The sequence below is a fragment of the Polypterus senegalus genome, chromosome 18, assembly GCF_016835505.1.
Source record: "Polypterus senegalus isolate Bchr_013 chromosome 18, ASM1683550v1, whole genome shotgun sequence".
Taxonomy (NCBI): domain Eukaryota; kingdom Metazoa; phylum Chordata; class Cladistia; order Polypteriformes; family Polypteridae; genus Polypterus; species Polypterus senegalus.
The window spans coordinates 59,898,936-60,176,002 of record NC_053171.1 but is presented as its reverse complement, the minus strand read 5'-3'; the positions used below and the strand labels follow the sequence as shown (position 1 = coordinate 60,176,002).

The 277,067-nt window shown below is 39.0% G+C and overlaps 2 protein-coding genes and 1 long non-coding RNA gene across 3 annotated transcripts; 2 read left to right on the top strand and 1 right to left on the bottom strand.

Moving 5' to 3' along the window:
• Nucleotides 1-40,749: 40,749 nt before the first annotated feature.
• Nucleotides 40,750-49,392, bottom strand: LOC120518771. Its single transcript, XR_005631294.1, has 3 exons — nucleotides 49,249-49,392; nucleotides 41,752-41,810; nucleotides 40,750-41,035 (listed from the first exon to the last, which is right to left on the bottom strand). It is a non-coding gene; the product is annotated as an uncharacterized LOC120518771 (long non-coding RNA).
• Nucleotides 49,393-49,532: 140 nt separating this feature from the next.
• LOC120518770 (nectin-4-like) lies at nucleotides 49,533-116,713 on the top strand. Its single transcript, XM_039741724.1, has 13 exons — nucleotides 49,533-50,070; nucleotides 73,206-73,415; nucleotides 73,962-74,132; nucleotides 74,228-74,512; nucleotides 74,689-74,806; nucleotides 91,522-91,673; nucleotides 96,727-96,886; nucleotides 97,160-97,235; nucleotides 97,321-97,383; nucleotides 97,715-97,906; nucleotides 112,472-112,657; nucleotides 114,432-114,608; nucleotides 114,796-116,713. Exons 1-13 carry the CDS (start codon nucleotides 49,989-49,991, stop codon nucleotides 115,087-115,089), a joined length of 2,166 nt encoding a protein of 721 aa, XP_039597658.1. The 5' UTR covers nucleotides 49,533-49,988; the 3' UTR covers nucleotides 115,090-116,713.
• Nucleotides 116,714-148,200: 31,487 nt separating this feature from the next.
• Nucleotides 148,201-270,378, top strand: LOC120518769. Its single transcript, XM_039741723.1, has 15 exons — nucleotides 148,201-148,261; nucleotides 183,406-183,628; nucleotides 183,708-183,810; nucleotides 187,066-187,210; nucleotides 226,037-226,119; nucleotides 226,233-226,340; nucleotides 233,093-233,220; nucleotides 236,238-236,394; nucleotides 237,045-237,142; nucleotides 245,062-245,127; nucleotides 251,595-252,152; nucleotides 255,205-255,402; nucleotides 259,324-259,445; nucleotides 267,186-267,676; nucleotides 268,289-270,378. Exons 2-15 carry the CDS (start codon nucleotides 183,532-183,534, stop codon nucleotides 269,823-269,825), a joined length of 3,891 nt encoding a protein of 1,296 aa, XP_039597657.1. The 5' UTR covers nucleotides 148,201-148,261; nucleotides 183,406-183,531; the 3' UTR covers nucleotides 269,826-270,378.
• The last annotated feature ends 6,689 nt before the right edge of the window (nucleotides 270,379-277,067 follow it).

Below are 277,067 nucleotides of genomic sequence, written 5' to 3'. Positions count from 1 at the left end.
TTGGTTATGTGGAGAAAGAAAAGGAAGGTAATTAGGTGTTGGTACGTTTGGAAGAGACAGTACTGCAACAAAGAATTATTTCATAGAAGGTTACGCACATCAAAGCAGCCATCTTGTGGGAGGGAGGTACAATCTCTGGACAGGGTTTCAGCTCATTGCTACCACTGCGCCACCGTGCCCCCATGTTTAATACATGCTTTAACTCATTTCATCATGTAAATGATATCAAGTATACATCTTGGTAATTAAATTGTTCACAGAGCTGTAATATCATTAATTTAATGTATTCTGTTTCCTTTCGGCATAAAAGAAAGCCCGTTAAGGAAGCACATAGTGATTCACACACATACAGCACATAGAAGAACACATACAATATGAAGCATTTAACACGCTACTTTAGTTACAATGGGATCTAAGAAACTCTATTAAATTTAACATTGATTTGAAGATTAAGTTTACAATGTTCTACTTTAATGACAAAATAAACTACAACATTAAAGGGAACATTTTGACCCTTTTTTCCCCACCATTTTTTTCTTTTCTCCGTACCCTAATACACTTCCGTAAGGCACTCAGACGGTGGGCTATGACTCGCCTTTTCACGCTGACTTTGATATCTGACTACTTCTTTTTTATTTCGGGCACTGTGCGACTTTCTGAACTTGAACTTTTGAGTGTCTCAACCACTCTGTATCTCTCAATCAATTTCCTTTTGTAGTTTATACTACTGCTTAAGCCAACAAATAATATGTTTTTTTGCCTCTGCTTTCGCATTTGCTGAAATTCTATTTTTCACATGCTTTTGCCATTGTCTTTTAACCAAACACTGAATGGGGAAGGTGATATTTATATTGATTTGCCAATTAAAATATTCTGGGAGGTGTTGGGGTGGGGCAACAGGAGGATGTACATGCACTACTTTTCACACTGAGTGGGATTTATGGAGCTGAAGTGTGTGGAAGTTGGCTTAAGCATGGTTTTGTGCATCTGAATTTTTTTGTGAGTACACACATTTCCATTTTTGTCTGTACGTCATGTTTTAGTGCGAGCTGTACACATAGTGTTATGCATGAGGCCCCTGGTCCCACAGCAGTTTGCCTATTGGACAAAGATTGGAGTGGAGGATGCGGTTACCTATCTACTCCACAAGGCTTACTCTCACATGGATAAAACTCTAAGCATTTTGATGATTATATTTTTTGATTTCTCCAGTGCCTTCTAATACTATCAAGCCATCCTTGCTACAGGATAACCTCAGACCTATGCAGGTGGATGAGCATATGGTTTCTTGGATAATGGACTATCTATCTGACAGACCACAGTTTATGAGGCTCAAGGACTTTTGTCTCTGATATGGATGTGGCCAACACAGAAACACCACAAGGAACAGTCCTGTCTCTTTTCTTCTTTAATCTGTACACCTTTGTATACCACTGATAGATAGATAGATAGATAGATAGATAGATAGATAGATAGATAGATAGATAGATAGATAGATAGATAGATAGATAGATAGATAGATAGATAGATATTTACCTCCAGTCTTTTCATCCACTTTCTGAAACATTTCTTTTGTTAAAAGTTTGTTGGGAGCTGGAGTCCATCCGAGCAGCATGGGTATGAAGAGGAAAGCAGACTTAAATCCTAAACAGTGACACTGATATACGCACGCTTATATTTGCCCAATTTAAAGCTCATGGGAGCATAATCTCAGGGATACTGGAAGAAACTTGTGGGCAAGGAGCAAGAAACTAACATCAAATAAAATAATAAGATATTTTATCATTATTTTTGTATTTATTAGCATTAAGTTACAACTCTGGTCCACCCATTTTCTTAATTTACAGTATATACACATTTATTTGGCTGACGCCTTTATCCAAGGTGATTTAATTAGGCTTGGTGCAAGGCAGGGACCAACTGATTGCAGGGCACAGTGAAACTGGACGTATTTAGAATCACCAGCTAAGTTAGAAGCTGGTTATTGGAGTGCAGGAGGAAAACCCTTAAGTAGAAATTTTAAACTGGCACTGTGTGAATAAGTGTGGCCAGGATGGGAGTTACTCTTAAATTAGACAAAGCTGTTAAAACGGATGAATTGTTGATCAATTATTCTTCATTTTATAGAGCACATTCAGCAGTATGCATATTTCAATTACATGTTAAATGAGGAACTGCTCATAGAGATCTTCCAAGCAGCCATCACTGAAGCAGTTTAATAGAGGCCAGCAGCCCCTCACGTCCCAAATCTGCACAGGCGTGAAAGTGCCAGAAGAGAATGAATGGGAACAAAATGGAAGTTCATCACTGGGCAACCTGCTGAAGCTTGACTTGCAAATGCTTTCTAGAATGACTAAGAAATCAAACTTTTCATACAACTGATGGTTTTACTGAAGCGGCCCTTTTCTGTGCAGAGTTTCTGAAGAGCACCTCTTCATGCACAAGATTAGCTCTATCTCTTGACTTAGTGTCTCTTTTATCCTGGGGATCATTAATCAACCCCTTTGCTGATTGCTGGTAAAACTTAAACCACAAACCAAGAAACTGACTTGCATGTGTCAGAAAGAAGGAAACGACACAGTGGCATCAAACAGAGAGATCTAAATAATGCAAGTCCCTGCCAGTATTTCATTTGGTGATGCATACAATAAAGTTCAGAATGGTATTGTGGAAATATATATAGTGGGCGCAGTTTTTGCTAGACATATTTAAACACTGAGAAGACAGGAATACACAAATCATCTTCATTCATGATAAAAAGAATATCATAAACAAAAACATTTGTTCTCCTTCGTCGCATCCTTGTTTCCTTATACAGTTCCAGTCTACACACAAGGTGACTTTTATTCCACTACATTTTACAGCAAATATCTCAACTTTCTACTCAAATACATTTCTACATGATGAGGTATTACAATTTATGGTTACATAAATGGTTCATTCTTTAAAATTGACTCTTTTCAGTAAATCAGTAGAGTACCACAGGGTGGTGAAAAGCATATGTGATGCCACCAGCCTCTTTCATTTAGAGAAGTGTTTCTTACAACTATGGATTGCCCAGTGTCAGAGGTAAGTTATTTTGTGCCCCAGGCCAAGCTTACTAGTGTACTATAATAACATAATATTAAACAAATACATTTCTAAACATAATCTGCATCGTTCTTAATTAAAGTGGCACAACCTGTACTGTTTTTGTATTTAACACAATAATACATTCAGTAGGCACACCTAATGCTATACTGTGGAATCATGGAATATATTTGATAAGTACTTTTACTTTAATACTTTAAGCATATTTTCAAGCAAGTTTTTGTATTACTTCTACTTAAGTAGAAAGGTCAACAGAGTACTTCATATTTTACTAGACTACATTTTTGCTTATTTATTTGTAGTTTTACTTAAGTAAAACCTCCTCCACTGCATTGACAGTTTTAAAGCTGATACTTTCACAAAACAGAATGGACTTTACAAAACAAATAGTTCTCCGTCAATGTTTTAATCTTCTAATTGACTTATCAATGATTAAATGATCAACTTACTAATATAATTGTCCTCTTCTCAAGACTTAGGGCATGCTGTGCCTATCCCCAAAGCACTACAGATTCAAGGACTGACAACCAGTCCATCATAAGGCAATTCACAGTGGTTCAGGTTAGAATCGCTCATTATACATCGTAAGTAAAGGCATCGACTGTAATGGGCTGTGCCCATTAAAAACTATAATTCACCTAGGGATGAGATAATGTCCATGAGTGTGCCAGCTTTTCATGTGAATTTGACCTTGTGGGGTAGACACAATTGGAAAGCAATCAAAACATGGAGTGCTTCTTTATCGAAGTATTGATGAGGTTAATACTGTAATACCTTGGTATCCGAGTTGTGCCAGCTAACGTACACTTCGTTGTCTCCCAGCGTCTGGATGAAAAGCCCCGTCCGCTACTTTCACCATAGTTACCAAGACCTGCCTGGCTGTGGCAGCTGCAGATTGATTCACATCCTGTTAAGTAAAGTTCCGTCACATGTGTTCAGGGCTCTTCCAGTCACGCATCGCGCACCCCCTCTACCACAGCGTCAATTTGTGCGGCTCTGGTCGTGTGCCGCATAGACATAGAATTACTAGACACCACATGACCAGCAGCATCATATGTTAACGTCGCCGCCATATTGCAAGTGGCACTGCTGTGGAGTGAAGTAATGGATAACGATGCCTCATGCATGTGCTGCTTAGGATTGTGCAAACCACTGTATTCTCCAAATCAGATCCCGGGGGATTACATTTCATAGGTAAGGCTGAACAATTGTTTTAGTTATATTTGGCCATTAGAAAATCCCGTTTTAAAATCTTAACTTTAGCTACGCCAGGCTAAGCTAGCAAAGCTATGCATTTATGTGGTCAAGTGAGCCTCCAAACAACATTTTGGCTAAACGTATTTAGTCACTAATTATGTAGATTGTTGTTAGCTGTTAACATTTCTCAAACTCTGAAGGTTTCCCAAAGAAATTTACCTCAGGAAGCAGTGGGAGGTAGCCCTTAGATGGGATTTTGAGAAAGCTGTCCTGTGATGTGTGCCATGCTAGTTTGGTAACAGATGCTCTACCGGCATCATATGATCAAAGCTACCACTTGCTCACATTAAAAAACAAAAGAGGTTTAATGATTCTTTCTGAGGGTAAAGTCAAGGTGGTCAAAGTAGCTGAGCGTGTTATCCGACAGTCGACATTAGGGCAAGCTGTCAGTGTATCTTTGATCATCAGTTTGTTTCAGCTGAGATTGGTTCAGATAATGTGTTTTTTTCTCAAGGAGCACATTGAGGAAACACAGTTTGAAGTCGACAACCATCATTTTATGCTCATGTCTTTAGTTCTGTCTGTCTTCCACAAACTAATGCTGCACCATATTGCCAGACTGAATACTCTCAAATTACAGGATCTGAGTGAGTGAGAGGGAGTGTAAGTCTGGAGGAGATCAGTGAGGTAGGGGGGGAGGAAGAGTGTGGAGAGCTTTAAATGTTAAGAGTGGTATTTTGTATCATATTCAGTTGTGAACAAGGAGCCAGTGCAGCTGAGAGAGAATAGGTGTAATATGTTCAGTGGATTTAGAACAGGTTATTATCCTGGCAGCAGAATTTTGAAGAAGTTGTAAGCGATGGATACATTTTTATGGGATGCCAGATAGAATAGCATTACAATAATCTATACGTGACTAGGGCATTAACCAATACTTCAGTACTGTGTTGCGTAAGAACAGGATGAAGTTTAGAAATGTTTTGGAGATTGAAGAAGGCAGTCCGAGAAATGTTACTTATATGGGAGGAATTATTTAATAATAATAATAATTATTATTATTATTATTTAATAATTGTCATTATTAGTGTGTAAATTTATATAAATAATTGCATTTAAACGATTCGCCAAAATCTGTTGTATGTAAACGATACTGTTTTAAGCGTTATTGTTTTTTCATCAGAAAACCCGGTTTACACGTCTACCTGCATTAATTTAAATGGCACTTTTGCCATCCACAATGTGGCGGATGCGCTGACGTAACGTGTCGACTGGGCAACACAGTGAATGTGGCGTCTATCTATATACAGTATGTCTATGGTGTGCCGTGTCAGTATACTGTAAATATGTCTGGTCTTATCTTCATGCAGTTTAACTGTCGTTTGTTAACCAAACTTTAACCATACCGTTCCAATTGTCACTGCTTATTTCATGTGGTACAAATACAATACCTGCATCCGAAACTACGCAGACACATATGTGACTTCAGCACCCTATAAAAGCATTGTTTTTTTCCAAATAACACAAAATGCATTCCTGCTTGATTTATTTCCATTTATCCACACTGCAGACTACTTTGTCACTAGCTGAGTTACCTCATTGAAATATCGTAAGACAACAGGACTTTGTATCAGAAATACTATAGAACTGAGTACTTTCTGTATCCAATTCTTGTATTTTTGTTTTTTTAACCAAGGTTTTTCAACCATTTTTTGCACATAGGATGGTGTAGAAATTATGACTTTAGACTTTAAACCCTGGGGTTATGGATTCAAATCCTACTACTAACAGTTTTACAAGTATGTTCTTATGAACTAAAAGGATTAGTTCAGAATAAATCATGTGAAATTTGAGTATGTATTATTATCATTATTAGATATTTATGATTTTCATCGGTTGTTCACTGAAGTATTTCATTTTGTGTAAGTAGATGCACATGTAAATGTCAGCAGTGGGGTTCTCTTTCAAAATCCATAGATCTGATGCAAATGTACATCAAACCATGGAGCAGCTTATAGGAGAACTGTTAGTTTTAAAATGATGCCTTTGTTCAGGCTTGTCTTTTTATTTTGTTATACTTTGTTAATCCCAAAGGAGATATTCTTTTTTCCCATTACCTTTTTTTTTTAAGAGGTCAGAGCACAGGATTAGCCATTGTACAGCACTCAGCCAAACATGATTTGAAATGGCTACCTTCAAGACATCAGACAGCAAAGCAACCAGAGACCCAAGATCACCCCTTCCACTTCTACATCTCCCTCCCTCCCTCCTTTTGTGCTTCTAGCAAAACAACACTTGCTGGCTAACTGCTTTGAAGCTTTGTATTCTCCTTAAGCTTCACTGAAATTTCTCCTCCAATTCCACACCTGACTGTGCATGCCTAACTTGATCTTGGGTCTTTTTTTTCCTTTCCAGGACATCACCTCTTCTTTAGACGACCCTATTGGGTACTGTGGCTTTTTCACTTGGCCTCTCAGTTGCTTCTGCTTCATCCTTCATTTGAATAAAGCTCCTTCCCAGGGCAGTGCAGAGCATGCATGTCACCATAATATTAATAAACCAGTAACAGAGCACTGCACCATAACGTGCAGTGAATACACTTGACCTGAGTATTCCTAGTTTTCATTTTCTTTCTCTGTACGTTTTGCATTCGTTTGCTCAGAGGTTGATGCACTTGCTGCTTCCTGAGCATCCCTTCTTTTCTCCATATAAGTGGCCCGCTTCTTCTCTTCTTTCGCCGGCATCTTTTGACATTAAAACTGATTATGTCAGTGTTTGCGTTGCAATTAGTTAGTATGTTTTCTTTAATTTTTCGCTTAAGCTGGCATTTAAGTCTTCAGTCTGCCTCAAGAATGATTTAAGATATGAAGAGGTAGGTGAAGTGACGGAGAAGGTGGATAGGGATGAGAATGGCGCCCGTACAAATGCGCCTGCTGGCCGCTGCCAAGAGTTGATTCTACAATAAAATACAATAAAAATAAAAAGAGGCACATTTGAGCTATCTGAACTGAAAGTGTTGCTCGCTGACCTCAGGCAAGATATAAAGAAAAGCGAGAAGGCTAATGAGAAAGCAACGGCAAAGGCACATGAGAGACTGAAACAGGAGATGAAACAGGCCAATGAATGTCTGCGACAGGAAATCCAACAGGCAAATGAAAGGCTTCGTCAAGAGGTACAGCTTGAACTTCGACAGGTGCTGGGTAAAATTGAAGAGCGCATTGAGAAAAACTCGGCTAAACTGAGCACGCTTGCTGATCGATTGGAGCATCTTAGTGAGACATTCACGAATCGGATCGAAATAGCCGAACATCTAGCTGCCAGTGCCGAGGAAAGAGCAGTAAATGTCAGTTCGGAATGTAAAAAACTCGGAGAAAAACTTGGAGACAGACTGGCTGCTTTAGAAGATGGGAATAGAAGGTATAATGTCAGAATTGAAGGCTTGCCGGAGAATCGAGAAAGTTTAAACCCGGTGAAATTCGCAACTGAACTTTTTTCTAAAATAATCGGGGGCGACTTTAAAGCAGAATCTGAGATAGCAGCGGCTTACAGCGCTGATCAAACACCGTCAGACCCGACCAAGATCTTTTATAGTCCGTTTTGAACGATTATCATTTAAGTTAGAGGTGATGGAACTCCTCAGGAAAAAAAAGGAAGATATTATATATGAAGATTGCCAAATTCGCGTCTTCCCTGACTTCTCTCCAGCAACAGCTATCAAACGCCGCCTTCTATAATATTAAACAGCGCTACGGCAAGCCAATGTCAAATACGGCCTCCTGTATCCGCAAAACTGAAAGTGGAATGGCAGGGCATTTCTATGTTTTCGCTAGCAAGGAGGAGGCAGAAAATGAGTTAAGAAAGCTGATCCCGGACTATTCTGATACATAATTGTGAGTCATGGCGGTAAATGATAAAGCTAGGATTAATAATCTACTGTCTGATCTATTTGTTTTAAAATACGGGTTTTTATCAGCATATATTCTCATATTCTTATATTATTATTACTTACTTATTACTTATCATTACTTAGTATTACTAGGGCTAAATGTTTGTGTTTTATTGTGCTTAATTACGTTTTCCTCCTCTTTTTTTTTTCTTTTCTAATTATTTCATGTGTACCCTAAATGAGACTGTTCAATATCATACCCTTGGTTTGCTGTTATTGCTATTACTGCATTAAGACTTGTTATGCTTGTTTTGGACACATCTTTAACACCATCACCTGGGTTTATTATCTGGGGATATCATCTTAATGCACTAAAATTGATGAAGATTATATGTATGTATGTATATATATATATATATATGTATATATGTATATGTATATATATATATATATATATATAAGTGCAAAATTCTTTTCTTTCTTTTTCCTCTTTTAAAGACTATATTGGTAACAGATATCTCTATCTTTTAACCTTAAAGCGCCACTGCATGGGGGCTTGATGTGCTTTGGACGTGCTCTGTCTCTGGGTATGTCAGAGGACTGGGACTGCATGAAGTGGGTTTTAGCCTCACCTGGGGAGGCAAAAAGGGAGGGTGGGGGTTAAGGGGAAGAGAAAGAGAGCAGGCTTGATCTATATCTAATCTATCATCTCAATCTTTATAATTATAACTATCAACGTAATAATAAGCTGCATGGCAACAACTCTTGGGGAATAGGAAATTAAGACCTAAACTATTTCACTTCCAGTTAAGACTATAATATGACACCAAAACTCAGAATCAGTGTCTCCATGATGGGACAGTTAACTTCGTAAGCTGGAATGTTAAAGGCCTGAATCACGAATTAAAGAGAAAGAAAGTACTTTCTCACCTAACAGGTCTAAATGCTAAAATAGTATTTTTACAGGAAACCCACTTACTAAGTAAGGATCAGTTCCGGCTGCAAAAGACTGGACTGGCCAAATGTTCCATTCTAGTTTTACAAAGAAAACTAGAGGGGTGGGAATTCTCATACATAGAACAGTACCATTTGTAGCATCAGATGTAGTATTGGATCCTGAAGGGAGATATGTGATGGTCATGGGAGACTTATCTAACTGTAAAATGATTTTGATAAATGTTTATGCACCTAATGTTGATGATAAGGAATTTATACAAAATTTATTTGCATCCATTCCCAATCTGAACACTCATAAACTTATAATGGCTGGGGACTTTAATTGTGTTCTAAATCCACTTTTAGATAAGACTTCCTCCACAGGGGGAACGGCAACTAACACCGCAAAGATAATTACAAAGTTTATAACTGATCACAACTTATCAGATCCCTGGAGGTTTTTAAACCCAAATTCAAGAACATATTCTTTCTACTCACCAGTACATCATTGCTACTCAAGGATTGATTACTTCTTTATAGATAATAACTTCTTGCCTAAGATTAAATCTTGTAAATACGATGCTATTGTTATTTCAGACCATGCTCCGATGATCTTGGAGCTGAAATTACTAAGCCCCATACACTCACCCGCAGATGGCGTCTCAATCCGCTTCTATTAGCTGACGAGAATTGTACTGAATTTATATCCAAACAAATTGAATTCTTTCTAGAGACAAATACATCCCCTGAGATCTCTGCAGGAACACTCTGGGAAACTCTTAAGGCCTTCTTAAGAGGACAGATTATCTCATATCTTTCCCACAGAAATAAATCCGAAGCGAAGAAAGTAGCAGAGATAAAAAGCGAAATTACTAAAATAGATGAAGAACATGCCAGACTACCAAGCGAGACTCTACATAAGAGGAGGCAGGCTCTACATTCAGAATTAAACCTCTTGACAACTAAAGAAACCGAACAACTAATTTACAAATCCAGACATCATTATTATGAACATGGAGAGAAAGCTAATAAGCTTTTAGCAACAAATTCACAAGCAAGAAGTGCAACGCAATCTCGGTAATTACTAACACGAATGGAGATAAAATCATCGAACACAAAAATATAATGTGCACTTTTAGAGACTACTATAAATCCCTATATACTACTGAGTTTAAAGAAGACAATATACAATCTAATGCATTTCTGGATAAATTACAGATACCACAAATTGACGCTATTAGTGTGGAGGAGCTCGATAAACCTCTGTCATTATCAGAATTACTGGATGCTATAAAGTCACTCCAAGGTGGAAAAGCAGCAGGCCCTGATGGCTACCCTGCAGAGTTTTACAAGAAATTCTCCGCTCAGCTAGCTCCCCTCCTATTAGCAACATTTACAGAAGCCAGAGATAACCAATCTCTTCCACAAACCTTTCGCCAAGCACTAATCACTGTCTTTCCAAAACAAATAGAAGAACATACACAGGCATGGACCGCAATAGAAGTAAAATCCTGCAGTACTTCTTTGTATTCCTTGCTTTGTGCTCCAATAAACACACGTTATCGGCATTACACTAATAACCCAATTGTGCTCCACTCACTTAGAATCTGGAACCAATGTAGAAAGCATTTTAAGACGGAGAAGCTTCTTTCTGTGGCACCCCTGCAAAAGAACCACCTCTTTCAACCCTCACAAACATATGCAGTTTTTAATATCTGGAAAAAATTTGGAATTAACTTGCTTAGAGACCTTTATATAGACAACGCCTTTGCATCCTATGAACAATTACGTTCCAAATTTAACATTCCAGCTACAAATTTCTTTCACTATCTTCAAATCAGGAACTTTGTTAAACAGAACCTTCCAGATTTTCCTCATCTTGCACCCTCATCCACGCTGGAAAAATTATTGCTCAATTTCAAGGAGTTAGACTCCATCTCTACAATATATAAAATCCTTTTACAATCCCTTCCTTTCAAAGATCCAAGAGGACACTGGGAAAATGACCTCTCAATTAATATATCAGAAAAGGAGTGGAAAGTAGCAATGCAGAGAATTCACTCAAGCTCCATATGCGCAAAGCATACAATTATACAACTCAAAATTATATATCGAGCACATCTGTCTCGACTAAAACTCTCAAAATGTTTCCAGGGCATGATCCAACCTGCTTAACGTTGCAACCAAGCCCCAGCCTCACTAGGTCACATGTTCTGGGCCTGCTCCAAATTAACATTATTCTGGACAAAAATTTTTAATTACCTCTCAGACAGTCTTGGACTCACAATCCCTCCTAACCCATTAACAGCTGTGTTTGGGGTTCTTCCAGAGGGTCTTAAAGTGGAGAAAGACAAACAAACTGTGATTGCATTCACTACACTGTTGGCACGCAGACTTATTCTGATAAACTGGAAGAACCCAAACTCTCCTCTTTTAAGTCAGTGGGAAACTGATGTGTTATATTATTTAAAATTGGAAAAAATCAAATACTCAGTTAGAGGATCTGTGCAGACTTTTTCAAAACATGGCAGGATCTAATCAGTAATATTTTGAAATGATTTTATAAAGCACAGAGAATTTGTTGATTTAGGTATTTTTAAAAGCCTTAAATTTTACACCGTTTGGCTTGCTCTCTCTCTCAAGGGTGGGGATCGATCTGTTCTTAGCATAATTCTTTTTTTTGTAAAAACTTGATTGCTATGTATTGATTGTAATAAAATTAATAAATAAATAAATAAATAAAAAAAAAAAAAAAAAAAAAAAAATAAAAAGAGAAATAACCTTGGATGTCACTCATTACCCATAAATTGGATAGTAGACGATAGTATATGTATACCAAATTTCTGGTAAATAGGTCAAACAGTTTGTGAGCTACAGGTGATTTAAAATCCTGGACAGACAAATGAACAGCCATGGTAGCATATTAAATATAAATATTGACAAATAAAAAATAAAAAAATTAATATCACCAAATTTTAGTTAAGATAGATTCAGCATTTTTTGAAATTTTGGAGCATTTACTTTTTCTACTGCATTTTACCCCCGTAGCTGCGTTTGTTCCAAATTACCAAAGTTCTACAGCTTTTATTTATCTTCATACGACAGTTCTGGTACCAGTGTGACGTGTTTTCAAGTAATTTCACAGACCAAATATCTTTGTTTTACAAGATTTATTAAAATTTCAAAGCAAAACAATTCACACAAAAACAGAGAAGAATTGATATTAAAGAAAAGTTATTATTTAAAGAAAGTTCTGTTTAAGGTTTACTTATATTGTTTCACGTTTCTCTAAGTTTGGTAATACAGTCATACTTTCAAATGTTCATATCAAAACAGTTAGAAAACTGTATGCCAATATGCTATTTGCAAACGTATCCAATAGTTCATGCTAGCAATAAGGCTATTTCCTAACTGGCTTAATTAACACTTTGTGTACAGATATACTGTAGCTATGAAAGTTCTATTTTACATTAACTTATATGAGGTAAAAGACTATACCATATTCTAAGTAACTATAAGAAACTAATATTTTATCATTGAAATTAAGTGATTGTAAAATTAACATTAAACATTCTAAGATTGGCTCTTACAACCTGTAAATATTGATATATTGAAAAGTCTTTTCTTAGCGGATGCATTCTGGCCTAGATGTAAAATTCATCTAAATTTCAGCTTATTAGCTAAATGGGAAATGAGTGACTGAGTGAGTTGAGTGAATCATTCTGTCAACTTTGCATTTTATATGTATGTATAAGAAATGCAATAGCTATATAATATAATATATAACATAACATAACATAACATAACATAACATAATATAATATATATGTTAATGCAGAATTTAAATTTTCGATATAAACCTGGGAAATATTCACCTTGCAATATGACTTTTTCTAAGAGATCTTGCAAAATGTTAAATGAAGGCCACCAATGGTCAGTTCTCACAACAAAAACTTGACCAGTTCATAATCTAAAAAAATCTCACAATTGACCAGAGCAGAACATGTTAACAACTCAATGGGGCTGCCAACACTCAGGATGAGGAGACACAGACATGGTGTTGAAGTACAATCAAGTGGCAGAGTTGACATGCTGTCTGACATGCTGTTTCAAGCCCAGTTCCAGGGGTTCATTTAGCCAGGATAAGTCCCCTCTCCTCCCCACTTTATATTATGTTGAGCCGCCCCCCCTCCCCCTTCCACCAATACTGTCAGTTTTACTAGTTGGATTTATGGGATTTTATCGAACTATGCCCCCTTTAGTACTTGCCATTTTGGTCTGGAGCTGAAAGTGAGGTGCACCATTCTAGCCTTATGGAGGAACATGACCCAGTGTGCATGTTAGATACTGGTTAGCTTCACCTTCCATAATTATGTACACTCATAACTCTGATTTATCTCTTTTCTCTGAAGACCCAGTTGTCATGCTGCTAAATGTTTGTATAGTTCACAACTGTTTTTTGTATCTTTTTTTTAGCATTTAAGGTTTATCCCCTCCTTAGAAGGAGGCCCTTTGCAAACATGCAGGACTTGAGTGAGCAACAGTAATGGGCAACAAACTGTAGATAAAAATGATGAGTCACTGGATCACATAAAATTGATCAGATAAGTATGGTAATCAAAACCAGAGGTAACAGGGATACAGAGAAATAGGAGAAAGGTTAAAATGCAGCTAATAATAGACTTCATTCTAATACAGGGATGCGAACCCCAGCCACATTTGAAAGACACACATGCTCAGGAGACAGACATCTGAAGATGTGGGTGTGTTTTTTTTTTGGCCAGGCTGGAGTCGCATCGAGAGCTGCAGAAGATGGATGGACGATTGGACTGGTAGATAGATGGGTGTAATGGCCTGCGGTGGGTTGGCGCCCTGCCCGGGGTTTGTTTTCTGCCTTGTGCTCGGTGTTGGCTGGGATTGGCTCCAGCAGACCCCCGTGACCCTGCAGTTAGGATATAGCGGGTTGGATAATGGATGGATGGTTGGATGGGTGTAGTGGGTAACTATTAAAAACAAGGCCTGTGAATTCAAAAGAAAAAGACAAATTCAATGCAAAAGCGTAGCAGGCTTTGAAAATTGATCGATTAATGTTATATAAATCATTTTTAAAAATGATCTGAATGTTTAAGGATCATGGGAACATCATGGAATAGTGAACTTTGTTTGTGGATGCCAATGCTGTAAATGTGAGTCAAGATACCAGCAGCACTAAAAAATCATCATCCTATATTTTCTGTCCAACCCAATAAAATTAATTCACTGAGACAAAATAATTAGAAAGGCTAATTGCCAAGCCCCATCATCCACCCAAAGAGTGTGTGACCATAGCTTTCAGAGTGTCTATGGTAAAGCCAAACTGACATATAGTTTGATCACCACGGACACCTATCTTTTCACTTTTATACCCCAAACACTCAATGCACTTATATATATATATCTCTTACATATCTGAACATTATTCACTTTATTCAAAGCCCTAAATCACAGCAAGAATGAGGAGTACTTCATATTATAAATATCACTTTGTGAATCCTAAATGTAAAACACGAATATTCATTAATTTATTTACTAATATAACATCATGGGTGGGCATGTTGTTATCTATACAGCATCAGAAAGGCATCTCTGGATGAGATGCCAGTCCATCACGAGACACATTCAGTCATACTGGGCAAATTTAGAGTCACCAATTAACCTAATGTTAACATTTTTAGGATGTGCAAGTCAGTGCTGGTCAAAACCCCTATAGAGTTCAAGGTTGGGTGGAAAGCGTGCGCACCTTAAGTTACCAGAATGGTGGTTCTTGATGTGCATGGTGTGGTAAAAGGCAGAAAGGTCCAGAGCATATACCATTAACTTCCATAAACAGCGCCCTAGGTGGCAGCATATATCGCCTAATGGATTGAACAGCTCTGATGAAAGTAAGCAGAGACAATCCACATGGATACAGGGAGCAAATGCAGACTCCTCCCCTACATTGAAATGCTTAAAATTATGTAGGAAATTGTTACTTTAAAATACATTCTGCATGAAGAATTCGGGAGCATGGTTGTAAACTTATTATTAAGGACAGATTTCAAACAAATATTATAAAGGTTTTCTTCATGCAAAAAACAATACACACATGGAATAAATTAACAAGTAGTGTTGTGAAGCGTAGGGACCTTTAAATTGCAAGCTGATGTTAATTTGGACAATCTAGGTGAATCAGATGAACATACTTGTTTTGCTGAATGGCCCATTCTCCTCATAATGTTTCTGATTTTCTAACACAGGGATCGGGCATATATGAACCCAGGTCACTAAAGCCGCTAATGTCAGCACTAAACACAGTGCCTCCTAATACATTAACAACTACTTACAGATGAGTATGCATTTGTATTGTCAGGTACTCTGGACTTTTTTTTAGCTTACATATCTTTTCATTGTCTTACTTGAGCATCCACATCATTCAAAAGTTGTGAAAACTACAAGTATAGCAGTTTACCTGGTATAGCCAATTGTTCATCTTCCATATCCACTTCCTGGGGTCAGAGTCAGGGATGAGAAAACCTCTTCTAGGGCAAACATGCATCTGATACACATCTCTGCGGAGTCAAACCCCTTTATTCAAAAACTCTCTTAAGAGTCTGCAACCAAGCTAGCCACCTGCCTGAACAATTGGAAGAAGCCAATGAGAGAATGAAGAGTCCTTGCAAAATCAGAGAATGTAATGATACTCACCACTTCACTGTGCCACAGGGTGTGCACTTTATTTGTTTCATTTTACCGGTAAACTGGTTGTGTTCATATAATCTGTGGAGTGCCAGGGACAACAGGTGAAGTTGCCATGTTACCTTCTTCTTCCTGCAGTTTGTAATACCCTGCCAACCTTCTCTGAGACGGCCAGCTTCTAATTTGTTAGTAAGGCAAATCCACCAACAAAAAATGTCACATGAAAAAATAAGGCCATATATTACAAATCAAGTAAAAAAGAAGATACAATATATATGTGCAATGCAAGGCAGCATAGTATCTGTGGGGCTTAATTTAAGGGCTCAAAACACCAGTGAAACAATTCTTCGGAAATTGCTACATACATTTCTATCCTAACGAAGCTGCCATTTGCCTTTGTAAATGTTCAAATCTAAGATCCCCATTTTCACATGGTTACAAAAACAATGTACATGCTATCTACTGTTAACAAAATTCTGCTCCACCTGATCCCAGAGCAGCAAACTATTCCTCAGTCCACACCAAAAGCCACTGAAGTCCAGCAGCATAACAAGAAGCTGCATGAAATGGGAAAAGTTTTAACTCAGAGGTCAATATCTATTAATGAACATGCACCTCCTCAACAAAGGTCTGTGCACCCCAACATTCATTCACAATGTTCATTTGTGTAGCAATTTAGTCACAAGTGTCATCAGAGGATATGTCATAATAATGAAGAGTAAACTTCTAAACAAAAAAGTTACAAAATATTTGTCACGTGTCCAGACGGAAACTGGCACAATGTTTAAAGCAGCTCAACAAGTGTCATGTAAACATGAGCCTCTGCTCACAGGCATAGAAGGAGCTGAACACAAAGCAGCCCAACTTGTTTGGCTGGCCAGGCAGTGTGTGACTTCGCCCTTTCTGCGATCAGCTTTCTTTCTTTCTTTCTTTCTTTCTTTCTCTTTCTTTCTTTCTTTCTTTCTTTCGTGAATGTCTTTGCAATCTATGATGTACTCTATACAGTACTACATTTATAGAATATAAAAATAAGAGGTGGTGTGAAACAGCTTGTAAAATTGAAAAAAAATCATAAACAATTTATTAAGTAAAAACTAATTGAAATTAAATATCTTTTTTCTAATTGGCATCTTTTTTCTAATTGACACAGTGGTGAATCCCACCTCCCAAGAGTGGGTCCAAATCTGCCCGGCTCCAAGTTGTCTAAGGTCGGTTATTCTTCTACATCCCTAAACGTGCGATTGGAAACTCTAAACTGCCTGTATATGAGCAAGCTTGGCCGAGACTTGTGTATTGTTGGTTCCTGCCTTTTACCTGATGCTCCCTGGCTAGGCTGCAGCGTCTGACAGTCCTTAAGTAGGATGAAGTTAGTTAAGGAAACAGAGGGATGGGTGGATGGATGGATTTCTTTTTTTTTCTTTCTTTAATGCTTTCATAATTCACAACATCAAATGGTTTACTACCTTTCTAGCCTAAAAAGAGTATATCAAATTTTATTTGTCAGAAATAGACACTTTCCTTATTCAAGATGCATATGGACTATGGATAAAAGTCCTCCTTTGTCTTCCTAAACTAGAGTTTAGACAGTAGTATCATTTATCTGACCACAGTACAGTAAAGAGGCTATTGTTGAGATGGCTGGTGTTGCTAATAATTCGCTTGGTACAGATATCCTTGAAGTGAGTTAGTACACACCCAGTAATCCGTTCAATATACTGCACCACTAGCTGCAGAACCTTATTGTCCTGTTGTGTGCTGTCCCCAAACCAGGCAGTAATACTTCATTGTCAGGATACTATTGATGGTGCATGTTTACACATTCTTTAGGTGTCTGAGGTGGTAAAGATGTTGTTGTGCCTTCTTTACCAAGGTGTTGGTATGTGTGAAAAGGTTAGGTCTTCTGTGATGTGGATACCACAGTATCTAAAACTGTCCACCCTCTCCACATCAGTGTTGTTAACATTGAAGGGGTGTGAGTGCCTCTGCTGTTTTTTCCCAAAGTCCGGAATAATCTTTTTTGCCTTCCTGACATTCAGGTGTAGACTGTTGTCATAACACTAGTGGACACACTCTGCACTTCATCCAGGTAAGCCTGCTCATTGTTGTTAGATATAAAGCTTAACACAGTTGTGTCATCAGGAAACTTGGCTATGGCGTTAGTGTCATGTAAAGCTGTGCGGTCATATGTAAAGAGGAAATACAAAAGTCAGCTCAGATCACAGCCCTGGGGAGCGCCAGTATTGAGAGTGAGGGATGATGAAGTGTGGTCTCCCACTTGAACCAGCTGGGGTGTGCCTGTCATGAAGTTAAAAGTCCAACTGCACAGTGAAGTGCTCTGACACAGGTTCCTGAGCTTGGTGAGGATCTTAGATGGGATTATTATGTCAAAAGCAAATCTACAATCTATAAATAATATTTGTACATAATTCCCTCTCTTGCTGTCAAGGTGGGCTAGTACTGTTTGAAGAATCACAGTGATGGCATCCATGCAGCAATTTTCAAATTGTAATGATTCAAGTTCATTTAGCAGAGAATTGTATACCGTTATGTGATTTTTGACTAGCCTCCTGAAACACATCATCATGTTAGGGTGGCAGGACAATGGTCATTCTGACAGGTTGGACTTGCTTTCTCAGGTACAATGACAATAGTGGGTCTTTTAAAGCATGTTGGTGGGGTTAAGAGGAGAAAAAATATTATCATGAACACTGGTGCAGGTTGAGTGGCACAGATCTTATTAACACATCCTGAAATGCTGTTCGGGCCTACTGCCTTCCAGTTTTCATTTTCCTGAAAGCTCTCCTTAACCTCTGTTTCCTTATTGAGTTCTTCACCCGACGCAGATGTTTTAGAGTGTGGGATGAAATTACTGGCATTCAAATCCTTGCGCATGCAATGAATAAGCTCATCTGCCAGGGAGGTGTTGGCATTCGCCATGGTAGGAGTAGTTACTTTATACTCCATTGTTGTCAGCACACCTTGCTACATGCGCCTATGATCAGACTATTCAAATTGGCCTTTCACTTTCTCCACATATAGTCACTTACTGACTTTTACGTCTCTCCTTAGATTGCATGAGGCAGCTTCATAATCATCTATACACAGACAAAAGCCCTGAGTTGTATGCTGCTGTGTGTACGTTTAATGTACTGTATCACGAATGGTTTTATCCAAATGGGCTGAAGTGAGTGCAGGAAAAGCTGGAAAGGCTATTGGGATTTCTTTCTTTCTTACAAAGTCTTTAAAGGCAGCAGTAACAGCACAAGCACCCTGAACTTGCTTAACACCTTTAATGGGAATAGAACGGTCTGCTGATTCATGTCCGCGTTATGCCCTACAGGCTTGCCCACTTGCCTTCTGAAATGTTATTATAACAAAACAATCTAAACTGATACGGTCATTTTGTGTAGACCGGGGATGACCCCAAAGGCTCGCCGCAGCAGGTGACACAGAACACTAAAATGACTCCAAAAGTGACTAAACTGGGGCAAGCTGCAGAAGGGGTATTTTTGGGGAAACGCGTGTGTCGGTTACACAGGGTTATGGAAACAACGTGAACAAACTTGAAAGAGTTTTTATTTTTCTGTTTCGTACTCTGAAGGTTCCACATTTTTTGCAGACACTGGTTCGACGTATGGTGGCATGAACGAAAAATGCGAGTTTTTTTTTTTCTAGCGTGATCGTCCATGCTTCCCCACAGTCACAATAACTTTTGAAAAGCGACCACGTGAGGACCTCCCTTCTCTGCTACTATCCTCAAGTTAATTTTAACCCGTTTATTCAGTTCATAGTCGATGTTAACTGGCGCGTATCAAGGAAACTTTGGGGGTAAGGCAAGAACCCCCACTGGATGAGGCTCCACTAAAGAACACACACCCAATAACATCCATACTGGGCCAGTTTACAGTTTCCAATCACCTTAAGGCGCACGCCGTACACGGGGAGGCGCAAGCTTCACTGTCCTGGGGTTCAAAGCCCGTGGTGCAGTAACCATTGTGCTACCGTACTGCCCAACTCGGTTAACTTTTAACGTAATTCTACGAGTTCAGTTTACATTTTGCGAAATTCGGGATCAGTAATAAAAAAATAAGGTTGGCAATGTCGTGTGTACATCTGTGGAGCGCCGCCTCTAAACGTCAATGGAGGGCTTTCCAGGAGGGCGCAGACACGCATGCGACACGCTCAGTCCAATTACTCTCAGAGAGGCAAGTTTCAGTTTCTTCGTTGTAAAGCCGTTTTGCAACTTCTCACATTTACGCAGGCTTGGCTTTCCTTTCGCCTGATCCTCTGTTGTGGGCTGCATTCTGTTAGGCTTAACAATAATTTGCATTAAAACTCGCCCAGCTGGATTGCTACACCGCGCTGGTTGACACAACAGTTAACTCTTTCAAGGGTACATGACCTTTACCTGCGAGACACGTTTCTGTTAAAAAAGGACAAAATAATGTAAATATATTAAAGCACTACTGATTCATGGCTGTAATTGTACTTGAAATGTTAGGGTCATACAAAATACACCGTTGTACCAATGGCCATATAAAATATAACATAAAAGAAACTTGATTACTGAATGATGAAGAAAAAGGGTGTCAGGGAATCAGAGCTGTCTGGCTGGGTGCAAGCCTGGATGAATACTAGACAACAAGGCAGTCTCTCTCACTCTGCACTAAAGGACTCACCAGTTAATCTGTCACGGCAACTCTTACTCGGCTGGTAGGGGGGTCCTCTGGCTTTGAAAATAAAAGCAGTCTGGTGATTTTATTTATCTGAGTTCAAGGGGGCTAGTAACTTTCTTACAACAAAATATATTATATTTAATCACTGTGCAGGAAACTTTGTCTGCACTTTGTATGTCTACAATCTGTAGAAAGATCTCATCAAACTCACCATGGCACAAAATCAGACAGGAGCCCATACTTTCCATAACTCTGTATACTTGTTTCCTTCAAACAATTACTATTACTGTACATACTTTGGTTCACTCATTTTAATTAATATGGATGTCAGGACATTTAGGGTCTCCACAGGTTCTCAATATTCATGTCATTTATTTTGTATTCCCAGAATTGTGTATTAGAAAAAAGCTGGATTATATTCAATGCAACTTCACATATTGACCTGTTGTTGTTTGTAAAGCCTCTTATGTTGATGCTATAAAAGATTAAAGTGTACTCACTAATTATAGCTCCATTATCCTGGGTTGAAATCCTAGCCCAGGAACCATCTCTGTGGATCTTGCACATTCTTCCTATATCTGTGTGGGCTTTCCTCTAGGTTCTCCAGTTTTATTCCTGCATTTCATGTATCAGCCTTCCAATAATGTTGATTATTTTTACCTAGCAGCACTAAACTGACTGTGCCCTGTGACTGACTGGAGCCCCCTCCATGTTTTTCTTCCCTCTTTGCACCCAGTGATGCTAAGACTGGTATCAGCACCCACACCCTTGTACTAAATAAGCGAGTTAGTTGGTTGGAGTGATTATTTTTTTTAGCTACAGAGCTGTTTTGGGGAATGAGCATCTATGTTGGCAAGGTGTCTAATGAAAAACAGAGAATTCCAAAATAGGAGTATTTATCAACTTGGTAACAAGCCCAGCAACTCACTACAACTATTCTGCAACCTTCTATGATAAAATCAAACAAGTTTAACTTTATCTATAGTCGAAGAGGCGGGTTGTGTGTACAGGAGAGCAGCCAAACAATGAATGGTCATCCGGAAACACAATGCATAAAAGCCAGCGATGAAGAATAAGGAAAATGTATGTTTTGAGCTTTGCAAACAGAAGAAAAGCTTGTCTGTCTGATGTCTCGTGTTTTATGCAATAAAGCAGAATGGAAAAAAGGGCAGAGACTGCAAATGAACTTGCTATACCCATTAACACTTTGTACAGCGCCAGCTCTGTCAGGTAGCATGGGGGCTTTGGGCATCACTAACTAGAGAGGCTTGTTTATGTGATATTTCATGTTTTACATATAAAAACAAAGGAAAAATGAAATTAAGAGACAAGAATGATGCTGAAATATCTCCAGCTATTAACTCTTAATACAGTACTGGTTCTGTTAGGCAGTATGCTGTCAGAAAAGGAGGTGAGCAGAACTGTGCTGGGCCATCAGCACGCGACTGCTAAATGTGACATAGGCAGTGACTTTCAGTCATTTACTATGAAATAGTCCAGCAATGAGATCAGCACTTGTAGTCAGCAAATCTGACATGCCCCACAGCTAGAAGTCATTTAATTTGACATTAGTCTTAGTTTGACATCTAAGAACAAGTGTGATGCCTTAGACCTGAGGTGCCTGACTTGTTGTCATTGTGTGGTAAAACTTTCCTTACATCAAGAAATGGCAGATATTACCCTATCACATTATTTTATACCGAACAGAAAAATACCAGAAAATAACTGGCTTCATGATCTAGGTATAGTTTTCTGGGTGACCTTAGCATGCCTTGCTTGTTTCTGTCCTTGTTGGCTGTTGTGTTGGCACAAACCATCTAAAACAGTGAGCTGTAACTTTAGATTGTTTTCAATGCAAAAAATAAGAGTAATTATTTTAATTCTGCTTCATATTCTTCCACCACCCATTCCCACACACAGCACTAAAATTACATCTCACATAGCAGGAATTACTACATTACTACAGTCTACATTCGAGTATGAAATCCAAAGATGACAATATTCAATAGTGAATCTGAATGTGTGGTATACATGGCTAGAACAGTGTGAGTGGCTAGGTATGTGAATGCAAACTAAAATGGATATTGTTGTTATTTAGGCCTCAAAACACAAGAAAGGCCTGAATGCCAAAAACAAAACCAGTTAAAAGTAAAGGGGAGCCTTCAAAACCCCTGGCTTAAATAAACAAAACCTAAACTGTTTACTTTACTGTATTAATTAACTAGCTTTCCCCTGCGGCTCCTCCCGCATAGTAGTGAAACAGGACGAATTTTAAAAATCAATTAAAAACATGTAATTTGTATTGAGAAGAATTTATATTGATAGCTTTCTTATCTGAGGGCCTCTTCATTACAATATTTTTGGTTTTGCTATTGGGGTGAGAATGTAGCTGTGATCTCTTTGCCAAACATGTAAAAAGTTGGGAAGGTATGTCTGGCCAAGTGGGAGGTACATACGGACAAATGTCAAATGTTTTGAGCTCTGACGGGAGAGTGTACCCCACGTAGGGAGAAGAACACCTGGCTGTGATATCTCTGGCAATCAGCAATTCCCCTGTAAAACACACATAGCTGTGACCTCTCTTTCAAAAACTTGAAATGTTACTCCTTAACAATCTCTAGATTATAATGTCTGCTGAACAAACAGGTGTCGCTAGCTAAGCAGAGGCAGGGTATGCTCGAACACGTGGCAAGACATACACCAACTGAAATGAAGGCATTTCCTCCTTCCCTCGGCCCGCTGCCTGTCTCTTGGATTTGCGCTAATAAATCCCTGCCAGAACAGAACTATGATACTTAGTGCGATGACAGAAGTCACAAAATCAACCAGAATGTTCAAGCAAATTATAGAAAAAAACTTGATCTAAATCCATTAAGTTGTTCTCTCATGAAAAGCAGACAGACAGACAGACAGACAGACAGACATTGGATTTTATATATATAGAGAGATGAAAAGCATCCAATAAGGCAAAAATATCATAAAACTCAAATTAGATACAACGGTACAAAATACAAAAGTACTTACAAATTCCAAAGGAAAATGATTAAATAATCTAAAAATGAAAATATCAAACTTAAATATCCAAAACAGCAGAAACAAAATGAAAGGTGGCCCAATAATTACCAAAACAAGCCTGCAAGGCTTGAAAACCAAGAACCAAAGCAAAATGTCAGGAGCCAAAACAGCAAAGCGAAAATAGTCAAAAGACCAGAAAAACTCACAGTATTTGGAAAACACAAAAGGAGAGCCAAACAACATTAGCAAGGTAAAACCAGCTAGTCCCTCAGCAGAGAGCTGAGACAATCAGATGACATGTATTGAATTCTTTAATTCACAAACGAAAGGCCAAATTGTCAATTATTGAAGAAAAAGACAGTGGCAAAATTACCAACAATGTAGACAAAGATCAAAGAAGGCAGCAGCGGAAAAAATATAAAATTCACTAAAATGAAAATAAACTAAAAAACAAGGACACATTCAGATACAACCAAATGTCAGGCAAAAACCAGCTGATGTAAAAAAAAAAAAAACAGCAAAAAAAAAAAAGAAATATAAATTAAAGACTATCCAGAATATGAGAAAAACAACAAAGAAGAAGGCTGATTTGCACATAAGAAAACAACGCTGTTGTGCAAATAGCTTGTATAAATTCAGATGTGGTCAAGACTCAAAAAGCCTTGGGTTATGTCCACTTAATTACAATTACCTTGCAAGAGCAAGTGAAAGACATAACAATGGAAAAAAGGCAAGAGTAGGTGTGACCAAGGATGGGTTTGGACTGTAGGAGTGACAGAAGTAAAAAAAGTAAAAGTAAAAACTGGCATCACACAGACATGTTTTCACAGATGAACAGCATTATCTTCAAAGATGAGAAACAGCTTATAATATTATGACTTGGCCCAGGATATACAAACAAATTAAGGAGATGGTGGAAAGTGTTGTACTTGTGTGCAGTACCACTCCTCAAACAGTAAAGAGCCCATGATTTCCCATAAAGCTCCAGTCAGGTATTGGAACAACACAAACCAGAACATGCCTTACAGACTCCTACAGCAGATGTTTAGATGAACAAATTTACAGCAAATCATTCGTAGGTGAGATGTCCAGTTGAAAATAAATAAGGGCTGCTCTCAGTGATGTACATTAACAGGCATCTTCTGACAATGAATGAGAATATACTGATACATTATAAGAATAGCCTGAATGTGAAACATAAAGTATTGCAACTCAAATGAAAACCTACAACAACCTGATTGATAATTTCTAGTCTCTAGAAAAACGTATGATGAACCGCCACATGCACTCCATCTTTACAAAAAAACTCCACCTGTAGTTGATTAGATCTGAAACAGTTAACAAAAAACAGAAACAAAAGCACAAAATGAGATTGTACAATAAGAATCAGCCAAAACCATTATCTAGGCGCATGAGCACTGGAGCAGTGTTTTCAAGAAAGCTAAAGTTACAAAATGGGATTTATTAGAAAATGGAATGAACCTTAACAAAACTGATGTCATTTCTTAATGACAAGTCACAGTAACTTGATTGTAGTACCCCTCAGCATTTAGTGTTTGACAATAACTTGGATGCACAAGTGGTTGCGAGGACAAGACATAACCTTATATTCTGCCAGAATCCAGGCAATTCCAGGCAGGTGGCGCAAGTGCATTGACAAGGGTGAAGACTACATTGAAAATGACATTATCAGGTTTGCTAAGGTTCATTCCATTTTCTGATAAATCCCATTTTCTAACTTTAGCTTGACTCCCCCTCGTACTTACATATAAACATACAGCAAAGCTCAGAACTACTAAGGCAGTAAGTATAAAAATGTTCTGCATTTAACTGAAGTCTGAACTTGGCTTCTGAATCTTAGCAGTCACACACATATTCTTGTTTTTGTTATTTTGTTAAAGTGGGATGTAAAATTCAAACATAATTATCAAATTACTATACAGTAATTGGGTGCTAGGGTGCTTTTTTATAAACCGTGGCATTTGAATTTTCAGACAGAACAAAGCAGCAGTAGGAGCACCTTTTATCCACACAGAGTATGTTTAATTAATAGTTCTATTGGCATCAGATCACGTAGTTAGGTGTTATGGCATGCTGGTTGGGACACTAGGCACTTCATTTGTCACCTCTAAGTTACTGTGAGACAATGAGCATGTCATTTAACCTGCCTGTTCTGCAGCTGTTTGAGACCTCTATAAGCAGTTGTATGGGATTCTGGTCTTGTATTAATACCTTTTGTAAAAGTACTGGCCAAATATATAATAATAATAAAAGCATTCATATCCTTAAAACCATTATTTCCTCAGGTTATGCAGAACAAAATAATAGCCGTACACATTCTCACACACCAGTGCAATTGGGACAGCAGGGAACCTAACAGCATGCAGGGTTAAACTGGACCCCACCTTACTTTAATTCTATGTTAACTTGTGTTAATTTTAATTTTTTTTGTCTTTTTTCATCATGTAAAGCACTTTGAGCTGCATTGTTTATATGAAAATGTGCTACATAAATAAATATTGTTGTTGAACACAGGGATGACATGCAGAACCCACACAGCCAGGAATCATAACCTAAGGAGGCATATCCAGGTATGATGCAACATTCTGAAAATCTTGTCTGAAGAAGTGTGGAACACATCAACAGGACACCTATTTTGACTTTAAGTTTTTTTAGTTCCATGCAAGCTAGTTGTAATTGAATTTTAAATTCAATGTAGAAGTAGTTCTTTAGAAGCATTTTAATTTCTGCTGTTCGAAGACTCCATGTTTTTATTTCTGTTGCCCAACTCCACTACAAAATAATAAAAAAAAATGTTTGACACACAGTGTAATTCAGGGATGAGGGGGTGATGGAGACAATCTCAGCAAAATTGTGCATAAATCAGAAAAACTGCCCCAGGTAAGGCACCGGTTCACTGCAGGACTGCATTAGGCACAACACTACAGGGTCTATTTAGAGTTTCCAATGTACAAAAACTGCAAATTTTTGAGAGATGGAAGGAAAGCAGGAGTTGACAGAGAAAATGCAGAGAATTCACAAAATACACACAGACAATGAGCGGGCAAGGGATTTATATCCAGGATGCTAGTTTTACGAAGCCCAGCAAGCCCTTGTCACCCATAATGAAAATATGTGCATAATTAATTTCCAAAAGTATAATAATTATAGAGTTGTTTACTAAGTTAGAGACTTGTTTTCAGAATTTTCTCTCAGAGTGTCTTATTTTTTATTGAGTGTCAAAAAAATGAGGTAAGTATAATACAGAAAACAGAACATAAGTAGTCCGCTTCACAGAACTAAATAGCCAATCTATCATTGCCACCTCAGGAATACAATACAATATCTGAAACTGCTTTGTTCTTGTACAGCTCTCATCACCAAGTACAGGGGCAGAACACCGCCACAACTCTTAAGGCAAAATGCAAGAACAGATTATACCACTCATTAAATACAGAACTATCACATATAAGGACACATATCTGTTCAAATACATCAAAATCAAAGTAGTGATTAATTAACAAAACTAATAAACAACAAAATCTGTCAATTGGCTAATTGTAGAATTACTTTTAGATTCTAGAAAAGGAGTCTGAAAAGCCAGACACATTCACAGTCCTGGAGACCTCGGCCAACAAACCGCCTGCCCACTGCTGGCCATTCTACAGTGGAGTCAGTGCTGGGCCAGTCGATCTGATGAAAGGACCCTTCTACTTGATGATTCCAGTGCTCCTTTATCTAAGATGACTTTTCCATGGAAAGCAAACAACTTTGCTGTAGAGCAGTGGCACCAAGTGCAACATAAAGATACTTAGGAGAGAAACGGAACAAGGGAGCATTAGTAAGTTTATAACTATTGTATTACTTATATGTTAGTACTAATTACTAACAATATACTGTAGATGCAGTATGCATAGCTAATCAGCAGCTCTATTCAGGGTATGCTATACACTGACATAGTGAGTTTTCAGCCTGGATTTTAAATCTGAGACTGAAGGGGCATCTCTTATAGTAGCAGGATGAACATGCCACAACGTCAGGGCCCTGTAAGTAAAAGTTCAGCCTCCTACTGTTATTTTAGTAATCCTTGGAATCATAAGCATCTTGAAATCTTAATGTACACTCTGGTTTGTAAGTCATGATAAGCTCAAATATGTAAACAGGGCCTTAAGAATTTATGTGTTAAAAGAAGGATTTTGAAATCTGCACGAAACTTAACTGGGAGCAAGTGTAAGGATTTGAGGAATGGAGTTATGTGGTTGTAGTTTCTTGTTCTTCTAATAATTCTTGTGGAAGCATTTTGAACTAACTGAAAGCTGTATAAAAAAGATTTGAGCAGTCAGTGAACACTGCATTGCAGTAGTCAAGCCTGCTAGAAATAAATGCATGAATTAATTTATCAGCAACAGGAAAAGATGCTCACACACAAACCTCTAGGACATTTCATCTGCACCAGCAACAAGACTTTATTCTTTAAAGAGAATCTCAGCCATACTATTTATATAACACCTAAGCCTGCTAAAGACTGTCTGCCTTTCAATTTGCAGAGTGAAGTGTGGGCAACACAATAGTGTTGCAGGTACCTTTCTACATTTCAACTCTTGAGCCCGGCTAATATTACCAGTTGAGTTGCCCTCTCTGTGGGCCTTAACATGTTTTCTCTGTGTTATTGTGGGTTGCAGTGTGCTCCCGGTTCCTCTCCAAGTTTAAAGATATGCTGATAGCTAGAATAAATATCTAACGTGACCCTTGGTTGGTGAGTGTGGGAGTTTGCATTAGTAACCCACACCATGGAATGAAATTTGCTCTTGGAGATTGGCTGCTAATAATCAGAACCAGTCATGTATGGACTGAAATCAAAAATGGCTTTGCAATTTTGTCAAAACTGGCCCACCACAATACCCGCCATCCTCGCAGACCCCATCAGTGCAGGTACACCTAGCATTGCCTTCTGATTTGTAAAGTTATTATAGAATTGCAGTACTATTCCAGTGATATTTTTGTCACAAACTCCATTTATCTAATTATAGAGAGTCAGTGGCAGTCATGTTGTGAGCTCGTAGAGTGCAGTCGTGTAGCTTGACATTCCTAGTGATTCAGTTTGATCAATCTGTGACTCGCCCAATCAATCATTTGGTCGAAAGTTGCAGTGGTAGTCTAATGTTATTTTCTGTGAGAATATCAAAACATCTCCTCCTTGAACCGTCACCTTATCATGGTGGAGGGGTTTGCGTGTCCCAATGATCCTAGGAGCTATGTTGTCCGGGGCTTTATGCCTGGTAGAACCACCCAAGGCAAACTGGTCCTAGGTGAGGGATGAGACAAAGAGCGGTTCAATAAACCTCCAATGAAAATAAAACTTGGACGACGTTTTCCCTTGCCCGACGCTGGTCACCGGGCCCCCTGGAGCCAGGCCTGGAGGTGGGGCTCGATGGCGGCGCCTGGTGGCGGGCCTGCACCCATGGGGCTCGGCGGGCACAGCCCGAAGAGGTAACGTGGGTCCTCCTCCCCATGGGCTCACCACCTATGGGAGGGGTCAAGGAGGTTGGGTGCAGTGTGAGTTGGGTGGTGGCGAAGGCGGGGACATTGGCGGTCTGATCCTCGGCTACAGAAACTGGCTCTTGGGACGTGGAATGTCACCTCTCTGAAGGGGAAGGAGCCTGAGCTAGTGCGAGGTCGAGAGGTTCCGCTAGATATAGTCGGACTCACCTCGACGCACAGCTTGGACTCTGGAACCAATCTCCTTGAGAGGGGCTGGACTCTCTACCACTCTGGAGTTGCCCCGTGAGGCGCCAGCAGGTGTGGGCATACTTATTGCCCCCACTGGAGCCTGTGCATTGGGGTTTACCCGGTGGGCGAGAGGGTGGCCTCCCTCCGCCGGGTGGGGAAGGGTCCTGACTGTTGTTTGTGCGTATCGCGAACAGCAGTTTGGAGTATCCACCCTTTTGGAGTCTCTGGAGGGTTGCTAGAGGGCATACCTTCTGGGGATTCCCTCGTTTTGCTGGGAGACTTCAATGCTCACGTGGGCAATGACAGTGAGACCTGGAAGGGCGTGATTGGGAGGAATGGCCCCGATCTGAACCCGGCGGTGTTTTGTTATTGGACTTCTGTGCTCGTCACGGATTGTCCATAACGAACACCATGTTCAAGCATAAGGGTGTTCATATGTGCACTTGGCACCAGGACACCCTAGGCCTCAGGTCGATGATCGACTTTGTGGTCGTGTCGTGGACTTGCGCCATATGTCTTGGACACTCGGGTGAAGAGAGGGGCGGAGCTGTCAACTGATCACCACCTGGTGGTGAGTTGGCTTCATGGTGGGGAAGATGCGGTCAGACCTGGTAGGCCCAAGCGTGTTGTGAGGGTCTGCTGGGAACGGCTGGCAGAGTCCCCTGTCAGAAGTAGCTTCAACTCCCACCTCCGCAGAACTTCAACCACGTCCGAGGGAGGTGGGGACATTGAGTCGAATGGGCCATGTTCCGTGCCTCTATTGTTGAGGCGGCTGACCGGAGCTGTGGCCGCAAGGTGGTGGTGCCTGTCGTGGCGGCAATCCCGAACCCGTTGGTGGACACCGGCGTGAGGATGCCGTCAAGCTGAAGAAGGAGTCCTATAGGACTTTTTGTCCTGTGGGTCTCTGGAGGCAGCTGATAGGTACCGGCAGGCCAAGCGGACGCTGCTTCGTTGTTGCTGAGGCAAAACTCGGGCATGGGAGGAGTTTGGAGAGGCCATGGAGAACACTTTGGACGGCTTCGAGGAGATTCTGGTCCACCGTCCGGCGTCTCAGGAGGGGAAGCAGTGCAGTGTCAACACCGTATATGGTGGGGATGGTGCGCTGCTGACCTCACTTCGGGCGTTAGGGTCGGTGGGAGGAGTACTTCAAGACCTCCTCAATCCCACTAACATGCCTTCCAATGAGGAAGCAGAGCCTGGGGACTCTGAGGTGGGCTCTCCCATCTCTGGGACTGAAGTCACCGAGGTGGTCAAAAACTCCTTGGTGGCAGGGCCCGGGGTGGATGAGATACCGGAGTTCCTTAAGGCTCTGGATGTTGTAGGACTGTCTTGGTTGACACGCCTCTGCAACATCGCATGGACATCGGGACAGTGCCTCTGGATTGGCAGACCGGGGTGGTGGTCCCCTCTTTAAAAGGGGACCGGAGGGTGTGTTCCAACTATAGAGGGATCACACTCCTCAGCCTCCCTGGAAAAGTCTATTCGGGGTTCTGGAGAGGAGGGTCCGTGGATAGTCAACCTCGGATTCAGGAGGAACAGTGTGGTTTTAGTCCCTGGTCGCGAACAGTGGACCAGCTCTTCACCCTTAGCAGAGTCCTGGAGGGTGCATGGGAGTTTGCCCGACCGGTCTACATGTGTTTTGTGGACTTGGAAAAGGCATTCGACCGTGTCCCTCGGGAATCCTGTGGGGGTGCTCGGGAGTATGGGGTACGGACCCCTGATAAGAGCTGTTCGGTCTCTGTACAACCGTGTCAGAGCTTGGTCCGCATTGCCGCAGTAAGTCGAGCCCGCTTCCAGTGAGAGTTGGACTCCGCCAGGGCTGCCCTTTGTCACCATTCTGTTCATAACTTTTATGGACAGAATTTCTAGGCGCAGCCAGGGTGTTGAAGGGGTCGGTTTGGTGGACTCAGGATTGGGTCACTGCTTTTGCAGATGATGTTGTCCTGTTTGCTTCATCAGGCCGTGATCTTCAGCTCTCTGGATCGGTTCGCAGCTGAGTGTGAAGCGGCTGGGATGAGAATCAGCACCTCCAAATCCGAGCATGGTCCTCAGCCGAAAAGGGTGGAGTGCCCTCTCAGGGTTGGGGCAGAGATCCTGCCCCAAGTGGAGGAGTTCAAGTATCTCGGGGTCTTGTTCACGAGTGAGGGAAGAATGGAGCGTGAGATCGACAGGCGGATCGGTGAGGCATCCGCAGTGATGCGGGCTCTGCATCGGTCTGTCGTGGTGAAAAGGAGCTGAGCCGTAAGGCAAAGCTCTCAATTTACCAGTCGATCTACGCTCCTACCCTCACCTATGGTCATGAGCTATGGGTAGTGACCGAAAGAACGAGATCGCGAATACAAGCGGCTGAAATGAGTTTCCTCCACAGGGTGTCTGGGCTTTCCCTTAAAGATAGGGTGAGAAGCTCAGTCATCCGGGAGGGGCTCAGAGTAGAGCCGCTGCTCCTCCGCATCGAGAGGAGTCAGATGAGGTGGCTCGGGCATCTGATCAGGATGCCTCCTGGACGCCTCCCTGGTGAGGTGTTCCGGGCACGTCCAACCGGGAGGAGGCCCCGGGGAAGACCCAGGACACGCTGGAGGGACTATGTCTCCGGCTGGCCTGGGAACGCCTTTGGGATTCTCCCGGAAGAGCTGGAAGAAGTGGCCGGGGAGAGGGAAGTCTGGGCCTCTCTGCTTAAGCTGCTGCCCCCGCGACCCGACCTCGGATAAGCGGAAGAGGATGGATGGATGGATGGATATCAAAACATTGAGCATTTAGCTGGCAGTGCAATACGTAAAATTTAGCTATAAGGAATAAGAAATGCATATGTTTTGGACCTCACAAACAGAAGAGAAACTTGTCGGTCTGATGTCTAATGTTTTAGGTATCATGACTCAATGAAGGAAAGCAAAGGCAGAGTTTGCATCTGAACTTGCTGTACCTGTAAAGCTTTCAAACAGAACAGGTTCTGTTAATGCAGTGATTAGCACTGCTGCTTCATGGATCGAACGTTCTGGGCTTGAATGCATAGCCTGCTTTTCTAAACTTGCCAATATCCATTTCTGTGGAATGTAACTCTGTGAGGAAAACACCAGACTGTTCAGGGATATGTCTCGTTCCCAGAAAATGATGTACAGGAGCACGCAATGGTAATTGGTGCTCATCTGAATGTATGCAGCACACACGCAGTATTGGCCGGTGCAACCTTAAAGTATCTGAGGCCTTATGTATAAACAGTGCGTACACACAGAAATGTTGCGTAAGAACTTCTCCATGTTCAAATCGTGATGTATAAAACCTACACTTGGCGTAAAGCCACGCACTTTTCCACGGTACCTCATACCTTGTCGTACACATGTTCTCCGTTTAGTTTTGCAGACTGGCGGCACCCAGCGTCAAAGCAATGCTACTGTTCCTGTGTGATTACTCCTTATTTTCCTGACGCGGCTTTATAAATACACTGAAACTAACCACATATTGTTTATTAGTGTAATGCATCTTGTAACAATATAATGGTCCAGGGAATAGCCATAGTATTCCAAATACCATAATTGCTTTAGCATTGTTACTTTAACTGCACCTTCTTCTTCTTTCAGCTGCTCCTGTTAGGAGTTGCCACAGCCGATCATCTTTTTCCATATTACTCTCACTGCACCACTCGGAGTATTTATATCACTGTATCTGAGTGTGAATCACAGCAGCAGCTGATCGGAAAGAGAATTATTGGTATACAGCTTCAAGAACACTCTGTCTCAGCCACGGCAAAACGTTCCAAATCCTTTCCTGTACGGACCTTGCTGTTCAGAAACAGTTTCATCCCAAGAACTTTAAACGCACTCAATCAAGTGCTCCTTGTAGAACTGTTTGTACTTATAAGTACAATTGCCTCACTGTAAACTTGCACTACAGTTATAATATTACACAACCTGCGCCACTTTATAAAGCGCGTATTTACATTTGATGGCGATATCATTTTTAAGATGAAATGCTGCAAAATATGTTTATTATATTATACAGATAAAACTTTAACTTCATTTAAATAATCTATATTCTTCACTGGGACTGGCGTGAAGGATAGAATAATTAAACATGTACTACGAAGATATTTCAATGTTCCTTAAACGTTTTGAAGAATCTGCTCTCTGAGCTTACAGATGGCTTAACGTCTATTACAGAGACGATTGTGTGGCGATCTGTTACTTGGAGAAAGAAAAGCAAGGACTGCAGGGGCGGCCACGCCAATATACAGTATATTGAATATAAAACAGAAAGAGAAAATAACGACACAGATAAAAACGCAGCGGCAAATTTCGACAAAAGTTAAACGCTTGAGTCTTGAGCATCCACCGTGCATAAGATAACATATTGACATTGGACTTTCTCTATTGGACATAGAGCCGCCCATGAGTACTGCTGCAATAAATAATTTCATCGAAGGTCGCACACAATCACTGCGCCGTGAAACCCATGTTTAATAACGTGCTTTAACTATCATCATAAAAATAATATCACGTATACATCTCAGTATTTTAGTTATTCAGAGAGCTGTAATATCATGAATGTAATGGATTCTGTGTCCTGTCGGAGGAAGAGAGCCGGTTTAAGAAGCACATAGTGATTCACACACATAGAGCACATAGAAGATCACATACAAAACAAAGCATTTAACGTGCTATACTTTAATTACGATGTGATTTGAGAAACTGGTTAATTAAACGATTTTAAGATGAAGTTTATGATGTTATATTTTAATGACAAAATAAACTACATGATTAAAGTGGAAATTTCGAGATTGAAGTTGACATTTCGTGCTTTTTCCCCACTGTGTGCCTTTTTTTTCTCTGTATCCTAATAAGCTTTCATATGACACTCAGACAGTGGGCTACAACTCGCCTTTTCACGGCGACTTTGATATGTGACTTCTTTTTTATTTCCGGCACTGTGAGATTTTGTGAATGTGAGCTTTCAAGTTTCTCCAACACGCTATGTCACTCGATCAACTTCCTTTTGTTGATTATACGACTGTTTAATTAAACAAATAGTATGTTTTTTCTTTGCCTCCACTTGGTATTCGCTGAAATTCTTATGTTTTCCCCCATGCTTTTCCCATTGTCTTTTCACAGAAGACTGAGCTTAAGGGCGATTTATATTGATTTGCATATTCAAAGAGGCGTAATTCTGGGAGGAGTTGGGGCGTTACATAAAGCGCGTGCACGAGCGTTACTTTTAACGCTGACTGGGATTTATGTAGCGGAAGAACGTGGAAGTTGGAGTAAGCACAGATTCCTGCATCTGGATTTTTCTCTGCGTAAGCACATTTCAGCTTTTGTGCTTACGCCATGTTATAGTGCGAATTCTACGCACAGCGTTATACATGAGGCCCCTGGTATGCAGGCTATGGTAAGTGGTGGGCACGAGATATATACATGGTGGGCATGGGATATTAAGTTGTACACAATAAATTGTTTGCCAGGATGGAAAAAATACACCATATCTCCTCAGGGGTTCTGTACTAGAGTGCAGACGACTATCTGTAAACATAAAGCACTACCTAAATCCTTACCTTCCCACAAGCCTAATCTTAACCAGAGTGTAATGTGGTATGCAATGGGCATTTTGTGAATGATGTTGTGGGCATTACCTGATGTATGTCATAGGTATTGCAGGCTGTAGTTAAACCCATCTCCAACCATCCCACACTCCTTTAATAAATAAAAGCATACCCATCTGCTTTTTTTTATACCACAGTTCTACAAGAGCTGGAAGTGACATCAAACTGAAGCGCCATAGCCTTGGTAAAGGTGTAATTAGGCAGCTCATGTTCGTAATTTTTTAATCTAACTTTATTTCGTACGTACGTGAAACTATCTAGTACAAACGTGAAAACATCTCGTATGCAGGTGAAAACATACTTTCATGTACGTGCGAGATATTTTTGCTTATGTACAAGATATTTTCATGTATTAGTGAGATAAAAGGTTTTCCCATAATTGTTTTCACTGTGTGGTTCAAAGCTTCTGTACCTATCATCAAGATATCGATGTTTTTGGTATCAGGGGACCCTAAAATGTCGAGATCTGTCAAAAACTGGAGATTAAAATTTTTGACTAATCTAAAGCTCCCCCAAAGATTTAGGTTATTGGTGGGAGGGGGTGCAAAGCAAAAAATAACCAGATCTAACACATGGAAAGTAAAGTTCTAGACCTAATGAAACTTCACTGTTCATTGTTTGCCAACTAATATTAATTGCACTCCACAAGTGCCACATGAAGAGAGCTTGAAAGAGTTTAGATGATTGACAGAAGAAATGAAATCAGAAAAACCCTTTTCATATTATGTTGCCTTGTTTTAACACCAAATGTTAACACCATGTTCCTAAACATTTAACCCTTCATCACTGCAGTCACTGCTTAATAACACTTTTATTCTTAAGCATTCTGATCAACTGTCTTGCCTTTTAAGGCATTATAACCAATCCCAGTAAACAGACTGTTCTTTATACTCTGACACCACTTCAGAACCTCACTCATAAATTGCTGGTTTTCTTTTGCATTGCTACCCCTTGCTAAAATGGTTTAAAACTAATTCCCTGCTTTTTCAGCCCTCATTTCTGCTTTATTGAAATGATTTTTTCCATCTATCTTGTCATTTGTGTATTTGGTAAAGCAAGTAGGTGGTCTGTGGTGGTGCAGAGTCTTTAAAATAATAATAGTGCAGATCAGGTTAGTGGGTACAAGTGTGTGCTGCTGTGAAGCCCTGCAGCCATTGGGCGTTCAATAGGTATGCAAGCTGATTGCTTATTAACACACAGTTCAGCTCAGCTGCCATGCTGTAAGTCATTAAGCAAAGCACCTGCAACCACAGTGTATAAAGGAGCATGAGTAAGTCAGGTGGGAAGAAGAACTGAAAAGGAGAAACTATATGAAAAAAAAAAAATAAATAAATAATAGTATCAATTATGTTTGTGAGCAATAAGGAGATCAGGGAATATCAGCCAGTGCGGTGGACGGAAGGCAAAGCGGTCAGGAGGTGGTACCACATGGAGAGAAGGGAATAGCACTCCAGGGGCAAGTTAATCCTATACAGAGAGCAGGAGTAGCCAATTGGCTTCGGAGATCATCCTACAGACACTTAGGAATGGTGGTGGGATGATAGTGCTAGGATATGGGTATTTCAGCGTGTTACCAAATGAAGTGGCTGGGACGAAAGACATTTTAAAGCATGATCATGCTTGCTGGTGTCATTGCTGGCTGAGGAGACCTAGTTGGGTTAGCGATGGAGGCAAGAGAAAAATACACTGAGGTTCACAGGAGAAAAGAGCAGTATACCAATTTTAACACAAAGGTCTTATTCTGGATTTTAATATTCTTTAGGATTATTTATTTATGGATATTTTAACTCCCACATAAAAGCACTTGTCTTTATCAAGGATTGTTTGTTTTTATATTGTGAAGACTTTGCATGACACTGTTCGTATTTTGTTTGATTTGGACTAAAAACACAAAGCACCAACACTAATCTTCTTGTTGTGTGTCCTCATTACCCTGCCACCATGACTATTGATGTCCAGGTTCAAGGAGGTTGTGTCAGGTATGGGTAACCCAGACATAACAACATCTCACAAGTCAGACCTGTAGGGGGTTCAGCAGTGGTTAGTAAAGTCATATCATAGCAGAGGTGCACTGAGGATGAAGTGGACCACTTATATCACATCTCTATCTGGATATCCCCTTCTTTTTTGTTTGCTTGCTCACTTTGTTTTAATGAGTGTGGCCTAAAAGCATATCCCACTGGGATTCACCATGATGGACAGTCTATCTCTGGGATCATTTAAAGGTGGTTACAGTGAAAATTAAATGTCAATGTATAAATTTATTATAGTAAGGTTAGCTGGCAAATAGAGAAGACAAAAGCAAAAAATAAAATCTATAGTGCTAAAAGATTACCTGACTTAAGCCCCTAATTGTTCTGAGTCTCTCCCTGGGCGTTCTACTGTGAAATGTAGAGTAGGTAACTGACCTCAGTTTTTTTTTAACTTTGTAAATTTGAGTCTTTCCTGCAGGAATGGTATAAAGAACACTTGTTTTTCTGGGCATACATGATGTTCACACTAATTTACTGTGAGATGTTCAATTTTACATACTGTGACTCCTAACTTCTCTTTACTTTTTTTCCTCCAGACCAATGCATCTGACACCGAACTCTGTGCCATGCTAAGTCAGATCATTAAAAGAGCTGAGCATCTCATCATGTATGTTGGCCAGAAACTGTTGGAGTAGGAGCTCGCCATTAAATGTCCATTACCCAACTTTGATATCACCTCCTGGAGCAGGAGATTACCCTAGTGACAGACCATGCTCCCCTGTAATGGCTGGCACTTCATAAGGAGTGAAACCCATGAGGTACCTATTGGTTCCTGGAGCTGCAGCCCTACATGTTCATGATTCATCATCATCATGTGTTCTCCGCTCCAACGCAGATGTTCTCTCCCATGTCAGAAACCTCTTGGCAAGTTCTGCTCAGTCCACATACCATGTCATACATGCATGCTTACAGACCTTCTAGAGGGCTCAAGTAAGATGACCTATTGTACCACCAAACAGGAGGGGGCACTGCTTCTAAATGTATCTCTGGTTTCCACCATAGCACTAACCTATTCACTGAAAGAATATAAGTGGGGTGTCTTGCTATGGAGGCCATCTTTTGACCCACTGAGAAACCAGAGTCAGAGCACTCTAGTCAACATGATTACCTATTTTGAGGTGGAAATGAGGGATAGAACCAAATAAAAGATGGGGTACCAACAGGGCTGTCCTGTTTATTGCTCAAGTGCAAAACAATGAACAAAAATGAATTTGTAGTGACACAACATACACTGTAAATCAAGTGTAACATGCCTCTTTAGCTTCTGTGGTTTCTCAAAACTATTAGCTGTCTCAAGTGGGTCTAGGTTGGCGAAGTTCATCTTGGGGAACTTTGGTCCTTGGACTGAGATGCCATCTTCCAGGAGCCCTCAAATTTATGTCATACTGACTGGAAGAGGCATGGTTTAGTTGAATGGGCCATGGCTGAGGCTCCCTCACTAGGTGTCTTTTAAGAGCAATGGAGGAGAAAAGAGATGGTTTTATTATCAATGGCGCCCCATTTTGCCCTGGTGAGGTATTACATACCTTGTCTAAGCCTGGATGGTGCTCCTCAGGCACCCATATGTGACACGCCCCCTTCCCCTCTTAGCCAAGCCCCAGTGCTGCTTGTGCCTCATCCATTTAACTTTTAAGGACGGGCCGAATTTTACCAAATCTATTGTGTAATTGCACAATATATTCCAATATATTTGTAGAGGGAAGAGCCTCTTCTTCCCATCCTTTTTTTAAGATATCTAATATGCCCCGGGATTGTCACCTATACAATAATTCAAAAGGGGAGAACCCCGTGGAGGCTTGTGGGACTTCCCGATAGGCAAAAAGAATGAGGGGGAGGAGCTGATCCCAGTTCCTTCCATCCTCGTTGCTCACCTTATGAAGCATTTGTTTGAGAGTCTGATTGAATCTCTCTATCAAGCCATCGGTTTAAATATGATATACCGCGGTCTTTAGATGCTTTATTTTAAGTAACTTGGCAGTCCCCTTGAACGTATCCAAGGTAAAAGGCGTTCCTTGGTCTGTAAGGACTTCCTTAGGGATGCCTACTCGTGCAAAGACCCCTAATAATTCCGGTGCAATGGCTTCAGGATATTTGGTAACATAATCCACGAGGGCTAAAATATACTTGTGTCCTCAGGCTGAGGGCTCCAGGGGTGTTACTAAATGGACCCCAATTCTGTGAAATGGGATATCAATTAGGGGAATAGGAACAAGCGGAGCACAGTCCTTCTTAGGAATTTGTCGCAATTGACAGTCCAGGAAGGAAGTACAAAAGCAAAGAACCTTATCATTGATTCCCGGCCAATAAAAGTGATTTTCTCGGTGCCCAGATGGCCACCTAGGAGGTGGCCGTGTGTTAACTCACAGACCTGCCGCCAGAAGGTCCGCAGGATTAGCAGTAGCCTTCGCTCTTGCCCATCATGCTCTGGTACGCGATACAGAAAGTTGTTTTCCAACACAAAGTGAGGACCCTGTTGCATCGACTGGTGAGTGTGCTGGCCATTGACCAGGACCACTGCATTGTTGGCAAACTTAAGGGAATCATCATTCCACTGCTCCCTTTTAAAAAGAAGCCGTCGTTTCTCTAAATTGAAACTGCAACAGGGAGAGAGGGTCCAGGTCAACCTCAAGGGTGTGGTTTCGTCCCATTCCGTCTCGGTGCTGGAGTTACCACGTCACTCAGGGAGGCCGCTTCGTCACTCTCCGCTGGCTGGTTTCATGGTGTGGAGGCAGCTTGAGATGGTTCATCACCGTCTACAACTAGCCCTAAGTTAAAACAGGAGTGGTATGTGTCTCACAACTTTTAATTTTAGACCAGTCCCGCCCCAGTATCACTGGATGTGGTGGATTTGGGAGGACCGCCACTGTTGATTTCTGTACCGATCTTCCGCAACTGATGACACGGGTGGCAGACCTGTACCAGCGGATTTCTCCGTGGACACAGGTTATACTCGTCTTAATTTTTAACCACTGTCGCGGCAGCACAAACCGGCGGGCAACAATTGTAATGTTGCTGCAGGAATCGAATAAGGCTGTGGTCTTGTACCCGTTTACGATCACCACACCTGTGTGTGGGACCGCCAACGGGTTAGTCAGAGCACACCAACCCCTCCTGCCCCTCCACCTGCATTCCTCCTCTTTTCCAAGCGGTTTGCACACCTGCACCTCCGGGGACGTCGGCTCAAGCTCCTGATTATACTGGGTCTAGGTTCTGGGACATACTCCGGCTGAGTTTCACTAAGGGACTGTTCTGCTCCCTCAGATTGTGAGGCTGTCCTATGTGTCTACAGGAGCTCTATGAGCTCAGCCATGTTCTTAAACTGTTTAACCCAGACCGGTTGGGTGAAGCCACGGGTTAGTGCTTTTAGGAGCAGGTAGCAGGCCACCTGCTCTATTATTTAGTAGGGCTTATTCTCATGTGGCTGTAACCACTGCCCTACCTTTTCCCATGAGGACCAGGCTTGTTTGTAGGTCGGCCACTCTGGGTTGAACCTCCACTTTCTCACTTTAGACATCTGCCAGTTTGGGGCACCTCTAGGTAGAAATTAGGGCTCTATTTTCACAGGGAGACATGCACTCTCCTCCGAGAGAGCATAATAAGCCCCTTTTTTTCTCCCTCAGCCAGAGCAGCCCAATTCTGTGAGTCCTTCCTGCACACTCCCTGGCCTGCCTAGGTCGCTCGGCTACGCATGCCGGAAGCGGAGCCTGTACTGGGTCTTTCTGAACCACGTGACCCCCATCCCCACCTGAAAACTCGGCCACGGTACGCTCCCACCTGGGTACGTTGCAGGTCCTGTCCCATTCTCTTCCGGGACCTTTCAATCCTGCTGATTATGCCAAAGTTGCAAAAAACAGACATAAGAGTCATAAAAAGGTTTGGGGCAGCCATCCGTATATTGGTATCCTGGCTGCAATGTTGCAAAATGAATAACAGCATTGATGTGCACAAAACCGAGTCCAAAACAGAACTGAGGGGAATAGGGAAAAGGTGGAAGCTTTTATAGGGGAACACAGGAAGTGAAGTTAGATGGGTTGGGGCTCATAAGGGTCTTCAGGCATAGGCTTAAGCCAGGACATGACATCAAAGGGGCCGGAGCCAACAAGGTCTTCCTTCATAGGCTTAGACCCGGAAGTGATGTCAACAGGGCTAGGTGGAATCTCCCATGGATAGTCTGCAGGAAAGCAAGAAAAAGAATCAGTGCACTCTGCCAAATCCCAGTCTGACTCAGAACTGCCCTTACTCAAGACCTTTAGCTGCCTCCCATGTGCACGTGTGTGACAACTTATTTTGACCATCTGTGCCTTAGTACAGTTTCCAGACAAGTTAGTGAACAACTCAATTACTGTTCTTGCAGTATCTATTCTTTATATTAATAATTCACTCAGTACTGATTCTTAGTATAAATAATTCACTCTTTTTGATGCTCAACATTCCCAAATCTGTAAGAAGTGCAACTGTCAAGAAATAGTGGCGGCCTTAACTACATTATATCCTATTTCAATAGCTTCAGTCTGCCCTGATCACAGCACTCAAAACAGCTTTACCTAATTTTGCCAGTGACATCCTCTGACAGAGAAAATATTTTTATAATGCTTTTATATTTGAGTAGCAGCATTCACCATTAATGATCAAGCCATGCTGTTGAACAGGCTTGACAATTATGGTAGGTGGCAGGTACTGTTCGGATATGGTGCAACTCATGATTATCAAATTGTTTTTGGTAAGTACATAGATCTAATGGTCATAATACTTCATTATGGTCTGATATTACACACTAGGGCCCTAACAGTATAGTAATTGGACCATTACCATTTTCTTTCTACGTGTTTATGAGATAAATTATGAAAATATAATATTCTGTTTCACTAATATGAGGATGATACTCACATTTGTTAATTAATCGTGTCTTTAATTGATTGTTGAAACAATGTTGATGACTGCTTGTCCTTAAACATGGAGGAAACAGAAGCGCTGTTAAAAGGTGCAGAATCTGTAGACAGTATCAGGATACTGTCAGTTTTAACTCAGAAAACATTAACTAAACATTTAAACATCTAAACATTTATGTCATCTTCAAAACTGACCTACACTTTGGTATTTGCAGGTTTGCACTATCAACACTGGCTTTCTTGACTTTCTTGCTACTAAAAATGTAGGAAGATAAAGGAATTTTCCCAGTCAATCATGTGCAATTGCTTGCTATTCAACTATATTCATGTTAACATTTTTTTTATTGCCCATATGGGCTATGCTTTGTGTATATCTGCTCTAACAGTTTGCTCAGCTGGCATGATCTTTAAGGGAAGAAAAACCCACACAGTTCCAGTGTACACAGATGTCTGCCAGGGACACAAACCTCTACAGCTTTGACGGTGTATGGACAGCAGTTATCAACATGGATAGAAGAAGGAAAATGAAGCTTTAGGAGTTAGGGTGGAAGCCAACTCTAGCCCTTTAATACAACATGAATTGGAAAGAGGTACCCAGGGAAATGAACCCTGATAGCTAGAGCCATTAATCTGCAGCCTTGACAGGATAATTAAATCTAACATGTACTGTATTTTCTACCTTATCTGGCATCATCATTACTTATTTGCTGTTTCATCCATTGTTTAACCCAATATATCATGATTGAAAGCCAACGTTACTCAGAAAAAGCTCACAAAGCCACAGGCATAACATGCAAACACCAGACCTGGCCTGGAATTTGAACCCAAGTCTACAAGGCTGGGAGACTGAAGCACAAAACACTGATTCGATTTTATCACCATATTTTTGCATTAATAAAGCTGAATGAAGCATCTTAGAATTCCTGACATTTTGTACATCTGCATTTGAATATTATTCTATAATTAGATTTTGGCCTCTGCTCACTTTGGGGTATTTGAACAATAACATGGAAAAGAAAGTTAATCTCTAATAACTGAATATGTACAATAAGTAGGGATGTGAAACTGAAAATTGAGATGTGCAGAGCTTTATGGGGGTTTGGTTGGCTGTTATGGAGAAAGTGACATTATTATTAATATTATTATTATTAATATTATTGTTAATATTATTATTATTAATATTGTTCCCAGAGAATGGGAATGACGAGAAGGTTAAGATAATGACAGAAGATACTGGCTTCATAGCCAGTGTTCTGCAGTCTTTGATTGAATGCCCCAACATAACACATGTAACGTTTAAGAGTCAGACATTGGACAAAGTTTTAACAATTCAAATACCTGTTTTAGCCATAAATTCAAAACATTTCTAAGCTCTTGTTTCAGGGCCAGGGGGAGCTAGGGTTTAACTCTGTCACACCTAGCATACAATAGACAGCATTCTTGAATGGAACCACAAAACATTGCAGGGTAAAAAACATTTATTTATATAGCACATTTTCATGCAAACAATGTAGCTCAACGTGCTTATGCTTACATGGACACTGGTGACAACCTAGGGACATTAGTCAACCTAACTTTCACATCTTTGGAATGTGGTATGAAAAATCAAATAACCAGAGAAAGCCCATGCCAACATAGGGAGAACGTTCAGAGTTTACATAGACTGGCCCGGAGTTTGAACACAGAGTGCAGAAAATGCATTTTTTCTAGTCTTAAAAAAATAAAGAAGGAGCTCTAAGCCATTTGTGTGCCCCATTGCAGATAAGGATGATTGCTGTGGTGTCATTACAATCAAGTCTCTTAGCCCAATAAGCAGGACGTTAAACAAGAACACTGACTTCTTGAAACCTGTTGGCTGACAAAGAAAGACATGTTTGTGAGTAGTTTGTTTGCATTCTCCTATCTCTTGACATCAGGCCCCTAAACTAGGCATTGCAGCCTAGACATAAAATATGTAAGAAAGTAAGAAAGAAAGAAAGAAGATTAAAATACATCAGAGATAAGGAACATTTTCTGACTGTCTTGTTGACAATGCAGTGACCAAACAGGTGTAAAGAGGAAAATGATATTGCTTGTCTGGGAAAAATAGTCACTCTGAATAACATCTGAGTCACGTAAGTACAAGGACTGTCAATCATCAATAGAGTATTGTTGTTGACACAAAGGCATAGTCCTTGACTGCATGCAGACATCCCTTGAGAAAATAAAATCCAGCTTCTGGCAGTTTAAATAGCGATTTACGAAACCTTTCTTGAGCATTAGTCACGTTAGGCACTAAGGGCTACATTGATCTGTCTCACCAAACATTTATTTGGTGCCAAACCTTGTTAAAGGAGATTGCTAGAAAAAGCTTCCTTAACTCTGAAGTATACAGAGTCAAGTAATGGTGTAACTGACAAATGCATTTATAGTTTTTTTTTTTCCAGCTACAACTTTTAACTTAAATTAAGTACAGGAATTATTTTTTATTTTTTACAACAGCTGTCTAAATTTTTTATCTTTTTACAAAATAAATAATGCAGAATGTAACAGAATGCAGTAAAAAGCAGAAAAATGCAACTCAGATTTCAGATACCAAATCAATTCTAAAAAACACTTGATAAATGATCAATAGCTCCTGCCATTGATGTAACATGCAAACCTACCGGAAAATTTCTAACTGGACTAAAGAATCACGCATTTTGGAATGTTTCAGAGGTGAAGGTCGTGTGCTCTAGGGAAGTTAATTATTGACTTTCTCTTGAGGTTATGTGATGTCTGAGCTTCCTGATTGCTTTCTCTTTTCTTTTGGGTCTCCACCCCATTTCAATAACTGTATTGTTGGTTGTTGCTCCAAAAAAGTTATGTTTACTTGTTAACTGTAATCAGGCAACAGCTGAGTACAAATACAAGCTTCACTAGCCAGGATGCCAAAGTGGGAGAGGGCGAGTCTACTTGCCAAAGTACACAGAGAAGTCATGTAGAACACATTTCCTGAAATATTCATATGCAAAAGCGTAATTGAATGGATTAATTAAAGGAAGTGAGGGTTTAGTCTGACATGTAGACTGAATTAAGTTTATAAAGTGTCAGAATTATCATTCCATGTGCTGCCCACAAATCACTCAACAACTATCTATTTATCGATTTTCTAACTCATTTATTTCATGGTAATACAGAGGCACTTTCTATTTCTGCAGCACAATCAGAGCCAGTTTGCAAATTATCATAAGGACCTTTGGCACAGGGTTCAAAGCTACTCCTTCACAATTCCATTGTAGATTTTTCTGAATAGCCTTTTCTTCCAGTGCTCTCTCGTTGACTCCCACCTCCTGAAGACATACTTGTTAGATTAACTGGGGACTTTAAACTAGTACCATATGAGTGAGCCTATGTCTGTCCTGTTCCCACGTCCAATTGACTCCCATCTACAGTATATCCAATCAAGCTGGGACAGGCTTTGTCCCTACTCAGTCATTAATAACTGAGTAAGTGGGTTGAGAAAAGTAATATAAAATATTTCCAGACTAATTTAGATGCTCTCTTACACTCACCTTTAAGCTGCTGCATAAACTTCTTCAAATACCTGAAAAAGAAATAATCTCCTAAACGTATAAATGAGCTGCGTCTTAGAATTCATTCTCTAAACCTGTCTATTTCCATATAGTTTTGCTGGGGTACAAAGCCTATCCTGGTAGCATTGAGCACAAGGCAAAAAGCAAATCGAAGAAGTATGTTGACATCTCTACACACTTCAGCCCAGCGGACTTCTAGGATATCTTTAATATTGTTTGTTTTTTAAACATCTATTCTTATTCTGAAGCGGAATGTTCACTGTTAGAATAAACAGTAGTCACAGAAGGAGGATCAAATTAAACAATAAAGTGCTTTATTATTGGCTATAACTTCAAGGGTGAATTTAGGAAGGATGTGTCTAATGGCTCTTTTTAAACCCAAGAGGTTTATTATCGGAATGATAGCTAAGCTAAAGCACTTAATCATGCCTCAGTTGACATGCTTATTGTGGAATTTCTGAAACTTAATTAAAATTAATGCATCAAAAAGGTACTGTCAGTGTGTTTCATCTGATTACATGTTTAATTCTTCATCTGATTACATGTTTAATTCTGTAAACTACATTAATGCTTTACTTGCACATTTACATGCTCTCTTGTTATGCAAAGGATGATTACTGTGTGAATTTTTAATATGATATATTGTTATAAGAAACTCTATGCCAAATACAGCACCTCAGGTAAAAGTGCTAATGCGCCTGTGCCACTGTATCACTGAGTATTACTACAGGGTTTTCAGACCATCACCTTTGTGTTTCTTAGCTGTTGCGGATGTCATAATCAAAGATTTTAAATGTGTCTGACACCCTTTCCCCAGGTGATCTACAAGAGAAGTGATGCATTGCAATGGCTTATATGCAATTTCCAAAAGCAGAGTACACAATGAGTCTGAGATTGGGATTAAACCAACAAGTTAAAAATCCACTACACCATACCAACTGCAAGTTCATGTTCAATATTCAATGAAATATCTTTGTTAATTAAACCAGGTACTTTACTTTATGGCAGCACTTACTAGATTTATGTAACTTGAGGTAACTGGAAAGGGGTGTGTGGCGCTCCCAATATCTATCAAAAGAATGAAGGTCCAAGTCTTTAGAGTCCTGGTACTTCCTGTCTTGCTATATGGTTGCGAGACATGGATACTATCCAGTGACCTGAGACGAAGACTGGACTCCTTTGGTACTGTGTCTCTCCGGGGAATCCTTGGGTATCGCTGGTTTGACTTTAAATCAAATGAAAATGAAGCACATTACCTGCATTGCGAGGAAGCATCAGTTATGGCACTACGACCATGTGGCGCATTTCCCTGAGGTTGATCCAGCTCGCAGGATCCTCATTGATGGGGATTCAAGTGGCTGGACCAGGCCAAGGGGTCCCCCACATAACCCTTTACTATCACCTTTGGCTAGGTTTAATACCCTGGAGCCTATCTGTTGTCTAAATTTAAATATTTCTTTGTAAAGACTTTTCTTCATTTTTTTACACATGTTTCAAATGAATTGTATTTAGTTTCTGGTGAAAACAATAACCAGTTGTAAAAACGTAAATGCTCCTTGTGAGGTTCTGCACCTGTGCATGTGTCTTTGCTATTAAGTGATAATGATCCAGAAATTCTTGCAAAGCAATGCAGAGGGTAACCCTGGCAGCTGTCTCACCTCACAGCTCCAGGAGAGTGAGCTAGGAGCTGTTTGTGTAGAGTTTAAACACTCCTTCCATGTCCTTGTGCAATTTTTGATGGGTACCCTGGGATTCTCATATTCAAAAGACTTCAGTGTGAGTGAGTGTGTTCTTTGTTTGATTGGTAGTCCATCCAGGACTGTTTCCTACCTTGTGCCTGATGCTGCTGGAATAGGATTATGGTCCAGCTTCCCCTGATCTTATCAATTGGTTCAGGAAGGTATATATACTATAAAGAAAAACTAAACTTAGAAAAGTATAAGGGGCAAACTCTTTACAGTAAGTACCAGGAAAGTGAACCTTCTTGTGTTTATTTAGTATTAAACTCATAGTGTAGAAACATTTCTTAAAAGAAATGAAATAGGCATTGCTTAAAAGGAAGAAACAGGAAACACCTGTTGGCTTCCTAAATACCCATTTGTTTATACTGAAAAGCAGCAATTGTTTTTATTTGCCCACAACCAGAATATAAATACAACTTCTGACACTGATGGAAATATTTACCTGTCGACATGGATGTTTAATATCTGGGCTATTAAATTTGGTTTCAAATAACTGACAAGTTCATCCAGATCAGTTTTATAAGAGGAACCTCTTGGAATCTGCATTAAAATCGAGGCCAAGCACTCTTCATCTGAGTGTAGTGTCATTTAATTACAGCTGCTGATTTGGCTGTTCATACTGCTTTTTAATAGTTGCGGCAATTACTGTGATTGACTGCTACTATGCCTTTCTTATTTGCTTCTCAGTGCCCTGTACTGGCATGTGGTGCCACTGCCACTTTGATCAATTTATATCTCCTGGCTGTAGAACAAGGATGGGACACATTAGGATCTCTAATCACTAGCCATGCATTAGACCTTTAGTCTTGGACACTAGACTAATGTGAGGAGGTGGGTGGCCAGATTGACTTTCTCATAAAGATCAGAAAGCCTATTTTTTCTAAAATTTGTGTAGCTTAAAGGTTTATTCTTCTTTCCCTGGTTACAAGCCAGCCTTAGTTTAAATTATTTATACATTGCCATTTCTATTGTTAGACATGGTATTCTACATGTATTCAAGTGTGACTCCATATGAATATACCACAGGCTGTTCTGCATTTTTATTTACGATTATTTTGTGTTGAATTTTATTTTACTCTTAAAAGTATATAATACTATATAGTGCTTCACTTTACTTCATGTTTTACTCCTTGCTCCTCTTATTGTGATGAGGGTCACAAATAAATAGACCAGACCACCCTTTTCTCAAACACATCTTCCAACATCTCGTGCAGAATATCTAGATGCTCCCAGGCCAGCTGAGAGCTATAATAATTTCAGTGTGGCCTGAGTTTCCCTCTGCATATTCTCCCAGTGGGCTGCATCTATTCCACCTCTCAAGGGAGGCATGGGTGATATCAAAACCACGCACTGAAGTCTTGCTGAGCCTCTCAACTTTCACTGAAGGGTAAACCCAGCAACCCTGTACAGGAACCTATTTCAGCCACTGCTAATTGAAATTATATTCTTTCAATGACTACCCACAGCTTGAGACTATAAGTAAGGAGGATACCAAAATAAAACTGAGACTGAGTTCAGTCTCACAAGGTTGGCACAGAAGTATAGTTATTTGTGCACCTGGGTTTGTATTCTGCTCCTGGACATTGACCAAATGTTCAGTTTTTATCTGTGGGCTTTCCACCCACATCCTCAAAGTCAAGCAGGTAGGGCTGACTAGCGGTTCCAAATTGACCCTGTTAAAGTGGGCACTATGATGGGAAGGTGTCCTTTCTAATACTATTTCCTGCCTTGCAGATAGTACTGCTGGAAGTGGCTCCAGCTACCCGGAACTGGATTAAGCACATATTATGAAGATTTACACAGGAAAAAAAACAAGAAAAAAGAATCAAAATAAATAGAAAAAGCAAGTCAACATCAAATTGTACTGTGTACTAAAAGTACAGGAATAATAAACATTTTTGGAAGTTGTGCTATTATGTTATTATAGTATAATTAGAGAGCCCTCTAATTAAGAAATTGGAGGGAAGTCCTGTTTCCCTCTAGAGAATAATTTAAAGACCTTGTATTTCAATTAATTTAAGCTCTGTATGTAGTAATGGTCAGGAAAAAAAGCAGAGCTGCCTTTATCTTTGGGGAATAGGAGAACTAGAAAAGCTCAGAAAGGCTCTGGCTTAGCATCAGAGTCTACGTTATATGTTTGTAAAATCCTATTTTAATAACAATCAATGCTTTGTAAGTTTAAAAATTGCGTCAAAATACCTGGCAGGGTGTCATTTGGCAGCAGTAAAGTGTTTGACCACGCAGTGCTCACTTACTAGGATGCCAACATGGCAGTTTAGGTACCTGTACAGACCAGGTAGGATGTGTCTCCGAGCTCAGGCTACCCTCGACTGGATTCTCGTCCCTTTATGAGACTGCAAGTCTTTTTTAAGTACCAGAAAGTTGAGAAAACAAGCCGTTTCTGACGAAATTGCCAACGGGTGTGTCTCCGGGTGCCTGTGAGTAAGAGAGTTAAAAAAAAAAAAAAAAAGAGAGAGAGAGAACGCGAGCGAGGTGTGTAATTGAGAAAAGGTGAGAACAGAGCGGAGCTGCACAGGTAAACGTTTGACAGGTGGATTGAAAAGCCGCGCCACGCACCTTGCGCTCTCGCCATGGGCTCCGCGCCGCACGGCCTGCGGTCCAAAGGTCCCCTGCTTGCTTGGGGAGTTTGAATCCGCTGGCTGTGCTTCCAGCGTCAAGAAATCCTGTTTTTTTTTTCCTGGCGTTTGCTCGCGCTAAGGTGAGGTGCGTAGAGCTGGGTCAGGTAGACTACACGCTCTCTACTTCGCGACCTGAATTTCAAGTTTGACTTGTGGTGAGGCGGACAAGCGTTGGAGTTCCAGGGGATTTTAAAGAAGACCGATTTGTTTCTTTACAATAATAACCTACAAAATAACAAGAAACCCTGGAGTGCTGAGAAGATTTTGGATGTATAAAGTAGGGGGGAAAAAGCAGTCGCTATGAATCACCCAAGGCCGGGAGGCGCAGCTGTTGGCCGGACTGAGGGGCTTCTTCTCCTCTTCTTTTCGGCGGGACTGTTCGGTAAGTGTACGACGCTCCGCAAAGGTGCCGCGTCCTGAAAATTGAACTCGCACACATACAGAATGTGTGGGGGCATTCAGCCCTGTGTGAGCTACTGGAAAGTTTATTTTAGGCGTTAATAATGTGCAAGCGATTTGGTGTCATTCTGACCTGACTGTTTTCATTTGGGATTGCGATCATAGTAATTGTTCTGGAAGCGCTCAATAGCGAAGTACTGGTGTAGATTTCCTGTTGAATGTTTGTGCAGTAGCTCAACTCTTCAAACACGGAACCGCTTTAAAAGGCACCCTGGCACATTTAACCACACCGTGTTTTTTTAATTGCTCGCAAAACACATCAAAATACACCTAACAAATATTCTCGTCATCACAATTTACAGATTGTTGTACAGGGATATTTTCCCATTTGATTATTAAAACCATGTAGGTTAATCTTCATGACGGGGTGTGTGTTCTCCGTATGTTTGGTAACTATTAGAGACCTGCTGATGGATCAGAAGGACGGACTTTTGTGAACATTAAGAAGTCTGGCATACCAGAAGAGACCATCAGGCCCTTTGACTAATTAATTCGCCCAACATCTCATCCAGACACTTTTAAAAGCTGTCGGGATTCAGCTGCTTAATTGAGTAGGCCTAGTTTGTTGTAACTCATTGAGTAGGACACCTGACAGTTTTAAATTTCCACCATGTCCAAGGTTGGTTTGCTTATGGGTGAGGGTGCTTTGTGCGAGACGTGCATCCTGCCTTATGATTTCTCTCTCATGGGATATTCTCACGCTCATCTTATGTGTGTGGTTTAGCTATGGTGTTTTAGCAAAAGCTCTAGTCTAAGACAAACAAGAGGAATTTGAACTCCCTTTAACTTCTAGCCAACACCATATTATAAAGCACTTTGCTGTAATCTAGGCTGTTGCACTATCCTGTTAAAGTACTTGCAAATTTAGAGAACATAAATTGTAATGAGAGCAGACACCATTAAACTTATAGGTTCACCTGCAGCTTCAAAAACCATATCAAACTGACATATGTTGGACCACAAGGGGCTGCTATCTCACTTTTTGCATGTATTTACAATAATCTGTGAAATCTTATTATTTGTCAGTAAAAAGCCTCTTCAGGCCTCTTCTTTCATATCCCAGATCAGAGCTATCCATTTGTTCAGTGAAAAACTGTTCTGTATACCTCTTTATTAGAGTAAAAAGTTTTATAGATCTTTTTAAAATAACACTCAAACTCCTCCATTATGGAATAATAAAATATCTACAAAAATAGGATTATAGTTTTATAATTCTCCAGGATTGATGCATTGTTTTCTTGTTGCATCTCAGTCATTGTAAATGTTGCTAGTTAATTTCCAGATATTGTCAGCTGATTAATAATACATGCTCAAGCAGCAGTGGTTAACAAAGAGGCAAAAGATCCATACTGAATATTTCTTTTATGTGGAAACTGACAAATGACAATACTTAACTCCTCTCGAAACATGAAGCTGAAAAAGCTTGATGTTGTATGTGTTTTATGCATTTTTTTTCTTCAAAATTAATTCTTCAGCTTCCTTTGATGCCTTTGATGTGTAATTTCTGATACATTATTGGGAGCTCCTAAACTGGCAGACATTTTCATTTCTTCATGAGCACCTTTCCTGTCAAAATTTACTAAACAGTTTTTATTAGTGTATCTTATTTCCAAGATGCTGATAACGTGTTTATTGGTTATAAAAGTAATTATAGCAGACCTATTAATCCATCATCTCAAGCACTGCTGGTTTGCCAGCTTGGCTCACTTTGTGGGCACTGCATTGCTGATTAGCAGATATGTCTGGTTGACCTCAAAACGTTGTGGGAGGTGCAGATTGTTCGTACATCATCAAGGGTGTGATAATATGATGGAAAGAGACAGCGGCTTGTAATTTTAATCAAAATATTCTCCTTGCCTTGTGTATCCTGATAAAAGGTTACTGCTAAAATGTATTTTAATTAATATAGTGGTAAGAAATTTGACCTTAAAACAAGACTCAAATGTGTGTAGGATTTTGGGTACATGGTTTCTGAGGCTTTCATTAAACTTTTTAGACTTTTCTAAATCTGGTTTGTTTTAAACAATGTGTGTTTGACTGGATTGGAAATGACAATGGAAAACATCACCCAGACCCAGCATAAAGGGTAATATTAGAAAAACCTGGTTTGTGTTCATTATCAAGCTTCTGCATAGAGAAACCTAAGGCACAGTGGAACTCTCTGAGATAAGGCTGCATTGTTTTAAGACCTATTTCGGATTAATTGATGGCAAATGGAGTAGCAGAGTATAAGCATCAAGAATAGCTTTTTTCATTTATTATTATTTGTCCTTTTTGTGACTGTTCCTGTGCCCTGGTTTCCTCCCACATTTCTAAGAAATACAAAGTAAATGTAGATTTGATCAGGTTGATATACAGGAAGTGATTACAGATATGGCCTGCCTTGCACTGATGTAACATCTAGGGTTAGTTCTTCATGCTATGGCTGCTTGAACCCCTGGAATAAGAAAAAGTGGGTTCTGAAAAGGAAAGGATGGATGACGCATCCAGTACTGTGCTGCTACAAAACTGGTGGAGAGTGAGAAATGGACCTACAGAGGCATTCTAAGGGTTAATTTGATTTTCAGAGCTGAACAAACACTGTAGTTTCTTTTGCCTATATAGACTCTGCCTCAAGTTAAATTTCCTTATTTATAGCCTCTTTCATTTTGTTAAATTACATTGTTTGTTCTTATTTACACTTTTGTGAATTTTTTTAAAATTTGTAATGAAAATTAAAAATCTGATTTTTAATCCTGAACAAACACATTCTTTATTAAGGAGTACAGTAGCTTCTCCCTCCATTTTACAGCTCGTACAGACATATCACCCATAGCTTCCTCATTCTCACAACTGAAAGATAATGTTTAGTCCTGTGTTTTTGTGTTATGTGTGTGGTGGTTTTTTTTTTAAACATGAAATCCGCTTTCATTTTGGAGATTTTGGCTATTAGCCTGTCTTTACATTTATTTATTTGGCTGATGCCTTTATCCAAGGTGATTTACAGCATTTATGATACAAATGCTTTCGTTTCTTTCGGTTTTTCAATTGGAGCTGAGGCTGGTCAACTGACCGTGTCAGTGATGGGATTTGTTACCCACAACCTCTGGGTTTGAGGTCCAATGCCTTAACCACTACACCTCACTGCTTCCATTACACCACACTGTCTGCCTTTAATATTAATTTGATGTAATGTTGCTTGTATTTAAGAGATCTCCTTATGTCATTAGGATGAGGTAGGAAAGAAGTAATGTGAAAAGCTTTGTGATTGGTTGAACGAAGTTAAAGTACTCTCTTTACAGTCTGAGAAACAAGCCATATGTTTTAATATTGACTGTGCCACCAAGGAAGAAAGCGTTCATGTCAGTCTTTTGGAAATTAAGCCAAACCTTTGCAATGTCACTCCATGACTTATTCCAATTGGTGGTAAAAAAATCTTTCTTGTCAAAAAAGTATTAATTTTTAAATAGTTATACAAATATATTAATATACAATAGCTCATTTGCATGACTAGGGCACACCATACATTTACACAGCATGTAAAACGCATACACAACATCCTCAAACCTACATAATCCACTACATAGTCCCAGGAAGCCGGAGCATATGTGCCAGTCCATCTCCCAGCCCATTCATACACAAGTAACAATATGCCAGTCTGGGATCTACAAAAAGGATAAGCTGCATCTGGTCAGAGAAGCACCAATGTAAGCATGGGGAATACATGCAAATACTGCACAGATATTACATACATTATTTCAACCTAAGTTGTGGAGTCTGTGTTGCAGCATAGAGTGCCACTGTGCTGGCTGATTTATTTTTAAATACATTTACGTTCATATATCATATAAGTATTAATAGCCCAAATAAATTGTAAAATTTGGAGCTAAGGGAGGTAACAAAGCTCATACATCAGTAGTCAAAGCAGACAGATAGGTGACCGTGCTTCTGTCTTCTCCACCCCCTCACTATTTCCACAGTACTTTTCAAAGTAACACCCAGATATTCCAAGTCGGTAACATCCTGAGAAGCTTGAGTGGTTCATTGAGCAACTGTAGCTCTTAATTATATGATAGTCTGCTGGGGAGGATGAGCATCCAAGAGTTACCTTTCAATAAGCACGTCACTTGGAGGGCAGCCTAATGGCTAAAAAATTGGACTGGATGGTGTGTACTTACAGTTTACCATTCGGTCTCTGCTTTTTAGAGAGTAAAATGAGGAAGATTTCCCCTTTTGATTAAATGAATTCTTCAAAATAAACAGCTTTTAATAGTTGTTGCTTGGATTTTAAATTGTTTTAGTTTTTTCCCCCCAAAAAATGCTGATTTTTAAAGTAGCCTAAATGCAGTAAAAATTTCATTGACTTGCTCTTCTTAAGAGCATATTGATTATAAATGAAATATATACAAAAATTTTTAATCTGCCAGTGCTAGTCTTTATCTCTATAGCCAATTCATAATTTCCTCTTGGCTAAATGGGCACTTGTGTGCATGCAAGGTGCACATTTCTGGAGAACTAAAAGTATAACAGTTGTGGTGGTTTTATGTTTTTTTATTTTTTTTGTCTGTGTGGATTTGTTCAAATTGACTGCTTCTAGGTTGTAAATGATGCACATCATGTTCCTGTAAATGGAATTACCTGTGTGGCAAACTCAAATGTACAGAAAACTAGACTGGTGCCCTTTTATAATACATTTAGATACTTGTACCACATGTTGGCTGAAGTCTTTCTCCAGTTTCTTTCACTCTTGCAGGACAAAACCATTTGTCATTAAAACAAGAAGTTAAGCGGTTGGTCACTTCTAGGTAACACGCCTACACTGGAAGTCTTATTTAATATAATACTCCTTCCTGGATTTCAACATGTGACTAAAAACTGACATTTTGAGAGGTGGTGTGGTGTGTTTTTTTTTGTTTTTTTTTTGTGGTCCACCAAGTGAAGGAGTTCTGTGTATTTATAAGGTATGTAAGATGGGTTTAGTTGTCCGTCTTTTTTTGGAGCCTTGCTTCTGGGTATCCTCACTGATCCAGCCAGTAGGTCTTATGGTGAGCCCCTGTGTTAAATGTGTGGACCTTCTCCTTTAATTTGCCTTTGTTCCAGCTGTCAAACTGTGTTCTTTTCTGAATCTCATATTAGTGAGATATACTCAAAAGTGAGAGTGGTTTCAGCTATATTAAAATTTTCTTATGTGTTATAGTACTGAATGAGTGAATGCTCAAAGATGCAAAGACTGTAACATTACACTGATGGCTACAATATGCTACTGTATATGAAACTGATCCTTACATTCATATGTTTACATTTGTGTACCACTGAACACTCTAAAGCGACTAAAAAGATGAAATCTCAAGTGGATCCTATCCAGGTTTGCGTATAGTGGGGTTGACCTATCCCATTCTCTTGATTTTTCTTGTCAAATCTTCACTTTTTTCTTTCATATGTTATTTGAGATGTCTGCAAAAATGCTTCTTCTCAGGGATGTGTGAGCTGGGAATATATGAAAACTATGCAGTGAGTAATTTAGCTGGAGTACTAATGTGTGAAATGCAGGCAGAATCTGCCCTCTTGCAACTATTTAATTATTTTTTGCTATCGATAAAAGTAAAGCGTCCTGTCCTTTTTATTATTCCATTCTTCTGTTTTAGGACGGAGGAAGGTGAAGTGTTATCTTAGCAATCTTATGATAACTGAGTTGAGTGTTTTTGTTCTGGACCTGTTGTTATTCAAATTGTCCAAGGACTTTGATCTTTAATGATTCTTTAGATAAAATATGTATATTGTAGTGGGATGAAGAATAATGAAATTTACACTTCCTTCTTGCCCCTTGAAACCTTTTTTTTTTTTTTGAAACACTGAGTAATCTTTGTGCAAAGTGGACTATTAAACCTAAGTTTTAGTGTTGCATTGAGCACACTTTTTTTTTTGGAAATTGCAGGTTGGATTTTATTTTTAATTTAATAAGCAAGAGGGATATAATCTTATTCTAATATTGCTCTTTCCTGCATCTGGTAAATAGGCATGAGGCTGACTACTTGAGTAAAGAAGATTATCATCTTTAGTTTTAGCTAGTAAGGGTTCTGGAGTCCAGGCTGACAACAAAGGGACCAGCTTTGATCCCGCGTGATGGGCATAAGCAGTATGAGAAGATTCACTTTTGTTTTCTCTGTTCAGTATTCTGTTACAATATTTCTGTGTGAGTAACACTGCTGCTTCCAAATAATGTTATTGAGGCTTACTTAAAACAGCTGGTCTTAGACTTGTATGTTTGTATTTAGAGGATAGGACCAACATGTTTTAGATTCTTTTGCCACAGCAGGCATTTTACTCGCTGATTTCTACAGCAGAATTTTGGTTTGACAGTAAGTTGGTATCCTCTTCAGAATGAGGAAATTTAAATATACAATTCCAATTTCTGAATAACCAGTTCAGGGTTACTGGTTGGGGGGCGCTGCATATGACCGAGACCAACCCTGGACAGTGTTCTGATCCATTGCCAGATCTGCAACCACACTTACCCACCTGGGCTTAGTTTGGAATTGACAACTAACCTAACATGTATTCCTTTATGATGCTTGAGGAAAACCCATACAGATCTTGGGCGAATGTGCAAACTCTACCAATATAATGAATATGCATGGAATGTAAACCCAGGAGGTTGGTTCTATTAGACAGCAGTGCCACCTCTATGGGACATTTACAGTGTGATTAAAATAAATTAAATCCATTGTGCTAATGGCTGTTAATGTGATTTCAGGGTTCCAAAATTGCAGAATTATCTAAAATATACAGTAGAAGTGTTGGGTTGGGACAACTGTATTCACCTATTGCTGCCAAAGCAGGATCTTTCTTGCCACCATGATTCCGCTAAAGATTTTTCACAATCACAGCTGATACTTATTTATTTCTGTCATGGCTGTTTTGGTTTACAGATGTTGAGCCGGTACAAATTAGTATCCTTCACTGAATATGTCATATCAAAGTGCTGGACAAAAAATTACCTCAATTCAAAATAACAATTTTAGAATGTTTTGAAACGTCTTAGATTAAATTTATGAGGAAAGCAGTTTTGCACAGCTTGCACATATAAACATGAAATGTATCTCCTCTCTTGCATATTCCCCCAAATTGACATCCACCAAGGTTTCTCAAACTACACCTAAAGTCCTGGGCTCTGCTGTTCTTTGCAGGCTTATTTATTTAATTGGCTGTGCCATGTCTTGTCTAAGGTGCCAAAGGATAGCCATCATTAGGAAGGTTACATTAGATGAGCCATAAATGTTCCTGGCACCAGCACCCATGATATAATGTTTGTATAGATTATGTCTTTAAGCTGCATGTTTCAATGTGTTTCCTTAGTTGAAACAGTGCTGTCTGTAGAGGTGTAAACACCACACTTTAATTACTGTTTTCTTCCGCTTAACTGCTTTACATTCCATCATTAAGGACACACACATCGTCAAAGGACCTGGCAGTTGAACATTCAGAAAGAACGAGAAAATCCTTCTAATGGACTTTCAATAATGTGCATATCAAGCACCTGCCATTGTGCTCCATATGACACAAGTAAGAAAAGGTGATTTAAAAGGAGAGAAACGAGCAAGACTGTCACAATAGTGTAATGAACCTAGCCCTTTTTCTTTCCCTGTGAGCCTGGGGCCACCCTAGGCATCTTTTTTTCCTAAATGGTTCCAGGTTTGCACCTGGTGTTTTTGTAAGAATAAAATGCCTTTTTATTTGCAAAGTCTGATTTTTGCTTTTAGTTGTTGTATAATAATATTGAGTTTTATGCAATGCTAAATGAAATATTCACAAAATTGGGTTAGCTCCTTTTGTAATGCTATTTATATTGAAATTGTTTGTTTTTTGGCTTAATATTTGATCCCTGTGTTTACAGTCTGTTGTGACAGGATGCCCTGTGGCACTTGTGACACACCTTCTCAAACTGAAGCCAGCTGATGCAGACTGCGTGAAAATGACGCACAGAACTAGGGAGGGGACAGATCGGGAATGGCAAAACGTTCTTGGCAAAGAGCACCTACTTGTCCCACTGATCTATGCAACTAAGCTTTAATATAGTGACTTTCAAATGATGAACACCATCCCAGTTGCACTTTATGCATAAAGGGGTTTGAAGATCGGTGTCTGGCTGAAAGTGTTGAGCTGAAGAACATATGAAAAAATTGGAGAAGATATTCTTCCAAATAATAAGAAGAAAAGAAACAACAAACAATTTAGTTGTAGCAACGTGGTTTAGTATTTGAGACTCAACTACTGAATAAACAGTCAGTTGCCTCTCTTTTTGTGTGTGGTGGTTTTTGTTTTGCTATTTATACATGCACATCTCAGTGGAGTGGGCAACTTGAAATTCATATGCTGAATCACAGGGATATTTTGTAAGAAAAAGGTTGATTGGTGGTCTCCCTGCAACCACCTTGACACATCTATGTATATCTGATTGTTGCAAAGGACGTGTTTTTTTTTTTTTTATTACAACTATCCCATGAGAGACTCTTTCAGCAATGTACATTACACAGAACAAAGTAAAAGCATGTTAAGGTGGCTCATGTTCTAGAAAACTAAAATGCATTAAAAATTACTTGGTAGGGAAAAGGGAGGGCGATTGATTCTATGCCTTTTAACTCTTCTTGTGTTTGTTTCCAGTACAGTACTGGAATACAGTTTATTTCCACACCCAAGCAGAACCCATTGTGATTCTGGTGTTGTGAGGCAACCATGCATTACCACTTACTCCAGGATATTTAATTTTAAAAGTACATATTTAATTATGTGATTAGTATTATAATGATTAATTTCCTTTTTTGGGTCTCATTTGTTAAAGTGCAAAATTAAATTGCTGTTGTGCTCATGATTGCTTTTATGAATTTTCCAAGTCTTGAGCCGTATCAATGCCTCACAATATCAGAATTTTGCAGATTTTTCTATTGAGTGAGTTTTCTTTAGGTTCTTCCAATGTTGGTCAGATTATTTTGAATGGTGACTCTAAATTGACCCTATATGAGGGCGTCTGATCTACAATGGACTTGCACTCTGTCAAGGGTTTGGTCTGTCCTCATAATCATAAAGCCCCTTTAGGTTGAAACAAGCTCAGAAACCGAGACCTGGCTGAAGATTTAGTCTTCTTTAACTGATTCTACTTAGGTTCCATGTGGCCCCGTCTTATAAATTTGGGTGCACAGTGCTATATCTGTTTGAAAAATCTATGTGCAAGTGAGACCATGTAGATGGAAAGTCTCACCCGTTAATCCTGTCTTTTTTTTTCCCTCTTAAATTAGGATCTGTAGTTAAAGGTGGGGGAAATCAAGCCATTGAAACCTAAACACTGTATGTACAAAGCTTTATATAATGATGTTAGAGTAAGTAAATTTTAATGCATTTTTTGTAGCAAATTATGAGCTCTTTACTCATAATTGAACAAATGAACACCAGTTGACTTAAAGTATCCATAAGAGCTGCAAAAGTTGGTTTTAATTGTGATACATCATGTAAACACAGACATAAACTGGTTTAATATTAAGCCACTAATGTATAGAACAATGGCAGAAATGCACAAGAAAGGGATTTGTATAGCTGTTTTTAATGCATTGTAAATCTTTATGCATGTGTTGTTAACTGAACATCTGTAATACTGTTCTTCTCTAACATACCTGTAATAAAATTATTAGTGTGGAGGCATTATGATTAATGCTGTTTGGCCATGTGTAGGAATGACAGATTGGAGCAACAGGTAAAAATTTGGGATACAAACTGGGTCATCCCATTTTGAATGCTGGTTCAAAACCAAAAAACATACCTTTAGGCAACAAAGCAAAAATACCCTCTTGGACAAAGCCATAATTATCAAGTTCTTTAGTTGTCACAGTAAGAGTCAATGAAAGGAGCTCCATCTGGCAAAAGTCACTCATTGTGGAACACAAATGGTAAAGGGCAGAGCAAACTGCCCTCACTGGGCAGTTTCTCAGGGCTGTGGGGAGAGAAAGAGAAGAGAAAGTTAGCTACAGCTCCCCTTCTTATCCCGCTGAGTTATTGTATACCTCGATTGAGCCCATGAGGACATCCTCCAACACACATGTGTGACAGCTGCTATCCCACAGGTCTTACCTCTTTGTCACTGACTGTGTGGAATATACACATTCTTTGCATTTTGGTGTTGATTCTGTGAGTGTCCGTGCATATCTATAAGCATGTAGACTGCATTATTTGCGGAGTCTAAATTAAGCAAGTATGTGTGTTTTACTACATTTGTTTCTTTGTGTCACTCGGTGATTCTGGGGCAGGCTCTAGCTTCCCACATCTCCATAATCAAATAAACATGCTCTGAAGAAGGATGGACAGATACATGGAAATCTAATGAAGATTTAATTTTTTTTTAATCAGTATTAAGGTACAATGGTTAGCCTTGCCACCACAAAGATCCAGAATTCTGTGTTCAAGCCCCACCCCAGGTTGTTCTCGCTTTGATATTTTTTTTCCACTTTCTCCCCTTGTCTGTATCTGTTTCCTCATACCTCTCCAGGGATTAGCAGGTTGATTATTTGGCTCTACATATGTGTGTGTGTGTGTGTGTGTGGGCCCTGTGATGATGCAGTGCTGCTAGGATAGGGTCCATTTGCACCATCTCTTGAATTGGGTTTAGCAGGCATGAAAAAATATACATTCTTTTATGTCTTTATCAGTTTACATCAGTGTGAACTTAAACATTTTATTTTGTGTAATTCCATGTGCTTATGAAACTAGAGGTTTTGAGCTGACAGAAAACTTGTTGGAGTATAACTCGAGGAACATGGTTATTTTTAACTCCATAAGAGCTACCATACTGACACTCCACTCATTAGAGCGTCTTCTCAGAAATAGTTTCTATACTGGCACCCTTTTTCTGTTGTAATTAGAATGCTCTCAAGGAGAATTATCAAGGAATTTTGGATTTAAGTAAAGGAGGGGAACTGATCTGGTAGAGCTGTTAGAAGTTAAACGGTGAAGTGGATCCTGAACATACAATGACCTGGCTATCTGTATATTGAACAGGCTGAATTCAGAGAAACAGTAGCGGTCTTTTCCTTCTTTCTTGGACTCATGAAGCTTAATCTACCCTAAAATCCACAATCTGGTTCACCTGTTATTTCTTTTATTATATAATCTAACTTAATAAAAGGATAATTGTGTGTGTATCAGCTGTCTGGTTGTTGGAGCTAAGAAGAAAAATTAAAAAATGGGCAAACTATGTTGAAAAAGGGTAAAAACATAAAAACTGATAATACAAATATTTAAATATAATACAATACAATACAATTTATTTTTGTATAGCCCAAAATCACACAAGAAGTGCCGCAATGGGCTTTAACAAGCCCTGCCTCTTGATAGCCCCCAAGCCTTGATTCTCTAAGATGTCAAGAAAAAAACTCCCAAAAAAAACGTTGTTTTTAAAAAAAATGGAAGAAACCTTGGGAAAGGCAGTTCAAAGAGACACCCCTTTCCAGGTAGGTTGAGCGTGTACTGGGTGTCAAAAAGAAGGGGGTCAATACAATACACAGAACAAATCCTCAATACATCCATCCATTATCCAACCCGTTATATCCTAACTACAGGGTTACAGGGGGTCTGCTGGAGCCAATCCCATCCAACACAGGGCACAAGGCAGGAAACAAACCCCGGGCAGGGCGCCAGCCCACCGCAGGGCACACACCAGGAACAATTTTTTTTTTTTTTAGAATCGGCAATGCACCTACCTGCATGTCTTTGGACTGTGGGAGGAAACTGGAGCACCCAGAGGAAACCCACGCAGACACGGGGAGAACATGCAAACTTCACACAGGGAGGACCCAGGAAGTGAACCCGGGTCTCCTAACTGCGAGGCAGCAGCGCTACCCACTGTGCTACCATGCTGCCCATCCTCAATACAATATGAAAATAAACATTTTTGAAGTAAAGAGCAGAATTTAACAGTAGATGACATCACATAATATGATTTGGATTTTTTTTAGATAAGGGTCTAAAAAAAGAATGTTGGTCTTTATGTGCCTAATCTGTTGTTTGACTTTATATTCCAGCAATAGCAGTGAGGTAATGACATTCTTGCATCCACTCGGACCACTTGAACTAGGGACATATGCATTTTACAACTTCACATGATGGGTATTGAATTGGTGAAAACCAAAGCCCTGATAAACACTAGGCCGGAGTCACTAAACAAGGGCAATTCCGTAGTGACCACTGCCTCTTTTCTCAGCAATAAACTTTTACAAGAGCAGTCAGTTTGTTGAACACCCCCGAGAGAAATTGGTGAAATTGGGCATCTCTCTCCTGCGTGGGGGTTGAGGCCAGGGTGAGGAAAAGGGTTTGGGTATGTATTATTATACCAGACCAAATATATAACTCATTGATCAAAAAAAAAAAAACCAAAAACAAAACACATGGGGTCTACATTGATTACTTCGATTTCAACCCCTCTTAGACAGGTTGGACAGCTGTTGAATTTGTTGTGTGTGTGTGTGTGTGTGTGTGTGTGTATAAAACTACCTTTTTTGTAACTAATTGTTTAGTAACTCAGATAATGAATGAAATAAATGCTACCTAAATTTGATCTTTTAATTTAACTTTCTTAGTAACTTCAATCTATACTATGTTATCCGTGATGATTTTTATTTCAGTGTAATACTTTGATTTACTCTGCAAAACATTTTTGATGGCGTATTTCTATCATTGACACCACATAATTAATTAGCTGAAGATGTGTGCATTTTTTTGCAGCATCTTATTTACTATCTGCATCTAGTATGTTGCAGCCTAAAACTAATTTTATAGTTTGAGTCAATCTGCAGTCTTCCTCGACCTACTGTGGAATATACAGGGCAATAACTTTGTGAAGCTGCTTTTGAACAGATTTGTGATGAACCCATGCATATGTGTTTCTGTTTAGTAAATATAATGTGTGTTTATGTGAAGGAGACATCTATTTTTCATTTTGGTCCAGTAGTCTAGAGTTGCTTCAATAATTAGAGAAGCCTCAGGCCTTGCTATAGCGTGTAGAGAGTAAATTAGACATCAGCTGGAGGTGCTTGAGAATTTGGGGGCTGGAAGCATTCAGTGCTTTGTAATTCACCTCGTAAAACGAAACAATATCGGCGTTAATGACACAGCATAGTATTTGCTCGATAATTGTTTCATTATCTCATCAGTTCTCTAAGATAAACTAGTAAGTGTGTGTTTTGTGTGAGGCAGAGTTCAGGCCAGCACATGTAGTGATGCCATGCAGTTGAGCAGCAAGAGCAATCTGGAATCACCTCAAATAAGGATAAGTAGGTTTTGGTTTTTGAGCTCTGCTGGGAATGAGCGGGTGCCAAAGTAACTGAAAACAAAGAGTTGTCAGTGACAGTAAGTGAGTTCTGAGACTGCTATTGAATGGCGGGTGTCACAGGTGTGACCCTCCTTGAAAACCGTAGTTGCATGAAAGCTGACGTGCACGGTATTGTATTATTTCTAGATTTTGGTAGAGGGTAGAGTCAGTTTTCAGAGATTGCTTGGAGGCTGTGGACTTTTTTTGTTTTTTTTTTTTTGTTTTTTTTGTCCCCACTTTTGATGGAAGGTGAATCACTTTGCTACTCATTGTCTTTGGTGTTTTTCCTCCTTCGTTTTCCATGATAACGCTTTACATTGTCACCTAAGTACAGCAGGGTTAATAGCTAAGAATGTTAGGAAATGGAGAAAATGCTATTAAAGATCTTTTACAATTATCAACCTAGCTGTACATCAGGTACTATAATCTGCCTATCTTATTATATATTTATTTATTTTACTTCAAAGAATGCTTCCACCCACCCCCAACATGACTTACTCCAGGTGTTTTTTTCTGCGACTCATCCATGTCGGTCTTGTGCTTTCTCTCTCTCTCTCTCTTTATGATTAATTTATATCTGAACTCCCCCAACATATTGTACAGCTGTGAGGCAGCAAACATTACCTGATCAGGCTCGAGCTTCAGGTTCTGTCTGGAGAAGATTGCGTGAGAGAAGCCTGGGAAAACAAGTGTGACCGCATAGCACACCCGCCTCTGTTATAGAGTGCTTAATCACCTGTTTGTGTCAGCCTTCCTGTCGCACACACTTCCCCCTGCCTGTTTCAGGGTTCCCTGTGCTTCTCACCAGGGTCCTTGTCACTGTGTTTATCCCAAAATCTGGTCATTTTGGCCCTCAAGACATTTTTCTAATTTTGAGCTTATATCAAATTGCCTGTGCATGTGTGGCGTAGCAAATGGTAGGCTATTGAGTCACTAGTTCAATTTATAGAGCTAGATAATAAATTACATCTCATGACATTCTTAGATCTGCCTAATCCATCTTGGCCTACATCCCCTCTAGACAAGAATGACTCGGGACAGGACCCAAGTCCATTGCAAGGCACAGTCTTGCACATACCCAGAGAGGGCCATTTAACAAAAGGCGCTATATGGGTGCCTGACCTGACACAGATGGACACGGAGGCACACATATAAAATAAACTTTTTTATTTTCTTTAGCTGGAGAAAGTGTCTCTCAGCCGCAACACAGTCCCAAAAGCACCAACACCACCACACACTTTCTTCTCCTGCACTACCACTCCTCCCAGACAACCTCGTCCTCCTCCACCCGACTCTGGCTGCTGAGTGGTGGTTGCAGGCTCCTTTCATTGGGCACACGGAAGTGCTCCAGGTGCTTGATTACTGACATCCGGCTGCACTTCTGGGTGTGGCAAAATTAGTGCCCAGAAGGGTCCAGCAGCTCCTGCTACAGCACCTCCTGGTGGTGCCTGCGGAACCCAACAAGGCTGCACAAAACTCCAACCCCCATGAAGTCCAGGGGGAGTCCGAGGCACCACTGCAACCCAGGGAGGCTGCTATCTAGCATCCAGGGGAAAGATGTTGTGTTTTCAATGCTTGCCCCCCTTTGTACATGTGCTGCAGGGGCGTCCCGGCCGGGCATGGGCCCCAGCCACCGTCACAGCCAGTTTAGCATGGTCCGCTAACCTGACTAGCTTGTCCTTGAATTGAGGTTGGAAAATCGGGTGCAAAACTAAATATGAACATTAATTATGAGAAATCTGAACCCAGGACACTGAATTCATAAGGAAGCAGTATTAACCACTGTGCCACCATCCTGCCCAGGAATAAACTAAATGAACTAAAATACTGTATTATATAGGCTGTCATACCTATAACTATCAGTCAGTCTATTAGCACATTTAATAGCAAACACCATCACAAGCTGCTTTGTAGGATAATTAAGAATATAATACATAAGTAAATCATTTAGAATAGAAGTATAAACTTTCAATGTGAAAAAAGCCATTGGAATGAAAAATAAGAGGAAACAGCAAAATAGTCAAATTAAAATAAAAAAATTATAGCCTCTGTAAATGTAAGCAATTAGATTGAAAAATGGGCAACTCTAAGGCACACTGGTTAACACTGTTTATCTGTTCTGTAAATAGTGATTTGAGAATTCTTAAATGTAAGCTATATTTTCTTACAACAACCCAGTGTTGGCAGATTAGGGTTCCTAAATTGGGCTGTTCAGAGTGAGTGAATGTGTCCAGTGATCGATTTGGCATGTAATCCATGATTCCTTCATGTTATATGTTTGATTTTGCCTTTACAGTCTTCAGTACTCTTCTACCATTTATAGGAGTAGGCAGATCAGAAAACTAATTTATTAGATGGAGAATACTGTATATTGCAGTATGATGGTACAGTAGTCAGGAGGCCACAGGCAGTTCATGTGTGCTGTAAAATTAGTACTGCAAAATAAGAATATTTAAGTCATGTTTGGTTCTGTTTTAATTATTATTATTATTTTTTTTTTTTTGTTCAACTTACTTTCAGTATTGTTGACCTAAATAATCCATCTGAAGTACCTTGCTCATGTTCAGAATTATCCAACACACTTTATCTAAAACAGGCTGGATCTATCAACCAAAGGAGTTAGATTTGATAGCATGGGGGATGGAGTGGTGGAAACAAAAGGTAGCACATTACAGCAACTTGTGATAAAAGTGATGTCACTATGGTATATGTAGAGAAAGGATGAGCAGACTAAGGATACAGTTTTATTGTTTAATGTGTGGAGCTCCAATCGATCGGAATGGGACTGTGAAAAGTAGTGCATACACTGGTACAGAGGACCACATCTGGACCTGTGAGTGCTTCCCAGAATTGTTTTTGCAGCCCCACGTGTTGTTGTTTTTTTTTTTTTTTTTTTTTTTAAAATATATGTATTCTCTTAATTCTTTCAATATCTTCTGAATGTTTCTACATATAACATATGTATTACAATCCTCTGTTTTCTACCCAATCTTTGAGAAACTACAATGAATCCCCAGAACTCCCGACATTTTTAATTCATAGCATCTTTGAGGGCTTTAAAGAGGTGGAAATCTGGTGGAGTAAGATACTGAATGTTGTGGAAGATGGACAGGAAAGAACAGTTGAGTTTGTGATTGATTCCTGTGTATGGTCATATATTTTCAGGCCTAAGGAGGATTTCAGGAACATCTTTATGATACTCTTCCTGAATGAACAGACCTTGTTTATAGCAAACTGACTGTCTAAGTTGCCTCTTCTGGATGCCATTAGTTTCCTGGCAAAACATGTAACTTCAAGCTATCAATCCTGAGAAGTTTGAAGATGCCATTCTCATGTTAACTCTTTTTCATCTCTGGTTCGAGGTGAATAGTGCACATTTCATTTCTGGTTATAACCGTGGACAAAAAAGCTTTTTTAGCCTTATAATAAGTGAGCCAATCTGAACACCTCATTTCCCCATAGTTTTTGTGATTCACAGTTATGCCTTATGGAAGTCAATGTGCACATGGTTTTGATTATACTATAGCTTAAAAAATGTTATGGCTTCCTTTGAAAACTGAGACAAGAGCTATACTTTTTGTGGTTGTAATCTGCCAATCCAATTGGAAGAGTTTGTCATCATTTTGAATCAACAGTAGAGTAACAGCTGCTGTACAAACTGTAAGGTGAGTCAATGAGCTAATTGGGCATTAAGTGAGCTTGCAATTCATGAATCCCAGTGAATAACAGTGCTTTTGTCAAACTTGTTGTCCCTGTGTGAATTTAATTTACTGTGTAATTTACTATTCCTTACTGATTCCTTCTTCACAACAAGAACTTCCATCCTGTTTTTGGAAAACAGATGCTGCACAAATGAATTTTAACAGTCAACTACACATATGGTACCTGCACTGCGGTGGCAAGTGGAGCATTTCAGATTATTTACAGGATAAGTTGTGGACATTTTTCCCTTTAATTATAATTAAAGGGCAGAAGTTGCTGTAAAGGTTTTTTTTTTTTTTTTTAAACTCATATAATGGTAACAGTAAGAATCTTTTTCTGTTTTCAAAGTGGGGTGGTTTATCCATCTTCCAGTGATCATTTACCACTATATTCTGTGGTGGGTTCGGCCTTTTTACTATTTTTGACAAGACAATGGGCATGACTAACTTTTAGATTGGCCATGCTATATCATTGCATCCATGTACCTCCACCAAGAAAGGTGCATAAACTGCTTTTGACACATGCTAGCTCCTCATTTATGTGCCCCAGCCATAGCAGCACAGCCTAGTAACTGCATGTATGTTCTGAACCTTTGATGATCCATGCTATGTGAGCTTGGCTGGGAAAGATCGGGTCACAGTACCTTCACCTGAGGGTCTTAAGCTAAGATTTAATGAAAGACTGAAATATGAATCCACTGCTTATGATGTAGTGATATACTTTAGTAAATAAATAAATAAATCAATAGATGTTCAGATACCACTTGAAGACTTGCCTCTTTATAATGTATCTTGGCATGACTTTCTTCCCATTTGTCTTCTGGATTTATGCAGCCTGTCAGTTGTCTTGTACATGGTTTAATTCTAGTTACCCAACAAATATAGAAACTAATTGTGGTACTTTATTTTTTTTTTTTTATTATTACGTTAGAATTTTTACTTAAGTTATTTATTTACATTAAGGTTTAATTTCGTAAGTTGCATAAATATTTTCGATAAACAATGAACGGTAAAAGTAATAATTGTTTTGCCTTCCATTGCTTTTTCACACCCCCAATGCCTGGGGCCTCATGTATAAATGGTGCGTACACACAGAAATGTTGCATACGAACGTTTCCACGTTCAAATCGCGATGTATAAAACCTAAACTTGGTGTAAAGCCATTTCCACGGTATCTCATAACCTATTGTGTGCAAGTTCTCCACTCGGTTTTGCAGACTGGCGGCACCCAGCATCAAAGCAATGCTACTGTTCCTGTGTGGTTTATCTTTCTTTTCAGATCCACATCCGTAACGTGGCTTTATAAATACACTGAAATTAACCGCATATTGTTTATTAGTTTAATGCATCTGATTGTAATTAACCTGTAACAATATAATGGTCCACAGAATGGTCAAACTATTCTAAATACCATAGCTGCTTTAGCATTGTTACTGTCACTGCACCTTGTTCTTCTTTCAGCTGCTCCCGTTAGGGGTTGCCACAGCCGATCATCTTTTTCCATATTACTCTCACTGCACCACTTGGAGCAGCTGATCAGAAAGAGAATTCTCGGTATACAGCATCAAGCACATGCTGCCTTAGCCATGCTTCCTATTTGAACTGCTTCTCACAAGGCAAACGCTTCAAAACCTTTACTGTACAGACCTCGCGGTTCAGAAGCAGTTTCATCCCAAGAGCTCTAAACGTACTCCATCAGTCCATCAAGTGCTCCTTGTAGAACTGTTTGTACTTATAAGTACAATTACCTCACTGTAAACTTGCGATAGTTATAATATTGCACAACCAGAGCCACTTTATAAAGCGAATATTTACATATGATGACGATATCATTTTTAAGATGAAATACAGCAAAATATGTTATATTATACAGATGAAACTTTAACTTTATTTAAATAATCTATATCTATACTAATAAAAGGCAAAGCCCTCACTGACTGACCTACTGACTGACTCACTCACTCACTCACTAATTCTCCAACTTCCCGTGTAGGTAGAAGGCTGAAATTTGGCAGGCTCATTCCTTACAGCTTACTTACAAAAGTTAAGCAAGTTTCATTTCGTAATTCTACGCGTAAAGTTCATTACTGAATCCTACTTGCGTACATATATACGGCCATAGCCTGCAGCTCGGTCGGCGTGTGAGGCGGAGGAGTTGCGTCCCCCATCACCACGCCTCCCACGTAGTTGGCTGCCTGCCTATATTGCGTCCCCCATCACCACGCCTCCCACGTAGTTGGCTGCCTGCCTATATTGCGTCCCCCATACCCATGCCTCCCACATAATTGAGTGCCTGTCCATATAAGGCCATCCGTCGGCAGCAATCCAATAGACACACTGCCGCTAAATATTCGCAGGCAAATCAAAAGGTTAATACCGGAAATGCCTGTTAAACATCTTAGATTCACGAGTAGCGATTTGGGTGGTGAGATGTCTATCAAGGTGATCACTGTAATATTTATATGTTATTGAAATGTATTATTGTCAGGCATGGTTTAGGCACCTATGTCACCAGGAAGGCACCAGAAAAAGGGACCTCAAGGTTACTATTATGGAAGTTAATTTAGAGGATGGATGCTGTTAATGTAAGTTTCCCCTGCTTACTTTAAAAGAAAGTCTCGCCATTTCATTTTTCACAATTTGTGAAAATTCTGGTGTCAGAATAAAGGACAGTCATGGATTTTGTTGGAGTTCCCTCGCCATGAATTGACTGTTGATTCTCTTAACCTGCCGGGAGAATGGAAAAAGTTCCGACAGCACGTGGAGCTGATGTTTTCTGGCCCGCTAAAAGGCAAAGACGAGAGTGAGAAATGCAGCTACCTGCTCCTGTGGACTGGGGAAAAAGGAAGAGACATTTTTAACACATGGACTCTCACCCAGAAGGAAGCCAAGGTACTGAAAACTTATTATGACAGTTTTGAGGCGTTTGTTATGCCTAAGACGAATACGATATTCGCGAGATACAAGTTTAATGAGAAGACGCAGGGTATAAGGGAGACTTTTGATCACTTTGTAATGGAGTTAAAATTGCTGGTGAAGTCCTGTGCTCGTGCAAACGAAGATGAGATGGTCAGGGATAGACTAGTGTTTGGCACAAACTCGGCGAAAGTGCGAGAGAAACTTTTAAGTGCTGGGTCTTGGCTAACATTAAATAAAGCCGTGGACATCGCAAGATCACATGAGATAGCACAAGCACAGCTGAGAACCTTCGATGCATGTACTCCGAGCAGCTCATGTGAACTGACTGTGAATGCAGTACGTGGACAACAAGCAAGAGCTCCAAAGAGCGCTGAACAAAAAATGCATTACACAATTGAGAAGGCAGCAAAAAATGTGAAGTGAGTGATGCATACAAACATATTTATAAGTGCAGCTACTGCGGAAACAAAGCACACGGTGGAAAAAGTCAATGTCCAGCTAAAGGAAGAGAGTGTAAAAAATGTGGTAAATTAAGCCACCACTAAAGTTTGCAGGACTGGGAAAGGTAAACTCGTGCATGCAGTGTGTGATGTCTCAGATAAAGAGGAAGACGAGCTTTTTATTGATGCGATAAGAATGGAACAACCCTCTGAACCTGAACAAGGCTTTGTAGACATATCAATAGGAAAGCAAGGTGTAAAGCTTAAGTTTAAATTAAGTTCATAGATAAGCTGCCGCTAAATATTCGCAGGCAAATCCACAACTTAATACGGGGAATGCCTGTTAAACATCTTAGATTCACGAGTACCGATTTGGGTAGTAAACACTTCGATGAATGAAACCTGTTATCTTTACAATGGTTGACAAACACGGAATGTAACTTGAACACAACACATCCTCCAAATACGAACCTGATTGAAAGAAATATTAATAATCAAATCCTTGATGACTGCAACACTCCTAACAGTCACAAAACAATTACATTGACAATCATGTTACATTATTTTTAAAATGTTTTCTTTTTCATAACTTCTTTAACACACTACTTCTCTGCTGTGAAGCGCGGGTATAGTTGTTAATAATTAAAGGACACTGTGTCGCTACGCTAACAAGGATCTGGCGCTCCGTTCACGGATTGTTCCTGCCTCGCACTGTATGCTTCACTGGGACTGGTGTGAAGGATAGAATAATTAAACATGTATTACGAAGATATTTCAATGTTCCTTAAAAGTTCTGAAGAATCGGCGTTATAAGCTTACTTAATGTCTATTACAGAGCCGATTGTGTGGCGATTGGGTATTTGGAGAAAAAGGAAGGACAGGAATTGGAGGTTAGTACGTTTGAAAGAGACAGTACTGCTGCAATAAGTTATTTTATTGAAGGTCATGCACAATCACTGCACCACCATGTTCCCATGTTTAATAACATGGTTTAACTCCTATCATCATGAAAATGATATCACATATATATCTCAGTATTTTAGTTATTCAGAGAGCTGTAATATCATGAATGTGATAGATTCTGTGTCCTGTCAGAGGTAGAGAAAGCCGGTTTAAGAAGCACGTAGTGATTCACACACACAGAGCACATAGAAGATCAAATACAAAACAAAGCATTTAACATACTACTTTAGTTACGATTTAAGAGTAAGTTTATGATGTTCTACTTTAACGACAAACTACGTGATTTAAAGTGGAAATTTTGAGATTAAAGTTGACATTTTGTGCTTTTTCCCCCACTGTGTGCCTTTTTATTTATTTATTTATTTTTTTCTCTTCTCTGTACCCTAATAAGCTTTCATATGACCCTCAGACGGTGGGCTACAACTCGCCTTTTCACGGAGCCATGACATATTTACATATTCAAAGAGGTGTAATTCTGGAAGGGGTTGGGGTGGGACAGCAGGCGCGTGCACGTGCGTTACTTTTCACACTGATTGGGATTTATGTAGTGGAAGAATGTGGAAGTTTACGTACGCAAACATTCCTGCATCTGGCTTTTTCTGTGCGTACGCACGTTCCCGCTTTTGTGCTTACGCAATGTTATAGTGCGAGTTCTACGCACGCCATTATACATGAGGCCCCTGGTTATTACAGTTTTCTACTCTGTGGTTTCCCCAGTGATAATACACCAAAGCCTACCAAGATTAAGAATGTACAATCATGAAAGTACAAGACTGGTCCTCCATAATTACATGGCTAAAACTCTAAACCACTTTCAAAAACTCTGTTATAAGATTGAGTAGTGCACCATTACACTATTAATATCTGATTGACAGTTTTAGATCAGCTGCCTTATGGAAGCTTTATAGTTGGCCATTTAACATGCAGAATTCCTTTACTGTGATGTTCGTAGGTATTGCAGATTTTTTTTCAGAAGTTTAATTGCTTGGAGACAGTAAAGATAGGAAGGAAGGAGTGTGCATGTGTTCTGATTTATTTTTTTTTTTACCTGGATTTAATTTTTCTTTGTATTGTGAAATATGGGTACTTCTTCCCACCAGTGGGTGGGTGTAAGGGGTTCAGATAAGATACTAACATTAAGCCATTTATTATGCAGAGAACCATCTGCTCACTTTCAAAGCCATTTTTTTGTATTCTGTGGCTGTATGGAGACAAACTCTTACTGTGAGACAGGAATCAGCTCTGGCTGAGGTACCAATGCCACCTACACTGATTCCAGGTGAAAATAGCAAGGCTGTGTATCTACACACATTTGGGATGTAGGAATTGTGCAAGTGACATGAACAAAATGATAAAACTCTACATACAGTGACTGGGTCCCCACAGAAATAAAGCAGCACTGCTAACATTTAGCCCAGAGGTTAGAGTGATACATAAAAAGAGAGCAGGTCTTGTAAGGCTGCAGCTCAGTAGTTAATTATTCAGAGTGAACATTGCCCAAAGCCACTTAAGTAGTGCTTTACAGGTTAGTAAGTTTTAATTCTTGTGTTTTCATTTCAGTTCTACAAACACTAGACCATAGCAGTAGGGACAACATTTCATTTACTTTATATTGCCTCAGATAAAGTGTAAATGTGTTTTAACACTGGCATGGAAACTTTTTGCTGGCCTTTCCTATTGATGACCAGTTTTTCTTTTCTTTCAGTCCCAGCTCTAGCAAACTTTGTGGAGCCCTCATCACAATTCTCCACCTTTTCTGCTGTTCAAGAAGAGACAGCTTATCTGCCATGCAAGTTTGAACCTCATCCAGGTCAAAATATCCAGCAGGTCTCCTGGTTTAGAGTGGAAACTGAGAATAGTAAGGTTACTACAAAGGAGCAGATCATCTTGTTTCATCATCAATTTGGCCAAGAAGGCAAGTGGAAATGACTTATGAAAGTCATTACATTTTTTTTTTTCACCCCGATGAGACTTGCATTATACTATGTGTCTGAGGTTTTTCTATCCTGTGTCACCTTAGTGGTGACTCCCTCATAGTTTATTTTTGTTACGACTGGTCCATGTTTGCCATTATTGTGTTTTACTTAACATCATCGTCTGGTTCATGGGGTGGCGATTAAACCAAAATGAAGATCTCAATGATTGAAATGCAAACAACCAAACACAAATCTCTTGTATCTCTTTTGTCAATTTTCTGTCTTTTTCCCATCTTGTTAGCTAGGACTGCTATTATGGTGACTTTGTTTGAAGTATTTAACAATCTTTCTCTTTATATTTATATTTATATGTGTATGTATGTATGTATGTGTGTGTATGTATGTATGTATGTATGTATGTGTATATATATACTGTATATATATATATATATATATATATATATATATATATATATATATATATATATATATATATATATATATATATATAGTGTGTATATAATTTTTTTTAAATCTTGTTGCAGTGTTTGAGCCTTATGTTGGAAAAGCAAGTCTAGAAAAAGCCAGAGAGTCCTTGAATGATGCCACTCTTCAGCTCAGAAAGGTGGAGGTTAAAGATGAGGGACAGTACCTGTGTCAGGTGGTAACTTTCCCATCTGGCAACTTTGACATAATCATGAAGCTCAATGTTCTAAGTGAGTATCTTTACACATTGTGTGACTCCCTGCCCAGGTCTTCCATAGTTTACTCATTTGGTGACTAACCGCTTCTGTTTTCTCTTTGTCTCTAGTATCTCCAGTTTCCAGCTTGGATCCCACTTTGCCTCCTCTAACTGAAGGATCTGGGATTGTTGTTGTAGCGACTTGTACTTCTTGGGGTCGTCCTAATCCTCTTCTCTCTTGGGATACAAAGCTTAATGGTGCAGTTGAAACCAGTATTGCAGCTGGAGGAAAAGTAACAACAAAGTACTCTGTACAGCCCAACCGAGCTATGAATGGGAAACAGCTGGACTGCCTGATCTCACACCCGAGTTTTCCAGAACCTCGAAGGATTAAGTACAATCTTGTTGTTCACTGTAAGTATCCTATCACTTGTGGATTAATTCTTGACCTTGGATCTTTTATGACCAATGTCTTTTCCTTACTTGCTGGTAATCTGAGCTGCAAATGTCTGCATTATGTTCTAAAGATTCTGAATGTTAATGTATATAATATTATTTTTATTTATTTATTTTTATTTTTTTGTTGGGAGATGCTCCTGATGTGAAGCTTGAAGTCCAGCCAGACGACTGGTACTTGGGCATGGAGGGAGCTTCATTGAAATGTATTGGTACAGGAAATCCTAACCCACACAATTTCACTTGGAGCTGGTAGGTTTCTCTGTGTTCCATTTTTGAATTGTATGGAGAATTTTATAATGACTTGCATTTTTATAATATTTTAAAGCATATGTTACTGAGGGACACATGATGATGTGAAGTGTGTGTTTCATTTTGATTTTTGTCCTTTAGTTTTATGCAAGTGGTAATTATTTAAAGTATATTCATGGTTTTTGTTCATCCTGTGAACCAATACAGTATAAGTGGGACTGATGTCTTTGCAGCCAGAGACTGGGAAATTGTTCACTGCAAATCACAATTATTTGCCTGACATAACCTGTACCCCTTTTGGAGCAAACCCATCTGGGTACAGGGAGACCATTTTAGCTCCACACACTCTAACTTGTATTTAGTCAATGGTTATTTCAAAGGCATTTAAGTTTTGTTGTTTCTTTGTACACCACATATGCAAAAGCAGGTTGCTTTAGGTCCTGATTGGAGAGCGCCTGTTCCTAATTTGAGGAAAGGCTTTGGTTGGAGGTGGTCTGCTCTGCTACTAAGCTTCAGATTTCTTTTTCCCTGTATGCAAGTTTTGCTCTCTTCAACCCTCACAATGTAGAGTGTTATGCTAAATGAAATAGAATCAGCAGCTGGTTTATTAGAATATAAGAGGAGAATAACGATTATTCAAATGAAGAGGTTTGTCTTGCTACTCGTTTGTTTTTCCAGCTAGTGAGATGTATTAATTTTCTTTTAATGATTTGCTTTTCCTCCTAGCACAATAGGTATGTACTTAAACATTTTAAACTTTTAAACTTCCTTGAACTTTCTGGAACCCCTATAAAATAATAAAAAAATGAAAATAGTTTAATAATATTTATAAATGTATGCATATACTGTGTGTGTGTGTGTGTGTGTGTATATATATAAATGTTCTCCAACTTCCCATGTAGGTAGAAAGCTGAAATTTGGCAGGGTTATTCCTTATAGCTTACTTACAAAAGTTAAGCAGGTTTCATTTCGAAATTCTACGCGTAATGGTCATAACGGTCAACAACGTCCGCCATGTTGAACTTTCTTATTTATGGCCGTATCTTCGCGAAATTTGGTAGGCGGCTTCCCTGCACTAACTGAAACCGATGTACTTACTTATTTCGATGGTATGATGCCACTGTCGGCCGCCATATTGAACTTTTCAACAGTCTTTGTTACTTATGGGCCCATCTTCAAAAATTTGGTACACGGGTTCCCAACGCTAACTGAATCCTACTTACGTACATATATACGTCCATAGCCTGCAGCTCGGTCACCATGTGAGGCGGCGTTGGGTCCCCCATCCCAACGCCTCCCACGTTGTTGGCTGCCTGCCTATATAAGGCCGTCCGTCACTCCAGTCTCTACATTCCCTTCCTTGCTTCGCCACGGATTTACGTCTCCCTACTGATAACTGCAGCCTTTTTGTTTAATCCACGGCTTCTCCGCTGTTTTATTGTTTATTATAATTATAATTATAGTATAGGTATTTTACACTTACTTTACATTGCTCAGGTACCCATTTCCTTTATCATTCCAACCCCCACAGGGCTCTAGAGTGCGACCTAATTTCTCGGTGGTGCGACTAAAAAAAATCAAAGGTTGCACCGGTGCGACCAGCCGTTCGAGGGGGAAAAAAAACGAAACTCTGTGACTCTTAAAGTCTCCCTGTTGTTCAACAACAGACACACATTAGGCCTGTATCATGGTCTAACCCAATCAGAGATAGTGAAGGGCGGATCCCGCCCCTCTGATTGGCCGTGGTGCAGATATTCCTGTACGTGTGTGTACGTTTGAAAATGCATGTGATGCAGTCAGACAGAGAGAGGTGAGTAGCCCATCACGTAAACAGTGGATGTAGCCGCGGATTATGACAGAAGATGAAAAGAACGATTGACAGCTTTTTCGTTAAGAATGTTAAGTTAGGGCCTGATCCGTCCGAAAATCATAACCAATGCTCTGACACGGAGCCATCAACCTCCCCAGTTATAGCAAGCCCTGGTCCGGAGATGGCATTAGATAATGAGCCACATACGATCGAGTCCGAGCCCACTGAAATTAAAAGGGGTAAAGTGTATACATTTCGAAAAGAGTGGCTTGACCAGTTTCCCTGGCTAAGATACAGCAAAGCCGATAATATAATGCACTGTATTTACTGTAAAGAGTGTGGGAAGACCATGGCCGGCAGTAGTGCATTTGTGACTGGCTGTGAAATGGCTTGAATGTAAACCCGACGTACAGCAATGATGACGCGTGCGCCCAATTTATAGGAGTCATCGCAGATACATTGAAAAAAAAGACGTCTGTGCAAATTGCGAACAGTGCGTACATGGCATTCCTGATCGACGGAGACACAGATATCGCCACAAAGGAATGCGTCATTGTGTACGGTCGTATCTTGCGGAGAGGAAGACCGGTGAATATACTTATTGGACACATTGAGGTCGAGCATGCTCATGCCCAAGTCTGGAAGATTTTGATGCTAGAGAGAGTGTGGCCAGCTGGTTTAGTCAAGGCCAAAGATCAAGAAGGCCAAACTACAGGAGTTGGCCATCCGAGGGGCATGTGACTGCAATGGAGGATAGTCCATAAGACATTGAGCCATGAGATGTTCAGTTTGAAGCCCTTAAAACATTTAATTTAGATTTTCTTTTTAGTTAATTTATCTTGAGATTTTTTAAGTTTAAATTTCAGCTCAGTAAAGCACTTTAAGCACCAACACTTTTTCAGTAAGTTACCTTTCTTGTAGAATTGTGCTTGCCTTCAAATAAAGAACTTTATATTGACCAGATTGTTAGTTAATCATTTACAAGTCAATATTGCCTATATGGACAGCGATAAAAAAAAAAAAAAAAAAACAAATAAATAAAGTGAACTTGTAAAACTGTGGTGTTAAATGTGATGGGGTTGAAAATTTGGGTGCACCTAAGAAAAAAAGTTAGGCGCACCAGTGCAAAAAGTTAATCAAGAGCCCTGCCCCATTACCATGTCTATCGAGATGATCACTATCAATCAAAGAACTATCACTTACTGAGTGGTTTCCATGCCCGGAGATACCACCTGCCTTTTCCATTCTCTTTGTTACATATTGCACGGCCATATCAGGCTCACTCTTTATATCCAAAGGAACATTGTGTCTTATGTATTGAATGACTGGGACAGGTTCAATGTGTGGATGGATGACGGTACAGGATATTATTATACTACATAGGAGCATTATAAGAGTGAAATGCTTAAGCCCTTCATCTATGGTTCTGCATGTGAGTTGATGGCTGCCGCCGAATTGTTCGGTTGTCGCTTTCAAGTGTACCGAAATGGCCAAATATTTTACGCCTTTCCACAACCGCCAATGCCTCTTAAACATCTTAGATTCACAGGTGACAATTTCAGTAGTGGACACTTTGATGTTTATGAATGTTTAAACTCTCAAAAGCTGGATGTGATTTTATCGCTGAAACCGGTTGTGTGCTTACAACGCTTGACAGATGCCGAATGTCACTTCAATAAAACAAATCCTGCAAATACTGTCATAATTGAAACAAACCATGAAACTCAAACCGATTATGACAGCAGCAATCCAAGCTGTGAGATTTGAGACAAGATTAGTGTTCACATGGCCAACTGTAAGTTGCATGATCAAGAGTAAGCTCAGCGCACAGCTTGGTCATGTTACAACCGGAGGGCCGAACTGACAACATGGTATACAAAGAGATCCTTAACAAATAATTATTGGCATATTTTCCCTCAGTTTAAAAAGGTAAAATTTTCTTCTTAATAAAAATTTTAATGCAGTTCTTCACCGCTGCGAAGCTATATATATATATATATATATATATATATATAATATATATATATATATATATATATATATATATATAAAGAGGTGTGGCAGAAAAGTAATGAGACTGATTTTTTTTATCTACCAAAGTTTTTGTTTTTTCTCAAACATCAATGTTATCCCCTTCAAAGTAGTTCCCTTGGGCAGCTACACACCTATGGGGACGTTGTTCCCACTGTTGGTAGCATCGCTGGAAGTCTTCAACCGGTATGGTCTTCAGCATGTCCGTTACACTCTTTTGGATGTTTTCTAAAGTCCCGAAATGACGTCCTTTGAGGACATTTTTCAGTTTAGGAAAAAGTCACACGGACTGAGGTCAGGTGAATAAGGGGGTTGGGGAACCACAGGAATGCCTTTTGAGGTCAAAAATTCTGTTATGGAGAGGGCAGTTTTTCGGCACCATTTTGGCACAGACCTTTCGCATGTGCAAATGTTCAGTCAAAATTTGATGAACGGTAAATCTGTTCAAATTTAAGTGTTCACTCAACATTCTTAATGTTAAACGACGGTCTGATCTCGCAAGAGTGTTCACATGTTCGATGTTTTCATTGGTTTTCGAAGTTGAAGTCCTCCCTGAACGGTGTTCATCTTCAACGTGTTTTCTGCCTTCCAAAAATGATTTGTGCCAGCGAAAAACTTGAGCTCGGGATAAAGAATGTTCCCCATAGGCTTGCTTTAACTTTTCAAACGTCACACTTGCCGTTTAATGGCACAACGTTGCTCCAAATTCCGCTGTTCCATTTTGCGTGACGCACAACCAAAAACACAACTTCGCTAATAGCAGTCACAAAAATCACGTAGTTAACGGAAGGAGTTGAAACTCGCACTGAGCTATGGGAGGGTACTGATACACGTGCTCTATCAAGGACAACAGCACAGCGTTGCCAGATCACTTGCAGTGTTGCCAGTCTCATTACTTTTCTGCCACACCTCGTGTATATACAGTGGTGTGAAAAACTATTTGCCCCCTTCCTTATCTCTTATTCTTTTGCATGTTTGTCACACAAAATGTTTCTGATCGTCAAATATAACACAAGTAAACACAAAATGCAGTTTTTAAATGATGGTTTTTATTATTTAGGGAGAAAAAAAAAATCCAAACCTACATGGCCCTGTGTGAAAAAGTAATTGCCCCCTGAACCTAATAACTGGTGGGGCCACCCTTGGCAGCAATAACTGCAATCAAGCATTTGCGATAACTTGCAATGAGTCTTTTACAGCGCACTGGAGGAATTTTGGCCCACTCATCTTTGCAGAATTGTTGTAATTCAGCTTTATTTGAGGGTTTTCTAGCATGAACCACCTTTTTAAGGTCATGCCATAGCATCTCAATTGGATTAAGGTCAGGACTTTGACTAGGCCACTCCAAAGACTTCATTTTGTTTTTCTTCAGCCATTCATAGTTGGATTTGCTGGTGTGTTTAGGGTCATTGTCCTGTTGCAGCACCCAAGATCACTTCAGCTTGAGTTGACGAACAGATCAGATGGCCGGACATTCTCCTTCAGGATTTTTTGGTAGACAGTAGAATTCATGGTTCCATCTATCACAGCAAGCCTTCCAGGTCCTGAAGCAGCAAAACAATCCGAGACCATCACACTACCACCACCATATTTTACTGTTGGTATGATGTTCTTTTTCTGAAATGCTGTGTTCCTTTTACGCCTGATGTAACGGGACATTTGCCTTCCAAAAAGTTCAACTTTTGTCTCATCAGTCCACAAGGTATTTTCCCAAAAGTCTTGGCAATCATTGAGATGTTTCTTAGCAAAATTGAGACGAGCCCTAATGTTCTTTTTGCTTAACAGTGGTTTGCGTCTTGGAAATCTGCCATGCAGGCCGTTTTTGCCCAGCCTCGCTCTTATGGTGGAGTCGTGAACACTGACCTTAATTGAGGCAAGTGAGTCCTGCAGTTCTTTAGACGTTGTCCTGGGGTCTTTTGTGACCTCTCGGATGAGTCGTCTCTGCGCTCTTGGGGTAATTTTGGTCGGCCGGCCACTCCTGGGAAGGTTCACCACTGTTCCATGTTTTTGCCATTTGTGGATAATGGCTCTCACTGTGGTTCGCTGGAGTCCCAAAGCTTTAGAAATGCTTTATAACCTTTACCAGATTGATAGATCTCAATTACTTCTATTCTCATTTGTTCCTGAATTTCTTTGGATCTTGGCATGATGTCTAGCTTTTGAGTTGCTTTTGGTCTACTTCTCTGTGTCAGGAAGCTCCTATTTAAGTGATTTCTTGATTGAAACAGGTGTGGCAGTAATCAGGCCTGGGGGTGGCTACGGAAATTGAACTCAGGTGTGATACACCACAGTTAGGTTATTTTTAACAAGGGGCAATTACTTTTCACACAGGGCCATGTAGGTTTGGTTTTTTTCTCCCTAAATAATAAAACCATCATTTAAAAACTGCATTTTGTGTTTACTTGTGTTATATTTGACTAATGGTTAAATGTGTTTGATGATCAGAAACATTTTGTGTGACAAACATGCAAAAGAATAAGAAATCAGGAAGGGGGCAAATAGTTTTTCACACCATTGTATATACCTGTATATGTATATATGTGTGTGTGTGTGTGTGTGTGTGTATATATATATATGTGTGTGTGTGTATATATATATGTGTGTATGTGTATATGTATATGTATATGTATATATGTGTATATATATATATATATATATATATATATATATATGTGTGTGTGTGTATATGTATGTGTGTGTGTGTGTATATGTATGTGTGTGTGTGTGTGTATGTGTGTATATATGTATATGTATAATATATATGCATGCAAATAGATGTAGTAATTGTTTCATGTTTATGATGCCATTAGATAACAATCTTTGCATTAAAATATTGAAGATTTGTAACGGTAACATCAATATACTGGAGGTGTCATTTAGCCTGTTTTGATTAAGTTTTTGTTGCAGTGCCAGTCAAAAATCCTACTTTTCATGTAAGCGCACAAAAGCAAACTGAAATAGAAACCTGAATGCTAACTCACTTAAATATCCACATTCACTGTTTGGTTTTTTTTTTTCCCCACCTAAAATTTATCAAGAAGTAGACCAAGTCATCTTATTTTTTAACATAAAGAAAGAACAGTCCACATATCTTTTTTTTTTTTTTATTCATAAATAAATCATTCTTTACTTGTTTATTAAGATTAAATAGATCCAGAATTCATGGACATTTAGAAATTCAAATTTAACTAATGCCTTTTTATAAATGATTGATCCCAATATGTTTTAGTCGGTTAAAACTGTAATATTCATTTTTCATTTATGCTTTTTTCATTTCGTCAGTAAAGATTTGAAGTTGTCAAAGAAGTTTATTTTCAATTCTTTGTCATGTTTATTACCTTTGTTTTGAAAGGATTTTGTTGAGGAAATTTGGTGGTCGTGGTGGTTATATAACTGTAGTGACTACAGTTATCATACTGGTAACATTTAAAAAAAATAAATAACATCAAATTAACTTTTGGTAGAATACATTTTTTTTTTTCCATCAGAGTCTAATGTCACCTAAGTCTACCCTGGAATCTTTGGCTACTAAGCACAGGAACCAATTCTGGATATAGCATTGACACATCACAAGGATTACATTCTGCTGTGAGGGATCACACTCCTCAGCCTCCCTGGAAAAGTCTGTTTGGGGGTTCTGGAGAGGAGAGTCCGTCGGATACTGGAACTTCGGATTCAGGAGGAACAGTGTGGTCTTCGTCCTGGTTGCGGAACAGTGGACCAGCTCTACACCCTTAGCAGAATCCTGGAGGGTGCATGGGAGTTTGCCCAACCAGTCTACATGTGTTTTGTGGACTTGGAAAAGGCATTTGACCGTGTCCTTCGGGAAATCCTGTGGGGGTTCTCCGGGAGTATGGGGTACCGGACCCCCTGATAAGAGCTGTTCAGTCCCTGTACAACCGGTGTCAAAGCTTGGTCCACATTGCCGGCAGTAAGTCGAGCCTGCTTTCAGTGAGAGTTGGACTCCACCAGGGCTGCCCTTTGTCACCGATTCTGTTCATAACTTTTATGGACAGAATTTCTAGGTGCAGCCAGGGTGTTTAAGGGGTCCGGTTTGGTGGACTCAGGATTGGGTCACTGCTTTTTGCAGATGATGTTGTCCTGTTTGCTTCATCAGGCCATGATCTTCAGCTCTCTCTGGATCAGTTTGCAGCTGAGTGTGAAGCGGCTGGGATGAGAATCGGCACCTCCAAATCCGAGACCATGGTCCTCAGCCAGAAAAGGTTGGAGTGCCCTCTCAGGGTTGGGGGAAGAGATCCTGCCCCAAGTGGTGGAGTTCAAGTATCTCGGGGTCTTGTTTACGAGTGAGGGAAGAATGGAGCATGAGATCGACGGGCGGATCGGTGCGACATCCGCAGTGATGCAGGCTCTGCATCGGTCTGTCATGGTGAAAAAAGAGCTGAGCCGTAAGGCAAAGCTCTCAATTTACCAGTCAATCTATGTTCCTACCTTTACCTATGGTCATGAACTATGGGTAGTAACCAAAAGAACGAGATCGCGAATATAAGCTGCTGAAATGAGTTTCCTCCGCAGGGTGTCTGGGCTTTCCCTTAAAGCCAGGGTGAGAAGCTCAGTCATCCCGGAGGGGCTCAGAGTAGAACCGCTACTCCTCCGCATCGAGAGGAGTCAAATGAGGTGGCTCGGGCATCTGATCAGGATGCCTCCTAGACGCCTTCTTGGTGAGGTGTTCCGGGAAGAGGCCCCGGGGAAGACCCAGGACACGCTGGAGGGATTGTGTATCCCGGCTGGCCTGGGAACGCCTTGGGATTCTCCTGGAAGAGCTAGAAGAAGTGGCCCGAGAGAGGGAAGTCTGGGCCTCTCTGCTCAAGCTGCTGACTCCATGACCTGACCCTGGATAAGCGGAAGAGGATGGATGGAAGGATTACATTTAGACAGGTCCACAAGATGTGAGATGGAACACACACATATATAGGGAAAGAACATGCAGAATTCACATAATGGCTGTGCTAGGTTTGAACCCTTTCTCTTGGAACTGTGCCTCTCACCATATTCAAAGAACATTTTTTTTTTTTTTTGTTCTTTTTCCACGATAGCCGTGGCAAATGAAAACTGAAGAAGCCTCAATTGCCATAACTCTCAAAATGGGTAGAAAAAAAGTATTAATATAAAATTAACACAATAACATAATAATTAGTGTTAAACTTTCATTGTAATATTATCTTTGCTTGAACCGTAGCATTGACTTTTTTGTGAACAATTAAAAACCAGAAATCTTGTGTGTGGTAATTTTAACAATTACATATGAAAACAAAAGGTGAAAAGTTCAAAATGTCAAAATATGCATGTATGTAGAATCAAATGGAATACAAATAACCATGATATTGTTGACAGGAAACGTTCCTGAATGCAAAGCCTTCCCTATATCTCAGTTTATGAGATTGTGACAGTACATCTGTCTGTGGCCCTGTCATCTAACAATCAATTTGTTTTTTTTGATCATTTGGTTGAAGCCAAGATATATGAAAATGAAGGTTAAGATATCTTACAATACAATACAATACAGTTTATTTTTGTATAGCCCAAAATCACACAGGAAGTGCCCCAATGGGCTTTAATAGGCCCTGCCATTTGACAGCCCCCAGCCTTGACTCTCTGAGAAGACGAGGAAAACTCCCAATAAAACCTTGTAGGGAAAAATGGAAGAAACCTCGGGAAAGGCAGTTCAAAGAGAGACCCCTTTCCAGGTAGGTTGGGCGTGCAGTGGGTGTCAAAAGTAGGGGGTCAATACAATACAATACACAGAACAGAACAATTCCTTAATACAGCATAATAAAAATTTTAGAAGTACGGTTTAACAGTAGATGATATGACATAATTAGGTTTGGATATTTTTAGAGTCCTGGAGACCTCATCCATCTAGCTGCCTCCCCATTTGGCCATGCCACGGCTGAAACGTTGCTCTGATGAAAGGACCCCTCTTTCCCATGATTCCTGTGATCCTCCATCAGGGATGACTTTACCATAGGCAGGCAAACAACTTGGCAGGTGGGGCATAGCACCAATTGCCACATTTGAAAAGCATTTCAAGATATCCTAAAATACAATTTATTTTTGTATTGTGTTGTATTTCAGGATATCTTGAAATGTAACATTTATGCTAATATGGTGCATTATAGACAAGTTTTAACTGCATTTTTGAATATCTCATTTACATTTTCAGAAAATCTTGATCTCAAAATACTTCCTGTAAAGTTTTATACTTCCAGTAAGCCCTACTATAATTTAGGTATATTAAAATATGTAAATCATCTGGAAAAAGTTTTGAATTACCTGACGTTTGTTTGTTTGGTTCTTATTTCTGCATACGGCATATTTAAATGTAGTCACTGTGTAGTGTGTTTTGAAATACATTTTAGCATCTCAAATTTTATTTACAGACATCTAAATGTTCTTTTGAGATATCCAAAATATTTGTAAGGATATTCGAAATGCATTTCCAGATACCTTTTAAAATAGCTTTAAGATAACTGAATAATATTCCACCATATTCAGTTTATTTTTTGTATAGCACTCTTCACTGTGTGCAGGCAGAGAGCCCTGTAACAAGTTAACAGGTAAAATTCAATTAAAAACTTCACAAATTACATAATGACCACACATCCATCCATTCATCCATCATCCAAACCACTATATCCTAACACAGGGTCACGGGGGTCTACTGGAGCCAATCCCAGCCAACACAGGGTGCAAGGCAGGAACAAATCCCTTGGCAGGGCGCCAGCCCACCACAGGGCACATACACACAAGGGACAATTTAGGATCGGCAATGCACCTAAACTGCATGTCTTTGGACAGTGGGAGGAAACCCACACAGACATGGGGAGAACATGCAAACTCTACGCAGGGAAGACCTGGGAAGTGAATGCAGGTCTCCTAAATGCGAGGCAGCAGTGCTGCCACTGTTCCACCCCTTGATAGGTATCTTGAGTTCTTAATGCATTCTCAGGTTTGTAGTAATGAGAAGTTCAGACAAGTAAGCAGGGACTTGGCCATTTAATGCTTTACATGTAACAAGGAGGATTTTGAAATTGTTCCCAAAATTCAGTGGAAGCCAGTGTAAGAACTTAAGAGATGGAGTTATGTGTTCGTACTTTCTAGTTATTTTAATGATTGTTGTTGCAGAATTTTGAACTTGCTGAAAAATGCATAAAGCATTGCTTAAACACATTGCAGTATTTAATCCTTCTAAAAATAAATGCTTGAGTTAGTTTGAATATCCTAATATTTGATCCCAAAGGTTCGATCAAATCAAATTTCACCGGTTACATGCAGTGCAATATATACTGAAATGTTGAATTGCTCAATTCCAGTGACTCTGCTTTTCAGGAAAATAGAAAAGGAAATTAACAATAATACATGACTTTATAAATATCAAAAATCATTAATAGAATTTTAAATATTTGAAAAATAAATAAAGATATTGTTGTGCCTCCAATACCCAAGGTGCCAGTGTGTTTGGACCAGCTTAGGCTCTGTTAATACTGAGGATGTGGTAGTGCCTCTGCGGTTTCCTCTTAAAATCCACAATTGGCTACTTTGTTTTGCTGACATTCGGGTGAAGACATTTGCCCTCTCACTAGTACTATAGACTCGCCACATCATTTAGGCAAGATTGTTCATTGTTGTTATTAAATATCATGCTTACTGTAATTAACTTTCCTTATATTTTGTTCTGACAAAGTGAGTGCTGTTTCCTGACTGAGCTGTTCTCCTTTCACAGATGTATTTTACTGCTGTCTGGCATGAGCAGTATTCACATTGAAGTGTCGGTAGTTGTTGCTTTATATATAGTCTGTTATTATCCACAGACTTTACCACATGTGCCTAGGAATGGACTGTTTAACTTGCCCTTTCACTCTCTGCCAATTATAGTTGTTTAGCAGCTTTCGTTGCTTCTCTTAAATCATACAAGGTTGCTTTATCATCCATTTTCCCAAACACAAGCACAGGTTTATCCCAGATTTATAAGCAGCAGTGCATGTGTTTAGTGCATCAGGAATGGTTTTATCTACCATTGCTTTTGGATTTGAGTAAGTCTTAATGATGACTTTTTGGTACTATTTCATTTATGAGAAATCCACTATAGGAAGTCCAAGCCTCCATAAACATATTGATGTTGTCATCATATCATAGTTGTACCTGAACATTCCCCAGTCAGCAACACTTCACATGACCTGGAAAGAGGCCTCTGATTGATCTGCCCAACTGGCAACCTTACTTGTGACTGCTTGCTTCAAGTTTTGTTTATCTCTGGACATAAGAAAGATGTTGTCATGGTTAGATTTGTTCATCAGAGACCGTGTCTGTGCTTTACAGCTGTCTTCATATTAAGTATAGCAGTGATCTAGAGTCTTGTTCCCTTTGGTAGAATATGTAATGTATTGATTAAAGTTCAGGATTTCCTTTTTGAGACTAGCCTTGTTTCGCAGGGCATTTCATATACCAACGGCTCCTCTGTGCAAGGAGAGCTGGCTGCAAAGACCAGGCTTCAATAATACATTATATTGTGAATTTGCAACTCCCACTAAAAACTGGAGTAGCAGAAACAATTCAGGTATTTTTTTTTGTTCTTTATTTCATCTTATACAATTTCTTGTATTAGGAATTTGTTAGTTTTTGCATACCCCTTGGAGTCAGCCATTATACAGCGCCCCGGGAGCAATTACAGGTTAAGGGTCTTGCTCATGGGCCCAGCAGAACAGGATCTCTTTTGGCAGTGATGGGGATTTGAACTGGCAATCTTCTGAATACCAGCACAGATCCTTAGCCTCCGAGCCACCACTCCGCCCCAAGTATTGATATTCCTTGTAGTAATGTTATTAGGTGTTGTGTTGCCTCTACTTTAAATAAAATATTTTACATTATACAGTTCTGCTTGTTTCTGATAGAGGTATTATAAGAGAATACAAGAAGACAGAAACCATGCTGGGCAAAAATATCTTTCTAGAAGAAGTCCCATTGAATCAACATGTTTGTCCACTGGTTCAAATTTTAGGTTACAGTACCTATTGTAAGGGCTTGTAAGTATCCCTGCTTATATCTGACATCTCTCCTGTGGAGAATGCTGGAGAAGAGGAAGACCACCCTGTACAGAAGTTTCAGATTCAATGCTTCTAATATCTTTGAAATGGATTTATACAGTATTGTATCTAGTTGATTTATATTTTTAATATCCCACATACTGTTCTGCAAGTCCACACACAGAAAGAAACCTTGAAAATGGATATATTCATGATCGTCATTTACCTTTGCCAAAATCTGATATTCAGGGATTCATCTAACTTTTCACCCCACTCTAATCCCCAGTGTTGACCTTGCATTTTCCAAAACCACAGATTTGGTTCTTGAAATGGTGTTGCCACCTAAGTTTTCTATATTTTAATCATTTGCAAAAGTTGTTGTAAATTTAATTTGTGTGTGGGTTTTTTTTTTTATTTTTATTACATTACATCTAAATATATGTATACTCCTACATATTTATTGTGTGGTGTAGATTTCTGTATGTTTTTTGGAGTCTTCAGCAGTTGCTATTTCAGAAGAACTTGATACATTTTTGAAGGGTTTCAGTAGCATATGATATGTCTGGTTTTGCCATAACTTGTAGAGGTATATCTCAAAGTGAAACATGTTCCCGGCTTTAGTTTCCAAAACCTCTGGTCTTAGAGTGACTCGAGGAACCTGTTTCCAGTGTAATTCCTATACCACCAAGCTGGTTTGACTAGTCTGTTTTTTATTTTTCCATTGGTGCAAGTATTCCTGCGCTCTAAACATGCAGCACAAAAGGGGCATTCAAACTGGTGTCTGTCCTTTTTTTGTTTTGTGCCTGTAATGTACATGTCATGTGTATTTCATTTTTTTTATTTTTTCAATGTGTGTATTTTTATATTTCAGTAACTACAGATTTACAGGGTTTACAGAGGTGTTTTTTTCAGAAATAAAAGTTTAGGTAATGGTCAATTATGAACTTATTTTGTTTTGTGAAGTTCATGTTAATAGCTTGTGTGCCTTATCAGCCTTTTCACTATATGTGACTTTCATTTTCAGGATTTAAAAAAAAAAAAAAAAAAAATCTTCTATGCTTATAGTTTGAAATTTTCTCCTCGCCCACTGGTTGACAGTGTTCATGGTTAAATAGGGGGAAAAAATATTCTAACAAGTTTCTTTGCATGACTGCAAAAACATAATCCGAGAAAAACGGAACTTGTTACAATTAAAAATTCGGTAAACAATAAGTATTGGTAATCTCTGCTCTGTGGGGATTGTGCTCTTAAAGACACATACTCCTACAATGACCAACAATTACACTTTATGAACACTTTTTTATAGTAGTAAAGGCTACCTAATTTGACATGTGCCAGGTTTGTGTGGGGAGAGTAAACCTGCCCCCCCCCTTTGTCTAGTAAAATGTATAATTGTATATATTTTCATTTTTATTTTTATGAAGCTCTCTCTTGATCCCATCTCTGCACCTTTATGGCACTTTAGTGTAAAATTGGTAATTCTTGTAATTCCGGAGTGGTGGCTCAGAGGCTAAGAATCTGCGCTGTTATCCCAAAGGTTGCCGGCTCAAGTCCTAAAGAGATCCTACTCTGCTGGGCCCTTGAGCAAGGCCCTTAACCTTCAATTGCTCCAGGGTGCTGTACAATGGCTGACCCTGCACTCTGACCCCAAGGGGTATGCGAAAACTAACACTTTCCTGATACAAGAAATTGTATAAGGCGAAATCAAGAACAAAAAAAAAATCCTATAGTTTGTGTTTTTTTTTTGTTTTTTTTTCCCAAGCCATTTTTTGTTTTAGATTTGTTTTGTCTATTGTCTAATCTGTGGCAGGCAGTGTGGTGTAGTGGATAAAGCTTTGGATCTTGAGATTGTGAGTGTAAATCTCACTTCTGACACAGTGTGAACATGAGCAAATCACTTCACCAGCGTGTGCACCAGTTGTGTGGGAAAGAAAAAAAAACAAACATATTTTCTAATTTGCCTTGAATAAAGGCATCCACCAAATAATAGTAGAGATGTAGTGTATATAATAGAGAGAGAGAGAGAGAGTGGTAGATATCTTATATATAAATGTCTTTGCGTGGAAGTGTGTGTGTCTGTCCGGCCCGGAAGTGAGAGGTGGAGTTGAGCTAATAGCTCCAACTCCGAAGAAACAGAAAACTTGCTTAGCTGCTGATAACACAAGCTGGGCTAGCATGTCGGCAAAACGAAACCTCAGAAGAAAGACAGTCGATTGGCTGATAACATCGGCAAAACGGTATCCCTTTTACTTTTCCTCCTGCTGCTAATGCACAAGCGATGTGAGCATATCGGTAAAATGAATCCTCCTAGGAGAGAGCTGCCCGGGGTAGTTCCTTTCAATTACATTTCAATTTTTTTTCCTGACGATTTCAATAGTTTCTAGGACCCCAGGCTTTTTACAGCACGGGCTTACACAGCTAGTTATTATTTAATACTTCATGGTGGACTCAATGTGTTCAAGCTCTGGGAAAGTAAACTAAATGCTAAGTGTTCTAGATTGTTCACAAGCTTTTTCTAGTCAAAGCAATCATTTGGATTTTATATAGAATTGCTGGCAAATACCTCCATTTCGACTGCTCTCACTAAAACCATAGTTAAGACTTGCACATCATTAAATTGAAGCTTTGTAAACTTACGCAAGTTCTTCAAGAGGGAGTTCTTTTCTAGGATAAAATATACTTAGTTGATATTTCCAATTGGTTACTATTTATACAGTATATAAAGGGGAAAAAATAACCCCCCTTACTTTTTTAAGATTAGTGACTGTGGCAGGCTGCAGCCTGAAATATGTGTAATATTACAGTTGCAACTCTGTGGCAAACAGTGTGGTGTAGTAGATAAAGCTTTGGATCCTGAGATTGTGGGTGCAAATCTCACTACTGACACTGTGTGACCACGAATTGAATTGGTGGGACTTGACTCTAAGTGGACATAACAACTGCAGGTGTTCATTGCTGTCCATTTATGTTGTGTGGTGTTTTTATTATCTGCTACCTTTGTCTAAAGTCACAAGGGCTTGCAATAGTCTTCAAAGAACACAGTGTGTTATAGTTGTGAAATGGACTTAGATATGGTCATTGATCATTTGCTACTTGCATTAATTAGGAAATGACATGAACAATCTATATAGGGCTTTCAGGTAACCAATAAGGGAAAAAAAGTGCTGTGTATTTGGTTAACAAAATCTTTTGATCATAATCGTAAAGTGGCAGCCGATTTCCTTAGCTGCACAGTTTATGTTCTTCTTACAAATATTTGGATGGCCTTTAGGAATTGGATACTGCAATTGCGCCATCAGCCTATTCATCACTGTTTGCCAGTCAGAATGATACATGTGTGTCTAGATGGGTAATATCTTGACAGACCTAGAATTTGAAAATCCTATCAGTGACCCTGGAGGAGACAAAAAAAATGGGAGTTTCAAAGCCTAAGGGGGACTTCATTGTGTGTGCGCATCTCAGGGCGTACAAAGAAAAAGGTGAGTAAATTGCCTATAGTGCTGGCAACTGATACTGCAGCCAAGAGCCCCTCCCTTACTATAACAAACTGCCTGGGAAACAATTTTTGGCTTTGGAGAAAAAGTGAGGTAATTGCTGTCATGTCAAGGCTTGCTGATGAGGGATTCTCATGAAGAAAAAGTGAGGTAAAAATGATATTAGAGAATGTCGAGAGATTCTTGAGAAAAGAAGTTGGGGAGCATAGGTGTAGGACTGGCTTGCTTCTAGTCAAGGCAAAAGTGGAAAAATTAAGAACTTATTTTTTCCCAGTCTATAGCCTTTGCTTGTGTAATAAACATAATAGTACAAAAATTCAGATTTTTTTTTTTCTTCAGGGACAATGGTGACCTCCCAGATGGTGTAAAAGTAGACAATGACACTCTGAAGTTCACACGACCACTGTTGCCCACTGATGCCGGACGCTACCACTGTCATGCAGAGAACAGAGCAGGTTCTGGGACCATTTTTCGGCAGATAAATGTGGCAGGGGTGGGTTTCTTTTTTTTTTTTTTTTTTTTTTTTCAGGTCCGGAAAGCTGCAACTTCAGTGATATCATTACAGATAGACTGCACATGTTCTGACTCTGATGTAACTAGAGAATTAACTATTGAATTAATCCTGTCTTAGTAATGGAATCTAGTAATTTGGATGATACCAAACTATTTTACATTTGTTGGGATTTGTGGGTTCTTTGAGCCAGGTGTTCATTTCAAAGGCCAGGTAAAGTATTCAAAATGACCATGCAGCAGTTACAGTTGCCTTGGAATTTTATTTTAACTTGTATTGCTGTGCTTAACTCTACTTTACTTTACATTTACAGCCCAGCATTATCATCCAAAGAAGTGTGCAGCACAAATTATGGGTGCACAACTGCAAATAAAATGAATTGGTAACTATATGCAATGCCATCCATAATGTTTGGAATAAAGAAGCATTTTTTTTTTTTTGCCCCTCTGCTCCATGGTTTAAAATTACAAATTCTATAATTCAGTGGTGATCAAAGTGCCCATTGCAGACTTTAATTTAAGGGGATTTGCATACTTTTTGGTCACACCATGTAGAAATGAGAAACGACAGTACTTTTTAAGCACATCCCTCTGTCCCCCCCATCTATCCCCATCTCAGGGCACCTTAATTTTTGGGGCAATGGGTGTCACGGGTGTTTGTGATTACTCAGGTGTGTTCCCATGCTTCATTAGTGCAGGCATAAGATACCTAGGTTTGGCTTCTACCCTTTGGAGTCTGTAGTTAGTATTGTTCAGCACGAGAACCAGGGCTGTGCCAGTGAAAGTCAAAGACACCATTATGGGGTTGAAAAACAAGAATAAAACCATTTAGACACATCAGTAAAACCTTAGGATATGCTACAAAAACAGGATGGTCATATTACAATTTTTGAAAAAGTACTTAAAAGAGTTTACAAAATTCTGTAAAAAGTACTGGTGTGCAAATGAGACAAAGATGAAGAATGATGGTTAGAGCAAAGTGTGGAGACCTAGAGAAACTGCCCAAAATCCAAAGCATACAACTTCATTTGTTCAACATGATATTGGGAGTGTTATGGCTTGGTCATGTATGGTTGCCACAGATACTGACGCACTTGTCTTTACTGATGATGAAACTGCTGATGGCAGACGGACAATGAATTCTGTGGTGAATAGAAACCTCTGATCTGCTCATGTTCAAGTAAATGCCTCAGCTTGTTGGATGGTGCTTCCTCTCACAAAAATATAATGATCTCAAACATACCACTAAGACAACACATGGGAGTTTTAAAGTTTAAAAAAAAAAAAAAAAAAGGAAAATGCTGGAATTGGCCTAGCCATTCACCCGATTTAAATCCAACTGAGTATGCCTTCCATATGCTGAAGAGAACACTAATGGGGACAGGCCCACAAAACAAGTTGGAGCTGAAGATGCCTGCATTAGAAGCTTGACAAAGCATCTTGGCACCTGGTGATGTCTATGAATTGCAGACTTTGAAAAGTCATTGCATTCAATGAATATGCAACAAAGTACTAAATATGTCTGCTTTAATAGACCTGCCATTGCTATGTCCCAATCATTATGATGCTGTAAAAAGAGTATTATTTTTGAAATGTACGTAAATTTCTTTAATTTAGAAGTCTGTAGTGTTCACTACAATCATGTCTGAATTGTTTGCAATTTTAAAATGTGGATCAGAGAATCAAGGAAATATGTCTTTGTCTCAAACATCATGGAGGGCACTGTAGTTCATATACTATAACTGGCTGCTCCTACATTTTACCTTAGCATTTTTCACTATTATGACCATGTGAAATTGATCAGAAAGCATAAAAAGTAGGATGTGGTGGTCAGTCTTTGGTTTCATTTGGTTTGTTATCGCATGACTTCTTTTTTTAAATGTACTGAAACTTTCTGCCATCTGCTGTCCACAAATCCTATTACAAGAGCTCTAGAATGTCTGGCTGCTCTTGCCACCTAGTGTAGCCATGTTGCAATTGTACACTTAACATTTATTTATCAGCTTCCATGAAAACTGCTGTCTTTAGATCTTTATTGCACGTAAAGTGATCTACCAGCCCTCTAAAGTTGTCTTGGTTCCAATAGTTTTACCACAGAAACGGTGCATTAGATATGAAGAAGAATGTAGGTACTTTTTAAATAGAGCAAGAGAGAGCAGGTTTGATATCAGTATTATGAATAATGAGTGTTTAAACTTGAATGTAGCTTCTAAGATAGCTGGCCATTTTTTAAAATTAGTTTTTAAACAAGGTGTCCAGGAGGAAGTTGGTTAGAACAAAACCTTATATAAATTTTCTAATTTTTTCACCAATTGAAGTACAGATAGATGGAAGCAGTTACATAAATGGGATGCTGAAAGAAGCATGTTGGGGACCCTCATATTCATATCTTATTTTGGATTATTTGGGAATGAATAGAAAATACTGTGTTGTGTCAGTATATATAATATATAATTTTTTTAAGTCATAATGGGGGTCTAAAATATAGGCTCACACACCATAGTGTACATGAGACAAACAGAATCTGGCTCTAGATCTCAGAACTGTAAGGAGGCAGCTCACTTTTTTAGTTCAAACTCTATAATCTTCTATTCCTGTTTTGTACTTTGAACATTTTTCAATAGAAGAGTGTGAATTTAGGGCTTCCAGTGTATTGAAGGTAAAGCATCCAGCATATTGTATTTCTAAGTCTAATTTTATCTGCAAAAAGTAACCTTCATCTATTTTTTTTCCCTTTTGAATACTTATATAAAAGTTTTCTGTATTCTGTTAATAAGGAAGACATTTGAAAGGTGTTTTTCCCATGAGAAAATGCATTATAGACTGTTCACAATAGCAATACTAGATTTTAAGGTCTTAGGTAAACTTCAACATACCGTAACTTGAAAATATACAATTGTAGTCTAGAACATTGATCGTATTTTGGTTGTCAAGAATAACTCCAAGAAATGTAGGCATTTGTTAATTCTGGTCTGTTCAGTTTGACTTGCAGGCTTGCTTATGCAGTTTCAGTTCTTTGAGAGACTTAAGTGAAGATCTGTTACTTCTGTGAAGTGCAAACTCCATTAAAAATATATTTTTCTGAATCTTAACCAAACATCCTTCTGTCAGTTAAGTTTCTGAACCCTAATATTTCATTATAGAATCAATTGTAGCCTGTTGTAGCTAATTGTATAGGGGAAGCACTTGGCACTATGGCATATACCAGATGAGCATTATAGTTCCATTGTAGGGAAAGCTCCTGCAATCAGACGTAAATACACACAAACTGGGTAAATCAAGTTGCTAGCCAGCCCAACACATGTGCTGTATGCAACTGGACTGGGACTGTAGCCGATGCGTGCTGATCCTAAGATGCTCATTCTACAAGTTACTCCTCCATTTTTATTTCTATAAGCCTGATAGCTTTAGTTACCTCTAAAGTACTGGCTTTAATCTCCACCAGGTTTTTTACACAGTAACAAAATTAAAACTTTAGGTGCATCAGCAGAGTGGTCTAAGATACGTTTTAGGTGAAATTTCACAAATGTCTCTGTTGGAAAACCACTGTTTAAGTATTCCTCTCCTAACTGTATTTAACAGTCTACTTTATATACCTGATCACATTTAACACTAGAATTACCAGAGCCTACGAGAAAACTCGTTAATCCAGCCCACCTTAAATCCGTTCCCACCTTTCCATCAGCATCTTTTGTCCTGTAAATGTACCGATTAAGACAAGCAGCCTGCTATTCCATCCCCCCCACCATCTCGGAACGTTCACAAACTTCTCCCAGCTCATGCCTTGTTTGATTATCTGAGAGATAATAGAGAGAAGTGTGCGCATTGTAACAGGTACACATGTCGTAAATGTAGGAAAGACGGTACTTGCGTGTGTGTGAACTATGAACATTTGAATTTGATGATTGTATATAGCGCTGAACTGACCTCATAAAAGGTCATAAAATGAATAATTTCAAATAACATATATACCTACGTCTTTTTTTTTTTTTTTTGACATCATAAACCATAAGGTGCATACTAATTCTGCGTGAGCAGGAACACTCAATAAAATTGAATAAAAAAAATAAATCTAAGTGACGGTGAGATACAAAGAAGGCAGATTCACTAGCGTTTGTGTGTCCGCTTTTATCCCTCCAGATCAGAAAATGTCCAGTTCCATTACCTCTAAACACCACTCACATCTATAGTTACTCTGTTTCAAATAAAAACTAACAGCGTCCGATCCCTAGGATGGTAGTATGTATCGTGATCGTGAAGTGGAAAAAAAAAAAGGTAACTTTTACAAGTACAATACTATAACTGTACACGGTCTGTTACAGATGCAAACCAAATGTATGTGTGTACTGTATGATATTAATAATAAGAGCAGCTCACTACTGAAAATGGCAAATATAGGAGGCAGTGGGAATTGAACCGGGGACTCTTGATTACAAGTCAGCAAATCTTAACACTACGCCACAGAAGCTGTTGTATCGTCCTTGAACCTTTTGCGAAAGTGTTTATTTGATCTTTGGACTTCAGGCTTCACACAATCTATAGTTTATGCCTACATTTTGTAACATTTATTACTAAAATATGAAAAAGTTTGTTTTAACAATGTGTTGGCACAGATTACTGTAGAAACGGAACACACATGAAATGCATGTGTTCCAAATAACGATCTATTATTTGCATTCTAAAACTCCAGCACTTCACTCCCAGATAATCAAACAAGGCATGAGCTGGGAGAAGTTTGTAAACGTTCTGCATTGGTGGGGGGATGGGATACCCGGCTGCCTGTGTTAATCGCCACATTTACAGGACAAAAGACGTTGACGGAAAGGTGTGAACGGATTTAAGGTGGGCCGGATTTTTCTCGTAGGCTCTTGTAATTCTAGTGTTAAATCAGCACCAAACTTACCAAACTGGCTCTGGAGCTGGTGATTTATAACCTGTTGCAATGGTTCACAATGACTATGAACAAATGTGGAGTTTTTCCAGGACTTTGACCTAACTGGTTAATATTATGTTTTGTCTGTTTTATGACCACAGTATCTTCTGCAACAAAGGCTGACTTCATCTCTTTGTCCATCATTGCTGCAGCAGTCATTACAGCTGTCCTGCTGCTAGTTCTGTTCATTTCTGTGTTTCTACTGAACCGCTATCACAAGAGGAAAAACAAGAAGTTGGAGATGGAACTGAACTCAAAGAAGTAAGTATTTCAGAGGGGTTTTGTTAAGCAATGCATTGATGTAATAAGAGCAGAAAAATGCATGCACCATTCAGGTGGGAGCTTGGAGTTGGATTATAGTATATAATGTCAACAGGCTTGAAATAACAAGGAAGAATCAAGATGATGGCATCTGTATAAATACTATGCAGTTCCATGGTCAACAAGGGAATTAAATTGTATGCTTGATGTTTAAGGTGATGAGGCAGTTTGGGAATATAAGTGCTTAACCGCTTTCTTTTTTCTATCATTCAGTGATGAGCTCTCCAACATTTCAAGACAAACCTCGGTTAGAAGGCTGAACTCCATAGGCACAGACCCCAGGTCACAGGTGCTGTAGGCTTATTATTTATACAAATGTGTAAATAATCTCAATTCCATCATTTTATAATAACATTTTGTGGTTTTTTTTGCAGAATGATGATCCTCTCATTGGGCACGTGGACAGTGCAATGAGAAGCAGCATGTCTTCTCTGGGGGTAAGCATTTGTTCTCATCTTTTAAAAGTCTATATACTTTTGCAGCTGAAGATCCACAAAGGGAGAAAATGAATCACGTATCATAAAGTAGTTTTTATTCCTTAACTTTCAGCCCCTACCAGGAACCTTCATCAGAGGATAATTCTTAGACATACAAGAATCAAAGGCAATATATAGCAAAATTAGGTGGAGGTGGGGACCTATATAGATATTTGCCACTTGTTTCATTCTTAAATCTGTGCCGTACAAAAAAAAAGTAACACCTATACGTTGGTTTAATAGTGAACATATAATGTGCATTTTAAAAACTGTCCCGCTAATTCTTCTACAGGAGAATACCACCCACTATCGAGACAGCCGTTCCACTGTATCTGCAGGCCGAGGGTCAGACCTAGTGGGTCGCTCCCCCACTGCACCCCTTCTAAAGAATGAAGATGACAGGGAGCAAGAAGAAAACCTTCACAACATTAAGAAATGTGGAGAACCTCTGATTCGGCACTGCCAGAGTCGCTCATCTTTTGGGGTGAGTGATTAAAACTTAGGGAAGATATGAAAATTAACAAGGTGAACATTACTAAGACAGTCTTTACAATTTAACAAACTCCTGAGGGTTTTAAAACAAAATAGGACATTTTTTATTGTATATTTCTTGATGAATTACTAAATTTTAATGACTTGACTATTTTCCAAATCTGCTAATGAGAAGCACACAATAGCATTATAAAGTTGAGAATTAACTGAAATGAATAATGTACATGGCAGTTATGTCGATATCATGTCAGCTTAAAGTAATCCTGTACACCTGCCTTAAACAGAGATAAATGACACTAGTTGTCAGAGACTATAGTGTGGTGCAGATCTAATTATGCAATTTTCATTACGCTATAACTTATTAAGTTTATTACATAGAAAATCACCTGAAAAATCCCGGACCATCGAGAAGTGTGCGAACTGACGACATGAAGAATCGTCTTCACGCCACACTGGAATCGTCACAGCATAAATCAAAGTCATCCAGACAATCTGGATCTGCATAATTCGATCTGGACCACCCTGTTGTATGGCAGGGAATCTGGGAGATCAATTTGGGGGTGTCCTCGAGATGCTGTAATTTTCACGATTTAATCAGTTTGTCAATAAAACCTTTACAGAAAAGGAAACACTGTAGAGATGACTGCCTCTTTGCTAACATGCTGAAAAATTTAGAAAATAGGGATGTTGATGGTTATATTTTAATATGGCCAGCCACATGGACAAATGGTAAAAGTTCAGACTGTGACTAGGTTTTACAAACTGTGGTTTATATTGACAGATGTCTTATTTAGAGATCAGTTCTGCAGTGTATTGTTTTTGAAATTTCAAAATATATATATATTTCTTTCAATATTGTTTAACTGAAGACCCACCAACTTAGCATTAATTTACTTTTTTTAACCAATTTGTTAAGGGTGTTTGAATTTTTATTGGTGGTTATAATGTTTTCAAGAAAATGGTGTGCAAAATCTTAACATGCCAACTATAAAAACATTTTTGGAGTGCCATGCACTTCTGAAATGTATGACAAGCAAGTTCCAGGTTATAATTTCCAAGCCTTAACTGTTTTGTCTTCAATGGATGCTTACACCGTATTTCTGCCTTTCCTAAGAGAATAAAACAGGAGTCCCACTAGTAGGAGGAGCGGTTTGAACATGTAATGCCTAACTCTGACTAGTCGTTGTTGTAATATTGTGAAATACTGATCCGTTAAAATATTCTGTGTATTAGATTCCAAGAATGCAAATTTGATTAGAAAGAATACAAATCTAAGATAATTGCAATATATGAGTAAATTCAAAAAATGAGAATTTCATTTATCTACCATTCAAAATTGACTTGTCAAAATGCAAATTAGAGATTTATGATGTACTTCAAATCATACAACTGAAGGTTTTTTTTTTTTCTTCTTCAATTGACGTCTATAGAGCTGTCAGCTGGAGATGTCTATAATTGCAGTATGTTACTGAGTAATTTAATTTTGTGTTAAAGGGGTTTTAAATTTTTTAATATCTTATGCAGATTCCCAATTTGAAAATCTAGGAATACATTTTCATGTGTTGACATCCAAATAATAATTGTCATTATTTACATTTTCACCATTGGATACTGTGAAATTGTGACAGCTTCAAAAGGAATTTAAATTAAAGATTATTTTCCTTCATTGACTTGTAATTGCATATATCTGAGATACTGGGATTCTTCAAAATCATTTGATGGAAAATTCCTTCATTAGATTAGACAGCCCAAGCACAGACTGTGCTGTTGAATTCTTAGGAGAGAGTGGGTGGCTAGTTGGCTGAGGTCTCCAGGATTGTGACTGTATCTGACTTTGACTTTGTGTTTCTCTAAAACAGTTAACTGTGGACCCCACCAGAGGTTTTTTTCTCCAGGGATACTGCTAACTTGATTTTTTGTTTTCTTTCTCTTTAGTCAACTGGCCATAGTTAAATAATTAATTAATGGACAGATATTGTTGGTTTCAGTTTATGTTTAAAACTACTTTTTTCCTGTGTGTGCTTTGTGTACTGATTCTCTAATCTTATTAGTAATATGTAAAATTTGTATCTGCATTTTTCTGGAGAACATGTCACAGTGCTCTGTGTCTGCACTTATTGGAGAGTGCGATACTAAAATAAACTGAATTAAATATCTCTAATTAGAATACTGTTGATACTGAAAATAGGAGGTGTTACCAATAAGACTGAAATTACCATAAGACATTGAATGTTTTTGTTTTTTTTTTTATAGATAAGCCCATGTGACTTCAGCTTTAAGAATGTTGAAATGGTTCAAGAATGAGTTTCAATTTTATTGATGGTCTGCTTTTAAAATTTTAACTAAGATTTTCAGCCTCTGGGTGTAATGCTATGTTAACAAAAGCCACTATTTCTGTTTTACAGGAATGCATGGGAGAGATATGATAGTCTCAATAGTTTTTCATGCTACTAGTCCTTAAGTCTGCCTTGTGGGGTGGCGTGTGTGTCCCCTTTCTTAAGTTTTGTCCTTCCCTATAATGGACTGATATCTCCTGAAGGAAGGAATTCTGCTTTTTTTACCTGGTACTGCTGTGATAGGTTCCGTTTTTGAAAAGGAATGTGATTTTTTTTTTTTTTTTTTTTTTTTTTTAAATTGATTAGATAAAAAATGTACGTACTTTATTTTATATTTGACTAGCTTTGATAATTTGATTTAAAGTAGCAAGTTATTTTTTATTATTTTATTTCAGTACATTTTGCTATGTTCATTCCCAATTTTTTTGAATGTTTGCCTTTTTTGGGTGAGCTGTTGTGGGTTGGTTCATATAGTTCACCTCATCAGGTTTGAGAATGTGACACTTTTTATAAAGTTAGTAACTTGGTGTAAGGAATTCAGGAGAAAAAATATTATGGATTTGTAAGTTCAAATAAATGTTTAGGTTTGGGTTATATGAGTGAAACTAAACCTGTTAGAATGATTAGGATCTCCATGAAACCAATGTGAATTTTACTTTAGTTTTTCTTGTTGATTCAGTTGGCTAAGCACAACAACAAAAACTGTTTCACCTACTTGAGAATTTCTTGACGCTACTCTGACTTTTATAGCTTTTTATCATTTCTCTTGCAAGTTGCCTTTTTGTTTTCTAAGAGGCAGTGTTCAGTTGACCAGGTTGGCATTTGATTTAGTTAATGCTTGGCGAGATGTTAACAAGTCCTTGACTGGTCAAGAAAACTGTTTCCTAATCATCTTATGAAACGGTGTCTAAAACATTCACAGTAGATGTGTCATTTTTTTACAGACTGATGGTCCTTGGGGATTTCCACTAATTTTAAACTCTATTTGGTTGCAATCTTAAGTAGTACATTTTTTCCTGCTAGGAACTGGTTGTCAGATTTCCTGCTGGAAGGGGTGATGGATGCTTAACACTAGAATTACCAGAACCTACGGAAAAAATCATAGATCTGGACCACCTTAAATCCCTTCGCACCTCTCCATCAACATCTTTTGTCCTATAAATGTGCCGATAAAGACAAGCAGCAAGCAGCCTACTATTCCATCCCCCCACCGCTGCAGAAAGTGCTTCCAGCTCATGCCTTGATTTATCTGGGAGTGAAGTGCTGGAGTTGTAGAGTGGAAATAATAGATTGTTATTTGGAGCACATGCATTTCATGTGTGTTCCGTTTCTACAATAATCTGTGTAAACACATTTTTCAAACAGAAATGTTTTTCATATTTTAGTAGTAAATGACAAAATGTTGGCATAAACCAGAGGTCACTAACAGGTGGACCTCGGTCCACATCCGGACCGCAAAGCTGTCTCATACGGACCTTGACTTACAGCCAAAACAAAAGGTTATCATTTAAACATGATGGGGCTTCTATTTTTACCCGGCGCAGCTTTTGTAATCTTTACGGTAATGGTGAGGAAATACACAGTATACGCTGTGAACTTGACCCAGGACACAGGCAGACAGACATCGTTATGCTCACCACACACTCGTTTATTATATACTATTTACAGATTGTCCCGCGCTCAACTCCCCAGTGCCTCTTGCACCGATTCAATAGCTCAGGCCTTACAACGCCTCTGTCTCTCTTTCCAGGCCTTACAATGCCTCTTTCTCTCTTCTCTCTGGCCGCCTCCAGTCCTCCCGCTAGCTCCGTCCTCTTCCACCCGACTTCCGCTCCAGACTGAAGGGAGGCGGCCCCTTATATAGTGCTCCCGGATGAGCACCAGGTGTTTCCGGCATCCACTCTTGGCCACGCCCAGCGTGGCGGAAGTGCCGGCTGTCCTCCCGGCAGCTCTCCGGTCGCCACAATAAGTCTTCCCCCCGGCACTTCCTGGTGTGGCGGAGGTGCCGGGCTCCCGGGATAATTAGGCACCGGGGCGCCGCCTGGCGGTGGCCACGGGTCCCTACAGGGCTGGGCTTCAAAGCCCTGTACCCGAGGCCCCCTGTCTAACCAGGACGGACGCCCCACTCGGTCTGGAGGAGGCACACGCCTCCTCCGGTCCTCTAAGCGTTCCCGGCCGGGCTCCACCCCGGCCGAGGGCCACACGGGATGAACCGGCATCGGGGCGCCGCCTGGCGGTAACCACGGGCCCCTACAGGGTAGGGCTTCCATGCCCTCGACCCGTGGCTCCCAATAGAACCAGGGCGGGCGCCCCCTCGCGGTCTGGAGGAGGCACAAGTCCTCCTCACGTCCTCCTGGCGTCCCGGCGGGCTCCAGCCCGGCCGGGGCCACATGCCCACCGCTAGCGAGGACACGTGGGTCCGAGCGGCACAACCCGAAGGGCAGCACGTCCCCGGTGAGGGTCCTACTATGCCCCCAGGGTCCAACACGGCACCCTGGGACATCCGTCTTCGGCACCCCGCCGGCGCAAGCGCGCCCCTGTGGTCTCGCCCCGCTCTCGCCCCGCTGTTCCCGCAGCTGGGACACTATTGGCCTCTCGGCGTGGAGCCCTCCCGCGGAGCGGCCCGTTTCAGGAGGGCAGGTCCCTGAAGACGTCGTCCTCAGCGCTTCGTCGGGGCTTCGGGCCTGTGGAAAAAAGGAAAAGAGGGCCAGAAGCACTGCCAGGACACTCACCCGAGTGCCCTGCCGGTCTCCGTACCGCAGTGCTCCTGCCCCTCCGCCAGCCCCTGACTTGCCTGCCGAAGTCCTCCGTCGCAGGTTCCATGCCCGTCCGCCTGTTGTCCGCGGCACCGCTCGCAGGCGGCTCGCCCAGCCGCCCAGGGATCTCCTCTGCCCGCACAGAGGGCGGCCTCATTCGGACGCGCACCCAGCGCAGCGTCCTCCCTGTCCGAGGAACCGGCATTCACCCCTCGGTTCCTCCCTCTCTTCTTGGACGCGTTGGCGGTCTGGGTCTGAGCATGGCAATAGCTCAAACCCAGCCCCGTCTGCGTCCCTGCAGAGCGACGGGAAACAGCCGCGGGCTTGGAGCGCAGGGCGCTAGGACCCGGGGCACTTTGCAGCCCTGATCCTACCAGCCCCTGCGTGTACGACCTCCTCGCCTCGCCAGCCATCTGCACCACCGCGTCCGCTGTTGGGAAGTTGCCTACTTGGAGCCGGTCTTCCCGTAAACGGTCACGGCCATGTTCGGCGAACCCCCCTACTTGCTTTACGGGGACGGCAACACTCACCACCCCCGCAGTGCTCCGCCGGCCTCCGGTTCCAGCGCGCGCCCGATCCTCCGTCTCACCCGACGTCTCTCCCGACGCGACCGCCTTCCCCATCAGCTCCTCCAACTGAGCGGCGATAGCACTCAGCATCTGCATCATAGACGACTCGGCGGGCGAGGGGATTCCCCGACACGCGCCGAGCCGCTGGTGGGAACAAAGAGACAGACGCCGGTGAGCTTACCTGTCGATCAGCTGCACTCGACGCCTGCCTCCTGTGGGCCACTCCTCCTGGCCCAATCGGGTCTCTTCTCCGCACGGGACTGGCATTCCTTGGACCCGCCTCTATCCAATCATCGGCGGGTACGCAAGACACACCGGCCAATCCGTGCCTGTCAGCGGGCGGGACCACCGCCCGCGCCATCTTGTCTCCCCTGCGCTGGAGTGCGGAGGCGTGCCTCCTCACCGCTGTAGCTGCAGCGATTCCTCGAGCCGCAGCGGCTCCGATTCCGCAGCCTCCTTTGCTGCCTCCGTAGCCGCACTGCCGACAGCCCGTGGCCCGGCGCTCCTGCCACAGACGCGGATCCGGTCTGTCCCTCCCTGTGGAAAACAAGGTATGACCGACCCCGAAGGGCCGATTACTGCAGGGCAGGGTACTCACCTCCCGGATCTCGTCTTGCGAGGCCCCCACCTCGGTGTGGCCTTTTGCGTCGCCACGCCGGCCTGGCTGTCCGTGTCGACAGCGCGACTTTCGGAGCCCGCTGCGCTCCGGCGATGTCTATTCCTCCTCCGCACCCGGGGATATCCATGCCGCGGTCCGGCGGCGGTTTCCGGAGCAAAACGCACCCGCGGGGTTTTGCACGGGCCACACCTGCAACAAGCGTGTGGAGTCCCCTGCTGTGCCGGGTCATTCACAAAATATTTATCGTTATGGGGCCCCCGTCTTGCACCAGACGGATGGCCCCACGTTGGGCGCCATTGTGAACTTGACCCAGGACACAGGCAGACAGACATCGTTATGCTCACCACACACTCGTTTATTATATACTATTTACAGATTGTCCCGCGCTCAACTCCCCAGTGCCTCTTGCACCGATTCAATAGCTCAGGCCTTACAACGCCTCTGTCTCTCTTTCCAGGCCTTACAATGCCTCTTTCTCTCTTCTCTCTGGCCGCCTCCAGTCCTCCCGCTAGCTCCGTCCTCTTCCACCCGACTTCCGCTCCAGACTGAAGGGAGGCGGCCCCTTATATAGTGCTCCCGGATGAGCACCAGGTGTTTCCGGCATCCACTCTTGGCCACGCCCCAGCGTGGCGGAAGTGCCGGCTGTCCTCCCGGCAGCTCTCCGGTCGCCACAATAAGTCTTCCCCCCGGCACTTCCTGGTGTGGCGGAGGTGCGGGCTCCGGGATAATAGGCACGGGCGCCGCCTGGCGGTGGCCACGGGTCCCTACAGGGCTGGGCTTCAAAGCCCTGTACCCGAGGCCCCTGTCTAACCAGGGCGGACGCCCCACTCGGTCTGGAGGAGGCACGCCCTCCTCCGGTCCTCTAAGCGTCGGCGGGCTCCACCCCGGCCGAGGGCCACACGGGATGAACCGGCATCGGGGCGCCGCCTGGCGGTAACCATGGGCCCCTACAGGGTAGGGCTTCCATGCCCTCGACCCGTGGCTCCCAATAGAACCAGGACGGACGCCCCCTCGCGGTCTGGAGGAGGCACAAGTCCTCCTCCGTCCTCCTGGGCGTCCCGCCGGGCTCCAGCCCCGGCCGGGGCCACAACGCGCTAAGCCATTTCACGTGATACCTCTCATCCAATCAAGTCTGCGGATTCTAGTCGGTGAACGTTGTTTTACGAATCCATGTACGCAAACAGAGGAGGGATTTTTCAGAGATACGGTCGAAAAGAAGAAAGATAGTGAAACGTGTGTTAGAGGCAAGGTCAGGAACCGAAACGTTCGAAAGAAATGTAGCGATAAAAATAAAGACTACTACACACACAACTGTGAGGCAGCCTTCTCCACAATGAACATAATAAAAACTAAATATCGTTCCAGGCTCAACAATGAACACCTCCACATGTCTGAGAATGGCTCTGACTCCATTCAAGCCCAGGTTTAAAACCCTGGCAGGACAAGCTAGAGCTCAATTCTCTCACTGAGCAAAAAAGTGTGGCAATGAATATAAGAGGGGAAGAAAATGGGCATTTAAACCTGTTGCATTGTTAAGATGTGTTGAGATTTGTTATCTGTGAAACTGGTTGAGACTTGAGTCAAAATGTGAAACAGAAAAGGGGAAATGTTAAGCTTTTTCTCCATTCCTTTTGTATTCTTCTGAAGTTTAGCACTTTATTTAAGCATGCACAGTTTTCATAATTTATTTTTGTCTTATTTTGAAGTGCAGCCCTACTTTTGTTTATTAAATTAAAGAAGAAATTATACACTGACAGAACAAAAAAGTACATATTTGCAGTCATACATAAATGTTCAGTTCTGTGTTTGAAAATAAATATTGTCAAAAGGATTATGAATTGTACTAAACTAATTTGATTTGAAAGTCTAGTATTAATTACATGCAGATGTTGATACAACTACTAGGCTACTTAAATAGACATGATACTAAATAGTTAGACAACATGATCTTCAGACGGACCGGACCTTTGCTTCAAGAAATTTTCTCTGACTGGACCTCGATAGATTTTAGTTGAAGACCCCTGGCATAAACTATATAATGTGTGAAGCATGAAGTCCAAAGATCAAATAAACACTTTCACAAAAGGTTCAAGGATGAGACAACAGCTTCCATGGCATAGTGGTAAGATTTGCTGACTTGTCCCCAGTTCGATCTCGACTGCCTCCTATATTTGCAGTTTTCAGTAGTGAGCTGCTTTTATTGTTAATATCATACAGTAAACACATACGTTTGATTTGCGTCTGTACCAGACAGTGTACATTTATAGGAATTGTTAAAGTTACCTTTTTTTTTTTTTTCCTTCACTTTTATTCTCTGTCACAATTAAGATACATACTACCGCCCTAGGGATCTGGCGCTGTTAGTTTTTATTTGAAACTGTGAAAAACTGTAGATGTGAGTGGTGTTTTGAGGTAATGGAAGTGGACATTCTCTGATCAGGAAGGATAAAAGCTGACACACAAACGCTGGTGAATCTGCCTTCTTCGTATCTCACCGTCAAATGATATTTTTTTTTTATTCAGTTTTATTGAGTGTTCCTGCTCACGCTGAATTAGTATACACCTTTATGGTCCATGATGTCAAAGCCAAACTGACCAAAAAAAACTGAGACAGGTATATATGATATTTGGTATTTTTCATTTTATGACCTGTATAGTACATTTCGGAAAATATTGTGGCATGGATGCAACATTATTCATATTTTTCACATTCATTCACATAACATCTTGCGGTTTGTAATCGGTGAATGCGTGTTTTTTTTTTTTTTGTCCCCCCCATTTTGGAAAACACTGTGGCATGGATGCAACGTTAATCATATTATTCGTATTCATTTGCATAGCATCTTGCAGTTGTAATCTGTGACCATGTGCTTTTTTTTCCCCCCCAATGTTGCCAGTCTCCATGTTGCTGTATGGTGGTGTTTCTTTTGTACTCCAGGACATGCAGAGGAAAGAATAGTACAGAGAGGTCAGTTCAGCGCTATATGCAATCATCAAATTCAAAAGTTAACAATTCACAAACACGCAAGAACCGTCCTTCCTACATTTATGACGTGTACCTGTTGCAATGCGCACACTTCTCTCTATGCTTTGGTTCGTATTACATTGAAAGGGCACCTGTCACTGACTCAGTTTACTTTCCTGGGGAAAGCAGCTGTTTTGAAACAGAAGCTTGTCGATGTTGCACCCTCCTTTTCTTTTTTCATTGCCTTTTCTAGTAAGATGCGATGATGAAATTCCTCTGCAAGGTGAGCCATGAACACTTTCCTTTTCTCAGTGGCCCCGGTGCATGTCTTGCTCAGTACATGTGTGTTGATCGCTGCCAGGTCAAGCGTGTTATTAGCATACAGCAATTGGCCATCTGCGTGTTCCTGCTTGCACTGAATAAGCTCATGCCTTCTGGTGCACAATGTCAACACAGCACCAGAAAAAAGAAAGAGACAAATATTGGATATTAGGTATAAATTTATTGTACTTGTAAAAATTAGCTTTTTTTTTTTTTTTCAGTTTTATTCTCTCAATCACGATCACGCTGTACCCCCCCCACCCCATCATTCCTGATGTGACTCTAAGTAACAGTGCCAGTATAAATTCACACTGATCTGACACTGTTAGTTTTCAAATAATATTGCATTAGTGCGATTATGTTTTCTGATTGGTACTATTCAGGTCATAAAATGATTTCTTCTGAATATCACATATATTGTCTCTTTCTTTCAGGTGTGTAGTAGAAACCACAGCATAGAGAGAAGTGTGTACATTGCAAACGTTGTACACATGTCATAAATATAGGAAGGACGGTCCTTGCGTGTGTGTGAACTGTTAACATTTAAATTTGATGATTCCATATTGTGCTGAACTGAACTCTCCGTACTTATTCTTTCCTATGCATGTCCTGGAGTACAAAAGAAACGCCACCATACAGCAACGTGGAGACTGGCAAGATCGGGGGGAAAAAAAAGCACATGGTCACAGATTACAACTGCAAGATGTTATGCAAATGAATATGAATAATATGATAAAAGTTGCATCCATGCCACAGTGTTTTCCGAAATGTACTATACAGGTCATAAAATGAATAATTCCAAATATCATATATACCTATGTCTCTGGCTTTTTTTTTGTCAGTGTGGCTTTGACATCATGGACCATAAGGTGCATACTAATTCAGCGTGAGCAGGAACACTCAATAAAACTGAATAAAAAAAATAAAATGACGGTGAGATACAAATAAGGCAGGTTCACCAGCCTTTGTGTGTCAGCTTTTATCCCTCCAGATCAGAGAATGTCCAGTTCCATCGCCTCAAAACACCACTCACATCTACAGTTATTCCCAGTTTCAAATTAAAACTAACAGCGTCCGATCCCTAGGGCGGTAGTATGTATCGTGATCGTGACTGAGAGAATAAAAATTGAGAAAATAAAGGTAACTTTTACAAGTACTATAAATGTACACTGTCTGTTACAGACGCAAATCAAATGAATGTGTTTAATGTATGATATAAACAATAAGAGCAGTTCACTACTGAAAATGGCAAATCTAGGAGGCAGTAGGGATCGAACTGGGGACTCTTGATTACAAGTCAGTAAATCTTACTGCTACGCCACAGAAGCTGTTGTCTCATCCTTGAACCTTTTGTGAAAGTGTTTATTTGATCTTTGGACTTCAGGCTTCACATATTATATAGTTTATGCCAACATTCTGTCATTTACTACTAAAATATGAAAAACATTTCTGTTTGAACAATGTGTTTACACAGATTATTATAGAAACGGAACACACATGAAATGCATGTGTTCCAAATAACGATCTATTATTTCCACTCTACAACTCCAGCACTTCATTCCCAGATAATAAAGGCATGAGCTTGGAGAACTTTGTGCACGTTCTGTGGTGCTAGGGGAATGGAATAGCAGGCTGCTTGCTGCTTGTCTTTATTGGCACATTTATAGGACAAAAGATGGTGACGGAGAGGTGCAAAGGAATTTAAGGTGGGCCCGATCTACAAGTTTTTTCGTAAGCTATGGTAATTCTAGTGTTAAGGTTTCTTTTCAGTAATTTCTAGTTGAATGCCTATGCTAATTATCAACTGTTGTCATATTTCAAGTAATGTTATACTTCTAATACTCAGGTGTTCATGAGTTAATTTTTAGTATAGTCTGTTTTGCTTAATTCATGACAGATTTACCATGATTAACAGATTTAATTAAATCGGTCAGGTCAGGTTAGGGAGCATGCACTGATACAGCGTGTTGCCGCACCTAGAACATGATAAAACAGCTTGGAATCCTGGTTGACAACCCCGCCACAGGCAGGCATCCAGTCCAGTCCCACCCCCTGGAAATGACCATTTATCTGACATAGCGAGGTGTTACATAGGTGTCCCCTTGACCTGGTCCACCCACTTGGGTCCTCGGCAATGTGGATCCTGCAAGCCGGATCACCCACGGGGAATCATGCCACGTGGCTGTAGTGCCTTAATTCGGGACTATGTGAGGAGCTGCTCATTCGACTTAAAGTCAAACCAGTGGTACCCAAGGATTCTCTTAAGAGACACAGTACCAAAGAAGTCGAGTCTTTGTTTTAATTCACTGAATAACATCCATGTCTTGCAATGTTATAGCAAAACAGGAACCACCAGGACTTTAAAGACTTGGACCTTCAACCTTTTGCAGAGATATTGGGAGCGCCACACACCGCTTTCCAGCAACTTCATTACTCATCCTTTCCCAATCAATCTACTGACTTCATAGGAAGAGTCACCAGAGACATAAATGTTGCTGCTGGGGCAAGTAAACCTCTCAAAGGGTGACGATCTTTCTGCAGACAGATACACATCCGATGGCTGTATCCAATAGATAAATGAAGACCAGGATCTTGGTTTTTATCCAGGACACTTGCACACTTAGACACTCCTTGCTCCCGATCAGAGCCTCCATTGGCTCTGCGTAGATCACATCCTCATCGGAATCTTTCTTCACCAACAGATACCCCATAGCCAATGGACCCAATGACCCTACCCACCACCCAATCCATGCAAGCATTGAATAGAGTAGGAGCAAGAACACATCCCTGACAAACCCCAGAATCATCTGAGAAAAATTCAGAGGTTTTGCCTCCACTCTGCACAGTACTTGCAGTACCAGTGTGCAGGCCCTCCATGATATCCAGCAACTTCATCAAGTGTTACTGGTGATTAATCAGCAGCCCTAATACACTTTACATTATAATGTGATACTTGTCTAATCCTTAACTGTCGGAGTTGCTGCAACACAAGCTCAGACTGGTCCAGCTAATTTTTGGTGTATTATACCATTGATAAATTGGCCTCTTCCCTTTCCATATACACTAGAAAAGGGCAGCATACAGTGGTGTGTATGGTTTTTTTTAATGGGCTTTGAAGGTATTGTATATTAGGAGCACAGATCCATGGTCTGGTTTCAACACCGTATGGAAGCAATGATTTGCCTCAACAAAGTGTATATGAATGGATTAATAAGTTCACAAATGGCCACACAAGTGTCACAGATGAACAATCAGGTTGCCAGTCCACATCCAGTACTACTGACCATATTGAATATGACCATGATATGGTCCTGGCAAACACTCCTATATCCATTGATGAGGTAGTGACCCATCTGCAAATCTGTCATTGATGTCTCTTCCAAATCTTCTATGACAGGCTTTTTTACCCTCTCAGATTTGTGGACAATCAGTTCTAACAAAGTGAACTGAAAAATGCAAATTATTATGAATTCATTTTTGAGACATATGCTATGTTTTGAGTGGCTATGAAACATGATTTCTCCACTACAAGCCTACTTGCAGATGCCAAAGCGTTAAAGTGAAGCATACAACATCACCTATGAAGATTAAATTCAGGATGCAAAAACAATAGTAGAAAAATTAATGCTTGAAGTTTTTGGGATTTGTAGGATTGTATACTGTAACATTGTATCTAGAGGTTTCAGGAGTTTCACTGCATTGGTTACAGTGATATGCTGAAGAACAAGCCAGTAATCTGCAGCAAATTTTGAGATTTAAAGTCAAAGTAGTAGTGTTCTTGAATGACTATACCCACCCTGTTTGTCCACTTCACCCAAACGCTTGAAAAGACTGTCAGTTCACCACTGATCAGGCAGTGAAGGAGGCAGTGCATGTCTGTCTCGTTTCTCAGTCAAAATCCTTTTTTCTGAGGTCATACACCAGCTTATCCAGTGCTGGATCGTCTGTTCTTTGGTGCCAGGCACCAAACAGGCTATTCACTGGATTTTCTTCTGTAAGTGATGTTTTAAGTACTGATCATCAGTAGATATCTTTTTGGGGTGTATTTTCTGCATTCAACTTGCTCATTTGTTTCAAATTTCATCAAATGGCTTGATCATCTCATCTTGAAAATATTCTTTGGTGTACAACTGATTGCTGACTGACATTGTTGATATAAATTCCCCCCCGCCCCCATCCCCAATGTCTGTCAGTATTTGTTGTTGCTGAACCTTTTATCAAGGGTCTCTAGTATCTGAAGTTACAATAATTTTATCTGCCAATTATTTATTAAATTGTAAGCAATAGCACACTGGTTCAACTAATCACTACCTCATTCATTATTTTATTTTTTATACATTTGGCTGATGCGTTTTATCCAAGGCAGCTTGCAACATTTGAGATTAAATTGGTTACATTTGATTTGCCAATTGGAACACAGGCAGGTGAAGTGACCTGCGCATTGCCAAACAAGTTGTGCAGTTTGAACCCACAACATCTGTTTTTAATGCCAAAGCCTTAAGCGCTACACCACACTTCATCTGTAATTTGAGTTAATCTTGTGGACTGGTAGGAGTGATCAGGAGAGGTTTGGGAGCCAAACATTGTGTTCTAGACATCCCATAAGGTATTAATAAGTGTTCAGAAAAGGCATTTCTATTACTTTTTGTTGCATCAATATATTTGTTTATATTTATTCTAATGTTATAGTGATTTAAAAAGCAAGCACCCACTTGCCGTCCAGACAACTTGATTTTTCTTGGGTGGCCTAAAACATCTGCAAATCATACAGTATACTATGTGTTTGGGTATATATAGAATAAGTGTATTTTTATATTGCTTTAGAGTCAAAAATTTAAATTGTTTTTCTTGGTGATGCAGAAATTTGTATAAATCCTTACACCTTACCAGGACTGTGTCTCATTCTGCATGACTCTTCCTTTGCTTATATGTATTTTCAGTAGCTCCCATTATTTGCAGTCTCTTCACTATCCACTTTTGATTTTTTACAGGATTGTTGCTTGCACCCCCCCCTTCACCCATATGCAGTTGGAAATGAGCAAAGAAGTAACCGAATGATTGATCAGATCTGTGAACAGGAGAGGCAGCAAGAAATCCTCATTCAAAGCTCTTCTGAGCTTTCCAAATTGAATGAAGAAGGATTTGTAAGAAATAGTCACACTAGAGTCTCTCTTGGGGTCAGTTTTTTTTTTTTTTTATTGTTATTATTGATGTTCAAAATATATTCTGGGATAGTCTAGTTTCTACAGCCAACTGTATATGGGGCCCAGTTCAAGACAGGGTAATTTTATGTGGTGGGTGTGTGTGTATATGTTTTTTAGGGGATTTTGTTTGTATTAAGTAATTTCCAAACTGTGTGACGTATTTAAAAAGGGTGCTTTCTGTAGTTTTTGCCTATGTATGTCTTTATATGTAATGTCTGTAGGCATTTGTGTAGTGTATATGGTATGATACCAGTGGAGGATGCAACAGTGAGCACAATAATCACTTTGTCCATTCTCCACATGTTTCTTCTGTTAGTTCTGCTCATACAATTATTTGTATGTGTATTTGTATGTGTATTTTGCAAGTTGTTTTGTTATGACAGTGCCAACCAGTAATGTATGTAGTTTGTTTTTACTTGTTTATCAGTGTCCTGTTTGGTCTGTTATGTTGGATAGTTTCATCTGTCGTAATAGTTCTGCCCCAGTACAGTTTGTGTGGCATTTTTATCACTGTGGTGGGGTGTATTTTTTAATGTGGTTTATATGTGCCTCCTAGTTTGTGGTGTTGTGCCAAATGATGTCAAATGTTTAACATCTGGCTGTGTCTGTGTGTGTGTCAGTAGTTTATAACTTTTGTGTTGAATTGCTTCTTGTTCCTTGTGGAAATATCTGCATATACTGTGAGCTTAGCATTTTTAAGAATATATTTTCTGTAGTTCTTTGTAACTTGATCTTCCCTTAGCATGTGAGTGAGTTGTTCTATGGTTGCTTTAGGGTGGTGTCATGAGTAGTAGTGGTTGGTTTTTCTTTGGAGCTGTGGTAGGTCTGTTTGTGACCAATGAGTAACTCTTCAAGAGTATATGAGTATTGGTGTGGTGTATATATTGATGGCTTTTATTGTGTGGCGTGCATGTACTGTAGATGTGTTGTGAGTATTTGTGAAAAATGTGATGTATGTTTGTTTTTGTGAGACTGTATTTAATTTGTGTTGTATATCTTTGCCCCGTTTGGAATCAAGGTATTTGTATAGTTCATCTGCCATGGTCAATATTTAGTTGCCATTTTCAAGGTTATACCTCCCTTCTGTAAGGATTCCCTTTAAATTTGTTTACATTTGTCCAGTCTGAATTCCACATGTATGTCTTGCAAACATATTTTGATTATTTATAGTAACTATTGTAATTATTTTTGTTCCTATATATTGCCACCCCACCAGCCTGTACTACGCGCCAGTCACTTCGCGTGTCTGCCACTCGCGTAATGTAAATTTCACTTTCACCAAACAACAAATCTTTTAATTCTCACGAATATGCCTCTTCATTGGGAGGAAGCACTACTTTTCCCTGATGGCAACACGAATTAGGAGATCTACAAGTCTCCAACTTTAAAGTTTAAATGTGAACAATATTTTCAAGCTATTTTTGCTATCTCACTGAGTAATAATTTTCATCTGTTTGCACTAATGTGATCTTCACAATCATTTTTGAGACTTTTGAATTTTAGTACTTTTTTTTTTTTAATTCATTTTATTGCAGTCATTCCATACAAATCAATCAATTTTTACAAAAAGTAGGATTAAGAACAAGTCGTACTTTCATTATCTTTAACCTACTCTGCCTGTGTATTGTGCCAGCATTTTAAAATTCTTTACGACCGTCTACTTTGTCATCTACTCTTTGTCTTTTTATTTCTGGCCCCGGGTGTGGTTAAATCTCTTGGCACAAAGTCTCGTCTCTTTTTCCTGTAGGATCCCCGTACACAGCGGCCTGCTCACCCTTCCCTTATGAGAAATGGAAAGCCCCCACTTTATTCATATGGGAAACCAGAACGTCGCTCAATGGACAATCTTGATGACAATAACTACAGCCAACAACTGCATGTGGAGACCTTCCAGCGGAACTCCCATGGTCGCTATTCATTAAGGGTCAGTCTGTCTGATTTAACAGTAGTAGCAGTTGATGCTTTTAATTGAAATGTTAAAAGAAAACGTGAGTGTATTGTGTATGTATTTTTACATAAGCACATTTACAAAATTACTGCATATTGTTGATAGGTTTCACATCTTCTTTGCTTGATTGCTTACATTTGTCCACTGACCCATTTCTCTGCAGGAACAGTCCTTACCTCCTCCTCTATACCCAACCCTACTGAGAAACAAGAAGCCAGGAAACTTGCAAAATGAAAGGGCAAAAAAAATGCAACAGTCTCAAGACAGTCTGGGGCCTGAGTATTCATATGAGGAAACCAGTGAGGAAGGTGATAAGGAGAAAGTTGATGACCGGGAAACCGAGAGTTCTGGAATCTCCGAGACATTCACTAGCCACTTTCATATTGACAATGGGACACTTCGACCTAAAACAGAAGCAAATGGCATGATCCTCCCTCAAAGGGGTCATCTAGTGTGAAATGCCCCCACTTTATAGTAGACTGTAAAAACTATGGCAGCATCCATGAGAAATGGTGAACTTTTTTTGGCTTTTGAAGCCTGACAAAGTAACGGTGGTGAAGTGCGGAAGGCATTGTTTTAAACAAATCTGAACCTGCTGAAATGTATAAATTAAAATGCATTGTGGCTGCCAACTTGCCTAACTATTATTGAACTTGGCTCACCTGTACAGATGAATGATGAACTTGGATTTTTACATTGAACTTATGTGAAACTGAGCTTTTTGGTTTTTTTGCAGGAAATGGAACATAGGCTCCAAATACACAGTGTTATATTTTTGAATTTTCCCCAATGGCCTTTTGTTTAATGCTGCAAAAAATCAGTAGTATGACTCTCTATATGGTATGTAAATATTCACAGCAAGAGAATACAAAATTTGTTTGGTATTTTTTCACTGTGATTTGTATTAAGGCTTTAACTTCAACCATATAAATATATATATATATATATATATATATATATATATATATATATATAAAGTTCAGTTCTTTTCCATCTGATATGCAGAACCGTAGGCCATTCAGAAATTTCCCATAAGATGAATGTATATGAAAACTGTCTTATTGTGTAGAATGGTTTAACAGTAGGTGTAGGCTTTTTGTAAGGGATGAGCTGGGATAGGGTGTGTTTTGGGGGTGGGGGGGTGGTGCTTCTATTGCTAAAGTCTTCAATGTGAAATTGTAGCCTGCCTCTGTTTTTACGTTTGTCCGCAGGCCTAAGAAGTGCCGATGTCAAGCACATAAAGGATCTAACTGAATTTAAAGATATCAGGCTTTGTATGTTTAATGAGTTTCAGGTATAGAAAGAGGAAGTGTTCCTTACTATACACCAGAAAATATTTTATTTATTTATTTTTTATTTTTTTTTTTGCTACTTGGCCACATTTATACAGAACAAACATATTTAAAATGTCATCTTTTTATTAGTGAGTAGCTTGAACTTGAGGGTTCCCACCCTCTGAAGGAAACAGAATAAAATGGCCTTGGTCTTGTACAAACTTAATTTGTGACTGTAGAAAAATATTTACTCATTAAAATTTCTGTTTGTCATTGGGGGTTTACCATAAATGTTAAGAAGTCTTTACTAAAACACTCACAATTATGTTGGAAAAACAGATGGCACGATAGAAACACAGGATACCTTTGGCTATCATAAATTTTAGACCAAATCTTTACTAATCAGTAGCCCAGTGTTTTAATTTATCTGTCTGTCCAACCATCCATTTATTGCAGTTCATTGCTGGGATGCTGGGCCTAAGCAAATCGGCACCAATTCTTTTCAGGCACCATTATATAGTGTGATCATCTTGACACACCTAGACACTCACACAACATACTTGCTTGCTTAAGGCCAATTTAGGGATATTAGTTAACCAGACTGGGCATCCAGCATGTTCAAGGGTTATTTCTTTGTGCTGAAGTGAAGCTTGTTCTCTTATTGTATTAAAATAACTAAATAAGTGGCTGAAAGGTTGTTGCATGAAGATTCCTCACCCAGCATTTTTTAAAATGAGAGCAGATGAACAATTTATAAAGATCAAATTTGGTTCCACAATTTTATTTAATAAATGAACAGAAAGACTGCCCTGTGTTGTCACCCATGTTTTCATGTGCACCCAATGTATATTCTCAGTAATTCTGAAGCATTTTGTATTCCAAGTTGCTGTTTTTCCTAATTGTGTTAGTTGTTGCTTTGAGTCACTGGAAATATGTCTTCAAAGGATGTAAACATTGGAAAGAGCCACATAGTTAGCATTTTGGCCTTGCACAGCAAAAGATCATGGTTCTGTTCCCTGCCCGTTCACCGTCTGTGTGACATATGAATTTGTCCTTAGAGTATTAGTTGGTTTGACTACTCCATACTAACCCAGTATGTGTGTTGTGTGATGGAATGGCATTTATGCTAGAAGTATTTGTTTTTTCTTTTGAAAAACTCTTATGACACTGTAGTAGAAGAAGCTCACATGGAAATGGTTAAACGGGTGGACCATCCTTGCTAATGTAATGAGGGTTTTGAAACCAGCTTCTTTTTGAGTCACACTTCTCAACGTGCCCAATTGGAATGAAGGTCTGACCAACACCACCTTGTAAAATAAGCTTTGGAATACAAATAGATTGATCACTCAACTGGAGCTCAATGGCAAATGCTAAAATCAGGGCTAGTATGCCTGTGTGGGTGGCATTATGGAAGAGGAGGTTTGATTTGCTGTTTAAATGTTTTCACTGTTGTGTTTTATAATGAAAGGAAAATACATTTTGTTCTCTTGACTGTCCTCTCTGAATTGCTCCATTAGAAAATGGTAAGATGGCAAACCCACAACATGTCGCAAGCAGAAAAAATTCATGGCAGCTGCACCTATCCTACTTTGTACTGCAAAATAACAAATATTCATACAGAATATTGTTTATTACAAAACAAAACATGCAAATGAATTTATGTGAAGATGTTTATTTTTTCTTTTACTGTCAAGTTGTAGACTTGTTAATTCTAAATAAATAATGATGTGAAGTTGTAGTTAACTTTATTGCTTATGAGTTAGGTTGAGCATGATGGCCTTTGGTTGTTATTCAGAGCCCCACCATGACTACCCTTCCATCGGTAAAATGTTTGGTATAGTAAGTAGAAAAAAAAAAATGTGTGGGGAGAGTAGCAAACTTCAAAAGGTGAAAAATACTCTAGCAGGTGTAACTGATGTGGTCCATAAAGTTTGAGGCCACACAATGGATTAACTTTTTCTTTTTTTTTTCCACATTTTTGTATTGGTTTTATAGATTAGTTATATAGCATTATTGCATGCAATTTGTTTGCAGAAAGCAGTTTCCTAAGTGTCAACATCAATGAAGTTTTCAGTTATTTGTTGAAGATAACTTGAGGAACAAATTTTGAAAGTATATATGTATGTTCTCGGCAAATCCGGTACCCTCCGGTGGTGGGGTGCATTTAGTAAAAAAGTCTGGCCTTTATTGGACCACTTCATTTGTTATTGGTTCAAAATAGATTCCAGGTCCCCAGCGTCTAGAACATATGTCAAGCAGCGGCTGTGTCTGATAGTAAAAACAGGCCAAGATGTTAATTTGTAATTTACGGATAGTTGTGCTCTGCTGAATTGGAATGACCAAAATGAACTTCTCTAACAGGTCCAGCTCTAGCCTTGCCAGACCCACTGCCATATCTATGGATGGTGCAGTTATGTGTTCACCTGGTAGGTCCTCCTGGAGACTTCACAACCAAGTCAGTTTCCCCACTCTTCAAGACTATTGCCATTTTCCTCCAATCCTGCTCTCATTTTTTTAAAAGGGGTCTTCTTGGTAAAAGTGTACCCCTTCCTGAATTTGTCTAGTTTTTTTTATTGGTCTCTTTCCATTCTACACCAAGATTACCATAGTCCTTAAAATTCTAGTCAATAAAGTTAAATGACTTGCACAAAATTACATTTATTTATTTAGCAGGATTGTCGTTTTAATTCTGCTAGCTTAATATAGCTGAAACCTTCTAAAACATAACTTGTTCAATATCACATATGGTGGCTTTGAGATGAGATCATTTCAGATCATGGACATTTCCCATCTTTTTATTTTATTTTTATTTTTTTTATTTTTGTAAAGGGCAGTTTTCTTCATAACATTGGAGATACCACAAATACAGTCAAAGTGATTGCAAAAGTGTGTCAAAATTTGAAGTGATGTCTGTTCACACAAGCGCGCGCGCACACACACACACACACACACACACACACACAGGCTGTCTTCCCAAGACAGAAATAATCACCATTGAAAAGGATTTCTGCAGAAATACAGATAGAACAATCAAGTTTATACTACTGCAGATTTTCTGAGCTATAACAAATTATAACAGGCTCACTAGTGGACGTGTACATGGATTTTACACATACATTCTCTCTCTATCTCTCAAATGAGGGTAATTCTGTGACAGAGGTGTGTTTTTTTTTTTTCCCTCTCTCTCCACTGCAGACCCATTACAGGAAATTCCATAGGGCCTTGATGATTTAACTTCCGGTCTCAGCACTGATATCATCACTTCCTCAGCCTTGGTGTAAAGATGATGACTTTAAAGCATCTAAGCAGTTCTGTTTTGGACTCCAATCTGTACTATCTTTTTATCAACTTTTTGTAGCTGGCCTCCAGTATACAGGAGGCTGCCCCAAGCCTTTTTGGTGGCTCTTTTTGTCATTCTTAAATATATATACACACACATACCATATGTTGCATCAATTGTTTTGTCTGTTTAGTTACTGTAGCTCTGTCACTAGTGAATACACAATGGGCAGTCGGGAAAATCGAGAGTACACCTTATGAGAAGGATTTAGGAGTTATAATGGACACTAAGCTATTGACTTCCAGACAGTGTTCAGAAGCCATTCAGTAGGCTAACGGAATGTTAGGTTATATAGCGCCCTGATGTGTGCAGTACAAGTCACAGGAGGTTCTGCTCAAGCTTTATAACACACTGGTGAGGCCTCAATCTGGAGTCCTGTGTGCAGTTTAGGTCTCCAGGCTACAAAAAGGACATAGCAGCGCTAGAAAAGGTCTGGAGAAAGAGGACTAGGTTGATTTCAGGGCTACAGGGGCTGAATTATGAGGAAAGATTAAAAGCACTGAACCTTTACAGTTTAAGCAAAAGAAGATAAAGAGGTGGCATGATTGAAGTGTTTAAAATTATGAAGAGATTTAGTACAGTGGACCGAGACTGTGACTTTAAAATTACTTCATCAAGAACACGGGGACACAGTTGGAAACTTGTTAAGGGTAAATTTCGCACAAACATTATGAAGTTTTTCTTTACACAAAGAACAATAGACATTTGGAATAAGCTACCAAGTAGTATGATAGACAGTAAAACTTTAGTGACTTTCAAAACTCAACTTGATGTTTTTTGGAAGAAATAAGTGAATAGGACTGGCAAGCTTTGATGGGCTGAATTGCCTGTTCTCGTCTAGAGTGTTCTAATGTTCTAATGCTAGATGGACAAGCAAGTAATTACAATAAACTGGAACAATATGTTATGTGATTACCCTTGATGATGTAAATAATGATACTTTTAAACTACACAATTTTTCATAGATACTGCATTGTCTCTTATTAAACTTATTGATGCAAGAATGCTAGCAAGTGACCTCTAAAAGGAAAGAAGAGATATATAGATAGATAGATAGAAATAGCACTATTTAAGTTTTTAATAAACAACAACTTTAAAAATAACAACTATCAGATACCCTAAAGCTTTCTGCAGCTGCCCTCTTCAACTCACACACACACACAGGTATGGAGACCTCCCGATCCTGGCTTCGGTCTGGCACTCATCCCAGGCCTGAGACTTGGACTCCTTAGTCTCCAGGACGCCCACACCAAGGACTGTAACACCAAGTCTCGCGACTCCCGGTGCCTTTCCGGTCTTCTGTGGCCAGTCACCTTTCCCTGATCACTCCCGCTACCTGCTCGCTCAGCGGGAGCAACTTCCAATTTCAACACCTGGGTGTCGGCCTAACACCCAGCTTCCTCGCAGCTGCCCATGAGCGCTCATTCGCTCGCTCACCACACACTCCGTGTGTCTCTCTCGCACCGACCTGCTTCCTCTCTCGCTCCCTGTAACCTCCGTCCTTTTCGTTTTTCATCGATCTGTCCTCCCAACCGACTTGCTCTTCTTTTATACAGCAAGGGGCCATAGTAGCTGCAAGCACATTAGCCATGGGAACAATCACGGATGTGGGCAGTTCCTCACCTGTGCACACGGTGAGAAACGCCCACACCGCAGATCGCCCCGTGGCTTGCTATGGCCCAACGCCCCCTCACTAAGCCGCGAGCGCGGTGAGTATTTATTTAAAAAATGGCCTTTGCTTAGCGAGCTGTGGACCCATAACACCACAGGCACTCTCCTGTTCAGCCAGTTATTATTTACACAAATAAAAGCTTGGGCAAGGCCAGGATTACACTCAGCATTCTTCAGTGTATCCAAATAAAAAGAGAAATGGTTAATTTAATCGCGATAAAATGGAATATGTAACTTTTTAAATGTTTATCTTATTACCTCCTGTTAGGAAAAATATTGTGAGTAAACTGAAATCAATTGAGAAAATAGCTAAAATATGATATAAAAGTTGCACTGTTGGAGAACATTCCTTATTCACTGAAGAGGTGTAAGTTATACGAATAAGGTAGCCCTAATGAAGATACAAGCAGTGACGACAATAAAGAAACAATGAAAGTGAGAAACAAGAAGATGATGGAAGCTCACTAAGTTTCTTTTGGAGAGTTCAGTTCATTGTGAATAGTGACCCGATCAGCCTGCACTTGTCAGGCAACATTGTCTTACACATGTTTGCTCACAGTCTCTTTATGTAGACTTCCTCGGAGAGCTGACATTTTTTCCCCAAATAGTTTTTAGTATTCTAGCCTGGCATGTTAGCTTTGCATGGGCTCCTGTTGTAGCAAGACAATAAAGTCACTCCATTAATTTCCACTTTGAAGTATTTAAGGCAAATGTGTCTGCAATTGACAAGCACAAGGGCATGGAATGTCTATTTTATGTAAACTAAATATTTTAGCATTGTCAATTTCACTCAACTTTGGTTTAATTTTTTTGGCTTGTTTGAAAAATGTATTTGTCTCCCTAGTATTACCCTTGACATATATCTAACTTTGCCTCCATCTCTCAACTTGAACTACTGCTTTTTTTGTTGATGTTACACCAAACACAAGTTAAATCAAGTCTGACTTAATGGAAAATGACCAAAAGAAGAAACATTGAGCAAATAGATAGAAAATGTGTAACCACAAAGACCGTCCAATCAGTCACCAAATACAGAACAGTCAAAGCCTTTATGTTAAAAAACTAAAGTGAATTCTGAACACTCATCAAACGCACATATTGGATATTAGGAAGTGAACTGTGCCAACATTTAAACCCCCAAAGCCACACCCTCTATCAACAGATCATTGTATCACGGCATCAAAGACATAAAATGTTGCTGGTGAGCTAATGGTCTCAAAACTACAGGAGGAATTGGTGAGTCTGGTCCAGGTGCCCTTTAGAGAGATAATGTGCACCCCTAAGGTGGTGCGGGAGAAGATTCCAAACCAGGCAGGTAGAAATAGGTGGGTCATAGTCATAAGGCAAAGGGTGAATTCAATCCCAGAATTAGAGGTGTGAAACCATTTTTCAGGTCTTTGCGGAGCTGGATGGTGTCTCTGAAGATTCTGAGGTGGCAGGCATGAGGAACCCCAACTGGCCACCTCAAAACCAGTTCCCAGAAAGACAGAGGTAGTAATAGTGGAGGATTGAAATAAAAGTTTGCTCCAGCGACAGAAAGTCTTGCACAGTGCGCTGCCTTCTGGGTTCACAGGTGGAAGACTTCCCTGGAATGGTTGATAGGCTCTTGGCCAAAGTGGGGTTTGGGTCCAGTTGTCATTATCTATGTTGTAACAAATGACCAACATAAGGGTAGTCTGTCAGTTCTGCAGTCCAAATTTAATTAGTTAAATACCAGGCCGAGGAGCAAAACTGACTTCTCCAAAGCTTTACTTCTGATTAATGAAATTAGAAGGCTTAACCCATGGCTCAAATCTTGGTGGAGGGTAGAATAGTACAGATTTATGGGGCATTAGAATTCCTTTTGAAACAAATGGAACCCGTTCTGCTGTGACAGGCACTAATGTTTTGTGAAGATGTAGGTTATTTGAGGATTGTTTAAACTAGCGTAATTTGGCAGGGATTTTAGGACAGGCCAGGTTTAGAACTGTAAATGGAGGAACAAACAGTGGTTTAAAAATGCACAGTAATATAAATGTAAACCCATGGTTTCAAAGCAGTATTAGTAATATAATAGTAACTCTTTAAAATAGCTTGCCTTAATGCTAGAAGTATCAAAACAAATAAAACAAGCGAGTTTGATTTGTAAGTAGAAGAGCATAATTATGACATTAGAGCAAAAACAGAACCTGTCTAAATAACAAAGATGGGCATGAGTATAACATAGAGGGGTACACATTTTTTAGGAAGATTAGACAGAACGGAAAAGGAGGTGGAGAAGTTGTTTATGTCAAACAGAAATTATTTGCAAGACTTCTTCAATTGAACGATAAGCTCCATCTTAGTGAGGACATGTGGCTTCATATGGGAAGCATTAGGGAAAGAGGCCTTTTTTTAGGAGTGTGTTATAGACCACCAAATACAGACAGTAATTTCTGTGCACATCTTTTTAGTAATATCAAACAGGCAAGGTTACAGGGGAATATTATAGTCATGGTGGACTTTAACTACCTGAATATTAACTGGGATCACCTTGTAAATAGCGGAGCACAAAAGCAGGCGTTTTTGAAAGTAATCAGTTACTGTTTTTAGCACAGTTTGTTAAATCACCAGCAGGGGTTCAGACCTGAATATATTTAGTATATTGTAATAATCAGTATATCATTGAGGGTGTAGAGGTGATTGAACCACTAGCATCAAATAGCCATTAAATAATACAATTATCAGTGTTTGTTAGAAGAGTTCAGATGCAAAGACTGAAACTGTTAACTAAAACTTTTAAAAAGTTTAATGTTGGTAGGGCAATTTTTGAGCAGATGCGGCAAAGTCTAAAGAGGATAGACTGGGATGAGCGTTTAAGTGTGGAGACAGTTGAACAGGTTTAGAAATGTTTTACACATAATGCAGATACCTAAATTTGGAAATACTAAGAAATAAAAAAAAACTCTGTAGTGGATTAATAAAGAATTGAAAAAGAAGCTGTAAAGTTAAAAACAAGTGTTTAAGACTAATAGCTCCAAAGTGAATCATAGGACGTATGAGTACATGTTAGCAACCATTAAGAAGGATATTAGGGAGGCTAAAAGACAGTTTTACAGGAATGTAGCAGATAAGGTGAAAGGTGATCTAAAGAGCTTCTTTCAGTATTTTAATAGTAAAAAACAGGCAAGGAGGAGGTAGCGTGCAAGAGAAATAGTGAAGGGGAATTGAAACATACAGACAGTGAAACAGCAGATGCTTGAAACTTGTATTGTTCTGAGGTCTTGAACATGTGAGGAAGTAGATAACCAGCCAGTGGTAAAAAAAAGACTACTAAGGAGGTACTGACTGATTTAGAAATTGTAGAGGGAGATGTCCTACTTAGATTACATAGGCTGAAATCAAACAAATCACCAAGACCAGATAATATTTATTCTTGAGTTCTCTAGGAAATTAGCAAGTACACATACAAACCCTTGATACTTATTTTTAAGAAGTCATTGTGCACTGCAGAAATTCTGAACAGCTGTAAAATGACAAATATTATCCCAATATTGTATAAAAAGGATGGCTGAGAAGATCCACGCAACTATAGGCCAGCAAGCTAAACATGCATCACAGGTAAATGAATAGAAGGAATTATTAAGGAACAGATTTAACACATTGCAAGAACAGGAGTTTTACTGAATAGTCAGCATGGGTTCAGAAGTGGGAGGTCATGTTTTATTATGAGGAAGCAACAAAAGGGCATGATCAAAGTGGAGCATCTGATATTATTTATCTTGACTTTCAGAAACCATTTGATAAGGTGCCACATGAGAGGTTGTGTATTAAACTTAAAGCAGTGGCAGTTCAGGGTGATGTTTATAGGTGGGTAGAAAATCGTCCCAGATACAAGAAGTAGAGGGTGATGGTGTGAGGAACCTCTTCAGAACTGGCCAGTGTTAAGTGCGGTGTTTCACTGGGGTCAGTACTAGGGCTACTGCTATTTTTGATATATATATATATATATAAATGATTCAGATAGGGATTTAAATAACATGGTTTAAGTTGGCAGATAATCTAGAACCCTTTGAAACACTACAGATAGATCTTAGATAGCATACAGGCTTTGGGAGATGGCATTTAATGTAAGTAAATGTAAAGTATTACTTGCAGGAAGTAAAAATGTTAGGTCTGAATATGCAGTGGGAAGACTGAAAATTGAAAGTGCACCTTATAAGAAAGATTTAAGAGTTGTAGTATACTCTACACTATCAACTGGTTATATAGTGCCCTGATGTGTGGAGTACAAGTCACAGGAGGTTATGCTCAAGCTTTATAATGCACTGGTGAGACCTCATCTGGAGTCCTGTGTGCAGTTATGGTCTCCAGGCTACAGAAAGGACATAGAAGTGATGAAAATAGTCCAGAGAAGAGCAATTAGGCTGACTCCAGGGCTACAGGGAATGAGCTATAAGCAAAGATTAAAAGAGCTGAGCTTTTTCAGTTTAAGCAAATCAAGATTAAGAGGAAGCATGATTGAAGTGTTTAAAATTATGAAGGGTAAGACAGTGGATCAAAATTGTTAGTTTATCGAGAATTTAGGGAAACAGTTGGTAAGTTCTTAAAAGTAAATTTCACACAACCTTTAGGAAATTCTTCTCAAAGCGAACCACAGACACATGGAATAAGCTATCAAGTAGTGTGGCAGACTAGGGACTTTCAAAACTCAACTTGATGTTATTTTAGAAGAATTATGGGGATAGGACTGGTGAGCTTGTTGGGCTAAATAGCCTGTTTTCATCTAGATTGTTCTAATGAACTAAAATTCATATGTCTGTTATACATTCATATGCTCAAAATATGCAAAAAAAAATTATTTAATTAAAATTAAACTAATACTTAAACTTAGCATACAAAATAAATAGGAAAGATGCATTCTCATAATTCTGTGCTTTTAAATTGAAGATCAGTTGTTAAAAATTAATTTGTGAAAAAATGAATTAAAAAGATGTCAAACACATCACTACCCACTAGTGCTGGAAGAGATGACAGGAGCTGGATAAGTAACTGAGCTAGTATATGCCCAAGTAATAATTTATCAGATGGAAACCACAGCTTGAAATGCCATAAAGTGAGCCACAACCTTCTGTCCAACACAATAGTTTGGCAGTACTGTATTTTCCATTTTGCATTTGCAAAACGTTTTGCAGAAGCTCTGACTTTGAACAGGCTCTTTAGACAGGCACAATTTATGCAAGGGTAGGGCTATTCGCATATCATTCAGGAAAATAAATAAAATACAGTTGAAGTGGCTATCTAATTTAGTTGTTATATGTGCAAGCTGTGCCAAAGTGATTGTCAAAAGGATTGTGACATAGCAATATGCCCCGAGCAAGTACATAAGGTTCTGTTTAAAGTTCCATCCATTATCCAACCCGCTATATCCTAACTACAGGGTCACAGGAGCCAAACCCAGCCAACACAGGGCAGGAAACAAACCCCAGGCAGGGTGCCAGCCCACCACAGGGCATGCACACACACACACACACACCAGGGAAAGTTTAGAATTGCCAATGCATCTAACCTGCATGTCTTTGGACTGTGGGAGGAAACCCACACAGACATGGAGAGAACATGCAAACTCCATGCAGGGAGGACCTGGGAACCGAACCCGGGTCTCCTAACTGCGAGGCAGTAGTGCTATCCACTGCGCCACCGTACCGCCCCTGTTAAAAGTTCCTAAGTAATAAAGTGCCTTATTATAGGAGTGATTTTGAAGGCTGCACTTGTTAGGTTTTATTTTTTTTAGAGTTGTCATGTGTATGAGCAGTATAAATGTGTTTGTATTTAGCATTGTAAAACCTCAATACCCCCAGTTCCCACTCCCCAATTACCTCAGAGGGGTATTAAAAGCTGTTTTCCCTCACTGTTCAAAATACAGTATGTATTAAATTATACACACTTTTTTAGTTGTACTGTAGTTTGGCAAATCTGGTGGAATCTGTAATTTGACTGAAAAGAGAAAAGATCAAAGGAAATGGATCATTTTCTTTAAGGTAATTTCATGAAGTTCATGAGAAGGAACTTCAAGTTGTAATTAATCATATTTCCTCTCAATAAAAAAGATTCTGCTGTGACCAAGTTAGAGTGTAGGTGAAAAAAACAATCAGACATGGCTCTCTTTATATAGACATCCATGACTCAGGCCAGACAAAGTGCAAGTATGAACTAGCCTTTTGGGCAGTGGGGCACCAGGTTAATGAGTCAGCACATTTAGTGTGGGTGGAGTACTAAAGATTTTTTACCTAAAACATTCTTGAAACCTTAATATTCATGAACAGAAATGAAAAATCTAAAAAAGAGATCTCCATAATACAATAGGTTAAGAAAAAATAAAATGGAGACATTTTCTCTTCTCTAATGTTTCTCAGATTTTTTCCCTGTTTGTGTCTCCTTTTGAGTTTCAGCAGAAATTTCAGCAAAGTCACTCAATGAACACAGATGTTCCAAGCAGTGTCTTTTTTTTTGCAATTTGAAAGTTTTTGCATTGTGTGCAATTTCTGATTACAATTTTTAATTACAAAAAGGTTGGCGTGATGGTGCATTGGTAGCGCTGCCTCCTTCGCAGTAAGGAAACTCCCTGTGTGGATTTTGCATGTTTTCCCCATGTCTGCCTGGGTTTCCTCTGGGTGCTCCGGTTTCCTCCCACAGTCCAAAGACATGCAGGTTAGGTGCATTGGCAGTCCTAAATTGTTTCTAGTGTTTGCTTGGTGTGTGTGTGTGTGTGTCCTGCGGTGGGCTGGCGCCTTGCACAGAGATTTATTCAGGCCTAGCGCCCTGTGTTGTCTGGGATTGGCTCCAGCAGGCCCCCGTGACCCTGTGTTAGGATATAGCGGGTTGGAAAATGACTGACTGACTGATTACTAAAATGTAGTTCTTGCTTCTGAAGAATACTAATAGTCGCTGGTTACCTGTGTCATTCAGAATTGACTTTAAAATTCTGCTTATGGTTTATAAAGCCTTAAATAATCTCGCCCCATCTTATATATCGGAATGTCTGACACCTTATATTCCAAATCGTAACCTCAGATCCTCAAATGAGTGTCTCCTTAGAATTCCAAGAACAAAACTTAAAAGAAGTGGTGAGGCGGCCTTCTGCTGCTATGCACCTAAAATCTGGAATAGCCTGCCAATAGGAATTCGCCAGGCTGATACAGTAGGGCACTTTAAAACACTGCTGAAAACACATTACTTTAACATGGCCTTTTTATAACTTTATTTTAATCTTTTTTTTTTTTTTTTTTTTTTTATTAATTTTATTACAATCAATACATAGCAATCACGTTTTTACAAAAAAAAAATTATGCTAAGAACAGATCGATCCCCACCCTTGAGAGAGAGAGCAAGCCAAGCGGTGTAAAATTTAAGGCTTTTAAAAATACCTAAATCAACAAATTCTCTGTGCTTTATAAAATCATTTCAAAATATTACTGATTAGATCCTGCCATGTTTTGAAAAAGTCTGCACAGATCCTCTAACTGAGTATTTGATTTTTCCAATTTTAAATAATATAACACATCAGTTTCCCACTGACTTAAAAGAGGAGAGTTTGGGTTCTTCCAGTTTATCAGAATAAGTCTGCGTGCCAACAGTGTAGTGAATGCAATCACAATTTGTTTGTCTTTCTCCACTTTAAGACCCTCTGGAAGAACCCCAAACACAGCTGTTAATGGGTTAGGAGGGATTGTGAGTCCAAGACTGTCTGAGAGGTAATTAAAATTTTTGTCCAGAATAATGTTAATTTGGAGCAGGCCCAGAACATGTGACCTAGTGAGGCTGGGGCTTTTGCAGCGTTCACAGGTTGGATCATGCCCTGGAAACATTTTGGAGAGTTTTAGTGAGACAGATGTGCTCGATATATAATTTTGAGTTGTATAATTGTATGCTTTGCATATGGAGCTTGAGTGAATTCTCTGCATTGCTACTTTCCACTCCTTTTCTGATATATTAATTGAGAGGTCATTTTCCCAGTGTCCTCTTGGATCTTTGAAAGGAAGGGATTGTAAAAGGATTTTATATATTGTAGAGATGGAGTCTAACTCCTTGAAATTGAGCAATAATTTTTCCAGCGTGGATGAGGGTGCAAGATGAGGAAAATCTGGAAGGTTCTGTTTAACAAAGTTCCTGATTTGAAGATAGTGAAAGAAATTTGTAGCTGGAATGTTAAATTTGGAATGTAATTGTTCATAGGATGCAAAGGCGTTGTCTATATAAAGATCTCTAAGCAAGTTAATTCCAAATTTTTCCAGATATTAAAACTGCATATGTTTGTGAGGGTTGAAAGAGGTGGTTCTTTTGCAGGGGTGCCACAGAAAGAAGCTTCTCCGTCTTAAAATGCTTTCTACATTGGTTCCAGATTCTAAGTGAGTGGAGCACAATTGGGTTATTAGTGTATTGCCGATAGCGTGTGTTTATTGGAGCACAAAGCAAGGAATACAAAGAAGTACTGCAGGATTTTACTTCTATTGCGGTCCATGCCTGTGTATGTTCTTCTATTTGTGTCCAGGTTCTTATCGACTGTATATTTGCCCAGTAATAAAACTGGAAGTTAGGTAGAGCCATGCCGCCTTCTGCCTTTTGTCTTTGTAGGGTCGCTCTTTTGATGCGTGGATGTTTAGAATTCCAAATAAATGAGGTTATTGTTGAATCTAATTGCTTAAAGAACGATTTATTAATGTATATTGGTATGTTTTGATATAAAAAGGAGCTTAGGAAGAATATTCATCTTAACAGTGTTAATTCTTCCAGCTAGTGTGAGATGAAGGGTTGACCATCTATGCAAGTCTTGTTTAATTTTTTCCATGCAGACACGAAATTTTGTTGATAAAGAGCTTTATGTTTACTTGTGATGTTTACGAGGTATTTAAACTGTTCTGCAATGATAAAAGGAAGGGTGTCTAATCTAATATTATATGCTTGCGAATTCACGGAAAGAGTACACTTTTATTCAGATTAATTCTGAGACCAGAGAGCTTTTGAAATTCTGTGAGTGCTGCTAAGACTGCAGGCACAGAATTTTCTGGGTCCGATATATACAGTACCATGTCATCTGCATATAATGAGATTTTCTGTTCCAGTCCTTCTCTGCTAATCCCCTTTATCTGATCAGTATTTCGACAATGTATTGCCAGTGGTTCAATGGCAATTGCAAACAGCAGTGGTGACAAAGGGCATCCTTGTCTTGTGCCACGTTCTAGTTTAAAGTAGTCTGAGCAAATGTTATTGATGCAAACTGAAGCTTCTGGGTTAGTATACAGTAATTTAATCCATGCACAAATGTTGGGCCAAACCCAAACTTCTCCAAAATAGTAAAAGGTATTTCCATTCAATCATGTCGAATGCTTTTCTGCATCCAATGATAATAATATTTCTGGGGTGTTTGATTTAGTTGGTGAGTATATTACATTAAACAGGCGTCGAAGATTTGAAGATAAGTGTCGGCCCCTAATAAATCCAGTTTGGTCTTGTGATATTACTGAGGGAGCGCTTTCTCCATCCTTCTAGCTATGATTTTAGAGAGTATTTTAACGTCGTTATTCAGAAGTGAAATTGGTCTGTATGATGCATATTGTAATAAGTCCTTATTTTGTTTTGGAAGACAGTGATTAGTGCTTGGCGAAAGGTTTGTGGAAGAGATTGGTTATCTCTGGCTTCTGTAAATGTTGCTAATAGGAGGGAGCTAGCTGAGCGGAGAATTTCTTGTAAAACTCTGCAGGGTAGCCATCAGGGCCTGCTGCTTTTCCACCTTGGAGTGACTTTATAGCATCCAGTAATTCTGATAATGACAGAGGTTTATCGAGCTCCTCCACACTAATAGCGTCAATTTGTGGTATCTGTAATTTATCCAGAAATGCATTAGATTGTATATTGTCTTCTTTAAACTCAGTAGTATATAGGGATTTATAGTAGTCTCTAAAAGTGTACATTATATTTTTGTGTTCGATGATTTTATCTCCGTTAGTGTTAGTAATTACGAGATTGCGTTGCGTACATCTTGCTTGTGAATTTGTTGCTAAAAGCTTATTAGCTTTCTCTCCATGTTCATAATAATGATGTCTGGATTTGTAAATTAGTTGTTCGGTTTCTTTAGTTGTCAAGAGGTTTAATTCTGAATGTAGAGCCTGCCTCCTCTTATGTAGAGTCTCGCTTGGTAGTCTGGCATGTTCTTCATCTATTTTAGTAATTTGCTTTTTATCTCTGCTACTTTCTTCGCTTCGGATTTATTTCTGTGGGAAAGATATGAGATAATCTGTCCTCTTAAGAAGGCCTTAAGAGTTTCCCAGAGTATTCCTGCAGAGATCTCAGGGGATGTATTTGTCTCTAGAAAGAATTCAATTTGTTTGGATATAAATTCAGTACAATTCTCGTCAGCTAATAGAAGCGGGTTGAGGCGCCATCTGGGGGTGAGTGTATGGGGCTTAGTAATTTCAGCTCCAAGATCATCGGAGCATGGTCTGAAATAACAATAGCATCGTATTTACAAGATTTAATCTTAGGCAAGAAGTTATTATCTATAAAGAAGTAATCAATCCTTGAGTAGCAATGATGTACTGGTGAGTAGAAAGAATATGTTCTTGAATTTGGGTTTAAAAACCTCCAGGGATCTGATAAGTTGTGATCAGTTATAAACTTTGTAATTATCTTTGCGGTGTTAGTTGCGTTCCCCTGTGGAGGAAGTCTTATCTAAAAGTGGATTTAGAACACAATTAAAGTCCCCAGCCATTATAAGTTTATGAGTGTTCAGATTGGGAATGGATGCAAATAAATTTTGTATAAATTCCTTATCATCAACATTAGGTGCATAAACATTTATCAAAATCATTTTACAGTTAGATAAGTCTCCCATGACCATCACATATCTCCCTTCAGGATCCAATACTACATCTGATGCTACAAATGGTACTGTTCTATGTATGAGAATTCCCACCCCTCTAGTTTTCTTTGTAAAACTAGAATGGAACATTTGGCCAGTCCAGTCTTTTTGCAGCGGAACTGATCCTTACTTAGTAAGTGGGTTTCCTGTAAAAATATTATTTTAGCATTTAGACCTGTTAGGTGAGAAAGTACTTTCTTTCTCTTTAATTCGTGATTCAGGCCTTTAACATTCCAGCTTACGAAGTTAACTGTCCCATCATGGAGACACTGATTCTGAGTTTTTGGTGTCATATTATAGTCTTAACTGGAAGTGAAATAGTTTAGGTCTTAATTTCCTATTCCCCCAAGAGTTGTTGCCATGCAGCTTATTATTACGTTGATAGTTATAATTATAAAGATTGAGATGATAGATTAGATATAGATCAAGCCTGCTCTCTTTCTCTTCCCCTTAACCCCCACCCTCCCTTTTTGCCTCCCCAGGTGAGGCTAAAACCCACTTCATGCAGTCCCAGTCCTCTGACATACCCAGAGACAGAGCACGTCCAAAGCACATCAAGCCCCCATGCAGTGGCGCTTTAAGGTTAAAAGATAGAGATATCTGTTACCAATATAGTCTTTAAAAGAGGAAAAAGAAAAAAAAAAAGAAAAGAATTTTGCACTTAATATATATATATATATATATATATATATATATATATATATATATATATATATATATATATATATATACATATATACATATATATATATACATACATATATACATACATATACACATACATATATACATATAATCTTCATCAATTTTAGTGCATTAAGATGATATCCCCAGATAATAAACCCAGGTGATGGTGTTAAAGATGTGTCCAAAACAAGCATAACAAGTCTTAATGCAGTAATAGCAATAACAGCAAACCAAGGGTATGATATTGAACAGTCTCATTTAGGGTACACATGAAATAATTAGAAAAGAAAAAGAGGAGGAAAACGTAATTAAGCACAATAAAACATAAACATTTAGCGCCCTAGTAATACTAAGTAATGATAAGTAATAAGTAAGTAATAATAATATAAGAATATGAGAATATATGCTGATAAAAACCCGTATTTTAAAACAAATAGATCAGACAGTAGATTATTAATCCTAGCTTTATCATTTACCGCCATGACTCACAATTATGTATCAGAATAGTCCCGGGATCAGCTTTCTTAACTCATTTTCTGCCTCCTCCTTGCTAGCGAAAACATAGAAATGACCCTGCCATTCCACTTTCAGTTTTGCGGATACAGGAGGCCGTATTTGACATTGGCTTGCCGTAGCCGCTGTTTAATATTATAGAAGGCGCGTTTAATAGCTGTTGCTGGAGAGAAGTCAGGGAAGACGCGAATGTGGCAGTCTTCATATATAATATCTTCCCCTTTTTTCCTGAGGAGTTCCATCACCTCTAACTTAAATGATAATCGTTCAAAACGAACTATAAAAGATCTTGGTCGGGGTCTGACGGTGTTTGATCCGCGTATGTGTAAGCCGCTGCTATCTCAGATTCTGCTTTAAAGTCGCCCCGATTATTTTAGAAAAAGTTCAGTTGTGAATTTCACCGGGTTTAAACTTTCTCGATTCTCCGGCAGGCCTTCAATTCTGACATTATACCTTCTATTCCCATCTTCTAAAGCAGCCAGTCTGTCTCCAAGTTTTTCTCCGAGTTTTTTACATTCCGAACTGACATTTACTGCTCTTTCCTCGGCACTGGCAGCTAGATGTTCGGCTATTTCGATCCGATTCGTGAATGTCTCACTAAGATGCTCCAATCGATCAGCAAGCGTGCTCAGTTTAACCGAGTTTTTCTCAATGCGCTCTTCAATTTTACCCAGTACCTGTCGAAGTTCAAGTTGTACCTCTTGACGCAGCCTTTCATTTGCCTGTTGGAATTCCTGTCGCAGCCTTTCATTTGCCTGTTGGATTTCCTGTTTTAATTCCTGTTTCAGTCTCTCAAGTGCCTTTGCCGTTGCTTTCTCATTAGCCTTCTCGCTTTTCTTTATATCTTGCGTGAGCTCAGCGAGCAACACTTTCAGTTCAGATAGCTCAAATGTGCCTTCTTGTGCCGTAGATGAAGCAGCAGACTCTGCTGAAGCCGGTGTCCCCGCTGCTCCAGTCCCGCGTAATTGCGTAACTGAAGCCGCGGACCTCCCGGCCTTTTCCAGTTTCAGGTAATCCTCTCCAATCGGCGAGCTATCCACATCTGCACTCACGATCGCACCTTCGCTCCCTTTTTCGCTCTCAGCCGGCGACGATGTAGCGGACCGTGGTCCCTAGGAGTCTGTACTTTCGCCCAACTTCATTTTAATCTTAATTTAACTTAATCCGGATACTCTATATGTTCAATTTCCTCAAAATAACTATTCATGGTGGCTCTAAAATCGGTACTGACCCCTACTCTCTTTTCTGTTTCTTTTTCCGGTTTCTTTGTGGTGGTGGTCTGCGCCACCACCACCTACTCAAAGCTTCATGATGCTCCAACAATGATGGACGGATTAAAAGGCAGAAGTCTACGTGACCATCATCATCATCATCAAGCCCTTCCGTGAGAATCCTAAATCCAAAGAGGACTGTTTCATTTATGTTAGGTAGAATGCCCAGAGGGGACTGGGCGGTCTCATGGTCTGGAATCCCTACAGATTTTATTTTTTCTCCAGCCGTCTGGAGTTTTTTTGTTTTTTCTGTCCCCCCTGGCCATTGAACCTTACTCTTATTCGATGTTAATTAAGGTTGATTTATTTTGTTTTATAATTGTGTCTTTCATTTTTCTATTCTTTAATATGTAAAGCACTTTGAGCTACTGTTTGTATGAAAATGTGCTATATAAATAAACGTTGTTGTTGTTGCTCCAACCCAGTTTCTTCATTATAGAGAACCGATCAACATGGAACAGCTGTGTCCAAAGGGGGGCCAACTAACCACAATACAACCTCAAGACATTCTTTTGTCTTTTTTATTTACTGTTTTACAATAGCATCAACATTTAACATCAACATCACATTTTCAGACAAACAATGTAGTTTTAAGTGCTTTACAAGATGTTAAAGAGAAAGTTACCAGAAAAAAAAATATATATATATAAGATAAGGCAATAATGTTACAGATGAAAGAGAAAATAAAATGAATCTACACAAACAGATACATATCAAGTAGAAGAGTAGCATCCTTATATGCTCTTATATAAATGAGTATATATATATATATATATATATATATATATATATATATATATATATATATATGAGTTAAATAATATGGTGAGATGGCCAGCAGGACAGAAAAGAAAAAAAAAAAACAAAAAACACTCAGGTTAGGCTGGAGAAAAAAACAAAATCTACAGGTGTTCCAAGGCCAAAAGACCACCCAGTTCCCCACTGGGCATTCTAACTAACATACTGTAAATGTTCATATTTCATTCCTCATTGTTTTCATGCCTAATGAGATAAGGTTTGATGAAGTTAGTCTCATGGACAGCAGGGACACCACTTTCTCTCATCACATGGTGCCTTGATCAAGCAGAGGTGGCATAGATTGCAACCAGAGGAGAGCTGGAAGCCGGAAAAGACAGCAGAGAATAGTAGAGATTTGTATAGACTGCAGATCTCTGGAGAACATGATAATTCTATGCACATATACTATATTCCATTCTATACAACTAAAATGAAGCTGTGAAAAGGCCAAACTAAAATAATAGGTTTTTAGCCTTTTTTAAAAGTGTTCCACAGTATTTAGCCTGGCAGATTTCTATTGGTAAAGTATTCCCACCTTTTCTTTTAAGCTTGACTCTTGGAATTATAAGCAGACCTCAATTTGTAGATCTAAGTTTACAATATAGGAAGGTGAAACATTATTTCAGGCTTTACTAGTTTAATTTTGCCAGAATACAGGAGGTTGCAGTTTTCCGACATTTAAATTTATTACAGACTTGTTCTTTAATTTGATTTCTTTGCTATATGCAGATACATAATTTTAAATTCCAAACTTGCAGCCAAGTAGTGATGAATAGGTTAACTCATACACCATGGTGGGTGGAGGTTTACTGTTGAGTTGGACATATTAAAAAAAAACAACAGATTTTCAATATGGGATGCAAAGTTGCCATATAGCTAAAGGCAATACAATAACAAAGAAAAAATCATTTAAGACAGCAGTCAGCAGTGTAGCCTGATGCTGAAACATATTACTCCTTCGATGACTGTGTGGAGGTCAATCTTGTTGCTTTTTTGGAAAATCAGCAAACAATTTTCCCTCACCTGTACAAACTTGCAAAGGCAAGTCATTGTAATCCAGCAACAACTGCTAACAGAGAGTGCAATTTTAGCACAGCAGGTTGTGCTATAAAATCAATCATTGTACAGGCAGCTTGGTTTTGTTTCTTCACAGTGCTGCAGAAATATGCTCAAAATGTGCCAAATCAATGATAAAATGAAAGTGAATGCAAACCCTAATTAATTAATTTAGGCCTAAGCAATGTCTTGTTTAATTAATTTATGTGGGAACATTTGCATGTAAATAAGCACCAAAGATGAGTGTATGATAGCCTTTTTCCCTTTACTTTCTTTTTCATTAACTGCCAGATAAAGCTAGATCCTTTAATAAGGCCAGAGTTTTAGGTCATATTAATTTCACTTGGATTACAAATAGAATGGTCAGGTCAGGTCTGAATCAGAACTTTTCATAACCATGGGCTGGGACAGGAAGTAAAGAAGCCGATCTGCACTGCAGTCCAGTTGTCATGGTCGCCATGATGTTATGGCTCACATGGCTCATGCATCACAAGCAGCATCATGCTGACCAGACACACTGAATAATGTTGCTCATTAAAACATATACCTGAAATGGAAGTACTCATGAAAAACAAATTAAATGGTGACAAAATGGTGTCACTAAATAAAAAGTATGTTTGAAAACAAGGATAAAAATGAATCTGAAAAAAATAAATAAAATTAATTAAACTGATGTTGCCTCAGTAGATTTCTCCTTTTTTGCTTGCGATGAAAGTTGGTTGATGTTTAACTATTTTCATTTGGATCTCCTGGTTTTTGAGTTTTATTTTATTACTAGTTTTTATTCCCAGATGAATACATTCATTTAATTTTGTTTATAATTGGATTATCTTTCTTTTCCATTAAGTTTGAATATTTTAGTATTTTTCTTGTCGTATTTTGAGTTTTGTTTTTTGAGTTTTTGATGTTTTTCTTTATTAACTATATTAACCCAAACATTGTAGCAATTGGTCAATTTTAAATGTGTGTTTTGTCTAGTTGTGAGTTTTATACATGGGGATTTCCATCCATCCATCCATTATCTAACCTGCTATATCCTAACACAGGGGTCTGCTGGAGCCAATTCCAGCCAACACAGGGCACAAGGCAGGACACAAACCAGGGCGCCAGCCAACCGCAGAGCACACACACACCAAGCACACACTAGGGACAATTTAGGATTGCCAATGCACCTAACATGCATGTCTTTGGACTGTGGGAGGAAGCCAGAGCACCTGGAGGAAACCCACTCAGACACAGGGAGAATATGCAAACTCCACGCAGGGAGGACCTGGGAAATGAACCCAGGTCTCCATACTGTGAGGCAGCAGCGCTACCACTGCGCCACCATGCTGCCCGCATTGGAGATTAAATTTCTTATTTACTTCTTGCCATATTGGCCATGCATCATCACATTTCCATTTTTCCAGGACTTGGTTCAGTGACATGAAAGATATTTCCTCTTTAAATGTGGTGTGTTTAGTCTCCTTTGGTGGATTTTTCAAAACTTCTAAAATCTGTAGCAGTTTAGCTTCTGTTCCAGTAGGCCCTCATTTTACGTTTCTTGTTTTTTTAGAATATGGTTGTGTGTTTTGACTTCTGATTTTGTCTTTGCCCTTTGGTAGAATTGATTGATAATTTTCTTATGGACTTTGACTTTTGTCTTACCCCTAACAATGTATCATGTCCTAATTATTTTGCTCATAATAATTCTGGGGCACCTTTTCATGTACTTGACAAAATTAATAGTTTTGTTTATTTTTGGACCAGTTAATTTACAGGTCTTCTCTTCTTTAAGTAGTAAGCGTAGGCCTCAGGCTTGTGTTTGAGTCCTATTTGAATGATTCAGATCTTTTTCAAGTTGTTGGTCCTGAATCATAACACACCTCTCTCATTATCTGACACTCTTTCTCTAGCAAGCCTCAGTCACCTTCCTGCCAGTAAGCCTCTACCCCAACTCCAACTCCAGGGTTGGAGGAAGAATTGGTTCTAAAGAAACTGCAAATTTTGCAAATCCCTTAATAGGCCTGGTTTCATAGCAGCTTCAGGGATCCCTCTCTTAAAAGCCCTACATGGTTGCATTCCTTCCACTCTGTGACATGCTGCATGCAAAAGTTCTCAAAGGACATAGCCAGTGTGGGGTGTGTTAGGGGTGAACAGGAAGAGGAGTACAAGAATATGGTGAATGACTTTGTAGCATGACTTTGTATGAAACCAACTGCTGTTGAACACTTCCAAAACTTAGGTGATGGTTGTGGACTACTGTAGGTCTAGACCATCACTAAAACCTGTCTCCATTGAAGGGGTTGATGTGGAGTGGGCCAAGACCTATAAATACCTTGGAGTGCAGTTGGATGATAGACTGGATTGGTCAGAGAACACAAAGACACAGTACAAGAATAGTAAAAGCTGACTCTATTTTCTGAGGAAGCTGGGCTCCTTTAACATTTGTACAAAACTCCTGCCGATATTCTATCAGTCAGTGGTTGCCAGTACTCTCTCCTATGGTGTGTTGTGCTGTATTGACATGCTGATTAGGTGAACAGGATCTGTGGTTTGCATGGAAATGGACTCTCTGGTGACAGTGGCAGAGAGGAGGACACTATGGAAGCTGCTATCTATTACGGACGATGAACATCAACCACTATACACCACCATAATTAAGCAGATGAGTTTGATTAGTGGTAGGCTGCTATCACAGAACTGCAATATGGACAGATACAAAAGATCCTTTGTCGAGATGTGATCATCTCAGAGAGACACTTTGAAGTCCTGCAAAACTACTTGCACATCACGCTCTACTTATAAACAATTTCTCGGAGACACTTTAACGTCCCGCGAGACAAGGAAGTGAGACAAAAGGACAGGCTTCTAAATGATCGTTGCGCAGCATGACATGCAGAACATGCAGCTTGGTAGCAGCAGCTGCAAGCCAACAGCTGATCTGTCTGCATCTCTTTAGCATGTGGGGATTTGGGGGTGGGCGAAGTGAGTAGGGGTAAAGCCAATAGTATATATATATATATATATATATATATATATATATATATATATATATATATATAGTGAAAGTCAACCTGGACACAGACAGATGAAGGAGGCACAAGTGCAAGCACACAGTTTTATTTTTTCTTTCACCCTTGTGGAAAACTTCTTACCCCATTTCCCAGAAGCACAACACACAATTCTTTTTCTTCTATTTCTTTTTCTCTTCCTTCTCTTCTCCTCCAATCCTCCCGACAAGCTTTGTCTCCCTCGTCCCGAGTCTGGCTCTCCAAATAGTGTCTGGTGGCCCCATATAAAAGGCTCCCTGAAATGCTCCAGGTGTTCATTGATGGATACCAAACACTTCCGGGTGTGGTGGAAGAGGTGCACTCCAGGGCTCAGTGTCTGCTGTAGGACCCCCTGGTGGTGCCCATGGACACCAACAGGGCTGTATCAAACTCCAGCTCCCATGGATCCCTGAGATTGTCCGAGGCACCGCTGTCAGCCAGGGTGGTTGCCACTTGGTTGCGTCTGCTGGAACCAATCCACCACAGTATATATATGTGTAATGTAATGGATGGCTGGGTTCCATGCCCGGCCCTTCTGCTCATGTTCCGGGGGAGCCACCAGAGACTCCGCAGTACATTTCCCCGGGACACTTGGAACCCTCAACTGAGCAGGTGAACGGACAGGAGTTTCCTGCCTGCTTGCACTCCCGCAAAGGTCGAGCCGAAGGGAGTCGAGTGTGCTACAGCTGCGGCAACTGTGGCCACATCTGGCGGTGTTGTCCTGTGAGGATGTCCAAGTGGCAGCGACGTCGGGGCAATACCCCCAGACCATTTGCTTATATTTCCACAGGGCAGAACTGTAATGCTGAGGACACCAACTCCCCATTATAGAGACCAGCCCTCGCGGGATGGGCCGCTGAGTCCCACGACATTCATCTGGAAGAGGGGTGGTGTAATGGACAGCCGGGTCCCATGCCCGGTCGGGACAACCCTGCTGTATATGGTCCGGGAGAGCAGCCATGGACTTCTCAGTACCTTCCCCGGGACGCTTGGTGGCAGCCTCCCTGGTTGATTATGCCTCAGTTTCCCGCAGGGTTTCATAAGAGGTGGAGTTCTCCCCAACCCTGTGGGGACCCCGGATGGCCGCCAGGGGGAGAGGCAGAGATAGTTAAGCCCAGCTGGTTTAATCATCGGCCCCACACGGGAGTGCAATTGGGAACAGGTGAGCAAGCACCAGGAGCACTCCTGGGAGGGCCATAAAAGGAGCCAGCAACCACAACTCTGGGCCAGAATCGGGAGGAAGAGGACGAGGTTGCCTGAGAGGAATGGTGGTGCCAGCAGAAGGATTGCTGTGTTTAAAGTAAGGTGCTTTGGGACTGTGTTATACCTCTGGGGTTCACGGGGAAGATGTGCCCCACAGGGGAAGAGTGTTTGGACTGTGTTTAAGTGCTTGGGACTGTGTTGGGCCTGTGGGACACGGGGAAGACATGCCCCACGGCTGAAGAGAAAATAAAAAGATTTCTGTTCAATTTATACATGCCTCAGTGTGAATCTGTGCCGGGTCGGGAGCTTATATAGCACCTTATTCACAATATATATATATATATATGGAAGCTGTACAGCACTTTGGTCAACTGTTTTTATATGTGCTCTACAGAAAAAATTGACTTGACTTGACTTGACATGTACTCCCTTCTTCATACACTCAAAGGTCAAGGTAAATTGCCAATGCCAGTATGTTTTCCTGAGTTTTGCAAATCTCCTGTACCAACTTTTCCAGTCTGTCACTGGAAAAGTATTACATTAAAAACTTTTGAAAAGAACAGGCCATTCAGCTCAAAACATTTGTCAAGTCATTCCACATAATTTCTCCAAAATAACATCAGGTTAAGTTTTGAATGTCTTAAACTCCTATTGTTCACTACATTACTATCTGATTTATTTCATGTGCCTATGGGTCTCTGTGTAAAGAAAAACAACCAACAGTTTCCCCATATTTTTGTTGAAATATTTTAATGTAAAAGTCTTGATCCACTATACTAATTCCTGTAATAATTTTGAGCATTTCAGTCATGTTACCTCTTAATCTCCATTTGCTTAAACTAAAAAACTAACTCCTTTAATCTTTCCACATAGCGCATATCTCTCAGGTCTGAAATCAGCCTAGTTGCTCTTCTCTGGACTTTCTCTAGAAATGCTATGTCTTTTTATAGCTCAGATACCAAACTGTATACATTATTCCAGATGTGGCTTCTTCTAATGGCTTATGAACACTGCTTTGAGGTTGATAATAATGAGTCTACTATGACTCCTAGGTGCTTCTCATAAGAGGCAGTTTCAAGTTCCAGATCTCCCATTGCATATTCAAATCTAAATACCTCACAGTGGTATAAAGTCCAGAGCCCACCTCTAAAAATAAAATCAGACATGGCTAACAAGTTGATAGTCTAGATGATGTCATGGTGGAATGAGATTTGTATGGGCTTCTTTTGACCTGTGGTATTCACCAAAACAACTGTGGTGAATCTCCTTTTATAACTCTATAATAAAGCAAAATGTGAAAAACAAGTTAGTGAAAGCTTGGGACGCACTATGCAGTCTTTAATATGGCAGTGGACCCAGAAAATCAATAGGATCACTCATTTATGTCAGCTTTAATTAACTACACATAATATACCTTCTCACACCTGCTTTATCCAAATCAGTGTTTTGGGGTAGTGAAGCCTCTAATCAGCAGCACCAGGTGCAAGGCAGGAAATAACCCTGGAAGGATAATGGACACAAGCCCACTCCATCAAAGGCCAACTCATACTCAAACATAACCCTACAACATCAAATAATCAATTTGGGATGGGAGACAATTATTGAAAAACTCACAAATATGTAAACTCACCCAGGTAAGAAACAAACATGGGATGAAACACAGAATTCTAGGTGCATGATTAGCACTAACCACTATGACAGTCTGCTGCCATTTAATTAACTATGAATTTGTCAATTCTTTGTTTGAGGTTTGGCTGGATTACTGATTAAAGAGAGTGGGAAAACAAAAGAAAAAAAAATCAAAGCAATTCCCATAATGTTTTGCATACTTGCTACAAAAAATTATCTAGCAGACATTTTTGTTTTCCAGCCGTGTTTGAATTCAGCACCAGTGTGCCACCTCTTGTTTTGTGCTTTGCTGTTGTGCCTTTCTTTCTTTCTTTCTTTCTTTCTTTCTTTCTTTCTTTCTTTCTTTCTTTCTTTCTTTCTCTGGTTCTCCTGCCTAACTCCCTCTTCCTGTCACCCTTCTAAATGAGCAATGTGTTTCTTTTTTCTTTCAGAGGATGTGGTTTTTTGGTCAGCATTTCCTGACAGAGCATTTTGTTCAGAGTCTTGAAGGCGGTGTCATGGTACCGGAGATGGCAAGGGTGTGGTGAACAGAGGATCTGCTTGAATAGAACACACCTTTGAGAGCCCCCCTTGGTCATTAGTGATACTGCTCTTGGACTGCTTTTTGGACCATATGAGAACTGTCTAAGCTGGGAGATTTCTGTTGAACCCATGCCAAGTTCTGTTGAAGGACAAGCCCCTTTAGATGAGCAGCTTTGAAGTGGGAAGTATTTACAAAACAAACATGATAGTCAAGTCGCACTTTCGTTTCTTTCACGTATTCTCATTTTAAGTATCACCACACCACCAGTCTTGTGTACTTAATCTTGACACTTGCCGTTGTGGTCTTATCTTGGGAAAGCAGTGAGAGGCGCTCAAGGTGAATCTATAGCTAATGCCAAACTTTTGCAGCCATGGGCTTTTATTTATTTATTTATTTTGCTGACCAGAATGTGGTTGCTGATCACTGGCTTTCTTTCTTGCTAATTTACGCCACTTCCTGTGTTTCTGAGCATGAAAGTAACAACCTCCTCCCTCCAGTCAAACCTGCCACCCTCCCACTTCTTCTTTTCTGTGCAAAGAATCAGAAAGACTGAAGGTCTTCTACTTTCTGAGCCCAATCACCTAGATGTGCAGTAGCCACCACTTTAACTGTGATAGCGGTGTCCATTAGTCTCCTGGGAGATTATTCTTCATCCTTACATGGTCAAAGTGATCCACCAAAGCTCCTAATGTGAGTCCAAATTAATCTTCTGTGACTGGTGCTCTCAAGACAGACAGCAGCTTCTCTTAAACCTGCAATGTGGATAAAGCTGAACAATGGATGATTAAAAAAATATTCAATTAGAAATGACTGAAAATTATAACTATGATATGGTGGCACAGTCATAAGAGTTGCTGCCTTCGAAGTCCTGTTTTGAAATTCCTGCCCAATTACTGGTTCATGTGAAACACATATGTTCTCCCCATGTCCTTCTGTGTTTTATTAGACACTTTGGCTTCCTCCTACATCCCATAGATGTATGTGTTACATTAATGACTGGTTTTAATCCAGCACCAACTCCAGCTAGTACATCTACATCATCTACCTCTACCAAACTCATTGGAATTGTGACCCATTTTGGAACAGTGAAAATCTGGTCAGTCAAGAAAACTCCCAAGCTCTTTGATGTGATATATGTATAACAAATGTCTTCCAGACTTTGTGGTTTGTGTGTAATATTTTTGCCTTCACCTAAGCTAAATCCATCCCTGCATATTTTCCACATTGCAAAGATGCATAGCATAGTTTGAATTGGCTCAGCATAAGTGAGTGTGTGTGTGTGAGAGTGTGCCCTGTGACTGACTAGCATTCCATTCAATGTTCACTTGTGGTTCATGTTGCCATTAGAAGGCTCTAGCGTCCCTCGATCTTGTCTGGAAAAAGAATGAAAGCTTTCACATATATCTATTTTTGGCATCTGAAAGTAAACTTTTCCACAGAATCACAGCCTGGTTACTGCTTATATGAAGTTTGCATGTTCTCCCTGTTCATTTTCTTGTCACATACTACAATAAATGAGAATTTTTGAACAGCCTTGTATGAATGATTGGCCAGTGGTGGTGGGCTTAGCGTTAGCCCTCAGCAATCTTGAATTGATTGAAGTGAGACTGAGAATGTAGAAATGTCTGTATGTTAGGGTTAGTTAAGTTAATTGGCCCTAAATTGGACTGGCATTCTGACCAGGACTGGTTTCTGGCATAGACACTGTCACCCTGCTACCCTGCGTTTGGATTAACTAAATGAAGTGGCCTTAAAAATGAATGAATGATATGTGTGAGATTATGTCACAGTGATGCAGTTTTATTCTAGTTTTATTTTGGTCCCTGTACAGCATTCTAAGCTTCCAAAAGGGTACCATGACACTATGTGTGAAAAACCAAAATCTGGTGGGGATGTGGTAGCAGTAAGGATAGCATGTCGGAGACACTCGTGACCTCTGCTACTTAACAAAATTCCATGGATCACCAGGTAATGTCTCACAACTGCTCATTATGACACTGACTGTTTTCAGATTGCAGACTGGCATCAAGTCACTTTCTCCTTGGCACTAATGACCCAAAGATTCAGATTTGGAGGTGAGGCAAACAAGAGTGCAGGGTAGACCATTTTATCACCCAGTGAGATGGTTGTCTTGTTCCTCCCTCATCGTTTGTTGTAATTTCACATCTGTTGCATTTCTTCTCCAAAATTTGCATGAGACTTGGTTAACTGTGGTGTGCTGGATTATAGCCCAGTATAGGCTTTGTTGTTGAAGCAGCAAAGGGACATTGTTCTGTGGTCCTCTGTTATGGGGATTTTTTTTTCAGAGGAGTAGCCTTAGCTCCCCAGACCTTTCTACCGGTGTGTCATATGGTGATGATGCTGTGGTCCTCTAAGATGATGCTGCCTGGGGTTACAGGCCTCTAGTGACCCAGCTGACCTTCTGTAATACCCACTAATAGGCTCACTATTGTACAATGTTTTGCCTTTAATATGTTGTTTTCTTTTCTGCACTTGATGTTGTAATCACTTAGCCACTGTTACATTGTGTGCTTGCACTGCTCTTTTGTATTATAGTGTAGCACCCTGCCCTCACTTTTTATTTAATCCTTCTGCTTTTCTAAGTAACAAACAAAATGAGCAATTCAGACACACTTGTAGTTTTTAAACATTGCCATAAATGAAATCAAAACTACAGGAAGTGTCAAAGGTACACCCTGAGAACTGCTGTGCTGCTTCCAAATGCCTTCAGACGATCTCCTCTGTCAGACCTTGCATGGTGAACATGATTGTGAAGCTTACCACATGAGCAGCACAGCACCACTGGCTGAAGTGTAAACACAGTAATGCCATCTGACAGGAAGAGCTGAGTTTTGATAGCTTGTTCAATTTTATAAATTTAGTTTCAGCTTCCCAGAAGAATTATATAAATATAATGAGAAGCTTGAAAACACATTTGTTAGGGAGCCCTGCATCTCACCTTTGTTACTATTGAAAAATAATTACTACACTATAATCACATTTTTTTTTATATAAACAAATTCAGTGTCTAAAAAATGTGATAATGTACAATATTCTTATTAGAATTTACTAAAACATATAAAGGCTTAATATCCACAGCTCAATTTTGCATTGTGTAGGCTGCTGAAAGACTGAGAGCTGCACAAGATAAATGTGGTATTAGGAAATGCCACAGCGGCCACTTTATTAAAGCTGCAAATCACCTGCTCCTCCAAACGGCCAATAACTTGGCTATAACTCAATATATCCTGCATTGAGACATTGGTTTAAGGGTTGTTTGACCAAATGTTACAATAGAAGAAAGAAGTGATCCAAGTGACTTTGACTGCAGTGTGATTATATGTGCCAGCCATGGTGCTTCTAGGTATCTTCCTGGGAGTTATTAACAAACTGGTTTTCAGAAGGGCTATCTCTAAATGTACAACAAGGTTGACCATGAAGTAGATGAAGTATGATGAAGTAGATGGTTTACAGCAGCAGAAGACTGTGTTCAGGTCCACTTTTTCAGAACAGAACAGAAAACTAAAGACAGGATAAATCTTGACTTCTGCAACAAAAGTAGGGTGAAGCTTTGGTGTAAAGAGCATGAATCCTTTCATCCAATCTATTGTTTTAGTCAACGGTGTAGACTATTAGTGGCAGCATAATAGTGTGTGGAATGTTTCTGTGCACACGTTAGGCCTCTTAATACCAAATGAACGTCATTTGAATGCTACCACACTCCCTAGCTTGGTTGCTGACCATCTGTGTCAGCAAAATAACGTGTCATGTTAGAAAGCATGCACACTCTAAAGGCGATTCCACAAATATGATAGTAGCTTCAGGTTACTCCAATGACCTGCACAGTTCTACAGCTCAACCCAATATAGTGCCCCTTGGGATGAGGTGGAATGGGAAGTGCACAGCACAAGGGTGTGGCCAAAAATTCTGCAGAAACTGTGAAGTTAGTAAAAAAGGTTTAAAATTTTCGAAGGAATCAAAAATGTAGATGAAGAAGAAGTTTTTCAACTTAAAGATGAATCGCCTACTCAAGGACACGAGTGGAAATTAAGTGCAAGTGCATTTAGGACTGAAGCCAGAAAGCACTTCTTTATTCTTTATTCAAAGCGTTGTGTTAATCTAGAACAAACTGCATTATCATGTAGGTGAAGCAGAAACCTTCACAGTCTTTAAAAAGTGTTGGAATGATATATGGAACAGCTTAGCTATTAGCTAAAGAAATTAGCTTGACGGACTGAATGGCCTCCACTCATTTATCAAATCACTTAGGTTCTCATTTTCTAGAACCTTGTTGAATCCATTCTTTAATGAATTTGGAATGTTATGAGGGCAAAATGAGCTTCTAACTGGGGTGCAATGATTGAAATGCTGTTTAATACTTTTACATTTTTCATTATAAATTTTCTATGAATGTGTGTTTATATTTTGCATATTTTTTATTATTCACATCTATCTATCTATCTATCTATCTATCTATCTATCTATCTATCTATCTATCTATCTATCTATCATAGATAGATACAGTATATGCATCTGATTGTGCCTTTAATTTATATTAAATCTGAGTTCAACTGAAATCTATAATGTTTCTCCATTGTGGTTCTCTACCATCATTTTCATATACTGAATAATTTTCTTTCCTCTTTTGTTTACATCACATTTGATTTCCAACCATAAAATGGCAATGTGTGCCAAAAGGACATGGTTATTTATTTTAAAAACCCCAATTCAGATCTTTGTATTTCAATATAACTCAGTGTTTAATCAAAAGGAAGAAATGATTGCACAAAATGGACGACAAAGTTGGCGCTCTATGTTTTGAGAAATTACTGAGTGAGTCCTGGTAAGCACTGGCCACAAGATGGTGCTGCATTTTGGTTATGTGACTTGAGTTGAGCCAGCTGATGCCTGCATATAAACATGGCACTAGTCCATCACAGTTCACATAAAAATGGACAGTCATTAATCTAAAAAAGTATGTTTTGAGATTGATGCTATTTTATATGATCAATGAGGAACTTTTCAGCTCCACTGTACGTGAACATTTTTCTTAATTTGATAGTCTTCAGCAGAATTTAATGCTGGCTACATTTGTAAATGGAGGCTGCTGAATCTCCACTGCACTGCATAGCAAACAATTATTATTTTTCTCAGTTTAGTATCGCTGTTCTTTATGTGTCTGAAGCCCTAAGGTGTTTTCTCCTTTCTGGTTGAAGGCCAACTACTGTTCCCTCCACCTACTTCTGGGTTTAAATGGTTTAAGCAAACATCCTAGCTCTTTCCAGTATGACAATATCAAAGCAGTCACCTTTTTGAAGTTGCTACCTTCTGGCAGAAATGGAGAACCCTCCTGACTTTGCTCCTCTTCCTCCACCTGAGATGCACCCCTCCACAATCTTCAGCTCTTGTTTATAGAAATTCTTCAATGAGACAGTATAGAGAACAGAGTCAAAGTACAAGTTAGGTACCAATCCTGGAAAGGAGGCCAGATCTCTCATACTGTATGTGCAGAGTGTGCCCAGGTGGCTCGGACTGAAGCCACTGAAAAAAGAATCTGTCAAACTAGAGTCAAACTGCATCAGTTGAGTAAGACTGCTGCTTTTCGTAATCCCTGTGACACACATGACAGCGTGCAAAGAGGCCGTGCTCAGTGTGTGCCTGCAGAGGAACAGGGAGAGGCAGCAGGCGGAGGGGGAGGCCAGCAGAGGAAGTGAGTTGTGATGTTGCACATTTGCGTCAGTGCTCCATCTACCAAGGTAAGATCTGCTTGTCGACTCTACCGCCGTCTCAGTTCTAATTTGTGCCTTTTAGATGAAGTCGGGGGAACTTGCCTTGAAACAATTTCTTGGAGTTGGGGAGACTCAGCAAACCAGAATAGGTGATTGTGCATTGGGACTGAATTAGGGGAAACAGATAGCGAGAAAGTGGCATTGTATAAGACAGAAGGCTGTGACTTCCGGCTGCATGATTTACAGTCTTTACGCTTGCAGGGTGAGGCCTGCCATGCAAGGTGCAAATGCGCACGCCTGTTATGGTATGGCCAGGTCCAGTTATTTGGGTTTGGATGGCTAGAAAGGAGACGAGCAGTAGAACATTTAAGGTTTGTCCACTGTTCCCACCCAGCATACTGAAGTGTCATACGCAATTATGTCATGCAGTAGGGATTTCCAATTCTGGAGCTTCCTGGAGCCCATTTTACCGTTTTAAAAGTCACATCTCCTGAAAAGGTTACACATACAGGTTAGCTGAGACATTTTTATATCTCACATGCAATACGGTCAGATTAAGGAGTGCCATATACAGAGAACAGGTTAGCTGAGACATTTTTATATCGCACTTGCAGTATGGTCAGATTAAGGAGTGCCATATATACAGAAGTGTAATGGGCCAACATCCGCAATGCTTACTATTAATGACACACTAACGGACTGTAATTTAGGAACAGGGCATTCCAACATGCAGTGTGCATCTTTAAACTAATCAGGCCTCACCTTGAGCAGAGAACTCAACTCAGCCTATTTGCCTCTGTTGATTATAGAGGTCTTTGAAGTTGGTGAAGTATTAATATTTTCCAGATGTAATCACTATGTGTTCAGTCTTGTCAAGGCAGGACATCTCTGAGTGCTGGCATCTGTGCCAACAATGGCACCAGCAGTCTTGATTATCCACTTGTGCTCTGAATTTTGATTGCTTTTTTTTTTTTTTTTTGACCGAGGATGTATGGAAGAGGAATTTAGCATTGCATTGGCATGGATTGTAACCAGCTCATAGAAAGTGTATTGACTAGATAATTTCTTTGAAGGGCATGCCTACAGATATTACAGATCTCTACAATAATTCTGAGGTCCTCCCACAGACCAAAGTAATTTTGTCAGCTTACAGAATAATACTAGGCACTGCCATCCATGATCTTGAACTGCATAAAGCTAGTTCAAAAATGAAGACAGGCATAATGGAAAGAGATGATGAATAGATAAAGTGAGGAAGGATTGATGGAGGAATGTATGCAATTAGATTGCTCTGTCTGTGTCTGTCTGACCTGCAGGCTTGTCTTATGTTTGCATTGGTGTTATGACCTACTCTAGATCTATTTGGTAAACTAAGCTTGTTTTCTTTAACCTGGTGCAGATTACTTAATTGAGTTCTGCCCTAATTACCCACCTACAGTGCATCCGGAACGTATTCATAGCGCATTACTTTTTCCACATTTTGTTATGTTACAGCCTTATTCCAAAATGGATTAAATTCATTTTTTTCCTCAGAATTCTACACACAACACCATAATGACATAGTGAAAAAAGTTTACTTGAGGCAAATTTATTAAAAATAAAAAAACTGAGAAATCACATGTACATAAGTATTCACAGCCTTTGCTCAAATACTTTGTCGATGCACCTTTGGCAAAAATTACAGCCTCAAGTCTTTTTGAATATGATGCCACAAGCTTGGCACACCTATCCTTGGCCAGTTTCGCCCATTCCTCTTTGCAGCACCTCTCAAGCTCCATCAGGTTGGATGGGAAGCATCAGTGCACAGCCATTTTAAGATCACTCCAGAGATGTTCAATCGGATTCAAGTCTGGGCTCTGGCTGGGCACTCAAGGACATTCGCAGAGTTGTCCTGAAACCACTCCTTTGATATCTTGGCTATGTGCTTAGGGTCGTTGTCCTGATGAAAGATGAACCATCGCCCGAGTCTGAGGTCAAGAGCGCTCTGGAGCAGGTTTTCATCCAGAATGTCTGTACATTGCTGCAGTCATCTTTCCCTTTATCCTGACTAGTCTCCCAGTTCCTGCCGCTGAAAAACATCCCCACAGCATGATGCTGCCACCACCATGCTTCACTGTAGGGATGGTATTGGCCTAGTGATGAGCGGTGCCTGGTTTCCTCCAAACGTGACGCCTGTCATTCACACCAAAGAGTTCAATCTTTGTCTCATCAGACCAGAGAACTTTGTTTCTCATGGTCTGAGAGTCCTTCAGGTGCCTTTTGGAAAACTCCAGGCGGGCTGCCATGTGCCTTTTACTAAGGAGTGGCTTCCATCTGGCCACTCTACTATACAGTCCTGATTGATGGATTGCTGCAGAGATGGTTGTCCTTCTGGAAGGTTCTCCTCTCTCCACAGAGGACCTCTGGAGCTCTGACAGAGTGACGATCAGGTTCTTGGTCACCTCTCTGACTAAGCCCCTTCTCCCCTGATTGCTCAGTTTAGCTCTAGGAAGAGTCCTTTCGAACTTCTTCCACTTACAGAAGATGGAGGCCACTGTGCTCATTGGGACCTTCAAAGCAGCAGAAATTTTTCTGTAACTTTCTCAGATTTGTGCCTCGAGACAATCCTGTCTCAGAGGTCTACAGACAATTCCTTTGACTTCATGCTTGGTTTGTGTCTTTCCAAATCATGTCCAATTAACTGAATTTACCACAGGTGGACTCCAATTAAGCTGCAGAAACATCTCAAGGATGATCAGTGGAAACAGGATGCACCTGAGCTCAATGTTGAGGTTCATGGCAAAGGCTGTGAATACTTATGTACATGTGCTTTCTCAGTTTTTTTATTTTTAATAAATTTGCAAAAACCTCAAGTAAACTTTTTTCATGTTGTCATTATGGGGTGTTGTGTGTAGAATTCTGAGGGAAAAAAATGAATTTAATCCATTTTGGAATAAGGCTGTAACAAAACAAAATGTGGAAAAAGTGATGTGCTGTGAATATTTTCCGGATGCACTGTATTGAGTTGAAAAGCTTATTTGGGTTTTATGGGCAGCAGAGTGTGAGAGGAGAAGGATTTGGGTTTAACAGAGCAAAGTATGGAGAGTTAGGGTTGGATAGTCTGGCTTTATTATTATTTTTTTATTGTTGCTTGTTAAAAGAAATTTAATTATTGTAAGCTAGCCATCCGGGTGATAAATATGCATAGTGTATGTCTAGCTATGTAAACGTTGTTTAGCTAGATAGCTAAGTTAGTGTTGTCCTCCTGCCTTGCTTTAGTTTTGTGTGTAACCATTGTGGTCTGTGGCCAGCCAGTCATCCCGGCCAATACTCCCATGCCGCCAGATGGAGCCATCCCTGCAATGTGGAGAGGCCCCGAATTCAAGCAGGGCATCATGGACTATGAAGTTTTAATACACAGCCCAGCTGGATAACGTCAGGGCTGCCAGGGGATGCTGCAAGGAGACACAGAGATGTTTGTTTTTCATATAGCCCGGAAGTACATACAGGTCACGAGGACGGAAGAAATAAAGTGCTTCCGGGCTGACGAAGAAAAGAAGAGTTTTGATCTGACCCGGAAGTCACATGGATTGAGGGTTCAGAAGCACGTCCAGGTCACGGACTATAAAAAGGACTGTGGGAGATCCCAGAGTTGAGCTGAGCTGGATGGAAGGGTGGCAACGCGTCTGGGAGTGGTGGAGAGTTTATTATTGATTTTTGTGAAGTATTGAATGAGTATTGTGGAGAGGAGGGTGCTTTGTGCACTGTTGTGTATTAATAAAGTCAACATTTGGACTTTTATCTGGTGTCTGGAGTCAAGTCTGAGGGTTCAAGGGAGCGATAGCGCCCCCAATCTGTCACACCATCTCCATATTTCTGACCATAAATGGAGTCTGTTTTTTTTTTTAGCTGGTTTAACTTTTTTGTGTTTTGTCTCCATCTCCCTCTCACTTGTGTGTGACCTATTTATAAACCCCTAGGCCTTCAGTAGACTGTAAAAATTGGTTCTCTAGTTGCCATGTTTGGGACCAGCAGGTTTAAATATGAGTAAGATAGTTCTTCTCTAGTTTGTGGTGGCAGGAGTTTTGAGATGCAATTGAATGTCAGTTAAATAGATTTGTGAACAATGTATGAACATTTTATAGGCTTAAAGATATGACATTAGCAAGGATATCCATAACTACATGTAAACTACATGTAAACCCATTACAGAGTTAAAGGGGAATTAACATTAATCAGCATTCCCTCCATGGTGAAGACTGGAGGGTCTGGGTCAATGTTAACCCTATCTGTCTGCCTTCTTCTGTCCACTTTGTGAGCCCATTACGAGATCACAATGAACAGAACAGTATCAAATATGAGCATTCAGTGGAGAGATATGTTTAAGACTTAGATCTCAGCAGTGTCATAGCATCTATTCTTAACATATTTTTCCATTTTCGGGTTGCTGTGAAAAATTAAGCCTGTTTTGTCTAAACGCAACCTTGAAACAGTGATACGTGCTTTTATAACCTCTTGTCTAGATTACTACATTGTGCTTCTTTTTGGAATTAGCCAGGCATCCATTGCTCGCCTACAGCTGGTGCAAAATGCCACTGCTCGATTTTTAACTGGTACATGCAAGCATGAGCACATTACGCCAAATTTGTTCATTTTCAAATCCATTTCAAGATTCTTGTATTTGTTTTTAAATCCTTTAATGGTTGTGCCCCATTTTATTTGTCGGATCTGCTGCCCCCATATGTACCGTCTCTCTCTCTCATGTCAGTAGACCAGATGCTATAACTTGTTTCTAAGACAAGATGCAAACTTAGAGGTGATCAGGCTTTTTCAGTCGCAACTCCAAAACTCTAGAACAATTTGCCATTGCACGTTAGGCAGGCTCCTTCCCTTGCTGTCTTTAAATCTTATTTAAAAACACACTTTTACTCCCTGGCCTTTGACTCAGTGTGAGATGTTGACTGGGACCTTAGTTGACTATCTGTGTACTTTTTTTATCATGAATTTCTTCAACTCTTATATGTTTCTGTTTCATTTATCCTTTTGGTTATTGTGTGTCTTATTTGTTGGATTTTGTTGTACAGCACTTTGGTCAGATTTGATGTTGCTTTTAAAGTGGTTTATAAATAAATAACATGTATACGACATTTACAGATACATTTCTAACTGTGTCCACATGTCCTTGTTATAGAACTTAATTTAAAGTAACTTCATTACTATTTGTTGATTTAAACAACTCCATTGTACTAATTTCCTTCATAATTTTCAATATTATAATCAGGTTACCTTTTAATCTCCTTTTACTTAAACTGACAAGGTCCAACTCCCTCTATCCCCCCTGATATTTTAAACCTCTCAGTCCTGAAATCAACCTAGTTGCACTCCTTTTGTAGCTCTGAGACCAAAACTGTACATAGTACTCTCACTAGTGTATTATAAAGCTTAACCATAACCTTCCTTGACTTACACTTCGTACATTGTACAATCTAACATCCTATTAGCAAGGTTGATCAGTTTTCTACGCTGCCTGGATGTACATAATGGTAAGTTAAATGTTGTGTAGCCTGAGGAGACGGACAATTGATGGAATGAAAGAGTCAGAGTTGTTTTGTTGGGAGCATGAAAGACTGAACAAGCAAATTATGTATGTGAAGGACATCAGTAAAAAAAAGACATTAGGAGCTGGGGGTTAGTTTGGAATGAGGTATGGGATATTATCAGGGATATTATACAGTGAAAAGAGGGGATGTTGTAAAATCATTTTCATTCCATCTTGATCTTGAGCTGTTATATATGTAAAGATGTCATTCATAACACTTAGGATGTGCCCTGGGCATCTTTTGGACATTCAGTATGAGTTCTCTTGTTGATCTGTGGAAGGGTTTGGAAAGATATTTACATAGAGGTATAGTCACTGTGGTCTTAAATTGTGTCCATTTGATGGTTGACTTACACTAGAGTAGATATTTTGATAAAAGTTTTATAGACATCTGCAGACTGATCATCAATGGTGAAACTTTTTTCTAAGTTGATTGAGCCCTCTTGAGATTGTGACACAGTAGTATGACAGACCTGGGGCCTCATGAATAAACGGTGCGTACGCACAGAAATGTTGCGTAAGAACTTTTCCACGTTCAAATCGTGATGTATAAAACCTACACTTGGCGTAAAGCCACGCACTTTTCCACGGTACCTCATGCCTTGTCGTACGCAAGTTCTCTGCTCGGTTTTGCAAACTGGCGGCACCCAGCGTCAAAGCAACGGTACTGTTCTTGTGTTATTACTCATTATTTTCATGACGCAGCTTTATAAATACACAGAAACTAACCGCATATTGTTTATTAGTGTAATGCATCTGATTGTAATTAACTCATAACAATATAATGCTCCAGGGAACAGCCATAGTATTCCAAATACCATAACTGCTTTAGCGTTGTTACTCTCACTTCTCCTTCTTCTTCTTCTACTTCTTCTTCTTCTTCTTCTTTCAGCTCCTCCCGTTAGGAGTTGCCACAGTGGATCATCTTTTTCTATATTACTCTCACTGCACGACTCGGAGTATTTATATCACTGTATCTGAGTGTGAATCACAGCAGCAGCTGATTGGAAAGAGAATTATCGGTATACAGCTTTAAGGACACGCTGTCTCAGCCACTGCAAAATGTTTTAAAGCCTTTCCTGTACAGACCTCGCGGTTCAGAAACAGTTTAATCCCAAGAACTTTAAATGCACTCAATCAATTGCTCCTTGTAGAACGGTTTGTACTTCTAAGTACAATCACCCCACTGTAAACTTGCACTACAGTTATAATATCTCACAACCTGGGCCACTTTATAAAGCGCGTATTTACATATGATGAAGATATCATTTTTAAGGTGCAATACAGCAAAATATGTTTGTTAAATTATACACATAAAACTGTAACTTCATTTAAATAATCTATATTCTTCACTGGGAGTGTCGTGAAGAATAGAATAGTTAAACATGTACTACGAAGATATTTCAATGTTCTTTAAACGTTTTGAAGAATCGGCGCTAAGCTTACAGATGGCTTAACGTCTATTACAGAGCTGATTGTATGGCGATCGGTTACTTGTGGAAAGAAAAGCAAGGACTCTTGGGCGGCCACGCCAATATATATTGAATATAAAACAGAAAGAAAATAACAACACAGCTAAAAACGCAGCGACAAATTTCGACAAAAGATAAATGCTTGTCATGAGCACGAGGCTGCTGTGCAGTGTCCGCAATGGACGTGGCCATCCACCGTGATAAGCTACCTTACTGACATTGGCCGACGAAGGAGCCACCGATTCTTCCTCTGCCCAGTGCCACCACAAGCCTAGTGCCGCCCCTGAGTACTGCTGCAATAAATTATTTCATCGAAGTGAAACACATGTTAATAATGTGCTTTAGCTCCTATCATCATGAAAATGACATCATGTATACATCTCAGTATTTTAGTTATTCAGAGAGCTGTAATATCACGAATGTAATGGACTCTGTGTCCAGTTGGAGGAAGAGAGCCAGTTTAAGAAGCAAGTAGTGATTCACACACATAGAGCACATACGAGTAGAAGATCAAATACAAAACAAAACATTTAACGTGCTACTTTAATTACGATGTGATTTGAGAAACTGGTTAATTAAACGATTTTAAGATCCATCCATCCATTTCCTAACCCACTGAATCCGAACACAGGGTCACGGGGGTCCGCTGGAGCCAAACCCAGCCAACACAGGGCAGGAACCAATCCTGGGCAGGGCACCAACCCACCGCAGGACACACACAAACACACCAAGCACACACTAGGGCCAATTTAGAATCATCAATCCACCTAACCTGCATGTCTTTGGACTCAATCGGAGCGCCCGGAGGAAACCCACGCAGACACGGGGAGAACATGCAAACTCCACGCAGGGAGGACCCGGGAAGCGAACCTGGGTCTCCTAACTGTGAGGCAGCAGCGCTACCACTGCGCCACCGTGCTGCCCCGATTTTAAGATGAAGTTTATAATGTTCTACTAAATGACAAAATAAACTACGTGATTAAAGTGGAAATGTCGAGATTGAAGTTGACATTTCGTGCTTTTTCCCCACCGTGTGCCTTTTTTCTCTGTACCCTAATAAACTTTCATATGATACTCAGACAGTGGGCTTACAACTCTTCTTTTCACGGCAACTTTGATATGTGACTTCTTTTTTATTTCCGGCACTGTGCGATTTTGTGAATGTGAGCTTTCAAGTTTCTCCAACACGCTATGTCACTCGATCAACTTCATTTTGTTGATTATACCACAGTTTATTTGAACAAATAGTATGTTTTTCCTTTGCCTCCACTTGGTATTCGCTGAAATTCGTATATTTTCCCGTTCTTTTCCCATTGTCTTTTCACAGAAGGCTGCGCTTAAGGGCGATTTATATTGATTTGCATATTCAAATAGGCGTAATTCTGGGAGGATTTGGGGCATTACATAATGCACGTGCACGAGCGTTAGTTTTCACGCTGATCGGGATTTATGTAAGGGAAGAACGTGGAAGTTGGAGTACGCACAGATTCCTGCATCTGGATTTTTCTGTGCGTAAATACATTTCGGCTTTTGTGCTTACACCATGTTATAGTGCGAGTTCTACGCACGTCGTTATACATGAGGCCCCTGGAATTCTCACCTTTAGAGTGTTAGACTTTATTTTGATGACTGGCAGTTTGTTTGGTTTTCTTGGTGTCTAAGTATTTGATCCCTAGTTAAATTGGTGAATGACATATACAACCATTTGGTTTCACATGATCTGCTTCTTTGTTAAAACCTTTTCATTAGGAAAAAGTTAAACCTATTTTTACTAAGACAAAAGTAATGAAAATTCTGCAAATAAAAAAGTACAATAAACATTTGTGGGACGCCCAGGAGGACCAGAGGAGGGCTTGTACCTCCTCCAGACCGCGAGGGGGCATCCGTCCTAGTTACGCAGGTGGCCTCGGGTAGAGGGCATGGAAGCCCAGCCCTGTAGGGGCCCGTGGTCACCGCCAGGCGGCGCCCCACTTCCAGACCATCATCTGCCACATCCGGCCGAGGCAGGAGCCCGGCCGAGACGCCCAGGAGGACCGGAGGAGGGCCTGTACCTCCACCAGACCACGAGGGGGTGTCCGCCCTGGTTATGTTGGTGGCCTCGGGTAAGGGGCATGGAAGCCCAGCCCTGTAGGGGCCCGTGGCCACCGCCAGGCGGTCGGTGCCCCGCTGCCTGAACAGCCCTGGAGCCCAGCACTTCCGCCACACCAGGAAGTGCTGGGGGGAAGACAACAGGGGACACCCGGATGGCTTCCGGTGTGCAGCCGCACTTCCGCCACACAAGGGCGTGTCTGCGGAGGAGTGCCGGGAAGCAGCTGGAGCCCATCCAGGTTCCCATAAAAGGGGCCGCCTCCCAGCAGTCGTAGCGGAAGTCGGGTGGAAGAGGATGGAGCTGGAGTGAGGACTGGAGGCGGCCAGGAGAAAGAGAGGTACAGGACTGTGTGGCCTGGACATTGGGGGAATCGGTGCTGGGGGCACTGGGGTTTGTGAGTGCACTAATTGTAAATATTGTGAAAATAAACGTGTGTTGGGTGGAACTATGTTGTCCGTCTGTGTGTGTCCAGGCCAGCGTTCACACATTTTACAGTTTTCAATCAGCCCTATATAGAGCATATCAGATAGACCAACTAGTTTAAAAACAGTCAAACTATTCTATGTAAAGTATTAGCGAAAGAGGCCTTATTTTAGGAGTGTGTTATAGACCACCCAATGCAGACAGTAATTTCAACACACATCTTTTTAGTAATATTAAAAAGGCAAGTTTATAAGGGGATACTGTATTACAGTCATGGGTGACTTTAATTACCCAAATATTAACTGAGATAACCTTGCAAATAGAGGCACACAAGAGCAGGGGCCTCATGCATAATGCCGTGTGTAGAATTCGCACTATAACATGACGTAAGCACAAAAGCCGAAATGTGCTTACGCACAGAAAAATCCAGATGTAGGAATATGTGCGTTCGCCAACTTCCGTGTTCTTCCGCTACATAAATCCCGGTCAGCGTGAAAAGTAACGCTCGTGCATGCGCATGCTGTCCCACCCCAACAACTCCCAGAATTATGTCTCTTTGAATATGCAAATCAATATAAATAGCCCTTAAGCTCAGCCTTCTGTGAAAAGACAATGACAAAAGCAAGAGGGAAACTGGAAGAATTTCAGCGAATACCAAGAGAAGGCAAAAAAAACTTACTATTTGTTGATTTAAACAACAAAAGGAAGTTGATCGACTGACATAGCCTGTCGGAGAAACTCGAAAGCTCAAGTTCACAAAGTTGCACAGTGCCCGAAATAAAAAAGAAGTTGTCAGATATCAAAGTCAACATGAAAAGGCAAGTTGTAGCCCACCGAAACCTTATTAGGGCACAGAGAAAAAAAAAGTAAACAGTGGGGGAAAAAGCATGAAATGTCAACTTCAATCTAGAAATGTCCACTTTAATCACATAGTTTATTTTGTCATTAAAGTAGAACATCATAAACTTCATCTTAAAATCGTTTAATTAACTAGTTTCTCAAATCACATCGTAAGTAAAGTAGCACATATATGCTGTTTTGTATGTGTTCTTCTATGCGAGTGAATCACTACGTGCTTCTTAAACCAGCTTTCTCTACCTCTGATAGGACACAGAATCCATTACATTCGTGATATTACAGCTCTCTGAATAAATAAAATACTAAGACGTATACATGATATCATTTTCATGATGATAGGAGTTAAAGCAAGTTATTAAACATGTGAACATGTGGCGTAATGATTGTGCGCGACTTTCGAAGAAATCATTTATTGCAGCAGTACTCAGAGGCGGCTCTAGGCTAGTGGTGGCCCTGGGCAGAAAAAGAATCGGTGGCCCCTTCCCCGCCAATGTCTATATGGTATCTTATGCATGGCGGATGGCCACATCCGTTGCAAACACCGCAAAGCCGCCTCCTGCTCATTACACAGGCATTTAACTTTTTCCGAAATTTGCCACTGCGTTTTTAGCTGTGCCGTTAATTTCTCTTTCTGTTTTATATTCAATATATATTGGTGTGGCGGCACCTGGGATTTGGCGGCCCTGTGCAGGTGCACAGTTTCACATGCTTAAGGCCGCCCCTGCAGTACTGTCTCTTTTTAAATGTACTAACCTCCAATTCCTGTCCTTACTTTTCTTTCTCCAAGTAACCGATCGCCACACAATCAGCTCTGTAATGGACGTTAAGCCATCTGTTAGCTTATAATGCCGATTCTTCAAAACTTTTAAGGAACACTGAAATATCTTCGTAGTACATGTTTAATTATTCTATCCTTCATGCCAGTCCCAGTGAAGCATACAGTGCGAGCGGAGCGCCAGATCCTTTCTAGCGTAGCAACACCATGTCCTTTAATTATTAACAATATAGATTATGAAGTTAAAGTTTTATCTGTATAATATAATAAACATATTTTGCTGCATTTCATCTTAAAAATGATATCACCATATGTAAATACGCGCTTTATAAAGTGGCTCAGGTTGTGTAATATTATAACTGTACTGCAAGTTTATGGTGAGGTAACTGTACTAATAAGTACTAACAGTTCTACAAGGAGCAGTTGATGGACTGATTGAGTGCGTTTAGAGTTCTTGGGATGAAACTCTTTCTGAACCGCGAGGTCTGTACAGGAAAGGTTTGAAGCGTTTATCATATGAGAAGCAGTTCAAACAGGAAGCATGGCTGAGGCAGCGTGTGCTTGATGCTGTATACCGATAATTCTCTTTTCGGTCAGCTGCTCCGAGTGGTGGAGTGAGAGTAATATGGAAAAAGATGATCCTTGGTGGCAACCCCTAACGGGAGCAGCTGAAAGAAGAAGAAGAAAGTGCAATGAGAGTAACAACGTTAAAGCAACTATGGTATTTAGAATAGTTCGCCCATTCCGTGGACCATTATATTGTTACTGGTTAATTACAATCAGATGCATTAAACTAACAAACAATATGCAGTTAATTTAAGTGTATTTATAAAGCCGCGTCAGGAAAAGAAAGGATAATCACACAGGAACAGTAGTACTGCTTTGATGCTGGGTGCCACCAGTCTGCCAAACCGAGCGGAAAACTTGCGTACAACAGGGTACTATGGAAATGTGCGTGGCTTTACACCAAGTTTAGGTTTTATACATCGCAATTTGAACGTGGAAATGTTCTTATGCAACATTTCTGTGCGTACGCACCGTTTATACATGAGGCCCCAGGAGTTTTTAGAAGTAATCAGTGACTGTTTTTAAACACAGCATATTAAAGCACCAACTTTGGGTGAAGCTTGTCTGGATTTAGTATTTTGTAATAATCAAGACAGAATTGAGGGAGTAGAGGTGATTGAACCACTACGGTCAAGTGGCCATAATATAATACAATTCTCTGTGTTTTGTAAGAGTGTGGATGCAAAGAATAAAACTGTTAAGTTTAACTTTGGTAGGGCACCTTTTGAGCAGATGTAACAAAGTCTAAGGAGGATCAACTGGCATGAGCTTTTAAGTGCGGAAACAGTCGAGGGGCAATGGAACTGGTTTAAAAATGTTTTACATGTAATGCAGGACAGATACATACCTAAATTTGGAATTAATAGGAATTTTTTACAAACTCCACAGTGGGTTAATAAAGAGTTAAAAAAGAAACTGCAGAGGAAAAAATGGATTTTTAAGACATATAAGACTAATAACTCCAAAGTGAATCATAGGGCATGAGAACATGAGGGCAACCATTAAGAACGATATCAGGCTGAAAGCCAGTTGGAGAGGAATATAGCAGTTAAGGCAAAAGATGACCCTAAGAGATTCTTTTAGTATTTTAGTAGTAAAAGAACAGTCAAGGAGGAGGTGAAGTGCATCAGAAATAGTAATGGGGAATTAAAAGATACAGACATTGAAATAGAGGACAATCTCTACTTGCATTTTTCTGAAGGTCTTCACAAATGAGGAAGTGGATAACCTCCCAAAGGTAAACTGGACTACTAAGGAAGCACTGAAGGAAATTGTAGAGGGAGAAGTACTGCTCAAATTAAATAGGCTGAAATAATACAAATCACCAGGACCAGATAATATTTACGCTCAAGGCTAGTGAATACATACTGTATATAAGCCCTTGATGCATATTTTTAGGAAGTCATTACTTAATGGGGAGATTCTGAAGGACTGAAAAATGGCAAATATCATCTCATTGTATAAAAAGAGTAACCGGGCAGATCCAAGCAACTATAGGCCAGTAAGCTTAACATGCATCACAGGAAAATTAATGGAAGGAATTATCAATCAATCAATAAATCAACATTTATTTATATAGCACATTTTCATACAAAAAATGTAGCTCAAAGTGCTTTACAAAATGAATAGAAAAATAGAAGACACGATAAAAAATAAACATAAGTCAACATTAATTAACATAGAATAAGTAAGGTCCGATGGCCAGGGTGGACAGAAAAAAACAAAAAAAAATCTCCAAAAGCTGGAGAAAAAAATAAAATCTGTAGGGGTTCCAGACCACGAGACCGCCCAGTCCCCTCTGGGCAATCTACCTAACATAAATCAAACAGTCCTCTTTGTATTTAGGGTTTTCATGGAAGGACCTGATGATGATGGTCACGTAGACTTCTGGCTTTCAGTCCATCAATGTTGGTGCATCATGATGCTTTGAGTAGGTGGAGGTGGCGCAGGCCGCCACCGCAACGAAACCGGAAAAAGAAACAGAAGAGAGAGTAGGGGTCAGTACGGATTTTGGAACCACTGTGAATAGTTATTATGAAGAATTGAACATGCAGAGTATCAGTTAAAGTTAAAGTGAAGTTATAAAAAGGCCAAGTTAAAGTAATGTGTTTTCAGCAGTTTTTTAAAGTGCTCTACTGTATTTGCCTGGCGAATTCCTATTAGCAGGCTATTCCAGATTTTAGGTGCATAACAGTAGAAGGCCGCCTCACCACTTCTGCTTTTGGAATTATAAGGAGACACTCATTTGAAGATCTAAGGTTACGATTTGGAATATAACGTGTCAGGCATTCCGATATATAAGATGGAGTGAGATTATTTAAGGCTTTATAAACCATAAGCAGTATTTTAAAGTCAATCCTGAATGACACAGGCAACCAGTGTAGTGACATCAAAACTGGAGAAATGTGTTTGGATTTTCTTTTCCTAGTTAGGATTCTAGCAGATGCATTCTGCACTCATTGCAAGTGATTTATGTCTTTTTTGGGTAGCCCTGAGAGGAGTGCATTACAGTAATCTAGTCTACTGAAAACAAAAGCGTGAATTAATTTCTCCGCATCTTTCAATGATATAAGAGGACTAACTTTAGCTATGTTTCTTAAGTGAAAAAATGCTGTCCTAGTGGTCTGATGAATATGAAATTTAAAATTCAGATTACAGTCAACAGTTACCCCTAAGTTTTTTACTTCCATCTTAACTTTTAATCCTAATGCATCAAGTTTAATTCTGATAACCTCATTGAATCCATTATTGCCAATTACTAAAATTTCAGTTTTCTCTTTATTTAGTTTGGGAAAATTACTATTCATCCATTCAGAAATACCAGTAAGACATTGTGTTAGTGTATCGAAAGAGTCGGAGTCATCAGGTGCTATTGATAAGTACAGCTGTGTGTCATCAGCATAGCTGTGGTAACTCACATTGTAACCTGAGATAATCTGACCTAACGGAAGCATATAGATTGAGAAAAGCAGCGGACCCAGGATAGAGCCTTGTGGAACACCATATCGGATATCATGTGTCTTTGAGATTTGATTACCACAACTCACAAAGAATTTTCTACCTGCCAGGTAGGATTCAAACCAATTTAAGATTCTGCCAGAGAGGCCCACCCATTGACTAAGGCAATTTCTAAGAATATTGTGATCAATGGTGTCAAATGCAGCACTCAGATCTAAGAGGATGAGAACAGATAAATGACCTCTGTCTACATTTACCCGCAAGTCATTTACTACTTTAACAAGTGCAGTTTCTGTGCTTTGATTTGTTCTGAAGTCTGACTGAAATTTATCAAGAATAGCATGTTTATTGAGGTGGTCATTTAATTGCAAAATGACTGCCTTCTCTAGAATTTTACTTAAGAAGGGCAGGTTAGAGATGGGTCTAAAATTTTCAGATTTTCATTTTTATTAAGGATAAGATGGAGCAACACCTGGCAAGTACAGGAGTTTTCCTGAACAGTCAGCATGGGTTCAGAAGAGGGAGGTCATGTTTTACTAATATACTGGAATTCTATGAGGAAGCAACAAAAAGATATACTGCTCAAAAGAATTAAAGGAACACTTTTTAATCAGAGTATAGCATAAAGTCAATGAAACTTATGGGATATTAATCTGGTCAGTTAAGTAGCAGAGGGGGTTGTTAATCAGTTTCAGCTGCTATGGTGTTAATGAAATTAACAACAGATGCACTAGAGGGGCAACAATGAGATGACCCCCAAAACAGGAATGGTTTAACAGGTGGAGGCCACTGACATTTTTCCTTCCTCATCTTTTCTGACTGTTTTATCACTAGTTTTGCATTTGCAAGCGCTAGGGCCACATCTATTTTTAATACATATAAATAAATTAGATAGGAATATAATTAACAAGTTGGTTAAGATTTCAAATGATACCATGATAGGTGATTGACAGATAATTTGGAATTCAGTAAATCATTACAGAAAGACTTTGGACAAAATACAAGCTTGGGCAGATTTGTGACAGATGAAAGTTAATGTCAGTAAATGTAAAGTATTACACATAGGAAGTGAAAATGTTAGGTTTGAATACACAATGGGAGGTCTGAAAATTGAGAGTACACCATATGAGGAAAATTTAGGAGTCATAGTGGACTCTACGCTATCAGCTTCCCAAATGTTTTCAGAAGCCATTAAGAAGGCAAACAGAATGTTAGGCTATACAGCACGATGTGTGGAGTACAAGTCCAAGGAGGTTCTGCTTAAGCTTTATAATGCACTGGTGTGGCCTCATCTGGAGTCCTGTGTGCAGTATTCGTCTCCAGGCTACAAAAAGGACATAGCATCGCTAGAAAAGAGCAACTAGGCTGATTCCAGGGTTACAGGGGATGAATTATGAAGAAAGATTAAAAGAGCTGAGCCTTTTCAGTTTAAGCAAAAGAAGATTAAGTGGTGACATGATTGAAGTGCTTAAAATTATGAAGGGAATTAGTACAGTGGATCGAGATTTGTATTTTAAAATGAGTTCATCAAGAACACGGGAACACAGTTAAGGAAAAATTTGGGAGCTTGCATGGATTACAGTGCATTACTGCACCCACTACAGAAAATAAATTTGGTGCAGTGGGTAATTACTTCCTTACAGCTTGTGCTATTGTGGTTTGCCAGGTTTGCATGTTCATCTGCTGTTTTCGTGGGCTTTTCTCATTTGTTTCCTTCCACATTGCAAGGACATGCATGGCATCTATAAACTGACTTTAAAGAGAGACATTTGCGATCCAACTGGGGTTGGTTCCTGCCTTGAGCTTGAAAGCAGATTCTGGCTCTCTGTGCCACAAGAGCAGAATACACTGGAGAGAACATAAATACATTACTAATATGTCAATTAAGACAATAATCTATAAAGGAAGACTGTTTCCATGAGGGTGCCTAGATGGGGCCCTGCTGAGCCAAAAAAATGAGGAAGCCCTGTGTTGGATTTTGGACGAGCCTATGTGGATTTTACGCACTTTGAGTGTGGATGGTAGAGTGCAGGCCATCTGATTATGGATAGGCTATTTTTAAGGTAAACGCACTTATTTGCTTATTTAATGGATATGTTAAAGAGCCACACTATTATATTGCCACATTAAATTTAGTGTTTCTTTTTTTTATTTTTAATTTTCTTTCAATTAAACCTTTCTTCTGTAAACCTCCGGCACTACGTTTCCCTTTATAGATTCATGTATTATGTAGATACAATTTTCTTTGTCACAATGTATTCAGATGTTTGTGCCAAATAATCATAATTACTACATGTTTAAAATAGATCTGCATGCTGCTCCATTGTTTCTTGGGATATGTGACATAATAGTTTAAATGTCATTCTGGAGAGAAAACACAATAAGACAATGTACAATGTGCTTAATGGTAGCCTTGAGGTCTTTGAAAACTGAACACTGCAAAAGAGGTAGTTCTCTGTGGCTCAGGAGAGATGTTAGTGAACCTGACGTGAATTATGCAGCCTGCTGTGATGTCACAAAGAAGCATTTTTTTGGAGGCCATCAAGGATTCTATCCTTGGCATTAGGAGATCCTCCCTGAGCTGTAATGTGGCACACTTTCACTCTGTGTGACTCACATTTTGTTGCCTTAGCAACATGGTTTTGGGTTCCTGGTAGACTTCCTGTTTCATGCTGCTTGTTTTTTGTGACTGATTTACAGTACTGATTCATAGATATTCAGAACCCAAGTAGCTAATATTTTCTTTCATTTTTGTGCTCACTGGTCAGCGTATTAATAAAGTCTACATCAATATAACACCTTATCTATCTATCTATCTATCTATCTATCTATCTATCTATCTATCTATCTATCTATCTATCTATCTATCTATCTATCTATCTATCTATCTATCTATCTATCTATCACATACTGTCTTTCATATCTATTAATGGCGATCTATTCTTTCTCATATTGTATACTGACAGTTAGGCAGGAGAATCGACAGCTACTGGTGGAGGATGACTCCTCACCTTATGGAGTGTATTGGTGTGACCCTTTTGAAAATCCCAAGAAACAAAATTAATGAAAAATTGATGTTTAAAGTCTTAAACAAATCACAGAGAGGGGGCTTCATTCATTAGGAAAGCACATAGCAGAGTGGAAAAAGAACAATGCCAAAGCCTTCTTGTCCTTCTAGGCCTACTTTAGAATATTAGAACACTCTAGACGAGAACAGGCCATTCAGCCCAACAAAGCTCACCAGTCCTATCTACTTAATTCTTCTAAAATACATCCCTAAAGTTCTACTATCTTACCACACTACTAGGTAACTTATTCCATGTGTCAATGGTTCTTTGTGTAAAGTAAAACTTCCTAATGTTTCTTAAAGTACTTATTTAGGAATTGTTAATTTGACATTTCAATACTTAATTAATGAAATGATATTGTTGCTTTCAATTTATGTTAATCAGTTTCTTTGTTTTCTGTGTGTTTTAACAAATCTTCTGTATCTTCAAATCTTCAAAGTAATTCTGTATTTAGCCATTAGTACAATCTATACTTGTATTTTTCCTAAGAATTTTTTCTCAGTGCTCTGCACTTCTTCTCAGTAAAGATTGCTACACAAAACAAGTTGTATTATTTTATACTTTTACTTGGCAGTCCATGTCTGTCTTGCTTTGCCCTGGTGTTCCTTCTCAGTAGGACTTAAAGTCTCTACTCCTCCTCCTCGTTATAATCAGATATAGTTCACTTTCTCCTAGTTGCTGGGCAAGACAGTCCACCTTAATCATTTCTTGTTACTACACTTGAAGCCAAGCACCCCTGTGGCACCTACCGATTCACCTTCTGTCTAATATTTCAAGACAGCATCATATGTTTCCATTCTGGGTGCCAGACTCTTATTTGAGAGCCAGGCATTCTTAATATAAACCAGACTACTTGACCTCTTAGACAGATAGCCTTCCCAGCCTCTTAACAAGGCACCCATCTCTCTCTGTCTTTGGTGCTCTTGTCCATTTCACCGAGCATTCCATGTTTTCCAAAACTGGTACAAAGAAATAACAGTGTGAACCTCTCTCTCTATCCCTCTATCACCTTCTTACAGGACTTTACCCTTTCTCATGGTGTCCCTCTTCCATGCAGCTTCTTGCCAGCCTGCAACATTTTTACATTTGCTTTACTTTAGTTTCTAGTGGTATCTGTGCTTACCAAATTACAGCCTGGGGGCTCTGTTGTCATTCATAAGCAAATGAACTCTAAGGCAGTTTCTACTGCATTAATGACAAGCCCTATTTGCTGAAATGTGAAAGCCTCATGCCCACTTGCCCCATTAGGACTTGTAAGCTGGTCCTCATTATCAGGGTTAACACAGATGAAAGAGACGTAGTACAGAGAAAAGAAATTGCAATTTGTTAATATTTCTTCAACTCTTAATTTTCATAAAAGGTTTTTTTTTTTTTGAAACAAAGCACATAGAAATTTTAAAATGCATTCACTGTGCTCATACAGGAGACATCTTGATGCAGATTTGTAAATATTGCAGGGTGGTGGAGACTTTTGACCTTACTTTCTACTAAATATCTTCAAAGGTCTCGCGAAAATTGTCAATATTGAAGTTGTTATGATTCTGGGATTTTATTATTTAATTTTTTGACATTTAAAAAACACCTCACATATTTTTTTCTGTGGTTTAGAATTACAGAGGATTCCTTGGATCTTTGGTTTCCTTTTGTAAGTTTGTAATTGTTTTAGACTTATAAATTCAGTTTTTAATTAAATTTTGATTTGTAACACAATGTCATTTTGCTTCTCTATGGGCAATTTAGGGAAATGTTGCCATGATGCCATTCCATTTATAGGGGGCATGTCACAGATTTTGCTTCCTGTTATGTAATTTGGGCAACCACAGCCATAAGCCAGTGTCATAAGTGACCCAGTGTCCAAGTTTGTGGATGTTCTCTGGAAATGTGCTACAAAGTATAGAGCAGGTTTTCAGGCAAATGAACTAATGATTATGTTACTATGACTTTATGTTTTGGTTTAGTAGAAGCATAATGTAGGCTTGATTATTAATTTTGATTTAGCATGTTGTTGACTTACGTTTTACCTTCTGGCCCATTTTTCTCTGCTCTTATCGTCTGACGCCTTTCCAACACTTGACAGTACAATAGCAGAATTTGTCATACTAGACATTAAGTAAACAAGTTGATTATTATATTGCAGTCCTAACATATAGTATACCAATGCACTTCCATATGAGAGAAGACTTGCATAAAACAATACGGAAAAGTGACCCACCAATTGGCTGTGAGATATTGTAAGCTTTTTAGTTGATTCACTCCTTATGCAACCACTGCTCCTGATTAATCTTGGAGTTCACTAGCAGACAAAAAAGAGTTTCTGAATTAAGAAATATTTGTGATAAATACGTCAACCTGATTGGGTATATGGAGGGGCATTTACAAAATGCTGTATATAACAGGCAAAAGAATAAATATGACTTCAGCTGTGTGCTTAGAAGGCTAAAACACAACACACTGCAACCCCTTCTAATGCTCCTGAGCTTGCTGCGACTTTGAACATCACTGACCCTCTACTATCCATGCAAAAATGGGTTTAAAGGTTAAAGCAAGTACAGAAGGCCAAGTCCTATGAGGGTAGCCAAATCAGTAACATTTAATTTAAGCTATTTGCTCTTTTGTGTATGAAGCATGAGAACAAATAGCAGTAGTGGCAGATCATTTTTTAATTAAAAGCTGACTGAGCCTGTAATCCACTGACATCATCAATATCTTGGTTTACCATTATTCTGAGATATCTGATTTTGGTGTCCTTTTCAGCACACAACATACAGGTTGGCCAGCTATGATTTTCCACTTTTCCCCCACCCGATGAATTACTTTGCCTTGTATTTTGGATCATTGTCTTGATAAAGACTTGTCCAAATAACCTGTGTTCATAGACAGAAAACATTTTCATGCACTTCTGAAGTTGTTTGGCTGTTCCAATCATTAACCACATTATTAAGAGCAATGAGTGAGCTTGTAACAATGTGAGAGTCATGAGAGTAACTCCATCACAAAGTGGTATGCTCCCAATTGACAGCATTTTTTCTTTCTCAATGGTTTTTCCTTTTCATTATATTGATTCAGGTTTATCTTTGTCTCATGTAAAATGTTTTGTTTGGGAAGTCCAAAAGTGACTCACTTGTATAATTTTCAGTAAAATTCAGAATTGCTTTTCTAATTTTGGTGCTGATGAAATGTTTACAGTTGGCTTTTTTTAATTCTACACACAGTACTTTCAGATACTTTTGCCTTTAGTAGCATAGAGATTATGGGTGATTTTGTCGAGAGTTTCCTTTAGTGGTCTGATCATTTTTCTGTCCCTGATTGCAGGTATTTTCCAAAGCTGACTTCATGCTATTACTTACTGAGTACCTCAGTGGTTTTGTTCATGTGTAAGATACTTCATATCCTTGGTTTTACTCTGTCTAGTTTCAAAAGCTATAGCTCATAGACAAATCACTGCTCTTCATGTTAGTTTAGGCATATGGAGTACAAATGCAAACAGCAAAGGAAAGAGCAAACTATAAACCTAAAGCTTCATATTTTCATCTGTGCACAGTGAACATAACAGGAAACATCAAAGCAGGAAATAGCTGGCAGTAAACTGTACTTAATGTGCCAGGCCCCAGGTTTTTGTACTCAAGTTTCATCCATGAAATTGAATTTGTGAACCCACATTATGGAGCACAGAATTGTGAGCCTGGTGTGGGTTAACTTTATGTTTGAAGTATTTAGTTTGTAGCAGTTTGAGTGTTTGCTATTGCCATTGACTGTTTAGGATGTTAACAGAGGGTAGATAAATAACCACCATAAAGAGAAAATACTATTGTTTGCTCTTTTATTATACATATATTCGATTTTGATTATGTGAAGAGCAAAATGTCTACTTTCCTTTTATTGCAGACAAACTTCCCATTACCCAGACTAACTGGGCAGAGCATTTTATAACTTTCCTTCTGGCCCTTGGGTTTTAGATTTAGTAAGTGAGACGCACTACAGGGCATTGAGGAATAGTGCATGTTAATATCAATGGAGGATAATTTGGCAATTTGGCTCTTCTGCAGGTTTTTAGCTTTCTACAGTATGTGCAGTATGTGAAAGACACCACACAGATAGATAGATAGATAGATAGATAGATAGATAGATAGATAGATAGATAGATAGATAGATAGATAGATAGATAGATAGATAGATAGATAGATAGATAGATAGATAGTACTTGATTTGTCCCAAGAGGAAAATTTGGGCATGGCAATGTTGGGAACACACAGACAACCATAATGACATTGTCACTCTATTGCTTTTGCTACAGAATCTCATATGAGCAAAACTAGTTTTCTCACACCACTAGTTACGACCCGTTGTGGGTTTGCCAATTCTAAGACTGACATTGTGTTTTTTTACAGCTCTTAGTGCATTGTTATCCTAAGTTTCTTTGTAAATGTAAATTTTATGTCACACATCATAGGCTCCAGTCAGCAATCCTGTTCAGTATTATGCGGGCTTAGAAGATGGTATGGTATGGTATGGTATGGCACAGTACATCATATCACAGACCTCCTGCGTATTGATGTCTTTGTTGATTTCAGTTTCACTGTTGTTAATAGAACCAGCATAGTCATTCTTAAAGTTTGCTCTTCTTGCCATTGAAAATGGCCATTGAAATGTAGTAGACTTTGCGGTCTCTTATTGGTCCTATAGTATGCCATGTTATCCAGCCACAATGTCACATCCAACTGGGTTTCTTTGATGGTAAATCAATGTTTTTCTAGGCAGTAAATATCAAATATGGTCTGTACATCATTAATCTACAGGGTTCTTGAATATCAGTCTACAATATACTTGGTCGGTTGTTTCTCACTTGGCCACATCAAAAGTAACACCAAGCAATCACCCTATCACCTCTTCTCATTTCCCAACCCTGTACAATCTTAATTCCAAGAACTCCAAATTTGACTCCAGACTCCAGAAACAATCTGGTAGAAGATGGTTTTGAACCAAAAATAAATATCATACTCAGCACACCCCCAAAATAACTTCTACGGTCAGCAGTAGCTACTTTTTTTTTGGAGATACCAATCTAGACATCTACATGCTCCTGGTGTCCTTACACTTCTGAACCTCTGGTGGCCTGTAAAAGACTATGTCTAGGAGGTGGCTCTCCAGGAACATGTTCCCTTAATAACTATAACTATCTGACCATTTGTTAATAGAAGGGAAATCACTTACACTGATCTCTAAATAAGCTGCTTACCCAACTGTGTGCACAGAGCTGCTCCCCATCAGTCACAAAGTACTTCGACCTCCAGCTAACTATCCATGGCCTCACTTACTCTTTACATAGATAGTCTCTGCATTGCATGGCCACAAGTGACAAATTATACTGGTGACTACCACTCTCTTTTTACTGTGTTTGTTCTTCTGCCGGTGACCATTTTGAAGCTTCATTCTTAAAGACAGTGTACTACCTCTCAAACCACACCTGAAGGTCTTACAGGAGAGAAATGTATTTCACAGATATATTTTAGTGTGCATTTACAATACATTTTGTGTAGCTTGGCTTGCTTTTCCACACTTGTATATCAGGACACTGTCTTTTGGCCAGTTTTGGCTAATCCTGGCTCTAGAACTCTCTTCTGTCTTTATCATTGTGCTGATACCCTTGGATCTGGTAAACATCTGCCAGTATGGCGCTCCTTCATTTAATATAATTTGTCTTTGTGGGAAGCATAGATGCATATGTGTATATATTTGTGGGTGAATTCTGCATGAATAAGAACTATATTAATGTCAGGGGTTCTAAAGAAATAATTTGCTTTGACTGTTTTCTATTTGGAGGGCCTTTCCTGTATTTTTACTTAAAACTCAAACAGAGAATTACTGCATACCCTCACTCATAAATAATAATGCTGGCACATTTTCACCGAATGCCGTACAATAGGGAAGTGTTGTGCATATAAACCATGGAGTGCCACCATCAGCTTGGTATTGAAAAGAATGAAGGCAATGTATAAAATTATCATCAATACACCTAGACATAGAAAAAAATACCTAAATACTCCAGCATTATTTTGGATCTGAACTTTAGGACACATTTGAAATCTGTACAGCGCCCAAGTTTGCAAATAAAAGGTAGATTACGTAAGAAAAAGGTGAACTGATTTTTATCCTTTCAGATTTATTTAGATATTCAGGAACTGTTTTTCCCAATAAGCACAGTAATGTGATGCACTTGGCCCCAGGTCCTAATGCTTTTCGATGCTTATCTAAAATGGTTGTTTGCAGGGTGTATAATGTTCCTTGCAAATAGGTGTGCTGTCAAGAAGCCCAATGTGCAGTATTTACAATAGTTATTGTTAGTGCTGTTCTCCATTTACTGTACAGGGTAAATATTATACAAGGATAAGAGGGAAACTGCGAATAAAAGGGTGCCCCGGAGATTGTGTTTACATTATTATATGCATGCTCGGTGTACTTAGTAGTGATCTATTGTCTATAGGTACCCACTTTTCCGTACATTTTATACTTCTGACTTGGTGTTGATTACACACCCCCTATCAGCAGCACCCCACCCATGATACACGAGAATGAATGTTTCAAACTTTATCCACATGAGATCAAAATACCACCAGCCTGTGCATTCTCTTTAAAAAGCACTGAAACCATTTGAAGATTTTTTCAAAATCTCAAATCTCACATGATAAGCCATGAGAGGCACTAGTGTAAATGGCAGCAGAAAATGAGGCTGTAGGGCCAGGGAGGTTCATTCTTTTAGGAATAAAATGACGCCTAAGAAATATTTGCGTTTAGCTAGAGAAAATGCTCTGCACTGATTAATGATGTTCTCGTAAATTGTAGGCTGTGCCAGCACTCAAAGGTTCCTTTTCCCTTATTTCTGTCACATTATGCTGTTTCTTTGAAGACCGTATTTGCATAGTAGCTTTGTATGACCTCCAAAAATAACAGCTCTTTAATCACAAGGATCGCCGAACAGACAAAAGAAGATGGTCTGGATCCATCTAAATCATAGCTGAGAAGCATTCACAAGTGTTGTGATGGAAAATTGAACTTTAAATCTTGGCTGCATAATTAATAACATGGGGCCATCGGTCATTAAAGGAACTCAAGCACAACAAGGCGGACAGCTTTGGTCTCTCTGTTGTATGATGCACAAGTATCAAAAATAGCTCAAATATTATCTTAATAATTAAAGCCAGAAAAATATTTTATTTAAGCCAGCTGGATAGACCTGCGGGCTTTACTTTACATGAACTTCAAATTGCAGCACGGGTTTGGCATCATCATATGACAGCGCCTCCTGGAGGAAGCTCTGACCCCAAATTAAACTGGCTATGAAGATCGCAAATCTGTCAGAGTAATGAGTTTATAGCACAAATACAAGAACAAGGACACCAAATAAGGTCAGACTCAATGCAATTATCCATCTTCTAGCATCTCTTTTTAATTCTGCTTCAAACTGAACTTAAATTTTGATTTAACAGGAAATCCTCTTGATGTCTTTTACTCTGTATTTTACTCACTGGGGTATGGGGCAGCTACTCATAGTGGAGGAGCGTAACCATTATGTTGGTCTTCTTCACAATTAACAACATGGGAATGCTAAAGTGGGTCATTGATGTGGGAAGAAGCTGCAGGGCTGTGAGCTATGTGCTGGCCCACTACGGTTACACGACATGGATTTACCAAATGACCTTTGAGTGAAGGTCCTGTCTTCATCTGTTGATTCACATGGTGACTCAAAAGATTAAAGAGATGACTGGCAAAACTTTAGTTCCCCGCATGATTGATAGGACTATTGTTCATGATAGATGGGCAAACTGCTAATAGTAAAACTGCTGCTCCTTCAAAATAGGACTTGAGGTGGTTTAATAATTTAAGGCAGCAGTTCTCAACCTGTGGGGCGCAAAAAAGGGGGCACGAAGATGTGAAAAAAAGAAAACAAGAATCGAAAATATGAAAAATACATCTATTGAAACCAAAACAAATTAACTTAAACTACATTCTGATACTAGAAAAATAAATATAGAGTTAGATAAATGTTGATAAAAGTTAAGTAGGTATAATAAAGCTTGTAGCGGTGTATCGGCAGTAAAAAATATAGGAATAAATTTTATTAGGGTTTCAAAAAAATGTTGGGGGCGTGATTAAAACTGTTATGAAAACTCGGGTTGCAAATACTTAAAGGTTGAGAAATGCTGATTTAAGGAAAATATGCTTGGGCACCCCATGGTTTAGAGGGTCAGGGGCATGACTACCACTATTGAGTTAGTAACTGAACTCCAATGGCCCTGCACTGGAATAATCATGTTCAGAAAAAAGAATAATTTGTTTTTCTGAAACAAACTCCTGTTTTGGACATCTTATATTCTAGTACAGCATTTTTAGGCACATGAAAAACTTCCTAAAACAATTTTGAATGATATGTGGTCTCGCAGCTCCAGAGCACTGTGTTTGAGCCCCTGGCGGTTTTGGGTTTGCATGCTCCCCCTGCATCTCTATGGATCTTCACTGATTACTCAGCTTTCTCCTTCTCCTAGAAGATGTGTGTGTTAAGCTAATTGATTACTCTAAATGTGTGTCCTGCAGTGATTCCTGCCTTGAGCCCATTGCTGCCAGAGAAGGCAGCAGATCACCACAGCCCTGGTTTAGTACGTAAAAACTGGATGAGTGGACAGATATTAATTCAATGATATGAAGCTGGCTACTATTATGTTAAACAATGCTGGGGTTTATTCTTTATGGATTTTGCATGTTCTTCTTGTGGTTATACAGTTTTCCTTCACAGTCCATGGTTATGCTTGTTAGCTGGTTGGCCTCAGTGTGAATCTGAAGGGGATCACAATATTGTGGGGGCATAGTTTTGATCATAAAACAAATATTATAACCAAAAAACAAATTAGGGGATCTCTTAGACTTAGATTTTTTTGTAAAACCAGAAACTGACATAAAAAGAAATTGCTTGTTAACCTGTACATTTTAGATAAAACTGTAATTAATTGTTTCTTTTAACAAATATACTTTATTTTAGATAATATTCCAACAGTCAGTAATCAATCCCATTCTCTCAAATGAGATGATGTCTAATATGTCATCAGTTGACGCATGCATAATGGTGCTGCAGCAACAGGAAAAGCAGCTTAAGGGTTAGGGGACCTGAAAGCGAGAGACTCGAGGCTGAGTCACTTGTGACCTATCAACATATTCAGTTTATTTTTCCAGTCACTACTGAGAAATACTTCATCTCTGTTATTTCATTGAAAGATCAGATTACATATGGAGAAAATGGAGGCTCAGCATCAGATGGTTAACAAGTTTCTGCATGCTTCTTAATTGCTATAAAGCTCATTTTATATCCCACAAGTAATATGTAATGTCTACCCATGGTAGCAATCTGAAAAATGTATCCATAGCCAGATGGACAGTATGAATGCAACAAATTAATGTGACATTTCTCTTTTGCATCACAAGCGTGCTGCTTCAATAATTAAATAATTTCTTTAATTACAGCCATCACTGTGCCGCAGATTGCTTTTTGTGGAAGATTAAAGAATCATGAGAATAGCATTTACATTATGCAAACCTCATTAGAAAAATCTATTCGGGAATAGGTAATTGAAATTCTTGAATTGGAATTCTAGCACCCCCTACTTTAGACATAAATTGAAGAAAACAAATTATGAATATAAATAATAAAATGGTGCCCAAACATTAATTACCAGTCTGTTAGCTTGGAAAGAGCCAAACAATGACTTAGCTACAAGTGACAGCTGTGCTCAGTCGAAAATGCAGCCCTGTGATTTCATACCTCACTCCTCCCTTTATCCAGTAAGTCAACTGGGAGCCAGTTCATCATTTATGATGATGATGACCAGAATACAAGTTGTGGCTCACATCTTTTATGCTGTGTGTATATGTAATCACATTCTAGGATGCTATATTGATGGATAAACGAGTATGCTTAGGCTAAAAAGATCTTCATACATCTAAAGTCATATGAAAAAGTTTGGGAACCCCTCTTAGTCTGCATAATAATTTACTCTACTTTCAACAAAAAAGATAACAGTGGTATGTCTTTAATTTCCTAGGAACATCTGAGTACTGGGGTGTTTTTCGAACAAAGATTTTCAGCTAAGTAGTATTTAGTTGTATGAAATTAAATCAAATATGAAAAACTGGCTGTGCAAAAATGAGGGTCCCCTGGTAATTTTGCTGATTTGAATGCATGTAACTGCTCAATACTGATTACTTGCAACACCAAATTGGTTTGATTAGCTTGTTAAAGTCAAGGGTTGGATGAATTCAACTCAATATCAACAAATTCTTCAGGATAATGTTCAAGCATCAGTCACAAAGTTGAAGTTAGGCAGGGGTTGGATATTCCAACAAGACAATGACCCAAAATACAGTTTGAAATCTACAAAGGCATTCATGCAGAAGGAAAAATACAATGTTCTGGAATGGCCGTCGCCGTCACAGTCCCCTGACTTAAATATCATCGAAAATCTATGGGAATGATTTGAAGCAGGCTGTCCATGCTTGGCAGCCATCAAATTTAACTGAACTGGAGAGATTTTGTATGGAAGAATGGTCAAAAACACCTTCTTCCAGAATCCAGACACTCATCAAAGGCTATAGGAGGCGTCCAGAGGCTGTTATATTTGCAAAAGGAGGCCCAACTAAGTATTGATATAATATCTCTGTTGGGGTGTCCAAATGTATGCACCTGTCTAAATTTGTTATGGTGCATATTGCATATTTTCTGTTAATCCAATAAAGTTAATGTCACTGCTGAAATACTACTGTTTTCATAAGGCATGTCACATATTAAAAGAAGTTGCTACTTTAAAAGCTCAGCCAATGATAAACAAAAATCCAAAGAATTAAGAGGGGTTCCCAAACTTTTTCACATGACTGCATCTGCTACATCCATACTTGGCCAAATATAGGTCTGCCTCAAATCCATTCAATTAAAAAATATGGCACTGTTCACAGTAAAATAGCAGATTAATATTAAAATAGGAAAATATACCACAATTAACAAAATACTGTAACATGAGTCATGGAAGAGTGTTATATTATAAAGGCCCATGTAAAGTTCAAAGAGAAATACTTGGGTTTATATTTTTACAGTATATGCATATGGTTGATAGTTTATAGATCAGCATGGTGTTTTTGAGTTTTTCAGGGCAGTGTTTTGTGTTTTATATTAATATCATGTATCCAAAGTCCTGAATTTGTCTCATAGAGGATTATTGCTGGTGTAGAGTTTGCACATTTTAGCAATATCTGTGAACACTTTTATGATGGCCCTTTTGTTATCTTACACATCCCAAGATGGCCACATTTGATTAATTGGCTGATCTAAAATGGCCCTGTATGAATGTGGGTATGTGTGTTAAAGGCCCATACCATGTACAAGCACACCAGCCAAGTTTTGGCTCCTGCCTTGTGCTTGTTGCTGCTGGGATGGCCTCCTTCCTTTTTGGAGACATCATATTTCCAAAAGTTCATTCAGAGAATGTAAATGGGAATAATGATTTATGAAAATAATTGAATTACTACAGTGGGAAGTGATGCAGCCTCACATCTCCAGGAACCTGAGTTCAAATCCCAGCATTAGCACTGTTTGTGTGTTGCATGGCTTCAGATCCTCTAGGTTTCTCCTACATTGTAAAATATGCATATTAAGTTCATGGCTAACTTAAAATTAGTCTGTTATGTCATCAGCACTCACATCCACTTATCAGAGGACCCCTCTCGATTTGTCTGTCCTGTCCACATCTCCCCATCACAGCACACTGTCCTCTCTTAAATGACCATGTTTCTTGTGCTACCAGCTATCCTCCATACATTTTTCCATAAATTTAACGACCACTTATTTCAACACTCACATTATTGGTCTTTGACAAATCTTTACAGGCATATTTTCTGCATGCACAAGCTTATAATAAGATGGCTATTGGTAAATATTAATAAAAACTTCAGACACAGTTGTAGTACTGACTGAAATAACTGCAATGAAATTAATAACTTGGGAACACTTTTGGCTCCAAAGAATCACAAATTTACTTTAAGTGATAAAAGTGGAATTTCAGAAGGAAATCCCAGAAAAGAAACAAAATTGTTTCAACACAACTCAGCATAGCCAGATTAGTATGAATTACTGTAAGTGACTGATATCAGAATTCTAAGAAAGCACAGTATTAAAATATTAAAACAATTTTGACAAGAATAGGCCATTCTGCCCAACAGGCTCATTGTTCCTATACACCTATTTTTAAAAAAAAATCCTAGTCTCTGCCACACTACCTGGCTATTCATTCCATTTGTATATTGTTCTTTGATAGAAGAAAACTTTGTAATATTTGTGCAAATTACCTTTAACAAGCTTCCAGCCATGTCCATGTGTTGTTGTTGAAGAATTCTTTTTAAAGTGTAAGCTGGGATTCACTGTACTAGGTCCATTTATAATTGTAAACACCTTAATCATGTTACCTTTAAATCTTGATTCAGCTCTTTCCATCTCTCCTCAGAGCTTGGAATCAGGCTAGGCATTCTCTTCTGGACTAGTCCTGCTACATCTTTTTTGTAATATGGAGACCAAAGCAGTACACACTGTACTCCAGATGAATCTTCACCAGTGAATTGTATAAATTAGACTAAACCCCCATTGACTTGCACTTTATATCTCATGATATATAACCTAACACCCTATTAGAGTTCTTGGTCACTTCTGTAGACTTTATTGATACAGAGTCTAATATGACTCCAAGATCTTTTTCAGAAGGTGTACTTTCAAATTTCAAACCCCCCATTGCATATTTAAGCCTAACATTTTTATGCACTACATGTAATACTTTTACTTACCTTACATTTCATCTTCAACAATTCTGCCCAAGCCTGTGTGCCGTCCAGCTTCCTCTTTAATACTTTAGACTATCGACTAACTGCCCTTACACCTAGTTTAATATTATGCAAAAACGTAACCAGATTGTAGTGGCTTTTAACAAAGTTTGCACTTTTTACACAGGAGAAAATTGTGTAGCTGGAAGATTACATTTGGAGTGTAACTGTTCAAAAAATACAAACACATTATCAGCATAGACATCTCTAAATATTGCAATCCTAAATGCTTTCCACAGGCTAAATAGTGGTTAGATTAGAGCAGACTGAAGATTATGATATACAAGCCGATGCCCGCCATAGCATAAGGCGCTATAAGAATAGGAACGGAAAACGGTGAGAAAGGAATTCAGAAATCAAGAAGAAAGAAATACTTCTTGAAAGACGCAGTTGTGAATAGGTGATTTGCTGGAGACGATTTGTGTCAAGAAATAACCCACTGATAGGAACAGGCAGTTCCCGGAGTCCGGAATAGAGATGACGTTGTATAAAAACCCGTCGAGAGAGAAGATACTATCGTTCATTTTATAACAAAGGCTTAGGAAATAACCGCCGCAGTATAACGAAAAAAGCAAGGTGTATGGGAGGCCGCAGGCAGCGTGGGGAAGGGTTTGGAAGAGGACGAATACGAATCGAGAAATGCCGTGTCAGCTGCATTTGGGCGGGACTGGTTTTGAAGAGAAGCCGCCGGCAGCATGGGGAAAGGTTTGAAAGAGGACAAATAGGAATCAAGAAATGCCGTGTCGGCTGCGTGTGGGCGGGACCGGTTTTGAAGTGGAAGCAGGACAAACCAGAAGAGAAATATATATAAGAGATAGGAACAAAAAAATAGACCTTCTTTGTCTTGAAATGTGTCCAACATTGGTTTCATACATGTTAATGAGTCATAGACAGCTGGGTTGCTGGTACATTAATGATAATTAGTGTTGACTGCAACAAAACGCAGGGTATACAAAGGAAATTTAGAACAGGATTTCTAACCCATTACAAATCACACTAGTGTAGATTCATACATTTTTGCCAAATTCTAATTCTTTGGGCGAATATTTGTAATCCAGTTGTAAAACTGAATGTTAGATAGTGCCATGTCACCCTTGCTTTAGATCTCTATAGAGTTGCTCTTTGGATTCGTGGTCATTTTGAGGTCAAGATAAATTTTACAATTGAGTCAAACTTTGTAAAGAAAGATTTGTTGATGCAATAAGGGACTCTGTGGAAAATACACAAAAACTTTACAATGATATTCATTTTAAGCAAATTCATTCTCTAATAATATCTTGTTTCATTTTTTCCGTCATACTACCAAAATTGTTTTTAAATTGATCTTTTTATGTCCTTGTGATGTTTAACCCTGATACTAAAACTGTTCTGATATTATCAGCAAACGGATTTCTTTCCCGGTCTGACATGCCAGATAAATCACTGGAAAGACCATATTTTTTTTCAAACCAATTTTGAACTCAGAGATCTAATGAAACTAGAATGCTTATAATTAAAGGAACGGATGCTTGTGGTCTGAGGTACAGTATGTATACAGCACCATATCATCATAAAGAGATTTTTTTTCTGTTCAGGTCTTTCCCTAATGATCCTGTTTTTCTTTGATTGCTTCCAAAGATGAACAGTTTATGGGTGATGGCAATTTCTAGAAGTATTGGTGATGATGGAAACCCATGTCTGGTTCTAATTCAAAGTAGTCTGAGTTTACATTATTAACATGGAGGCTTCCTGACTAACACAGAGTTATTTAATTCATGCAGATATATTGGGGTTAAACCCAAATTTACAAATTATATTAAATACATAAGATTTGGGGCTAACCATCTGTCTTTTATAAATCTGGTTTTGGTTTATGATATTACAGAGGGAGGTACTTTCTTAGTTCTACTAGCTAAAACTTCTGCTAGTATATTAACATCATTATTCCAAAGCAGAGTTGCTCTGTATGATGCACATTTTGACTAGTCTTTATTTTCCTTACCAAAGATAGTAACTGGTACTTGGCATAACATTTTTGATAGAATTTTATGTTCTCTATCTTCAATAAATACTATTAAAAAAGGCTATCTGAGTTTTTTTACAAAATTCCATTGGTTAGCCATTTGGGCCTGCAGCTATCAATTCCAATATTAATTTATGGTATCTTATAATTCTGAAAGTCTCAGAGATTTATCAAGCTCTTCTGCACTGATACTATGAGCTATTGCATTTGCATTTTATCAAGAAATCCTTGAACCTCATCCTCTTTACACAGACTATTAGGAGTTATAATGTTCTGTAAATATTTTAATTATTTGTTTTTGTTCCCTAATTTTTCCCTTTTATTAATCTCTATTATTGCAATGTGACATTTCACTTTATTCAGTTGATTAGGTAAATTATGATTGGGATTAACCTGCATTTACTCTGTTCTAGATATGACATAAGTCTGCATCCAGCCCTGCAAGCAGGTCCTCCAACTCTCAGGGTCGAACACTTGAGGGTTGGTGGCAGGATTGGAACTCCAGCCACTATAAAAAACCTCAGACTGTTTCATTTGAACTAGTGTGGTGCTTCATAATAATAATGATGTGGCTTGAAAATACATTGTTCTAGTTCTCTTGTAGTCAAAAAATTAAATTGCTTTGAGGTGATATAGCATATTAAAAAATATTTCTGAAAATGTCCATAATCAGCTCTAATGATTTCTAGTCTCCAATTAAATTTTTTTTATTTTTAAAATATATTGAGTTTTTGGAGATGGATTTTGTAAAGTCCTCATCTGCTAGCAACAATGGGTTAAGGTATCAATTGTTAAGTTGAGTTAATGGAGCCGCATAATGATGTGAGCTGTACTGTAAGTAAGAGGATCGTGGCTGGAGATGCCAATGGTATTATATTTGCCAGATTTAATAGCGACTAATAAATTACTATCAATAAAAAAACTATTATTTTTGAGTAACTGTGATGTACTTTTGAGAGGAAGGAATATTCTCTTGAATTCGGATACAAACATCTCTATGTGTCAAAAAGATTGTGATCCATAATAAACTGTCATTTACTATGCAGTTTTTGATGTTATAGTTACAATTGCCATGGACCTGTTTGAGTTTGGATTTAACATGCAATTAAAATCTTTAGTCATTATAATTTTATGATGGTCATTTTCAGATTTAATGCAAATACATTCAGTCATCCATATTCAGTGCATATGTGTTAATCAGAATTAATTTATATTTGAATTTTCCCTACCATCATGACATATCTCCCTTCATGGTCCAATGCTGCATCCATTGCTACAAACTTAACCAATGTTTTGATTATTTAATTTATATACATATTAAAAATAGCAACAACCCCAGCACTAACCTTGAGGAACATAACTTTTAACAAAACCTAATTCCTAAAAAGATCCCCCCAACAAAACCCTTTGTTTAATGTGTTTGAACCAATTTGTACCCACCTACACACCATGTCTTGAATTCCCACTTCTATTTGATATTATATATCTTTCCTTTTAGAATGCTTTTGATAAGGTAACACATGAATGGATAGACAAACTAAAACAACTCTCTTATCATATGATATTCTTACCTCTTCACAGAATTCCAGTGTTTTAGTGAAACATTGTGCCCCACCCTCTTCAACCCAAGCTATTTGCTAACATTCCTGACCTAGACATGTGCGGCTTGATCTATTTCTTAATAATTGCTTCTACCAATTTATCTATGGTGCACGTTAAGCTTACTATAGTTACTTAAAACAGCCTGAACACCCTTTTTAAATAATGGAATAATACTCGCTATCTTCTTGAGTTAGTAACATTATTTATTTATCATTCTGGTAATGCTTTGCTGCACTTTAATGATGTCAATGAGCCACTTGAAAGCACATATCAAAATTGGTTTATTTCACTTTGAATGCATGATATCTGATTAAAAATATAAGAGTTATAACTGTCATGATGTGCAGTCCTTTTAGACCAATTTTAGAGTGCTTCTTAACCATTATTTTTATTGGAATTTATTTTTCTTTTATGTTTAAGGTCTTCTTTGTCACCTTGTTGATGACATTATTCAGTGTTCTTTGCGCCTTGTGTCTATAGAACACTTTTGGTTGCAATGGCATTCTTGGATATGTCAGCTGATGGTGTTTTAAATGCCACATTGTTAAAGATAATAGACTTCATTTATCATTTACTATAACTTAGCTAAAAATAAATTAAAGAATCTTTGTGAAGAAGAATAAAAGCAACTTTTGCTTACTAATTACAGGATATATGATTTCTGTTTTTGTCTAGTTATGAAACTTCACCAGATAGATGGACTCTAGCTTGTCTTAAGACTACAAATTCATTTGATTGTGCTTAAACTGCTGGTACTTGTGAATAAAAAGAAATAAAACTACCAGTGATATGCTGTTTTCTTTAACAAGATCCTCATGGATTATGCATAATAATATTCTGACACTGAATTATTTGTCTTTCTCATTTGTTTAGCTGGTTACATCCACACTAGGAGTGTAGCAGCAGGTCTGTTGAGTAAGACCTTATTCAGGGTAAATACTTCTGACCACCGTCTCCTGATTGAGCCTCCCCCAGGTGGGGAGGTAGCAACCAAGTTTGATGATGGGAAGGCAGCGTGGAAAGCGCAAAGGAGGCAATAAAGAACGAGTGTTTGGCTGTGACCTGCTGGAACACCTTCAGTCTTCGGGGCAGGACAGTAAGTATTGCCATTGTGCTTCTTCACTCTGTCCTTAGGCTTTCTTATTTTTTGTGATAACATTTTTTTTCTTCTGCAGTCCCTCAAGTGCTGAAATCTTGCAGTGAGTTTGTTGAAAAACATGGGATTGTTGATGGCATATACCGACTATCAGGAGTCTCATCTAACATCCAGAAGCTGAGGTAATTCTCGAGTAATGTCTAATTTTCTGGACTGCTTTGTCCTGTTCAAAGTTATGGTGTTAAGAGGCATAATAGGGCAGACCCAAAACATGTTAAATCTTTACTCTTTCCGTCATCGATTTGGACTCCTACCTGTGGGCCATGCTCAAGACATACAATGGCATTCTTACCTGATACTCAAACTACCTCATCAGGCCCCTCCTGATCTAGAGGAGCAGCAGCTCTATTCTAAAACCTACCCAGATTTTCATGTCCCAAACATTAAAGATGTAAACTTTATAATCAATGTATAAATGAAAAAAACAACAAAATCTGTAGAAATATATGAAATTAAATGTAAAGAAAGCTGTTCATCATATTTCCAAAATGTAAAAGGAAAGGCCTCAAAAGGATAATCCTGACTTTATTTTAATGCTGTTAATCGGTCACCCAATAAATGTTCTTTGCACCATTGGATCTTGAGTTTCTTCTTAGCCTTTCTCCCTCTGTACACTGTACATCTCCGCTTTTTTCAAAATAGCACAGGATATTCAATTTAATTACACGTGACAAAAAGTATCTGTCACTTTCCTTCATTTTCCAACCATATTTTTAATATGTACATCCAAAATTCACATCAGTATTACATAATAAGGTATAGGCAGAGATGTCCTCTCCTGAAAAGAAATGTCAATTAATAATGTTGCTATAACCAGTTGGGGGAAATAAAAAACTGTACTTTTAGCCTAACTCTCCCTTCAACATTGCATGATGGATGTCAGTCATTATCTGCCCTTGTTTGGTTTGCTTCTACAGCTTTCACATTGTACATGTAGGACCATGGTGTGCCAGTGGTCACAGTATTAAAATTTTAACCTTGATCAGTCAGTTGTTGTTTTCTAGGAGTAAACATAGCCACTCTGCTGTCTGATTGCACCAAAGAAGAGCACCAAGCAGTGATATGTTTTTATGGGCTGCAGGTGTAGCAGGGGAAAAATCCACAGGAGGCTTGCTGCACAATATGGAGAGTGTTTTACCATGGCAAAGTGTCTTTGAATGGATTGATAAGTATAAAAATGGTTAATCAAGTGTTAAGCATGAAGAAGGATCAAGACACCCTTCCACGTCTTCTATCAAATAAAAACCTGAGCAAGTCCATTCCATGATTATATTTAACCAATGAGGATTTTGACCCCTGGTTCACATTCAGCACATAAAAAAATGATCACTACTCACTGTTCTTTTTTGGTGCAACCAGACAGCGGAATGGCTATTTTTACTCCTAGAGAAGAAAACAAGAAACTGACTGATCAAGGTCAAAACTTTATCACTGTGACCACTGTAATAAGAATGAGTCTCCAGACATCATAAAGGTTTGGGGCAGGCGCCTGTATATTATATCCCAGCTACAAAAGTTTTAGAAATATTCAAGCAGAGATATTCACAAGACTGAGTACACAACAGAACTGATTCTTTGGAGGTAAGATGGAGGTTTTAAGGGCTGGGGAAGGAAATTATGTCATCAGAGGTGCCGGAGCCAGAAGTGACGTCATCAGAGGTGCTGGATCCGGAAGTGACCTCATCAGAGGTGCTGTAACCTGGTGAGATTTCCCAGGAATGGTCTGCAAGAAACTGAGAGAGACAGACAGCACACTCTGCCCCCCTCCCTGGTCTGGTGTAGTATTACAGTTACCCAGGCACTTTAGTGTGACACCACAGACACACCATGTTTCCATATGTGCATGGGGACAGTTGTACAGCCAACCCAAACAAAAGTGTGGGTAATTATTGAATTACCATTGCACATTTATTAACCACTTAAAAATATAACATTTAAAATAACAGCACACAATTGTGACCATTATATAAACTACAGTGATCCCTCGCTATATCACGCTTTGACTTTCGCGGCTTCACTCCATCGTGGATTTTAAATGTAAGCATATCTAAATATATATCATGCATTTTTCACTGGTTCGCGGATTTCTGCGGACAATGGGTCTTTTAATTTATGGTACATGCTTCCTCAGTTTGTTTGCCCAGTTGATTTCATACAACGGACGCTATTGGTGGATGGCTGAGAAGCTACCCAATCAGAGCACGTATTATGTATTGAATAAAACTCCTCAATGATATATGATATGCTTCCCGCGCGTTGCTTCGCAAACTTAAAAGCTCTAACAGCACGTATTGATTTTTGATTGTTTGCTTTTCTCTCTTTCTGTCTCTCTCTCTCTCTCTCTCTTTGACATTCTCTGCTCCTGATGCGCACTCCTTTGAAGAGGAAGATATGTTTGCATTCTTTTAATTATGAGAAAGAACTGCCATATCTGTCTTGTCATGGAGCACAGTTTAAACCTTTGACTAAAGGGTGTTATTTCATATCTAGAGGGCTCTAATAGTGTTAAAAAACGTATTTAGAAGGTTGTAAACAGGTTTTCTATGTTCTAACTGCGAAAATATTTGATTTATAAATAAAGAATCCTACTTCGTGGAAATTAATTTATCATGGTAGAGTCTGGAACGGATTAACCCTGATAAACAAGGGTTTACTATATAACTGTGCGGAGAATATTTATAAACAGTGTGATAGAGTTTATAAGGGCTTAAAATATATAAAAATAACCATACAAACATATGGTTTATACTTCGCGGATTTTCACCTATCGCGGGGGGTTCTGGAACGCAACCCCCGCGATCGAGGAGGGATTACTGTATAGCACAAAGTCAATGCCTGCATTTCCTAAGCCTTGGTAAGACTATCCTGACAACCTCAAACTGACATTCTCTATCCCAAGTGCTAATTTCCATTCTCAAGGTCTGTACTGCACAAACTTGCCATCCAACAGATTTTACTCTTCACCTTTGCCCTTTGCCTTACAAGTGGTGAACCTACACAATGGCTACCTGCTGCTTCGTCATGCTGAAGGTTACCCTACTACCATACAAAGTTTTGGATCACTCTTTAACTGGCTTCAGTCTACCATGGGCAACCCTATTGGGAGCACAGCATAGCAAGATATGATTATGATGTATGTAAGTTCAAAGGGGAAATCACTAAACTGAACAAAATTATAATATTAAAGGCAAGAATGCTTACCTTGCAGAGCCCAAAAGGTCAATACAACCTGAGACTATTGACAGATGACCAACAGTATTAAAAGCGCTAAAGAACATTTAGTGAATTGTTGAGCCCTTAACTGAATTTTCAATAAGTTTGAATATTTTTCACAACATTGACACTTTTATGGATTAAGTTCCTGTTCTTTCCTTCAGGTCTGAGTTTGACACTGAAAATACTCCAGACCTCAACAAAGATGTATACCTGCAGGATATTCATTGTGTATCATCAACATGTAAAGCGTACTTCAGGGAGCTGCCCAATCCTCTACTCACATACCAGCTTTATGATAAGTTTGCAGTAAGTGACATTTTTTTGAAAAGCATAAATCTGACTGCAGATTTTGTTGACAACTAATATCATTTGCTTATGATATTTAAAAAGTGTAGGCATGCAATTCTGAATGTGAAAAGACTATGGCTAGTTTTATTAATAGTGCAAATTGAGTGCTTTTTATGAGAAAGTGCTACCTCCCATCTTAGAAAATTTGTGTGGAAATTGTTTTTCTTTTTTTCAATTTACTGTTCTCCAAATCTTCAAATTCTTCCATAGCATAATTAATTAAAAAACTTTTGCTATCTGCGATTTGTAAATCTTTTGGGTGCTATGAAGGATTTTCATATGAATATTCATAAAATGATGAATGGAATATGGACAGGAATTTCTGAATGTTACATGGTATAGTTGGAGGCTGAATCTGATTTGACACATCTTGCTCAGAATGCAACAAAATTCCATGTAATAGTAAAATCTGTCAACATCTAAAATAATACTTTGCATATATATATAATTGTATAAGGTTGTCTGCATCAATATCATCATGCTTCTTTTCTTTTTTTATTTTAACATTAGAACGATATGATAGTACGGTGGTGCAGTGATAGAACTGTAAGGAGTCCAGGGTGTGCATACCGAGTCCTCCCTGCATGGAGTTCTCCTAATGTCTGCATGGATTTTCTCCATTTGCTTCAGTTTTCTCCTGCTCTGCAAGGACATGCAGGTTAGGTGAATTGGCAATGTTAAATTGGCCCTGGTGTTTGTGTGTGTTCGCCCTGTGATGGAAAGGCACTCTGTCCATGATTTGTTCTTGGCTTGTGCCTAAACTAGCTGGGATTGGCTCCAGCCCACTCTGTGACTCTGGTCTGGAATAAGCAGTATAAAAATTGAAGACTGGGACTTCATGAAGTGTGGCTAGCCTTACATGAGAAGGCAAAATGGGGGTGGGGACCATGGGGGAGAGAAAGAGAGCAAGCTATTTCTAATCCATCCTTTTAACTGTTACAATTATAAGTGCCAACTCAACAATAGGCTTCAAAAACAATAACTCCTGGTAAAATTGGAAATTAAGTGTAAAGCTATCGTATGTAATAATTTACTACCTTAATTTAAGACTACAAAAGTTCACAGGCAATGTTTCTAAGACCAACAGTGAACTTTGTGATCTGGAATGTCAAAGGTCTCAATCATGAATTAAAGAGAAAGAAAGTATTCTCTCACCTAACAGGTGTAAACGCCAAGATAGTATTTTCACAGAAGATCAGTTTCGGTTGCAAAGAGTTTGTATTGGCCAAATATTCCACTCCAGCTATACAAACTATCTGATTCTGAAGGGGCAAAATGTGAACATCATAGGTAATTTATTTAATTGTAAAGTGATTTTGTTAAATATCTATGCAAACAATATGTAATTTATTTAATTGTTAAGTGATTTTGTTGAATATCTATGCAAACAATGTGGATGATAGACACTTCATCCAAAATATATTTGCATTTCTAATGTGAACACTCATAAAAATAAATTAAAGAGACTTTAATTGTGTTTCAAATTTAGTCCTGGTCTCCGGCCACAGGGGCAATAAGATCTAACACCGCAAAAACAATTACACAGTTTGTAACTGATCACAACATATCAGACTCTTGGAGTATTTCTAAATCCAAACTCAAGAGCATGTTCCTTCATCACGTTTACTCAAGAACTGATTATTTCTTTATAGATAGCAATTTTTTGCCCACTGTCAAATCTTGCAAGTATGACGCTGTTGTTATCTCCAACCACACCCCTTTGATCATGGAGCTCAAATCATTATGCCTCACATACAAATCTTGTAGCTGGCGTCTTTACCCACTTCTATTAGCTGACAAGAACTGTACAAAGACTATATCCAAGCAAATTATTTTTTTATTAACAAATACATACTCAGAGGTCCCTGCAGGAATAATCTGGGAAGCTCTGAAGGTGTTTTTAAAAGAACATATTATTTCATATCTCTCCTACAAAAATAAATTGGAAACAATGAAGGCATTAGAGTTAATCAGTGAAATTACCAGAATAGAACAAGAACATGCCAGGTTCCCTAATGAGACACTTTATAGGAAAAGCCAGGCTTTGCATTCAGAACTAAACCTCACGACAACAAAAGAAATGGAACAACTCATTTTTAAATCACAACATCATTACTATGAACATGGAGAGAAAGCTAATAAAAAAATGAATGACATCAAAAAAAATTAGACAAGACCAGGTCATTCAGTCCAACAAATCTTGCCAGTCCTATTCATTTAAATATCTTGCAATAACATCAATTCTAGTTCTAGGTCCCTGAAGTCCTACTGTTTACTTCACTGCTTGGTAACTTATTACATGAGTCTATGCTTCTCTGTGAGAAAAAATTTTGTAATGGTTGTGCAAAATGTACTCTTAACAAGTTTACAACTGTTTTGTAGTGCTCTTTTTAAAGTAATAGTCTCAATTCACTGTACTAATTCCTTTCGTAAACTTAAACACTTTACTCATGCCACCTCCTTTTCTCTGCTTGATTAACAACAACAACATTTACTTATATAGCACATTTTCATACAAATGATGTAGCTCAAAGTGCTTTACAAGATGAAGAAAGATAAAAGATAAAGCATAAAAGTAAAATTAGGCAATACTAATTAACAAAGAATAAAGAAAGGTCAGATGGCTAGGGAGGACAGAAAAAAAAAAAAAAACTCCAGAGGGCTGGAGGAAAAAAAAAAACAAAATCTGTAGGGGTTCCAAGGCCAGGAGAATGCCCACCCCCAGTAGGCATTCTATCAAACATAAATGATCTAAATCAGTCCTCATGGTTTTCAGGCATCACGTGGAAGAATTAGATGATGTTGCTCATGTGGACTTCTGGCCTTCAATCCATCAATGTAGGGACTCCATGGTGCTTTGATCAGGTGGTGGTGGCACAGATTGCCACCACAGAAAACTGGAAAAAGAACAGCAGTAGTATAAGTTAGTATGGATTTTGGAACCATGAAAAAATTGTAATTAAATTCATATACAGAATATCAGGGTTACACTAAAATGAAGCTATGAGAAAGCCATGTTAAAGTAATGGGTTTTTAGCATAAATTGTAAATTTAGCATTAATGTAAAGGAAGATTTGTAATGGCAAATCAGAAAACCTTTACCAGTGAGGCTACTGTAGTCAATGTAGATATCATTGAAGGAACATCTAAACCTGGGGAGTCAGTACATGGAAGTGGTTAACAGAATTGATGAAAAGAGACATATCAAACTTCTTCCATTGAAGTGGGGATTAGTGTTTTGGTGGCAATGATAAAAATGGTGCAGCTTTTGTTGGCATTACCTGTCCAAATTTAACTCTTTAAATCAGATTAACCTATTTAAAACACTGTTGTTGAATTAGATTTTTGACATTGTAACTCTGTATGTTTATTGCATGTACATTGATTTTACAGTCTTATCCATAGGTATTTGGACAGTGGCACACTTTTCATAATTTTGGCTCTCTATGCCACCACAATAGATTTATAATAAAGCAATCATTATGTGATTGAAGTGTAGAGTTTCAGCTTTACTTTAAGGGGATTACCAAAATTTAAATGACAGCCATTTTTCTGCATAGCCCCATTTCGAGGGGCTCCAAAATATTTGGACATTTGACTTACAACCTGTTCCATAGCCAGGTGGGAGCAGTTTCCTCAGTATTTCTTTAACTGTTAGCAGGTAAAAGGTCTGGAGTCGATTCCAAGTGTGGAATTTACATTTAGAAGCTGTCCCTGTGAACTCTCAATATTGGTCCATGTAAGTAAAACAGTCCTTCATTAGGCTGAGAAAACAAAACAAACCCTTTAGAGATACAGCAGAAACATCAGGGTCCTTCTGTATAAACAGTGCGTACGCACAATAATGTTGTGTACTCCAGTTTCCACGCTCAAATTGCGATGTATAAAACCTAAACTAGGCGTAAAGCCACACACATTTTCACAGTAGCTCAAAAACCCTGGTGCACACAAGTTCTCCACTTGGTTTTGCAAACTACCAGCACCCAGCGTCAAAGCAGTGCTTTTGTTCCAGTGTGGTTTCCCTTTCTTTTTTAGATCCATAACCCTGACGTGGCTTTATTATATACACTAAAATTAACCACATATTGTTTATTAGTTTAAGACATCTCATTGTAATTAACCCTTAACAATATAATGGTCCACAGAATGGCGAAACTATTCCAAATACTATAGCTGCTTTAGCGTTGTTACTCTCACTGCATCATCTTCTTCTTCTTCTTTCAGCTGCTCATGTTAGGGGTTGCCACAGCGGATCATCTCTTTCCATATTACTCTCACCGAACCACTCAAAGTGTTTATATCACTGTATCTGAGTGTGGAATCACAGCTGTACAGCAGCTGATCGGAAGAAGAATTATCAGTATACAGCATCTAGTACACGCTGCCTCAGCCATGCTGCCTATTTGAACTGCTCTCATGCAACAAACGCTTCAGAACCTTTCCTGTATGGACCTCGCGGTTCAGAAACAGTTTCATCTCAAGAACTAAAAACGCAATCAATCAGTCCATCAAGTGCTCTTTGTAAAACTGTTTGTACTTATAAGTACAATTACTGCTCTGTAAACTTGCGATAGAGTTATAATATTGCACAACCTGAGCCACTTTATGAAGAGCGTATTTACATATGATGATGATATCATTTTTAAGATAAAATGCAGCAAAATATCCATCAATTATCCAACCTGCTATATCCTAACACAGGGTCATGGGGGTCTGCTAGAGCCAATCCCAGCCAACACAGGGCACAAGGCAGGAAACAAACCCCAGGCAGGGCGCCAGCCCACCGCAGGGTGCACACACACACACTAAGGACAATTTAGAATTGCCAATGCACCTAACCTGCATGTCTTTGGACTGGGGAGGAAATTGGAGTACCCGTAGGAAACCCACGCAGACATGGGGAGAACATGCAAGCTCCACACAGGGAGGACCCGGGAAGCAAACCCTGGTCTCCTAACTGCGAGGCAGCAGCGCTACCCACTGCGCCACCATGCTGACTGCAGCAAAATATGTTTATTATCTTATACAGATAAAACTTTAACTTTATTTAAATAATCTATATTGTTAATAATTAAGCATGTGAGGACACAGTGTCGCAGCAGTAGCGACAATATGCCGCCCATTCAGGGATTGTTCCTGCCTCGTGCTGTACTCTTGCTGGAGCTAGCATGTCACTTGAAGGATAGATGGATAGAATAATTAAACATGTACTATGAAGATATTTCAATGTTCCTTAAATGTTTTGAAGAATCTGTATTCTCAGCTTACAGATGGCTTAACGTCAGAGCTGATTGTGTGGCAATTGGGTATTTCGAGAAAAGAAAAAGAAGGACAGGAATTGGGGGTTAGTACGTTTAAAAGAGACATTACTGCTGCAATAAATTATGTCATCGAAGGTGAAGGGCGCAGCAAGCATTTTGTGGGGGGCAGGAACAATCTCTGGACAGGGTGCCAGCTCGTCACTATCACTGCGCCACAGTGTTCTCATGTTTAATAATATGCTTTAACTCCTATCATCATAAAAATTATAGCAAGTTTACTGTACATCTCAGTATTTTATTAATTCAGAGAGCTGTAATATCACAAATGTAATGGATTCTGTGTCCTGTTGAAGGAAGAGAAAGCCCGTTTAAGAAGCACGTAGTGATTCACACACATAGTGCACATAGAAGAACAAATACAAAACAAAGCATTTAACGTGCTACTTTGGTTATGATGGGATTTGAGAAACTAGTAAATTAAATGATTTTAAGATGAAGTTTATGATGTTCTACTTTAATTACAAAATAAACTATGTGATTAAAGTGGATATTTCGAGATTGAAGTTAACATTTCGAGCTTTTTTCCCACTGTGTCCCTATTTTTTTTTCTTTTCTCTGTACCCTAATAAGCTTCCATATAACACTCAGATGGTGGGCTATGTCTCGCCTTTTCACTGCAACTTTGATATGTGACAACTTCTTTTTTATGTCGTGCACTGTGCGACTTTGTGAACTTGGGCTTGTTTCTCCAACACTCTATGTCACTCGATCAACTTCCTTTTGTTGTTTAAATCAACAAATAGTACGTTTTTCTTTGCCTTCACTTGGTATTCGCTGAAATTCTTATATTTTTCCTCTTGCTTTTGCCATTGCCTTTTTTACAGAACGCTGAGCTTAAGGGCTATTTATATTGATTTGCATATTCAAAGAGGTGTAATTCTGGGAGGAGACGGGGCGGGACAGAAGGCGCGTGCACGTGCGTTAGTTTTCACACTGATCGGGATTTATGGAGTAAAAGAACGTGGAAGTTGGAGTACGCACAGATTCCTGCATCTGGAATTTTCTGTGCGTAAGCACATTTCGTCTTTTGTGCTTACGTCATGTTATAGTGCGAATTCTATGCACGGCGTTATACGTGAGGCCCCTGGTGAGCAGCCTAATTTACGCCATGGAGAATGAGGAGCGACTATTTTCCAGTATGACAAGTGCACCTGAAATCTTCCAGAGAAAGATGACAGAAACCCTTCAGGGATTGGAAGGCGTCAAAGTTTTCATGGACAATATTCTCATTTATGGGCCCACAGAGGAGGAACATGACAGTCATTTGGTCATGGTAATGGAGTGCAGAAAAATGGCGGGGCTGAAGCTGAACCGAGAAAAATGTACAATTAAGCAGAGCCGGTTGAGGTTTCTGGGACATATCATTGACCAATCGGGGATCAGGCCGGATCCCGACAAAGTGGAAGCTATATTAAAATTACCACCACAGAGAGACTTACAGGAGTTGAAAAGAATTCTGGGTATGGTGAACTATCTTGGGAGATTCATTCCCAACCTTTCGACAGTGGGGCAGTCCATGTATGAACTTCTGAAAGAGCTGGGTTTGGAATCATGATCTTTCATCATTAATACACAGCAAAGAGCGCAACTACGATGGAACCGGCGTCATCTCCAACCTGAATCAGTACCAACGAGACAGATGTGAGTACAGAGTCTGACGCCCACCAAGATGACACCATGGGGACAGAGTCAGTTTCTATCAGTCAGAGTAAAGTTTCACCTGCAACTATTCTTTCTGGACAAACCATGAACAGATCAGGACGTGTGTGCAAACCATTCAAGAGACTCGACACATAGGCTGATGTGTCATTTTTTTTCGGGGGAGGGGGGAGGGGTTATGGGAGAAACAGGTATTCACTTTGTTGTAAATGGTTGATTTTGAATGTGGGAAAAGCAATAGTACACTTAGGATAAGCTATACTCTGTTAACTGTTCACTAGCGTTAGGGTGTTAAGAAAAGAAAAAAGGGGGAAGATGTCATATATAGTAATTAAAAGGAACACAGTGTATTCACCAAGTGTTTTACTGCAACTTCGGGGAAGTGACTAAAGGATGAACTGAAGGTGGGGCAAGTATAAAAGGGAAGCACATGTTATTACACGGCTTTTGGTTCACAGTCAAGTGCATGCGTTGTAATGTGTTGCAGTTTGCTATTAAAAGGTTATTGAAGTTCATCAAAGTCTCCACAGTCATTTCACACCAATCGTATCTTGATTGCTTTGTTTCAAATCCATTCTGGTGGTGTACATGTCAAAATTATGACAATTGTGTCACTGTCAAATACTTATAGACATAACTGTATATATGTCATTATATATGTTTATGATGTCTTGCTGACTTGAACACATATTTTTGAATCTTGCTGTGGTAAACTGCTTTTGAACATAACATTCCTGAGGCGGGGGGTGGGGGGAGTGATAGTCAGGATTATATAGATCAAACTCTGCTCATTACCTTTTTAAAAGACTTCTTTCTGGAATCTTTTTATGTAGTGATCAGGTGTTAGGTTAGTTTTACAACATGATCATCTCACTCTATTAGACATTGTAAAAAGATTAAGTGTACCCTTAAGTTGTCCTTTAAGTGCCCAGACCAAACTAATTTACAATGGAGCTTTAAATGGAGAAGTTTACTGTTTTTAAATTATGGACTCATTAGAAACACATACCAAAGAATTAATTGATTATTCATACCATTTTTATACTCGTGACTTGTAAAAATAATAAACTCAGGCTAGAAACCCATTCGCTATCAAATTCCGACATGAGTACTGTATACAGAAACTACATCCTTACTTTGTCCATTGAATTTTTGGTAAAACTGAATGGTTGCCTTTTTACTTCATCATAAATTATTTTAGGAGTTCAAAATTTGGTCATGTTTTCTGCTGTGTACATTTTGAAATACAGGAAGTAATAATATAAACTGCAAGTGTATGACTTTCAATCTTGATACATTACCAGGAAGCAACAATAACAAAAGAAACTGTGAAATCCTGCCTCTGCCAAGTATAAAAGAGGCCGGCTGAAGAAGGCATGGTGGAAAGAAGCATTTTTTTTTTCTTTAAGAATTCTGACATTCTACACACTGCGATGAACTGAGAATTTTATAACATTTTCAATCACTTTAGAGCCAAGCATTTTGAATTAAAACTTAAATTCATAAAACAGCTTGGAGTTTAAACACAGGCTCTGATATTTGCTATAATTAATATCTTTTTTTTTTAAAAAAAAAAAGCAAAAATATGAAAGAACTGGTTTATTTCCAAGCCTTCTAAGAATGACTAATCTGAAATTATTTATATAATACATGATAATATATTATACCTACATTTATGCTACTATGAGATGACAAGCTCCCATTAGATCCAGATAGTATTTGAACAGAAGTTAGACCTATTACACACATACCTGGCATTAATATACATCTGCAGTGTCCAATTACATCAAGATAGAGATCCAATATCATGTTCCTATGCAAACTTCCAATCAGGCATTACTAAAGTGGTTGTTGTATGTGAATAAAAATACATTTGCATTTACATTGTGTTAAACATAGTTGCTGTCTGAGACTGACTACCTTTAAATGTGGTCTGATCACTGGTGCATTTTCACTATTTTTTAATGTGGTCAAGTTATACCTGACCATATTACCAAAGCCAAATTTTAATGTCAGATGTAATATGGGCCAAGAATACTGACAAGATGTCCTTATATTTTACAAAGCTGCCTACATCAAAGTTTAAGTATATCCAATAATATTTCAGTAAGAAGTGTGAACTGCCAGCATGAAGAAATAACTTACTGTAAATAATGCAAACATATGGGCACTGCATATGCACTATGATGTATACATTATTTAACAAAATCAATCCGCAACAACAGTGCATAATTTATTTAAACATTAAGAAAAGTGCCACTGAAGTAATTATTTTATACACTTAAAACAGTGCTGCTATTTTAAGCATTTGTAAAGCATTCTTTTGCGAAATTTCAACCTTTAAATAAGTAATAGTGTAATATGTATATTATTGGCTTACCTTATTGTTTATCATTAGCAATTTATCCTGCAAGAAGATCAGCAGAAAAGCAACCTTTGCACCTGTGGCTATTAAGAGCAGTTTACATTCTTCCCCAAAAAGAGTTGAGATATAAAAAAACGTAATGCCATTCCATTAGGCCACTTGACATTACTTTTTTGTTGTTTAGATGAACAATACGGACTCACATTTACCTGTGTTTTACAAATTGAGGAGGCTTTAAGTAAACAAGACATCCACCATAGCTTTGGTGTATTGGTTTCAGATGCCTCTATTTTGCTGTACTGTGATCCCAAGACATTTGGCAATACAGAGTACCTACACACCTCATATTACAGAAGATATCCAATAGCTTCTGCATAGCCATAAAATATAAAATGTTAATTGGACTGTAAATATACAGCAGTTAAAACTGTTGTGTTATGGGTGGAATCCACTCTTTTTTTTACTTCCCTACAGAGGGGGAAGGAAAGATGACAAGTGCCAGCAAACCTGAGCACAAAAGATAAAAATTTTATATAGTTACACTGACAGCTTTTTCATAATCATATCAGTAGCAATTACCTGGTATGTAAAACAATGAACATTTTAAACATTTTAAATTGTTCTTCTTCTGAATTCTCATAACTTCAGAAGTATAGGAATGGTATTAAAAGCTTCTCACCTTTTGATATGCAGAATTTTGAATATGAAATAGAGGGATTTCACCTATGTTCTGGATTAGTGAACCATCTGCTTTAATTAATTTCCAAATATAAAATTCTACTTTCTATGTACAGTTAGGACAAATGTGATGACACAGGTACATTCAGCAGAAGTCAAGGGTTAGTTTACAAAGAACCACAAGAATTAAGAAGACCATTTCAAAAGCATAGGAGATCTCTCAGAATGCAGTGCACTCCATTGTGTGCAAGTGGAAGAAATGTGATACGACCACCATTCTGTCTAAATTTGGCCCTTTGTTTAAATTTATTTGCCAGAAAACATTTTAAGATAAGCTACTAAAAGACCTGTGTTGACTCTAAATAAGCAGAAGAAGTTCATGGCTGTGATTATTCTTGACATTTGCAAACCTACAATCTGTAAGGCATTCCTCAGGAAGATCTTATGCAAGAAAGTGACAAGAAAGCCCTTGGCAAACAAACTTCAATATCTGTACAAAGTGTCAATGCTATGTCAGGAGACGAAAGTGCAGCCTAGTGGATGAGACTAAAACTGTTATTTTTAATTTGAATAGTAAGTTATATGTGTGACACAAACCAAACTGTACACACCAACCGCTTTCACCAGCCATCTCTGCTGTTGGTAGAATCAAGCCATTAAGAAGGTACTGGCATGCATTTAAGCACTCATGAAAAATGAATGGGGAACAATACAGGCCATGGTCTGAAGTTATCAGAATTACTGGGTTGAGCAAAGTAATGGAGAGGTACGCCATTCTCAGTCAAATCAATGATAAGAGTAACTGAGACACCTGAGAAACCATGAAGAGATTTAAGACCTGAAGCTCTATAATCCTGTTTAGAAGTACTTGTTAAGACCTTTGCTGCTTCAGGTTAACTGAGAGGTAGAAAGAAATCAGAAAGCATAATGAATGTCATCTTTGATAAACTGGAATTAAGTAAGTAGCCTTTCTGTATTCTAGATGACAGTAAACCATCTTAGCATCGTAATATATCTCTCTATTATAAAAGAAAATCTTGAGACGAGACAAGACTATTTCCAAGAAATTTTTTCCAGTCCTGCAAGTTAAGACTATTGCCTAGAGATTTTTTCAAGTCCCACCCTCCTCACAACCATTTTCAAACATGCCCATGGGGCACACACCTCTCATTTGTGTGAATGCTTTTGTCAGACACAGTTCCTGCACTCGCAGCTCTTATAAATTTTTATGTTTTCCTCACTTTAAGTTCCCAATAAAAGAAGACATGTCCAAATCTTATTAAAGAATTTCATCCAGAAGGGTTATCAACAGAAGAAATGAGTACATGAGCAATCCTAGCCCAAAGAAACAATGAAGTCAAACGAATTAATGCAAAAATTGTCAATCAGTAGCACAGCAAATTAGTTAAATGCATATCAATAAACTATGCTGAAACAGTTGGTGGTGATGGTGCGCAAGATGAAAACATCAACTTACAATACCCCATAGAATACTGAATTATCCAATTACTGTTGAAAGAAGGATATATCATATATGATAATTCACTAAATCACAAGGACAAACATTCGAAAAAGTCGGTTTATTTATTAGAAAGAAAGAAACGATATTCACTCACAGGCAGTTATATGTTGTGTTATCACGATGAAAGTCCAAACATGGAATCAAACTTCAATGTGATATTGACGAAAAGTTATTTAAAAAAAATTGTTTTTACTGAAGTTTTACAGTCAAAGTGTAAGTTTAAAAAGTAGCACTCCGGGTGTCCCGAATCCTCTTCCCCCCAGCACTTCCAGGTGTGGCGGAAGTGCTGAGGTCCAGGGCTCCATAGGCATTGCGGCACCCCCTGGCGGTGACCATGGGCCCCTACAGGGCTGAGCTTCAAAGCTCTGTACCTTTGGTCCCCATAGCCACCAGGGAGGTCGCCCCCACGTGGTCTGGGGGAGGCGTAAGCCCTCCTTCGGTCCTCCGGGTGTCCCAGCTGGGTCGGCCACCCAGCCACCTGTGACACTGTTTAAATTGTACATCTGTTTCACTATACGCGAGTGGCAGATCTGCGAAGTGGCTAGCATGTAGCACCTGTCCGAGTGTTGGCGAGCTAAGTGAGCAGGGGGCAGAGCCCCCTAATAAAGAGAAATGATTAAGTTTACTGCCTTTATATTTATCATTTATATAAAATGATTTCACTGTTGAATTTCCATGTACTGTTAGACTTTATCTTCCTTGGAGCTCTAATACAAATTCAGAAATAGCTCAACAAACTTCACAAGTACAGCATCTATCTCTTTGTAGCATGCGGCTGGGAATCTTGCCCAGCTAGGGCGCCTCCATGCTGGGAGGACTGGGGGAGCAAGTGTGGCCAGAGTATTACCTCCCCTGGGACGCTAGATGGCAACCCCCCTGGGTTGCAGCAGTGCCTCAAACTCCAGCAGGGCTGCATGGGAGTTGGAGTGTGGTGCAGCCCTGTTGGAATCCGCAGGCACCGCCAGGGGGTGCAGCACCAGGTGCTGCTGTGCCCTTAGGGGCAGTTCTTCTGACACACCCAGAAGTGCTGCTGGAAATGAGTAATCAAGCACCTGGAGCACTTCCGGGTGCCTTATAAAAGGAGCCAGCAGCCATTACTTAGAAAGCCAGAATCGGGAGGAGGAGTTACGAAGCTTGACCCGAGGAGTGAAGGAGCAGAAGGAAAAGAGTAAAGGAAGGGATTTATTGTTTGTGCTGTGCTTGTACCAGGACTGTGTTATACTTGTGAGGAACGGGGAAGGCACTTCCCACAAGGGAAAAAGAAAATAAAATCAACAGTGTGAATTGAACTTGTGTCCACCCAGCCTGGTGGACCACACTCTCCAACACAATATACAATATACTATGTCATGATCGGTCATATCAAATGCAACACTTAATACTGTAAAAAAGAAACAATTAAGTGTTAAAAGCACTGGGGTTGTCCATTTATTGCTATTGGGCAAAGTTAAAAAAAAATTAATCAGCATTATAAGAAGATGACATTGGCTGTTAGGCAGTTGCTGATCACAACTGGTGCCCAGGTGTTTGTGATGGATTTTTATATTGCCTTTGAGAAATGAAGGGGCAGAGCCAGAGGTAAGTTAAAAATGGCCGAACAGAAAAAATGACAAGCATACAAGATGTGGTTCATCCTCCAAAACTTGTCCTGTTTTCTTGTAAACTGGTCTCATTAATTTCATGCATTATTATCCAATTCAGCTTATGCTTTTTTCCACATAATGTAATACTATGGCTGTGAGGCTACATTTCCCTAAAGTTTGTATATTAAGTTACGTTTCTTTGAAAGGTCAGGGACAAAGTAGATAACGGGGATGTACATCCACACAGTGGCTCCTTTATTAAGTCCACCTATCTAGTATTGAGCAGGATACCCTTAAACCTCCACAACAGCCTGAAATCTGTGACACATGAATTCAGTCAGGACCTGGAAACATTCTGCAAGATTTCGGTCCATGTTGACACATCACACAGTTCATGCAGATTTTGTGAACCCCATTTTTCACCTTATCCCAAAAGTGCTCAATGAACATGAAATCTGATAAGCGACCAGACCATTACAGAAATTGCACTGTTATGTGCATATAATCAGCTTCAAATGAGACCTGCCTTTTGACATGACATTTTATCCTACTGAAACTACTCACTCAGAAAAAGGTAGACTGGGGCTGCACATGGTCAGCAACGATGCTTAGGTATACTGTAGATTTCACATGATGCTAAATTAATATTAGCAAGCCTAATGAGTGCTAAGAAAATTTTCTTCACATCATTACCATTACCAGTGTGTACTGCTGACACACAGCAGGATTCATACCGCAAATAGAGACCCTAAACAGATAGTAAATTATACTTTATTTGCCCCAAAGGAGAAACAAACATTTTACAGAAGCTTCAAAAATAAATAAAAGCAACCGCGTACATATAAAAACTTCTGGCTTAGACAGCAAAGAGCTGGTGCTGTCAATAAGCAGATTTTAGGCGGCAGTAGTGATCAGACCTGTTCAGATTGTACCACAGGTTTGTATTTAAAGTCACTAATATTTGGATTGATAATAGTGTCTATGAATGGAGCATTCCTAATAGACACTTAATTCCTTGCTATCAGCATTTAGAAAGATTCATCATTATGATATTGGACAGAGTGAATTTTTTCTGTTTCTGAGTCAGCCAGGATGATGTAACTTAACATTCCTGGGCAGCAACATGGACAAATTCTGTCTGCATTTCAATGTCTTGATGACATTGTTTTCAGTATTGCACATTCACAAAAAATCTTTAGTCCCCCTCTTACTTTTTCCACTCAATCTGATGAAACCTGTTCAGCGTTAAAATTGAGTCTGAATTAAAAGGTGCAAGCCAGTTCTCTGCAGTACCTAAAATAACACACTACCTGAAGTTGCCATAACTTGCTATGAGATATAACAGTTGAAATAACTTATATGAAAACTACAGAACATTTTTCATTGTAAGAAGTCAGATAAGATGTGAATCCTTTCCAGCTTATTATTATCTTTGTTCCAAATCTTTGCCTCTTCCATCCTTAGATAAGCTTGTAACTTTTATCCTTGCTCTGGATATTTACCTTTTTGTCCCGTTTTATTTTCAGATGAGTAGCCTGGCACACTTTAGGCGGCAGTTACGGCAGTGCTAAAAGGTGAATATAGGAATGTTAAATATATCCCCCTTTACATTCCTCAGAGTCTCTTATATTCTCAGATGTTATAGACTTAGGCAGCCATCAGATCTTTTACGCTCACTGTGTGACATTTCTGAAGTTTGTGTCTTGGCGCATGGTGTGTCAAAGATTCCCACCTTGAAAGAAGGCTATAGGAGTCACAGGATAGGCAAACTGAGAAATCAGCTTTATTGCAATAAACAATAATGCAGACCCGCCTCAATTGAGTCGAGCCCCAAGCAAGCCCAAAGTCATCATATATATAACCCTTTCTTATCATCCTGACCTCATTATAAAGAAGCTCATTTGCTGCTTACCCTGACTCCCTGACCATAGCTGTCATTTTCTATGCTTTCAGGTAGAGACCAATATTTCTTAAACCTTGCCTCCTAGCCTTGTCTTTCTACCACCCTTATCTTTTAACCTATATACAGGGCCTCAAGCTGACCTCCATCCATCTGTCTCCAGTTCCCTGGCCCCTCGGCTTAATTAAATATTGGTGGTTTCTCCTTAACCTTTATTTTAAAAGAAATATGGGCATATGCCTTTATTAATCATCTACTCAGCATACATTTTACTTATTTCTTGTGTATGCTCATGTTAATACATGCTAAGGCATACTTAAGATATGATTCTTGTCTTCCATATTTGCAACTTGTCTGAGAGGCAGTTGATGCAGGTTGTTGTGCCTTGACAGCAGCATTTCATCAATTAGTTTAAAAATTAATTCAAAAATGTATGGTAACAAGCCAGAAGGTAAATCCTAACATTGCTAATGAATAATATTAATTAATTACATTAACTCTTTTAGGGTAGGCATCAGCTTATGTTGACATATAGGGTTTGAGGTGGATGTTGATGGGTAAAAGGTGGTAACCTGCTGTTACGTTATAGTTTGTCTCTTTTTGCTAGCAGTATGTGTTACAGTGCTGCCACTGTTTCAGGCGCCTTCTGCTGCATACTGTGACCACTGTCGCTGCCAGCAGCTGTATCAAAACATCTTAGTAGACTTGCATACTGTGAATGCTGTTGCTGCCTATTCTCATCTCTGATGGCGACAGCTGTGAGAAGACAGCTCAGCAGCTGACAGTTGAATGCACAGCAGACCAGCTACTGAGCTGTCTCCGTGTGGCTGCTGTCATTAGTTGCCAGTAGCGACAGCAGTCACAGTATGCAGGGACAGACACCTGAAACAATGGCACTAGTGTAACACATACTGCCAGCAGTGTAATGTGGCAATGCACGCCATTGGCTGCTTCTAACATTATTATACCTTGCAAGACTATGCTATGTAGTAGGTATGTGAATTCACATGGTGTAGAGGCTCATGAATCATAAAACATAGTTACATTTGGTATAAATACATGTTTTATGTTGATTTATGTGTCAAACCATTGCTTTGTGTGCTTTTCAGAAAACTGAGTTTTTTGGAAAAAATATTCAGCCTTGGATCAAAGACTTAAAAACAATATTAATTAAAAAACAAAGAAAGAAAAAAACAGAAAGAGCTAATGTAAAGGCTTTTGCATGGTGCGGCACCCAGAAGTAGATTATTTACATTTACATGTCTTAATAATTATAAAGGTTTGTCATTTGGGGAGAAAATTTTCAATCTTCAGTTATCCATCTTTGGTGATTACATGCTCACAGTTACCTAATGTATGTGGTTTTACCTGATATGAATTTGTTTTTCTACTGTAGTCCCTTTGCTTCCAAATACAAGGTGTTGTGAATTGAGAGAGACCCTTCTGCACACATACTGATGCAAAGAGTTGATATTTAAGTTTTTGTGACGATTCTGTTAGCTTCATTGAATCTGCCATTGTCTTCTGATATTACTTATTAACAAGATTACTTTCTCACAGATGATTGTCCTCACTGTTTTTGTATTATGGTTGCCCTATTCTCTGTAAATGCCTCAGACTGTATTGCATGGAAATTCCAGGATAACAGCTGTTTTTGAGGTTCTGGAACTGCCATATCTGTCAACATTAATCATATAACTGTCAAATGTACTAGGATCATACATCATTTTCATTCTAATATTAGGTTAAACAGAAACTAAACCTTGTCTGCATTTGAATATTATTGAGCTACAACCACTTGATTGGCTGTTTGGAGGAACATGTGATTTGAGATAATAAGCAGGTGCGCCTACAAAAGTGACCTCTGAGTGTATTCATTATATAAAGAATGGGCCCAGGAAGCAGTGAAGGTGACACTTATTGTTGAAAATAGGTCTAGTGGACTGGATGTTAATATTCTTTTTGACCTAATAATTACATTTTCATGTACTGTAATTCTATGAACATTACTAATACAAGATTTGGCGGGAAAGTGTTATGATTTCTGAAATATATAGTCTCCTTATTGCATTGTTTGTTATAAGTACACTCAATAATAACACTACTGCTAACAATGAACAGAATTAGATTTACCCTTTTGATTTTTTTGTTCAGTGCAACTTTTGTTTAAAATAAAAAACAAGGGTTGTTTTTGTTTTGAGCTCCTAGTTTGCAATAACAGACTGGTTGGGGCATGAAATGTGTTTTTGTGTATCAGTCCAGGAAGATTGGTAAAGCAGTCACTGTGGTATTTTTGAACTACTTTATTTTACTGTGTTTAAACAAATATGTGTCTTTATGTGTACTAATTCTGTATTTATTAGTTTGTAAAGTTAACTTTTGCATTTTATCTGAGAACATTGCTCTGTGGTTGCACTAAATGAAGAGCACTATAAAAAGAAATAAATTGAATTGAATTGGGAGACATAAAAAATATGTAAATGCAAAAGATGCTGTATATTGTCAGATACAGATAAAAGACAAAGTCCAAAGAAAAGTTGGAGCTGCAGAGGGAAGAAACAAGATTGTTAGCAACAGCACTCCCTCTCAATCCTCATTGGCTCAGATCAAGTATACCATACAATTAAGATATTTATACTGTATACACTAACCATGTTACAGATAAAAAATACATTTTTAAATGTTTCATATTTGATATTCCTTGTCCTGAGTGTATCTTCAGTCTTCCTTGTATATATTTCTTTAGTATCATTATGTGTCTGAACCTCTCTTGCCCTGCGCTTCCTCTCTCAGTCATGTTCCCAATAAGACTGTTCTTAAATTTTGTCAATTCAATGTGCCTTACTTGCCTCCTCCCTACTTTTTAACTACCAATAATGGTACATAGCCCTCCATTATCCATTATTAAACCATCATTTGTATTCTTGCAGATACTTCTCATCTTTAAGGATGAGTTTCAGAAAGCCCCCTACTCTTTTTGCACCTGTCTTGCCAAGTACTTCCTCTGCCGATCACATTACCAAAACCAAACTGAGCAATCAGTTTGGTCAGATTGATAAGAGGGACTGGATGCTAAGACATACACAGACAGTACACATTTTTTTTAATTAAATAAATATATATGTATTGTAAAAGAATTCACTCGACACACTTAAAAAGGTTTGGGGCAGCCACCTGTATATTATTCCTGGCTGCAAAAGAATCTTTGTTAAATACAGAGATGTTCTCTATATCGAGTCCAAAACAGAACAGAAGAAGGTTTGACAAGATGGCGGCTTTAAGGGATAGGACAGGAAGTGATGTAAGGGGACCAGAAGTGATGTTCTTCATTAGTCAGCTGTAACTGGAAGTGATATTCTTCTAGGCGACGGAACCGGAAGTGATATTCTTATAGGCACCGGAACCGGAAGTGATGTCATCTGTTTTAAATCAGACAGGTTTTTCTGTGGCTGGTCTGTAGAGATAACAGGAGAAGGTTTAGGTCACCCCACCATCCCCTGGCCTGGCGTGGACTTACCTTTGCTTAGTCCATACAACATCTTACTAGTCGCATGTGTGTGACAGTATATATATATCCTAGTAAAATACCCGCGCTTCGCAGTGGAGAAGTAGTGTGTTAAAGAAGTTATGAAAAAGAAAAGGAAACATTTTAAAAATAACGTAACATGATTGTCAATGTAATTGTTTTGTCACTGTTATGAGTGTTGCTGTCATATATATATATATATATCTACACATACACATATCTATATATATATACATATACACATCTACATATATATACATATATGTACACATATCAACATATATACACACATACATATACATACATACATACACACACACATATACATATATACATACATACATACATACATACACACACATATATATATACTAGCAAAATACCCGCGCTTCGCAGCGGAGAAGTAGTGTGTTAAGGAAGCAATGAAAAAGAAAAGGAAACATTTTGAAAATAAGGTAACATGATTGTCAATGTAATTGTTTTGTCACTGTTGTGAGTGATGAGTGTTGCTGTCATATATATATATATATATATTTACACACACACACACACACATAAACATATATATATACATATCTATACATATACACATATATATACACACACACATATATACATACATATATATCTACATATATACACACAAATACATATATATATATATATATATATATATACATACACACACACATATATAAACATATATATACATATACATACATATCTACATATATACACGCACAGCTATTTCAGTATCAGTGCAATACGCTGCTTGTTAAAACGGATAACTCCGCTCTTATGTGCAAGTCTGCGTGGATATTATGAACTATCGATTTGTTCAAGTTCTATTTAAATTTTAAATAGAAGGAATTTTTATTTAGTCGACAGAAATATCTTTGGTAGGAATGGTAAAAACAGACAGGAATATTATTTGTGAATAAATCAACTCAAACCTTAAACAACTTATAATATTTTGCTCTCCATAAAAATATATCCTGTCTAAATTATACAAGTTAGAAATAAAGTAAACGTTAAAAGAACAAACATTCAAATTTCTTTACTCTTATGTAATTTTATATAAAAATAAACTTAGATTTTAAATATCCCAAAAGATTTTGCTCTCCATAAAAATATATCCTGTCAAAATTATACAAATTCAAATATGAACATGCTGCATAACAAAACCTGGAAATATAAATAAAATGTGTTCCTTTCAGCAATAACAAATCAAATCATTCAGTTGTCTTTGCTCATATGTCATTTTAGAGCTGGACGCCTGGCATCTTTTTTTGTCAACAAGTTCGTTTCTGTTTGGTGTGAGGTTCTGTGTTGTGGAGATTCTCAGGATGGATTGCAGGTGCTCATCAGTGAGGCGACTCCTGTGTGCTGTTTTGTTAGTCTTTATCACTGAGAAGAGCTTCTCACACAGATATGTGCTACCAAACATGCACAAGGTTCGAGCCGCATGTAGACGGACTTTTTGTTCTTCAAAGTCACCAAAGCGCCGCAAACTCAGTGCGCCAGTTTATCAGCAAAGTGCGTATTTGGGAACACCGTAGTGACGACTTGGTTTAACATTACTTGGCAACAGGGAAAGTGGGGCAAATTGCACTGGTGCATTTGTGTCTCCCATAAAGTGATTGTGCACGGGTAAAAACGTCCGCTGAAGTGTCAGATTCTTATTTAATTCTTCTGCTTTCTGTATCTTCTGCATTGCATTCAGGTTACCCTGATGTTTTGTCTCATAGTGCCGTCTTAGATTAAATTCTGTAATTACAGCCACATTAGCTCCACAAATGAGACACACGGGTTCAGTAAACATATACTCAGCCTCCCATCGGTTTTAAAGGCTCTATTTTCAGAATCAACTTTTCTCTTCAGCATCGTGTGAGCAAGCTTCGCAATAACTTGCAGCATCATAAGCTACATTGATTAACGCGGTAAGTGTTCGGCAAGGGAGCTGAAGCGCTGCATTATGGGATCTGTAGTTTATTGTTACCAGCGCTTCATATACCCGGGCCATTAATAACAATAATACAGTATATAAAATGATCGCGCGGGCCAGATATAATTACACCGGGCGGATGTGGCCCGCGCCCTTGAGTTTGACACATATGGACTAAATAGAACTTGAAAAGATATATTTTTTCAAATGTGATCGCAATTCAGATAGAGTTGACGCACTACAGCCTGCATGCCTCAATAAGTCATCCTCCCTCGCTCTTACTTTTTACCGCTCATCTAATGAATACACTGAGTATGGCTTTACCAAAACAATCATTGATGGCGAATAAAGTATCCATTATTCGAGTATGTAGATCGGGATATATATATACATATATATATACCCGCGTATCGCAGCGGAGAAGTAGTGTGTTAAAAAGCTAGAAAAGAAAAGGGAACATTTTAAAAATAACGTAACATGACTGTCAATATACAGTATTTGTTTTGTGAGTGTTACTGAGTGTTGCTGTCATCAAGGATTTGATTATCATTATTTCTTTCAATCAGGTTCGTATTTGTAGGATGTGTTGTGTTCAAGTTACATTCCGTGTTTGTCAATCGCTGTAAAGATGACAGGTTTCATTCATCGATTCGTTTCTTACTGCATCAATAAACAGCTCGCCTTCTTCTTTATCTGAGACCTGACACACTGCATGCACGGTTTTTTACACTGTCTTCCTTTAGCGGACATTGACTTTTTCCACCGTGTGCTTTGTTTCCACAGTAGCTGGATTTATGAATATGCTTGTATGTATCAGACGCTTCATATTTTTGCTGCCTTTCAATTGTGTAATTCGGTTTTGTTCAGCCTTTGGAACTGTTGCTTTTATCTGTGCACTGCGCCAGTTCACGTGAGCCGCTCGTGTACATGCATCGGTTTCCCAGCTGTGCTGGTGCCATCTCGCTATGTCCATGGCTGTATTTAATGTTACCTTAGTCCTGGCACTTAAAACTTTCTCTCGCAGTTTCGCTGAGTTTGTGTCAAACACCACCCTGACCATCTCATCTTCCTCTGTATAAGCACAGTCCTTAACCCGTGAATATTTAGTGGAGTTTGCTATTGATTGCCGCTGACGGACGGCCTTATATGGGCAGGCACTAAATTACAAACGCCAGCGCAGCCTGTCTATGAACTTAATTTAAAGTGTAGGTTTACATCGCTTTGTTTCAAGTAGCAGAACTCATGAATATGGTTGTATATGTCACTCGCTCGCTTCTTATTGCTTCGCTGCCTTCTCAATTATATAATGCATGTTTTCTTCAGCGCTTTTGAGGTCTTCCTGGTTTTCTATGTACTGCGTGATTACGGGAGGCGTGATGATGTCACATGAAACTCCCCCCACGGCGTTCAAGCTCATCTCCATTACAGTAAATGGAGAAAACAGCTTCCAGTTATGACCATTACGCGTAGAATTTCGAATAAAACCTGCCCAACTTTTGTAAGGAAGCTGTAAGGAATGAACCTGCCAAATTTCAGCCTTCCACCCACACGGGAAGATGGAGAATTAGTGATGAGTCAGTGAGTGAGTGAGGGCTTTGCCTTTTATTAGTATAGATACTGTATATACACAGACACATATATACATATCTACATATATATACATATTTACATATATACACACATATATATATATATATACATATCCACATATATATATACACATATATATACATATCTACATATATATATATATATATATATATATATATATATACACATATATACATACATATATATCTACATATATATATACTGTATATAGCAAAATCCCTGCGCTTCGCAGCAACGAAGAACTGCTTTTAAATTTTTATTAAGAAGAAAAGAAAACCTTTTTAAACTGAGGGAAAATATACCAATAACTATCTGTTAAGGATCTCTTCGTATACCACGTTGTCAGTTTAGCAGTCCAGTTGTAATATGACCAAGCTGTGCACTGAGATTACTTTTGAGAATGCAACATATAGTTTTGTCCAGGAGGAAAGCAATGTTACCTCAAATCAATGGCAACCTTTTGTAGGGTGTGTCCCTGAGACTTATTAATTGTCATCGCGAAGCAGAGCCTTACTGGAAATTTGAGGCATTTCAATTGAAATGGGAGATCAGAGGGTATAATGGTGATGCCAGGAATACATTCAGAGTGTGATGCTCTGCTGTTTTTTGTGTAGCAGAAGCTTCACACAGCTTCTCCGCTGCTTTATAAACGAACACCATATAAGGCCATCATTTCTCCTTGCTTTGCGGTTCTGTACTGTTTTATTGTTCGTTTATTACGATTCTTATAGTTATTGTGTAGCTATTCGAGACTTACTTTACTGTTCAGGTACCCATTTCCTTTCTTTAATCCATGGCTTGTACGTTATTTTTTGTTTGTTTATTATGATTATAGATATTTATTGATTCCCTTCTTTAGCTGACTGCCTGCTCATATAAGACGCTCCGCTGGTTTTTTGTGAAACAGCCTTTACACAGCTTCTCCGCTGTTTTATAAACGAACGACATATAAAGCCATCACCTTGTCAATTGTGTAATGCGTTTTTTGAACAGGTTTGATGCATGGAAGTGATCACTGCGTCATGCTCAGTTAGTTCACATGAGCTGCTCTCTTGTGTGATGTTGCGATGTCCACGGCTTTATTTAATGTTAGCTAAGACCGCACTTAAAAGTTTCTGGCTGCACTGTTGTAATATGACGAAGCTGCGCGAGCTCACTCTTGAGAATGCAACGTATAGTTGTCCAGGAGAAAAGCAATCTTGCCTGAAATCAATGGCATCGCTTTTGTAGGGTCTGTCCCTGAGACTTATTACTTGTCATTGCGCAGCAGAGCCTTACTGGAAATTGGAGGCATCTGAATTGAAATGGGAGATCAGAGGGTATAAAGGAGATGCGAGGAATACATTGAGTGTGGAGAAACTCTAGAGACAGCGAGTGTATTAACTTGTGGATTTTTCTGTGAGCATTTGGTGGCAGCGTGATGAAGTTGCTTCCGCAAGATCGCGTTAGCTGTGGAGCTCAACTCGGAGCATATTCTTTTCCTACCTTGTCAATTGTGTAATGCGTTTTTGAACAGGTTTGATGCATGGAAGTGATCACTTGTACTGCGTTCAGTCAGTTCACGTGAGCTGCTCTCTCGTGTGATGTTGTGATGTCCACGGCTTTATTTAATGTTAGCTAAGACCCGGCACTTAAAAGTTTCTCGCTACAACAATTTCAACTCCGTTACAAAGTGATCCAAAGTCTCATTTATACCTTTTGTCTTCTCATTAAACTTGTATCTCGTGAATAAAGTATTCGGCGTTTTTCTTCAGCGCTCTTTGGGAGCTCTTCCTTCTTTTCTACGTACTGCGGTCACAGTCAGTTCACGTGATTACGTGGGAGGCGTGATGATGTCACACGCAGCTCCGCCCCCCCACGGCCGTCGGATAACATTACAGTATATGGAGGAAAATAGGTTCCAGTTATGACCATTACACGTAGAATTTCGAAATGAAACCTGCCCAACTTTTGTAAGTAAGCTGTAAGGAATGAGCCTGCCAAATTTCAGCCTTCTACCTACACGGGAAGTTGGAGAATTAGTGATGAGTGAGTGAGTGAGTGAGTCAGTGAGGGCTTTGCCTTTTATTAGTATACTAGCAGAATACCCGCGCTTCGCAGCAGAGAAGTAGTGTGTTAAAGAAGTAATGAAAAAGAAAAGGAAACATTTTAATAATAACGTAACATGATTGACAATGTAATTGTTTTGTCATTGTCATGAGTGTTGCTGGCATATATATATATATATATATACACACATACATATCTACATATATACAGACACACATTTACATACACCTATATCTATCTTTCTATATCTATCTATCTATCTATCTATCTATCTATCTATCTATCTATCTATCTATCTATCTATCTATCTATCTATCTATCTATCTATCTATCTATCTATCTATCTATCTATATATATATATCTATATTATATATCTATCTATATATCTATATTATATATCTATCTATATATCTATAACAACAACAACAACAACAACATTTATTTATATAGCACATTTTCATACAAACAGTAGCTCAAAGTGCTTTACATATTAAAGAATAGAAAAATGAAAGACATAATTATAAAAAATAAATCAACATTAACATCGAATAAGAGTAAGGTTCAATGGCCAGGGGACAGAAAAACAAAAACTCCAGACGGCTGGAGAAAAATAAAATCTGTAGGGATTCCAGACCATGATACCGCCCAGTCCCTCTGGGCATTCTACCTAACATAAATGAAACAGTCCTCTTTGGATTTAGGGTTCTCACGGAAGGGCTTGATGATGATGATGGTCACGTAGACTTCTTCCTTTTAATCCGTCCATCATTGTTGGAGCATCATGAAGCTTTGAGTAGGTGGAGGTGGCGCAGGCCACCACCACAAAGAAACCGGAAAAAGAAACAGAAAAGAGAGTAGGGGTCAGTACCGATTTTAGAGCCACCATGAATAGTTGTTATGATGAATTGAACATACAGAGTATCAGGATTAAGTTAAATTACGATTAAAATGAAGTTATAAAAGGCCATGTTAAAGTAATGTGTTTTCAGCAGTGTTTTAAAGTGCTCTACTGTATCAGCCTGGCGAATTCCTATTGGCAGGCTATTCCAGATTTTAGGTGCATAACAGCAGAAGGCCGCCTCACCACTTCTTTTAAGTTTTGTTCTTGGAATTCTAAGGAGACACTCATTTGAGGATCTGAGGTTACGATTTGGAATATAAGGTGTCAGACATTCCGATATATAAGATGGGGCGAGATTATTTAAGGCTTTATAAACCATAAGCAGAATTTTAAAGTCAATTCTGAATGACACAGGTAACCAGTGTAGTGACATCAAAACTGGAGTAATGTGTTCTGATTTTCTTTTCCTAGTTAGGATTCTAGCAGCTGCATTCTGCACTAGTTGCAAACGATTTATATCTTTTTTGGGTAGTCCTGAGAGGAGTGCGTTACAGTAATCTAGTCGACTGAAAACAAACGCGTGAACTAATTTCTCAGCATCTTTCAGTGATATAAGAGGTCTAACTTTACTTATGTTTCTTAAGTGAAAAAATGCTGTCCTAATGATCTGATTAATATGTGATTTAAAATTCAGATTACAGTCAACAATCACCCCTAAGCTTTTTACCTCCGTCTTGACTTTTAATCCTAATGTATCCAGTTTATTTCTAATAGCCTCATTGTATCCATTATTGCTGATCACTAAAATTTCAGTTTTCTCTTTATTTAACTTGAGAAAATTACTATTCATCCATTCTGAGATACTAGTCAGACATTGTGTTAGTGAATCAATAGAATCAGGGTCATCAGGTGCTATTGATAAGTACAGCTGTGTGTCATCAGCATAGCTGTGGTAGCTCACGTTGTGCCCTGAGATAATCTGACCTAACGGAAGCATGTAGATTGAGAATAACAGCGGACCCAGGATAGAGCCTTGTGGAACACCATATTGGATATCATGTGTCTTCGAGTTGTAATTCCCACAACTAACAAAATATTTTCTCCCTGTCAGGTAGGATTCAAACCAATTTAAGACACTGCCAGAGAGGCCCACCCATTGACTAAGGCGATTTCTAAGAATGTTGTGATCAATGGTGTCAAATGCAGCACTCAGATCTAAGAGGATGAGAACAGATAAATGGCCTCTGTCTGCATTTACCCGCAAGTCATTTACTACTTTAACGAGTGCAGTTTCTGTGCTGTGATTTGTTCTAAAACCTGACTGAAATTTATCAAGAATAGCATGTTTATTTAGGTGGTCATTTAACTGCATAATGACTGCCTTCTCTAGAACTTTACTTAAGAAGGGCAGTTAGAGATGGGTCTAAAATTTTCAAGAGCGAGGGGTCAAGATTATGTTTCTTAAGTAGGGGTTTAACTACAGCAGTCTTAAGACAGTCTGGGAAGACCCCAGTATCTAGTGACGAATTTACTATGTCAAGAACATTATCAATTAGCACGCCTGATACTTCTTTGAAAAACCTTGTTGGTATCGGGTCAAGGACGAGGTGGAGGGTTTTAATTGAGATATTATTTTTTGTAAATCAGGTAAATCTATCCTAGTGAAAGAGTTTAATTTGTTTATAACAGGATGTTGGGGTTTAGGGGATCCTTAGTGTTGGGGAGATATACTATGTTATTTCTAATATCATTATTTTTTGATTGAAGAATACAGCGACAGCCTCACAGGTTTCACTGGAAGCACTTAGGAGGCATTCCTTTGAGCTACCTGGGTTTAGTAGGCGATCAATTGTTGAAAATAAGACTCTAGGATTACTAGCATTGTTATTTATAATATTAGAGAAATAGCAGCGTCTCTCAAGACGGACAGTGTTATTGTATTCTGTTATTTTGACTTTTAATATTTCGTGGTGGATAGTAAGTTTACTCTTCCTCCATTGACGCTCAGCTCTACGGCATGTTCTCTTTAAATCAGACACTCTTTGGGTCTTCCATGGTATACAATGCTAGAAGATTTTTTCACTGTCTTTTCAGGTGCAACTATGTCAACAGCAGCTCTCACTTTAGAATTAAATCTTTCCACCTTACTATTTACATTGTCCTCGCTATTATAGCTGGCACTATAAACGGACTGATTGCTTAAAATGTTTGTAAGTTTTAAAGCTGCTGCCGAATCAAAGAAGCGTTTTTAACAATATGCTTCTCATGAGTGTTTTTATCATTATTTCTATATTAAAAAGTAGAAGAAAATGGTCTGATAGACCAATATCAATGATCTGTTTTATATCAACTTTCAGTCCTTTAGTAATCACTAAGTCTAATGTATGACCTGCTTTATGTGTAGGCTGATTTATGAGTTGTCTCAAATCAAAAGAATCCAGGAGGTTCATAAATTCTTTTACTTTTAGATCACACTGATTATCTATATGAAAATTAAAGTCGCCAACTATTAGGAGTGTGTCATAATTAGTAATTAAAATTGACATTAAGTCAGAGAATTCCTCAAAAAACGACGCGTTATATTTAGGAGGTCTATACACGGATAGTACTAGAACTTGAGAATCTCCATGAATAACAACGGCGAGATACTCAAAGGACTTGAACTTACCAAAACTGACATCTTTACATTTTAATCGCTCGAGTAAATGTTAGCCAATCCGCCCCTTTTCCCTGGCGGTTTGAATGAGTAAAACTGTAATCCGGAGGCAGATTCGATTAAAACTGACGCGGCATCTGAATTCAGCCATGTTTCATTTAGTGCAATAAGATCTATTTTTTTATCACTAATAAGATCGTTGATAAAAAACGTTTTGTTAGTTAAAGCTCTGACATTTAATAGTGCCATATTTAATGTTTCGGAGGTGCAGAGATATATATATATGTATATATATATATACACATATCTCCTTTGGGGTGCGAGGAGCTGTTGCTGGGGGTGCCAGAATCCATTGAGGAAGAAAAATTTAAAACATTATTTGTACAAAATCTTAATTTATCTATCCATTCCTAAATAATTAAATGGGCAGGCTATTTCGTATCAGTGCAATATGCTGCTTGTTAAAACGGATGACTCCTAATCTTACGTGCACTTAGTGCTGCGTGGGTTTTATGAACTATCGTATTTGTTCAAGTTCTATTTAAATTTGAAATATAAGTAATTTTTATTTGGTCGACAGAAATATGTTTAGTAGGAATGAAAGTTAAATTTAATCATCATTGCATACATTTTTCTTCACCATAGAAATTGAAAGACTAAATCCAACTTCCATTCCTACCAAAGATATTTCTGGCGACTAAATAGAACCTACTTATATCCAAATTCGAGCTATTGAGCTGTCGCCTGCCTGCCTGAGTCACCCTCGCTTCCCAGTTACTTTTTACCGTTCATTTAATCTTGGCTAGTCGCGGAAATATTATAACATGGAAGGAGGATTACACCGAGTATGGCTTTACCAAAACAATTATTGATATCGAGTAAAGTATCTATGATTCCTAAAGCTTAAATTGGTGATCTGGTTTTCTGCGTTAACCTCATATTTTTTCATACTGCGAGGGTAAAATGAATCGTTAAGCGCTGATATAGGCCTATATATATTGAATATATTGAAATAGTTTTACTATCAAATAATGCAAACAGTACGCGGCACGTGCTTCGCCCTAATTCTGGGCTCATCAGGCAGTACACACTCACTGCACCCACTCTCGCCAATCGAACCTCAGACGTCAGTGCTAAAGGCGAAGCATCTCATGTTGCGCTATGGTGTGTGGGTTGTTTATTTGACAGTATGCAGATCGGTGTATATATATATTTTTGTAGGGTGTGTCCCAGAGACTTATTAATTGTCATCGCGAAGCAGAGCCTTACTGGAAATTTGAGGCATTTCAATTGAAATGGGAGATCAGAGGGTATAACGGTGATGCCAGCAATACATTCAGAGTGTGGCGCTCTGCTTTTTTTGTGTAGCTGCCTTCACACAGCCTCTTCGCTGCTTTATAAACAAACGCCATATAAAGCCATCACCTTGTCAATTGTGTAATGCGTTTTTTGAACAGGTTTGATGTATGGAAGTGATCACTCGTACTGCGTTCAGTAAGTTTTCGTGAGCTGCTATCTTGTGTGATGTTGCGATGTCTACGGCTTAATTTAATGCTATCTAAGACCCGGCACTTAAAAGTTTCTGGCTGCACTCCGGTTGTAATATGACGGCTGTGCGAGCTCACTTTTGAGAATGCAAGTATAGTTGTCCAGGAGAAAAGCAATCTTGCCTGAAATCAATTGCATCGCTTTTGTAGGGTCTGTCCCTGAGACTTATTACTTGTCATCGCAAGCAGCTGAGCCTTACTGGAAATTGGAGGCATCTGAATTGAAATGGGAGATCAGAGGGTATAAAGGGGACGCGAGGAATACATTGAGTGTGGAGAAACTCTAGAGACAGCGTGTGTATTAACTTGTGGATTTTTCTGTGAGTATTTGGTGGCAGTGTGATGAAGTTGCTTTGGAAGACAGCGTTAGCCGCGGAGCTCAGCTCAGAGCGAAATGAGGTAAATGGGAGGGGAGATGATGACGTGACTCCCCACCCGCCTTAACTGTCAATCCCCCACAAACACAGTCTCTCGGAATTTGCATAAGCACACCCCTTCACCTGCAATTTTAACTTAGTTACAAAGTGATCAAAACTCTCGTTTATATCCTGCGTCCTCTCATTAAACTTGTATCCTGCATTACCCGTGAGCATGAGAAACACCAGCGGCAGCCTGTCTATGAACTTAATTTAAACTTTAAGTTTTACACCGTGCTTTCTTTACAAAGTAGCAGCACTCATGAATATCGTAGTATATGTCACTCTCTCGCTTCTTATTGTTTCGCTGCCTTCTCAATTATATAATGCATGTTTTCTTCAGCACGTTTTTGAGCTCTTCCTGGTTTTCTACGTAGTGCGTTGACAGTCAGTTCACGTGATTACGTGGGAGGCGTGAATGATGTCACACGAAACTCCGCCCCCCACGGCTTTCCAGCTCAACTCCATTACAGTTTATGCAGAAAAATAGCTTCCAGTTCTGACCATTACACGTAGAATTTCGAAATGAAACCTGCCCAACTTTTGTAAGGAAGCTGTAAGGAATGAGCCTGCCAAATTTCAGCCTTCTAGCAAATGGGAAGTTGGAGAATTAGTGATGAGTGAGTGAGTGAGTGAGTGAGTGAGGGCTTTGCCTTTTATTAGTATAGATAGTAAAATACCAAGGCCGCAGCGTGAAATACCCGTGGATTAAATAAAACCTACACAATAACTATAAAAATCGTAATAAATGAACAATGAAACAGCGGAGAACCCGTGAATTAAATAAAAAGTTTGCTTCGTTGTTGAAGCAAGGAAAAAGGAGTTTCTTATATGTCGTTCGTTTTTAAAACAGTGCAGAAGCTGTGAGAAAGCTGTTTCCTTGGCGCTCAGAACGAAAGAAGACACCGCAGTGAACACAGAAGAGAACCCGTGGATTAAATAAAACCTACACAATAACTATAAAAATCGTAATAAATGAACAATGAAACAGCGGAGAACCCGTGGATTAAATAAAAAGGCTGCTTCGTTGGCGAAGCAAGGAAAAAGGACTTTTTATATATCGTTCGTTTATAAAACAGTGCAGAAGCTGTGAGAAAGCTGCTTCCTTCGCAAAGTAAGGAAACGATAGAAGAGACCGCGGGGACGCGGTAAGTGTTCGGCAAGGCAGCTGAAGCGCTGCATTATGGGATCTGTAGTTTATTGTGTTACCAGGGCTTCATATCCCCGGGCCATTAATAACAATAATACAGTATATAAAATGATCTCGCGGGACGGATGTGGCCTGCGGGCCTTGAGTTTGACACATATGGACTAAATAGAACTTGAAAAGATATATTTTTTCGTACATCGAGCCCGCGTGCTATTGTGGTTTTGCCTGCATGCCTCAATAAGTCATCCTCCCTTCGCTCTTACTTTTTTACCGTTCATCTAATGAATACACTGAGTATGGCTTTACCAAAACAATCATTGATGACGAATAAAGTATCCATTATTCGAGTATGTAGATCGGGGTATATATATACATTTATATATACTCGCGTATCGCAGCGGAGACGTGTGTTAAAGAAGCTATGAAAAAGAAAAGGGAACATTTTAAAAATAATGTTACATGACTGTCAATATACAGTAATTGTTTTGTGAGTTTTACTGAGTGTTGCTGTCATCAAGGATTTGATTATCATTATTTCTTTCAATCAGGTTTGTATTTGTAGGATGTGTTGTGTTCAAGTTACATTCCGTGTTTGTCAATCGTTGTAAAGATGACAGGTTTCATTCATCGATTCGTTTCTTACTGCATCAATAAACAGCTCGTCTTCTTCATCTGAGAACCGACACACTGCATGCACGGGTTTTTTTTTTACACTGTCTTCCTTTAGCGGGACATTGACTTTTTCCACCGTGTGCTTTTTTTCCGCAGTAACTGCACTTATGAATATGCTTGTATGTATCAGACGCTTCATATTTTTTTGCTGCCTTCTCAATTGTGTAATTCGTTTTTTTTTCAGTGCTCTTTGGAACTGTTGCTTTTTGTCTGTGCACTGCGTCAGTTCACGTGAGCCGCTCGGTGTACATGCATCGAAGTTTCCCAGCTGTGCTGGTGCCATGTCGTGCTATGTCCATAGCTGTATCTAATGTATCTAAAGTCCCGGCACATAAAACTTTCTCTCGCAGTTTCGCTAAGTTTGTGCCAAACACCACCCTGACCATCTCATCTTCCTCTGCATAAGCACAGTCCTTCACCCGTGAATATTTACCCGTGGCAGTTTGCTATTGGATTGCCGCTGACGGACGGCCTTATATGGGTAGGCACTAAATTACAAACGCCAGCGGCAGCCTGTCTATGATCTTAATTTAAAGTTTAGGTTAACATCATGCTTTGTTTCCGAAGTAGCAGAACTTATGAATATGGTTGTATATGTCACTCGCTCGCTTCTTATTGTTTCGCTGCCTTCTCAATTATATAATGGATGTTTTCTTCAGCGCTTTTTGGAGGTCTTCCTGGTTTTCTACGTACTGCGTGTTTACGTGGAAGGCGTGATGATGTCACACGAAACTCCGCCCCCACGGGTTTCAAGCTCATCTCAATTACAGTAAATGGAGAAAAACAGCTTCCAGTTATGACCATTACGCGTAGAATTTCGAAATGAAACCTGCCCAACTTTTGTAAGGAAGCTGTAAGGAATAACCCTACCAAATTTCAGCCTTCTACCTACACGGGAAGTTGGAGAATTAGTGATGAGTCAGTCAGTCAGTCAGTGAGTGAGTCAGTGAGGGCTTTGCCGTTTATTAGTATATATATATATATATACTAATATATATATATATATATATATATATATTTTAGGCTTAGGCGGTAAAACGGTAATATGGTATCCCGCGGGATCTAAAAATAGCAATGGTGTCAGTTTCAATACCGTTATACCGTCATAAAAACAATGCACTTATATAGGAGACAAGGATTAAATATTAAACATAATTTATTTAATGCCTAAAAATGCCTATGCGATGCGTGGTTGTCATCACGTGACAGCGTGGAGGAGAAAGAGAGAGTTGGGGAAAGATGGTGAGTCGCGCACCAAGTGACCTGGTCTCGAAAAAGAACACAACTTCTGCAGTTTGGCAGTATTTCGGGTTTCGGCCGAACTAGAAGGGAGAGGCGGTAAATACGGACGAGGCAATTTGCAAATTGTGCAACAAAAAGGTGACCGCGAGAGATGGAAATACCTCGAACCTAAGGTCGCATATACGAAACCACCATCCACTCACTGCTGCGAGGATGGACCCGAGTTCACTCAGTGCAACAGTTTCAACTCCTCCCGATGCAGGACCAACAACATTTAGGTCCACCGCCAGTATGCAGCCGATGATAATGGGGGCCTTCGGGAAAGCAACAAAGTACAAAAGGGACAGTGTCCGTTGGAAAACCTGTACTGATTCAGTGACAAAATACTTGGCGAAGGAAATGGTCTCTTTCCACACAGTGGAAAAAAAGTCCTTTACGGACATGGTAAAGGTCCTAGATGCCCAGTACGAGCTGCCTGGACGGAAATATTTCTCACAAACAGCCGTCCCACATTTATATAGTAAAGTTAGAGACAATGTTCAAGTGCTGCTGTCAGCGTCACACAGTTATTCCTTAACAACTGACATGTGGTCGTCAGTTAACATGACACCATATATGTCTTTGACTGTCCATACTATTACACCTGACTGGAAACTTGAATCCAAATGCCTCCAAACTACGTATTTTCCTGAGAGTCATACAGTGGACAATCTTGCTGCTGCGCTCAGAGCTGCACTTCAGGAATGGCAACTTGACGAGAAAAAACTTTCAGCCATAACCACTGACAAAGCTGCCAACATTCATGCCACAATCAGGTCCCTGCATTGGACGTGGCTATGCTGCTTCGGTCACAATCTAAACTTGGCTGTCACAAATGGATTGCATGACCAGAGGCAAAAAACCGAGCGCGCCCTCGGACTATGCCGTAATATTGTCGGGGCCTTTTCACACAGCTGGCAACGTAAGCATGAACTCCACAAGAAGCAAGTGGACTTGGGACTCCCAAAACATAGTCTCATAACGGTAAGCATAAAACGTGCAGAGAATTCCTCAGGGGCAGGGGCTCAAATATAAAAAAAAGGATATATATATATATATATATATATATGCTTTGCATCACATAAATTATATTGAAAAGTAGGCTATATTAAAATAGAAAACCATTTTTTAAATTGTAATTTTTTTCCTGTATTTTTATCAAGTAAATGCAGGCTTGATGCGCATAAGGGACTTATTTAGCCTAAAATAAATGTGCATGCAAATTTGACCAAGTGGAATAATATACGTTAATGGACTTATTTATTTATGCATTCATTTGTTTATTTAGGCCTATTTATTCATTCATTCGTTTATTAACGAATGAATTGGCCTAAATAAAACGAATTTCATTTGTTTATGCCTATTTATTCATTCACTTGTTTATTTAGGCCTATTCATTCATTTAATCATTTATTCATCATTCATTAATTAATTCATCCATCCATCCGTCGGCAGGACTGCGCAACTCGCTGGGGCTCCAAACTGGCAATGGTGGAGCGAATCCTCGAGCAGGCCCAAGCGATCAGACACGTCCTGTCTGATGACAGAAGGAGCAGCCTGTCCCTGACCTGGCAGGACATGGACGTCTTGAAAGCTGTTCACGAAGCACTGAAACCAGTCGGTGACTTCACTGATATTTTGTCAGGAGAAAATTATGTGACCAGTTCCTGTATCCTCCCCATACTACAGCTCTGCAGGGACAATGTGTTGGCTGCGTCAGAAAATGATCCCCAGCTAACAAAGTCAATCAAAACTGGAATTCTAACAAAGCTGGAGGCCAAGTATGAATCCAATTCAGTGCGCAAAATATTGTGAAAATGCACTTTCCTCGACCCTCGTTACCGTGGAGGATATGAGACGGATGACAACGAATTGGCTGAGACCAAGGCTGAATTACAGGCTGAGATCATGAGCTTAGAGGCAGCAAGTCCAGTGGCCATCAGAGTGGAAGAGGGAGAGGAGCAGCCTGCACCCTCACGAAAAAAGATGACTTTGGGGAGTATGCTGCAAAAAAAATCTGATGCAATGGCAGGTCCCGTCGGCACCGTAGAGGACCGAGTTGGAGCTGAAATAACAGCCTACTGTTTGGAGCCAGTTACTCAAGGAGACGAGGACCCACTTCTCTGGTGGAAAAATGCTGCCGGGCGTTTTCCCCAGATGTCACGAGTGGCACGAAAGTACCTGTGCGTCTGTGCCACAAGCACACCATCGGAGCGGGTTTTCAGCACCGCAGGTAAAGTTGTCGGTCCACAACGTGCCCTGTTAAAGCCGGACAAAGTAAACATGCTGGTTCTTCTAGCGAGAAATCTTGAATAGATTGATGCCACTTGCCATTCGTTCCTTTTCGCACTGTGTTTATTTTTATTTAATCGATTCAGGTATTTTTATTTGGTTTACGTTAAAAACGATATTGGAAAGAAGAAGTTTTTGTTTAGGACTATTGCTTTGCAATACTTTTTATAATATGGATGATGTTTATGTTAATTCAACTCTGGTTGACTGTTGTGGGTCTAGTTGCACTTTTTTATAAGCTGCTCATCTTTGTTATTAAAAGTTGTTCAGGCGGTGTGATTTAATTTAATTGATTTGTGTGCGCGTCTCCGCGGAAAAACTGTTCTGGATGTTTATGTTAATTTAATTCTGTTTGACTGTGGTATTTGCACTTTTTTATAAACTGCTATTTGTTGCTAATAAAATTTGTTAATATTGTTCTGCATGTTATTTTGTTATTGTTTCAGTATTAGTGTGTGATATTCAGTTTCTGAACGGTTTAGGCACAAGCCAACAGTTTGGTGACGCTGTCTGAGCCTTACATCACAATTTTTTTATTATTCACGGTAATACCGTATACCGAGGTAAAATAGGGAGGAGGTTTGACGGTATCAAAATTTGGATACCGCCCAACCCTAATATATATATATAAAAGGCAATTTTAGCTCGACAAACCAGAATTTTCCTTAATGTATGCAAACTTCTTTAATGATTATATGAACTTAACTAATTAATGTTGCCTGTTCCTTTTTTGTTAATGACTAGCTAAACATGCAAGTTCATGTACCTTTCACATCACAAAACACTGTGATGTTGGTGCCTGATTTGTCTAAAACATTATGATAATCTCCAACTTAAAATGGACAAACCACTTTAAACAGAGGGAATATGCAGACTACAGACACCACACAACTTGAACTACATATTGCATATCCAGTAGCGGCATAAGCAACAGTCTGGCCAGCTGTTTGCTGGTAAACACAAGAACAACAAGCATTTGAGAAAACAGTTTTCTTCATACATACTTATTATTTTCATACATACTTATTATTTCTGCATCAGGACTCTACTTTTATTTGAAACAGGAGTATCATACAGCTTGCTTCTTCTCCACACAACTGAAGGAGCCTACAAGGGTTTCTTTGGTGACTTTTTAAAAATTTAGTATGGCTGAAAATCAAGATGCAGCATAATATCTTGTGAACAATGTATTCCTGATATTGATTTTCATTTACAGTGCAACCGTAAAGTATTCACAGCGCATCACTTTTTAAACATTTTGTTATGTTACAGCCTTATTCCAAAATTGATTAAATTCATTTTTTTTCCTCAGAATTCTACACACAATACCCCATAATGACAACATGAAAAAAGTTTACTTGAGGTTTTTGCAAATTTATTAAAAATTTAAAAACTGAGAAATCACATGTACATAAGTATTCACAGCCTTTGCTCAATACTTTGTCGATGCACCTTTGGCAGCAATTACAGCCTCAAGTCTTTTTGAATATGATGCCACAAGCTTGGCCCACCTATCCTTGGCCAGTTTCGCCCATTTCTCTTTGCAGCACCTCTCAAGCTCCATCAGGTTGGATGGGAAGCGTCGGTGCACAGCCATTTTAAGATCTCTCCAGAGATGTTCAATCGGATTCAAGTCTGGGCTCTGGCTGGGCCACTCAAGGACATTCACAGAGTTGTCCTGAAGCCACTCCATTGATATCTTGGCTGTGTGCTTAGGGTCGTTGTCCTGCTGAAAGATGAACCGTCGCCCCAGTCTGAGGTCAAGAGCGCTCTGGAGCAGGTTTTCATCCAGGATGTCTCTGTCCATTGCTGCAGTCATCTTTCCCTTTATCCTGACTAGTCTTTTAGTTCCTGCTGCTAAAAAACATTCCCACAGCATGATGCTGCCACCACCATGCTTCACTGTAGGGATGTTATTGGCCTGGTGATGAGTGGTGCCTGGTTTCCTCCAAACGTGACGCCTGGCATTCGCACCAAAGAGTTCAATCTTTGTTTCATCAGACCAGAGAATTTTGTTTCTCATGGTCTGAGAGTCCTTCAGGTGCCTTTTGGCAAACTCCAGGCGGGCTGCCATGTGCCTTTTACTAAGGAGTGGCTTCCGTCCTGGCCACTCTACCATACAGGCCTGATTGGTGGATTGCTGCAGAGATGGTTGTCCTTCTGGAAGGTTCTCCTCTCTCCACAGAGGACCTCTGGAGCTCTGACAGAGTGACCATCAGGTTCTTGGTCACCCCCCTGACTAAGGCCCTTCTCCCCCGATCGCTCAGTTTAGATGGCTGGCCAGCTCTAGGAAGAGTCCTGGTGGTTTTGAACTTCTTCCACTTACAGATGATGGAGGCCACTGTGCTCATTGGGACCTTTAAAGCAGAAGAAATTGTTCTGTAACCTTCCCCAGATTTGTGCCTCGAGACAATCCTGTCTCAGAGGTCTACAGACAATTCCTTTGACTTCATGCTTGGTTTGTGCTCTGACATGAACTGTCAACTGTGGGACCTTCTATAGACAGGTGTGTGCCTTTCAAAATCATGTCCAATTAACTGAATTTACCACAGGTGGACTCCAATGAAGCTGCAGAAACATCTCAAGGATGATCAGGGGAAACAGGATGCACCTGAGCTCAATTTGGAGCTTCATGGCAAAGGCTGTGAATACTTATGTACATGTGCTTTCTCATTTTTTTTATTTTTAATAAATTTGCAAAAATCTCAAGTAAACTTTTTTCACGTTGACATTATGGGGTGTTGTGTGTAGAATTCTGAGGAAAAAAATGAATTTAATCAATTTTGGAATAAGGCTGTAATATAACAAAATGTGGAAAAAGTGATACGCTGTGAATACTTTCCGGATGCACTGTTTTTCAAATTATAGTAGCTACCTTTAAGGAAAGCAAATTGTACTGGACTTTTCACCGTTCTTCACTACCATGTTCTGTCTGGCCACTAGAAAAAGATGGAAATGGAAGTGCAAATGCACAATAAAAAATAAATAAATATAAAGTAGATAGTCTTTATTTAAATATGGGAAATGATCTTAAATCCCACTAAAGTGGAAAGTTTATGTTGTATGCGTGCACTCACCTGGCCCAGGGTAAAGAAAACACTAGTTGTTCAGCCCCTACAGTACCTAGCACAAAGGCTATTTCACATAAAAGAAAAAGAAAAATCATTCTAGGTAAGTAATTACATTGAGTATATGATAGAAATCTGGAAAAAAGTCCTTAACAATACAAAGCTGAGGGTTGTTATAAAAATTTTAATAAGTTAAATTATGATGTATTTCATATTTTTACAAACATCTGGTGGTGTGTCCAAATGGCTTTTAATGCAACTATATATATGTATATATATATATATATATATATATATATATATATATATATGTGTGTGTGTGTGTGTGCAAGTGGATTTAGAAAGTATTCAGATTTGATTAAGTTTAAATGAATGAATTTGCCATTTTTTTCCAACAACCTACACTTAACAACCCATAATGACAAAGTGAAAAAATGTTTTCAGAATGCTTTGCAAATTTCCTTGAAATTCCAAAACGGACATCTCTCACTCATATGAGTATTTAGATGTTTTGCTTTGGCACTTTACATCAGGAGACTGGGTGTGACCGAGTTAGTGAGTGCACAAGTGCATCTTTTGTCTAGGACTGGTGCCTGCCTTGTCGATGGGACATGATCTGTTTTCTTATAACCCTATGATAGATTGGGAGATTCAGAAAAATTGCAGAAAAATAAATTTTTAAATGTAATTATGTTTTGTAGGATGCAGTGGCAGTACAGCTAGAAGAAGAGCGACTAGTCAGAATCACGGAGGTTCTTAAGGAGCTGCCACGGGGTCATCATAGGTAAAAATGGTGTCAGCCTGGTTAATAAAATAGAAAAAGCTGCACTTGTTTATAAGTATCGGCATATTCATAGAAGTTTTGGTCATTTACATTTACTTCCATTTATGTTCCAGGACTCTAGAGTTTTTAATGCAACATCTTGTTCGGATGGCTTCTTTCTCAGCAGAAACGAACATGCACTCCCGGAACCTAGCAATTGTCTGGGCGCCTAACTTACTCAGGTAAGACTGATAAAAATAAAAAGTGAGCAAGTATTGTAATTAAATCAAATGTGCTCTACATGGCTTAAATTTATAACCATTTAAGTGTAACACATTAGAATAGGCACTTTAAGGGCTTATCATCTAACTCATACAAAGCTTTTATAAAAATTATAAATTTTATATACCATTGCAATAACTAAGTGATAAATAGATGTAATTCAAGTGGTAGAGGTAGTCTCATGAACAGATAAAGGGGTGTAAAAAGACCATTATCAATCACACAGGAAAAATGAAAAAGAGAGAATTGGTAATGGAACGCAGCTTCAAGTGCAACAGCAAACCATCAATGAAAAACCTGATGCAGATGTAGTCCAACTTTTTATTTAACTGTCTGAAGCACCATTACAACAACATTTATTTATATAGCACATTTTCATACAAACAATGCAGCTCAAAGTGCTTTACATGATGAAAAAAGACAAAATAAATAAGAATTAAAATAAGGGAACACTAATTAACATAGAATAAAAGTAAGGTCTGACGGCCAGGGAGGACAGAAAAAACAAAACAAAAAAAAAAATACTCCAGACGGCTGGAGAAAAAAATAAAATCTGCAGGGGTTCCAGGCCAAGAGACCGCCCAGCCCTCTCTAGGCATTCTACCTAACATAAATGATCAGTCCTCATTGTATTCAGGGTTCTCATGGAAGAACTTCATGATGACGGTCATGTGGACTTCTGGCCCTTAATCTATCAATGTAGGGACATCACGGTGCTTTGATCAGGTGGTGGTGGTGCAGGTCGCCACCCCAGAAAACTGGAAAAAAGAACAGAAGAGAAAGTAGGGGTTAGTACGGATTTTGAATATGAATACCATGAATAATGATAATTAATTGAATATACAGAACATCAGGATTAAACTAAGATGAGAAAGCCATGTTAAAGTAATGTGTTTTCAGCAGTTTTTTTAAAGTGCTCCACTGTATTAGCCTGGCGAATTCCAACTGGCAAGCTATTCCAGATTTTATGTGCATAACAGCAGAAAACTGACTCACCACTTCTTTTAAGTTTAGCTTTTGGAATTCTAAGCAGACACTCAGTTGAAGATCTAAGGTTATGATATGGAGTGTAAGGTATAAAACATTCTGAAATATAAGATGGGGTGAGATTATATATAGCTTTGTAAACTATAAGCAGTATTTTAAAGTCAATTCTGAATGACACAGGTAACCAATGTAGTGACATCAAAACTGGAGAGATTTTCTTTTCCTAGTTAAGATTCTAGCAGCTGCATTCGGCACCAGTTGCAATCGATTTATGTCTTTTTTGGGTAGTCCTGAGAGGACAGCGTTACAGTAATCTAGTCGACTGAAGATAAAAGCATGGATTAATTTCTCAGCATCTTGCAATGTTATAAGGGGTCTTTTGCTATAGTTCTTAAGTGGAAAAAATGCCTTCCTAGTAATCTGATTAATATGTGATTTAAAATTCAGGTCAGAGTCAATAGTTACCCCTAAATTCTTTACCTCTGTCTTGACTTTTAATCCTAATGCATCTAGTTTATTTCTAATAACCTCATTATATCCATTTTTGCCAGTCACTAAAGTTTCTGTTTTCTCTTTATGTAGTTTGAGAAAATTACTACTCATCCATTCAGAAACACAAGTAAGACATTGTGTCAGTGAATCAAGAGAGTCAGGGTCGTCAGGTGCTATTGATAAGCACAGTTGTGTGTCATCAGCATAGCTATGGTAGCTCATGTCATACCCCGAGATAATCTGACCAAACGGAAGCATGTAAATCAAAAAGAGCAGCGGACCCAGGATAGAGCCTTGTGGGACACCATATAGAATATCAGGGGTCTTTGAAGTATAATACCACAACTTACAGAGAATTTTCTACCTGCCAGGATCCTGCGATCCTTAAACCTGTGACAGGGACAATTCAAGGTGAATTAAACTATAGAAGGGGAATCACCAATTGTCCATGGTAGTAAGCTCATGGCCTTACATTTCGAAGCAAGAGTTAATTTGGTAGTCAGATTAATAAAACAGAATAACTCAAGGTGATGGGTATTAAGCAGGTGCAAAGAGAGATCTAAAAGAAGAGTGTATGAGGTGGTAGCAGAAGTAAAGAAGATAAGTGACATATTTGAGACCAAAAGTCAAACACAGGAGGGCAGTGCCAGACCATGTGGAGAAATGTGTCAGGTGGTTAGGGGTGAGACCCTTTTACAGGGTGATTAAGTAGAGTACAGTAAAGTCTATGCAGAATTCTGATTTGTGGTGTACTGGTTGACTGGAGAATGTAGTATTCTATGGGGGGGTGTAGAAAGACTTCTGGGCACAAGACAATTCAAGGGGGAGGTTTGTGAAGAATATTTTGAAATCATACTTAAACTTATCTGAAAACTAATAAAGAACAGGAGCCATATGCTCACACTTTCATGTTAATAATGGTCCTTTCTGCTAGCATTTTGAGTTATCTGCACAGTGATATTAACAGCCTGTAATTAAAGGATTACAGTGGTTAGTTTTACATGAAATTACATTTTCTGTGTTTTGCACAGTGGAAAAGCTTTCATTTCCTGTATTTCTTAGCTGAAAGAAGGTCTGGGACAGGGCAGTAATGTAAGTGCTAAAATATAGATTAGCATTAAGGAAAATGACAAAGCAGTGTGCAGATTCAACAAAATCACCACTGACCATTGGTAATTTTTACTAATCAACTGTTTATTTTATGTTTACCGTAAATAGAAGCTGACACGATTCCAGTAGTGAATGTCCTGGTTTGCATTTTACATTTCTTTTTATCTTCTTAGTTACATAGTGTCCTGATCAAGGTTATTATCGTTAACAAAAGCTAAAATCACAACTGAAACTATTATTAAAAAAAAAAATGTCATAAACTGAAATAAAATAATTAACAAAACCAAATGAAAAACTAAAACTAAACAAAACTATTAAAGTAGCTGGAAAGACTAACTGAAATAAAATCATAATTTACTAAAAATATTTTTAGTTATCATTTTTAATGACTGCGGTGGGCTGGCGCTCTGCCCAGAGTTTGTTTCCTGCCTTGCACCCTGTGTTGGCTGGGATTGGCTCCAGCAGATCCCCATGACCCTGTAATTAGGATATAGCGGGTTGGATAATGGATGGATTTTTGAATGAATATTCTTGCTGTTTCCCTTTAACCCTTGTAACTTTTAACTGTAAAAGAGAAAGTCATCTACCACAATCTGCCCGCATATATTCATCCAGTGATCGGCAGCTGGTGATGGAGGGCGGGTGTTCACACAGCATTTGCAGTGACAAAGCAAGCTGAATATGGGCACATAAAACTCATGAAATAGAAAGTGATTTACATGTTACCTTTCCTTGCGCTTGTTGTATATCAACACCTGTAATCAGACTGTGCTGGTCAACAAAACCTTTACCGTAATGACAGAAAAATCACAAGTGATAAATGTTTTAGTTTATTTCTCAGGTGCTTGCTTTTCGTTGACAGTAATTCAGCTGCCACTTTGCACAGGAGAAATCATTTTTACTTTCTCATATACAAAGTATAGAAAAAGTATAATAGTCATGAAAAAATTCGACCTTGAGATTTGGATGAATATTGAAGTTTTACACATCCCTGATTCCGAAAATACTGTTTTTTGGAATTATGTCTGTGTATATGTAAAAATGGTAACTCAAAAATGCAATGGGATAGATGGATGAAATTTGGAATGTGGTTGTTACACCAAAATATTTGATCTGTATTAACTTTTGGGCCAAATCCATCAACCAGAAGTGGTCCTTTACCTGAATACTCAATTTTTTTTATTATTCAGGCAGCAGCAGAGTCCAATTTATTCAACTTTACTTTTATAATAATTATTCAATATATTATTAATTTGATTTGCTATTGATGGTTCTTTAATGTGCATAATATATAAATATAATCATTGTCTTGCAATTTACTCCTCAAATATCCATCTCCATATCTGAGTATACAAGAAAGTCTAGGGGAGACCACTCCTGATTTTTGAGAACAGAACAACATTGATCGAGAGACTGATTAGGTCATCATACAAGATCAGTATATTGCTACTGACCAATCACTTTTGCTTAAAAAACATTGTTTAACAATGAAGCAATACAAAACTTCCTGAGTTGACAACGTTTCCACTGAACCACACGTAGGTAGACGAAGAGAGTCTGCCAAATAAGGAATAACTAAGCATACTGTGTTTTTTATTTATTCTATATTTATTCATTTATCTTTTTTAGTTCATATTCACAGCTCAAAATACCTGATATTGTGTAAATAATCCAGTAGCAAAATTATGTTTTAAAATATTTGTCCCCCCTTTTTTCAATGTTTCACTCTCTCTCAAAATTGATAGCTGAAACATCATATTCTTTTTGTTCTTAACATTAACCATATTATACATATTGCATACCAGGGATTTTTCCTGCCTTGCATCCAAACCTACTGAGGTAGGCTCCATGTTTCCTGCGATCCTACTCTGGATAAACAGATTTAGATAGTGTATATATTGTTCTTAATTTCAGATGGTGTCTCTGTCATTTTTGAGCCCTTCCATACCTCTATTACCAGCTGTTACTCTGCTCATTAAGGGTTTACCATTCTTATACATCGGTGATTCAAGTCTCACCACCGCTAACCTTCACACTGATTCAAGTCTAAGTGTCCTATTCTTCCTAAGCCCCCATGATTTTCATGATCATACCTTTCAGAACAAAGTAAAATCTGTTTTCTGATTTTTTATATCCTGAAGGCCTGCAGGTGGAAAAATTCTGTCTATAAATTTTATGTACCTGAGATGGAATAAGAGATCAATATGGCTGGTAGAAAATAAAGCCCAGTATAGGAGTTTTTTGAATGCATTCAATATAAGTACTGTACATTGTCTGGGAGCAGGATATGTTGTGTGCTATAGACGTTTTGAGTAAAAAAAATTTAACTTTAAAATTCATTTAAATTTCATTACAAATTGGAGCATTCTGTGCTGTAAAAGGAAAATATAAAAAGTGCCAACAGTCAGCACAGATTTATTCAGCAAAAATGAAATTTTTTATATTCAGTATCTGGTTTTGATTATGCTTATCAGACAAAAACAAAACCAGGTAGTAAACCATATAGTAAAGTAAGCTTCCATTAACATTAAACTCATAAACAAATCCATTAAATATACAGTTCTGTCTGATTGTGATGCAAAACTTAACTTCCATAACTACTAAAACTGAAATTAATAGATATAAAAATAAAACAGAAATGTCTTTGTGAAGTAAAAACTAAACTAAAACTAAAAATACACAATGAAGGAAAATTAAAACTAAACTAAAATACCAAGTAAGGCCATAAAAATATAAAAATAAAAACAACAACAACAACATGTATTTATATAGCACATTTTCATACAAACAGTAGCTCAAAGTGCTTTACATAATAAAGAATAGAAAAATAAAAGACACAATAAGAAAACAAAAAGAAGAGAAAAAACAAAAGAAAAACAAAACTAATATTAAAAGGCAAAACTATAATAACCTTAGTCCTGATTTGTTTTTGGATAACTTTTGAAGTGATTACTGTTGCTGTTTTGGTTGATAGTGATTTTTATAATTATTTTTGTGCCATTATTTTGGTGTTTTCTCAAGTGGTGTTGCCGCTTATGGTTATTTTCATGGGTGTAACTGTGTTGTATAAAGAATGATGCCCATTGCTAATCAAAGAGGATGAAGGTGATAATAAGTGATGTCATAGCACTGCTATAAAAAAACATACTAAAACTTCCTTCCTGATGCACAATTTTAAGTCTTTCGTTGCAAGAAACAAAATAAATGCAAGTAGTTGTTGCTCATCAAATGTTTTACCTAATAGAAACAATTTAGTAAAGACACAATTTGGAGAAACATCAGATTAGATTAATGAATAAGGCTGGGTGTTGTTCACAAACAAGTGAAAAACAATATTAAGTATTCCTTTTCTAAAAGAATCAAATAGAAAAAACTTCACTCCATAATGGATCAGTCTTAAACCTTAATCTTAAATCATCCTTTTTTAAATATTTAACATGAGTTTCTAAGTATGAACTATTTAAGAACAATGCCTGACAACTCAACATAATTTCTAAACATTTTTATTTTTACCCTGTATTGGGTTAATGGAGCTTGATAATGGATGGTTGAATGACTTTATGGTTTCAATTTATTAATTTTTTGACTGTCAAAGCCTATTTATTGGCAAACAACAGATCTTCAAAAGTATAATATAAAAGCAAGGAACAACAAGTGCATTGTATTATTTTTGATCACAGTAGATATTAGTCTATCACAGCCTTTTTAAAGACACTTTAAAAGCAAATTTGTACACCTGAAGATAAGTTCCTGGATCTCTTCAAATGATGATTTGTTAGAAGGTTTAAAATAAATATGCAGTTGCTGATGTGTTACTGTTGTCAATAATGAAAATCTTCATTTTTGTGGTTTTTAAACAGTAAATCAAAGTACAAATGGAACATTTTAATTAAAAATTTCACAGTAAGGAAGAAACTGTTCAAGTGACAAACAGTAACATGTTATCCTCTACCACATAATGAGCATGTTTAGCATTTGTTACAAGCTAATCTGGTTTAAGACATGTGCCTGAGGGCATATCTGTCATCAGGTTTGTCTGAGTAATGATGTCACATCCTTAAATTTTGATAATTTTTTCATATTGTAATACCATTTACCTCTACTTTGTTATTTTTATGAGCAGGTCTAAAGACATTGAGGCCACAGGTTTTAATGGTACAGCAGCATTCATGGAAGTCCGCGTCCAGTCCATAGTGGTGGAATTCATTTTGATGCATGTGGATCAACTGTTTAATGATGCTGGCACAGAAAGTAAGAAAACTATAACTACCCGACCTTTGTTTTGTCCTCTTTCAATGGTTGTTTATTTTATAGTTACCTGTGTTTTGCTGATTATCCTTATGAATATACTTAAAACACATCCTAACTAAACAACTAAGACTTTCCCAAAAAACCTATCATGCAGTATTTCCAATAAAATGCTCAAAAGGGCTGTTAAATTGATATCTTGAGAATTAAGGAGAGTCCAAACATAAAGTGAGTCACATCTAGAGATGCTAAATGTTGTGTTCTGCTCTAGTTACTATGACAATACATTTTAACTGGTTCATGTATAGACACTGACTGAAAAGGTAACGGCCATATTTGTACTGTCCATGCTGTTCACTCTTTATTCTTGGCTGTTACATGAAGTTAACAGATTGTGTACCAGTCTGTCATAGAAGAAACCTAGAGTAAATCAAAAGAGGGATAAAAAGAAATGAGAAAAGTGTTACAAAAGAAAAGAAAAGTGGACCCTCTTGGATTGACCAACCAAAAACAATGAATGCAAAAAATACCAAAGTTTATTAAGAAAAATGATTTACTTATACAAATGACACTAAAGACAGATGACCTAAGATTGAATTCAACAGTATCAACAAAACGAACAGAAAGCAAGCACTATCTACTCACTGGGCCAAAGTGAATTGGTACAGGTATAAGTGACTATTTATCTGCAGTAATGGTTTACTTAATAGTCACATCCTTGATGCCAGATGCACTGACAAGTCCTTTGCTCTCCCTCTAATTCTTTCCCCAACCTGTGGCAACATTATCTCTTTACCAGTTGAATATTTATTCTATCTTACCTCTTGACACCAAGGCCTAAACTGCCATATATCAGTTTTTAATCCCTGGGGTTATTTATAGGTACTTGCAGAAATATTCTTACCAGAGTTCCCTTTGGCGTGCCTAGATAACTATTCATTCCCAAATCCAAAAACATCAGGCAACCCAGTGGGGTACATTGCTGTCTTCCTTTCATAATGTTCATCATAGCCTCATCAATTCTACGTAGTGACCCTCTTTTGCCAACAAATGGCTTTAGGAAACTTTAACAATGTCCTCCTCATCTCTTTGACATCTTTCTCTCTTTAGTGGCCACAGTACTATTAGTTTGCGGCATTCTTTAAGCGTATTATATAAGTACATATCTTACTCTCAGTGGCTACTCAGATTCCTTGCACACTTGGAGAAGGTACCAAGTTACTTCGCCCTATGTCCCTTTTCTATCTGGCCATAATGGTTATAAATGTTTTGCATCATCTGGGATTTCATAAATTTATATCCAGTGAACTCACAAACTAATAAAAGGGGAGTAATTAAAAACATTGAAACAAAAAACATTAAAAAAAATTGAAACTCAGTGAAAACATCTAAACATTTATAGATTTCCATTAAGCAATTCAGAGTCTGTAAAAATTATTTTCCTCTTCATTTTGTAAAGAACTGACCCACTTGCTATTTGTAAAACTTAACTACCATCATATTCTCTTCTTTTTTTTAGTGGAATTGTCATTTACAAGCTCTGTATATATTAAAAAAAATGTACACATGAAGCCAAAATAAAATAAGACATTGGACCAACTTTTACATAAAGTAAGACAGGAGTCATGTATAAACGGTGCATACGATAAAAAACATTGAAAAATATACAATATGAAAGCATAAGTGGCCCAGGTTGTGCAATACTACAGTTGTAGTGCAAGTGTACAGTAAGGTAACTGTAATTATACAGTAAGTACAAACAGTTCTACCTGGAGCTCTTGATGGACTGATTGAGTGCATTTATAGCTCTTGGGATGAAATTGTTTCTGAGCCTTGAGGTCTATGCAGGAAAAGCTCTGAAGTTCAAAAAGACTTTGCGCATGTCTGAATGGAATTCATGCAGATGCTGGTGTCTTTCCTAAGGCAGCATGTGCAATAAATGTCCTTCACAGCTTTCCAAACAGCTTCTGTAGAGCTGTGATTCCACACAGATATGATGGGTTAAAATACTATGAGTATGAGTAAAATACTGAGAGTAACAACGCTAAAGCAGCTATGGTATTTGGAATAGTTTGCCCATTGCATGCACCATTATTTTGTTACAGAATGATTACAATCAAGTGCCTTAAATTTGTAAACAATATGCAATTAATTTTGATATATTTGATAAATCCTTGTGAGAACCGGGTCCGAACACCACCAGACTGAGGCCACATCTTTATAAAAAGCACACGTTTATTGTTACTGCACTACTACAACACTGTCCTTGGGCCGGCATTCCTCTCTCGTCCTGCTCCCACTCCCAACTCTTGCTCTCTGATTGTTAGGAGGCGGCCCCTTTTATTTCCACTCCAGGTGCCTGATGACGTCCTGGCTGGGTCTGTCCCCCAGCCTCCTGTGACATCCTGTGTGCTTGATGTGAATCTGAAAAAAGAAAACCACACAGAAACAGTAGCTCTGCTTTGGGGCTGGGTGCCAGCTGTTTGCAAAACCAAGCAGAGTCTTGCGTACACTCAGGGTGAGGCTGCCGTGAAACTATGGGTGTTTAGTTTTTATACATCTCAAAGTGTGTGTGGAAACAGGCATATGCAACATTTTTGTGTGTACGTACCATTTATGAATGAGGTTCCAGGTCTTCTGAGACAATGTGCCTTGAACAGAATAACATAACAGTGGACATGTTTAGCATAAACTGAAGACAGTATTTCAGGACAAGAACCTCACACCAACTGTGAAGCAATGTGGTGAAAATATTATGATTTGGGGTTACTTTTTTGCTTAAGGGTCTGGAAGCTTCATCAAATTGAAAGTGTGTTTGAGTAGAATCTATCGTCTGCCCTAAAGTTACAGTTGAATCAGAAATAGCCCTTACAACACGATAGTGATCCAAATCATATTAGTAAATCCACTAAGTAATGTGTGTCAGCCACAAATGGATTATAGGAGATTTTTTTGTGTGCCAGACATAAATTGTAAGTGATATATTCTTGTGCATTGAAATATGTGTTTGTTATTTTCAGGTTATTACAGAGAAAGAAGGAAGTCCTTGCCTTCTCCAACAATTAACCCTGAGGAGCCTTTTTTCCGATCCTTTCCAATTCCTAGCCAAATGAGTCCTGGAGATGCACCTCCCCCAATTAGACCTTATCATGCAATCATCGAGGTACCAGACACCAAGTGAGTCTTCACTCCAACAGCTTGTATTACTGCCTGTCTGATTTGCCTAGTTACATCCATGTTTTGCAAACTAGCAATGACAAATCCTGGAATGAGCATTTAAAATGCAAATTAAAATGAATGTTATTCTATTTAAATGAATTTGGATTCATATAGCCATGCCAATCACCACTTGTGTGGAGTTCTCCCCATGCCCCTATTGGTTTCTTCAGGTGCTTACTTGTATTTTCTCCCACACTTCACACATGAGCCAATTAAGTTGAACTGTGTTTAGTATCAGTTTGAAGCTGACCTGATGTGGGTGTGTTGCATTCTGTTTAGAGCTGGTTACCTCCACTGGGCTGAGGATAAATGGATTGTAACTGGTAATTCAGAAGAGTTTATGTAATATTTGGCTCTTTGGTAATGCAGTGGTGGTAATTAGTTAACAACTCTTGGTCTGACATCAATATATGCACACTACCATGTGCTGGCATCCTGTAGTGCACACAGTAGACTTCATGATGGAAGTGGGTTTAGAAAATTAGTGGAAAAAGAGAAGATACCAGAAGTAAAGTGTTTTCTGAAGGTTTGCAAAGGTTTCATCATTAAAGATCTAATTTAGTATTTTCCAAATGAGTCATTTATTTTGTGGCATTTTTGATTTACAGGAGGAAAGGTTCCATAAAAGCAAAAAAGTGGAAATCAATTTTTAACCTGGGTCGATCAAGCAATGAAACAAAAAGAAAAGGGAAGACCGAGGAGAAAGGTAAGAACGGATAAAGAATTATCCAGAATAAACTAAATGTTCTGTCTCAGCGAACCAGGCAGGAAAAGTGTATTTGGGATGTAGATTAACAAAGCAATTTAATTTATAAGTTGCTTTAAAATATAAACATTTCTTTTTTCATCTTTATTCCTGTTTTACATTTAAAGGGCATTTCTTCAATTTACCCCATTCCTGTCCAATGCATTGTTCATCAGCTTGTTAACACTTTTCAGTCAGTGACCTTTTCATAGCATGGGGTGCCAGCCTAGTGGAGCACAGCGAATTATCCACAAGGTGAAAAACTGAGATTGTGTAAATGTCCTTTTTAAAGCATTTGAAAGACATCAACGCGCCCATTTCACAAATAATCTCATTCAAAGTGATTTTTTAAATCACTTATGAAAATGCTTTTCACAATTTGAGAAAACAGAAAATATAACCAATCAATCAATACTTAACTCAATCTTTTAGTTATTCTGCATATCTACTCAAAGTTTTTATTATACTACCACACAGCAGAGGATGACATTATAATAAACAATCCAGTATACTGTAGCAATACAAGGTGAATGGTGAAGTTTTGGGAAAGATAAAGAAAGAGAGGAGGCCATAGCCACATATTGTGGATATGCTGAACTGTTTGACTTCAGTGCTTCAGAGGTGTGTAGCAGACATTTGATTCTTCAATCGAATTCACAGGACTTATGTTATAGTGCTATTACTGTCACATAATGAGAGTACAGTGAAATTCTTACTAGCAAGTGCTAATCAACATGGAACACATCACCACTCCCCAGGCTTAATTTGAAACTTCTCAGCTTAAAGACAAAATGACTTGTGTATCACACTCAATATACAAAATACAGTATATACCAAACACAGAAGTGAGCTTTCAACTGCATAGAGTGGACCAGAATTGGCACACTTCAAAAAAGAATATGCAACAACTTGGCAGCTTAATGGTGTAGTAAAAATAAACTCAAGGGAGAGTTAAGAATTTGGTATTATTTCAACACTTTTCTGACCTGGTGTTTACATTTAATGTAAACAAGACATACAAGCAGCAGATCTATATCAAGTGAGCAGTGAAACCAGGTGCATCAGTTGTAACCTGCCTGCCTTGATTCCTTTGTCCAGGCAGGATTAATTGACCTTCTGTATTGCACATTTGGAGTTACAAATTTGTAGGCATTGTTTAAAATCTGCTACAGATCTATAGGTATATCACAAGGCTATAAAGTTACAACATCCACCTCTGAGGTGGAAGCATTAAATAAGGTTAATAAAGGTAAGGATGACAGTGTAGGTGATGCAAAGTATGGAGTGAAAAAGGCAGAATCCACATTTTAGGAAATGTGACCCATTTTTGTTCAGTTATGGGAGAAACATGTTGTGAAGTTCATCAGTATAATTTTTCATATGCTTATGAGGATTTAATGGAAATTGCTGAAAATTCCTTACCAGCAAGATCAAGCAGAGTGAGTTTTAATTATGGATCCATCCACAGCTATAGTAAGAAAAAAATATGTTAATGAAACCTTTCTGAGGTTAGTTGGAGTCAGGATCTAGACTGGAAAAACTGAAACAGGTAGTCATCAATTACTGTATACTGGTTCAGCTGAGTGCAAACTAAGCCTTCATAGGTCTTGAGCATTTAAAGAAAGATTTAAAATCTGTGCAAAGAAACTAGAATGACAGTTCTAATGATCATACAGCAAGACCTGAAAATGTGAATAATTAGAGAGTGAGGGCTCAGAGCTCTGTCTGTCTTACCTGGTTTGACATCTATTCACATTCTAGGAAGGAATTTTTGAACATATGTCAATTTTTTCTTTAGAACAGACTCTGTATTGTGCAGCTATAAGTGACTTACTGGTACAAAGTCATTGTTAAGGTCTTGTCACAGGACAGTAACAACATATGCTCTACAGAAAGCAAGTGATGCTATGTAAGTGTTATTAATTCAAAAGTGTTTTGTAAAGTGTTGTTGTAAACCAGTAAGCAGTAAGCCCCTATTCTAAACTTTTTAGGGATGAGAGGGGCCTTATGAACAATACAGTATATAACAACAACAACAACAACAACAACATTTATTTATATAGCACATTTTCATACAAAAAGTAGCTCAAAGTGCTTAACATAACGAAGAAAAGAAAAATAAAAGACAAAATAAGAAATTAAAATAAGACAACATCAGTTAACATAGAAAAGGAGTAAGATCCGATGGCCAGGGTGGACAGAAAAAACAGAAAAAAACTCCAGACGGCTGGAGAAAAAAAAAAAATCTGCAGGGGTTCCAGGCCATGGGACCGCCCAGTCCCCTCTGGGCATTCTACCTAACATAAATGAAATAGTCCTCTTTGTAGTTACGGTTCTCACGGATATAGGCAATTACAATCTCTGATGGCTACTACAGTGTGTGTTACATTAGCAAAAATGAAACAGCCTTACAACCAGTGGACCATAAACAACATAACATAACATGAAATTTCAATGCTGATTTCGCCAACGTGTATTCAATCAGAGATGCTAACTATGCTAACTGAAAACCTTACTATCTGAAATTATGCCAAGGCATATCAGAATTAGAACAACATTAAAATCATTAAGTTAATTAGTAAAATAAAAGTAGAATTCTTTAGACATCTGCTCTCCATCTTCAAGGTGTAATAAAGAGCAAGAAACACTCATTAAGGTTTGGGATTTTTAGCCTCATATACTGCAAGAAAAATATTCCGTCAATTGTTTTACAAAACTCAAAAGACATTGAAGGGTGGGAGGACAGAAGATTTATAGGGAAGGACCAGAAATTATAACATGGAATGCTGGGAGAATCATGGTGGTGTATGGGAGCATGTCGTCCTCAACTGGGAAGCAGAGGGAAGAAAGGGACCCGGAAGTGTGCATCTCTTAGAGTCGTCCGGGCGGTCTTTACGATGGCGGTGTCTCTGTCTTTCTGAAAAAACAAAGAGAGAGAGGTGCAAATCGGGTCCTTAAGCTGCTCCCCAAGCGCTTGTGTGTGACACAGGACAAATTTAGTAGTATGATTAAAATAAAGTCTACATTATTTTAGAGCATGCATAAGCACAAGCAAATGGATTACAGCAAAAAGAACTTCACCTTGCGCAACACAAATACAATGTAACAATCCACAAGCATGTTGTAATAATCAAACACATTTAAGGTGGCACTCTTCATTTTTTCATTTCATTTACTTTTTCAACATTTGTTACAGGTTCATTTGTAATTTTAATCCTGTTGTTGGATGAGCTCCTAACTGTCACAACCAGCACCAAATCCTTTCCTTTGTTGCACTTTAAATTGCCTTCTCTGGCCATATTTTTGACATTACTAGGCAAAACTTGGAGAGAAACTATCTCTGGGTTCACACTATTAACTTTAAATTTTGAGACTTTCTTAATCCAGTTTAGGGCTGTGAAAAGCCAAAGTAGCATTAGGTCCAAAGTAGGAAACAGCCCTTGATACTTCACCACTAAGGGATTAAACTAACTGATTTTTTTTAAGAAAATGCATTGGAATTCTGTAATAGTAAATGTTATATTAAAAATATCATTTTAAAATACAGCACCAGAGAAGGACATTATACAAGTGAAGTTCTTTTACAATACCTCAACAAAATCAGAAAGCTGCAAGCAATACTGACTAAGGGAGCAGGCATTCTAAGAAAAATGTAGTTATTTTTTATTATTATATTACTTTAAAACATTAGAACATTAGAACACTCAAGATGAGAACAGGTCATTCAGCCCAACAAAGCTCGCCAGTCTTATCCACTTATTTCTTCCAAAGAAAATCAAGTCGACTTTTAAAAGTCCCTAACGTATTACTGTCTACCACTCTACTTGGTAGCTTATTCCAAGTGTCTACTGTTCTTTGTGTAAAGAAAAACTTTACAATGTTTGTGCGGAATTTACCCTTAAGAAGTTTCCAACGCTGTCCCCGTGTTCTTGATGAACTCATTTTAAAATAACAGTCTTGATCCACTGTACTAATTCCCTTCATAATTTTAAACACTTCAATCATGTCACCCCTTAATCTTCTTTTGCTTAAGCTGTATAGGCTCAGCTCTTTTAATCTTTCTTCATAATTCAACCCTTGTAGCCCTGGAATCAGCCTAGTCACTCTTCTCTGGACCTTTTCTAGCACTACTATGTCCTTTTTGTAGCCTGGAGACCAAAACTGCACACAGTACTCAAGATGAGGCCTCACCAGTGCATTATAAAGGTTGAGTATAACCTCCTTGGACTTGTACTCCACACATCGTGCTATATAACCTAACATTCTGTTAGCCTTCTTAATGGCTTCTGAACACTGTTGGGAAGTTGATAACTTAGAGTTCACTATGACTCCTAAATCCTTCTCATAAGGTATACTCTCGATTTTCCGACCGCCCATTGTGTATTCAAACCTAACATATTTACTTCCTATGTGTAATACCTTACATTTACTGACACTGAATTTCATCTGCCACAAATCTTCCCAAGCCTGTATGCTATCCAAGTCCTTCTGTAATGATATAATGGATTCCAAATTATCTTCTAATCCACCTATCTTGGTATCATCTGTAAACTTAACCAGCTTGTTACTTATATTCCTATCAACTTTTAGTTGTAAGGAGCTAAATTATAAGTTGTTCTTTATTTTTATTTGTTGTTTAGTGGTTAGTGCTAGTGCCGTACAGTTTAAAGAGTCTGCATTTGAATTCCAGCCAAGGGACCATCTATGGAGAGTTTGCCAGTTTCCAAGATGTGGTAGATTAATGGGTCTGGTGTGATTATATGTGTCATTTGATGGACTAGCATCCCATCTTTGTCGTGCATTGCACCTAACATTAACAACTCTGTACAAGCCTAAAATCTAAATGAGAAGGTTCAGTTCATGAACAAAGGAATGAATAATTGATGGCGAATCAGCTTGAGGTAACATCATAAACCAGAAAGTACATGAAAAGAATGCAACTACCTACCTCTCCCCACTGCTGGCCATTGATAATTGAGCACAATGTGTAAGGTGACTATCATAAATATTGTGATTTGCTGACTCATAAAAACTCAAAATGGTGGTAGCCATGAAATGAAAATTAGACCAGTTCTCCACACTGGTCTAAACAAAAAGTGTAGACTACACCTATCCAGCACAGGCCCAACATAATACCTAGAAAGCGAGAGAGGAGGTGTGAAACCTCTGGCCCACAATAATCAAAATAAAGGAGGGTCCACCTCTAGATTTAATACACAAAGGACAAGGAATATAACTAATAGCACTAATAACATCCCAAACATCAAAGAAAATTGCAAAATGATTACAAATTAAATATTTTTCTGATTTTCAAATACCAAGAAGAGAAATTAACAAAAACATATACATTACCAAACATTCCAAAATAACTGACAAGGATAAAGGAAACAACTTTCAGGGAGGGAACATTGGCTAAACTATAGCAAACAGACACAATAACATATCCGAAAATACTGAAGTATAACATACAGAGGTTTAAAAGCCAGTATAATTCAGTACTTCACCTGTACTATATAGTGACATTTCTACACCATAATTTACCATCAAAGTGTTACAGCTGGTGACTTTTTCGCCTACTCCAGCAAACCTGTGCTTGTTACAACCAAACATGCTAGCTTCAGAGGGTTACCATGTTTGCTGTTAAAAGGATCTTTTGTTTTTCTATTTCTGTTGTAAATCAGTCCACTAGATACACAGGTTACAGCATATTATAGATTCTGGAAATGACCTGACCTCGAATCTTCCTGTCCCTCCTTTAATTTGTTTGACCAAGGTAATGTAACCATAAGAAATGGGTGCTATTGTACCTGACTGTACCCCCACTAGATGGTCTCTGGTGCTTTAAGTTAAGAATCCTTCCTGGGTTTGGTCATCAACAGCCAGTTTCCTGTTCTGATTTCTGAAAAATAGGGAAAATGCTTTGAGATATTTGGTGTTCTTTCACCTCTCAGTCAGATGTCTCTATACAGTACACCTCCAAAATTTGCGGGGGTTACATTCCTAGAATTCCTAGAATTGTGAAAAAACAGAAATTTTGAATGTGGTTAAAAAATGCCTTATTTCATAGTTTAAACCCTAAATATGCCCCCAAAACACTTTAATTTCAAACTCAGCATAATACAATACCTAAAAATCAAGAATGTAAAGGTATACCTGTATACTGTACTGCTGTGTGTCCCGCAGTGCTAGAATGTAAAATACAGATGTTACCGCTATTCTAGCTAGTGCTAAAATAGAGATGCTACCGCTAGATGGTACCATAATTCATGTAAGTGTGTTTTCATTGCCAGAAGCCTTAGATGGTGCAGCTTGTTTCACAATTCACAAAGAAAAAGTGAAATTTTAACAGAACACATTTTTTTTCCATGTAAAGAGCATCACAATTACTGCAACACTGATCATTTGCAACTGACGCCATGGATGTAAATCACTGAGCCAACTGCTCTTAAACTGGCTGCATGCAAGGAGACAGAAATAAGCGCAGATACTTGCAGGCTAGTCTTAGTACAGTTTAAACCTCATTCAAACACTTCAAACAAACCTGTCTCATTCAATCGATTAAACAATAGACAAACATCATAGGGGAGCAAACAACCCCCCCAAACCCAATGCTTGGGGAAAGAGAGAGAAACAAAGCAATCAGCCAAAAAGGACACATGCTGCTTAAGCTTTTAAGTAAGCATAGCGTCACACGAGAAGCCGCAATCGAGAAGACGGTGATTTATTTATTTTTATAGTGAAAATTCCAAGGATGCACCCAACCTTGAGAGACAAAAACAAAGCAAACTGGTAATCAAACAGCAAATAGGGATTGTAATGAAAACAAACGAAATAAGAAAACAACGATACCACCCCTGTTTCCCTTATGGCGATTACACATTAAATACATCAAAGCACAAACAAAACACACACTGTAAATCATAAAAAACAGCAACGGATGAAATGTAATGATGAAAATGGAAAGTCCAGAGATCTGCGCGTTAAATGGGAATGTACAGATAGTCCTACCGGTAGTTCCTGAAATAGTGAAGACGGGTTCAGGAGCGCTCCTTTCTTTGCAGGATGGCCATGAATCCACATGTGTCCTCATGTACACAGGCAGACGGCAGACAATCCAGACGCACAAAACGATCCAGGACATAATGAACTTGAAACATAAATTACAAAAACTTTTTTTTTTTTTTTTGCTTTTGGTCACCGGCCCCTTTTTTAAAAGCCGTGCTGACATTCTTTGACCAGCACCCTCAGCAGAAAACCAATCAGAGCCACTGCAGCGACTGCTGGGAGTTGCAGTTTCAAATTCTTTTGGCTACTTTTAACATCCCAAGTCGGTTTTCTCTACAGCTGCTTCCTGTTCTCTCTACAGTACAGTATTGCCATGAAAAAAGCCATTAAAAATTAAGGAGGATATTTGCGGTTTCTGCTAACAATTATTAGTTAGGTTCTAAGGAAAAATCCGCGAATGACTGAGGGCGCGAAGTCTGAACCGCGACTTTGCGGTTGTCTACTATATTTCTGTTCTTGACATCATGAGGAGACAGAGCGAACAATGAAAGCATATTAATAATGGCATTGAGTTATAGTTGTAAATATGAATAAATGCTCTAAGCTCACAATTAAGTAGGGCCATTATACTAGAAAAAAAATGAATTAAACTGTACCGTATGTCCCTGAACTTGACCTGGTTTGACAAGTTACTTTATTGAACTGTAAATCATAACATCAGCTCTGCTTAGGGTTTGCAAAGTAGTCCTGCTTTTTAGTATTGCTCACATTAAATCAAGTTATTCTGCAGTATAAAAGGCACTACGTCTCATTTTCAGCAATTTCCTTTGTAATTTGTTAAAATATCTGAATGTATTTTTTATTTTACCCTGCAGAGAAAGTTAACCTGCGTCCAGCCAAAAGTATGGATTCCCTCAGTTCTCAGCCTTATGCTTCAGATGGTAAATACATTTTTTTTTTACAGTGAGTTAGTTGCAGGAAACTGAAATATGACAGTATTTAATGCAAAGCTGCTGGAAGAAAGAATCCTAAAATGTATGGAGAGGTGTGTTAAATCTGGGACTGGGTGTATAAAGGAATATAGATTTATTTTTTATTACTACTATCACCAGCCCCTCTGCTTTGGTTGTGTTCCCAGACTAATCTACTCTCTATATATAAAATCCTAAGCCTAAAATTGCAACAATTTTGTGCAATGGTTTTATGTGATGTTTTCATGTAACGTTTTTTGTCACGCTTTAAATTTGGCTTATTTTAAAACCTTTATATATATATGTTTGGTATTATTCTTTTCAGAATCTATCGAACTTTAATGTGATTTTGTTAGAGTTTCAGCTTCTTATTCCATTTTTAAATCTATACTAATAAAAGGCAAAGCCCTCACTGACTGACTGACTGAATCATCACTAATTCTCCAACTTCCCGTGTAGGTAGAAGGCTGAAATTTGGCAGGCTCATTCCTTACAGCTTACTTACAAAAGTTAAGCAGGTTTCATTTCGAAATTCTACGCGTAACGGTCATAACGGTCAACAACGTCCGACCATTTTGAACTTTCTTATTCATGGCCCCATCTTCACGAAATTTGGTAGGCGGCTTCCCTGTGCTAACCAAAACCAATGTACGTACTTATTTCAGTGGTATTACGCCACTGTCAGCCGCCATATTGAACTTTCCAACATCACTAATTCTCCAACTTACCATGTAGGTAGAAGGCTGGAATTTGGCAGGCTCATTCCTTACAGCTTACTTACAAAAGTTAAGCAGGTTTCATTTCTAAATTCTATGCGTAACGGTCATAACAGTGAACAACATCCGCCATGTTGAACTTTCTTATTCATGGCCCCATCTTCACGAAATTTGTTAGGTGGCTTCCCTGCGCTAACCGAAACCAATGTACGTACTTTTTTCGGTGGTATGACGCCACTGTCAGCCGCCATATTGAACTTTCCAACGTCACTAATTCTCCAACTTCCCGTGTAGGTAGAAGGCTGAAATTTGGTACTTATTTCGGTGGTATGATGCCACTGTCGGACGCCATATTGAACTTTTCAACGGTATTTGTTACTTATTGGCCAATCTTCAAGAAATTTGGTACGCGGGTTCCCAACGCTAACTGAATCCTACTTACGTACATATATACGTCCAGAGCCTGCAGCTCGGTCACCATGTGAGGCGTTGGGTCCCCCATCCCAACGCCTCCCACGTTGTTGGCTGCCTGCCTCTATAAGGCCGTCCGTTGCTCCAGTCTCTACATTCCCTTCCTTGCTTCGCCATGGGATTCACATCTCCCTGCTGATTACTACAGCCTTTTTATTTAATCCACGGCTTCTCCGCTGTTTTATTGTTTGTTTATTACAATTATAGTTATTGTATAGGTATTTTACACTTACTTTACATTGTTCAGGTACCCATTTCCTTTATCATTCCAACTGTACCCCCATTAACATGTCTATCGAGGTGATCACCATCGATTAAAGAACTGTCACTTACCGAGTGGTTTCCATGCCCGGAGATGGCATCTACCTTTTCCATTCTCTTTGTTACATATTGCACGGCCATATCAGGCTCACTCTTGAGGAACATTGTGTCTTATGTATTGAATGACTGGGAAAGCTTCAAGGTGTGGACTGATGACGGTACAGGAGATGATTATTCTACACAGGAGCACTAGAAGAGTGAAATGCTTAAGCCCTTCACCTATGCATCTGCATGTGAGTTGATGGCTGCCGGTGAATTGTTCGGTTGTCGATTTCAAGTGTACCGAAATGGCCAAATATTATACACCTTTTGACAACCGTCAATGCCTCTTAAACATCTTAGATTGACAGGTGACGATTTCAGTAGTGGACACTTTGATGTTTATGAATGTTTAAACTCTCAAAAGCTGGATGTAAAGTTATCGATAAAACAGGTTGTATACTTACAACGCTTGACAGATGCCGAATGTCTCTTCAACACAAGTCCTACAAATACTGTCGTAATTGAAACAAACCATGAAACTCAAACCGATTATGACAGCAGATTTGAGATTTGAAACAAGATTACTATTCACATTGCCAACTGTACGTTGCATGCTCAAGAGTAAGCTCAGCGCACAGCTTGGTCATATTACAACCGGAAGGCCGAACTAACAATGTGGTATACAAAGAGATCCTTAACAAATAATTATTGGTATATTTTTCCTCAGTTTAAAAAGGTTTCATTTTCTTCTTAATAAAAATTTTAAGGCAGTACTTCGCCGATGCAAAGCGCGGGTATTTTGCTAGTATATATATATATATATATATGTATATATATATATTTACCCCGATCTACATACTGTCTCTAGCGCTGACGTCCGATGTTTAATTCCTGAGAGAGGGTGCAGTGAGTGTGTACGCTTGACGAGCCCAAAATTAGGGTGAAACACGTGTCGTTTGCATTATATGACAGTAAAACTATTTCAATATACACACATATATATATACACATATATATATATGTGGATGTATGTGTGTGTGTATATACGTGTATATGTATATATATATTATATGTGTGTGTATATATATATATATATATATGACAGCAACACTCATAACAGTGACAAAACAATTACATTGATAATCATGTTACGTTATTTTCAAAATGTTTCCCTTTCTTTTTCATTACTTCTTTAACACACTACTTCTCCGCTGCGAAACACGGTTATTTTGCTAGTGCCAATCATCATGAAAATGATATCATGTATACATCTCAGTATTTTAATTATTCAGAGAGCTGTAATATCACGAATGTAATGGATTCTGTGTCCTGTCAGAGACAGTGAAAGAACGGAAGCATGTAGTGATTCACACACATAGAGCACATTGAAGATGAAACAAAGCATTTAATGTGGTACTTTAGTTATGATGGGATTTGAGAAACTAGTAAATTAAATGAATTTAAGATGAAGTTTATGATGTTCTACTTTAATGACAAAATAAACTATGTGATTAAAGTGAAAATTTCAAGATTAAAGTTGACATTTCGTGCTTTTTTCCCACTGTGTGCCTATTTTTTTTTTTAGTCTGTACCCTAATAAGCTCAGACGGTGGGCTACAAGTCACCTTTTCACGTTGACTTTGATATGTGACTTCTTTTTTATTTTGGCACTTTTGTTGTTTATTCCACTGTTTAAATCAACAAATAGTATGTTTTTCCTTTTCCTCCACTTGATATTCGCTGAAATTCTTATATTTTACCCCGTGCTTTTCCCATTGTCTTTTCATAGAACGCTGAGCTTAAGGGCTATTTATATTGATTTGCATATTCAAAGAGGCGTAATTCTGGGAGGAGTTTGGGCAGGACAGCACGCGTGTGCATGAGCATTACTTTCACGCTGACCGGGATTTATGGAACGGAAGATCGTGGAAGTTGTAGTACGCATAGATTCCTGCATCTGGATTTTTCTGTGCGTAAGCACATTTCGGCTTTTGTGTTTACGTCATGTTATAGTGTGAATTCTACGCAAGGCGTTATGCATGAGGCTCCAGGTGTCTAATAAGTTGTGATCAGTTACAAATTGTGTAATTGTCTTTGCGGTGTTAGATGTCATTGACCCTGTGGCAGAAGACCTATCTAGGTCTGGATTTAAAACACAATTAAAGTCCTCAGCCATTATAATTTTATGAGTGTTCACATTGGGAATGGATGCAAATACATTTTGGATGAAGTCCCTATCATTCACATTGGGTGCGCAGATATTTATCAAATGACTTTACAGTTAAATAAATTACCCATGACAATCCAATATCATGCTTCAAGATCAGATACTACATCTGATACTACAAATGAGATTGTATAAGAATTCTCACACCTCTAGTTTTTTTTGTAAAGCTGGAATAGAATATTTGGCCAGGCCAGTATCTGTGCAGCCAAAACTGATCCTTGCTTAATAACTGGGTCTCCTATAAAAATTCTATTTTAACATTAAAGCCTGTTAGGTGAGAGAGTACTTTCTTTCTCTTTAATTCATGGTTCAGACCTTTAACATTCCACAGCTCACATATGTATGTGCTTGGTCATGGAGACATTGCTTCTGAACTTTTGTTGTCATTTTGTAGTCTTAAAACCGCTTTGACCTTAATTTCCAATTTTCCCAGGAATTATTGCCATGAAGCCTATTTTTACATTGGAACTTATAATTATAAGGTTTAAAAGGATAGATTAGAGATAGCTTGCTCTTTTTCTCTACAACAACATTTATTTATATAGCACATTTTCTTACAAATAATGTAGCTGAAAGTGCTTTACATAATGAAGAAAAGAGAAAAAAAGACATATTCAGAATTAAAATAAGACAAAACTAATTAACATAGAATAAAAATAAGGTCCAATGGCCGGGGAGGACAGAAAAATGTGCAGTTACGCCACATTATCAACTGATCTACTGTTACCCGAATGTTCGCAACAGATACCGATTACGTCTCGAACTTTCTGGATTGAAAATATGCGACTATAAAAGCAGCAGCAGCGGCGCCGCTCGTCATAGAAACAAACTTCAAATAGAAAAGGAGCTCAGAGTGTCTATCTTGAATATCTGTGTACTGTAGGCTGTGTACTTTAAAGCAGGCTCATATTAGTCATTAAATCTATACCTTAGAAATGTTTTATTTTAATTTTAGTTATAATGCATTTGTTGTGATTATATGCTTGCAAATTTAAATTTAAATGAAAATGTAAAAAATTAATTTTGATGTCTTTATTTATTCGACACCCCCCTTGTACAGCTTGAACCCCACAGTTTGAGAACCGCTGTCTTTAAAGGTTGCCTCAAATTGATTATTTAAATGTTTTTCCTAGTCTTTAATATCCTAAAGCAGCTTCTCGTTTGTCTTGTGTATGTCCTTTATTTCTATCATTCATTTCTTTCTTCACATCTTTCTTTAAATCATTTTTCGAGCTCCTTTATATTTTGAGTGGTGGCCACTGTGGCGATCGATACCTTTAGTTCAGACAGATCGTTTTGGTCTTCATGCTCCATGGGTGAAGTGGCAAGCCCAGTCAAAGTCAATCTTCCCGGTTCGTGAGGAGTAGTTGACAACGTGGAAGGTAAGGCCATTTTCAGTTTCAAAGTATCTTCTGGAATCAACAAGCTGTCCTGACCCGACTCGCTTTCACATTCGCTCCCCCTTTCACTCTCAGCTGGAGACGATGCAGTAATGTCAGGTCCCAGGACATCTGGTCTTTCATCTATCTGTTCCAGGTCAGTCTCTGAAAGGCTGTACCTTGAGCTTGGACTTGATGCCTGTCTACACTTGGATGAAGCTTTAGCTGTCTTTTCTGTTTCTTTCTGAGCCCTTTTCCTGCCGCTCATGTTTATATGTGCTTGCATATACTGTAATTGAACCACTTTGGGTTGAGTAAATACAGGATTCCTCAGGATGATAAAAAAAAAATAAGAGAAAAATGATCTCCTCTGCTAACGGAGTTCCGCTTCAGATGTCCATCTCCCGTAATGGACAAGACCAAAAAGACAATATCTTTTTAGAATAAGCATTACTTTATCTCTTTTCACACTACTTTGCTTTACTCAATGACACATCAGTGGCATGCAGGCATTCAGGGGATAATTGCTTGTCATTTAATCATGTTTGCAATGAGCTGTAAGGGTAACAACAAATTTTCCCGGGTTTTTGTTTTATAATTCCAAGTAGCAGCTTGTATTAAGCCGGAAAAGGGTGGAGTGCCCTCTCAGGGTTGGGGGAGAGATCCTGCCCCAAGTGGAGGAGTTCAAGTATCTCGGGGTCTTGTTCACGAGTGAGGGAAGAATGGAGCGTGAGATCGACAGGCGGATCGGTGCGGCATCCGCAGTGATGCGGGCTCTGCATCGGTCTGTCGTGGTGAAAAAGGAGCTGAGCCGTAAGGCAAAGCTCTCAATTTACCAGTCGATCTACCTTCCTACCCTCACCTATGGTCATGAACTATGGGTAGTGACTGAAAGAACGAGATCGCGAATACAAGCGGCTGAAATGAGTTTCCTCCGCAGGGTGTCTGGGCTTTCCCTTAAAGATAAGGTGAGAAGCTCAGTCATCCGGGAGGGGCTCAGAGTAGAGCCGCTGCTCCTCCGCATCGAGAGGAGTCAGATGAGGTGGCTCGGGCATCTGATCAGGATGCCTCCTGGACGCCTCCCTGGTGAGGTGTTCCGGCACGTCCAACCGGGAGGAGGCGGGAAGACCAGGACACGCTGGAGGGACTATGTCTCCCGGCTGGCCTGGGAACGCCTTGGGATTCTCCCGGAAGAGCTGGAAGAAGTGGCCTCTCTGCTTAAGCTGCTGCCCCCGCGACCCGACCTCGGATAAGCGGAAGAGAATGGATGGATGGATGGAGCTTGTATTAAATAGTAATAAAATAATGATTTTGGTCTTCACTAATCTCTTTTTATTCTAGGTGCACCACGCAGTCCGAGTCAAATACCAATGCGGCATGACAGTTTTGGACGTACAGAACCAACAGTCAACACAAGCAGCCAGCTTTCTGCTCCTGGGGTGACACCTTCATTCATGGTAGATCCCAGTACAACATTGGGAATGGGCTACGCTGTGACTTATCGCAGAGGAGGTGGAGCAAGTGTCAGTGTGGTCAGTCCAGGATCTGGTGTAATGGATACGGGACTCAACACCAGCATGGGAAACTTGTCCAGTTTAATGGGTGGACTCTCAAGTACAGATTCAGTGGCATCAAAGTCCCCTAAAAACCGTGGAAATCGTGCAGAAAAGTGTGTTGGCATGCACATAACCGGACCGTTTTCAGTGACTGTACCCTTGCATATCACCTCAGGCCTTGCTCTTGGGGTTCTGCATGGAGCAAACAATGACTTGGATGCTGACAAGCCAAAATCTAATGAAACTCACAAAACATCTGATGAGGTATGCACAGATGTTAAACTAAATCATAGTAACAATGATCTTCAAGAAAAACAGACAAAGGATGAAGAATCAGAAGAAGGTGAGACCCCACAAAGGAAGTATTATGTTTAGTCAATGTGCTTGATTTGTCCAAGACCTACATACTGAAAAACCAGGTTCAGTCAATCATGTGCAATTTTTATATATTACCGAAATCACAAAATAGCGTTAAATTATGCTATATACAGAATTTAAAAAACAATTTTGCTATCAGTAATACATTTAAATATAATGTTGTGGTGTATTTCAGTTGTGCACATAGATGATTTATTCATTTAAGGTTTAACATGCTTATACAGTATAGTGAGATAGGGTTATAATAAATGCAGTGCACCACCATGAGATTTTGTTGCATTTTATTGCAATACAGTAGGGATTTTAGATGTGTTTTTTATAATTTGCCATGGATTTAAAAAAAAAACAAAACTAGCATATCAAATTAAAATTAAACTTCAAGAAACTCTTCAAAGGTATTTAAAACAAACAGAAAATGTATGCATCCCCCCAAGGTCAATTTCAGTGATTTCATCAGAGTAAGTGATTACCACTTTTTGCACTTTTTTTCTTAAAAGAAATATTCCAGCTCCTTCAAGCTTGAAGTGGGCAGCTGGTTTATACAATTTTCAGCTCTTGCTGCAAATTCTGGATTGGACATAACATAACACATAACATAACACACCACACATAACATGGCATAATATAAGATAACATGACACTACATAAGATAATATAATATGATGTGACATAACATAACATACCGCAAGTATCATTACATAAGATAATAAAACACAATACAGCATAATGTGACATAACATAACACAATATGACATAATAAAACATAAAATAACATAACACATTACCCAACATGATATAACAGAAGATAATGAAATGCAGCATAGCATGATGTGATATAACGTAACAAAACAATGTGACATAACATACACAATACAGCATAACATGACATGATAAAACATGCAGACTATTTTACAACTTGCTTAATCCAATCCAGAGCCTATCCCGGCCTCATCAGGCACAAAACAAGAAAGATATAATGCCCTAATTAATAATTAACTCTGAGGTATCTATAAAATTTTAATTTCATTTTGATGTTGTACAGCAGTGTTTCTTAAACTATTTTTCTCATGACCCAATTTTGCCCTTCTTAGTGACTTCAAGACCCAGTCCATGACAGTCCTTAGATCTCCCCTTGGAGGATCACTACCAATAATCATACCTTTCCCACCCGGATAATCAGTGCTAAAAATCATAGCAGAGCAATGTTGATTACTTTATGTGTTGGTGACGAACCATAGTGAGATATTTTGCAAACCATACACAACCCTTTGAACACAATGGTGAGTCACAACCCTACATGACCCATTTTGATTCTTGACCCATAGTTTAAGAAACTATGTTTTAGAGTTGAACGGTGGTAAAATTTCTATGTAAATATGATTCTATTACATAATGAAACAAAATACAAAAACGTCCAGGAGGTTATATATTGGTTATACCTACTGTAGTAAATTTGTATTTCATATAAACTTTAATTAATGTTCATATTTTATGTGAATATTTAATTTGCAGATATTAATGGCTGGTTATGCCTCATTGAGTTCAAATTTCACCCATTTTTTACCTCCTTATTCCATCACATGGTTGTGGCACAAGGTTGGAAAGAATTGACAAGAATGGCATCCATAGTAGAGCACACTTATTCATTGAGTATCTTTTTAGATTGTCATCTCTCTGGAGCCCCTAGAAAAACATAACATAGTCAACAGAGAGCATGCAAAAACCACACACAAAGTAACAGGACCAAAAGTTAAATTTAAGTCTGTTAGGTAGCTGTGAGGCAACTATGCCATTCACTTCAGTGCCATTTTGCCCTCTTGTTCACAAAGGTATAAGGTCAATAATAAGATTCTGATGTTACCAGCATCTATTGCAAAACACCACACCTGCTGTTGCATTTATAGAGCGCAGTCATTAAGCGCACAGTGATGGATGTGCTTAGTTCCATAAAGTGCTTTCACATATCTAGTGTAGTACATACTGAATGAATAGTAACTATGTGTACATTACTTTTAAAATGGAAGAGACAATCATGAAAACGTATTCCAGGCCAAAAATAGATATACCCTAGGCATCCATCCAATCTCCTGATGACTAGCACTCAGTGGCAGGATGTACTCATTGTGTCTTTATTAGATGAATTATCAGCCACATCTGTGGGGCTGCTCAGTGCCATTGCTTCTAAAAAACCCACAGATATATTATACTGTATAATAAAAAAGCAACTAAAGATAAAGAAATTGCATTATATTTAGATACCACTACCTCAAGTGCAGCCATCTTTAAAAGACAGACTTTCTATCAATTTTAATGATTAAGGTTTCCAAAGCTGGTGCACTGTAAGAAGCAACACTGGACAGGGTGCTAGTCCATCTGTCACACAGGGCACATACAAATGCACCTTATTCATACTTAGCCAACTTAAGATTTTTAAACAACCTAACATATCGTTGAAACATGCAAGGTAACGCTCATGGTGTTGTGACACTTTTCTTTGGCCCACATGTCTCTAAACTCTAATAAGCAGAAAATATTAGCATTCAGAGCAAACCTAGCACAGAAAACATTCAGGCTAGAATTTGAACCCAGTCTCCTGGACCTATGAGGCAGCAACACTAACCACTGCTCTACCATACGCTTGTATATTTCATTATCCAGGTTAATGTCTTCTTGAAATCATTTATAAGTGGCAAGTTCTTAATAAAAGTGTAAAATTGAACCATATTTATCCAATAATAAGCCTTAATTTCTGTTTTTGGATTAGTTAGCATTGTCACCTCACACATGGAGTTCCACATAATTACTTTTAACTCCAGATTTAATAAGTGATGGGTAAAAAGAAACATTTATCCTTCTTGCTCTTCCACCTAACAAGTCAGAGAAAGTCACCATCCAAGAACATCATCTCACAGACATGATGCACACACTTCTCGTACCTCTGTGTGTTACCTATAATTCCATGTTATATAAATCAAACACCCCAGAGATTTTCTTATGTGTTTTTTTCCCCTTTTCAGTTAAGATGATGGAATGCAAAGAGAAGTCATTTTTGTCTGAGAGTGAGAGTACAATAAAAGAAGACCAATTACAACAAGAGGACAAGACAGAAAGCCATAATGAAGAAAGTGAAGCAGGAGAGAGCAGTAGTAATGGAGGGGTGGAGGAGGAGGAGGAAGAAGAAAACCCAGATGTTGGAGATGAGCCTGAATATATGGGTGAGAAAAGCTGAAGCAGTTTTCTTATATTAAATTAAAGTGTGAGATGTGAGATTGCTCTCTGATCTTCTACCCTCGGCTCTCTTATGCTCTGGAAGAGTTTTTGTGTTTATTAGTATTCACATCTTACAAATAATCTGGTGGACTTGACACTGAAGTGATTGAAATCTTACTGAAAATAATAACCATGGCAAGCATAATGTAGATGCCAAGAAGGGAGTACTGAAAGATCGAGGTTCAGCTTGAGTTAAGAATGGTGGTCAGGATGAGGGCTGAAGGGAGGGACTACAGCTATGGATATCTCAGTCTAGCTGTAGGGCCTGCAGGGTGAGCTAGGGAGACAGAAGGAGATAGACACCCTGGGATGGGTGGAAAGATGGGGAAATGGAAAGTGAACATCTACATTGCTTTATTCTATGATTATAATGATAGAGAGATTTTATTCATTTCCTGCGCCACATCCGAGTGGCAGCCTTTCCAGCAGCTCCGTGTATGACTTTACCTTTTTACCTTTTTCTCTATTTTTTTTTCTCTATTTCTCTATTTCACTGATCACTTCTACCACTTTCTTTTACGTGGAATTGCTCCCTGGACAGTTTTTACTATTTTACTACTTGGCATGGATTTTACACTCCGAGAATCGCCTATTCAAGTAGTCAGCTTAAAGCACTGAGAAGAAATGCTTATGCCGGTGTGGTTCCTTATTTACCTGACGAGGTAAGAAGACGATATCGGGGCAGCCGAGCCGCAAAGATAAAAGATAAGATTAAATGAGACAACTTGAGAGAAAATGGCGCTATAAACCGTCGGTGCCTTCTGTGATCCTGGGAAATGTAAACTCACTACCAAATAAGATCGACGAACTGGCTGTGCTGGTGAAAAATGTCAGAACCTACAGAGAATGCAGCTTGCTGTGTTTTAGTGAAACGTGGCTAACAACTACCATCCCAGATGCTAACGTGGAGCTACCCGGTTTAGCACAGTTAGAGCGGACAGAGACGCAAGTACCTGTGGAAAGAAGAAAGGAGGAGGACTCGCTCTCTATGTCAATACAAAGTGGTGCAACTCAGGACATGTAAACGTTAAAATCTCCACTTGCTGCAGGGACATCGAACTGTTGGCCGTAAGTCTGCATCCTTGCCCAGAGAGTTTGGACACGTGATGGTTGTTATTGTTTACATCCCCTCAAGCGAACGCGAGATGGCGAGTGACATCATCCATTCCGCAGTTGCTAAGTTACAAACGCAGCACCCTGAGGCACTTGTGCTAATCGCTGGAGACTTTAACCATGTAACGCTGGACAAAACATTACCTGCCTTCTCCCAGTATGTGGATTGTAACACTTGGGGAAACAGGACTATCGACCTACTGTATGCAAACGTTAAAGACGCATACAGCGCCACCCCACTGCCTGCGCTTGGGAAAGCAGATCATAACCTGGTTCTGCTTCAGCCTCAATACAAACCAAGAGTGAGGGCTACCTACAACCACACGCTCATTCAGGAAGTGGTCCCTGAGGCAGAGCAGGCTCTGAGAGACTGCTTTGGAACTACAGACTGGGATATATTGCTGGGTCACATAGTGAGAACATTGAAGAGGCTGTTGAATGCACAACTGATTACATCAACTTCTGTATGGACATTGTAGTTCCAGTAAGAACAGTATGCTGCTATGCTAACAACAAGCCATGGATTACAAGTGACATCAAGGGCCTTTTGAACCAGAAGAAAAGGGCTTTTAAAGGTGGTGATCAGCATGAGCTCAAGCGTGCAGAAGGAACTCGAGTCCAGCTCAGGGGCAAAGAGCAGTACAGGAGAAAGCTGGAGCAGAAGTTGCAGAACAACAGCATGAAGGAAGTGTGGGATGGGATGAAGATTATCACTGGCTGCAGCTCAAGCGGGTGCGCCATCGAGACAGACGTGGAGAGAGCAAACCAAATGAACAACTTCTTTAATAGGTTTGATCACTAACCCACTCTCACCTCGAGTACTGCATCCTCCAACCATCCTTCTGCTGATACCAGCATAGGTGAGACATCCCCACCCACAATTACAGCAGCCCAGGTGAGCAGAGAGCTGAAAAGACTTTGTGCCAGCAAAGCAGGGGTCCAGATGGTGTATCGCCACGACTGCTGAAGGCCTGTGCGTTGGAACTGGGGAGTCCTCTACAGCGCATCTTCAACCTGAGCCTGGAACAGGGAGAGTCCCAAGGCTTTGGAAAACATCTTGTATCACCCTGTCCCAAAGGTATCACGTCCTAGTGAGCTGAATGACTTCCGCCTGTTGCTCTGACGTCACATCTGATGAAGACCATGGAGCGGCTGCTGCTTCACCACCTGAGGCCACAGGTCCGCCACGCCCTCGACCCTCTGCAGTTCGCATACCAGGAGAAGGTGGGAGCGGAGGATGCCATCATCTATATGCTACACGATCCCTCTCCCACCTGGACAGAGGCAGTGGTGCTGTAAGAATTATGTTTTGGACTTCTCTAGCCTTCAACACCATCCAACCTCTGCTCCTTAGAGACAAGCTGACTGAGATGGGAGTAGACTCACACCTGGTGGCATGGATTGTGGACTATCTTACAGACAGACCTCAATATGTGCGTCTTGGGAACTGCAGGTCTGACATTGTGTTCAGCAATACAGGGCGCCGCGGGACTGTACTTTCTCCGGTCCTGTTCAATCTATATACATCAGACTTCCAATATGACTCGAGTCCTGCCACGTGCAAAAGTTCGCTGATGACACTGCTATTGTGGGCTGCATCAGGAGTGGGCAGGAGGAGGAGTACAGAAAGTTAATCAAAGACTTTGTTAAATGGTGCGACTCAAACCACTTACACCTTAACACCAGCAAGACCAAGGAGCTGGTGGTGGATTTTAGGAGGCCCAGGCCCCTCATGGACCCTGTGATCATCAGAGGTGACTGTGTGCAGAGGGTGCAGACCTATAAATATCTGGGAGTGCAGCTGGATGACAAATTGGACTGGACTGCCAATACTGATGCTCTATGTAAGAAAGGTCAGAGCAGACTATACTTTCTGAGAAGGTTGGCATCCTTCAACATCTGCAGTAAGATGCTGCAGATGTTCTACCAGACGGTTGTGGCGAGTGCCCTCTTCTACGCGGTGGTGTGCTGGGGTGGCAGCATAAAGATGAAAGACGCCTCACGCCTGGACAAACTTGTTAAGAAGGCAGGCTCTATTGTAGGAGTAAAGTTGGACAGTTTAACATCTGTGGCAGAGCAGTGGGCACTAAGCAAACTCCTGTCAATCATGAAGAATCCACTGCATCCACCGAACAGTGTCATTTCCAGGCAGAGGAGTAGCTTCAGTGACAGACTTTTGTCACTGTCTTGCTCCACTGACAGACTGAGGAGATCGTTCCTCCCCACACTATGCACTCTTCAATTCCACCCGGGAGTAAATGCTAACATTACTCATTATTGTCTGCTTTTTATTTTTATTTTTTTCATTTTTATTACTATTTAATTTAGTATTGTTTCTTTGTATCAGTATACTGCTGCTGGATTATGTGAATTTCCCCTTGGGATTAATAAAGTATCTATCTATCTATCTATCTATCTATCTATCTATCTATCTATCTATCTATCTATCTATCTATCTATCTATCTATTGATTGTTTTTATCCTCACCAATGCATTAATTTCATAGATTATTTATTTGGAAGAAGCACCACACTTTATTTGATTTTGGAATATTGTTTGTAATAAAAAGCAGTATGCACTGATTTGCACCTACCCTTGCTGCTGTGTGTCCTCATTCACCCTTAGTCCTTTTCAGCTTCATGACTATCAATGTCCTATTTCAGTTTCCTGGGTTCATGGAGAGTGTTCAAGCTTTTGGCAACCTGGACATCTCCGGCAATATTCCCAATATGTAAACTTTATTTTGTTTTCAGATATGCGGGCTGATGTTTTTAAACAAAATACACCTGAAAATCTGGACTTGCCTTTTGACCTCCAGGAAACATTCGGCTTTCTAGATGAATCGGATATCTTGGAGCCCAGAAATGGGATGCAGGTTGGGAGATATCTTTATTTTTCATGTGACAAAAACTTTTTGGCTGAAACATTTATGTTTATTATAGCAAGGCCAGTCCACCTTTCCAGTTGCAGGATGATGTGTATATTATGAAGATGTGAGAACAATGCCAATTATTGGTGTGAATCTTTTTCTATGGAGACTTCATGTTGATTGATTAAGGCAGTTAAGACTGATTTCTGTCCAAATCTGTGTCATTCAATTTTTTTCTGTCAGTATTATTTTTTCTCATTTGTTGTCAAAGTGCCTAGTTAATATTACATTTATTACACACACTATAAATATACTGTATATATATATAAATATATATGTATATATACACACATACGCACACACATAAATACTTAGATATAAAAATACTCACTTCCTTTCAAAAGTTTGTAATCACCTGGGGCCTCATGCATAAACGGTGCATATGCACAAAAATGTGGCATACGCCCATCTCCACACTCACATCGCGATGTATGAAAACTAAACTTGATGTAAAGCCGCACAAATTTTCAAGCCAGCTCAATCCCTTGCGTATGCAAGTTCTCTGTTCGGTTTTGCAAACTTGCAGCACCCATAACCAAAGCAGTGCTACTGTTCCTTTGTGATTTCCCTTTATTTTTTAGATTCACTGAAATTAACCGCATAGCATTTTTTTAGTTCAAGGCATCTGATTGTAATCAACCTGTAACTATATAATGGTGCACCGAATGGCCAAACTATTCCAAATACCATAGCCACTTTGTTGTTGCTCTCAGTGCACTATTCAGAGTATTTAACCCACTGTATCTGAGTGTGTAATCACCGCAGCTGATCGGAAAGAGAAATATCAGGATACAGCATCTAGCACACGCTGCCTCGGCCATCATCACAGTCTGTCTGAACTGCTTCCATACGGCAAACGCTTCAGAGCCTTTCCTGTACGGACCTTGCGGTTCAGAAACAGTTTCATCCGAAGAGCTCTAAATGAACTCAATCAGTCCATCAATTACTCCTGGTAGAACTGTTTGTACTTATAAGTACAATCACTTCACTGTAAACTTACATTACAGTTGTAATATTGCACAACCTGAGCCACTTATGCTTTAGTACTGTATATTATTCAGTTTTTTATCTTTTTATTATTACTGTTGTTGTTGTTATTTTACCATTTTATAGGAAAATAAGTTTATGAAGGATTTACATATTGAATCTCATTGTACCATACAATAACAATAAAGGAAATTCAATTCAATTCAATTGAAGAAAGTGTGTATTTACAGATAATGACGACTGGCTTCTAAGTCCATTTAGATTTTCAAGTGCTATCTTCTTGGAGCTCTTGATATCGTTCTTAAGATAAAATGCAGTAAAGGATATTTATTACATTATACAGATACATTTTTAACTTCATTTAAATAATGTATATTATTAATGATTAAACATGCGCGGACTCGGTGGTGCATGAGCTGGTGCCCCGTTCAGGGATTGTTCCTGCCTCACGGGCTATGCTTGCTGGAACTGGCGCCACACTGGATGGATAAATGGATGGAATAATTAAAGATGTACTGCAAAGATATTTCAATGTTCCTTTAAAGTTTTGAAGAATTGGCATTCTAAGCTTACAGATGGCTTGACATTTATTAAAGAGCTGATTGTGTGGCGATTGGTTATTTGAAGAAAGAAAAGGAAGGAGAGGAATCGGGGGTTAGTACGTTTGAAAGAGACAGTACTGCTGCGATAAATTATTTCATCAAAGGTGAAGGGCGCAGCAAGCATCTTGCGGTGGGCAGGAAGAATCTCTGGAGGGTTGACAGCTTGCCCCTACCACTGCACCAACGTGCCTCAATGTTTTATACATGCTTTAATTTCTATCATTATGAAAATGATATCAAGCATACATCTTAGTATTTAAATTGTTCAGAGAGCTGTAATATGAATGTAATGTATTCTATATCCTGTCAGCAAAAGAGAAAGCCCATTTATGAAGCACATAGTGATTCACTCACATAGAGTACTTAGAAGAACACATACAATGTGAAGCATTTTACATGCTACTTTAGTTACAATGGGATTTGAGAAACTATTAAATTAAACGATTTTAAGATGAAGTTTATGATGTTCTACTTTAATGACAAAATAAACTATGTGATTAAAGTGGAAATTTTCACCTTTTTTCCCCATTGTCTCCCTGTTATTTTTTCTTTTCTCTGTACCCTAATATGCTTCCATATGACACCTAGATGGTGGGCTACGGCTCACCTTTTCACAGCAACTTTGATATCTGACCACTTCTTAATTATTTTGTGCACTGTGCTACTTTCTGAAATTGAACTTTCGAGCTTCTCCACCACGCTGTCACTCAATCAACTTCCTTTTGTTGTTTATATCACTATTTAAACCAACAAATACTGTAGTACTGTTTTTGCTTGCATCTACTTTGTATTCGCTGAAATTCTTCTTTATCCCCCATACTTTTGCCATTGTCTTTTCACAGAACGTAAAACATAAGGAGCTATTTATATTGATTTGCATATTCAAAAGGGTGTAATTCTGGGAGGAGTCTGGGGGGGCGGCAATAGGAGCATGCACAAGCCTTACTTTTCATGCTGTCAGGGATCAATCAATCAATCAATCAATCAACATTTATTTATATAGCACATATTCATACAAAAAATGTAGCTCAAAGTGCTTTACAAAATGAATAGAGAAATAGAAGACACAATAAAAGATAAACATAAGTCAACATTAATTAACATAGAATAAGAGTAAGGTCCGATGGCCAGGGTGGACAGAAAAACAAAAACTCCAAAGGCTGGAGAAAAAAATAAAATCTGTAGGGGTTCCAGACCAAGAGACAGCCCAGTCCCCTCTGGGCAATCTACCTAACATAAGTCAAACAGTCCTCTTTGTATTTAGGGTTTTCATGGAAGGACCTGATGATGATGGTCACGTAGACTTCTGGCTTTCAGTCCATCAATGTTGGTGCATCATGATGCTTTGAGTAGGTGGTGGTGGCGCAGGCCGCCACCACAAAGAAACTGGAAAAGAAACAGAAGAGAGAGTAGGGGTCAGTATGGATTTTGGAGCAACTGTGAATAGTTATTCTGAAGAATTGAACATACAGAGTATCAGTATTAAGTTAAAGTGAAGTTATAAAAAGGCCATGTTAAAGTAATGTGTTTTCAGCAGTGTTTTAAAGTGCTCTACTGTATTTGCCTGGCGAATTACTATTGGCAGGCTATTCCAGATTTTGGGTGCATAACAGCAGAAGGCCGCCTCACCACTTCTTTTAAGTTTAGCTTTTGGAATTATAAGGAGACACTCATTTGAAGATCTAAGGTTACGATTTGGAATATAACGCGTCAGGCATTCCGATATATAAGATGGAGCGAGATTATTTAAGGCTTTATAAACCATAAGCAGAATTTTAAAGTCAATCCTGAATGACACAGGCAACCAGTGTAGTGACATCAAAACTGGAGAAATGTGTTCGGATTTTCTTTTCCCAGTTAGGATTCTAGCAGCTGCATTCTGCACTCGTTGCAAATGATTTATGTCTTTTTTGGGTAGTCCTGAGAGGAGTGTGTTACAGTAATCTAGTCTACTGAAAACAAAAGCGTGAATTAATTTCTCCGCATCCCTTAATGATATAAGAGGTCTAACTTAAGCTATGTTTCTTAAGTGAAAAAATGCTGTCCTAGTGGTCTGATGAATATGCGATTTAAAATTCAGATTACAGTCAACGGTTACCCCTAAATTTTTTACTTCCGTCTTAACTCTTAATCCTAGTGCATCAAGTTTATTTCTGATAACCTCGCTGAATCCATTATTGCTAATTACTAAAATTTCAGTTTTCTCTTTATTTAGTTTGGGAAAATTACTATTCATCCATTCAGAAATACCAGTAAGACATTGTGTTAGTTTATCGAAAGAGTCGGAGTCATCAGGTGCTATAGATAAGTACAGCTGTGTGTCATCAGCATAGCTGTGGTAGCTCACGTTGTAACCTGAGATAATCTGACCTAACGGAAGCATGTAGATTGAGAATAACAGCAGACCCAGGATAGAGCCTTGTGGAACACCATATCGGATATCATGTGTCTTTGAGATTTGATTACCACAACTCACAAAGAATTTTCTCCCTGCCAGGTAGGATTCAAACCAATTTATGACACTGCCAGAGAGGCCCACCCATTGACTAAGGCGATTTCTAAGAATATAGATATAGATATATAGAGCGGAAGAGCAGGAAGTTGGTGTACGCACAGATTTGTGCATCTGGATTTTTTTGTGAGTACTCACATTTCCACTTTTGTCTGTATGCCATGTTTTAGTGTTAATTCTACGCACAGCATTATGCATGAGGCCCCTGGAGATTTTCATGTTTTGATAGAAATTTACACTTTTCATAAAGCTACCAGTAAATTGTTTTATAATATAGTCAAAGGCATTGCTAATTTTGTAAATCATGTTTAAATGTTTATTGGTTATTAGAGAAACCTTTCCAATTGTATTAGCACAGCTGAAGCTATGTTTCACAGCAACAGGAGACTGGGTCTGAATCTTCACCATGTCTTCCCTGTTACTGCTCAGTTTTTACCTAGTTGTCTGCTTATACCCCAACACACAGCATTTGTTAAGTGGATTGGAGACTATAAACTGACCTGGTTTCAGTTAGTGTAATGGTGTATATGAGTGTGGCCTGCTAAGGACTGTCAACTTACTAACAGTTAGCTACCACCTTGAGACCAATGTAGCTAAGATAAACTTTTAACTGGACAGAGCTGTTACAAAAAATGTAAAAATTTGAGTTCATGAAGAAAACAACATGACAAATATTTGGGGAGAATGGGTAGATTCCACACAGGCAGCACCTGTGCTTAGATTTGAAGAAACTGCTTGCCTAAGTACTGGCTGTCTGTACAAAAATATACTGATCCCACTACATTTGTAGCAAAGAAGTATTGCAAACTGTGCTGAAATCCATGTAGCTTTAGTAAGAAACATGACAGTAACCTTCTATCAAGCAGTTCATGCTTTACTCCACCTCATTAGTCAAGACAACTCCAGTTTCCCATGTTGCAGTTCAAGCTTTATTTTGTCTCCTTTGTTTAGCTGTTACTGTAATAGTAATATAAATGATCTCAACCTAAATAATTTTAAATTGTACTTTTTTGACATTTTGACAGTATGCCAGTGAACCACATGAGTTAGCGTGATCCCATGATGAGGCAAAAGTCAGATTCAAACCAGCTCAGACTGAGAGTTCAAGAAAGACTCAGACACATTTTGGGGATATTACCATAAATGTGTTAAGTATTCAGTCCTAATCAGTTTAGTCAAATGGTGCAGGGATGCAAGTTCTATACAATTTAGTAAGAGAAGAAACATAAAGCAAGAATCTTTTGAATAAATATGAAATAGTGCACATGTGACCTGCCAGGTACTAGGTGATTGTCTACCTGACAATGGTGATAAATAAAGCTATAATGTAATGAGAATTTGTTTTATTGAGCTTGTGATTGGGGAATTCAATCAAAATAAGCAGTCAGTCTGCCTTAATTTAGTATAGCATGTTTTGTGTTTACCTAATAGTGCACAAGATCAGGGGCCTCATGTATAATCGGTGCGTATGTACAGAAATGTTGCGTAAGAACGTTTCCACGTTTAAATCGCGATGTATAAAACCTAAACTTGGCATAAAGCCAAGCACATTTCCACGGTACCTCATACTATGTCGTACGCAAGTTTTCCGCTTAGTTTTGCAGACTGGCGGCACCCAGCATTAAAGCAATGCTACTGTTCCTGTGTGTTTACCCTTTCTTTCTTAGACACACATTCCTGACGCAGCTTTATAAATACACTGAAACTAACTGCATATTGTTTATTAGTGTAATGCATCTGATTGTAATTAACCTGTAACAATATAATGGTCCAGGGAATAGCCATAGTATTTCAAATACCATAACTGCTTTAGCGTTGTTACTCTCACTGCACCTTCTTTTTCTGCTTTCAGCTGCTCCCGTTAAGGGTTGCCACAGCGGATCATCTTTTTTCATATTACTCTTCACTGCACCACTTAGAGTATTTATCACTGTATCTGAGTGGTGAATCATAGCAGCAGCTGATTGGAAAGAGAATTATCGGGGTACTGCATCATGCACACGCACACTCTGCCTCGGCCATGGCAAAACGCTTCAGAGTCTTTCCTGTATGGACCTCGCGGTTCAGAAACAGTTTCATCCCAAGAACTTCAAACACAGTCAATCAGTCCATCAAGTGCTCCTTGTAGAACTGTTTATACTTATAAGTACAATTACCTCACTGTAAACTTGCACTTCAGTTATAATATTGCACAACCTGCGCTACTTTATAAAGCACGTATTTACATATCAATATCAATACAATATTATTTTTAAGATTAAATGCAGCAAAATATGTTGATTATATTATACAGATAAAACTAACTTCATTTAAATAATCTGTATTGTTAATAATTAAACATGTGAGGACACGGTGCCGCAGCGCTAGTTAGTTCACAGATTGATCCTGATTGATTGCTGTATGCTGGAAGGATAGTTGGATAGAATAATTAAACACGTACTATGAAGATATTTCAATGTTCCTTAAAAGTTTTAAAGAATTATCGTTGTAAGCTTACAGATGGCTTAACGTCTATTACAGAGCTGATTGCGTGGCGATTGGGTATTTGAAGAAAAAAAAGTAAGGACAGGAATTGGGGCTTAGTACATTTGAAAGAGACAGTACTGCCACTGTGTTCCCATGTTTAATAACATGCTTTCATTCCTATTATCATGAAAAAGATATAACGTATACATCTCAGTATTTTAATTATTCAGACAGCTGTAACATCATGAATGTAATGGATTCTGTGTCCTGTCGGAGGAAGAGAAAGCCGGTTTAAGAACCACGTAGTGATTCACACAAAGAGCACAAAGAAAATCAAATACAAAAAAAAAGAATTTAACGTGTTACTTTAGTTACGATGGGATTTGAGAAACTAGTAAGTCATTTGATTTTAAGATTAAGTTTATGATGTTCTACTTTAATGACAGAATAAACTACATGATTAAAGTGGAAATTTCGAGATTTAAGTTGACTTTTCCTGCTTTTTTCCCCACTGTGTGCCTATTTTTTTTTCTCTGTACCCTAATAAGCTTTTATACGACACTCAGATGTTGGGCTACGACTCGCCTTTTCACGGCAACTTGGATATGTGACAGCTTCTTTTTTATTTCGGGTACTGTGCGACTTTGTGGACTTGAGCTTTCGCGTTTCTCCGACACTCTGTCACTCGATCAGCTTCCTTTTGTTGATTATACCACTGTTTAAACCAACAAATAGTAAGTTTTTCCTTGCCTCCATTTGGTATTTGCTGAAATTCTTATATTTACCCCCGTGCTTTTCCCATTGTCTTTTCACAGAAGGCTGAGCTTAAGGGCTATTTATATTGATTTGCATATTCATAGAGGCATAATTCTGGGAGGAGCTGGGGCAGGACAGAAGGTGCGTGCACGAGTGTTACTTTTCACGCTGACCGGGATTTATGTAGCAGAAGAACGTGGAAGTTGGATTACGCACAGATTCCTGCATCTAGAGTTTTCTGTGCGTAAGCACATTTCAGCTTTTGTGCTTACGTCATGTTATAGTGTGAATTCTACGCACGGTGTTATGCATGAGGCCCCAGGTTTGTATAACTATATGATAATATTTTTAATATCTTTACAGTTTGAAGAATTCTCTGTTGAACCACCTTGCTATGAAGACGAGGAGTACTGCACTAGTTTCGGCAGTGAAATGTATGAACCAGCCTTTTGTTCTCTTCCCATCCTTCCAAAACAAGGCATGTGTGATGAGGACAAAGTTGAAGATGAAGAATTCCAGAGCATTCCAGGACATTTATATCTTAACATAAATTATCCACAAACAGAAATATTTCAACAAACAGATGTGCAAAGTAATGAGAGTGAAAAATTAATTCTCATTTCAAATGAAGCCGATTCAGCATCTCCAAATGATGAAGTCGAAGAAGTGAAAGAGACTGTGCTATTGGGCAATGAACAATTGAAGGGACAGCTAAGTCAGTCAAGTGAATATGAACCAATCACCCCCATGATGGATGAAGGTTCAATAGTGTTGGGAGATGCAGAGCCCACTCAAGAAATAACAAAAGACCTAGAAACTGCTAATGAAAGACCGGTGATAGATGATCCACCACGGTAAGTATTCATGGTTAAACCATACTATTATTGAAGAACAAATCTCTCCATGTCCCCTTGTTACTTCATGAAGCTGCAAGCCTGTTAAAGTATACAAACGTGTGAATGCAGTTTTTATTTACGTTAGCAGGTTAAGTCAATTGTTTCTACAGCTGGGCTTTAAGCACATGGACCAAGCTGAGGAAACTCTAAGGCAGAACAGAATTATAATGAATTAGATGTAATATTTCAGTAAAAAAATTGTTTATTGTGTGTGCGTGTTATGATGAATTTCTCCCTGTAGGCATAGACTGTGTGGCCATTTTAAGTTCATTCACTTAGACTAACTTGTAACCAATCCTCAGCAGGAGCTATAAAGTGAGAACTGAAGTTCATTCCTATCTGTGAAGCTAATACTAAAGATTTCAGTTTCAGGAGTAAGAACATTCTTTGGTGGCGTGTGGTCTGTGTTGTGCTATGAAGGAACTGAACAGGGTTTGATTCAAACAATAAGGGCAAAAAGAATGAGCCTGAAATTGCTATTTCAATAATGAATTTATCATCCTCCTTCTTTTGGCATACATCTTTACAGAGATTTACTATTAAACTTTTTTATATATTTTTTTCTATCAGCAATTTATCAGAAGCATGTGACCAAATAAATGGACTCCTACTGGAAGCTGAACTTATGTTGAAAGCTAACAGACATGCTGACAGAAAATCACATCCAACAGGTGACAGCCTCAGCTCTAACAACAACTCTGACATGCCTCAAAGTCTCATTGTAATCCCGACAGAAATTAATTTTGAAAAACAAGATGATGTCCCTGATATTTTCAAGCAACAACTGCAAAACACAAGGCTGGAACAACACATACATGTTCAGGATGTCCAATTTGATAATGACTCTGCTGGATGGTCACATGATCCACTTCAGTTTGTGGATGTTGAACATAATCTGATCACACAGCAGTGCCCAGAGTTGCATCTCTGCTGTCTCAGTCCTGTAGTGTCTGAGATACCTGAAGTTGAAAAGACCATAGATGTTTTGGTAGATACTGAGGGGGACTGCCATTCTTCACCTGTTGTGATGGACATTCAGAGTGAACCACCATCAGCTGAATATAAAATAATGCTGAGGGATATAGAAGATCCTCCACTGACCGAGGTTAACAGTGATGGTAGGAGCAATTATGAATTTGATACATTTGATGGAATTGCTATAAAGAGTGCTGTAGATGGTGAGAATGAAACTGCAAAATCTACAGAGTCCATGGTAAATCCCAGAGCAAGTCTAAACAGACAATATTCTGTTATTCTGAGTGATACTGGTGATCAGGAAGATAAGGAAGCCAAAACCAAACATTTAGAGCAAGAACTCACTGCACATTCTGCAGAAAACAATGAAGATATTCTAAAACCTGAGGACAGTACTAAAGACAAAATCAGACAGGAGTTCATAAATGTCGAGGAGATGCCACAAGGACTGAGTGGGACACAAGTTAATAAACAGATGGATGACCTGGCACTGTTGCAAGCTGGTGGCGCCCCTATGCAGTTAGTGTCTATCTCAAGCAGCATGCAGCCAAAATTGTACCAAGTGAAATCAGTGCCTGTTGTGCCTCCCAAACCGCAGTTTTCCAAGTTGCCTCCTGCACTGCAGCTGAAACACCAAAAGAATGAAATGAACTTTCAAAGAAGAGGAAGTGAGTGTGAAGGTGAAATTGACAGTGATGGAGAAGGGAAAGTCACACAGAACCGGGGTAGTTTGGAGTCTATTTTGGAAAGTACAGACCATGCTTTTGAAGGAGGGGTAAAGAGAAGTTCCCGTAATGCGGGTGCTCCCCTAGTGACGAGTCTATCCTTTGATGAGGCAGTAGCAAGAGCCCGAGATCGTCACCCAAATTTCAATAACAAGAGCCCAGTCAGGAGGATCCACACGTATACAGATCAAAGTCATAACCTAATGACATTTACTGTGACACCTAGGACACCCAGCCACGCTCTTTGTGATATCAGCATCCATTCCCCAAATAGTGAGAATGCTGCCAAACGCCTTAGCCTTCCACGGTTAGGACCAAGGAACAATCTGTCAGAGTATGAAGACATGCACAAAGAACATCAGCGAAGATCTTTAATGGAGACTGTGAGATATAAAGATAAAGAATAAAGTTGGGAAAGTGAAGGTAGTTGTAGAAGCATCTTTAAATGTCGGAAGGTAATGCTGCTTCTGCAATCATGTGCATGTCTTGACTGGCCTTTCCTTCATAGCGCAAGTGGCAGATGGCAAAGCAAGGGACACTCACATGAAACTAAGCAAACAATTTGGCTAGAACATCCTTAGATTAAGAAAATGAAAAGATTTCATTTTTTATGTGTGTTATCCTTAAAATATGTTATTGTGGATATTGTGGTTGAATACTTGTTACCAACCACCATATATAAAAAAGAATAAATTTGTTGGCGTGTACTGAGGACATGCAAATAACTGTGTACAGATTTTTGTTACATTAATTTTCTTCTTTAATGTTTTTTGTTTGAAAGAACTATTAATGACAGTACCCTTTGGTGATAGGTTGGAGTATCCTCTAGAACAGGTATCTTCATTACTTATCATTGCAACATAAAGTTATTCCTGTGATGAATAAATGACTATTCATTATACATCTTTGTCTTGCTGTACATCTGTACTTTCTAAATGAATAAACAGTGCTCTTGACAGATGTCTGTTTCTTTTTGTTCATCTTCAATTGAACCACAGGGAATCTTTAAATCCATTGTGTGTTTTGGGTCAATCTTTGGTAAGTCCTTTACATATTAAAATGTTAGTCAAATGCATGAATGAGCAGCAGAAAACTGCGAGGACACAGCCAAAGAAAGATTTGCTATGTGGATATCTGGAATTTTCTCCTGACACAGGAATTATTAAGGATAAGATTAAGAAGCATATGGCAAGTACAGGAGTTTTTCTGAACAGTCAGCATGGGTTCAGAGGAGGGAGGTCATGTTTTATTAATATGCTGAAATTCTATAAGGAAGCAGCTAAAGGATATGATGAAAGTGGAGCATATGATATTATTTATCTTGAGTTTCAGAAAGCATTTGATAAGGTGCCATATGAGAGGTTGGGTATCAAACTAAAAAAGTGTGAGTTCAGGGTGATGTTTGTAGATGGGTGCAGAATTGGCTCAGACACATGAAGCAGAGGGTGATGATGTGAGGAACCTTATCAGAATTGGCTGATGCTATTTTTAATATACATTTAGTATATATAAGTGATTTAGATAGGAATATAAGTAACAATCTGGTTAAGTTTGCAGATAACAACAACATTTATTTATATAGCACATTTTCATACAAAAAATGTAGCTCAAAGTGCTTTACAAAATGAAGAATAGAAAAATAAAAGACACAGTAAAAAATAAAATAAGTCAACATTAACTAACATAGAACAAGTAAGGTCCGATGGCGAGGGTGGACAGAAAAAAACAAAAAAAAAACTCCAGACGGCTGGAGAAAAAAAATAAAATCTGCAGGGATTCCAGACCATGAGACCGACCAGTCCCTTCTGGGCATTCTACCTAACATAAATGAAACAGTCCTCTTTGTATTTAGGGTTCTCACGGAAGGATTTGATGATGATGGTCACGTAGACTTCTGGCTTTCAGTCCATCATTGTTGGAGCATCATGATGCTTTGAGTAGAAGAAACCGGAAAAAGAAACAGAAGAGAGAGTAGGGGTTAGTACGGTTTTTAGAGCCACTATGAATAGTTATTATGATGAATTGAACATGCAGAGTATCCGGATTAAGTTAAAGTGAAGTTAGGAGAAAGCCATGTTAAAGTAATGTGTTTTCAGCAGTGTTTTAAAGTGCTCTACTGTATTAACCTGCCGAATTCCTATAGGCAGTCTATTCCAGAGTTTTGGTGCATAACAGCTGAAGGCGGCCTCACCATTCCTTTTAGCTTTTGGAATTCTAAGGAGACACTCATTTGAGGATCAAAGGTTACGATTTGGGATATAGGGTGTCAGACATTCCGATATATAAGATGGAGCGAGATTATTTAAGGCTTTATAAACCATAAGCAGAATTTTAAAGTCAATCCTGAACGACACAGGTAACCAGTGTAGTGAAATCAAAACTGGAGAGATGTGCTCGGATTTTCTTTTCCTAGTTAGGATTCTAGCAGCTGCATTCTGCACTAGTTGCAAACGATTTATGTCTTTTTTGGGTAGTCCTGAGAGGAGTGCGTTACAGTAATCTAGTCGACTGAAAACAAAAGCGTGAATTCATTTCTTAGCATCTTTCAATGATATAAGAGGTCTAACTTTTGCTATGTTTCTTAAGTGAAAAAATGCTGTCCTAGTGGTCTGATAAATATGCGATTTAAAATTCCGGTTACAGTCAACAGTCACCCCTAAGTTTTTTACTTCTGTCTTAACTTTTTATCCTAATCAATCAAGTTTATTTCTGATAACCTCATTGAATCCATTCTTGCCAATCACTAAAATTTCAGTTTTCTCTTTATTTAGTTTGAGAAAATTACTATTCATCCATTCAGAAATACCAGTAAGAGATTGTGTTAGTGAATCGAGAGAGTCGGTGTCATCAGGTGCTATTGATAAGTACAGCTGAGTGTCATCAGCATAGCTGTGGTAGCTCACGTTGTAACCTGAGATAATCTGACCTAACGGAAGCATATAGATTGTGAAGAGCAGCGGACCCAGGATGGAGCCTTGTGAAACACCATATAGAATATCATGTGTCTTTGAGTTATAATTACCACAACTCACAAAGAATTTTCTCCCTGCCAGGTAGAATTCAAACCAATTTAAGACACTGCCAGAAAGGCCCACCCATTGACTAAGGCGATTTCTAAGAATATTGTGATCAATGGCATCAAATGCGGCACTCAGATTTAAGAGGCTGAGAACAGATAAATGGCCTCTGTCTGCATTTACCCACAAGTCATTTACTACTTTAACGAGTGCAGTTTCTGTGCTGTGATTTGTTCTGAAACCTGACTGAAATTTATCAAGAATAGCATGTTTATTGAGGTTGTCATTTAATTGCAAAATGACTGCCTTCTCTAGAATTTTACTTAAGAAGGGCAGGTTAGATATGGGTCTAAAATTTTCAAAAGCAGAGGGGTTGAGATTATTTTTCTTGAGCAGGGGTTTAACTACAGCAGTCTTAAGACAGTCTGGGAAGACCCCCCGTATTTAATGACTAATTTACTATGTCAAGATGATGATGATGATACCAAGATAGGTAGTTTGGCAGATAATTTGGAATCCATTATATAATTACAGAAGGACTTGGACAGCATACAGGCTTGGGCAGATTTGTGGCAGATAAAGTTCAATGTCAGTAAATGTAAAGTACAATAATCCCTCCTCGATTGTGGGGGTTGCATTCCAGAACCCCCCGCGATAGGTGAAAATCCGCGAAGTAAAAACCATATGTTTGTATGGTTATTTTTATATATTTTAAGCCCTTAGAAACTCTCCCACACTGTTTATAAATATTCTCCGCACAGTTATACAGTAAACCCTTGTTTATCACGGTTAATCCGCTCCAGACTGATAAATGAATTTCCACGAAGTAGGATTCTTTATTTATAAATCTAATATTTTTGCAGTTAGAACATTTACGACCTTCTAAATACGTTTTTAACATTATTAGAGCCCTCTAGACATGAAATAACACCCTTTAGTCAAAAGTTTAAACTGTGCTCCATGACAAGACAGAGATGACAGATCTTTCTCACAATTAAAAGAATGCAAACATATCTTCCTCTTCAAAGGAGTGCGCGTAGCAGAGAATGTCAGAGAGAGAGAAAAGTAAACAATCAAAAATCAATAGGGCTGTTGGGCTTTTATGTATGCGAGGCACCGCGATAAAGCGGCCGCAATGAAGGGATCAATGTGAAGGTAGTCTTTCAGCATGTTTTAGAGGAGCGTCCGTATCTTCTAACCAAACAGCCTCAGTGCAAACAGCCCCTTTGCTCACACCCCCTCTGTCAGGAGCAGAGAATGTCAGAGAGAGTGAGAGAGACAGAGAAAAGCAAACAATCAAAAATCAATACAGGCTGCTAGAGCTTTTAAATGTGTGAAGCATATCGTATATCATTAAGGAGTTTTATTTAATATGTAATACGTGCTCTGAATCTGATGATTCTCAGCCATCGGCCAATAGCGTCCCTTGTATGAAATCAACTGGGCAAACAAACTGAGGAAGCATGTACCATAAATTAAAAGACCCATTGTCTGCAGAAATCCGCGAACCAGCGAAAAATCTGTGATATATATTTAGATATGCTTACATTTAAAATCCACGATGGAGTGAAGCTGCGAAAGCCGAAGCGCAATATAGCGAGGGATCACTGTATTATACATGGGAAGAAAAAATGTTAAGTTTGAGTACACAATGAGAGGTCTGCAAATCGAGAGTACACCTTATGAGAAGGATTTAGGAGTCACAGTAGACTCTATGCTATCAACTTCCCAAAAGTGTTCAGAAGCCATTAAGAAGGCAAGCAAAATGTAAGGTTATATAGCACAATGTGTGGAGTACGAGTCCAAGGAGGTTATGGTCAAGCTTTATAATGCATTAGTGAGGCCTCATCTGGAGTACTGTATGCAGTTTTGGTCTCCAGGCTACAAAAAGGACATAGCAGAGCTAGGAAAGGTCCAGAGAAGAGTGACTAAGCCGATTCCAGGGCTACAGGGGGTGAGTTATGAAGTTTAAGCAAAAGGAGATTAAGAGGTGTTTAAAATCATGAAGGGAATTAGTACAGTGGATCAAGACAGCTATTTTAAAATGAGTTCATCAGGAACACAGGGACACAGTTGGAAACTAGTTAAGGGTAAATTTCTCACAAACATTAAGACGTTTTTCTTTACATGAAGAACCATAGACACTTGGAATAAGCTACAAAGTAGTATGGTAGACAGTAAGACTTTAGGGACTTTCAACACTAGACTTCTTGTTTTTTATAAGAATTAAGTGGATGGGACTGGCGAGCTTTGTTGGGCTGAATGACCTGTTCTCGTCCAGATTGTTCTAATATTCTAATTTCCTGTCAATGCTGCTGGTATAGGCACTGCTCCACTATTGATCTTGAACTGGAATAAGTGAAGTTAAGAATGCTATATATACTGTATGTATGCAAGTATGTTTACATGTCTGAGTGGGAGAATACCTTGGGCACCAATGCCTATAAAAATCATCGGAGACAACCAAGTACATATCTTGCATCATGAATATTATAAAGTCTTTTATTATTAGATTGGATTAGAAGCCTTGTTATTATACCATGTATAACGAATTTACAGAGCAGCTACTCCTTCAGATGCAATGAAAAAAAAAGAAAACAATAATTTTTACAGTAACTATAAAGTACTACATATGAAACTGCTAAATAAAAAGAATGTTAAATAAATAAATAAGTATTGCTAAGCAGCAAATGTGGTGTTACTAAACAAGAAATATTACTGACTAGCCAACCTGCGGCGTACCATATGCTGCATAATCAGGCCGGTTTTTTAATGATTTTTAAGCACTGGGAGAAAATTAACATTTGAAAAATCGGTAATGTAATAAATCAGCAAGAAAAGCAAAATTGTAACAATGCACGGAACGAACCAACACACAATCGTCCGTGACTGAATTTCGCGTTCAGTATGCACTGCCTGCTCATGTGCCCACCTCCAACTCGGTATTTGAGTCGTTGTCGTCTTTGCACAGTCCAGATGCGCCTGTGACTCACATAGACTTTTCATTGCTCTGTGTGGTTGTGGCTGCTTTTCTATATATAATCCACCAAGACACCCGACCACGGTAGTAGTGAGGTGGGGCTTCGTTGTTCCTTTCACATGATTTTTCATAGTGGACGTGGTCGGGTGTCGAAACCGTAAAGAATAATGAAAAGTCAACGTGGCTCAGACGAAAGGGACTAACTGGGTGGTCGGTGAGTTTTTGCGTCCGGGCACATAGGCAGGCAGTGTGAATGCCTAGAGAGCGAGGGTAGACGCGGGCCGGTGAAAAAGGAGTGTTGGTGGGCAGGGAAACGTCTTTCGCGTTCCTGTAGGAGCATCTAAGAAGACGGATGTTTGTTGCGGATGCAAATTGCTGTATGTAGCGTGTAAAACAGTTTTGTATGGTGAACGCGGTTGTGCGTCGTAAACGAAAACTCAGTTTTTAAAGACTGCTTACTTCATTGTGTTTTAACCTCAGTTGTAAAGGATCATTTTAAGGATCCCATGAGATACCCCTTGCAAACCGTTTTACACGCTGCATATGGCGATTCACCTCCGCGAGAAACATACCTCTATGAACAGCCAAAGTGGCTCGGAGGTGCATGTGGCCTCTACGATAGATGAATATAAATGACGTCGCGTCTGAGTTGGTGGGCGAGGCTCTGCGAGTTGTCATCGTATCCAATGGTCTTGGAGTTAGTGGGCGTGGCTCCTTCCTGCGTGCGCCATAGGTGTCTTACTTGTCGGCAACTTAGTGAATCCACGCCCCTTCCGGCGTGCTGTCCATGGGTGTCTTGCCTTAGTGAATTACTGTATATATATAGATGATGCAGGTATTGCACAATGAATTACATGACATGAATCTATACTAATTAAAGGCAAAGCCCTCACTCACTCACTCACTCACTCACTGACTCACTCACTCACTGACTCATCACTAATTCTCCAACTTCCCGTGTGGGTGGAAGGCTGAAATTTGGCAGGTTCATTCCTTACAGCTTCCTTACAAAAGTTGGGCAGGTTTTATATCGAATTTCTACGCGTAATGGTCATAACTGGAAGCAGTTTTTCTCCATTTACTGTAATGGAGATGAGCTTCAACGCCGTGGGGGCGGAGTTTCGTGTGACATCATCACGCCTCCCACGTAATCACGCAGTACATAGAAAACCAGGAAGACCTCAAAAAAGCGCTGAAGAAAACATGCATTATATAATTGAGAAGGCAGCGAAACAATAAGAAGCGGCGAGTGACATATACAACCATATTCATGAGTTCTGCTACTGAAACAAAGCACGATGTAAACCTACACTTTAAATTAAGTTCATAGACAGGCTGCGCTGGCGCTTGTAATTTAGTGCCTGCCCATATAAGGCCGTCCGTCGGCAATCCAATAGCAAACTCCCACTAAATATTCACGGGTGAAGGACTGTGCTTATGCAGAGGAAGATGAGATGGTCAGGGTGGTGTTTGACACAAACTCAGCGAAACTGCGAGAGAAAGTTTTAAGTGCCAGGACTAAGGTAACATTAAATACAGCCACGGACATAGCACGAGATGGCACCAGCACAGCTGGGAACCTTCGATGCATGTACACCGAGCAGCTCACGTGAACTGACGCAGTGCAGAGATAAAAGGCAACAGTTCCAAAG

Bases quoted from the DNA above. Each gene is read 5' to 3' on its own strand.
- LOC120518770 (XM_039741724.1), top strand. From the start codon at position 49,989: ATGAATCACCCAAGGCCGGGAGGCGCAGCTGTTGGCCGGACTGAGGGG. The intron at 73,416-73,961 runs GCAAGTGGAAAT...ATCTTGTTGCAG, and splicing joins TCATCAATTTGGCCAAGAAG to TGTTTGAGCCTTATGTTGGA. The intron at 74,513-74,688 runs GTAAGTATCCTA...TTTTGTTGGGAG, and splicing joins GTACAATCTTGTTGTTCACT to ATGCTCCTGATGTGAAGCTT.
- LOC120518769 (XM_039741723.1), top strand. From the start codon at position 183,532: ATGATGGGAAGGCAGCGTGGAAAGCGCAAAGGAGGCAATAAAGAACGA. The intron at 183,629-183,707 runs GTAAGTATTGCC...TTTCTTCTGCAG, and splicing joins TCAGTCTTCGGGGCAGGACA to TCCCTCAAGTGCTGAAATCT. The intron at 233,221-236,237 runs GTAAGAAAACTA...TGTTATTTTCAG, and splicing joins TAATGATGCTGGCACAGAAA to GTTATTACAGAGAAAGAAGG.